The following is a 219,287-nucleotide window of genomic DNA, read 5'->3' as shown; positions in this document are numbered from 1 at the left end:
ACAGCTCTTCAAGTTTTAATAAAGTATTTGATCATAATCCTTCCGGATCTTCCCGAACACGGATTTTGTCTTCATTCTTTCGGTATTCCATCTTCGATATCCAGAATACTTTTATCTACACTATTTGATTGATTGATTGATTGATTGTTGGGATTTAACGCCCGATCAGTAATATTTCAGCTATGTTCAGGCGATGAACATGAAAGGGATGATAAAATGAACTTGAAATGATGATGATGCAATGAAAAAAGGGATGGGACACAAGGATAAAAGGGTTGACAAATTTTGAATGGCACAAGGTAAAGGAGGGATGGGTAAGGTCGGGCAATTTATCCTCCTGTGGCGGAGCGCAAAGGTTCTTACTCCATTCGAATACCACCGTAGGGTTCTGTAACAAGCGAGGAACGTGACATCTTTCCCAACACGGTGCACCACTATGGTTTGCGGTCAGGTTTTCCGTATTATTGCCTGACAACCCAAGCATGTAACATGCCAGGGGTACCCCATTCCACCACCTGGGGCACACATCCCAGTTGCTCTGTGGGCAGAGCGCCTAGCCCCCGGCTAGGTTACTGAACACTATTAGTCGCCTTTTACGACAAGCTTAGCGCTGCTGTAGGCCTATTCTTTTAACACCCGGACCTGCACGGGGCACATATTTGAGGAAATGCTACCAAAAGATTCGATTTGAAAACTGAAAGATATCATACATTGACAATCTGAATACAAAAAAAGTGGGAATAAAATAGAAGATAGAATTAAATAATCAACAACACTAGAATCTCTGCATGTCTTATTACCGATGCCCCTGTCCGAGCCGACTCTAGAATTAGCAATATATAAATTATTCTTTTTACAAATTTCCAAGAGTCTATTTCCGTAATTATTTGGAGCATTTTGACACCCTTTCTCAGTCATAGAAGTATTCTAGTATATCTTCATCATTCAGATTAAAAATATTAACAGCAGTTTCAACAGGTATTACTACTCCAGCAATGCTAGAGGTTGCCTGGCAAGCTGTTTTCTGACTGGGTGCCATCCTAACATCTAGCATCTGACTAATTCGCTAAAGATGTGTTTTAAAATACTTTATGTCTTTTATTTACATAAATAAAGTTTAACCTACCGTAAATAGAACGAAAAAAAATCCTAAATATTTGTTAAATACCTAGAAAACATTTGTAATGAAGACAGTTGTCAAAATAACCAGCAATTTTGAATTAGGTCACCAATTTTACGGAATACAATATATTTTTGACAAAACGGACTTAAAGTTGGTAAAGGCAATTCGTTGGTTGATTTGATATGTTCGTTTTGCAAATTTTAAAATCCGTAATTTTATCAACCGGAATTACACACTCAAAAAGCTAAAAACCAAATATGGAGTTCATTTTAACTGCTTTTACAAAGGATTTCCAGGATTGCTGGATTTTCTCATCAGGGAGGTCATTGTTTTTCTTTAGTCACCTTCTCCGTGTAATAGTAAAGAAACTGTATAAAACGTTTTAAATGTAAAATAGTTTAATATAATTCTGCCGATTTCAAGGAACGGCGGAACGAGCGTTATGCAATATGGCGCTCGAAAGTAAGAGGTTGGGGTATGGAGGAACGGAATTCCAACCTCTTACGTTGTAGGAGTACAGGTATTACAAAATCTGATAATGATTCAGTTTTCGCATTGAAATCAACCACTAATGTTATATAAGAATTTTTGTAAAATTTTAGATTGAAGAATGTTTTGAAAATTACGATTATTCATCCCGATGCTCTTTTGAATTTCTTTCGGTTTTTGGTGACATTCTCGTAAACCTCTGGTACGTTTAAAATATCTAGGTCTGTTAATTTTGTTTCTACAAAAATGCAAATATCATGTTTACAAACTAAATCATTAAAATCTGGTGATAACAATCTTTTTATGCCACAAACATTTAAAAACAAGCATTTCAGGTCATCAATACCATAATTATTTACAATTTTATTTTTATGGAACATTTTTATCTGGTTGTCCCTTTGCACCGACTCCCTAGGTATGTCCAGCTCTTCCCTCTGAATGCTGAGGAGAAGGTCCATGCCTTTGTCGTTTGCTTGGTGGTGTATCAGTAACGGACGGAGCCTTTGGAGAGGTCTGATGATTTGCATGGCTATTGTTTAGTCTATCAGCAGTTGGATCGTTAACTGCTTCATCTGGGACATATAATACATTGTCTATAAAGAGCTTGTCACGAACCATGGTAACTTGCCTATTGCCTCTTTTTGCCTGTTTCATTACCGGATACAGATCTTTTCGTCTCTGTTCAATTTCTTGCGGGAACTGTTCTTTTATACCATATGGTTTACCTCTAAGTATGTCGGCGCAACTTAGAACATATTCCAGATCTGTCCAATAGAGGAATCTAGCCACAATGGGAGGTCTTCTTCTATCACCATGTGGAGCTTTGAATTGATGCACGTTCCCAATTTCAAGGTGGTGTTTAATACCAAGCTCGTTATACAGAAAACTACACATTGAAGACTCGGTGTCCTCATCTTTTTTGCGGTACAGACCTGTAAATATCAAGTTGTACTTCATTGATCGACATTTCAGATCAAGAACATCAGCTTTCAGTTTCTTAATTTCTTTAGACTCAGCGGCATATTGTATAACTGGCTGTAAGACAGGTTACCTCTCTATCTCTTTAATTCTAGTATCTTGATGGATCAAGGTACGAGTGTTCGTTTTAATCTGTAATTCAGCATTCTTTATATTTTTTCTCAGTTTTATAGAAAACAGATTGCTAACCCCCTGACAGCTTGACTCGCAATCAGAAATGTTCACACGAAAGTCCGCAATAGCACTTTCTAGTGTCCGTACTCTTGCTGATACAGCTAAAATTTCTTGTCTTATGTATTCAAACTTTTGATCAATGCCGATGTCCATCTTTTTCATACTCGACTCCATACTTGTCATTATATTGAGTATCATACTCAAAGCTGCATTGGCCTGGGGCTTGATTGTGCCTATATGAAAACTGCTGAATACAGAATGAATGAAATTGGACTTCGGACTTTATAGTATTTTATAGTATTCATTCATAAAGCGCTGACCTTTAAGTAGCTTTAACCGTATATTTGAAGGGAAAAAATGTTTTATATCTCTCGCGAAAAAAAATTATTGGTAGAAAGAGAAAAGAAAAGCTGGGCTTGTAACCTTTACAATGCCCCCCCCCCTTTTCCTACGAAAATTAAATCATTTTTTACAGCCGCTTTGGGAAATCTATGATACAAGACTGGCCTCACGTTTAATTTCTCTCGACGTTTCAATGATTTTGCTTACCATCTGGAATTCACACAAGTGTACACAAACATTTGTCGGGCATATGAAATAATGTTTGTTTAAATTCCAAATGGTTAGCAAGATAATTGCAAACTACATTTGTTGTTTTACTAAAAGAACGAAGTCGGGCCATGCAAAAACTTAGTTGGAAACTACTAACATGTGTCAGACAGATCTTTTTTACAAAATGTTATACCGGGTAGATTGACTTATTGATGTTAAAATGTCGAAATTTCTTTACAGGAAATGTAACACACAACTATTTCTTAAGTATCTTTTAACTGATATGATAAATAAATACAAAAATTTTTCTACCAATTAATTTTTTCCGCGACAGATATAAAACATTTCCCCCTTCAAATATACGGTTAAAGATATTTAGAGTAGAGAGTAAAACACAGTTTTTATTTTATATTGCTGGTGAAAATTTTTTCTCATTCTTGGAAACCCCAACATATTTTCCCCCAAAACACCAAAGCAATTCAAATATCATTTTTCTTTTTTGAATTTCCGTTTAATTTTTTTCTCATTCTTTTTTTTCTGAGGATATTCGATTGTTTGGTTAGCTTGAGAGCAAATGCTTTACTAAGGCACAACAAACATTTTCTTATGAAAAAGAGTACTTCCATTAAAAGAGTAATTCCTTTATAAAACAAAAGTGAATGTGAAAGTAGAAACATTATAGGTTCTGGTCACGTGGTTCTGGTGCATTACATTACGTGCTATTCATGAACACAAATATTTGCTACATTTTCAAAAGCGACATTTATTGACACAAGTTGTATTGACTAATCTACTTTACATTCTTAAACATTAAACTGCAGGTTTAGATGTCAACTTGAATATTAATACATGTCGAAAACGAGTTTCATCACTTAAATGTATTACCTCCCTTTTGACATATTTAATAAATTGTAATTAATGAACTTCTCATCGAAATTACAGTATTATTATTTAGTGCTTGAATATTCATATATACCCAAAATATTAATGTACTCTTGAATTTCAACTGATAAGAAACATTAATTGTTACTAGAATGTTCGAAGTCGGACAATGAATATAATACACAATAGGAAAGCACCTCTTCTAAAAATAATATGAAAACTTTCAGAAAATTCACACACACATATATATATACGGAGCCTAAAACGATACAGTATTGCATAACGGGAAAAGCCACCAGCATGGATAACCTAATGCTAAATCGTTATTATGAGAGCCAAGTAAAAATGACACAAGATGAGACGAGAAAAAATGTTGACTTTGTTATGCCAGTTGTTCAGGATATTCTATCTTATGTTCATCAAAGGGATCCACGTTTTAAGACACAACCACTGAATGTTGGGAGTTACTATTCACATCTTAAAGTAAAACGAGCGGACGAGTTCGATTACAGTGTAGTGTTGGATGTGGGTCGGCTGCATTGGATATCATCAACAAAACCAGCGTATTTCGGATATAATGAACAGAAACGTGATGTAGAAAAAAGATCTTATGCTTTGCCACCAGGGCCAGTAGGTAAACACTTAACGTACCTCGGAGAAATGGAAAACTGGAATAAACAGAGACTGAATGAAGGACCAGGATGTTTAACTATCGATGGTTTTATTATACCGATTAAAGTTAAACGCAGATTCAAATCTTTATTGGGGGAAGCAGTAAACAGACCATCGGCAAAAATGCAATATATTGATGCTAAGCGACTGTCAGAATCCCCAGCTGCCACATTGACTCTGCGTCATCCAGGAATTGCAGGGAAAGAAATCAGTATTGATTTGGCACCCCTTATAGAAGGACATCTACCCTTCAAAAATGAGTTTGGGTGGCCAAGATCTAGTGCTAGATGGCCTACCCAGCTTAAAATAGACGAAATAAAACGCGAGGGGATACACGAGGTAGCTAAAGATCCTATCTATTGGTCACTTTCATTTGTAACATGTGAGAAAATTCTGTTGGATCGTATTGATATAAATGGGACATGCCGAAAGAAAAGTCAACGGATAATGAAAAAATTACGGGAACTGTTTTGCCCGAACGGAATGAAACAAGAACTCACATCGTACCACCTAAAGAACATTCTTTTTTGGGAATGTGAAAATCATCCGTACGACCACGAATGGGAACAAGACCAACTCGCAAACAGAATTGAATCTATGTGCCAACTACTGATTCGTTTCATTCAAAGGGGAAACTTGCCACTTTATTTTCATACAGGAGTAAATTTATTTGAAACGAAGGATAGAGAGGTGATGAATATAATTTGCCAAAATATCTTTAATTTCTTGAACAACCCGTCACGATATTTGGAATAATGGAGCGACAGTTTGTCTGGATTATTACGAGCACGTAATATCATTGGAGTTCGCGCGGAACATGTGTAATACTTATTCACTTAAGTTACGGTTTTCATTATTGACATGGTATTGATCTTCTGTGTGCATATTGAAATTAAATTAATGCATAAGCGCATCATACTTTGTTGATTTACATTTATAGATAATCTATATGTTGTGAAAGATGAAATGAACAAAATATTTTAGATAACCAATGTTTTAATAAAAACCAAAATGAATAGAAAGTAAAAGTACAATATCACTTACAGAAATTCTTTTTACGTTGAATGCTTTAATCGAGTTTCGCATTTGATAAATTTAAGCTTAAGTATAGTTCCATATTTGTCTTTGCAAATTGTTTTTTAGCTAATATTTGTCAACTTGGGTAAACTAATTGTAGCTTTATTAGCTTCTTAACCTCATCGTTATCCCATTATACAATGTATCGAAGTTTTTGTCTAAAGAAATAAATAAAAACAATAACACTCTATAAAATTTTGTTTCATGACTTGATACTAAACGTTTGAAGTACGTTTCTATATTACTAAAATGACAAGTGCTTTGAGTAAGTAATTTGAGGGTTATACAGATTTCAATCAGTCTGTCAGTTCGTCTGTTCATCTGTCCGTCGGCCTGTCTGTCTTAACTATTTTCTAAGGTCTCACTAACCACTTCCGGGTCAAATGGCCACTCCCTATGTAGTACCAACACACACTGAACCTAGACACATGCATTGTAAGTGCATTATTTGTGTGCATTATGATTAAAAGCTGAGAATGTGTACTTTAAAATCATATATGTAATTAACTACAAAAGTGTATGAATATTGTTTACATGTGTGAGTAATTTGCCTCCATGCTGTCAGTTAGCAGAACAGGTAAAAATGTGGATTTCTTTATTATTTATTGAAGTAAATTTTGTGAAGAATTTCTACTATCATCGTACCATTAGCATAATGATTTTGGAAGCCTTATTTTCCAAGCTTCGCAATGGTATGCAGCTTTAAGATGTCATTTGTCCTGGGAATTCACAGTGAGACTGAAAATTACTTTTTTAACAAGTAAAGTAATTGAAACGTTAGAAGTGGTTAGTGAGACCTAAGCAGCTTGTGGAATTGTTATGAAACTATGTGGGATGTAATATAACCACATGTAGATGTGTACACTGTCAGTAATTTATGTTTGGACATAAAATATAGAAATGATGGCTGCTGAACTAAGTCATTATTTTTTTGCAAAACTTCGACTTAACGATTTGCAAGATTGTTATGAAACTCAGTGGAGTGTCAAATTACCATATGGAAATGTTCATACTGTCAGGAATTTATGTTTGAACAAAAATTGTAGAAATAATGACGGTTGGAACTTTGGAATTTTTCAGCACAACTTGATCTGATGCCACTGATGTGTTGCCCACAACTCCTCCGAAACCACTGGCAAGATTTTTATGAAACTCAATGGGTGTTAGATTACCACATGAAGATGTGAATATTGTCAGGAATTTTATTGTCACGGTACTTGGGACCTTTAGAAAGGATATTACGCAGAGATTCGTTTTCGACGATGGTTAAATCTCCCGTAATGACGTGACCAGAAGGACCATATTTGAATGGAGAGTTTTTGCAAGAACAGTCAGGTGGTTTAGCCTCGAATCCTCAATCTCGAGGTTCTGCAAGAGCCTTTTATAATTGAAAATTTTGGATGCAATGGGTGAAGTATATGAATATGAAATAATTGGTATGGATTTGTATTTGAAATACGGGGGAATTTTGGTGGTGACGTTTTTGTGATGGAGGATGTTAGCCAAATTAACTGCATCTATACCTTTGTTGACAAATGGTAGTGGAAGAAATGATCGTTTTTCTTCATCTTGACTTTTCACACAAACTGGTGTAAAGAGTCTGTGGAAACCAATATCCAAAATGATGGCAACAAGTATGTAAAATGATGAGGTGGGGTCAGAAACAGGTGTGTCAAGACTTATTTTGTAAAGGGAGTGTAGTAGAGTGAGAGGTATAGAATATAGTTTGGTTCTAATGTGATGAAGTCCAAGAGGTTTTTGTATGAAAGGAAGGAGACCATCTATGGAGATATCATGTTACTTAGATGACGTATAGTGGCGATGGCCATGTCTCTTTCCCGTCTTGGATTTTTGTCAATTAAATTTATCAAATTAGGAATCAGTTTCTGTTTCGATGTTGAAATAAGACATGAAGGACGTATGGTTGTTTAGGATTTCATTTTTTGCCAGTTATACTTTTGTACGTGGCATTACCTGGGAGGTTGCTATCAATGCCCAATTTCTTAATAAGGCAATTGAGGCTTTACAAACAAATACTATGTTGTCTGAAGCTTTGTCCGCAGGGACGATAACATATTTCTCTTGTAGCGATAAAATGCATTCAAGAGCTCACGATCGTAAAATACGGTCTTTTATTGACACATTTCTTGTCGATGCGATTCCGTACCAACGATCGGATGGTACGTATCCAATCTGACAAGAACTCGTAGCCATTGATCCTTTTCTCTCTTTATCCATGACCTGGCATAATCTTCAACAACATCAATTAGGGTTTTTTAAATTAATTTTCTAATTTAGGCGTTGTGGTTCTCTGAATTTTGGACTATGAGAAAATACCTTCCGTAGGAGTTCATTCTTAATGATATTCATATAACCAGTGATGACATTACCAGATGGACTGTTATTAAACAGAGAAGAAGCACAGTTACATGTCAGATGGGACTTGAAGTATTCCTCAATGCATAGATTCTGCAATACTTTTTTATGGTTGAAAATTTTACTACTTTTTGTAAACGGAACCGATTGATTTTTTTTAAACATGGTGGGATTTTGGACACTACATCTTTACCTTGAAGAATATTACTGATGTTGATATCATCTATTCTCTTGTTGGAAAATGGAATATGGATACATTTTCGATTCGTATTGTGAAGAGCTCCGATTTTACAGGTTTAAAAAGATGGAATTTGGCCACGTCAGATGTAATGAAGGACAATATGTATTGATCGGAAAAGGGTCAATACCTCCTCCGTCGAATTTCAGAAGGGTGACAGGTAGTGAACAAAGATTTGGTCTAATGTTATGTCCACTTAAAGGCTGTTGTAAGCTAGACAAAAGGTTATTATATCTGACTGAAATTGAATTTGCTGTAACAGGATCGGGTGCATCTTTTTCCATAATCTTCTGTCGTCTTTGGTCATTGCTACGTTCATTTATGGGAAAGAACCCTTTTTATCGACCCAATGAAAATGAAAGTTAAATTAGAAACATTAATTTATTTAAAGGTCTCTTGCCTTTTAACTCAAAAATGCACAGGCTACGGTTAAATACATTTAGTCAATGAGCTGGGAGGGTCAAACTTGTACCCCTCCCACTCGCCAATGCAACCTTATACTGATTTTCAATTACACTAATACCTCCCATTTACGAATCATTTTGTCGCCAAAGAATATTACAAACATTATCATTAAACAAAGGATGAATACAGCATATCAAATACGATAATAATTCTAAATAACAATGATTTAGTACCAAGCTCGCTTAAGCTTTTTTCATAACCATATTATTAGAATATTCTCGGATAAGTTCACAAAATAATACTACATTTTGAACACAATTAGAAAAGAAAAAGAACACACTAACTTTTGATTTTTGCTTCAATGAGGTATAAAAAGTGGCCAACAAAATACACAAATATTTTTAGGCGACAAATTTATTCGTAAATGGGAGGTACACGGGTACCTGAAAATCTTATTTGAGACGATGAGTTGGAGGGGTGCAGGGGAGGGTTATCTCAGCACTAATTGTGCAGGTCGAGCTACATTATATTGACAAAAGATTTGATTTTATGCCACTACTTGTCTATCAGTAATCAAAGGAACTAAGGGTATAGAGGTAATAAAAAAATGTAATCCAGGGACAAAGACCAGACATGGAAAACAGACATACACAACAAAGAACATAAAGTGACTAAAATCATACACACAAAGTAACAAAAGCAAATGAGCAACTCGGACTCCACTAAAAAGTGGGAGCATGGACCAGGTGTACCGGTAGGGTAAGCGTCCTCTGTCTCTGTTATTAACATTTGAAAACGATTTTGGTTTACTTGAAATAATGAACTTCTAATAGTAATACTAGATACCAAGCCAAAGTATAATCATTATTCAAAATGAATGTATTTACCTATCAGATATACAAAGTAATTTGATGTACAATGTGTCATTTTAATGCTCGGTGGATTAATTTGAATAATGCATACGGCATAATATTTATGTACCCTTGCTTGAATTTCAAATGGTAAGGAAGATACTTGCAAATTATTGCTAAAAAGCACGAAGTCGGGTCATGCAAGTAATTATAATTTGAAAGGACAAAAATATGTCAGATCTTTGCACAAATTCCAATACCGGATAGGTTGACTCATTGATGTCAAAATGACGAAAATTTCTTCTCAGGAATTATAACACACAACCATTTCTTAAGTATATTTTGACTGGTATGATAATACAATAATTACTAAAACGTCGAGAGAAATAAACGTAAGGTCAATCTTGTATCATAAATATCCAAAAGCGGCAGTACAGAACGATTTGACTTACGGGGAGGGGGGATTTTATTTTTTTCTGTCTAGGAAAATCAATTAACTTTGTTTTTGCGACTTGTTTTCTTTTCCCTTCAAATATGGTTAACGCTATTTAAAGCTGAGAGTGAAACACAGTTTTATTTGATATTGCTGGCGAAAATTATTGTTTTTTCTCATTTTTTAAAACAAATATTTTTCCCAAAATAAATCAAAGCAATTCAAATATCCTTTAGCTTTATTTTTCATTTTATTTTTTTCATTTTTTGCTCATTTGCCTTTGTTACTTTGTATGTATTATTATAGTTACTTTATGTTCTTTGTTGTGTATATCTTTTTTCCGCGCCTGTTCTTTGTCCCTGGAGTACATTCGGTTGATTACCGCTAGAACCTTGGTTCCATTGATTACTCTTTCATTCTTTTTTTGTGAGAGAATATTCGAAAATTGGATTAGCTTGAGAGGAAATGCTTTACTAAGACACAACAGACACTTTCTTATCAAAAAAGAGTACTTTCATTAAAAGAGTAACCTTTTTAAAACATAAAATGAAAGTGACAGTGAAAGTAGAAACATTATATCTCTATTTGGACTGTTCTGGTCACGGGGTTCTTGTGCACCACAATACCTGTCTATTCAAGAACAAAATTATTTGTAACATTTTCAAAAGCGACATTTATTGACAACAATGTATTGACAAATCTAGCTTGCATTCTTAAATATTAAACCACAGGTTTACATTAGATGTCAACTAATGTATTATTACATGTCGAAAATGAGTTTCCGAAAACTGAGATCACAGTTAATCACTTAAATATTGTCCTTTTTATAATGTTCGCGCTCTAGATTTACTTACGAGGAAGTATCACTCGGTTAACGAAAACCATATTTTTGTATAGCCTAGTTGGTCGAGTGGTCTTGAGCGTCGGAGTGCAGGCCTTGTTGGCATAGATGTCAGAGAAGAGAAGGGGTTCGAATTCCGCTGAGGAAACGCCCAATTTTTATCGATTCTAGAGTTGGGGTGTAGTTTAAACGTCTCAGAGTGTGTAGCTCCATAGGATCAAATTGATACAGGGAAGATAATGTAATCGGAATGTATCGCAAATTTGACAGTTCTAACATCGTTTGGGAATTTTTTCAGATCCTTCTATATATATATATTCTTGAATTTTAACTGATATGCCAGTTTCATTGTTACTGGAACATTCGAAGTAGGGCAATGTTTACACAATAGGAAAGTACCTCTTCTTAAAATAAACATGAACCTTTTGGAAATTCACATATATAAGAAACCTAAAACGATACATTATTGCATAACGGAAAAAGTCACCAGTATGGATAACCAAATGTTGAATCGTTATTATTAGAGGCAAATAAAAATGACACAAGATGAGACGAGGAAAAATGTTGAATTTGTTAAACCAATTGTTCATGATATTCTAACTTTTGTTCATCAAAGGGATCCACAATTCAAGACACAACCACTGAATGTTGGGAGTTACTATTCACATCTAAAAGAAAAACGAGCGGACGAGTTCGATTACAGTGTAGTTTTGGACGCGGGTCGGCTGCAATGGACATCATCAACACCACCATCATATTTTAGATATAATGAGCAAAAACAAGACGTAGAAATAACTTGCTACGAATTGCCACCAGCCCCCGTGGGGAAAAACTCTATATATCTAGGAAATACAATGAGAAAAGGGAATGAACGGTGACTAAATGAAGGACCTTGTTGTTTGACTATCGATGATTATATTTTACCAATCAATGTGAAGCGATGGTTCAAAACTTTAGTTGGAGAGGCGGTAAATCGATCCTCGGAAAATATGAAGTTTATTGATACTAAAACATTATCATCATCACCAGCTGCTACATTAACCTTGAGTCATCCCGAAATAGCAGGAAAGGAGATCAGCATGGACACGGCACCCCTTATAGAGAGTCATGTCCCCTTCAAAAAGAAGTTCAGATGGCCAAGACCAAGTGCTGAATGGCCATCAGATAAATAAATCGAAGAAATAAAACAGGAGGGCATACATTATGTAGCAAAGGACCCTATCTATTGGTCACTTTCATTTGTAACATGTGAGAAAAAATTCTATTGGACCAAATTGATATAAATGGGACTTGCCGAAAGAAAAGCCAACGAATAATTAAAAAAATGCAGTTATTGTTTTACCCTGACGGAATGAAACAAGAACTCACATCCTACCATCTAAAGCACATTCTATTTTGAGAATGTGAAAATCAGCCGTACGACCACGAATGGGAATAAGACTAACTTGCTGTAAGAGATGAATATATGTGCAAGCTACTAATCCTTTACATTCAAAGGGGAAACTTGCCACTTTATTTTCATACAGAAGTAAACTTATTTGAAACGAAGGATATGAAGGTGATGAATATAATTTGTAAAAAAATCTCTTCGTTCTTGAACAACCCGTCACGAAACACATCACATTTTGTTGAGGTACTTTTATAGATAATCAATATGTTATGAAAGATGAAATGAACACAATTAATTTCGATGACCAGTGTTTTGATAAAAACCAAAATGAACTGAAAGTAAAAGTATAATATTACTTACAAAAATATTTTTACGTAGATTGCTTTTATTGCACGGGCGTGTTAAGGAGAAATGTTATAAATTGTCATATTTTCATCTACGAAAACTAGCTACTTTTAAACTCATCTTAATACGTGGAATTTCGTCGATGTTCATATTTTTAGCATACAAGTTCATAAAATAAAACCTCCAAAACACAAAACGATCAACAAAATGTCAAAATGTGCAATAAAAATTAGTCACGTGATCGGTTAATCAAGCCTTGGTCGAACCACATAAATGTCAAAAGTGCAGTGGGAAGATGATTGTACATCCAAATTTTAATAGTAGGTCAATGAATATGTATATTTTTCAAAAGGTGCTGCGGGAAGTGTGAAAAATCTACATGAATATTAAAAAATGGCTCGTAACTTGCTTGTGATGAGTTTGCGTTTTCTTGTATTTCAACGAATATTAAAACAAAACGCTACTGATAGATAACTTCCCGCAGCAGTTTTCAGGTAAAATAAAATATGCTTTTTAAAATGAAATAATAAATCAAGTAAATCAACATAGCGCATGCCACTGCATTTTGCATTTTCTAAACCATATAATTTTTCACATAGCGGCGACATTGAAACAAGAGCAACGGGGACCTCAGACACGTTGACATGTGACGGATACCAGTGAAGAACCGATTTAGTTGCGATAGCAGACTACATTTTGAGTTTCTTATATTTTTACAAATAAAAACATTTTTCATTGAATATTGTAGTTATTCATAATAAAATTTTCAGAAAAATCGATAACCTGTGTTTAAGATGTCTCCCTTTTCTACTGAACAAAACATGGTTACCCCCAACCCTTTTGTATGTTATCTTAGAAAATATTCCATATCCAACAATTTCTTGGCAATATTTCCTTTCATTCAAAATTTGTTATGACTTTAAATTTTTGACATAGCACCCCCCCCCCCCACACACACACACAGACATAAATACACTTCACCATAGTACCAAATGAAGTATCATCATTCAATGAATACATGTTTATAACAGTTATTTAAAGGGGGTACATTACTAGCTTTTTTTAGCTTTATATATGTCTGCACACCACTACACAAATATTTGTTTTAAAAAGATGCTAGGGCTAAGTGTTTATACATGTACATGTATATTCATACAATAGTTCAATGATTTTCTCTTATATAATATGGCTATGAACATACTTCAAGGTCTGTTGTAATGTTCATAGTTAACACATGTATGACCTATGAACTTTTGTTCAGATTAAGATTGCAAAAGGAAAAGTATGATCTGATTTTATGACTGAACACATTTTGAACATGTACTGTAAACATATTTCCCTGGAAAATATTTATGATGTGAATTATGTTCTTTTTCAGTCGGAACGCCGCGTTCGGTGGAGGTAGAAAAGTAGTCCACCGGAAAGATCAGTTCGTCACCGATTCTTTCGTGGTGGCGCTAGTATCGTCTTGGCAGTTGATCTTTGTTTACATCGTGCGACTCTGATAATTGTGTTGTTTTGTCATAAATTATGAGAATTTAGGTCCAGATAAACCGAATTGTATAAGAAAACATATTTTTCGAGGTGACTGACATACTGTCAACATTTTTCTATGCCCACTTTCTTCAAAATTTACCTGGATAGTCGGGCGCTTAGTCGGCGAGAGTTAAGGAAAAAATATGGCGGGTAAATACCACTGTCCGAAATAACTGACACAATTGCATCCCGGGATTGTTTTTACAAAGTACGACCATAAGTGGGACGGCAAGATGGTATATAGTCTCTCGATTCCAGAAACAACCACTCTATTTAACTCCAAATTTTTTCTTTGATGTAAATCAGACAACTGAATGTTGACAGTAGTATCTTTGGTATTTAACTGGTTTCCGTCTTCCTTTGTACACAAAAGATGGATATTTGAGGTTCTGTTGGCTGACGTGTGTTCTCTATTCTAACAAATAGAATACCATTTAATACCATAGAAATCCAGAACAAAACATTCAGCTTGTATTTATTTTATTTTGCTAATATATTTCTGGCGTTATTGCCACTCTACTAAAATGTTTTATGTACATGAACATGCATTAACATACTGTTTCAAATAAAATCTGACAGATGGGATTATTGCAATTACATTTTTTTTTCAGAAAAAGTAGCTATGTGTTGGCTGTTTTTCCTCAATGGTGAGAACTCAAAATTACTCACTCAAACCAGCGTTTGACATACTATAAAAAAGCTCCAGTTACACTGTTCGTGAACTGGCATGAAAAAAAATATGGTTATAGAAATGTTCACCCATTTACAATATATATCATAGAGTAATCAAGGTAATCAAGGTTACAGCGGTTATAGAAAAGGATAAGTAAATACAAGTATATTTTTACATTTGTATACCATCACAATCTTAATATATTATCAGTTATTTTCATTAAACAACCAGTTTAAATAGAACATAAAATTAACAGAAGTAAGCTAGGAGAAAAAAATACCTGTCAAAAAGTTGTAGATTTTTTTTTTATTTCAAGATATTTTGGACAACACTTCAACACTTATAAATATGCATGTGTAATCATTTGCTAAAACAATGAAATTACAAATGTATTGAAGTCTCGTGTATAAAAATTCAATACTTGCCATGATGTATTTCCTCGTTTGTAACATAAATATTTAAGAACAAGATAAAACAAAAGTTAATTTAAGGAAATTATTCGCATCTCCAATTTTAAATTAAAAAGAATCAGTCGTAATTCGCTCATGTTCCACATGCTAAAATTTAATACAGATTCTTAGTTGTATTTTCGGCTTTAGAGCAGAAATCTGTGTCAGTTTGTTTTTGTTAATCACACAAGTCCATATTTTAAGTTTCTGTCATTGAGACACATCTTATCATGTATGAATGCTGAATGCTGTTTTTCAAACACAAATGTACATGTATGCACAAGTCAACCTTAATTATTTATGTGTTTTTTTTACATCTATTTGGTCTTTGTCAATCTGAGGTTACTGGTACTGATGATACATGCCAACATATCAAAATAATTGTTGAAGAGTAGCTATTCCTCTCACAAAGATAATTCACTTTCCTGCAAGAATAAACATCCTCTGTCTAAATATTTCACCAATTTGACAGTTTTACATTACATTTTATATAGAACTAATATATTTTGATATCTTGTATTTATTACAAATATGGACCTACATTGGAAGGAACAAATATCCAAGAAAGTCCTTTACAGAAAATTATTTCCCTTTCTTATGTACTACCTTCAGAAAATTTATGTCTAACTGTGTAATACATGTATCTTTAAATCCCAAAACAACCAGCATTTTTATGGGATTCACAGAGATTACCGCAAAAGACCCCCCACCAAATTTATAAAAAAAGAAATTAATGTTCACGTCAATATGTCCTTCAAGAGTAAATAAATATGATTCAATCGAGAATGAATTACGAGAAAAAAAGCTGATTATGATAGCGAAAAAAAATCATGAAACACATGATGAGCTGTTGGGCGTCGGGTTTGGTATCATTTGTACGTCACACTCACAGCATGTATCTTTCTTCATAGCTTCAAATCGTTTGTTACATTGTCTAGACGACCCAAAATTAGCCTGCTTCATATTGAAGGCGTGGAATATACCATTACTTCATCATTGCTTTACAATCGCTTCAAAACAGCCGCAAACTGTCGATTTTTTTCCCTCAACTTTCATATTTTTAACCACTTTATTTACTATGCTTCGCATTGAATGATGGATAGTATTTGGTATTTTTAGAAAGCTCTGCGTCATTTCTATCATAAAATCATATTATAGACCAATCCGAAGACAGGGGATGCAATTGCGTCAGTTAAATATAGCCCAGGGTATCCCTAACTTGAAAAAAGAATCACGTCCCCCTTTTTGAAATGATCGTCTCGACAAATCGTTGCACCTTTGGGTTCAGTTTTTGCTCTAAAACATATCTTAAGTCTTTGAAAAACATTTATTTTTAAATATTTTAGCGATTAACTATGTGAAAAGTGTGTATTTTATGCTTTTTTAGCAAGCATGTTCACTTCCGGTTTCTTTACAACAAAACCCAAAACGAAAATTACATTATCTCCCCTTTTCCGCGTGACCAATAAGTGGAACTCTCCTGTCAGCGCGGCATTCCCATTGTTTTAACATTTTAGTTTCAAAATAATTGTGTATACACAACAATATGAAGTGTTACATGTAGCTATACAAAGTTATGTTAATCACATTGATCACTGTACCTGTCCTATAATTCCATTAACACCTCCATCCAGGCATTGGAATGCAGGTAAAACACAATTTGACAAAAAACTTTTTTTTCAAATGCACTTTCCATTGAACACATATAACTACTTGTATTTCACAAATACATCCAATTTCAATGTACATGTATAATGTACACATGAATTATGGCAAGTAAATGCTTCCTTCTGTTAACTTTACATACAGTTCTAAAAATCAAAGTTGAATCCTGCATCTAAGTTCCAGGGAATATTTATTCACAAATAAAAAGTCAAATTTCTTGTCAATCTCAGCTGAAAACTGATGAAGTTTGGTAATATTCTAACGAGAGTCCATACTGTCACCCAAATGATATATTATATAAGGTTGTCCTGCTGTCTAGTATGGGTTTGAAGCTTGGAGTTGGGAAATATCTCTGTAAAGACAGTAAAATTCAAATTAGCATATCTGTCATGCAATTAAATTACTGGTCAGTCAACCCAGGGCCAAAAGTGAATTAAATAATCAATTAATTTCACATGTCATTGAAAAATATTGAAATGGCAACAATATTTGTATCAGTGGTTTTAAAACTAAAAGAAGTACATTACAAGTTGATTAAAACTATTTAAAGAAGATTATATAAACAGACATTTACTAGTATCAATTTACAAATTTGCGGTTGGGTTGTAATATATTTATTATTTCATACACATTTTGGCAAATGAAGATTTTTGAAACTCATGACAGTTGCTCGATGTTGTTAGTAGGTCAGTGATGAATGAACCCCGGCCAAGCCGGTCCCGTACATAGTTACAACCGTCTTTTACCATAACAAAGATACTTTAAAGTACAACTTACCCAAACTTGGAGAATTGTTTTCCTGGTAACATGTATGACTGCAGAATTCATCGATAATTGAAGTGTAATGTCTCGGTAAATGCAAGCATGACGTCTCATTTATTTACTACAGGTGCTCTGACGTTTCAAGCTTCTCTGTGACGTCGAAATCGATACAAAAAATGCTGCCAGTTTTGTTATGTTGTGTTTCTTTATTAAGATGAGGGTTTCTTTAACCGTTAATTTCATATATTAACAGAACTGAGGACTTCATTTAACACTAAAAGTATTCTTATGTGTTAGTTACAAAGATTTTGGTTACTTCCGAAAAAATTTCTCCCAATTTAAAATGTCACGTATTGTGTGCGTGATCAGACGTCAACCAGAGGTACAAGAAAACTCCTTAACACACCCGCGTGAAATTCACTTTTGATAAATTAAAGTATAGTTCCATATTTGTCTTTGCAAATTGTTTATATCACTGATATTGCTCAACTTATTTCAGTTTTTACTAGTTTTAACCTCATCGTTATCCCATTATACAATGTATCTAAGTTTTGTCTAAAGAAAAAAAATGAAAACAATGATACTCTATAAAATCTTGTTTCATGGCTTGATATTATACATTATTTTATATGACTAAAATGACAAATGCTTTAAGTAATTTTAGGGGTATACAGATTTCAATCAGTCTGCCTGTTCGTCTGAACGTCTGTCCGTCGGCCAATCGGTTAGCTGGCCTGTCTGTTTTAACTGTTTTCTAAGCAGCTTGTGGAATGGTATGAAACTTAATGTAATATAATCACATGTGGATGTGTACACCTTCATTAATTTATTTTTGGACATGAATTATGGACATGAATTATTAAAAAGGTGGCTGCTGAACTAAGCCATCATTTTTTTTAGCAAAACGTCGACTTAACGAATTGCAATATTGTCATGAAAGTGGAGTGTCAAATGACCAGATAGAAATCCTCATATTGTCAGGAATTTATATTTGAACAACAATTGTAGAAGTTATGACGGTTGGAATTAACAAGATTGTTATGAAACTCAAAGAAGTGTTCAATTACCACATGGAGATGTGAATGTTGTCAGGAATTTAAGTTAGACAACTTGCATGATTGATTTGAAAAAAATACCATATTGGGATGTGCATATTGTCAGAAATTTATGTTTGGACAAAAATTGTAGAAAATAGAATCTACAAACATTATTCAGCAAAATTTGGTCTGATGCTGCAGATGTATTGTCTACATCTCCTCTCTAATAACCTACAGGATTGTTATGAAGCTGAATGTAGATTCAATGGAAATTACCATATGGAGATGTGCATGTTATCAGAAGCAAATCATTTTCTGTTATTGTGTTGTCAACAATAAAACAATTTCACTGATTGCTGTTCTGAGTTGGATGTTTTAGAAATGGCAACACTTTTTGAGTGTCATAAGTGCTAAGTCTATCCACCATAATAGTGTTCAATATGCGTAATACATGCACATTGTTCTCCAAATGTACAAGGTTCAACCGACTGCAGGGTTATAGTCCCCTTATGAGCAGTTATAGTAAACATTAACATGAAAATGCCCATGAAGATAAGAATACAAATCATAACCAAGCCATAACAGTGAAGACAAGATTACAAATCATAACCAAAGCTATATCTTGAATAAAACAATGAACAAGGAAACAAATGCAAAATAAAGTAATGCATTTATACAATCCCAAAACGAAAGAGAAAGGTAAATTTATATTCAACAAGAAACATAACAAAATCCAAAATAATGTTATATACACACCCAAAAACAAAAAAGAAACTGAAACTCAAAAAGAAATGTGCAAAATTATAAAAAAGGATACATAATCAAAGCTAACTGAAAACAAAACAAAAACACGAAAAGTCAAAAGTATAATTATAAAATATGCTTCAAGAGGGGGATAAATGACGAAAACGGGTAATATGAACCGATGTACTATGGGCTGAAATGTTCTGCAAGATGGCTGATACTCCTGTAATATCATTACGTAACAATGGGACATAAGAAAATTCGGACAAAGATTAGATAAGGCCAGGTCGTATAAAGTTTTGTTCTGCGGGAACATTTCAGGTCACATCACTTTTATGTTAATATATTTCAAGGAACAAGGGCACATCAAAGGAATAACGAGTTAGAAACAACAAAACAAATGAAAAACACACAAAACAATAAAAGTAAATGATTTATTTGGACCCCACCAAAATAGGATAATGGACGAGTCATTGATTCAAATATTGGGCAAGTACCTGCCTTTACTCATCGGGTTTATATATGGTACGGAATAAGAAAACTGCAAAAACTTAAGTTGATTTTTTTGTAACGTACCAGACTTCTTATAGTTTGGCTAATCTTATCTGTATCTAGGGGTACATTTTTTTTCTAGAGTAACAACGATTTTAATGTATATAGTTATGATTTAAGTGGGTGTGAGGAATAGTAGTATGAAAAAATGAAAAATCATGTCTTGAAGCTATTGTATTCTGATAATAATCTGGCATGGAGAATTTCCAGAAGATCTTCCGAGTTTTGCAGGAACCACTTTGAATTGATACCACTATGGGAGTAACAAGTGCCGTTGCAAGACTAAAAACCATCTAGTGTAAATATTCGAAAGAGGTTTTGTAATACGTTTTGCAGATCCAGCTATGAAGCGTTGGAATCCAGTACATGGACAGTAGATCACAATTATATTCTTTAGTAGAGAGACCAAACGAGTATAACACAGTTTTTCATTATCTCTTCTTTGGAGAATGTGATATCAGTATAGGTCTAATAAATGCTAAATGTTTTACGTCTACATCCGATGTAAGCATTGGATGTTATGTGTCATGCAGAAAAAAACAATGCTTTTTTCGGGGTTATTGTCTGCTTGCACAACATATTTATCATGTGTAGTACACAATGTCTTGGCTACATTAGGATCTTTGAAAACTGACACATTAGCCTACTTAAAATATTTATACTTTCAAGATTAATGACTCACAGGTTTTACCAATAAGATAGATTTACCTCGAGAAAAAAAATATTTTGAGCCTGTATCGATGGATTCATGCATTTATTCTTTTTGAAGTAGACAAGTGCCACAAATGGCCAACTTAAAGAGTCGTTGAAAATCAAGTCCGACGACAATTGAGACCATCTGTGTCAAATTGGAGCGGGTCGTTATATTGGAAACAAACACTTCATATCGATCAATTAAGTTATGGTTACGGTCGTAGAGGTTGTGGATAACGACTTTTATATTAGAACAATTGAACTTTGCTAGCTTTTGTGACAACTGGGACAAATGGCAAATCACACCTGCATTGTCATGCAAAATCGGCATTACATTTTAGATTTTGCATTTTCTGTTTAGTGTGAATAGCTACTTATATTTTCATTGAGATAACATTTTGTTTATTTCCGAGTATTTAAATGAAATATTAATAGTTTGTATTCGTAAATTACATTTAACATTATAGATCTAAAGGTTTACTTAAACACTTGATCTTAAAGCCGAACTAATAAGTTATATTTTTCTATTTATAACTTTTAGTTCGCCATTAACTATTCATATCATCATTAAGATATAAATAACGTTTTCATAACAATTGTGTTCCAGTATCTCATTTTCAATTAAGGTGATTATAATAAAGATATTGCCTTTGAATACAAAGCCTCGTAAAAGTCACATCCAGCACAATCTTTTTTTATTTACCGATCTACAGTATATATTCTCGGAACAATAACAGGTTTTGACACTTTTGATAGTAAATAAATGTATTTCTGTTTTTCTGTCCATTTAAATCGTATACAGAATCTAAGAAAATTTTATCAAACGAAGAAACTAACATTACTATTTCTTACGAAGATTATTTTAGTCAATATTGATTTTTCATAATGCACATCATTTAAAGTAACATATGACGAAAGCACGCATGACAAGTTTCTGTCGAAAGTGAAATTCCAACTGCATACAGCTTTTACCAATGTATGGATATTTGCTACCGAGGTCTTTAAGGTCAAAGAGTTAAAAGCAAAAATATACCGACAGCGTCTGAAAAATAATCGCAATTCATTGAAAATATAACGATCTCTGGATTAGTACTTTTTCTGCGTTAGACGTTCAAGTTCCATTACATTTGAAAAATTTTTGGGGTCTGAAGCTCTATCATTTAAGAATAACTCAATTGTTTTCTTGAAAGTGCATATCTCTGTTGTATAAATTGATTGATAAGTAACTACAGTAAAAACCTGAAACACGAACTTTAAAGAAACAAATAGCTATCTACACCTGATGCTTCTCTAATCCCTTTATGTCAGTTTGAATGTATGTTGAATGTGGAGAAATCGAACACAGGTGTTTCAACCGTAAAAATTCTACAGTATAAATGTGGTTCGGTTGAAAAAAGGTTACACTGTAGTTTGTAAATCATAAATACTTGTTACGATATTGAGCATTTCAGGTTTTCTGTTGCTTCTTATATATAATGAAAGGGCAATCAAGGGAACCACGATTCTAGCGGAAATCAAAATAATGTAGTCCAAGGACAAAGACCACACATGAAAAACAGATAAACTCAAGAAAGAATATAAAATAACCAAAATAGTAAATACAAAGTAACAAAAGTAAATATGCAACTCGAACTCCACTAAAACTGGGCGCATGGACCAGGTGCACGGGTAGGGTAAGCGTCCTCTGCTTTTCTAGTATCATGAACTATTTATTAAGTATTGGTGGCTGAACTAGTGACATTGATGTTCACTCCTTTGCTCAAAACAACCGGCAATTGATTTTGTTTCAATAATGTATTTTAGTTTTTACCCTACCGGTGCACCTGGTCCGTTCTCCCAGTTTTTAATGGAGTCCGAGTTGCTCATTTGCTTTTGTTACTTTGTATGCATGATTTTAGTTACTTTATGTTCTTTGTTGTGTATGTCTGTTTTCCATGTCAGGTCTTTGCCCCTGGATTACATTCTTTTGATTACCGCTATAACCTTGGTTCCCTTGATTACTCTTAAATAATGTAACAACCTACAAACCAATTGTGGCAGAAGCTATTTTGGAAAGTTGTGTTCTCCATTCACCACTAACACCATAACACCATAACAGCAATTAGAAACATCAGAAAATAAATAACAATATTTGAATTTAAACTTTAAGAAGACAAATATGATTAATGTAAGCAATCGAGTAATTTTACTCGGTCACGAGATAATATACTTTGTATCAGTAGTGAACATTTTTGGCCTTACCTCAAAGTGTAACCTTATACAGTGAAATAACAATGTACAGAGAGAACTAACCGTTAGATTGTTATAACTTTCATATATTCTATTTAACAATAATCTTATTCAAACTCGTCCGTTATAACTTTTTAATGGAAAACTTATTTTCGTTTTTACAAGTCTTTTCAATTACAAAAATGTCCTCAATGTTGTAGCTTTGGTAAGTAAATGTATATTTTTATTTCCAGGTCCTCATGAAGCAAGAATGTATTGGTCATTCCTGCAAACCTGATGACTTATGTGTTGGACAGAATAACTGTTCACAATGGGGTAAGTCCAATAAGTCTTAAGAAACAAAAAAAATATCATCCGCATAACCAGTAATATGATTCTGATAACTCTTAAATTATTTATAAATAGCAGAATTCCATTCATCAAAGGTCTTTTTAAAGTTATATACAAGTAGGACAATTCTTAAAATGTAAAAGACAATAAAAACCAAAAAATACAATGTGTTTATTTCTGTAACAATGTATCAAACATACATAAGTCTCTGAATGGCGTATTCATTTTTCATTAAGTGGAAGTAAACAATTAATTAGTTACCGGCTTTCTATGCAATTGCCTTTTTCTGGCATAATGAGAACTACCGGTACACCTAGTCGATGTCCCGTATTTTTTACAGAATCCCTGTTGCTCATGTATTTTCTTTTAGTTATCTTTTGGTACCATATGTAGTGTGTTTTATTTGCAAGTTTATCTCATGGTTAAATTTTAGACTCGCCCTTTCTAACGGACCGTGGCTGTCTTTGCTCTTACATACACTAAAGTATGATTAATTATGGTAAATTAAATTGGCTTGCAGACAAACTAATTTGTCTAAAAGAAAAGCAAAATTAAAAACAAAAAACAAAAAATCAAGTTTCAAAATGAATATCATAAAGGGAAAAATTATATACAGAACACGTTCGAGAAAACATAAACTGAAAAGCAACAACACAAAAAAAAACAGACTAAAACACACGAAGATGAACAGCACAGACCACACAAACAACTTGTCTTGCATTAGAATTAACTTTACACCCGCTTTAAAACAATTCACATCTGGGCTCATTGACGATTTTGATGGGGTTTTGATAGTGGATATTATATATACTTCATTGTTGTTGTTCGATCGCAAACTCCGTCTGTTATCGTTTTAATGTTTCCGACCTTGTTTCTTCTTAAATATGCGTTCGTTAAATTAATTTTTGTAGTTTTATTTTTAAATTTGTTTTTACAGTATATAACGACTGTGGAATGGTTGAGGAGGATATATATGCCGTTACGGAGTATCCAGTTGATGGTGATTTCAATATACGCTATACGCACGTGCAAGAGGGCACCTCCAGGGCTCTCTGACACCACGATTCTCACGTGTAACAAGAAAACAGGAAAACGGACAAAACCAGTAAGATCTTGTCCAAGTAGGTTTATTAAGTCTATTGAAATAGAGCGGTAAGATGTTTTGTTCTGGAGCGTGATGTTGATATGCAGAAAAAAATATTATCTCACCACGACGAGTTATCTTGAGTTATGTTGAGTGGTTGTCTGAATGCAACGGTACACGAGTAAAAATTTTTCACGTACTATTATATAGCTTGCTTGTCAAAATATCTCTATAATTTCTAAAAAAATATTTGACGAAATCAAAACGTACTTTTGCAAAAAAGATATTTAAATCAAAATATTCCCCGAACGCAAATTACAACTTAAATAAGTTCTGAGTTCGAGATAGCCAGCAAGGTGTTTAGTTATTGTAATGACATGCACTAAACTTAAGAATCAAACATGATCAATGTTTTGTATATATATATAGTCTAAAGGAATCTGCCAACCAGCAAACTTAATGGGTATCGGATCGTCCAGTCATGACGATGCAGCACAAACAAAAATAATTATATAAGTCTAAAGGATTGTACAACGATACCGATAAAGATGTTAACGCACTATAATAAAGTATATAATGGGCAAAATTTTCAGTCAACAAATGGCCTTTTTCAGTGCCTTAAATAAACTGAGTGTGTATGAAAGTAAATGGTCTGTGAACACAACTCACTACCTAATCATGTGAATACCTGTGACGTACAAAATTGTTTTTACCGACAGTAACAAAGATCTTGAAATTGTGCTATAGACACACGTTGTGTGTTGATCTTGAATACTGAACTATAAAAATAAAAAATATTTACAAATACTGTTATAAGAAACTATACAAAATAGGAAGAACTTAATGTTTTTTGTTAATTCCGTGTGGGTGTAAAACACGGAGTTCTTTTATCCAAAATCCCTCCCGCTTCACTCTCTGTAGATCGCTCCAGATCGTGTTTTGTTCCACGATGAAGATTTTCATTTTGTTGAAATCATCGAGGCAGTGGTTAGGTAATCTAAAGTGTTGACTGACTGGGAGTAATGGCAACGTCTCAGAATGTGACGACTCTATTCGCTACACTGCTCCATCGGATCAAATTGATAAAGGGAAGATAACGTAAACTTATAGAAAGGTCTGAACTCGTACCGCTGTGACATCTATGGCAACACCGCGTGCACAAAGTCCAGCGCCCATAGATATCACAGCGGTACGAGTTCGAGTCCCGCGGAGGGAACGACCAAAAATTTGCATCGCAAATTTGATAGTTCTAACATCGTTGGGAATTTTTCAGACCTTTATATATATATATATATATATATATATATTTGTTGTTACTTTAATTATTTATTCCTGTACAGCTTATTTATAACAAATACATAATGCACTTTCATTACAGCTTTTTGTCTAGACCCACCAAAAGTTCGTGCTGGACAAATAGTTGAATACGTGTATTCTGGAAATAACGTGAAAGGATACTATTCCTGTAGCTCCTACCTGATTCAGAAGGTACATCAGGTTGCTTGAGACAAGATTGTTCTTCGAGAGAAAACTGGGGATTCAACAGGCCATTACATTAAATCAATTCAAAAAGTTTGATCTAAAAAAAGTGAAAATACAAAAGGAGCACATTTGTTCTTTATATACATGTATGTAGCAGTTTGTGATTAACCAAAACATAATGATAATAATCTATTTCAAAGAAAAGCACGGAAATATGTACCATAAGATTAGCACTATTTTCTTTTATATAGACGAAGCGAACATGACGTGAAATACAAATTTATTTTTTAAATGTCTTTACATATAAGAATTATGCGTATAGATCGTATAGATCGTATTATCACATTTCAATCATCGTAAAATGTTTAAGACATTTAATTTCACTGTGATTCCGTTTGTTTAATTTGAGCAGCTGATGACTGTTGGAGACCACGAACATATTACAGAGGTGGTGTAGCTTGCACGGTAAGTGGTCGACAATGCGATCGATGGGATACCAACTTTCCTCATTGGCCCCTTGTCATACCACCGATGCAACAGAGCAACAGAATTACTGCCGCCAGGATCAATATGATAAGTCACGGTGCTATACAATGGACACTGCAGTCAGATGAAAGTCAATATGATAAGCCATGGTGCTATACAATGAACACCGCAGTCATATGGGAGTCAATATGATAAGCCATGGTGCTACACAATGGACACCGCAGTTCAGATGGGAGTCAATATGATAAGCCATGGTGCTATACAATGGACACCGCAGTTCAGATGGGAGTCAATATGATAAGCCATGGTGCTATACAATGGACACCGCAGTCAGATGGGAGTCAATATGATAAGCCATGGTGCTATACAATGGACACTGCAGTCAAATGGAAGTACTGCGATGTACAACGATGTTAGACACACTAATCAGTGTATTTTATGTAATTTATGATACTCGTGCAAAATCGGTTTTAGTCTTTTGTTTTTGTGTTAGTTTTTTTTTCAAATTTTTTGTTTGTAGTGTACATTTTTAGTAAAACCACGAATACATATAGCAAAGGTAATATTGACATTTTCTATATACTTTCTAAGCCTTAATATAATTAACGAAATAGGTAACAAAATTATAATAAATCACAGAAATAGACACGCGTGAATATGAGTAAGAGTAAAGCAAAGGTTGGAGCATAAACCATTTAAATCTCTATATAGACGAAATAGATAAAGATATACTTTACATGTGATGTATGTATCAACAATAGTTTCCACATCCCAAAATACAACGGCTATGTATCTGATGCTTAAAAAGAATATTGGTTTGCTGACAATATATGAGGACATAGAGAAAATTTTAAATAAATGTGATAGTACTACTTTGTCGTACTGATCTAAATATTTTCTTAAGTTTGGATGAACACCGCGCGTAGAACTTTTGACCTAAGTTAATTTCATCGCATGATTAATTGCTTTGTAGTATCAAGTTCAATATAAAATTTTAAAATTTCAATATCAATTAAAAATGGCGTATGTTTTATGGTGATTTGTAAATTTCGGATATTTGTATACAGTTTGCAACTTATCTACTACACTCACAACATGATTTTTAGTTAAAATAAATTATTACGCCCTTATGTCAATAGTGTTTGACACGTGTTGTTAGATCATTACCGGATTATACTCGCTGTGCAGGACATGCTAACTCTGTAGAGCACCTGTTATCAGTATCGGGTTTGTAGGAGTTCATACTGCTTGTGCTTTACTTTTTTGTGAATCTTGTTTCCCGTATCTTCAGTTTTTATGTGTAATCTTTTATATTCGGGTCGTTACATTGTGTATCTAGATCGTCTCTGTTCACGTTTAGTCCATGTTTTGACGTATTTGAATCACTGCTGACGCTTCGGTATTTTCTTCTGCTGATATTTGTCATTACTGATTAATACAACTACCCAGGCTATTAATAATCACACGTGATTCTCGTTTCTATCCAACAGATTCAGATCTCTCCATAAAATGCCTTACATCTATAATATAGTAATCAACTGTTCACATATTTTGTTGATTTTATCAACTGATGTTCATTCGTCATTTTCTTACTTCTGTCAAGACGAAAGGACTACAAAAATATTTCAGGTAGATCATACACATTGCAAGGAGCATTCCGTCCTGTCATCTTTCAAAAACGTATATATATTTATAAAAGTGTTTAAAATGATATAAACATGTTATGATTGAATTATTTTAAAAGAATTTTGACATAAGCATTTGTATGGTGAAATTACAAACATTAAAACTGTAAAAGGTGAGATATCTTTAAAAGGAAAATAGTTGGCAGGAAAATGTTACCCTACCGGTGCACCTGGTCCATGCTCCCAGTTTTTAGTGGAGTCCGAGTTGCTCATTTACTTTTGTTACTTTTTATGTATGATTTTAGTTGCTTTGTGTTCTTTGTTGTGTGTGTCTGTTTTCCATGTCAGGTCTTTGTCCCTGGATTACGTTCTTTGGATTACCGCTATAACCTTGGTTCCCTTGATTACTCTTTAAACACCTCGTTTTACTTATATATTTTATGATGTAATACGTGTTTTTTATTGATATCTTTGTTTGTGTGAACAAGATGTCCTTGTCAGTTGCTTTTGGATTTTGAAAAAGCGAGTAGATACAGCTTGTTGTCTATTATTCTAATTGATAATTAATTTGTATTCTATTTCGATCTCAAGAGTTAAATCCAAATTCAACAGATTTTTATAATTCATTAATTTCGTATTTTCCCAAAACTTTCCTATGTTAACGGGGAGGGTTGAGCGCTCATAAATATGTTTAACCCCGCCACATACTTTATGTGCCTGTTCTAAGCCAGGAACATGTAGTCCAGAGGTTGTCGTGTTTTTTTGTTCAATGTTATTTGTTTTCTGTTTTTTTTTTTTCAAAAAGATAAGCTCGATTTTCGTGTTTTATGAATAATTTCATTTATTTAAGGGCCTTTTACAGCTTGCTTTATGGTATGGACATCGTTGTAGACTGTGTATCCACCTGTAGAAGTTTAATTGTTCGTTGCTTGGCTTTTGGTGGATGACTATATGTGGCCAAGTATAATCCGACACACAGATTAACTTACAAAATTTATTCACTATGCCACATGTAAATGTTTATACATTCATTTGACACTTTTCACATTAATATCCTTTTATGACTTAGAGATTTATCTAAGTCTTCAGTTTATAAACGGATGAGACACACTCATTTACGAATTTGTAGTCCATTTAATTATAAATTTTGGTAGAGTATATTTCAAATTATTATACTTCATGTCAATTTGCTGAATTTTGATTGGTGCAATACCGGGGTTATATTCTGCTCTATCACATGACTCAGAGGGTAATAGTTTTTTTACCATTACCCTCTCATGAAAAGCTAAACTGGTTCCGGTAAAAATTAAGTACCAGTTCAATTTTATTCAGTTTTGGCTTTGATGAAGAATCAATATGCGCATGCACATCGTCCATATCAATAACTGATATAACATCGATTATTAGATATATATATCCTATGATGCCAAATTTACAACGAATCTGTACCTAGTAAACATTTCTAATTGTATTGTCAAGTTAAAAGTGACTTAGATTGGAACTGGAAAAGAAAGATTTCAAATGAGAAATTATGTCATTGTTGTTAATACACTGTATTATTGACTTATTTAGTTAGTTTGTTTGTTTGTTTGTTATTTGTTTTTTGTTTTGTTTTGTTTTGTTTTGTTTTGTTTTTTTTTTTTTTTTTGTTGCTGTTGTTAAATCTGTAAAGACGTAGGTGAACAGTTGAATTTAATAACAATTTACAAGAAAACTTAAAACAGAAAAAAAAGCAAAATCAAAAACATAAAAAAAATTCTTCGGAAAAGGTCCGCCATCGATTCATAAAATAAAGGTCACAAAAAGCAGTATCAACTAGAGTTTACACTTACATTTACAGTTTTGAATGAGTGCCAATTTGAAAAAAAATAAAACAATTATGATGAAAACAATAAATACAAAAGACAAACATACAAAATTAATTGTAAGGATTTACTTTGAAAACAAATGACAATGGAACATTCAGTATAATAAAATAAATAACATACAGCTTTGAGGGGAGTGACAGAGATTTTGTAATCCCTTGAAAATACATTAAACGAAATAAAAAGAGTTTCATTAAAGTGTGCTTTATATGAAACTGGGGTAATATACCAAGTGCATCTGTAGGATTTTTTAAAGAAATACTATTTATTAGAATTTAATGTTCAACATATATCGTCCAGGTGTATTGCATAAATATTGTACAGGTTAAACAATGAACATATCATCACGAGCTTTGCGTCATTAAAAGATACAAAAATAAAGATGTTTGGGCAACCTCCAGTAGAAATACAAAAAAAAAAATAAAAAAATAAAAAAATAAGACGGATGTTCTACATTTGTAAAAACATTAAGAGAAATAGACTTAAACCAGATTTTGTTGAAAAAAATCTGCCTTAATTACTTTGATTTTAGAATTTAATGTTTCATTTTTTTTAATGTTTCATTGATTATGTATCTATAAGCGTTGACCTAAGCACATTTTCCAAGAAACTCGCTGGCTCTTAATGTCCGTAATGTGCAACCGGTCAACGCTTATAAAATGACTATAAACAGTAAATTATAAACACATTAAATATCGTGCAACCACAATGGCATAAAACAATTACTATAAAAATTAATGGCTAAACTCTGATAATTATTTTATTGATATTTGCATGCACATTTCAGAAAATAAAATACTTGCCATTTAAAGAGATCGATAATATCCAAAATATAACACCTAGAAAGGTTACATATATTTCAGTGAACAAAACAGGCATCAAACAACAAGACCATCAGTATGGGATGTAATGAAAGTACAGAGCAACCAAGGTACGATTTATCATTTGAATCACATACAAGTTCTTGAAGTATAAACAAAATTAAAATAGAAACTTTAGATCTGAATTTCGTAAAAACATCGGTTTGCTATAAGGGCTACTTTTATACAAGTTTGATAATATCTAGTAAGCTTTATATTTCAGTTCGTGTCTATCTATGTTGAATGATGTTCGCTGTCAGATGTTTTTTCAATCAGTGCAGACGTTGCCTCAAATACTTTGTTCCACTATTAACCAAATTATACCACAAACGTGATGAAAAGCAGAGGACGCTTACCCTACCGGTGCACCGGTCCATGTTCCCAGTTTTTAGTGGAGTCCGGAGGTGCTCATTTGCTTTTGTTACTTTGTATGTATGATTTAAGTTACTTTATGTTCTTTGTTGAGTATGTGTGTTTTCATGTCTGGTATTTGTCCATGGATTGCATTCTTTTGCTTACCGCTATAACCTTGGATCCCTTGATTACTCTTCCAATACACTTGCTTATTATTGTCTACTTTTCGTTTTCAGTACCCTCCTTTTCCATTCATGATTCGTCTCTTTCCTGTGGTTTCGATGTTTTGTACTGATTATGTTGTTTAACTTTCAATGGGTTTCAAAATGAATAAAATTATGGATAAAACATGTATTATTTCTCGAGCAAGGAACTGCCTTTCTTAATTATCATTAAATAATTTCGTTAAAGAATTTTCCTAATGCCACCACCTCCCTTTTGTTTATATCGATGAGATGTTGTGAGGTCGTCGTTACAATTTTAGATAACTAATTTATATAGGATTGACAATTAAACCTTTCTAAAATTCGTGCCAATATTTCTAAAACTCCTTGTCCTTGTTATATTTATTGCTGTGTGGAAATTGCAGATGGGTCTGGCAATATTTGCGAAAAAAAAATATTGAATTCAAGTAGAATTTAGTTTATTCTTATATTAAAGGGTAACCATGGGAACAAAAATTCGAGAGGAAATCATAAGAATATATTCCAAGGATCAAAACATACACACATATAAAGAATATGAAATAACCAATATAAACCGTACAAAGAAACAATTGTAAATGAGCAGCTCGGACTCCACTAAAAACTAGGAGCATGGACCTTCTTACATAAACCGTTTTCTACCAGAATTCTTTGGTGATTTATTAAGGAAATCGTTTTAGTTTTGTTTTATTTCATTGCAACAATCTACTCAATCATTAGAAATGTATTTACTTTGCTAGGTATATGTCAACAGGAGAAAGGACGGATTTATTGCACAAAATAAAATGATTATTTTGTTAGGACTAACGAGACTGAGTATGTTTTACTTAAAAGAACATGATTAGTGTGTTAAAATGAAACTAAGTGTAAGGACTACCGTGAATAAATATGTCCTACTTGAAATTACATCTACTTACAGTTCAAACGCTTGTGAAGACTCATATTCAGCTGATATGAACACAGGTGGGTCAAATACCCAAACAGAGATGGCCCCCCAAAGACGGAGCAGTAGTATAGACCAAATGGAGCTTGAGCTTAATAGAGGAGGGAGTTTCAGGGACGGTCGACACAGCTGGCCAATTTTGTCGTTTGACAAACAAGATCATGTGAGTACATTTGTTAAAAGGATTGTCAAATGATTAGATTGCCGGAGGTAGATCTTATAAGCAGGTACATGTTAGATGTATAACTAGAACACCATCTTGATTTCTTTAACCATTCAATAGGTACTCATTATTCGAGAAAAGTAAGAAATTAATGAAAATGGCAATAAAAGGGAACATAACAAAAGCATCAAAATGAATGGTTTTCTATTTGAATTGTTATTACACACAATTGGAATGAGACTGGAACAAGACATACCTATCCTTTCGGGTCACTTGATTTTACTCCCGAATTTAATGGCATTTCGTATTGAAAATGTTTAAGCCGATATATTGTCTAGTTACTTATTTTCACATTTTGGCCTCGTCATTCTATTCTGATGTTTCTGAATTTTGGACCTTCGGTATTTTTGCTGCCATATACGCACATACAAAAACTTTTGAAACAATTATCATTATTATTTATCGAGTAGAGATATCATTATAAGTGGTAACGAATGCAGACAATAAGTATGAAACCGCTTGCACCAACCGTAAAATACCCTACACTTTTCTTAATTATGTCCAAATCTCTATAATTGTCTTTAAACGAAATTCAATTATAAATCAATCACTGTTACATTTCAACATTTTCAACATTAATTAGTCGTACATGAATATTCAGTCGCATGTGTTTTTGTCGTGAACTTCCGTTCTTGGAAAAATGTAAGGAGTGTCTGCATATGACTGCTTCCTTAGGTTTTGAAGCGTTTTTTTTTTTTGTTTTTTTGTTTTTTGTTTTTTTTTGTAATCGCGTTCTGTAATCTTTACTTAGTGTTGGTAACATATGGTAATACTTAGAAGACTTAAATTGCACCTTTAATAATTTTATTGATTTGATTGAATAATGTAGTCTGGTATGTTCTCCAATAGCAACATTAAAGCATATATTTCATAGTTTTTGAAAACTATGAGAACAACTGTTGAAGACCGACATAGACATATATATATTCTTGTGCGTATAGAAACAGAAGCTCTGAATAGCGATCGACGTTCCGAACTCATCCTAGACGCTGCAGCCAGTTCTCCCAAAACAATTCAAGAATCTTGCAAATTTTGGTAAAAGTAGATGATTTTACGCGACAATATCCGATTGTCAAACGACGTTTAAAAAATGTCTGAGAAATTCGAAAAATTTGTCTGCAACGATTAGTTAGAGTGGAAACCAACGTAAGTCGTTGTGTGGAGCATGATGGAAACACTTGAAAATAAATGTTTTTGGTATATTCATGTGATATGAAAAGTTTTATTAAAAAAACATATTCCATATTTTTTTGCAAGTTTTTGTTAATGAAACAGTTTATTTGTATGTTGGTCCAAAATATGTTAAATGTATGACCAAAATATATTTCCCAGGTGATTTGAAAGATATGTTAAAATTTCTAAATTGAACGCTATTCTCATCACAAAGAATAATAGCGATGGCTTTGTTTTTAGATAAATGAAAGCATATTTTATTAATTACAAATCAAAAGAACTCCTTCCAAGGGAGCAAATATAAATTAGAATTAGCAAATTAAACAGATATTGATCATGAATCTAGATGTAATGAATGAGGATGTGTAGCAGGAGAATCATAATGCATTAACACGCGTTCATTCAAACCAAACACCAATTTTATTTCCATGAGCATATAATTTTTACAAAATATATTTATCATTGTCTTTCATAATGAATAGACTGCATTAAAATATCAATATTTTTTATGATGATATTACTGTTGTAATGAGTTTTTACCAAATGGCATTTTGTATTAAATACCACTTGTCATATAAATCTAACTAGTTTCAAGTTCTCTAGTAAAGATGTTTTTACTGTTGACAGTGGTTCATTTTTTACTTTTTTTAATCGCATGTTTAATAGGAATGTTTGCGGTTTTACATGTTTGATATGATCATGATTTTATAAACCATAACATGCCCCTGTCCACTACGGATAAAGTCTGATACAGGTTTACTATAGAAATCTTTAATTATTATTATATGCGATATATTCTATTCAGGTTAAATTCAAGAACGGACAGACAGTCCTAGCTTACTACATAACATGCCCTTGTCCACTACGGATAAAGTCTGATACAGGTTTACTATAGAAATCTTTAATTATTATTATATGCGATATATTCTATTCAGGTTAAATTCAAGAACGGACAGACAGTCCTAGCTTACTACATAACATGCCCTTGTCCACTACGGATAAAGTCTGATACAGGTTTACTATAGAAATCTTTAATTATTATTATATGCGATATATTCTATTCAGGTTAAATTCAAGAACGGACAGACAGTCCTAGCTTACTACATAACATGCCCTTGTCCACTACGGATAAAGTCTGATACAGGTTTACTATAGAAATCTTTAATTATTATTATATGCGATATATTCTATTCAGGTTAAATTCAAGAACGGACAGACAGTCCTAGCTTACTACATAACATGCCCTTGTCCACTACGGATAAAGTCTGATACAGGTTTACTATAGAAATCTTTAATTATTATTATATGCGATATATTCTATTCAGGTTAAATTTAAGAACGGACAGACAGTCCTAGCTTACTACAAAGACGACAATGCGTGGTATCCTGCAGTAATACTTTCCAGAAAATCTGCAGGTATTTAATATGATAAACAAGATGAACCAAGGGTTGGTTAAAAACAATAATCAAAGACTGTAATGAAAACATAACCGTAAACGAATGACCATTTATAGGTGCATCTTACTTTAAAAAAATTGTAACATGCAGAAATTGCCAGTTTTGTATCTTTTTTTTCTTTTCTGTCAAAAAGATATAGTTTTTTTGTAATATCAGAATGGCATCTTTACTAAAATCATAAATCAATTTTAAAGGAGTCATAATTCGCAAGCCATGTGATGTTATGGACCGAACAGAACCAAAAACATACAATGATTTGGTTGTTTTACTGCCCAAGAAATGAGTTTATGTTTCATTTTTTATGTAGGATTCTTGGTGCAGTACAAAAATAAACGGTTCATTGACACTGTTTCGACAAAGCACTTCCGTAAAATGTAAGTTGAACGTATGGAAATGACTACACTACTGGATAATATGATAATTAGTTTTACCTATTATGGGCGGGGCTGGATGGACTCAAATATCATATCACTTTGTTGAAAAGCACCGCTATGTCATAATGTTGATGTATCAACCACAGAGCATATTCTTGACTTCCTAAAATACACACTGTACATCTACGTTTAAAGTTCAAACAATCACTGCATACTTTTGATTTACTATAACAAAGGATAACAAGAAAACGGAAACAATCAAATTATTAGAGTGATAAAGATTGGCATGATAGATAACTTGATTATTATATTTACGTTTTGTTAAAGAGTATCATTTAAAAAAAAATTACAGAGTTACGTTCCTAATTATATTGCATATATGTCGTCGGATTGTATACAAAACCTACCGTCTGGCGTGTTATACATCTAATAGCTGTTACATATTTACTTCTGTTTTCCTGGAAACAAAATGTCATTTGAGATTTTGTTAATTAATGACGAGCCTTTTCACATGCAAATTATTATTATATATCATTGTCATATAGGTATTTTGTTTGTGGTAATTGATATAGATTGAAAACCATGTAATCAATATAGACATTGAAAACAAACGGTAAACATTCATCGCCGTGGGATTTTTCTCATATACAAGTTGATGATCATTCGCTCAAATATGTTTACAACTCTTTTCAACTTTTTCAAAGCTATGAGATACACAATAGTTGGATCATTAAAACGATTATTTATTTTCTATCAAATTTCTGTAAATTTCTGTGTGCTTCCAATTTAACTCATGGCCTTAATAAGTTAATAAATTTTTGAGACAGGCAACAAGACTCAAAATCCAGATCAGTGAACGATCTGTGTGATATCAGTTCGTGTCATGAAGTTACTGGTCACTCTCTCTGGAAATGTTGGAGTCAATCGTCTACACAAAGTGCAAACAATTCAGCAGATAGCATGACGGGAGACATTAGTGTAAGAAACTCTTATAATTGTTCAATAAAACGACGTCAAAAAAAGAAAAATCCTACTATTTTTATTGCGAGATCCTTTTGAAATGCAGATAAAAAATCTTCAAAATCGCTCCTGTTGAATGTTACTGATTGTTTGTTTTAGAAATCTCATCGAATACCGTTCAAACAGTAGGTCGACCCACATTGGCTTTTTTTTTAACTTTGTCCCCTGAATGTGCATTGAACTCTTTAACTATTTTGTTGGTGATCAAAAATATATTTAATGTGACATCTAAGTAGACAATTTGATATCTTATGAATTGATTAAGAAAAGAGACATGGGTAAAACCACTAAATATATCAATTTCGATTAAGATATCGATATAAACCTATGAAGATAGCTCCTATTCAGTATACTAGGCAAATGTACTTCCCATTTTTCTGTGTACGGTTTCTTTGAAAGCAACATAAAAAAATTGAAATGCTCGTTTTTGTTGTATGTGTATAGGTTTTTTTTTTAAATTTAGTTAAGATAAAGTATCAAAATTAAGCTTTCATGATCGTTACCAATTATACAGTATGGACGCAGTGACCGAGAGTGAAACAAAACAGAATCAAGCAGACGGTTGGGAAAAATAAAAACAAATTTATGTTGATAACATCTTTTGATATTTTAGGAAAATTTTACTCCTGGGAAAGATATTTTGTCTTATTGTAAAGATGATGCGGAATGGCACCCAGCACGAATTATTGCCAGACGGACTCTGGGTAAACCTTTATTTGATTAGTAGTTAAATGGAATCCGAAATTATAAAAAAAGTTCACTAATTCAAAAGCAGCTTTTTTATATAAATAATGGGTAATAAAATTGCCAAACTAGTATACAAAAACTCAAGGCATCAGTCTAAAAAAGGAGCGTGTATATAAAACAATTGCAATTTCAAGGCTAAAGGTTGAAAAGATCCGCGATGGTTCTGATTTGGTCATGGCATTTCTGCAAAAAATTGGGGCATCAAATAAAGTTTCATAGCGAGTTCAAGTGCTCCTGGTTCTGTAAGTTAATGTTTTCTGGTATATTGCAATGCAAGCAACAATGCAAGACCATTTGTTAGATTAATAAAGTCAAAGAATTTATTTACTCTGTGGCACTTTTTACCATTATGAAATATCAAATTAACTTCAACCTATTGTATTTTTTTGCTCAATTTATAAGATATCTGTTTAAATATTCCACAAGCCTGAATGTAAATGTACTTTATGTATAAAAACATCGTAGTTTAGTCATATCAAATCGTTTTAAATGGTGACTGATAACTATCTTACAAAACCTATTTTTATCATTTAAGGATACCTTGTCAGATTTGACGACGATGGTCGCACAGAAACCTTACCGAGGAAATATATAAAATTGAGGTGATACATTCAGCTCTTGAATTGTATAGATTTACATCATACACTTTTCCACATTCTCCCATTATTCCGTGCTTTTTTTTTTTGCCTTTTATAATACTATCAACTATGATTGTATATTTTGGATTACATTCTTTTGATTTCCGCTTGAACCTTGGTTTCCTTGATTACAGGAAATTAAATTTAATTAAATTAAATATAAGTTTAATACTTATAACATTATTTTCAACTAATTTCTTCTTTCTCGCCATTCAAAATCCTCAATCACCCGATACGAAATACCCTTTCTCCATCCCTATATACCAAAAAGGCAGTATAAACCATAACTGTAACTATATCTACCTGAAACAAATAATAAATGCAGTCAACAAAATAAAACACGAAAAAAATAAACTTCCAAATGATACTTGCTATGAACAAATTCACATTTTGGGCATTTACCGTTTATATTTGCACGAAAAGCGTTAAATGTTTTTTTCTTAAAAAGTCTTTAATTTTGTAATGCAATTAATTATAGTATATGGGAAAGTGAAGATGTATTAGTTCTAACTCCTCGAAAGAATGTTTGATGGCACATTACTCACAACGTTGTATTGATTTTCATGATCTAGTTAAATATGTTGAAGATATTGAATTTATTTACTTATTTTTTTCTCTTTATAATACATAGGGCTGTCTACGAAAGCCCTAAATAACATATAACTATTATTGATAAATAGTGGTCATTGTTCACTGATTTTAACAACCGGGAGAAGGAATTTTTCGACTAACAAATAAAATAGCACATGATTTCAGAAGGAAAGTCTTTTATGCATTTGTTTTAGATTTATTATCAAATTTTGATATTTATATTCTATATAGACCAACTGTGTCAAAGAATATAGGCTGTGCTTATTCACCTTTGAACAAGTCGCCATTGAGTAACCGTGATAAGATGGTATTCCATTTCTCAGAACAATCCGTATGTATATATAACATGTCCTAAATGTTTTACTGGCATTCAAACAAAAAGCGCAAAAAAATATTATCAAAGATGCGTAATATATTTATTTTTGTTTTTTTATAATTAAATTATATACAAAGAGTAGTCAAGGGAACCAAGGTTAGAGCGGTAGTCAAAAGACAAAAGAATGTAATCCAGGGACAAAGTCCAGACATGGAAAACAGACATACACAACAAAGAACATAAAGTAACCAAAATCATATATACAAAGTAACAAAAGCAAATGGGTAACTCGAACTCCACTAAAAATGGGAACATGGACTAGGTGCACCGGTAGGGTAAGCGTCCTCTGCTTTTCTAGAAACACCCGCCGAGTTGCTCATAAAAAGTCAAGTCCGGGGTAGACGAAAAAACATATAATATAAAACAATACTGTAAAGATGCAAGAACTGTTCAATATAAATTTAAAGAATTATTTGTTTATTTAACCGGAAGTTAGAGAATCCTGGGATTCAGAGATACATCTAGTGTTTTACACGTCGATAGTGATCGGTAATTGTCTGTGGTAGCCGTCAAGCTTTGATTTACACAGTACTAGTTACATCTACTATGCATCAGACAGTGGAAACTCAGCTGAAATTAGAAAAAAGGGAAACCCAAACAGCAATATCTGCAATATTAAATAAGGGCGGTTGGGTGGGTTTTTAATAATCTGTAGCAGAAAGAGAAATTTCGTCGATTTGACGTCACTAAGGATGCATACAATTACCGATTGTAACGTCAATTTAGCATATCATCGCATGATAACGTACCACAAATACCAGCCCTTGTATAAATCAATTTTTGTTTCATAGTACAAAAATTGTATCATGTAAATTATTTATAAAACTAAGTAAAAGAAAACAAGTTCAGTATCATTAATTATTGACCCTACGTTTCAAATAAGGGATATATAGTGATCATTCTGCCTGTCTGCAGTTCTTATCTGCAACTCAATTGAATCCGCTTAATTGAATTTGATGAAACTTTAACACATTCTTATCATATGCTGCTGTTGTGCAGCTCCTATTTTACGCTCCATCTGAATGACATTTTTGGTTTACAGAACGTTTTCTAGAGAGTGAATCAACGTTTTGCTCACAGCTTTGCTATTTTCATCTTATACGATATTACTCCTTTGCATCGCTTTGATTTTATACTTGAATTTTTTTTTATTCTACAGAGTATTCAAAACAAAACAACTATTATTACTTTCTGATTATAATGCTAATGATACTAATAATACATTGTACTTATTTAACAATGAAAGTTTATCAAACAGCCGTAAAGACACCTTTTTAACAGAACACAATGGTGCATCCAGGGGGTTCTGTGGTCCGTTTTTGGTAAGAAAATTTTGTTACTTTCGTGCAAAATTTGGTGAAAGTGTACAAATAAAAGTCTGGACCCCTCTGTTTCTGGAATCCAACTAGAAATCTTCCCTTCGAAAACAATTTGATCTGTTCATCAATTCAATTTAGATTATGGAAACATGGTTTTCAAAATACTAATTTAACAGCGGTAATCTGTTCGGAAATACTATGTAACCTTCACTTATATACTCTGTATAAAATGACATCCATTTATTTTTGACAGATGTTACATTCGACCATTTGACGACACTTTCAAAAACAGCCTTATCCTAATCATGAATGCAAAAAAGATATTTTCACGTAAAAAAATAAAAACAAATGTACTTTTCTTGACATGGATTTTTCAGAAAGACGAATCTAGTCTAAAGAGGAGTTGTTCTGAAAAAAGGGTAACTAGATTTTTTGTCATCAATTCTTAAATTATTTACATATTTTGTATTTGATAAATCTTTCTTCAGTAATTTTAGTCGTCTGATACTCTTATGAATGCGCCAACATATGTAAATATGATTTGTAGTGCATTTTAGATTTTTAATTACGAATATTCAGAATTAGCTTACATGTATTTGCACTTTTTTTGTCAAATTGTAGTCGCTGATTCCAATTGGAGCCGATGTTTTGGTCTTCAATAGAAATTTTTGCATCTGGTATCCTGCAAAACTGGCTGCAATCAAAGCAACAGGTAAATTGCTCATTACGAAATTTTATTATAATTGTTTAATCATGCAACGAAACCTGATAGAACATCTCTTTTACATCTGTGGTTAAGAAAATAAAGTATGTCAGTTAACAAATTTTACGTTTTTACCCTGATTTTGCAAATTGAGTTATTTGAAATTAAATATTTTTTTTTGAGAAATGTTCTACTTCGGACATGAATTTTAATGAACAACTCAGTGGGTGTTTCTAGAAAAAGTAGAGGACGCATACCCTACCGGTGCACCTGGTCCATGCTCCCAGTTTTAGTGGAGTCCGAGTTGCTCATTTGCTTTTGTAGCTTTGTATGTATGATATTTAGTTACTTTGTGTTTTTTTGTGTATGTCTGTTTTCCATGTCTGGTCTTTGTCCCTGGATTACATTATTTTGATTACCGCTATAACCTTGGTTTCCTTGATTACGCCTTCAAATGACTGCAGAAGATATTATTCTTCTGAAATAAGATAGAAATGAGCAAAGATATATTGTTATCTTCATTTGACCAATAATAATAACCAAAACAGACACGTTAACGTTAGGTCACATGACACAGGCATGGTTTGTTTATTTGCTTCATACTGGACATATCTCAACATTTCTGTCGACGTCACAAGTAATATTCCATTGACATTGTACTTGGGTTAGATGATGAGTATGTCATTGTTCTTGTTAACTTTTATATATGCAAGAGTAATCAAGGGAACCAAGCTTATAGCGGTAATCAAAAGAATGTATTCCAGGGACAAAGACCAGACATGGAAATCAGACATATACTACAAAGAACATAAAGTAACTAAATCATAAATACAAAGTAACAAAGGCAAATGAGCAACTCGGACTCCACTAAAAACATGCTAATACATGTTGGAACTGGTACATGTATTATACAATAGGTTATGGTTGTTTATTTCGGTCTGTTCCTGTCAAATTATAAGTAAGCGCTTTACTACGTGTATAGAGAGCACAAAAATGAGACAAACACAATCAGGTGCATTCAAAAATTAAAGGAAAACATGGGACAGAGAGTAGAAAGGGGAAATATAATCGACCCCCACATGGATTATGTGCGAAGCGGAAATAAACATATCACCGCCATGGTGTGTTATTATGAATGCGTTTCTTTTATCAAATATCGGATCAGTATTATTGGCTATTCATTGTATTTGGAAGATTCCATCTAAACGTTTGTGAGGTATCTAAAATTTGTTGTTCGGTTATAGGCTATCTTATCCAATATAATGATGACAAGTTTTTGGAGATAGTTCCCGAAGACTGTATAAAGTTTATGTAAGTTTTTCCTTTTGCATTGTGAAAACATACCAAGCAGAGAGCTTGATAAAATACTCGCATCGGTGTTGATAAATTGCTTTTAAAAGTGCACCAGTGTTTATTTCAAGTTAGTATAACATTATCGCATGATTCATATTTTAAATTTGATAGTCACGTAGTTTTATAATACCTACATTCAATCAATATCAAGAATATGTGAAGTCAGTCTCATATCTTGACCTAAACTTAGAAATTAATGGAAAACTATTGACCAAACTTAACAACAAACGTGATGACTTTCCATTCAAAATTGTCAACTTTCCTTTCATCTGTGGCAACATCCCTTCAGCACTTGCGTATGGAGTGTTCATATCACAAATCGTACGTTATGCCAGAGCTTGCCCCGAAATTAGGATTGTTTAAAGATAATACGTCATCTATATAGCGGAAACTGAGATTGAAGGATCTAGCCAAACGATATTCTTTCTTTCTGACCAGATCAGCTATAAACTCAGCCTCATAAGAGTAAAGGAATAGGTCAGCAAGTAAAGGAGCACAACTTGTTCCCATTGGAATACCGACCGTTTGTTGAAAAACACGTCCACCACACTTGACAAATATGTTGTCGATTAAAAATTCCAGCATTTTATAAATATTTTGTAAATTTTGGAAGAATCTTACAATTTCTGTAAAATTTAATACACCCCTAAAATTAACACATTTTTATTTTTATTATTAATTTGCTTTATTTGTCTATATGATGAAAAGTATAATTATTCATTCCAATCTGTCTGCTTTTAGGAATTAATTCATATTGAAATAGATTCCAATAATTTCTATTGTATTTTAGTGCCATTTACAATACTATCTCCCTTCATTTTAAATTCTACAGTGCATTCTCTATGATTTTTATCTCTTATGAACGAGGGTTTGTAGAAAAGTCACATGCAATTTTCTGTTTACAAAAGCATTTTTAACGAAATATCAAAAATATTTAGGTTTTCCAACCATGTATCACATTTCGCACGATTCTTACTTGGAGTGCTACTTAAATACATAAAATAAGTACAACATCACAGTGTAAATTTTAACTCTTAATTGAAAGATATTATAAATGGTTATACATGTTAACAACGATGTTTAAAGAAACAGAAATAACTGATTAGTTTAAGTAAAACATGTTTAAAGATCTACATGATATACTTGATCTAAAATTAGATCTGTTGGTTCTATATTTATAAAATAAACTAATAATGGATTATACTACCTCGTCCCGATAGGCCAGTCTTACCAGGAAATACCCCTGATGAAAATGGTTCAAGTTATCAAATTTACTCCAAATATCGGAAGGTTGTCTTAACACCACGAGATGCAACAGTCGAACATGAACAGGCAGGAATATTCACTATGAATGGAACAATTCCACTTGGCGAAGACAAACTCACTCACAAGAAACACAAAAAGCGATGTCCTAAAAAACTTCCAACCATGGTAAACTTTGTATTGACAAGTTTTCTTGGTATTTCTACCATTTTTGTCTAATTAAAACAATCTGCCTGATGTTAAAAAAAGGAAACTACTACATATTAAAGAGAATAAAGTTTAATATAATGTGTATATTTAGTACCACCAATAATTATCGTTTACTAAACTCTATCAGTTTTAATTTGAGATAGAAAGCATCAAAGCGAACATGATACAGCGTGATCTTGAAGCGTTTAAAATGGATTATGCTTTATTTTTCGTCATGACACTAGACAATATCGGTGTCATAGAAAATAGATAATCTTTTTATGTGTCACAATATCAATCTTAATGGTAATGCATCAGGCTCTACGGAAAATTGATCCATTTTCATGCATGTAAACGTTTCCAAACAAATTGTTAGGATTATCGTAGGGGGTTTTGTAAATATTTCCCTGTTAAATGATTAGATCAAATCAGTGTTTCTATGCTAGTATCAAATGATTAAAAAAATATAAACATACAATTAATCAAACCAAAGCGCATGTAAACAGAAACCTGTCTAAACCGTACCGGTTTAGTACTTTAAAATTTATTTGGTTTAGACAGGTGTTTGGAATGCAATTATTTTATAAACTTTCTGGATTAGTCAGGTTTTGGGATTTTTCAGGGTTATATTTCTGTATTCGTTTGAAAAAACAGAACAAATCTCATATATCCATATTTATCCATACCATGAGCGCATATGTTGTTATACTTTCGATCGTAGTTGTTTCTCTTTGATGTAAATATTTTTCTGTTATCGCTTTTGTTTTCCTTTTTGTAACCCTAATCCTTGTTTTTAACTTTCAATATAGAAATCACTCAAAGCTGGTACTGCGGCCTTGGTATATTTTCAACCTGACAAGAAATGGTATCCAGCAAAAATAATATCAAAAAAGCCTTGCCTTGGTAAGATATACTATATATTTGGTTTTTAAGCATTCAGTGCATCTAGCATGAATGTTGTGTCACAAAACTAATTATGATTTAGATTTACATCTCCGTAAAACAAAATCGTTTAACATAAACTTCATTGTTCAAATGCTGGTTCCATTCGTCGCTAATACCAATTCTGTATATTGTTAAAGCTGCATTTGCTGTTATTTTCGTAATTTTTGTTTCTGTTGAAAAATACATTAACTTTGAATTATTTCTACTAAATTGTACTTTTCCTATGTAATTTCATTTGATATCCACAAATAAAATGCATTAAATACATGAAATAGATGTTTACATATTTATTGTCTTGCAGGACAAAAATCGATCTAGATAAATTCGTATGCATGTGACTTCTGGTGACCTTAATCCGTGCATGTGCTGTAAGGGTAGCTTTTTTAAAAACAAATTTGATTGCACAGTGAAAGTGGTTGATCAATGACAAGGAAGACCGTCGGGCTCAAGCCGTAAAGGAAAAAAGTTCGAATATAATGCAAGGATCCTTTTAAAATTTACGTATTGTGATATAATACGACTCAAATATGGTCATTTTGTATTTGAAAACTAATCAAGAAGTAGATGAAATGAAATGAAAACAAGACACGTGCTCATCTGTGTATCCGTTATTGATATTTTTTTTACCAAGGTTAAAGTATTTTTAACCCAGGTGCATGTCCTGTCGGCAATCTTCGGAAGTAATGGCGAATTTATTTTATTGAATCAGCAAAATTCAGTAGAATCAAAACTGAACAAATTTGGCAGCTAATGCAGCTTTAACAGAAGGAGTTCACTCAAAAATTGTGATAATATAACAAAAGAAAGGAAACTCGAAATTATCGTTCTAAAGGGCAATCAAGTCTAGATATAGAATACTATTACTACCAATATTTAACAATATAATAATTGAAATATAATCGATATTTAATAAAATTGCATATATTATGTCATCTGGAATATGGCAGTTATTGTAGCCGACTCTGGTCTATCAACTTAGTTCTAATTAACCACCAAAACAAAAAATTATAACTGTTCATTACTTCATATTAAATATCTTGTAGATACCTATATCGTAAACCATCAAGCCGTTTTGCAATACAATGGTGTCATTATAAAAAGGTGTAAATTTGATGACGAAAGTTGATGAGTATTTTATGGCAATTAGGAGATAACTATATTGTGTTTGCCAATTTGGAGGCGTTAATTGTAGATTTGTGCGTGTCAAATTGAGTTTCTTAAGCCAGCCAGTAAACCGAAGTTATCCACCGTCAAAATCTCGATTGACGGGAAATCTTCGAACATAGTAAGGTTTTCTCCATTCTAGCACACTTTATTGAAAATGTGCTATGGTCAACGCTTTTACACGCCGATGAAACATCAAAATTTATATCAGAAATATTTAATTTTGGTAACATTTTTTTCCAACTTTGTAAATTTACTTTCATAAATAAGGGGACGAAAGTATTGACAAAAGATAACTATCTGTAATAGATTATTACTTTATATTTTTATGTTTATACTGTACCAAACAAAAACATAACATAAGATAATCCAATCTATAACTTTTTAGAAAAAAATAAAAAGTTAAGTGCACAATTTCTAGATAATTGATTAATGGATAAGAAGCAACCAACATTGAACTGATTTTCAAAGAAACTATGCATGTCCATGTATAAACCAGACCGATCCTTTGATATGGGCGGTACAGGGTAAATTTGATCCCAATTTGATTTCGTTCCCATTGTATTCTTAAACTTATTATAACGTCAGATAACGTCAGGAAAAACAGGGATGTGTCTGTATTAAAAGTTGATGACTCAGAATATATGTTCAAAATCCTTTAAAAGTCAACAACTAAATTGTGAATAGATCATAGAGTTGTTTCCCTTTATTTCAAATTGGAAGTGTTTTTATGTAATTTAAATCAGTCTTACAATTTCAGTACTTTACAAAACAACATATTTTCTTCTTAGAAAATACGAGTTTGTAATCTCTAGTGGATGAAAATTATATGAAAATAAAATTTAGCGTGTCCATGGACAGCCTTTTAATCATATAGAGCTTTTCATTTATCAACCCCTGTATCAATTTTTTTCAGGATACTTGGTTCGTTACGATGGTGATGGTTTCGTGGAAGTTGTTCCTGGTTCTTATGTAGATAGAAACATACAAGAGTACTTGGATTTAATTCAAAATTAAGTCATCAAAAGATGTTGATGAATTAATTGTTTGTTTTGCTATGAGGAACCTAAGAATATATAATAGTACAATTTCACGATAGTTTATGTTGTGTACTTTGTTGTAGAGTTCTTTGCATCTTTTTTTCTATTTTAGTATTTATTACGTTTCACCATTAACTAATAGGCCACATTCGAATTTCAACATTTCCCCCCGGATTTCAGAATGTTTTAACTGATCCTTTTCCGGATATGGCTTTGTTATTTGTTTCCTGCAAAGAGAGGCTATATTAATTGTCGTTTAATTTCTGAAGTAACACGCTCTCTGATTGGATAAAAAATTCATCCATCATCTCACTGACCAAATTATGTTGTGTGTCTGTGGCAACCTTTCTTGATGATTTACTCATTCAATTCTGATTTTAAAATTAAATTATTAGGAATAACTGTTTTATTTTTTCGGTCGTTTTGACATAATCTCAATGCCCGTTGTGCAGAGTTATGAATATAAAAAATAAGTCATTCAACAAGTAAAACTGCTATAAAGTAAAATATAAAAATAATTTTGAGAAGGGTCCGTAAAACAATAACAGATAATGAATAACACAAAAAATAATATGCAGGGTAAATTTGTATTTAATCTTAATAGTAAAGATATCTTACTTCTTTGATTTATAATTACAGTGAAATGAGAAAACAATTTTTGAATTGTTTGAATTGACCTGTTTAGAATGTAATCGAATACATCATAATTTCATTTTTTAATTGTTTGAATTGAACAGTTTCGAATGCAATCGAATACATCATAATTACCTTTTGTATCAAATTTATTCGATTACATAATGGTACTCATCCTCTTAATGGTAATAACTTACATATGGTTACATTTATAATTATCTAAGAAATCATGATAAGAGGAGAACAAATTTTACTTATAAATTCAGCTTTGTTTAACACAGTTTTGAAATAAAAAACTGAATTTAATCTACAGTAAAGGTAACAAACCTTTTTATTATATTTTGTATATTTTATCATTGTATCATATCATCATAACATTGGTATTTGTTTGTTTTCTCTGTTAAAAAACTTGAATATCTAATGGTTGTATCATCGTTGATTATAAATATTTTTTAGGAAATGCCAATTACAAATTTGAATTATTTCTACATAACGTACTGAGATTAAAGGTTGATACAGCTGTAAGACGTATAAGAAACTATGAAGGAGCTTGAAAAAAATTGAATTCAAACAACAGCGGATTTTTTTTATACAATCACGGACTAATTATGACCATTAACAGTCTTTCCGCAATCGTATATTACATCAAATAAAAATGAATGGACGAGAGACTCATTGATTCAGAGTTCAGTAAGCCATTAATGATGTACAACTATTTAATACAGCTGCAAATACTGATATGAATGCACTTTTATTCGTGGATACAAATTTTTGTGGTTGAGATTTAATAGTTCGTGCAGGGATTTGAAATTAAACTATATTATTCAAAGTAGTAGAACATTTTCTTTTCGTTGGTAATCAAATTTCGTGGGTTACCACACGCTTGAAAACTGGTAAAAAATTGGTAACCCTCGGATAATAATACATCCACAGTATTCACAAATTTTCGTGGACAATTCAGCAGTTCTGGTATAGATAATTAAGTCGATAGTACTAAAGGTTCACGTCGAAGATAATGTTTGATGGAAAAACTCTTAATGGGACATTTTTGTGCACATATTTTTACTATTGTAAAGAAAACGATGCGTTTCTTTCGTGTATTCAAGTTTTCATTCAAGATATCATCCCCCTTGTCGTTAAATTCAACTGCGACACTTAGTAAAGACCGGAAGGATGGCTCTCTTTATTTTTCACACTAGAATACCTAATTAGTTCAGGATAAGATATATAAGTATTTTATCATAAAACATACACACCCTCCTCTCCCTCAAGGAAAAGAATCACGAAAACTTCAAAACTGATGACGGTTAGTTTTTGAACGTTTTAAAAAGCTCGATTAGTCCGTTATTATTCCACAATGTAAACAACAGCACATAATTATCTTTATGTTTTAAATTATCCACAGTAAATTTCCCTATTGGTTATCATGATTTTCCAAACATCTTATTTTATTAGTTACATTTAGGCAACAAATTGTTAGTGTTGACACTAAAATGAAAATACTTCAAAATGGGGATATATATTTTAGTAGGACGAACTTTGCTTGATTGAGATGCAAAAGGATCAAACTGCGTTTCAAGTCTCAAGGCCTTTGGTGATTAATTAAAATATTTACCATTTTTGGATTCGGTTTATAAGTTGGTTTAAATCTTGTGTTTAACCATAACCATTCTTAATGCTAATAAAATGAGATGAGAATTCATGAAATTGAACTTAGTAATCCAAAGCTTTATTAAACCACTTAAGTCCATATCAAATTTCATCCCGTGTTTAGAATCAATTAATGATTAATACAATGTAAACAAAATGTATTTAAAAAATATAATGATAACTTCTCTTTTTGACCAAGTATTCGATTACTTTTTATTATTACTAATCATTAAATTTTGTGATATCTGATTACATGCTTTTTTCGAAACAAATGTAATCGATAACTACTAATTCCTATTACTGATTATAACTATTGCATCCATGGATTACAAGAATCCTTCTCAGGAGAACTTTATACTCCACACAAACTGTTAAGAAGGTTTCTATGGTAGTTTGTTGACTTTTTTTATACCTGTTTCAATGAAGTTTTTTGCATGTACTTACTGGCATGCCTTTTAATTATGTACATAGGCATATTTACTTTGTGCTGTGTTTCTTTATGATAAAAGAGGAAAAAAATACATAAATTACTATGAATAATAGCCTAAAGTATGTGTTGGATTTAGTTCTCCAGGACTAAAGGTCCATGTGAGCAATTGTCATCACTTTGCATCCCTCTTTGTCTGTTGTCTTTCGTGGTTGTGGTCGAAGTCGTAGTTGCATCTCGTTAATTTCGTTTCATCTGAACCGCTCTGTGATTTATTACACGATTTGGTCACCAGCATCTTTGGGTTATTTACTTTAAAAAATATATCGGTAATGTAGATGAAGTGTTAGAAATCGCCATCATTGCTATTTTTAGACCACAAATGTCAAGTTATCAATTTCCAAATATTCTAATTGTGTTAACAAAAAAAAAGAAAACTGGAAAATAAATGCAGTCCATCGTCTACAGCTTGAAGAGCTGTCTTCAAAGTTCCCTGTCTAGGTGAAAGAGTAATCAAGGGAACCAAGATTCTAGTGGAAATCAAAAGAATGTAATCCTGGGGCAAAGACCAGACATGAAAAACAGACACACACAACAAAGAACATAAAATACATACATAGTAACAAAGTAAATGAGCAACTCGGACTTCACTAAAAACTGGGAACATGCACTATGTGCACCGGTAGGATTAAGCGTCCTCTGCTTTTTTAGAAACACCCGCCGAGTAGCTCATAAAAAAGTCAAGTCCGGGGTCAAAGAAAGATGAACGGAAAACTATAATACGTTGACAAAATCAAGGTTCAGATGGATACACCGTAACGATCCATGAGTTCATGATGACGACCATAAAACTTCAAGAATGACAAGAGATTATTTTCATATCTCAATTTGAATATTTTATCTAAAGGAACTTTGGTTTGCAGTAGAAGGCATCGTTTCAAACGTTTTCCAACCTTATAAAAATATATTCTTCAATGCATTGATATTAAATTATAACAAAACATGAAAGAGTAATCAAGGGAACCAATATTATAACAGGTGATGAAAATCAACAAGTTATCTTGACCATTTCACAAATATGCCAGTACATAAAAAAAAACTATTGTTAAAAACTTTTTTTCCAGAAATAATCTTTCATATTCTGTTAATAGGGAAATCGTTTATGCAGGTTTTTGTTTGTTTGTTTTTTTCAATCTATTGGTCGACTGACCTACGTAGAAATTTCTCGGCGCTGTTGTTTTTGCGTTACAGGTCTTACCTCGAAAGGAGCGAAAATAAAAATTCAAACTTCAAAGAACTAAATGTTCCATTATACATCACATCTATCGTAAAATAAATGATATTTGTTATATGTAAAATTTCATCATGTTCTGCAGTTGTTGTCATTATAATTATACATAAATAGTATTTATAAAAACTTTATGAATGATTACTTCATCATAAGAGCTAAACAAAATTATGTATCAGACAAAAATTAAGGAACTTGCTGAAGGAGCAGTCAAGGGAACCTGTATTCCAACAGAACTATTAAATACTTGTAGCTTTGCTTTTGTAATAATTGGTAAAAGAGTAATCACAGGAACCAAGATTCAATATAATGTAATCCAGGCAAAAAGACCAGACATGTAAAACAGACAAACACAACAGAAACATACAGAAACTAAAACTTACACACAAAGTAACAAATTCGGACTCCACCAAAAGACTGGGAGCATGGACCAGGTGCACCGGTAGGGTAAGCGTCTTCTGCTTTTCAAGAAACACCCTCTGAGTTGTTCATAAAAAAGTCAAATCAGGGTAGACGAAAGAGGAAAGGAAAACTATGACACGTTGAACAAATCAGTTTTCATGGTGCAGATGGATACACCGTAACGGTGCACGAGCTCATGATGACGACCATAAAACTTCTGTAGAGATGACTGATTTTGTAGCAACATAACCCTGTTCAAGAAGTCTAGTTGTATGAAATTTAGCGCGATACGTAGTAACGGCAAGATCTGGCATAACGTATGATTTGTGATATGAAAACGCCATACGCAGGTGCTGAATGGATGTTGCCACAGATGAAAGGAAAGTTGTAATGTATCTGTTTTCACTGTTTAGACAATAAAGACATGTACATTTGAACTAATGTGTTATCAATGCTTTTGATATGCAACTATATTTTGTAATCATGTAATGTATGTGTTATGTAAGCTGACGTGTATAAATTCGACAGATATACAATTCGTTTCTTTGCCTATTTAACCCCTACTTGGGAGGAGAAGGTGAAACTAGTTCAAGAACCCATTACCATGTAAGGAAACTATAAATTATAATGTAATAAGTAACATCAAAATATAAATAACAATAACAATAAATACAAATAATAACATCAAACTCGGTATTTCAAATGCATTTATACATTTAAGAAGGTAGATCTAGGGTAAGGGACACAACTCTTACAAATTGGAATATTTGTATTCATCATTTGACATCAATTTCATGTAAGCATCAAAGTAACTCAGACTGATTTCGTTCTGTTTCAAAGGAAAGCTTGAAAGGCTTTGGTGAAATTGAATATGATACAAACATATCATTGATCTCAAGAGTTATTTCCCTTAACCTAGGTCCACCTCCTTAAATGTTCACATTTACTCCTTAAATGTTGCCGTGTTCACATGACTTGGAATAGTCAGGAATGTTTTATTTGCCATGTTCGCATGACTTGGAACAGTTAGGAATGTTTTATTTTATCAAAATCTACCTGGAATAATCAAAATTGTATAAATTTTAATAATGAAACATATCTGTTGATCAAGTATTTTTAAGTGTATATCATCTTTTTGAAAAGGTAAGACTAGACACAACGCTTATTACAGAGAGTGTTTTAGCCACTTTATTATGCTTTGAAACACGAGGGACAAACTACAGACTAGTTTTGCTTTTGCCACATATCCAAGTTTAAGGATTTACTCTTTTTTCAAATATTCATCGATCAGGTTGATAAAAGATTTCATATCTTAATTAAGCGTAGGTAAAATACATGTGGTTCAGAATAAATATTCAATAATGTTAGTTGAAAACACATATGCATAGCGGAAAATGAGATGAAAGGATTTGGCTTGAACCTTCCTTTAGATCAGATCAGCTATAAAGTAAGGCTCATTTAAGTTGTTTTTAGATAATATTTTGTTAGAATAGACATAATCAGTTCACCGAATTCGGATATTTCTTTACATTTTGATATTAACATTAACAACGTTCTTTACACAAATCAATATAAACACTTGCCTTTCATGCATAATCCCGTTCGCGTCATCTGTTTCCATTTTTCCACTTCCCTTCGTTGTACCTCTTTCAATGTGTTTACATATGTTATTCTGGCGAATTTAATGTTAAAAACTTTTTCTTCTTGGAATTATACAAATGGGTATTTAAATAATATAGGTATGATTATTTAAGCTTTTGCACATATTAAATATTTTTATCAAATGATACCATCAATATGTTGTTTTTTCTTTTTGTTCTTTTTTATATCATTGATGGATATCGAAATTTGTGTCTTCAAAAATCTTTCCATGGGTGGATCCAGGGTTTGAGTTTAGGGGGGGCGTTAATTGAATTAAATGCCGTGCAAAGCAAGGCAAAAAATATTATGGGGTGAAACTAGTGGTGATGTTTTTTTCTTACCGATTTAGGGGGGCGTACGCCCGATACGACAATCCTTGGATCCGCGCCTGCTTTCGCAACTAACTGAAAGGCTGGAAGGAAGGCGTATTCTAATCAAAACAAATAAAATTCCTTGTATATTTTCTTGCTTGTTAAAGCCTAAAAAACAATATCAATGCTTAACAAAAGACAGTTTAAGTTGACAAAAGCTTAGAATTTCACTATTTAAAAGTATATAGAGTTATTGTCAAGATTTTCAAATTATTAAGTATTTAACTTACTGACCTCTGCATTTGGTGCAAAAAATATTGACTATACCAGTTTACGTCCTCTCCGAATGAACTATGTTTAAATATAAAAGCTTCAAATTCACTGCATTTAAAATGTAAAAAATTATATTAATAAAGATCACCACGGCACATTGTCAAGCAAGGGAAATGAACGTGAACATAATCGATAATATAAGTCAATACTACAGCTTGATTGTAAATGGAGCACGTAAAGGATCGTGAACCACCAATTAGAAGCATTTCAGTTCATTTTTGTTACTTTTTTCAACAATTACAGCAAAACTGGTACTTTTACAAACAGAACAAAAGTGTCTCTTAAAATGATCACTATTTACAAATGATATGAAATCATGTTTCATTGATTTTGACAAACAGTTTGTCAGAAAATGCTAATGGCAACACTTCGACACATGCATTTCGGCATTGAAGTGAACAAATTTCATCAATTTTCATCAAGATTTCTACAATATTCCTCAATTTTCAGGCATTTAAACAATATATATTTTTTATAGAGAAATCACATTTAAACTGTTGTATCTCAAGTATTTTTGATAGGGAAGTCTATTGATAGACTGAACTTGACTCGACCAAATTATCACATATAACTACCAAAATAATATTCCGTAGGTTATTCTTCTTGCAAAAAAAATTGTAAGTTGCACATGTAAAATCCTTTTTCTGAGGCTTCCTAGCTGGGACCTCTCCTGATCCGCCCTAGTAATATGGGTTAGAAAGTGTTCTATTGTTTGTAAATGACAGGTATTATGGCAAACAATTTTGATAAAACTGTATTTTAGATTCTAAGTGTTTTCAAGTTGTTCTTATACTTTATACAAATTGTACTTTTACATACATGTATATCCTTTACAGTTCATGTGTGTTTAATTTGATACCAGGAATTTAACTTCTGTACATAACATTCAAGCAATGTGAACATGTATGTTAATAACTTCGTGAACATGTGCATAAATAAAATAACGTAGTAAACATACCTACATTAAGCAAACAATGAAGTATTCAAAATAGAAAATAAGAGTTATTAAATTAGTATGATTTCAAAGCAGAACATTATACAATATCTCTGTTTTAAAAGTAAGGATTAAGGGAGGCCATGTGGCATATTCATTATATTCAGTAGGTGATCTTCAACTATAATAAAGCTTGGGTATCCTGGGAAAAGTATTTATATGAAGCCAACCAAATATGTGAGCCTAGAAGGTCCTTATGACATTCCTTCTGAAAATATTTCATGAATACCATGTTATAGATGGTTTGTTTACATATTGATTGTATAAGAAATTGCCCCATTCTCAAATTTCTAATCATTTTCGTTGTGGCTGACCATTAATTTGAATAACAGTTTGGTTAGTGCAAGCACTTTTTATAACTTTATATTATGCAGTATATTTTTGTCAGTCCATGAATTTATTGATTACATTTTCCTCACAATGTCTGTAAGACACAGGAGCTGTGACATTTCCAATACATAATTGGCACTTTTACATTGTAACATATTGCATATATAAAAACAAAGTTATGATTTTTTTCCTCGATTTCATTTCAGTGGTTATCACTCAGAAGTTTCACTAGATGACGTGAAAAGAAAGCTGAAGCAAAACGGAGCATTTTTGTGCTGGGATACTATGTAAGCATGAAACAAAGTTCATGGTTCTCGAGTGCTGGTACATGCATGTGTATCATGAAGCAGCAGTAAATGTGTATGTCAGCATTTCTAAATAAAAACTATACAATATAGAACCTGCTTTTCTAGCACTTATTTATTTGCAAAACATAAGACTTAAAAGTACTGTTATCTTATACATGTTTGTAAAACAATCATGCAGAAAAAATGACAGAAATACATTATTGAAGGCAGGCAGCTTAAGTGCAGTAGTTATTCATCATAAAAAGAGTATACATGGGGTATGGGTTCACCAGTTATCTTCTTGTTTTAGAGAGAAAAAAAGATGTATTCATACTCAAAATGCATCTGTGATAAAGCCATCATATTTCCTGTATTCAACACATCTTTATATTCTTTACTTTTCAATTTAATTGGAATTTTAAATTGCTTAAGTCTATGAAGTTGTTTTTAGTTTAAAGATTTTTTGACTGCATAATAGTTTTTACAAGAGGAGTTTGTATCCTTATTTTAATTGAAAAGAAAATCCCAGAAAAAAATAGTCATCTATGTTAAAAACGTGCTCAGTTAAACATAGGTTCCTATATAAACAACAATTAGTAAATTCTGTTTGAACATTAACAATATTGACATATTTGTTCATTTAATTTATTACAAAAAAAATCCATGTCAAAATGAGCACAGATAATGTGAAGTCTTTTGCTCATTCTTCTCTTGACATTAAACCCTTGTTCGATATCCTCTATTCTATTCTATTTCATGCATCTCCAACCCGAAATTTCAAATTGTGGATGCATTCTTACTTCGAAAATTCATCTAACATTAATAGTCAGTGATTCCCAGTGGAATTCATAGGTTTGAAGATATGCTGATTTAAGTGTAAAGTGTCAAGAAATTTGACGACATAAACGTACACATTCAGGAATACCGATAGATATAGAACAAAGGGTAATCAAGGGAACAAGGTTATAGCGGTAGTCAAACTAATGTAATCCAGGGACAAAGACCAGACATGGAAAACAGACATACACAACAAAGAACATAAAGTAACTAAAATCATACATACAAAGTAACAAAAGAAAATGACCAACTCGGACTCCACTAAAAACTGGGAGCATGGACCAGGTGTACCGGTAGGGTAAGCGTCCTCCTGCTTTTCTAGAAACACCCGCCGAGTTGCTCTTAAAAAAGTCAAGTCCGCGGTAGACAAACGAGGAAAGGAAAACCATGACCCGTAGAATATATCAATTTTCATGGTGCAGTATTAAAAAGGCAGTATAATGTGCATTACATTAACAGAAATGGTTATTCTTGAAACGGACTACAATTCGATCGTTTTTTTTTTAGCTTACAATTTGGTAACAAGAATATTTTTATTAATCTGAGGTCTTCCTTGACTCAGTGCCTCAGCATTTTGATTGTGTTTGTTTTATTATTGACAAACTGTATAAAAATGACAAAATTATACCTAAAATGATCGTAAAGGAGGCTAATAAGAATCTTTTTAATCGTGAACCATTTACTTATTTTAGTTTGCAACTACAAAAGATGTTTCAGCCTCTCTTTAATTCAGTTTAAATATATTTTATTTTAATAGAAGTCTCAGGTTTTAATCAAGGTTTTTTGAGCTTTTAATAAATGGTGGAAACAAATTGTGCTTCTCTACTTGCTGACCTATTCCTCCATTCATGTGAGGCTGACTTTATAGCTATTCTGATCCAAAAAAGGAACATCTTTTAAAGAAACTTTCAAAGTGTAAAGGAAACGCACAATTTTAAAAAAGGGAGCAGAAGAGCAAACCATTTTAATACCTTATTACACCCATGTTCCCTATGTCAATATTAGTATCCCTTACATATTATATATGACACTCCATTCAGCCGTCCATCCATCTGTTTACATTGACCACATTTATTTAGGCAAATCACAATTTAGCCCTGACGTCTACTATGTTAGATGCCAGAGAAATGCAATAAGAAACTAAGAAACAAAATGGAGTTAAACATAATTTTTTTCTTTTCTATTTTCGGTTTGAACAAGGACGGCATGTAGTCTCTCTTATATACTCATAGCTTTCTATGTTGTTTGGGTTCGTTTCTGTAAGTTATTCTCTAGAACATAATTCCTAAGAAAGACTTCCATCGCCTGTCTTCCTCTCTACAAAATAAACCATCAAACTGTATATAATTTTGGATTATTTTAGGTCTGTTTCATCATCTTAACTATCTAATACATTTTTGTATATGTTAATGTTAATTGATATACAAATCGTAAATGCCTATGTCTTTACAATGTCTCTTTTAACAGTTGACATTTTACATAAAAAAAGGAAGACTACAGATACACTAGGTCATTTTTTAATATAGATAGCCCATTTATGGAATTAATTAGTTATAATTTTTACACAGTTTTAGTGGATTATTGTTTTTATCATCTTTGGTATTCTTTCCTTGGGCCAAGAATTTTAACGGTATTCGATTTAACCTTACAACCCGCAACACTCTGGCGAAAATTTAATACCTTGACTAGGAACTGGTAATCTTGTTCTTCAAGGGTAGAGTCATATGTTTCTATATATCCTGTGTTAATTCCAACAGTTCTTGCTAAATCTTTACCCTAAAAAGTAATCTCCTTAAATCAATATAAAAAAGAAAATAGAAAAAAACACAATAAAAATACAACACATTAGCGTTTCGATGATGACTGTGGGTATAAGAGAAAAAAGAAAAAATTAAAATTATTTCATGTACATAAACAGAAACAAAATATTGATCAATTTTGAGTAAACAAAAAAAGTTTGATAATTAAGATAGATAAAACGCATGATACAAATGTAGATCTGATAAAGTAAAGTAAAATCAGTGTTGCACGTCCATAATTTGCATCACAGGTCTAAATGTTTTGTTTTTATATTTGGTCTTTCTTTGTCTGATAGATTGTTTGTTTATTTTATTTCTTTTAGTTTTGTTCTTCGTTTGGTTTGGCTTGTTACTGTTTTATTTTTGTCTTTTGTTTTAAAATAACAAAAGAGGGGCAGAGGTTGTACAAAACAACAAAATATATGCTTAGCATACTGAAGCAGCTTATTATAATTATTTACATACAATGGTTTAAGGAGGTAGACCTTAGGTAGGGGACACAACTCTTAAAGATCATTCAAACGTTTGTATTCAGCATTTTATATCAATCTCATGTAGGCATCAAAGTAACCTGGACTGATTTCATTCTCTTTCAATTGAAAGCTTGATAGACTTTGGTGAAATTGAATATGATGCAAACATATCACTGATTTCAAGAGTTATGCCCCTTACCCTATGTCTACCTCCTTAAGCTCTGTAGAATATATCTCATGTGCTAGTATCTAATAAATGATACTTTAAATAGGTAATATGCCTTGGTCCCGACAGTTTTTCAAAACTAAAGGGAAAATATCAATTGCCTGTCCAATAAATCAATGCCTGTATATTTTAACCTGTAACTTTATGATAAGGAACGAAACAAGATGAAATAGACAGTTTTATATGGGTAAAGACAATGACATGTCAAATGCAATAAAGCTTTATAATACCCTCTATGTAAGGTTGCTCTGTTAGACATTGTTTTGTTTTATACTGTATTAGACAACTGACTTATGTTTACAAATGTATTTGGTTAAGGTATGTTTAGGTTTCATCGCAATTTAAACATTATCAATCTTCTGTTACCCCGAAAAATTGTCTTATTGCGTTCTCTCTGAGTATTAATTGGAAGCTACTGAAAAATGACATAATGCCATTAATCTTTTTCCTGTTGTAACCGACTAGTCTCTCTTTCAATGATACACCAATGCTTTCAATAAAATTAATTAAATCTTGGTGGTCAATCTGGAAAATAAAGAAATGCATTTTAGAATATACAATATATCAAAAGACTTCATCCTTGACTTAAATAGAAGATTGCCGTTTCTCTTTGGCTTTTAACCAACAGTTTTGTCAAAAATATCTTAGTTTCTAAATACTATTGAACATAAAAGTAAGAGTCTTTAGTGTACTGAAATCATGTAGTAAAAGAGCTGCCTAAAGCATTGAGTCCAAATACAGAGGTACAGAGGAACTAATACATTTTTGTTTTGGTATTCTGCATTGATTTTATCAGAAATTATTTGTAGTAAAGCTACAACAAAAAGCAAAGTTTCTCTCGATATTCAAGCCCATTGTGTGATCAATTTTCGAACGTCAAATATGGTAATCATGTGTATTTTGGATTCTTCAGGACGTTGACAACTAGGGTATCGTTCAATATGAAAATTGTTTGTTGTTTATTTCAGAACGATCATTACTGTATAAATATAATCACTGGTAAGCCATTTTAAGCGGTGTACTAATTTTAAAAGAGGTATTAATTATTTTACTTGGTGTACAATGGTTTGATTTAAAAGTAAAGGATGTTTTGTGTACCTCCATAAAACAACATTAAACCACTTATTCTCATAACCCTTCACATACACAAATATTTCTTTTGAATCCTTTCGAATCTCCAAAGGTTAAAGGATTCGTAAATCTAACACAAATCATTGCGAATAAAGACACTTGTATGTGTGCCTTGCGAGAGTTTTACAATTGGTTACATGTGTGAAGAATCACTTTACGATTTACTACGAATGAGTGCAATTCGTTTGGGATAGCATTTCACAAATCATTGTAGTTAAATACGAATACATACAATATCATTACGAACAATTGCGAGTACAATTCAAAATGGTCCGATTTGGTTGAATCTTTTTACGGATAATTAACGAATATGTTACGAATATTTGCGATATACCTACGGGTAACAATTTTTCAATGGGTTGCATTTACTCCTTTAAAATGAAGCCATACATCATCGTGGTGCATTTTTCAATTGAACATCCATGGAGATTTTACATGTTTTACGAGAGAAACACTCAACACTCAAGTTAACACTCAAATCTTCTTTCCACTTTTTCTGGCATTGGGAAAGCTACCTAGTCTTCTTCGTTCTAGGTCAAGTATACGTATATATTCGCAAAGAACTTTAGTAAATCTGTGTTTATTCGTTTAGCCATCGAAAAACATTTGTAAACTACTCGCTATCATTTGTAAATGAATCGTAAAGCAATCGTATAAAATAGCAAACAAAATAATTCGACGACAGCTTAACGAGGTCTTGCGATCGGTTAACGATGTCTTACGAATTGTTAAGAATGTTTTGCGATCTCATAACGAATGAACATTCAAAAAAGATTCATGGACATTCAAAAAAGATTCATGGACATTCGTGTAAAAATATATGACATGTTAAACAAATTCTCAACTTCTTTTTTGAATCGATACGAAAGTCTACGAGTTGTTGAGAGTAATTCATTGATGCTGGCGAACGAAGTACGAATGCTTGCCAATGACTACAAACCGCAAACTGGTTATTCGTAAAGATTCCTACGAACGATTCATGTATGTGAAGGGAACATTAGGCAATTATTTTTCAGTAACAAATAAAGATATAAATCTTTATTACTTACTAATTCGTTCTTATATTCACCTATTGCCTCAAACACAGTTTCTATAGATGTGTCCTCTCCAAACAGTATTTTAAAACTTTGTGATTTAAAGGCATTCTACAAAATTTCATTAGGCAATAGCAATAATGTTAATATAATGTATAATACACTATGGTGTATAACCTCAATGAAAGATATAAGGGGAGAAGACAGACTGCAGAAGGAATACATTACAATAAGATTAAAACAGAAAGAGATGAATGGGAACAAATATGTTGTTTTCGAAAGCAGTAAATCTGGACTGTCGTACATGTTTACATGACCAAATGATGAACGATAGTATTTTTCAAAGGAAAAAATACTTTGATGCCATCAGGTGGCTTTCATTAATTTGTACAATGAACTACGAACAAAATACTAATCAAACAAATGTAAGACCCAAAGACAAACACAAAAGAGCTTGAAATTGAGGATATCACAGGCACACTCTAATCTGCTTCTCATCAAACACAACGACTTTTATTTTGTCCATTTCCTCTAATTTGTTTCCTGATTGTCTAACATTACAAATTTCAAGGCATTGTCTCTTAACTCATAGGCATTTATAGCACTTGTGAACAATATACCAATATTCAAGATAGGATTCAGCGCCTATAAAAGCTACTTGGAAAGGATCCGATTTGATATTTATCTCCCATCGAACTTGAACCTGTATTAGTAGCACAGCAGTCGCTGTCCTGTAAGACGAGAGAACTGATCCTCCGGAAACACATAGGTGTACATATTTTACTGGGGTTCTCATCGTTTGTATTGAAATGAGCAGTTTTAGTTATTTTTTCTTAAACGATTAGGATCTTTGCCTTTTGCGTTTTCTGGCATTGTTTTGTCCCTGTCATTTGGTATTGATACATATTCTCATTGTAAGAATTAGAAAAAGACACATCGATATTAAAAATTCGAAAAGCACAAAAAGAACATCAAGGGGTATTTTCATGGTCCTAGGGTTAACAAGCCTTAAAATTTCTTGTTGAATAAATATATATGTTAGCAATTTGAATGTTGGCATTTATCTTACAGCTATGATAATATACTTTCAGATGTTTTATTTTTGGACTATCTTTTAAAAATGACATGTGTATTGAAATGACTGACAATGAAAGGTGTAATACAATCTCGAGTAATATTTTTACCACTTGTGGTGAATACTTTTACTTACTTTTTGTAATGCTCTTTGTAGTTCTGATTTACTTATTTTGCAACTTCCATTTAGAGTTCTTTTAGTAATAACCTAGACGAAGTGAATCATCATAAAAGTAAAAGGAACATTACCTTATCAAACTATATTTTAGTGAAATGGCTGACTGAATACCCAATTTCCTTATCATTCATAATTTCAAATTCAAATTTTAAAAAAGCTTTAACTTTAAGAATATAAACATTTCTGTGTTTAACTTTCCATAAATGAATACAGGTATATACTCTGCGGTAATTTAATATCCAAGAACCTTGAAATAGTCTTAAATCGCGGTCATGGCTTTAACAAACAAATTAATATTCAAGACTTTACGTAACTTTAAGTTTATTTTTTTTATTTCAATGCATTACATACAACTATGAAACCTTGGATACCGCTTCAAAGACGTTATATATATATATATCTTCAGATACTATGATTGATTTGATCATAAATACATTTGGCTTGATATCCCATTTTATTGTACTGTTAATCACCTTATTTTCGCCAGCAAAAATATAAATTATATAAATGTTATACAAAAGTGTACACGTTAAAGTTTTATATACCGAGAAAAAGTCATCTAAGGCTTCTTGTACAAGTAGGTTTTCCTTCGCATTGCGTTCTTTTGCAGTCACACTTTCTTTCTTTTTCCTACAACAAAAAGCTGTAGCATTTAAACTAAATTATGTTTGGCTATGGTAGTGTGACGTCTTTAATCTCAATTCTACTGCCGCAATCAAGAATCCTATACCAAAGTATTGTAACATTACAAAAGACGTAAAACTAAAGCCATTCCAAACTTTAAACGTTGATCTTTACGTCTCGTTTTTTAACCTGTCTCGTTTCATTTTAATTTATCAAAACCATTCATTAGGTACCTAGCCAATTCGGTGTCTGGATATCCAACTTTTTCCATTTTGTGTATCTCCAGTTTGTGCCTCAGAATATCATTATCGAATTCGGTATACTAAAAGAGAAGCAATGGATATATATACGACATTTTACCTAAAGGGATAAAACAAACATCTGACAAATAAGTGCAAGATTTGAAAACCTTTGGTAACTTATTGGTATTCACCATCTCAACGAACTTATTATAATGTGAATGTCACATATACAATGCCTGAATTCAAACCGTTACAGGTTAATTCTTACTTTTTCATAAATGACCGATTTGTACACCTTCTAAAATATCAGAATGGTACGGGCATATTCTGCGTGCATAACTTAGTTTATGCATATTGTTTTACATTTTTGTGTTTTGTTTTTAACTTACTGATAGCAATTTTTATGCTGAACAAACAGAATTATCGATTTTCTATTTAAAACTTACAAAAAATTGTTTGTGACTAGTGTCATTTGTTGTCATTGTTCGATCACTTTCAAAAGAAATTTAAAGTTTCCTTTGCTTATTAAGATGTTCTCCTTACATAAAAGAATCACGCAAACTCCTCAACCCACTCACACACAAACCACGAACATTGATATCGGTTCTTTTGATCCCCATTATTACAACTATTATTACCAACATAATTCCCAATGTTCTCTTGTTGTTCGGGTCGGAGAATAACCTGTGCCGTCTATTCATCAGTTGTGACACATTTTCTGAAGGTTGTAACCGTTTGAGGAAAGCGTCAAATGGCTTCATAGACAAGTACCAACCTACAGCAATATATGTATACATATATTAAATTACTTGAACATATTGTTTTTATATTGAATTGATTGTTTGATAAGGCGTCATATATATATTGTCATTTATTAATGACATTTTATGTTTTATATGAAGAGATAGAATAGAAAAATAGAAACATGTAATACTATCATGTACATTAAATGCAGATATATGTTGCTTAAGGAAAAAAATAATACTTTTACTTTATACTTGTTGTACTTTATAATGGAAAGTATACATTTTATCATTATAATATTGCTGCCAAAACGTGGTGTATTTTGAGAAGACGGCACACTTTGCTATGTTCTTTCTGAATTGATGTTGTATACGACTTTACCTGCTGATTAGATTGTATAAGCATCCTTTGATGTTTATGATGTTTATAAGGTATGATAATGAAATATGTTTTTTATGCTTTGAGTTGTAATCAAACGTCAGCTCAAGCTAATATAAAATTCAGAGACTGCAAATAGTTAAGGTATTCATGGTGCAGAACCCAACCAATAAACAATGCTTTTTCGGTGTACTTATGCTATATTTCTACGCAACAATAGCCTGCATTCAGATCTGTATTTTTTAGAAAGTAATACATTCGTCTCCTACTATTATCTACCAAATCTAATCAAATCAAGAACGGTCTTGCAAAGTTCCGATTTCATACACAATCTACATACTTCTAATCTCAAAAGCACAACAACTAAATGAAAAGCTAAGATATGATCAGTGACTGTTTCATAACAAGAAATAAAATTGAGTTAAAGTTGAGTTTGGTACTTGTTTATTTGTTTGTTTGTTTGTTTGTTTTTCTTTGGTTTGTTTTGTTTTGTTTTGTTTTTTTCGTTTCGTTTCGTTTGTTTTTTTTTCTTTACATGCATGATCGAATTGCATCCTGTCTGGTTTTATTAAGTCTTCCACTTAATTATTGTAAACTGTCCAACATTTCTTATTTGGCGTGTTTTCATTTTGATAATCAGTGGCGGTTCTGTACAAGGTGTGGGATCCCGGGCCTGTAATACCCTTTTCGTTGGGAACTTTTGTTTATTTCAAGCCAAATTTGGGCAATTGGTAAACTGGAACTTCGGCCCTGTCATTTACTGTCATTTTTAAGCCCCTGGTAGCCTTTCATGCTTGTCATAATTGTGTCGTCTGTCAAATTCTGATTTAAACCGATTACAAACATTTGGAAACCTCAAACGTATTCTAAAATATTTTCACAGTAAAATATATTTTCAGTCGCAAACTAACGAACAAAATACAATATCCCATGCGCTTATAGGTCCAGACCTTGTCCTTAGTAATATTGCGTCTAATTCGATATCAATATGATAAGTATTTCTTATTGCATGGAAACATTCTTACCATCAAAACAATGAATTGGAAAGTTACAGACAAGTCCTCCGTCCACATACGTGCCTGTTAACCCATAACGTGTTTGCTCTACAGGTTGAAGCAGGCCTTAAACAAAAACATTTTACAATTTCTCTTATTATCAGAAAACATAAAAGCAAAAATCATATGATTAATGTTATATTTTTAAGATGCAAGATGTGGTTGGTAAGCCTTCATATTTGTTTATTCTTTATATTTGTTTAAAATGTTATATTTAACAGAAATTAATAAATGGGTTTTCATACAACCCTTGTTCTTAGGAGATACAAGTTATATAGAACGTATTTTAGAATTCAAACTTCAGTGAGACAGTGAGACAACTCTGTAAATGATACTGATATACAATAGAAACTACTGATTTTTTTTTATGTAAGTTATCTCTAAAAATAAACAGGTTGGAATGACTGATTATATATTTCATCATATAGATCCATAAAACACATCAATAACAAAAATTAAATGTTCAGCGTCTTTTTGAATGTATCACATACTAAAGAATATGCATGATACTTTCAAAGACTGCTACTTAATTGTTTATTTACCTAGGTATAGAGACAACATAAAATATAATCATCAATTGTTCTTTTTATATGTTAGTTGAGTATTTGTCCTACGACAAAAGTTGATCATTCAGTGTAAAGTCTGTGTAAGACTCGGGCAGCGGGTGAAACATGTTATGAAAAAAAAAACATTTTGGAAGTTTAATTTGACTATTTACACCATTAAAATCAAGGCAAAAACAACATTTTCAATATCACTTTGATAAATTGGGTTAAAATTTCATTAAAATGAAGTGGAAATTAACATTGCAAGGACAGATAACTCTGTCAAAAACCCGATTTTTCTAACATTCTATTGAATTTTGTGTTGGCAAACAGGGTGATGACGAGAGTCAAATAATTACTTTTTAAAATAGAGAAAGCACCCTTGAGTAAAATTATAATGTCAGATCGGTGGGGTTTTAACTTGTTTCTGTTTTTCCCTATTTGCCTGTTTCTTACAAAAACTAGTATTGTCAATAATTATATGCCATACTATCTCTAGGCTTTACGTTACAATGAAACGATCAAAGTTTTTTTTCGGACACTAGGAATCGAATCTTATCGAAATAACTCTTAAGTATTTTGTTTAACTATTATCGAATTTCTATGTTAAATCGATAGTACAAAAATATGTGAATACAATAGACCACTTCAAACAAATGAAATAACTTTTCACAAAACTTATGAATCAAGCGAATGTTACATATTACCTGGTACACAAACTGCCATGCGCACAGCAAGTCTGATTGGCATATGAGGAGTTGTTTTAACGTGAAAATATTCTTCTTCCATTTGGTTAAGGTTGGTTGCAACGATACATATTTCCTTTCCAGTTAGTTTATAAAACTGAGATTTAAACAAACAATAGCTGGTAGAAGAATACTTTTTAAGTTCCGTATTAAACTTTTTGTGTGTTGTTTCTTTGAGTCTTAGTTCTGTAGTTAGTTTTGTTTATGATTTATTTGTAACTTTTTTATATAATACGAGTTTTGTTTGATTTTCATTTCGTTTTGGTTTGGTCTTAGTTTTGTTTATTTTATTTGTTTTTATCAGTATTATATGGACGTCTTACCTAGTGTGATAGCGAACTAACTTAAACAATAAAAGTTACATAATATATAAACAAAATATTTTTCATTTAATTATCCCATTGTTGATAATTATTGTAACCATTTCTATATCTTGCTTATTAAAATATATATAATTATCTCGGTGGATAAGATCAGTTGTAAAATTATAATGACGTTTATATATCGATACAATTATTTGTATCTCTGTCATTGTCATACAAATACCTCGAGAAAAGTCAGATCAGGGTTTCCATTTGTTTTCTTTGCTATCATTTCTCCACTTAATTTGTAAAGTTGCAGGCCTGGAAACAAACCATAACCTCTGATCGCATCTGGTATTAAGCTAAGATAACCCCATCTGCTATCTAAAAATATTTTAATAGCACTTTTGCACAGAAAGCAAGGGTTGTTATAATTGTAATACAGCTAGAATTATCAATTACACGGAAAACAAGAATGTTACAAAGGAGCAGAGCAGATTTAACAATAACATGTTTATATCTTTATCATTACTGTAATTCATTTTTAAAAATGTTTGTTTTTTTTTTTTTGTTTTTTTTGTTTTTTTTTTTGTTTGTTTGTTTGTTTTTGTGTTTTGTTTTTGTTCTTGTTTTTATAGGTTTTTTTGTTTTGTTTTGTTTTTGTTTTTTTTACTTTTTTTGTCAAATTACTAGAACTGCTAAAGAATATCTGCAAATTTCCCAAATTAAAATACGTATTACGTTCTATTTCACATTAATCATTTTACTTATTTTGTAATAAGCTTTCTGACTGGTTGGTTATCATAGTGCAAACCAAGTTATTGTTTAAACTTTCCTTTGCATGGTACTGTTACGTGATTAATGTGGATCAGTCCTCACTCCGCGATTCAAATATTTCCAAAACAATATAACGTTTTGATATCGATCAAAGTGATCATTTTTAGATTTGATTTTATCAATAAGAAATTGGGTTATAAGGAAAATGTTATAATTACTCAGCAGGTTATACGAAGTAATATAGTTTGGACCACTTTACATAATGATGCAGTAGTAGCAGTACAATTGAACTGATCAGAAATTACTTTGCAGGACTATGACTCGTTTAAACGGAAAACGGTACTTTAAATCTTACCTAATATAATTCCTATTATACCAGAGCCAAAAGCCTCTATGTAGTCTTCGAGAGTAACGCCCATTGCCATAAACACTGCGAACGTTGCACCAGCGCTTGCACCAGCGAATCTTTTAATATTCTTCATAATATCATATTCCTTTAAAACCTAAATTTACAAATTTTGTACACATGTAGGAATGTATATTCTTTTTAGAATGTATTTTCGTCAGATCATCACTAGTGAAATCATTATATACCCTGACTTGACACGTGGTCGCGGCGATGTATTTGCGTTTTAAACTAGTCTTTATGCAACTGTGACCTCGCGGATACTGTTTGGTTAGTACATGGAAATTGGTCCGAGCAAGGTTTCATATTGCACTCGCATGCTCATGAGTGTAATTTGATACTCTACGATGGGCAATATTCACTAATTCATGTAATAACCCTCTTATTGTATAGTAATATATTTTCTAGTGTTCCTTATTTATTTTTATCTCAGGTGTGATTTTTTACAGTATTCTTATATTGCACTAGGTCAAATATTATAATATTAACACTAGTACAATATGACTATGTAGTTTTCCTTTGACAGTGTTTATTTTCAATAAATGTATACATGTAAATTGTTTTATCATTACATTGTATTTTTTACCTGAAACATGATCAATATACTTTGATTTTTATTCAGTCCTGTAAACTATAAGATGAGTCACTGTCTCTGTCTGTTATAATCACTATACGGCTGTGATATTGAAAGAACAGAAATTTAAGTGTTTTATTGTCATAGTGATTAAAATATAGATTATAAGAAATGTATTCGTCATACAAAAATGTACTTACATCGACAGCACCATAGAATGAAATGCATTTAAACCCACCACCTCTGAAGACCAAATTTTCAAAGGGAAAGTCATATTGTTGTATGTCTACCGTCCTTAGTCTTGTTTTATACTCTTTATGTTTATTGGGTCCTAAAATAATATGAATAAGATGGTCAATCAATTTCATGTAAAAAGTAGAAGCCTTCTGATATATTTAAGAATTGGCTATGATAAAAATTTTGTCTATTGAAAAATAACATAAATTTTCCATGTGGATGTTGTTTATTGCGCGAAGTGACACATGGAAAATTTATGTTATTTTTCTATAGATAAATTTTTTATCATAGTCAATTCTTACAAATTAATTTGAAAACATATTTTTATCTTTAAACATGAGAAAAGTAGCTCTGAATTTAACTGAATAAGGAGGTGTCAGTATTTTTTATCCATTGAGATATAACAAAATTGTTTTAAGCAATCAGATGACAATATTTATCTCAAATTGATTTATTCGGTATTGTTTAACAATTTCTTTCTGTCATCTAAAAGAGGACGAAGTAAACTAGACGAATTTTACCTTTGACCTTAAAACACCGAGAGCCTGATTTTCGTCTGACAGGAAGTTAACCAGAGGAGATATATTGATATTTAAATGAAAAGCATAAGTCTATGAAGTAAAATCCTAGTCAGCAAATAGAAAAGCATGATTTATCTTTAAAAAATGCCAATATTCAACTTCGCCCTCTTACTGGTTACATCCGCATCATATTACAAATAATACCAATCAATTATATAGTAGTTATATCCAAGAAGAACGCAAAACCAAAACTATCGAAAAAGGAAGCCAAAGCTTCTCTGTTTGGGTTATTATTAAATAATAAAGATAAATGGAATATGATAAAATAGTGCTCAGAACCCTAGCCGGGGGCTAGGGCGCTCTGCCCACAGAGCAACTAGGATGTGTGCCCCAGGTGGTGGAATGGGGTACCCCTGGCGTGTTACATGCTGGGGTTGTCAGGCTATAATACGGAAAACCTGACCGCAAACCATAATGGTGCACCGTGTTGGGAAAGATGCCATGTTCCTCGCACGTTAAAGAACCCTACTGTGATATTCTCTCGGAGTAGGAACCATAGGGCTCCGCCACAGGAGGCTAAATTGCCCGACCCTACCCACCTCTCCCTATTTCCAGTGGCAATCAAAATTTGTCGACCCCCCATTGTCCTTGTGTCCCATTCCTTTTTCATTTCATCATCATTTCATGTTCATCGTCTGAATATAGCTGAAGTATTGCTGCTCGGACGTTAAACCCCAACAAACAAACAAACAAACCTAAGCAGAAGACGGTATTCACTAGAATGTTTTACCTCACTTGAATATCCCAAAAATTAAAAACGTATACAACACTAAGACTTTATTTACTACATTACACGTGGTAGATATTCTCGGTGTTTGGCTTTTGGAATCTTAGAAGTATACTTTTATTTAAACCGTGATCTTCCTTTATATTGATTATAATCTGCCGAAAAGAACATACCATATATACTGTTTATTTTAGATATATATGTGTGTGTGTGTGTGTGTGTGTGTGTGTGTGTGTGAACACCGTGTTTTACAAACCTGAAGCACTTTGATATTCGTTAAATATCTTATTCAGGTATCTTTTTCGAGATTCGCCGATCAGACGTAATGCTTCACTTTTCTTACTCTCCTGGCTGTCTTCAACATTTCCTCCTAGAAAATGTGTTAAGAGATTTCCCATTTAACGATCCAGTAAGTCTACATCATACGATCCTGTAAAGAGATATCTCTGTCTCTTCAATGAACGTAGTTGTAAGTTGTTGAATCTCAACTCTATGTACAAGTCTCATTGAAAATGCATATCATCATAAAACGTGTTGACATCAGATAAGTATTGTACAAATTTATAATAGACGGTAATCAATACTGACTTGACAGGAAGTTAACAGGTAAAACAAGGATCTTTACTAGTTTTGGAAATATAACAAAATCAAAATGTTTAGTAAAGCTTATTTATTTCTTGACCTAAAACTGTAAAGGCGTGTATATTTTTTATAAATATCAATATATTCAACTTCGTTCTCGTACAGGTTACAACTGCCACATATCAAATATCTATAACGTGTAATGATCTTTAGAAGAATTATAAAGTTACCATGTGTAAGAGTATCATATATTCTTATATTCGCGGGTTCTGTCAAGTGAACAATCATATTCGCGGGTATCAACTTTAGCGATTTCAAAAATTATAAGCGCTACATGGTGTTTAAAAGTCAATTTCGCTGCTATTATTTTTGCGCTTTTCCGTCTGTCGCGAGAATGGCAAAAGTTAGTACAACGCGAAAAGATACATTTACAGTATCTCTTGTGATCTTTATTTACTGTTAGATGTTTGCTATTTCATTAAGTAACAAAAAATGTATGTATGCCAACATGAACACTGTGACGAGCTAGATTACTTGCCTTTACCTACCTTTTCAAGCATAACACTGAAATGAATACAAGTATATGTGTAGGCAGACATAGATGATTAAACAGACCACTGCATATAGTGTTATATTACAAGAATGCGGACACAGATTATATGAGTATTAGTTTAATACTGATAAAACCCTGAACTGGACACGTCCTAATGCGCATTATGTATATCAGTACTTATGGCTACCATTAGACGGCAATTATTTCATTTTTTTCCGGCAGTATTTAATGACTTTATATATATATATTACACAAAATCATCATTGCCTATACACAAAACATAATATCAAAAAAATGAATTCACCGAAGCATCAAAATAGAAAAAAATTAACTAATGTAACCAGATTAGATTGAAAGGGTTAAAACAGTCAAATTAAAATTAGACCAATCAATTCTTCCATTCAATCACTGCGTGTGCCGAAATGCAGTGACTGAATGCAACAATAAATAGGTCTAATTAGATTGGGCTTAAAAATGTATTTTTCTATCTTCCATCTGCAAAGTCTTGAATTCACACTTGTTTTTTTTTCTATTTTTGTCGGAATAACAAGGTATGGTATTAGAGCACTAATGTGTATTTTATTGATATTGTTTTTTTTTTTTTTTTTTTTTTTTGTTCTATATGTGACACTGGTAAAGAAGTAATTATCCACGGCAAGTAATACTTACCACCATATTTTTCGTCATCTTCTATGCATGTTCTAGCTCAAATTTCAAAATCAAATGACCTACAGATTGCAGACATTATGTTCTAGGAGATAAGCGAGATGTACTCACTATCCAGTAATTGAAAGATTCATTGCTCAGCGAACTTAATCATGATCGTGCACAATGACTTTTAAACCAAAGTTAAGTAGAAAATTTAGCTTGTTCAACCCTTCAACACATATGACTTAAATTGTGTAAAAAAAGTAAACAAGGGGACCGACAATCTAGCTGAAATCAATAGAATGTAATCCAAGGACAAAGACCACACATGGAAAACAGACATACACAAGAAAGAACATAAATTAAACAAAATAAAACATAAAAAGTAATAAAAGTAAATGAGCAACTCGGACTCCACTAAAAACTGGGAGCATTGACTAGGTGCACCGGTAGGGTAAGCGTCCTCTGCTTTTCTAGAGACACCCACCGAGTTGCTCATAAAAAGCCAAGTCCAGGGTGACAAATGAGAAAAGGAAAACGGACACGTTGAACAAATCAATTTTCAAGGTGCAGATAGGTACGCCGTAACGATCCACGATTCTTGATGACGACCATAAAACTTCTCTAGTGAAGACTTCAATATTTTAGTAATACAGAGAACATAAATGAACGAACGAACAATTCTGTGGTATTAGTTTTGACGTTAGAGGTGAATATATATCGAAACCTGTCTAAACCGAATCATTTTATGCAGTAAAGACAGGTATTACGTTTACACAGGTTCAAAATATATTTAAACAATAGTAAAGGGGCATCAAAAAGTTTCCACATGGTTTAGAAGGATTTTTGAAAGTGTCTGGATTTAGACAGATTTTAGGTTTATTCAGGGTTTGGTTTAGACAGATTTTCAGTTTATTCAGGGTTTGATTTATACAGGTTTTGGGATTATTCAGGGTTTGGTTAAGACTTCTTTTCAAATTATTCAGAGTTTGGTTTAGACAGATTTTCGGTTTATTCAGGGTTTGGTTTAAACAGGTTTTTTGGGTTATGTAAGGTTTTGTTAAGACAAGTTTTCCGTTTATTCAGGGTTTGGTTAAGACATGTTTTGGGATTATTCAGGGTTTGGTTCAGACAGGTTTCCAGTTTATTCAGAGTTTGGTTTAGACAGATTTTCAGTTTATTCAGGTTTTTGGATTATTCAGGGTTTGGTTCAGACAGGTTTCCAGTTTATTGAGGGTTTGTCTTAGACAGATTTTCAGTTTATTCAGGTTTTGGGATTAGTCAAGGTTTGGTTTAGACAGAATTTCAGTTTATTCAGGTTTTGGGATTAGTCAAGGTTTGGTTTAGACAGAATTTCAGTTTATTCAGGTTTTGGGATAAGTAAAGGTTTGGTTCAGACAGGTTTCCAGTTTATTCAGGGTTTGGTTTAGAGAGGTTTCACTTTAATGACAGGGTGTACTTCTCTTCATTACGCAGATGTTGGGGTTATTGCTCGTTACTCCTCCTACACCAATTAATGGAATTTGATTAAACTTTCACAAATTCGTTATTACATGTTCCCCTTGTGCATCTTTTACTTCAGATTTTGATCCAAATCAATTTGGAGGTTTCAAGCGGCAAAACAAGGTCATTTTTTTTAAATATGGCAACATAGGGGCAGTCATCTCTTATCCATTACTCATCCTACACCAAAGAATGAGATTACTGAATCTTTCACATAATCTATGGCAACATAGGGGCAGTCATCTCTTATTCATTACTCCTCCTACACCAAAGAATGAGATTACTGAATGTTTCACATAATCTTTATTAAATATAACCATTGTGCACCTTTTATTTTAGATATTGATCAAAATCAATTTGGAGGGAAAAAGGTGCATGTTATTAAATTGGGAAGTAGGGGGTATCAATTCAGTGAGCATTGTAAAGGCAACAGTGATGTCTCCTCGGATCGTGCAGGTAAAGATGGTGAATTGATTGCATGAAATAAGCCTTAAGATATTTAGTTTCGTGATAGAGATATTTAATGACAGTAAGATTATAGATGGACTGATAATTTGATGATCTATTTTGCGTGTACAACTAATTTTAAACTTGTTGTGCTGTATGACAAAATACAACGCGCGTAAACTACGTGGTTTTAGGTGGAAAGGGGTGTTGAGATGAGAAGTTCTTCGGCAAAACTGAGCCCAAGTTTAAGGATACTTTCAAACAATTCAATTAGTCGTTCGAAGGACTTTTGCTTAAATTAAATGTGTCTTTAATTGTAGTCTATAAAATTATAGTAGTATAAAATTAAGAGTTGGATATTTTACCTGCAATTGTTCCCACCTTTTGGCGAGAAAATAAAACAAAGAAGAAAGCACTGTGATTTTACTGCATTTCACAATTACAAAGACATAGTAATGCCGAACATAAGTAATACATATAAACATTAATAAAGAATTTGATCAACTATATCTTCTGTAATGCCTTTATGACTTAACTAACCAATCGATCGATCATTCATGACTACTACAGCGAGTGTTATAATGAACTTCGGGGAATAGATTTGATCTACTTTCCAATGAATTACCATTACCTGATGAACACACTAGATAGTTACGTGGATAATTGACAAGGAGATTTAAACTTTCTCACTAAGAGACAAGAAAATTCATATTTTCAGCTGTGCTAGAATTCCTGTTGAGACAAAAAAGAAATGCACAACAGCCAGTAACATAGTTAACGCCACGGATTAGAGTGGGGCATCATTACCTGACGAAATATCTGAATAGGTAGATAACTGAACAATTGAAACGGAGATTAAAACTTTCTCTCAGAAACAGATTTAAGAAGGTAGAACTAAGGTAAGGGATACAACTCTTACAAATCATTGGAACGTTTGTATTTAGCATTTACATCAATCTTTTGTAAACATCAAAGTAACTTGAACTGATTTAATTCTGTTTAAAATGAAAGCTTGATAGGCTTTAATGAAATTGAATATCATACAAACATATCACTGATTTCAAGATTATGTTCCTTGTCTACCTCCTTCAATACCTATAGAATAATAAAGCTTAAAAGAAATGAAGAACCTTACATCTGTTCAAGTGGAGGATAGGGAAATCTCAAAGCATTCTTTCATACAGAGTTATCCATCAATGGCACTGCTAGGATTGATAACTGTATGAGGGATTGGAATCAAAGCAGTAGTAGTTCTGTCGGTATCAGTATTACATTAACTTTCCCATAGACATCCATAGGAATAAATTCGGTAAAAAAAAAACCCATTGCTTCTAATGCAAACCCATTTTTTAAATGATGCCCCTTGTAAATAAACCTTTAGAAATCAAGCAGTTTTATGTATCACTCTATAAGGTTCATAAGCCAAGTTACCTTTTGCAACTTTCAAAACATGCATTAGGGTTTTTAGGCATTTGTTTGCCATTTCCATGGCTTGTTTACTTACAATGTGAAAATGTGCTCATTTTTTACTCTAACTCCCACCACTGTTTAAAGTGCTGCGAAAAAAATGAACAGAAAAATAAAGAATTGGCATATTCTGAAGTGCAAAAATGAAATATTGAAAAAAACATTATTCAACCCCATGGCCACTGGCCTTCTCTTCATGACGGATTGTTCTCCCAAAAAAGGGGCGGTCCTTGTGACGTCATGATTTTACTTTATAGTGAACTGCATATTTTATTTAGGATCTTTTAAAAACTATGTACATTGATTCAATAAAACTTTCATTCATGTAGCATATCTAAGGACATGTGAAAAATTAATTTCCCACAAAAAAGTAGGGTAAGTCCCGGAAGTAGACTAACTAAAGTCTGAAATATAGATAGCCATTTTCAAAGAAACAAAAAGAAAACGCACTATATTTTATACCCTCCATGTTTTGACGTACATCCAGTCAGGGATATGTAATACAAGACTAGTACCTATCCATGAGGTGGCCCTAAAAAAGTTTGTTAGATATCTCTAGAAATAAAGAACAATAACTTCTTCAAGAATTTTTGGCGCGAAGCAAGAAGCTAAAAAACAATGTAATGGTTAAAATTTCAACCAGTTGAGTTATAATTTTAGAATCGGATCGGTCAAATTCAGGACGGATTCTTCCGGCTAGTGCCTCCGAGGTTTTTCTTTTGTGTAACGAGAAAGACTAAGGAGTTCCAATTACAAAAAAAATAATGCAAAAAAAATGAAACACACATCCCACAAAGTACATGATGAGGATATATTGCTGTGTAAATCTCTGTTACATTGTTTTCTAAGAGATTCCTGGTCCCATGAAATTTTTACAGCACTTCAATTTACACGTCTCTGCGCTGTAAATACATCCGCTTAGTCAAAGATGACATTGTGGTTGGAATTTTTAAGCCAGGATACTTCATTTTGAATTTTCTGTTGATCTTTATCAATAAACTTTGGATTTCGGGAGCATCATTCCTTTTTTTCCAGTTCATCTGTTGTTCTTCTAATGTCTCAAGTATACACTTAAGGAATCCATTATCATTTAAAGGGACTGAAAAAATAAGAATGATTATGATATAGATAGCAGTGTCTATCGAATGTTCCGAGTGTAATAAACTTCGATAATTCACACTGAAATAAATTCGGTAATTTCACTATCGAATTATCAAATGTTCCCAGTGTAATAAACTTCGATAATTCACACTGAAATAAATTCGGTAATTTCACTATCGGACTTTTTCCCGCCAAAACGTCACAACTTTGATATCAATCCGCCGTTCTCAAATTTTGAAATTTATGTTGAAATTAGCAATGAGTAATGGAGGAAATCTATATAATAAATAGGATAATCAATTGGTTATCGTGAATAACCAAAATATGATCACTCGCGTCAAGAACGCAGTAAGATTGAAGTCGTTATTCGCTCCTTCCAATTAATTATCCTATTATTCTTTATACCAGAAATGTGCAGGGTGTCCAATACTTAAAAAAAACATTATGAGCTAGTGAAAAATTAATTCAAGAAGTAATAATTTACCCTCACCCTCATTGATATCTAAATTTTGAGACACTGAAATAAAAAGGTATAAAAATTTCAACACAGTACTGAAACTCTATAATTCAAATCAAGAGACAAAGCAGTAGACAGAAAATGGGGTGGGAACAACGAACAAGAAGGAAGAAGGAAAAATGAAGAAAGCATGAAGAAAATTAACGGTTAGGTAAAAAGGCAAACTGGGTTTCACCGAGACTAGGTGTATCGGTTGTGTGCATGTTTCCTGCTTGAGAAACATTCACGAAGTTGCTCATAAAATTATTAACTTTATCATTTGGTACTGAACATAAAATAAAATCAATGTTTAGAGGTAACCCAAGTTCAAAACGGTATTAAATGACAAGATATGTATATGAGCAATTCCCAACATGCAAAATTTACCACTTACATCTTGCGTCTGATGTATATGTCAAGAAATCACTTTCCCTTGGTATTCGAACAATTGCTATTTTCTTGCTTTCAAAATCGGCCACGGCTCCTTTTTCGTCTGCTTGGTTTGGGTCACGTGGTGGTAATGGCGTCATCGTCTTTTCCGAAAAGTAGAGAGATAAAAGATAAGAGAATACAACACAGTATACCAATGGGTACCTTTGTTTACCACATGTATCTATCATGGGTACATATGGTATGCAAATGAGTGCAGATTACACCAAATGAAGCATCAATAAACATGTACAAAGCTAATTACACCAATATTGGGGCTTGAAAATAACAAATTTGTTAATATGCAAAGAAGGTTTTATATATTGTATATGTTACTGTCTAGAAAACGGAACATATATTATACAGATGCAAAAAAAATATATCCATCTCCGACGTACATGTAGTCTCAAGCTTTTTAAGGGTTAACATGAAGTCTATGAGAATTAGGAACCTGAAGTGATATGTTTAAGGTACAGCTAATGACGATTGCTAAAAAATTTAATGCATAAATAAATCGTTTACAATCTACAATTGTTGTGGTATGTTTTGTGCCTTTTCGACATTTTCGAATGCCTAATATAAAAAAATTAAAGATTATCGTATATTTTTTAACAAAAACAGTTGGAATATTAACTAACCAAAACGAGATTCTTGTGGCCTTGTGCCTATTTTGCGCATTCACATTTTTACGATACTTGTCTACACAGGAAAAATTTGTTTGAACAAAATAATATAAAAAACTTAAGAAAACACATATTTTGGACACATAAATACATTCGAAGCATGAGGCATGTAAAAGGTATGAGTTTAAAAAAGATGTTCTTTTATGTGTATTTATATGCACAAATACAACATCCATATTGGACCTAAATATATAATTCATTACGTTTAAAAACACCACGAATTAAAAAAAATTTTTCTCCTATTACATGTACATGTAGTATGATATTCTTTTCTGGATACACCATGCAACGTAAATGATATTAGCCAAACCAATATACCTTTGGTTCGCGCGGATTTTATCTACAATACATGTTTACCTGTACAATAAACAGCTTCGGCTTTAATGCCAGAGATGCACAATTTTGAGGTTGAAACTTCTCCATAATGGTAGTAAGTTCAATGCTTTCCTTTAATCCACTCTGTACAAGTCCCTGTCTACCTGGTCCAAGAATCACAACCAGCAAACAATAGTGGTCACTAAAGTTTTCTTTGGACACTGCAAAACAAAAACAAAACATAGAGATAAACAACAGTGAACAAACTTAATATCAAAATGACTTGTCAATAGCTTTACTTATCAACCGCTGGAAATGCAAAACTTAAGTCTTGTTTGGGGTCTGTTACGGTCTCTTAACTAAACTGAACCATCAATTTAAAAGCAAATAATGTTTAAAAGCAGAAAACTTTGTTTTCGATTCGACAATTTATCACTTGCAAATAAATGGAAAGGTAACAATATAGATATCCGTAACTATGATTAAGACGCGATTTGAAATCTGTTCGGTATTATATTTACAATGTTCGGCATTCTGAATGATTAGGTGGCTGTTATAAGCAACTCTGTCAAAAGCTTTACATGGAAAAATTGTACTGGACTGACTTCAGACCAATGTTGGGTAAATTAGTATCTTTTTTTTAGTATTTTACTTTTATTCAAAGTAATGCTAAACAGGAAGCAGCTTGATACCTACGCAGAGGTCGAACCCTAAACAGCTGAGATATATATTAAAAATAATTTCAACTTGCTGCAAATCTGAATGTTGATTGTGATTAAATGTTTGGCACAGCATATAGTCCTGGCCACAATGAATGTGGCCAGAGAAATTTGAAATTTTCAATTAGACATAAGAAATAAGCAATTATTCAATGCACAAAGTTGAACCTACTAGTACAGTTCGACGGACATTCATGATTGAAAAAAAACTTTCACCCTTGAAAGTAATTGTCCAGACACCAAGCAAATATTTCCGGCCACTTTTTGGCCTCCTATTCCTTCATGGTTAGGGTTACAACCCCAAAATATCAACCCTAGCCTGAATTTAAAAGCAAGGTTACTTGTGGTACAAATGCTGGTCTATAATCCCTGATTCCTATAAAGTTACCCTCAGAATCAGACCCGTCTTTTCTTTCATGGTATAGACACTCTTTATTAATTGTTAAGATCCATACACTGCTTACGACAGTCCTATACCATTAGACAACCCTATTTTGCCGCCTTTAAAGTCTGCAATTTAAAAGCGGTTAGATAATTAAACAAATTGTCAAACTCAACTGGCTAACAAGAGTTATGAGTATTTACATCATCGTAACGTCTTTATCACTCAAAAATTTCTAAAATTAACTACAAACGCTTGTCGTAAAAGGCGACTGAATAGTGCTCAGAACCCTAGCCGAGGGCTAGGGCGCTCTGCCCACAAAGCAACTGGGATGTGTGCCCCAGATGGTGGAATGGGGTACCCCTGGCGTGTTACATGCTGGGGTTGTCAGGCTATAATACGGAAAACCTGACCGCAAACCACAGTGGTGCCCCGTGTGGGAAAGATGCCACGTTCCTCGCACGTTAAAAAACCCTACTGTGGTATTCTCCCGGAGTAGGAACCATAGGGCTCCGCCACAGGAGGCTAAATTACCCGACCCTACCAACCTCTCCCTATTTCCAATGGCAATCAAAATTTGTCGACCCCATTGTCCTTGTGTCCCATCCCTTTTTCATTTCATCATCATTCCATGTTCATTTTATCATCAATTTCATGTTCATCGTCTGAATATAGCTGAAATATTGCTGCTCGGACGTTAAACCCCAACAAACAAACAAACAAACTACAAAATATTGATCAATAGTTTCTAGTTTACTTTGTTTGTCCAGTAGCTTTGCTATGGCTTTTTAAAACGACTTTCGTATTGGTTCGTTTTTGTATTTTTCGAGATCTTTCATTTTGCATTTAAGAATTGAATGTTTTATTTTTTATATTTCATCGGTGTGTAAAGGAGTTGACCGGTCGCATATTTTCAATGAAGCGCGCAAACATTTAATTATAATTGAATAATAATTTAATTTATGGGATATTCTGGGTTAGATATTTTATCATTCACTGAAACTTGGTCGAATACTTCTGTTGGCGATGATAAGTTATTTCTTTTAAATCATCACTCAGTCTGGCATTACAGGATGATAAATATGGGGGCGGGGTTATTGTATAAATATTCATGCTATTAGACGATTGGAGTTTGCGCCGATAGATGTTTAGGTTTTTTGGCTCGAGGTCAGTATTCATACCAAAAAAATATCTGTATTGGACTTTTTACATTCTGCCTGACAGTCCTGTTGACATTTTGGAGAAAGGTCGAAGACTCTGTGGAGTCCGCAAGAAATGTAATACTTTGTAATAATATAATTATTACTAGCGATTTAAATGGCACCTTAATGATATCTTAGCAAACCATAAAATGAAAAGGGTAAGCACCAGGTTTAGTCTGCAGCAATTTGTTAAAAAGCCTACAAATGTTACGGAACAATCTTCTTCACTGATTGATTTGATACTTATAAAGTGATCAGTATTTTGAACGATATGTTACTGTTGGTCCCCCACTTTTCGACCACATTCGTTACCACTGCCCTATCTTTGGCTTAATAAATTCCTCCAAAGCAGTTAAAAAGACGTTTGAACGTTAAGTTTGGCTTTATAACCAGAGCAGTTTCAATATGTTTAGGCAGGTGTTGGCTAATACAGACTGGAACGTTAGAAAATAAGAAATAATGTGACGTCACAAGCTAGACTCGCCCATGAGAAATGTCGTTCAAATTTACTTAGTTTTTGTCAGCCGAGAGATGCTCGTCCAAATCTTGGTAGACATCTGCAATAAGATATCAGGTATCAAACCGTTACATTCAGACGTACCACCATTACTACAATGTAATTCGTGATAGATTAATATTCGACGACGTCGATAGAACAAACAGTTTTAATGACTACTTTTTTGGATACGGGGTGCCGAATAGGACTCGTGTGGTTTTGTCCTCGAAATTCAATTTTGTACAGACAAAAGTGAATTTTGTACAAAAAATGAGTTCAGATTAACAAAATTTATAACATACAACAAATTTATTTTTGTCATGACAAAGTTCATTTTTGTACCACAGACTTTACTTTTGTTGTCTAATTTGGACATTGGGTAACAAAAGTCAATTTTGTATGCAATTTAGTTTACTTTGGATTCTTTGAACTAATTTACATACAAAACTGGGAAATATTATGTCAAAATTAAATTTTGTCACAAAATTCATCTTTGTGTTTTCAAAATCGAATTTTGTCATAACCACTTTCGCATGCAATTTAACACAAAAGTTAATTTTGTGTCACAAAATTCGATTTTGTGTCACAAAAGTCAATTTTATATGCAAATTAATTTACAGAATCCTTTGGATATGCAAGTGAATTCTCTCATCGCGATTCTTAGTTCTTAGTGGTGGAAGTTTTGACTGGACATCCGTTGAAGCTGGTGTTCCCCAGGGCCCCATATTCGGACCCTTTCTGTTTTTTTGTTATTTATTAATGATACTGTAGAAGATACTAATGCATATCTTAAACAGTTTGCAGATGACATGGATATTCATGTAACAGTAGACAATCCCGCAATCGCTGCTGACATTCTCAATAGAGATCTGGAAAAGATTCATAACTGGTCAAATCAGTGGTTCAATAAACACGCAAAAGACGTAAACGATAACCATATCCCATAAAACCGTTAAGCTAGTACATCCGCTTATTTTTGTGGATGGCCAAAACATTCAAGAGCTTGTTTCTCATAAACACTTGGGCATTTATTTTTCAAGTGACAGTTCTTAACATTACGACATCGAATATATTGTCAAGAAAGCTTTTACTAGAGTAGATGTTTTGCTTAAGGTTCATTTTGTCCTTGACAGATATGTCTTGGATAAATGTACTTTTCTTATATTAGACCTATCCTTGAAAATGGTGGTGTCATTTGACAAATCCACACCCAATATCTAGTCAACAAGTTAGAGTATGTTCAGGTAGAAGCTATGCTTCATGGGTGGAACAAAATTGACGTCATTAGAAAAAGATTGGGAGATACTTTCGGCCAGAAGGGACAAACATCGACTTAGTTTGTTATATAAGATTATAAAAAAGGAATCCCCAAGTCATTAATGTGACCTTGTTCCTAGTTCAGTTGGCGATCGACATGGTCACGTTATTGGTCAAGTTCATAACACTGTTAATTTTTGTACACGCACAAACTTGTACTCTGAATACTTTCTGCCTTCGACTATCCGCCTGTGGAATAGTTTGCCATTGGATACATGAGTGACTGGTTCATTAAGCATGTTTAAAAGTAATCTACAAGCGCACAAAAATGCATGCCCATAACATTAACTTACTGGGACAAGGCAAGGACAGATTCTTCATGCAAGCTTCGCATGAACAGCAGCTCTCTTAACGAGCATCTGTTCCTGCAAATGTATTTTAACTTGTTCAAAAATACAATGATTATTCAGAGCAAACGCTTCTGTTGAACTGCATTTCAATACTACATTCATTCTTTCCAACTTGATTATATATTTTTTATGTTAAATTTCTTTTCAATTTCAGTATCAATATTGTATTTACATAGTAGTACATGTACATGATGTTTCTCATTTCTTAACCATGCATGTTGTACGTTTAAATGTATAAATTGTCAGTATTGATAAGGAGACAGATTAATAATATCTAAGTGCTTATGTCCGAATCCTGGTTGTCAAACTTTGATCTATTTTGTACATATTTTTGAGATGTATAAATAAAATATGTTTACATAAACATTTAATTCATATAATTACATTTCATATATTTTTGTTATTCACTTTAATTCTATACTTAGACATACATAGAAAGTAGTCCATTAAATTGTTGGGATGGGCTACATAAATAGCTCGAAGCGCAAGAAATAAATTACGTATAAAGCCGATAATCCAATGCAATGAGATCAATGTACTTTAATGACAAGTCCAGTATATATGTGCAAGTAAAATGAATCCTTGTTTTTCTCTGTTTTATTACACAGCAAAATTTGCAACATATGTTTTCATATTTGCCTTAAAACACATGGGACCATACATGTATGTTAAGGAGGTAGACCTTGGGTAAGGGATATAACTCATGAAATCGGTGATATGTTTGCATCATATTCAATTCCACCAAAGCCTCCCAAGCTATCGTTTGAAGCAGAATAAAATGAATCCAAGTTAATTAGATGCTTACAAAAGATTGATGTAAAATGCTGAATACAAACGTTCCAATGATTTTAAGAGTTGTGTCCCTTACCCTAGGTACCGACATGGACATTTTTTTTTGCACGTATGAAGCTAATATGGAAACACTTTTTTTCAAACGTATATGATGACCACATTTGTTTACACGTTATGTCCTTTCAAAGACAAATAATTGCAATACCATTTGTATTAACTTGTTCTTTTTCTTTCTTTTCTCATGAATTAATCTATAAACCTTAAACATATGTCTTTCATATATTATTTTAGCAGGCCTAAACATATGAAAAAAAAGAACAGATGAAAAATAGATTTTTTCAGGTGTTTACAAAACAAATGAAAATATTTTCCCGTGTACCAATACATATTTACCTATATTTAAAAACTTACCGTCTTCACAAAGCTTTTCAAGTTCATCTTTGGTCAGATTTTTATAAACCCTTTCTCCGTATATTTCGAACTTCTTGTTTTCTATATTTTCTAAACATTCTTTTAACTTTTCACATTCGTCATCTAATGTCTGGCTACGCTCACTAAAGTTTTGTATAATTAGTGCCAGTCCGCGGCACAAACAGTGTTCATCAACATACTCAGTGGCATTGATGACGTCCGACGAGATCCGAGGGGTAGGATACCGCTGTGTTTCGGAACCACTAACGTCACTAAAATAAATTTCGACTGGAGTTAGGTTTTGCAGTTGTTAGACATAGTAGCAGTGGCGAATCCAGAGGGGGTGCAGGGGGTTGGCATTCCCTCTTTTTACAGAAAAAAATTGTCATTTTCAATTTGTAAAATTGACAAAATATAAAAAATGGCTAAGAATGTCCTTGCACCCACCTTTTTTTCTGGGGAACCTCGACCGGCCCTGATAGTAGCGCTAGTAAACAGGATAGCAAAATATTTCCAAAGTTAACTAAGGTAATTCGATTGATGTTTTTACTTTAGATTTGTTTTTGTTTGTTCGTTTGTTTCGTTTTTTATAGCACGTTTTACATAGTGTAACTTTAATTGTAATCATAATAATAAAATATGTTTCCTGGAAACGGAACTTGTGTATGAGTCTTGTCAAAAAGTTATTATAAGGAATCATGGCACAATACAATTTATGAATGTTAAAATGTACCATGTGCTCCCCTCAATAAAAACGGTTTCCATTTTTTACCATATCGTGCCGAAAATACACGTCCCCGGCCACTTTGCTGTAACCCTTAACTTATACTTACCTCTGGTGTTTTATTCCTTTTGGCAACTCTAATTCCATCTCACCGTATGTTTTTTCCCTGCTATTCACTTTTTGTGGTATAATATCTAAACAAATATAAAGGTCCAAGTAATTTATAATATGTACATACCAATGGTCACCTTCGTAAATCTATTAATTGCATAAATTTTGAAGTTTATATTTAAGACATCCTTAATTTTAGGCTTAGGAGATTTTAAAGTCCCATAAAATCGGAAACTAGTGTTATATGGTAGACTCGGGAGAGGTCACCTGATAGGGATGAGCCACACTGGAATACGTCACTTTGTCATGCTACGCTAGGAACATCAAACTGTAAGTTTTAATATATGATAAGGCTGAAGTGTTGTATGTATATTTTTTTTTATTATTATTATTTGATCAAATAATCAACATAAGAGATAAATTTCATCTGTATGATTAAAGGTGGGCTCTTAGTAATACAATATTTATGATAAGGTATACATTTTGATGATCCTCAATACAGGGTAGGGTTCTAGATTTGATAGCTACTCATCTTGCCTGAAACTATATAATGTGATCCCCGATATGGTAAATATCAAACCCGGTGGGTTAACTAACATTTATATGCAAAGGTCCGCAATGTGATATGTGACAAAAGCATCAAAATGTTCCCCAAGAATATTGAAAGTATTTATTATCTTTTCAACTATATTGATATTTAAGTAACATTACAGGTGCGGTACAGGTAAACTTATCAATGAAAATAGAAAGTAGATATATTTAAAATCAATGAATATTTAATTGGTCTGTCAAACATACAAGTCTTTCATTCAAAACCGACCCGATTACATTAGGGAGTGGGGCATAGGCTGACGTCTGTAGCTGTAGTCCGACGAACGATTAAATAGTCCGACAATTTGATAGTTTTTAAGTGTAAGTATTTGTAAGAATCAGGCAAAATGGGAAAAATCAGAAACATGCTTGTCAAAACCTCACCGATCTGCCAATATAATTTCACTAAAGGATGTTTCGCTATTTGAAAAGACCATTATTTGAAATTCTCATTTTCAGTGCATTTCAACGAAATTGTAACTCAATGGTCCAGCATGATATTGAAAATCTTGCCTGTTTTCCATGATTCTGAAGGTGCAACTAGTCAAATAAAACTTTTAATATCTAGGGTGAGTTTTTTTCCCGTTGTATTTATCTATTCAGGTTTATGTCTTTTTTTCAACGTTTTAAATTTTTGTGTCGTCCTTTCTATCGTTTACTCTTAATTTATTTATATTTATTTTTTAGGGGGCAAGATCTTGTTTTTTTTACAATATTATTGCATCGCGTTATACATGCACTGCTTGACACTGTTTCAGACTTACTATTCATTTTGGATATTCAAAGTTCTGTATAATGTATTGATGTAAACAAGATGTTGTTGAAGTACTCCTCAATATTGTGATTAACTTTACTTTTTGATACTTTATTACTTTCAAAACATGGCACAACTCTTCCACTTCATTTTATACGTAACGGTTACAATTCCCTGTTTAAAATGCTATTGCAGTCTTTCATATCTATATTACTAGAACTTTCCGTCATAGCGGGGCTATACCCTCCTAAGATAAGAGAAATTCAAGGCAGTTTCTAATTTCAAAGGGATTTACTCAACAGAACAGGATTTCCATATAATATGCACATTTGTTTATCATGATCTTGCAATGAACATAAATTCGCTAAGGTAGAATGTAGAATTTCGAAATATCTCCAAAAATGCACGAATAGTTGAGTGGAAAATGAACAAATAATTGAGTGGAGATGTCTTAGTCAAAAAAGCATAACTCTTGAAAATTAAAAATTGGCTATGCTGACAAATTATCATGTCATGACATTTTGTATAGATTTAGAGAAGGAACAGACTGACAGACACACATAAATGACGGACTTTACCAACCATCAAACGGACTCGTTTACATAAAATATCTCTGCAGTGGTAAATCACGTATATTAAACTAGTCAGTTGCTACATATCTAAGATATATATTTTTTGTTTGTTTCAGTAGGCACAAAAAATTATTCTCAAAGTTTAAGAAATATACTACTATATTTGTTGTAGATATACATGTTATATCAATAGTACTGGTAATCTTAAATGGTCCAATTTTTTTTTCCTACGAGTTTGACACTGAATAATAGTTTCGACCCCTTTATTTTTTTTATTACAGTTTGTTATATCTTTATTAGAAGAATACAATGTCTGGTGTCCTACATTAAGCAGAATATTATGTTGATTGGATTATTAACATCTAATATTGGTGACGCGTTTATTATTTAAGAGAAAAAAAACTACATGAACGAGCATAATATATACATGTGGTGGAATGACCAATAAATCCTCGACTGAAAATATAGTGTGGCACTGTGTATAACCTAAGCTTCTTCGTTTTCCATGTACAATATCGGCTTAACGTCGAACCGTCGGACTATCGAACTAAAGAGGCGTCAGAGCGGACCCCGTCTGACACATTAGATTGTCATACATATATACAATACATGTACGCATCAAGATTTAACATTACCCAAATGGTATGACATATGCATATATGTTACAGGGCAAATTACAAGCATAACAAAAATAAACGAAAATAAAAAAGATATTGAACCGTTAAAATTTAGATAAATTGAGTGTAGTTTTGTAGAAAGACAAATAGGTAGAGCTAATGTTAAGAAAGCATATATCCACAAAATTGCTAAAACTTGCTAAATCAGCCATTGCTCAACCTACCACAAATTTGATAAATAAAAGTTTAACAACTTCTAAATTTCCAGAAAAACTTAAAGAGGCTCAAGTTGTGCCATGCTATACGAAAAATAATGCCCTAGATAAGTAAAATTATAGATCTGAAAGCATTCTTCCCTATATTTACAATTTTTTTATAAGGCCATAGATGTACAATTGACTTAATTTTTTAATCATATTTTCCATCCCTATCTTTCAGCTTTTATTGAAAAAAGTGGAAGACTGGAAAAAAAAGCATTGGATGACAATAAATTTATAGCTGCTATTTTGATGGATTTAAGCAAAGCATTTGATTGCCTTCCACATAATCTTCTGCTAGATAAAATAAAATCATATGGTGTTTCAGATAAGGCTCTTAATCTTCTCTGAGATTATCTGTCAAACAGAAAGCAGTGTGTCAAACTAGGATCCTCATTTACTAAGTGGGAGAAAATTTATAAAGGGGTGCCACAATGGTCAATTCTGGGACCGATATTATTTAACATTTTTCTAAATGATATATTTTATTTCATTCAGGATTCTTCTCTCTATAACTACCTGATGACAATACTTTATCTTATGCTGGATACAATCATGATAAAGTCAAAACAAAATTGGAGGCAGATAGCTTAAAATTGATAGATTCGTTTGCAGTTGTGATAGGACAGTGGTTAGACATTATTGATTTTTTATGATATGTTCTTTTGATTCCCTTCTTGGCTGTTTTATACCCTTAAGTACATATAATTCAATTTATAAATAACATGAGCAATACTAGTTCTTAAAGTCATTAACACATTTCTCCCTTTCTCAAAACTAACAATTTTAATCAATAATGTCTAACCATTGTAGTATCACACAGTGAATCAGATGAAAGCCAACCCTGATAAATTTCAGGCACTTGCCATTAGCCGAAAAACTTATGATCACAACATTTCTTTCGATCTCGGTGATAATATTATAAAATGTGAGGATGAAGTAAAACCTTTAGGAGTAATAATAGATTACCAGTTCAAATTTGATACTCATACAGCCAACATTTGCAAAAAGGCATCAAAACAGTTAAATGTTTTAAAAAGGATAGGGAAACACTTAAATAAACCTGGAAGGTGAACAATTTACCACTCTTTTATTCTGTCCAATCTTAATTATTGTCCTGTCACTTGGCACTTCTGTAGTGATGCTAATACTAATAAAATGAAAAAAAACAAGAAAGGGCCCTTAAATTAATCTATAATGACTATACAAGCACATATGAGGAGTTTTTGTTAAAATTAAAAATGCCATCCCTGAAAGTACGAAGAATTTGAGATATTGCAGTAGAAACTTTCAAGATAATAATTGGACAGAGCACAGCAAAACTACCCAGCGTCAGACATCAAGGTATGGGTTAAACTCCTTTAAATATTTTGCTGCAAAAACCTGGAATGACCTGCCAGACCACTTTCGTAGAGAATCATCTTTTACTCGATTTAAGAATCTTCTAAACTCATGGAACGGCAGGTCATGTCATTGTTCTGCTTGCTATTCATAACAGCTCTGCTTTATGCTTTACATTGTTGACTATTTATAGCGCTGCTCTTTCATTTTAATCCTATTTTACATTTGCCTTGTATGTTGACTGATGAGTTATGTATTGTTGCATGAATAGGACTAGATAGTTGCATGTATTGAACTTGTGATGTAAATGTTATTTATTGTAGTGTATGTATGTCGATTTTAAATTTATGAATTCCTTTAATATTTTTGTAAATAATTTATGCATTTTTTTAAATAAAAGTTAAAAATATATTGAAATTTTAATATATTCTTATAACGTTTTAATAATTCAATTTTATTATATTCTTACATATTTTTAAAAATCTGTTGTTTTCCATATAAAAAAGTATAAAATGTTATCAACTTCACTAATTAATCTCAACAGTTAAATACTTGTAAAACATTTTAATTGTTCTAAAAACACCTAGTGTTATAATATAAACATCTATTGAAATATTTTTTTGTTGGCATTAAAGGAATAGGTAACATATAAAATGTTAACATTCGAGGAAGAAACCCCAGGAGCTGATGTTGTATTGTTTTAAAATATCGACGTTAAATAAAGCTTTTGTATATGTATAATTGGAATCCAGTAGGATCCAGAATCCTCCTAGGGCAAATTAGAATTCTAATTTCTCCTAGGACAAATAGGAATTACAATATAACCACTATAAATTGAAATTCTGCACTAGGGGGATTCTGGCTTTAAGTTTGAAAATATCAAAGATAAAGATAAAAAGTAGTTTATGTGCTTCAGACAATGTCCTTGTCAATTAAAATACTTTTAAAATGTTTAAAACCAATTATCTGTGACAGGTGTAATTGGATTAAACTTTGGACTCAATCCTTATGTTATGTTGCTACAAGATTGAAGTCATCACTACAGAAGTTTTATGGTCGTTATCATGAACTCGTGGATCGTTATGGTGTATCCATCAGCACCATGAGAACTGATTTATTCAACCGGTCATAGTTTTCCTTCCCTCGTTTGTCTACCCCGGACTTGACTTTTTATGAGCAACTCGGCGGGTGTTTCTAGAAAAGCAGAGGACGCTTACCCTACCGGTGCACCTGGTCCATGCTCCCAGTTTTTGGTATAGTCCGAGTTGCTCATTTACTTTTGTTACTTTGTATGTATGATTTTAGTTACTTTATATTCTTTGTTGTGTATGTCTGTTTTCCATGTCTGGTCTTTGTCCCTGGATTACATTCTTTTGATTACCGCTATAACCTTGGTTCCCTTGATTACTCTTTGAATATAAATCAAGTCATTAATGACGAACATTCAAGCATGTCAGAAAAATCGGTCCGTAAACCATGATTGATCGCAGATGTAACGGAAAATGTCTAGCCTTAAAATGGTCAGTCCGAAGGTCCAAAAATACTTGCTCCACAAAATGTCACAAACAAAACATCTAAAAATGTTGTAATAAATAAGATATCGATGTTTTGATGTTTTATTGTTTCAGTTTTGTAGTTTGATATGGCAAGCCAAAGTGGACACAAATAATTGTTTCTAACATTATAAAATGATTTTTTAATATTACAAAGTCATTTTTAAATATTAAGAATTTTATTTCTAATACTACAAAACCCTTTTTTAATATTAAAAAAAACATTTTTGATATTAAAAATTCAATTGAATTTCTAATACTAAAAATTATATTTTAGTATTAGAAATCGATTTTCTTATATTTGTAATTAAAAAAAAGTGACTGAATTTGCAATATTGAACAGTGATTATTTTAAATATTAGAAATTCATTTCAGCCGATCCCAATTTCAATCGTTTTGCGAACATTCATAAAACTGTGTCAATTGCGAGTTTCTGGAAAAATGCAGTTATTTAAAGACATTAGAAATGCATTCATTATTACCAAACTTATAACTGAAATTCTTTATTCTGTAGTCTGGGATGTTTGTAACCTCAATTATACCGATGTCCACGTTTACACGTGCTGTGCTTGCTCCTGCACAGAGGTATACCGTGAGATATGGAGGGGGGTAATAATAGAGAACTGCCACTGTGTTTCGAACTATTTTCATACGACGACGAAACATTATTTCATACTCTTCTCGGTCGCGAGCCTATATTTAGTTTCGATTATAATACTTTGACGTCTTTGTTCAACTATGCCACTCGCATGTTGCACAATGTGTCGCCAAGTTCGGTCGATCGACAAAACTGATTCTTTAGTAATGAACGACGTGTCATCAGCAAGTCATTTATTTGAGTAAATTTTATAACTTTTTTATGAGATCGCAATGTGTTTAGTATGTGATATATATATATATATGTTTACTTCTCATTAATTGTGTTTTATTCTTCCCTCCTTTAATTTAGTGTTGCTTTATATAATGTTTCATTGTATAATTTTATGTATGAGGAAATATATGGAAAGCCAAAGTGGCCAAAAATCGATATTTTGTAATATTAGAAAATCATTTTTTAATATTACAAAATCATTTTTTTAATAATAGAAAATATTTTTTAATATTAGAAATTCATTCTGTAATATCTAAAATTCATTTTCTTATATTAGAAATTCCTGATTTAGTAATATTATAAAATATCACACATTTAGTAATATTAAAAAATGATTTGTAATATTATAAAATGAACTTGTAATATTAGAAAATGAATTTGTAAAATTAAAAAATCACTTTGCAATATTGCAAAATAAGTCACATTTTTTTATATTACAAAATGATTTTCTAATCTTAAAAATCGTAACTGAATACAACAAATCCATTTTGTAATATTAGAAAATCAATTTCTAATATTAAAAAGTCATTTTTTAATATTAGAAATTCAATTGAATTTTTATATTAAAAATCATTTTTTTAATATTAGAAAACACTTATTTTGTAATATTAGAAACCATCCTTTTTATTTTAGAACATCAATTTCTAATATTAAAATTCATTGTTTAATATACGAAATTCATTTAGTAATATTAAAAATTCATTTTCTAATATCAAAAATTCATTTTTTAATTGAGTTTTTAATATTAAAAAATGATTTCTTAATATTAAAAAAGCGTTTTGTAACATTAGAAATCAAATTCGTTATATTAAAAATAAAATTTGTAATATTAAAAATGAATTTGTAATATTAAAAAATCCCTTTTTAATGTTACAAAAAACTTATTTTTGTCCACTTTGGCTTGCCATAGAAATAAATATATGAATGAATTTTCTAACATTATAAACTCAATTTGTAATATTACTAAATGAAGTTTCACCAAGTTCACTGAATGAAATATATTTTAAATGTAATATTTCCAACAACATTCAACATTTTAATAATTAAATCATAACATATTTTACTTTCAAAATGTCCAGTAATATCCGGAATCCACCATTAAATCAAGTGTGATTCCAGTTCCTACTAAAATTTAATAGGAACCTTTCATTCATTCCTCCCAGTGCAAATCGAGATATCCCATTTTTGTCTTAGAACAGTTCAGAATTCCAGTATACACTCGTCTGGTTAAAATCCAGAGCCAATTGGAATTCCGATTTGTCCAAAAAGAAAATAGCAATTTGCTCTGCGAAGATTCCGGATCCTACTGGATTCCAATTTGCCCCGTAGCATTTATAAATCAGTATCGTAGAATTTTTCATAATGAAAGCTAAACTTACCTATTATACTGGTTTCCAAAATGTCAATTTACATCTAAAATCATGAATGTATGTACATTACGGTGTATGTGTATCACTATTTATACACGTTTTCTAATTTTAGAATCTTATGAAGGCGGTTAATCGATTTGTGTAAAAATCTATTTATACATGTATCGCTCAACAATGACGCAAGTTGTACTTTCATTTTCAGTTGAAGTCATTGAAATACCCCTCGAAATACACTATTAAGAAAACGTGTACTTTGCCTTTCTTTACGCACTCTAAATAAAATGGCAATTTTGGATATTTTTAAAGCAATTTATTTTTGGTAAAAAAAATCCCTTAAAATTGGACGCAGACCGTGAACTGATTTAATCGCTTTATGTAGAAATGTCTCATAAAAAAATAAGATACGACTTTTAAAAGTAATAGGTTTTGAAATGACATTAGTTATTGATAATGATGGCTATTCAAAAATGTCAGACTCAGATATTTGTGTGCATTAACGAATTTAGGAGGTATAGGAACCCCTGTCGATCTGTCTCCCCGTTTATGTTGTAAGGACACCTCCTCCAAAACACTCTTATCCGATGAAATTTGTAGAAGATGTGCACGCAGGGAAAATATTACTATCTGCTGACATCAAAAGGAGATAATCAAGCTTACATGTTTTATATGTTGAATCTGAATAAGTGCTTGCAGGGATTTATGTCGAAGGGGATATTGTGTCAAAAAACCCTCATTTTTCGAACATTCTATTGAAATATTTCTGAGCAAATCCAGTGATTCAGAGATCAAATTATGGTCTTTTCAAATGGACCAATAGTTAAATTACATTGTCAGTTCGGTGGGTTTTTGACATGCATGTTCTGATTTTTCCCATTTTGCCCGATTCTAACAAAAACTTACACTTAATGAATCATTATTATCTTTATCATCATATCTTCATTATCAATTAATTTATAAGATAGAAATTAACCTACTTGCTTCGGTTCGGCCATTCAAAGTCAATTTCTTGGTGACCAGGTCGTCAATTTACAAAAAAAATAAAAGGAGGAGGCATTCACAATCATACAAAATTTACTTACTTTTACTTAATTTATAAACAGTTCTGTCTCCTCTAGGAATCGATTTTCCATATTTGGATTTTAATATGTACCATTTAAATTAAAGTATAATGTATCACAGTAGTTTTTCCTTTAAGAATTCTAACTATACAAAATTTATTGTCAGCGATATTACAATTCGTTTCTGTTTGAAGTACCGCAATGAGATTGTTATTGGTAGTTTGTAATGGATTAATGTCGATTATAAAAGGACATATGTATGTATTTCCGCTAGCCAAGGGTTAAGGTCCTTTCCCCTTACATTAACCATTGGCTAGCGAAGATGAAATGTATGAAGATGAAGATTTGGTGACATACAATTTTAAAATGGCTGCTATAAAGTAATTTACAGTCATATGGTTACATTGCAGTGGCGAATCCAGGAGAGGGCTCGGGGTGGGGTGGGTTTGGAACTCCCCTATTTGGCAAATTTGTTAATTTTGTGCAATTTTGGGAAAAATTCGCGTCCATTAGTCTGGAACCTCCTTATTACTTTGTTGATCGGTACCTCCCCCTTTTATAAACTAATCAAATTCTGGATCCGCCCCTGTATTTATACAAGGTATCAACATCAGAACAATTTGTCCACAAAAAGATTTTTAAGATGGAGAAGATAAAAACAATGCAAGACATTGGCAACATAACTGGTTATACACAACATTAAACGTTTATTTTACAGGTTCTTGTTGATCTTCCTGTCTCTTGAAGTCTTCGTCTGTCAAAGCGCGACCTTCTTTATGAACCTTGACCATGACCTTTGTTATCCATTTTGTATCGATACTTTTCATAGATTTATCGATAGCAGACAGGAGGAACGTGAACATATTGCTTTGGCCTTGAGTACCTGGCAATTCAAGCCAGTGTTGAAGAACTTTGTGGATAAATCCAGTCGTGTGACCTTTGAACTCCTCTTCTAATCCAATAATAACTGCCGTGGGAACTCGGAGCTCACGACTAAGTTGCCCGATCTCGTGAAGTTCGATGGGGAGCTGTCTTGCCAAAACAATCAAACTGCTATCTGCGAAAAACTCGGAATCTCCTTCTATAAGAAATAATATTTATTCAAAACATAGAATTGTACATAACTTAACCTACATCAAAAGCTATTGAACAAATATTAATAGAACGAAGGAAATGACGTAGCAATCAACGTAACATTTCACGTTATAAAAGTATTTGCATTGACCTATTCTTCAACTTCAGAGGCCATAGGTGCATGTGTTCACCTAATTTTAAATCAGTCATAGGGAACTGAAGTTATGTCGATAGAAACTATGCAATAATAAATGTAAATGTAAGAAAGTACTTAAACTCCTCTGCTGTCTCATGTCTTTCGCAAAATCACAAGGTTTTTTTATGTTGCATGTATTCAAGCATACTTACCTTCAACAGGTTTATTTGGAATCTTGAGCTTTGACAACTTCAATAGTGGAAGATTGGTCTTGTGAATGCGGGTTTTGGTATATTTATCAGATGCTAATTCAAACTGCATATTCTCAAACGCTCCTATTTTCCCACCCTTTGGTAGATCAATCGCTAGTAATGCAAAGTTAGTGTCGAATGAACCTTTGAACATGAAGGTATATTGCGGCTGCATATCTCCTTTCACGACGTAGTTCAGTCGAATTCGCTCATCTTCGTGAATACGAACGGCTCCCGAACGACAATCGAGAATTTCCGTGAAATGATGTTCCCGAGCTCTTTTTTGTTTCGTTGTTGCGAATCTATATTCTGGAACAATCTCTACACGAATCGCATACTTAAAATTTGATTCCTTCCGTGCAAAAATTAGGACGTTGCACATAAACTCTATATCCATCAGTAGTTTAGCCTCAGATCTTATCTCTTGATGTTTAGTTCCTGGTTTCATCCATGCAATCTGAAATCTGAAAAGAAGATATCAATTACGATTCGATTCATTACCTCTTGTCGTTCAGTGCTCGTTTTGCTTAAATACTCACTTATTTACCGCGTATGCATGATGGTTCTCTGGCGTCTATGTAGATATGTTGATGCAGAGGTGTTTTTCTTGATACTCCAGTCTCTTTTAATATGATTTAATTACAATATTAACTACATTTAATATTTTTTGAAAACAATTACGACCAGAGTTGTTGTGACTTGAAAATCGATATTTTTATCAGAATTACCTTTAGATTTTAGAAATCTTATATCCGACCCTTATAAGATCTATGACGGAACCATAGGGGGTTCCTGGATTGAAACCCTACTCCCCTTTAGGTGAAAAAAATATTTTTTTAAGTTTTGACAAAATAATCAAATGGTAACTGAAAACCTTAGAGATTTAAGCGAACACATACCCTTCTTTGGCAAATTTTGTTCCTGTAGCTTTAGTCTCTGTCCTTTTCCTAAAATAAAATAGAATAAAAGTTTCGAAATGAAAAAAATAGAAACCTATTTCTTTTGCATTTATACGTTTTATTTATTCAGTCAACCAGCGGTTGTCTCTTGAATGGTGACTTCTGTTGAGTAGACTATTTGTAACGCAAGAAGTTACACAACCAAATGTGTCATCTACAAATGAAAGTTTTAAGTAGGTCAATGAGTGCCAAGGCTACATCAGTTTTCAAAGACCCCGATGTAGCAAAAACACTGTCTACTATACATGACAAGTATGTTGTCGTACCGGCAGACAAAGCCCAAAACAACATTGTTTTTGTCTGCAAATGTTTTATATCCAATGTTTATTATCAGAGGTAGACGTAGAAAATAATAGCAGTGATAAGACATACACTGCTACCACTCTTTCCAAAGAAGAGATTGTGGAAAACCATAAATCTGTACTATCCTCTTTTGGTCTCTCTACCAAGGACGATGATTGTGATTTACCGTCTATGTACTGGATTCCTAAACTTCACAAGAATCCATACAAACAACGTTTCATAGCTGGATCTGCAAAATGTACCACCAAACCTCTTTCAAAACGTTTAACTTCTATACTCACAACTGTCAAAGAGGGTCTACAGTTCTACCACAACATTTGTTACTCCCGTAGTGGTATTAATTCAATGTGGATCCTGAAAAATTCGAAAGATCGTTTGGAGACAATCAGTTAAAGACTATTATCTGAATATAATAGCATTAAAACCTATGATTTTTCAACACTGTATACTTCTATTCCACATACTCAGTTAAAATCCCGACTTAAAAACATTATACATAGTTGTTTTTCCAAAAAAGATGGTACACCTAGATACAAATATATAGTTCTTGGTAGAGATTCCTCATACTTTGTAAGAAGTAATTCCAAATCATCTTCCAAATATACCGAGGAAGATGTTTACAAAATGCAAGAATTTTTAATCGACAACATATTTGTCCAGTGTGGTGGACGTGTTTTTCAACAAACGGTCGGCATTCCTATGGGAACAAATTGTGCCCCTTTACTAGCTGACCTATTCCTTCACTCTTATGAGGCTGACTTTATACCTGATCTGATCAGAAAGAAAGAATATTGTTTAGCTAGATCCTCCAATCTCAGTTTCCGCTATATAGATGACGTGTTATCTTTAAACAATCCTAATTTCGGGGATTTGATACATCGCATCTACCCAAAAGAACTTGAGATAAAGGATACTACAGACACTGTGAAGTCGGCCTCATATCTTGACCTACACTTAGAAATCGATGGTAAAGGAAAACTATTGACCAAACTTTACGACAAGCGTGATGACTTTTCATTCAGAATTGTCAACTTTCCTTTCATCTGTGGCAACATCCTTTCGGCTCCTGCGTATAGAGTGTTCATACGTTATGCCAGAGCTTGCCGAAACTACGCAGACTTTTTGTATCGCGCTAGAACTCTAACAAATAGGCTTCTGGAACAGGGTTATGTTGCTACAGGATTGAAGTCATCACTACAGAAGTTTTATGGTCGTCATCATGAATTCGTGGATCGTTATGGTATATCCATCAGCACCATGAAAACTGATTTATTCAACCGGTCATAGTTTTCCTTTCCTCGTTTGTCTACCCCGGACTTGACTTTTTATGAGCAACTCGGCGGGTGTTTCTAGAAAAGCAGAGGACGCTTACCCTACCGGTGCACCTGGTCCGTGCTCCCAGTTTTTAGTGGAGTCCGAGTTGCTCATTTACTTTTGTTACTTTGTATGTATGATTTTAGTTACTTTATGTTCTTTGTTGTGTATGTCTGTTTTCCATGTCTGGTCTTTTTCCCTGGATTACATTCTTTTGATTACCGCTATAACCTTGGTTCCCTTGATTACTCTTTCCTACAAATGTATGATAGCCACGTTTTTCTTGATTCATATTAATATCATATAATAATCATATGATATATCACATGATATAATATGATTCTCATACCGGTATGTAAATATTGGCTGTCATGTGATTATCACATATTTTGAAAAATGTGATAATCATAAAATAGTCAAATGTAAATTGAAACATGTCAATCATGATATCATGCTCAATGTATGATTAATGATTATCATATGCTGCATTTCATAATATTGTTATACGTGGCACTTTTGGCTCTGCAGAGTGCTGTATCAATTCTCTTAAGAGGAAACCGAGAGATGAATGTTATTTGGTTTTCATATTCAATATTTTTACGGTGTATGATGTTCTCCGAAATAGCAGGTGTGAAACCAGAGGATATCATTAAACTCCTCCTCATAAGCTCATAAGCTCATAAGAGCAAGGAAAATAACACGAAAGTTAAATTGGGTGGACGAATGCTTGACATATTGTCTACCCATTCCTACGATATGGTTGTACATATATACAAGTTACAGGCGATTAAAAGGGTCAGTATGGCGCGGTAAAAAGTATTCATAATATAGACTAAAAACATCTTAATACATGTTTTCAGAGTTATGTGGATCTAATTTTGGTATAGACCATTTCGTGTTAAGTTGATCAGCATTCTCACTATACACTTCGGCAACGCAAGGCTTGGGTAGAGCAAAAGAAATTTCCTCGCGGGTGAGTATATTGAGCATGCTCCACGCATGCTTATCGACCATCACACAGCACAAAAGGGTCTATTGTGTTGGTAAAAATATTATTTACCTTTCTTTGTAATCTTTTGAGGTTGCTTTCGTCTCACCTGTTCTCCTAAAAAAGCAAATACTAAGCTAATAATGATAATATATTAAAAACTGTTCATATATTTTCACATTTTAATTTAGTCAATGTACTAATCTGCCGGTTAGGTATATTAAAGTCAATTAAAGAATGCAACGTAAAGCATAGTTTTGTAACATTTGTAAGTATGCCCCACGTGCAGTAGGGTTACTATTCCGTATTAATAACAGACCAGTTGTGTTGTAGTCGATCCTAACAAGTTTGTAGTAATAATCGGATCCCATACAAAACGACAAAACAGCTTTTTTACTATTTTGTAGAAATCGCACTGATTCAAAGGTAACTCTTCAGGCTACAAAATAATTCTACACAGCAATATCTTCTACTCAGCATATGTACTCGTTGGAACTTTCATTCACCAAGAATACCAAATAACACTGCATAATACATGTAACTTAAATGATAACAATAAAAGTTTTAGAAATAGAATATTAAGCCACTTTTTAAGTCCATAAGATGCATTAATTTTAGCTGCACTGAAAATTGACAAGGTAAGAATTGTAAAAAAACAGTAAGTGCGTTTATTAATACCTGAATGATTATTACTTACTTTTTACTGGTGTCTGACTTGGTAGCTTCCGTTCCTTTCCTGGGACTGGAAAAGGTAGCACCGACTTGGAAATCCAACCTGATTGTATAATGTTAAAGCATCATTGCCTATTATAGAAAGGCTGTGTTTATTTACATTAAAAAATAACTCTTTTTTAATATTTGAAAACAGTCAAAATATTAACATTCTTTCCTTTTTGCCTTACCCTCTACAATATAACAGTCAACATAATCCACGATAAATATCTAAGGGCAGACATATACAAGAGGGAAAAAAACGCCAGAAACAAATGTAAGAAAATACAAAATGTACATATGAAGGAAATAACATACCCAGCTTGTTCTGTTTTGACAGTTGATGGTTTCCTAAAAAAAGAAAAAAATATCATCCATTCAAGGAGGTAGACCATGGATAAGGTACACAACTCCTACAAATCACTGGAACGTTTGTATTCAGCACTTTACATCAATCTCATGTAAGCATCAAAGTAACTTGGACGGATTTCGTTCTTTTTCAAATGAAAGCTTGATAGGCTTTGTTGAAACTAAATATAATACAATTGACATATCACTGATTTTTTAAAGTTATTTTCTTACCATAGGTTACCTCTTTAAGTAGCAGTCAGGAGGTGATTCATTCATGTAAAAAAACGCCGAACATGCTTATATTTCTTTTTCAGAAAGAGTTTCTGATCACATAACCAGTCAAAATGTTTTATTTAAATGTTGCGATTATATATATCGTGCAGGAAAATGACAATTTGCAAGAGTTATTTTTCTTGATTTGGTTCATATTAGTGGGAGATGAATGTACATTTGAATGATTTTCTCAAAAATACAGATCTGCACACAGAAAGGGTTATCGTTAAGTAAAACTACAGCATATGAATGCATCGTTTGTTCGGCGGGTTTTTCTACACCATGACCTTTACCATCGACATTGTCTGAAGTTCATATGTTACTTAAATTAAAAGACTCCACAGTACTTATTCATTTTAAATTCAGTGCAAGGGGATGTTATTGCCATAGACAACAAACGACGTATAGTGTTATAATATTCCAAAGTAATCTTTACATTGTATAAAATCATATAATAATATCTATATATTGACCGTAGAGTTCACTTAAGTAAAACAGGTTTGCCAGATGGTTATGACGATGTAGATCTAGAACCATTTGTTACTGTTTGTTCCTTCCATATATATTGTCTTTTGATAAAAAAAAATCGTTCAAACCATTTTAATATCAAATACTTACATTTTGAACTTATTAATAGTGATCATGACGTTATCTTCGTATTCTTCAACAACAACGTCCCCCTTTTCTGGGTCCAGTACTTGAAGATCGTCATCAAGCCACCAGATCACAACCATTTTGTCCCATTTTCTGACTGCCGTAGGTGGTTTTGGCAGCCTCACTTTGAACGGCTTCATGATGTTGTTCGGATTAAATCTGTCAACTGCCAAAGATGGTGTCATATTGCTTACCGGATACAGTTTAGGATTTTGTGTCATTTTATAAGTGAGATATTCGATGTTTGGATCCCTCGTCTGAAAATGGAAGTTATAAATGTATTACTTAGAAGATGCATGATATACACAGGGAAAACGATATTTTTACATCCATGATTTCTAAGAGAGTTTTACATGAATTTCAGAGTTCACATGAAATTTATGCGAATTGAGCCTTCGTATGAATTTCAAATAAAAAATCCCCTGAAAATCACACGAAGAAAAATTCATCTAATCATGCTAAACTCAAGTGAAATTCACGTGAAATTCCAATCATGCGAAATGTTTTGCCAAAACGTTTTCATCGAAGAACACTGTAATAAAAGTTAGCAAGGGTAGGTACTGACCAGGCGACCACTTTGTTTAAATCAGCGAAACAAAAAAAAGTTAAGAAGGCGTAAAATCCAACTTAAGCAAGATTTGGTCGTATAAGTGTGAAAGGTTTACCGACGACGGACGCATCGAGATGAATATTCACAGAAGTACAATTTCACCAGGTGAAAGTATACGATATCCATACACGTTTTGGTTATTTAAAAAAAATCTAAAAGTAAGAATACCTCAACCATCATAAACTCTTCAATCGCTAGTGCCATTTCTGGTACAAACAGTTGAATTCTGTAGTCATTATTTGCTGTGTAGATGCCGCCTTGTGGCCCACATGTAAACTCTGACTTCTGAGGGTACGATAGGATACAGCATGTATCTATTGCTATAGCGCTAAAACACACATAACCAAGCTAAAAAAAACAAGAAATACGTTAATTTAGTCAGAATACGTGTACATAAAAAAACTCAACTATGAGCCGATTTACAAAAATATGCTGTAACATATAAACCTCATAGTTTTCAGTTGTCATCATGGTAAAACTGTGTGCACCTATATGATATCAAATTTTATCACAATCTATTGAACGGTTCTAGAATGCCGTGCGTCCATGTGACATATTTGCTTGGAATGTGCAAATTTTTGAAGAGTAAGAGACAAATTAAAGGAATCAAATTGTATTCGTCCACGAAAAATAACGACTTGTTGTTCTAATATTTTGTTGAACAGTATTATTTGAACCAACCTTCAGCCATGCTTTTTTATAGGTTGGTTGTTTGTCAGCTATTACTACTGCTTTGTATACTCTGTTCTCTTCTGCCTTGCCTTCATCTAGTTTAACCTTTACCCAAATCTTATCAACCGCGTCATCTGGAAATCTGAATGCCTGGTTGCTTATATCGTATATGGAACTGACCAAATAGTCGTTCTCGGCGGGATGAAAGGTTCTACCTTCTCGGACTATTTTTCTGGCATCCCATTTGAATACGCGAAAATTGTGTATGTCTTCCGTCAATAGTCGTTTTGGCAGTTCTAACTCAAGACCTTCGCCTAAGTCGACTTGTCTAACAGATCTGAAAGGAAAACACTCGTGTTTCGATACTATGTGAGTTACAAGTTGTTAGTCTTACTGAATCTGACTTAGCTTGACAGTAGAAGGAAAAGTTCTAAATGTATAAACATACATTTCTCTGGTGATGGTTGTTGACTAGCTGGCAATACATATACATGAACCTGTATAGTTCGAACACAATTTCACTAATAAAAATAATCTATAGTTTACATGAAACTAAATAATCAAAAGAAGAGAAAATCTATAATTTATATTCACTTACTCGTTTGCCATCTTAAAAATCTGTTTCACTTTTAATGACGTTTATTTTATTGTTTACAAAACAAATATGCTTGATTGATAGTGGTATGGATATCAACTAATAGTTTAATTGTTTAAGACTAACGCATGCAAGAAAAGACACAAGAAAATCAGTGAGTCGGAGACCCTTTACAGACCCGTCACTGACGACGTATTTATATGTCTAAAATTTTCTTGTATATATCCTTTACAATTAAATTCTAAAGGTTGTCTGTGTATTGACAGCTTTCGTTTTAAACATTACGTGTGAATAGGTTGGTGTACAATTAGGTATGGTGATTCTATACTATGCTTAAAAATTAGTTGTGTGGTTTAATAAGGCACGGGGTTTCCGGCTTAAAAAAGTTGCTACCGGGATATTCATTATTCATTTTTGCCGACACAAAATAAACATAATTAGGGGGGAATTTTAACTCCGAAACTCTCTTAGAATCCCAGCCAAAGAAGTCTCTATATCAAAATGAGTTTTGGATGAATTTGGATGAAATTAAAAAATGGGAACGAAAATATTTCCATGTCAAATTGGGGGTTATACATAAAAGAGTATATTCACAATTTACATGAAAATGTGGAGAAAAGACAGTACACATGAGGTGTTCATAAATTTGCCATCAATTCATAAGTCATTTTAAAACAAATCGGCGTTAGCCCAAACATTCTCGTCAGTTTGGATGGCCATTATACTAAATATTTCAATCCATAAACTGCTATATCTCCCGAAACATTCACATAACATGATTTCTGTCCCTAACAAAATGCACATTTTAACCAGTGTGGAAATTATTTTGACACATTTGTAAGATCATGTTTCAGTTAACATGTAGTGTATTTAAGATACAGTATTTTTTATAATGTGTCAGGTGCCACAGTACTTCCTGTGTTTTCTACTAGATCCAGCAAGCATTCTCAAATGTCTCTTACATATCCTTTTTTTCATGACGTAACAATCAACAGTTTAAATGACCCACTTTCTGTTATCAGTACGTTAATATCGTCCACGACAAAAATCTGGCATAAAAAATTGTTTTGTCCCTGATTTATTGTAATAATATTGTTTTGGGTTGGTTTTTTATTACTCTCACAAAGGATTTGAATTTTATAGTCTACTATAAAATCCTTGCTCTCACCAAGCGAGTCACTCGCGAATTAACAAGAAAATTTAACAATATGTTCAATCGACCCTGCAAAACATGTAAAGGACAGTGTTCAATCTTCAAAATTTCATTTCAAATACATGTATAATACCTTTTGTTTGGATTTACCAATCACCAAATTATTCATGGCGTAATTAAAAGGACTATGGCAGTTACACCCCTTCGCATACACGTGTACACTATTTTTTCTCACGAATCTCTTCACATACGAATCTTTACAAGTCATTCGCAAGCAATCGTATTTAAAGTCGTCAGCATTCGTAGAAACGAATTCAAGCGAGCACTTTGCGAGTTTATACGAATGATTTGTTAGGCTGTATGGCTTGAATTTATATGACTAAATGCAATCCATTTGAAAAATCATTACTGTTTGTAAAACACTCGTAACTAAACAGTAAGTATTCATTATATTGTCGTAATCCACTGATTTCGTTCATTATCCGTAAACGTAACAAGTCACATTGCACTCGCAATTTTTCTTAACAATATCATATGCATTCGTAAATTGATCGTATAAAATCACAATGAATCGTGAACTGTTATCGTAAACGCATTGCATTCATTCTTAGTAAATCGTAAAGTGATCGTTCATAATCGTAACCAATCGTTTTACTCGCAAAAGTGGCTTCATTCGCAAGGATATTCTTGTTAGTATTACGAATCTTGTAAATTGTTTGGAGATTCGAAAGGTTTCTTTAGAAAGATGCGTGTATGTGAAGGGGTATTAATTACGAATATCCAAGATAAACTAATATGAGACCTTGCGACTGTTTAACGATTGATTTGCGTGTGTTATACGGTTGGTTTAGATTATACGAATATAAACAATCACTTTATAATTTATTTAGAATGAATGGGATCTGCATTTACGATAACAGTTCATGATTCATTACGAATAAATACAAGCATTTCACGAATTTATAATATACGAGTTATTTACAAAAGGGCACATCTATCTCTCAACGCTGCCAGACTCTTATGTGCAATTATATTTAATACTGTCAGTGTTTTTAAACGCCCACGTATTAAATGCAGAAAATTAGAAATCCCCAATACACATTGGCGAGGAGTGCCATTCATTTTTTTTCTTCTAAATTTAGTCGCTGTGATTTCGGCTTTCACCACAACAGTGTCATGCACTTGTTTTCCTGTTAGCCTGCAATGAGAATGAATATGCTGAAAGGTAAGAAATTTTTTACCTCGGACAATATAATTATTTTTCTGTGAAGTTTGCTTCAATGCACAATATTATACTATCAAAATAAGCATTTACATTGTTTTTGCAATTTTTGTAAGCGCAGCGACAAGTATTTAATTTTGACATTCATTATAGTATGAGTTAATTTTGCTGAACATATTTGTGTATGACGGAATCTAGTGCGTCACAAGTGAAATTCATTAAGAACCGTTAAAAGACATATACATATATATTTAAAACATCATAAGCTTTTCAAAGGTATAACTGATTAAAGTGTAATTAACATTATTATTTAAAGCATTACTTACTTGAACATGTGGATGTTTCTACCATTTTCATATACTAGATATTTGTGTATCAGAAAATCATTGAACACTTGTATGAATACACATTTTCTTGCTTCGTGGCGACAGAGACCTGTAATTACAGGTCTATGCTGGCGAGAAACGTGTGGTCCTTTTATTTGGAGGCTATGAATTCATTCGATTTATTAAAGGGAGTAGGGTTTGGTGTAAGATGAAATTAGAAATGGAATGAGTAATCAAGGGAACCAAGGTTATAGGGTAATCAAAAGAATGTAACCCAGGGACAAAGACCAGACATTGAAAACAGACATACACAACAAAGAACATAAAGTAACTAAAATCATACATACAAAGTAACAAAAGTAAATGAGCAACTCGGACTCCACTAAAAACTGGGAACATGGACCAGGTGCACCGGTAGGATTACCGTCCTCTGCTTTTATAGAAACACCCGCCGTATGAGTTGTTATATGAACACTCCATATGCAGGTGCCGAAGGCATGTTTCCACAGATGAAAGGAAAGTTGACAATTCTGAATGAAAAGTCATCACGTTTGTCGTAAAGTTTGGTCAATAGTTTTCCTTTACCATCGATTTCTAAGTGTAGGTCAAGATATGAGGCTGACTTCACAGTGTCTGTAGTATTCTTTATCTTAAGTTCTTTTGGGTAGATGCGATGTATCAAATCCCCGAAATTAGGATTGTTTAAAGATAATACGTCATCTATATAGCGGAAACTGAGATTGGAGGATCTAGCCAAACCATATTCTTTCTTTCTGATCAGATCAGCTATAAAGTCAGCCTCATAAGAGTGAAGGAATAGGTCAGCAAGTAAAGGGGCACAATTTGTTCCCATTGGAATGCCGACCGTTTGTTGAAAAACACGTCCACCACACTGGACAAATATGTTGTCGATTAAAAATTCCAGCATTTTGCAAACATCATCCTCTGTATATTTGGAAGATGATTGGGAATTCTTTCTTACAAAGTATGAGGAATCTCTACCAATAACTATATATTTGTATCTAGGTGTACCATCTGTTTTGGATAAACAACGATGTATAATGTTTTTAAGTCGGGATTTTAACTGAGTATGGGGAATAGAAGTATACAGTGTTGAAAAATCATAGGTTTTAATGCTATTATATTCAGATAACTAGTTGTTTCCAAACGATCTTTCGAATTTTTCAGGATCCACATTGAATTAATACCACTACGGGAGTAACAAGTGTTGTGATAGGACTGGAAACCCTCTTTGACAGTTGTGAGTATAGAAGTTAAAAGGTTTGAAAGAGGTTTGGTGGTACATTTTGCAAATCCAGCTATGAAACGTTGTTTGTATGGATTCTTGTGAAGTTTAAGAATCCAGTACATAGACGGTAAATCACAATCATCGTCCTTGGTAGAGATACCAAAAGAGGATAGCAGAGATTTATGGTTTTCCACAATATCTTTTTTGGAGAGAGTTGTAGCAGTATAGGTCTTATCACTGCTATTATTTTCTACGTCTACCTCTGATAATAAACATTGGATGTAAAACGTTTTGCAGACAAAAACAATATTGCTGTGGGCTTTGTCTGCTGGTACGACAACATATTTGTCATGTATAGTAGACAATGTTTTTGCTACATCGGTGAAAACTGATGTAGCCTTGGCACTCATTGACCTACTTGAAACATTCATTTGTTTCAAAATTAAAGACCTCACGGCCTTTAACCACTCTGACTGAGAATCATTGTCTTCTTGTTCTCGTTTTATCCATTTTTTTGCATAGTCCTCGACGGCATCCATAAGAACTTTAAAGTTATAATTCCAATTTATGGAGCGTGGTTCACGGTACTTGGGACCTTTAGAAAGGATATTACGCAGAGATTTGTTTTTGATAATGTTTAAATATCCCGTAACGACGTGACCAGAAGGACCATATTTGAATGGAAAGGTTTTGCAAGAACAGTCAGGTGGTTTAGCCTTGAAGTCCTCAATCTCGAGGTGCTGCAATAGCCTTTTATAATTGAAAATTTTGGATGCAATAGGTGAAGTATAGGAATATGAAATAATTGGTATGGATTTGTCTTTGAAATATTGGGGAATTTTGTTGGTAACGTTTTTGTGATGGAGGATGTTAGCCAAATTAATTGCATCTATACCTTTGTTGACAAACGGTAGTGGAAGAAATGATCGTTTTTCTTCATCTTGACTTTTCACACAAACTGGTTTAAAGAATCTGTGGAAACCAATATCCAAATTGATGGCAACAAGTCTGTATAATGATGAGGTATGGTCAGAAACAGGAGTGTCAAGACTTGTTTTGTAAAGGGAGTGTAGTAGAGTGAGAGGTATAGAATAAAGTTTGGTTCTAATGTGATGAAGTCCAAGAGGTTTTTGTATGAAAGGACGGAGACCATCTATGGAGACATCATGTAACTTAGGTGACGTATAGTGGCGATGGCCATGACTCCTTTCCCGTCTTGGATTTTTGTCAAATAAATTCATCACATTTATGCTTTTGTTATATTGGCTTGAAAGGTTTCCTATACTTTTGATGTTGTCATTGCATCCGTAAGGTATTGCAGTACCTAGTCTGCGTATCCAGTAATCCTCTCTTTCCCTACGATAGTTTTAACTTAGAACGGGCCTGTTCGTAGGATGGTAATTTATTTTTTAAATACGAACTTTCTTGGAGAGGATTGAATGATCTTGTTAATTAAAGTATTGATAAACTGTCGGGAATTTGGTGGTGTTCATTCCCGAACGATGATCACACATTCTTTTATTTAATCGTTCTTGCGTCTCTCCGACATATATTAAACCACATAAGTTGCATTCTAATCCATATATTAAGTTTGTTGATTTAATGTATGAAATAACATAGTTCTCTACAGTATCATCAGTATCAACATAGATAGAATTTGAAGCTTGAAGGATTCTTGGGATGGTCACTGAGTCCTTGTACGCTAATCTAACAGTAATGTGTTCGTTTCGTGTGTTTCTGGACATATCTAATGGTAGAACAGGTACAAAGTGATTAGGCACCCAATTATTGTTGTTTATATCTATACGGGTTGTTGTCCAGAAGATGTTTGCCACTAAAGCTGATTCCGGGTCTCTAGAATAAACTATCCTGTTCATATGTCCTCTTACAATGGATTTCCAAGCTCAGGTTGAATGGAGCAAATAGGCATTTTCAAGACGCTGGCTAAACTATGAATCTGCCAAATATCCATATATGTCTTTTCTTTAGTGATTTTCATTATTTGTCTCCTATATATTTCTTGAATTGCATCATTCGAAAGTCTTCTATCATGCATATACTTATCGGAGTACATTGCATAGCTTTTCACGAGATTCTTGGACTGTCTATCGTGTTCGTATCCTTGTAACATTTTTTGTTCGTCTAGGTAGACATCCTCATTTAAGACCTGTTCGACAATAATTATTTTTCTAATTTCAGAGGGATGCTTGACATTGCCGTAAATGAAAACATTACCAGCAGTCACCATCAGCACGAACTTTTACTGCCACATCTCCATCCTCTTTCAGATCTCTTGGGAGGAATTCGGTAGATATTGTATCGACCGAATATTCTTGACTACTTTTAATAGTTAAACTAATATTGTTGAGTTGCTCTTGGACATTAGCACACTTTTCTTTGAGCTCATCAAAATTCTTGCATTGGTGGAATGTCTTGACATATCTTCGATATCTGCCTTCTTTTCGTCGGATTCCGTTCGGATCTTCATGTATGAATTCCTTTGACGTTACATTGGACTTCTCACTTGGTTTTTCTATTGTATTTTGTTCAGTCTCCATTTCTGAATTATCGACGGTATCATCTTCAATGCTGTCTCCAGAAGTATTTATCTTGTTAACAGAACACTTGAACTCGGTCAATTTATGACCAGTGTAACAGTTTGTTTTTTCACATAAACAGCTTGTCTCACTGTGTTTTACCACTCCTGGATTCTCTATAAACAATTGATGCATTTTAATTGTCCCTGGAATTGTCTTTACTGTTTTATCTTTTATCTTTATTCTATTCTTCTGACCATGTGTTCATCGATTTCGTACAACTGTACTTTTTCACTTGACTTCGTTACTTGTTCAATTCAAGAAGACGCGTTTGTTACATCGTGACCATGTCTTACTCGCATGTCTGCATAACGCGTCATTACAGCTCCGATTCCATCGGAAATACCTTTTCCATGACCGGCAGCCCGCTGTAGAAATGCAGGATGTCTGCCTCAGAGAAAAGCTCCCTGATGTTCTGTAATATTGGACGACGGAATGCCCATACTGTGATTGGGTCATGCTGCAGAATGTCTGATATGCCACAACACGAATGTATTGTTTCCATGGAGCCTGTTACAAAGTATCCAGTTTGGAGTGTTATCTGCGACTTCGAAGCCCCACAATGTTTGCTTTGTACTTCATTGTTCGGCAAAGTCAATATGGATAAAGCATTCAGTTGATTTAAGAGTTTGTCTGACTACTTTGTAATGGCGAAATTGGTTTTTCATATTGTAGGAATGTCTCATCGTGGACACGATCCAGTAGGTACCCTAAAGCTATTTCTACTTCTTTCTTTGTCGTAACTGAAACATCTTTTACTTCTCCACTCCTCTGAAGTTCCCTGGTCTCTTCCTCTGTAACCCACTCACTGTAAGTTAATATTTTGTTTTAATCAAAGGGTTTTCTTTATAATTTGTTTCTCCTTACATACGCCACATTTCCCATACAGGCAATTAATGTTTTGTGTCGAACATACAACTTGCTCGACTATGGCATCCATGCATGTAGTGGTAATGGCGTCATTTCTGTACAGGTCTTTAATCATGAATCCAAGATTTTCACACGTTTTGCACCAACAGTTTGAGTCTGTAGAATGTAGCGAAGCTGATGACATGGTTACTCTCGGATTGATAATTAACAAAAACTCGTTTCGTAGTTAACCGTTTTGTAGGGTACATATTTACGGGAAAACGCGTGAAATTTAGCCACTAACATTACTTCAACAATTTTCTGATATGTTTGATAAAAGCTTCAATATGTGTATGTATGTTAAAATCGATGTTACCAAGTGGACAAGTAAAAAAATACGGGTGCTCTCTGCTTACCAAGTATTTTCTTTACTTGTTCATTTTGACTTCCAGCAGGCTGCCATGTTATTACTAGGATATAGTATTAGTAGTAAGACACTTCCATGGTAACAAGGGATGCAATTATATTAGCAACAAAAGTAAAATCGTTTCTTAGTGGACCAGGTTTCGGGGACAACTACAAAATGTAATTTTACATCGATTATGGAAGATAAATTGATCAAATCTTTTGTGGATATTAATTTTGAGTATCTTGTTATGATCAGAAATAATGTATCATTTACATTTGAATCCGAAAATAGGTCAATTTCGAAGTGTATTTCATCTGTTCATGTTTTGGGGACATGTAAAATATGTCAATTCCAACTTATTTTTTCATTGATAACATTGAGGATGTTTTTTCTCCCTACTGAGTTTTGTATATTAACTCACAATATACTCAACCGACTAAAATTTACTCGCATATTAGACAGAAACTCACAAAGTCTTTTTAGGACAAGAAGTCTCGCTTTTTTTGAAAAAGCCCACAAAACTGTTAGTTATTGGAACATCTCAGACATCAATAATTGGTTAACCTGCATTTATGGCGTTTTCATATTATCAGTTTAAAGTTCTTATGGATGCTGTCGAGGACTATGCAAGAAAATGGATAAAACGAGAACAAGAAGACATTGATTCTCTGTCAGAGTGGTTAAAGGCCGTGAGATCTTTAATTTTGAAACGAATGAAAGTTTTAAGTAGGTCAATGAGTGCCAAGGCTACATCAGTTTTCAAAGACCCCGATGTAGCAAAAACATTGTCTGCTATACATGACAAGTATGTTGTCGTACCAGCAGACAAAGCCCAAAACAACATTGTGTTTGTCTGCAAAACGTTTTATATCCAATGTTTATTATCAGAGGTAGACGTAGAAAATAATAGCAGTGATAAGACCTACACTGCTACCACTCTTTCCAAAGAAGAGATTGTGGAAAACCATAAATCTGTACTATCCTCTTTTGGTCTCTCTACCAAGGACGATGATTGTGATTTACCGTCTATGTACTGGATTCCTAAACTTCACAAGAATCCATACAAACAACGTTTCATAGCTGGATCTGCAAAATGTACCACCAAACCTCTTTCAAAACTTTTAACTACTATACTCACAACTGTCAAAGAGGGTCTGCAGTCCTACCACAACACTTGTTACTCCCGTAGTGGTATTAATTCAATGTGGATCCTGAAAAATTCGAAAGATCGTTTGGAGACAATCAGTTCAAGACTATTTTCTGAATATAATAGCATTAAAACCTATGATTTTTCAACACTGTATACTTCTATTCCCCATACTCAGTTAAAATCCCGACTTAAAAACATTATACATAGTTGTTTTTTCCAAAAAAGATGGTACACCTAGATACAAATATATAGTTATTGGTAGAGATTCCTCATACTTTGCAAGAAATAATTCCCAATCATCTTCCAAATATACAGAGGAAGATGCAAGAATTTTTAATCGACAACATATTTGTCCAGTGTGGTGGACGTGTTTTTCAACAAACGGTCGGCATTCCAATTGGAACAAATTGTGCTCCTTTACTAGCTGACCTATTCCTTCACTCTTATGAGGCTGACTTTATAGCTGATCTGATCAGAAAGAAAAAATATTGTTTAGCTAGATCCTCCAATCTTAGTTTCCGCTATATAGATGACGTGTTATCTTTAAACAATCCTAATTTGATACATCGCATCTACCCAAAAGAACTTGAGATAAAGGATACTACAGACACTGTGAAGTCGGCCTTATATCTTGACCTACACTTAGAAATCGATGGTAAAGGAAAACTATTGACCAAACTTTACGACAAGCGTGATGACTTTTCATTCAGAATTGTCAACTTTCCTTTCATCTGTGGCAACATCCCTTCGGCTCCTGCGTATGGAGTGTTCACATCACAACTCATACGTTATGCCAGAGCTCGCCGAAACTACGCACACTTTTTGTATCGCGCTAGAACTCTAACAAATAGGCTTCTGGAATAGGGTTATGTTGCTACAAGATTGAAGTCATCACTACAGAAGTTTTATGGTCGTCATCATGAACTCGTGGATCGTTATGGTGTATCCATCAACACCATGAAAACTGATTTATTCAACGGGTCATAGTTTTCCTTTCCTTGTTTGTCTACCCCGGACTTGACTTTTTATGAGCAACTCGGTGGGTGTTCCTAGAAAAGCAGAGGACGCTTACCCTACCGGTGCACCTGGTCCATGCTCCCAGTTTTTAGTGGAGTCCGAGTTGCTCATTTACTTTTGTTACTTTGTATGTATGATTTTAGTTACTTTATGTTCTTTGTTGTGTATGTCGGTTTTCCATGTCTGGTCTTTGTCCCTGAATTGCATTCTTTTGATTACCGCTATAACCTTGGTTCTCTTGATTACTCTATCAGTCTATATAACTGACCACTTAGTGTCAATCAACAAGTCTTGTCAATAAAAGTATTGCATGTTTTTCGGACAGTTTAAAAACAAATAGAAAGCTAATTTTGAAAAGTGTTACGATGACCTATTTCATATCTAGAGCATACCTTCCTCTAACAAACTATTTGGAACTGTAATTGAAATTGTTCAAAGACTTGACCTCAATTATTCATATATCCGGTCTTTGTTTATATTAGCAAAGTATTTCGTGAATATGTCAGCATTTTCTCGCAAGGGCGTACCTGCAGTTTTTCCATGCAATATTTGTACTGTAATATAGTCAGTTATAATTTAGGTCTCGTTGGATTAACATCAATACAATGTATTCTCACAATATCTCTGGATTATTTAGGTTCCTCATGGAACCACAGTTGTTCCTCAGTATATTTTACAAAAGTGCCACGTAACATCCAATGTTACGATGATCTATTCCATATAAGATTAATAATATGCGTCAAGTCACATAATAAAGACTTTTTAAGTTAGGCTTGTTACTTTTTTGAGTAAAACTTTAGATTAATCATTAAAACACGCTGTTAAATTCTGAAACAAAATATATACATGTTTATTTGTTTATTTGTTGTAGTATTTAACCTCTTGTGACGTGGACATGCGCACACAGTCTGTGTAATGTAGCCGTATTGACAATGGAGGCGAACGGAACTGGGAATTACAACACCACAGGCAATAGGATTGAAAGGTAACAAAAAATAGAAATCAAACAAGATTTATGAGTATTGGCAAATGTAAAAACAAGGCACTGCACAAATCGATTTTAGTATCACTTCAAAAAAAAACATGTATCAACATCCTGTTATCATTGTTGAACTCTTGGATAGTTACGATGTATCCATCTGCGCCCTTAAAACTGATTTGTTTAATGTGTCGTAGTTTTCCTTTCCTCTTTCGTCTACCCCGGACTTGACATTTTATGAGCAACTCGGCGGGTGTTTCTAGAAAAGCAGAGGACGCTTACCCTACCGGTGCACCTGGTTCATGCTCCCAGTTTTTAGTGGAGTCCGAGTTGCTCATTTGCTTTTGTTACTCTGTATGTATGATTTTAGTTACTTTATGTTCTTTGTTGTGTATGTCTGTTTTCCATGTCTGGTCTTTTTCCCTGGATTATATTCCTTTGATTACCGCTATAACCTTGGTTCCCTTGATTACTCCTTCCATCAGTTGGGTCATTAATTCTGCTTCCTAGGACATGTGGAAACTTTACACAAATAATTCATTACTCATCAAAATCTAGAACTCCATACACTGTATTGAGTTACATAAAGGGGTGGGATTAAGGGTTTGATATAGAGGGAATACCTCTTCAATAGTCCTAGTGTTGCCGTATTTATAAGGATTATTTCATAATAAACCAATTATAGATGTATATACATAATTATTATAATATATTTATGATAATGACAAAAGAAACTGTTTTTGATCCAAACCAAAACCTAGGAATACCTTTAATATCCCCCATGGCCCAATATAATAGTTGTTCAAGAAATATTATCGAATACAAATATACCAAACAATTTTGATTCATAACATTTTTTCAGTGAGGATTCCACAACCATATTCTACACTTTGATGATAGCAGGATGGATTTTGTTTGGAGTTGTCATAATTGGAGTCGGGTTATTCTGTGCTTGGAAAAGTAAGTATTACAAGCAATGCATTGATCAGTGCATGGATTTACAGAATATGTTAAAATAAGATAACTTATACAATTTATTTTAAAGATTATTTAGAATTGTATTTAACATCAAGTTGGATGCATAAAAGTTTGTTTAATTGAAATGGACAGAATTTGTCTAATAAGTAATAACCTTCTATTAATTTTGATAAAAACTGGCCAATAAATTCATGTTTGATTTAAACAGAGTGCAAGAGGAAACAGAACAAACCAAAACGTATCCCCACTCCCCGTGCGAGCCCCCTGTTGTTCCGAAAATCTACACGTCAAGATAAACCAAGCTATAGCGCTGCTGAGTCGGTGGACTACAGCTATGCCGATGTGCCTATTGTCGGTCAGTATTAAGATCAGTAAACTATTTGGCAGTACTGGATCCATGAGGGATTTTGGGTCATTTTTGTGGAAAATTTTGAGGCAAAATTGACAAATGGTAGCCTGGACCATTTTTTCTTTAAATTACTGGATCCACTCCTGCATCTCAGAATCGACATAAGATAACAGTTTTTCAACCAAACTCTATGACAAACATGATGATCTATATCAGGTAACATACTGATTAAAACTTTTTCGATGGACTGCATTTTGCTTATACAATACATCTTATTGAGGAAAACTGTTGTGTAGCCGGATTAATTTCTTTAATACATAAAAATCAAGTTTAATAAATTAAAATGTAACCAATCAATTGTTCCATTCAGTGACTACATGCAAAAAAACAATCTTGTCTTTTAGTCAGCGAATTGATCAATTGATGCATAAAGGTCTAATTTTAATTAGATTTATAATGATTTAGAACTTGAATTAAGATAATTATTTACCACATGTTTCACATTTTTTTTATTGTTTTCAGATTTGACAACAAATGACTCGAGTAAGTTATCAGTTGACTAATATTTTAAGGAAAAGTCTTATTTAATTAAATGGCCTCGATAAATCTGGCTCTCAAATCATTCCTTGTAATTACTACTTCCAGTGCTGTTTTTCAGTGATTTTGGATGGGGTAAATGCACTAACTAGACATATGTAGATACGATCAATGCATTGAATTTTTTAATTCACAATATTTATAGTCGTTTTCTATACTCTATACAGACAGGTTGTTTATATTCCAATGGAGACTGATTGTGATCCTCTCATAACTGATTTGTTCCTCTGCTGTTACGAATTTTATTTAATGGCTAACTTCTTTAAAGATCTTTCAAAAATGATCTGTTGCGTAAATTAAAAAAATATTTTTAGATGTCTTGATGCAATTGTGGACGCAAATAATCTTAACTCAAGACATCTACTAAAAAGAGTCTAACATAAACCGTACTATTACACCTTTTCTTAATTTCGATATAACACTAGAAAAAAATATTATAACAAAGGAGTCGATTTTTATTTCTCTATTGTTAATTTTCCATTCCTAGGTAGTGATTTCCCGAAACACCCTCCTACAGTATTTACATTTGCCAACTGGTTTTGTTCGTATATGTATCTGTAATAAAGTGTCGGATTTTAATGAAAGGAACAGATTCCTCACAGAAACTTAAACAATGAAAATATTGTTCGCTGAATAACATAAGAAAAATATCATATAAGAAAGTTTAACAGACCGAATCATATAAAACGAAACCAAAGATGTTAAATTAATAAAAAAAAAAATAAAATAAAAGATTAAAAAAAGACTTGGCTAGATTGCTATGTTTATTTGATGAACGAACGAGTAGAATATTTAAGGTTTCGGTTATTGGAATATTGGAAAGGCTAATCAAGGGAATCAAGGTTTTAGTGGTACCATTACTACCGATTTCACAAACTTATACAAATATTTACTAAGTGTTTTCACCATTACAAAAATTTGATACAAGACATAATAGAACTCCCAGGTTCTGATTAAAAATAGTGTTGCTGACCCAGTTTTTTTTATTGAAATATAGTCTATAAAGCTCATTCTCTCAAACAAAATCCGATGGATTTATCCCTTGTCCTTAATAGATTTATTAGTAAAGGATACGATTTTCAAATCATTGTCTGTTTTTTAACCTTGTTTTCACAAATACTGATATTTGCAATCCTACTTAAAAACTAAGTAATTTTTAAGCCGCCAATGTTGTTCGCGACTTCAGTACTTTACATTCGCATATGATTTGCGTAATCATTATTACTACTCCACATTAAGCTGCTGATTGGTGCCATGTTTACCGTTATAATACCATAGTTCTAGCTTCATGCCAGATCAAATTGTACCTCTTGAATATCATACACATGTGTTCTAATGTGCTTCTTTGCGTGTTTGAGAACGGGAAGTTTACATTAAAAGATGAAATGGTCGGTTAGCATTGAACATTACCCATTTTCCGTTTCAAATACAGGGGCTCGTTACAATTGACTATATAGGCCATATATTATTATCAGGGCCCCGATATATACGTATAGAAAGATCTGAAAAATTCCCAACGATGTGAGAACTGTCAAATTTGCGATGCAAATTTTTGGTCGTTCCCTTCGTGGGACTCGAACTCGTACTGCTGTGACATCTATGGCAACACCGCCTGCACAAAGTCCAGCGCCCTAGACCACTCAGTCATCTAGGCTATATTGAGATATAGCTGTCGCTGGCCGGGTCATTCCTCCTGGTAGGATTAATCTAGGGTTGTAGCTTAGTACACGATGTATGGTAGTATGGGACAGCTTATCTAGATGTTATTATGTAGGATAGAGGATCAAATTAACGATATATGCCACAACAAATCAATATTATACAAACGTCTCAGAATATGACGGCTGTATTCGCTACACTGCTTCATCGGATCAAATTGATACAGGGAAGATAATATAAGCATAGAAGAGTCTGAATAATTCCCAACGATTTTAGAAATGTCAAATTTGCGTAGCAAATTTTTGCTTGTTCCTATTGTGGGACATGAACTCGTACCGTTGTGACATCTATGGCAACACGTCTGCACAAAGTTCATATATAGCCATTACCAATTGTTTGTTCTGGTTCTTATCTGGTTCCCTGGGGAATATCACAAGCGACCCAAATATTGTTATACATTTAGAGAAACTTCTGCAACGAAAACAATACCCGCACTTCCTGGTAACCGGTAGTTTTCATTGAAAAACAGTCGAGTCATTACGGTTACGAAAGGGTTACGAAAGAGTATAATTATACCAAGGGAACCAAGATTCTGGCGGAAGTCACCCGATTTTAGAGCAAATCGCATTCGTGGCATTTCGGATGTTGAAAGCAAGCCGAAATCAGAGGCATAGAATATTTGATGATTAGCGACTTTGAAGACTTCAGTCTTTGATTTAGTATGGTAGTACATCGAATCCTGCCTATTTATTACTGGACGTTACTAAACCCAGTCTTCAGGAATTGTTATGACTCATTAATTATAATGCTGGTAACTTTGATAATATTGCCTTTCTTTAATATGTTTTGAGCTGGCGTTCAGTAACTAGTTTAACCCCCGTGTAGAGATACGCCTATTCACAGACCACCTTTGGTGATCTCTGTAAGTTTATTTTTATTTTTATAAAGGTTATACAATGGTGCAAGGGTTGCGTTTCACAATATCCGTAGCTTTTTCTATTGTAAAAATGCACAATCCTTTGTACTAATCTCGAATAAAATTAGTTTGTGTTTTCAAAGGTTCTGTGTCATTGAATATTACGTGTATACTTCACGTTCAATATTGTTTTAGGTTTAGACCTTATTAATATGCAATGCAATTATTAATGAATAAGTATATATAATTGTATACATGCTTCACATAAGTATTATCATAAACTTAATTTGTCAATAGTGTTTTGAAAAGGATTTTACACAAAATCAAATGTTTTCTGTTGTTTACATGCAACATCCCCATTATGAACATAATTGTTTGGGGTCCATAAAGAGATACATTCATATCTAGTCAAGTTCTCAATAAATATCTGCTACTGTAAATCATTGCTTTATACAGAAACAATTTGTCCCTATATTACCTTTCAACGTCTTAGAAATCTCCTTTCGTAGAAACTTGATGATTAAACTTTTTCATTTATACTGCATACATCAGTTAGACTGCGTTTACATATTCAATAAACGCCTTACTTTCACATTGTTGCTGCTTTAAAAACAATATCCCTTACCACAGTAACAAGACAGGACACAGGAATGCACAGAATCAAGAAGATTAACGAACTTATTCAGACAGCAGTACCACTACCACCAAGAGAACATCGTAGCAGGAGCAGTCCAGATGTTACAGTCAATAGTAAGCTTTCATTTTTTATTCGCCTTTGTCTGTCTTATTTTCTGAAACATAGTTGTTGAAACATACCACAGTAGACAAGAGGGGAGAATTATATTGTATATTGAAAAAAAAACTGTAAATGGTCAGCCTCTGTTAGAATCAGGTAGTGGGTTAAACATGGTATGAAAAACCAATCATTATGAAAATTTAATTTGACTATTTGCACCATCAGAATCAAGGAAAAATAGCAAGATTTTCCATATCTTCATGGTAAACTGAGTTTTTATATCATTGCAAAACGACAAAAATGCACTGAATATAAATATTTCGAGGGAAGGATATTCTGTCAAAAACTCATTTTTCTAACATTCTATTGAAAAATTTCTGAGCAGTGATGCACAGATCAAATAATGGTATAAAGCATCCTTGAGTGATATTACATTGTCAGAACGGTGGGTTTTTGACATGCATGTTTCAGATTTTTCCCATTTTATCCGATTCTTACAAAATCTTACACAATATATATTGTCTTTTTCACAATCTGTCAACAAGTCGTCGGAAAAACGTTTAAAAATCTACCAAATTGATTAATTGTGTATTCTTTAGTCATATATCTAATCAAGTATACCTTTCCTCGTTTGTCTACCCCGGACTTGACTTTTTATGAGCAACTCGGCTGGTGTTTGTAGAAAAGCAGAGGACGCTTACCCTACCGGTGCACCTGGTCCTTCCTCCCAGTATTTAGTGGAGTCCGAGTTGCTCATTTACTTTTGTTACTTTGTATGTATGATTTTGGTTGCTTTGTGTTTTTTGTTGTGTGTGTCTGTTTTCCATGTCTGGTCTTTGTCCCTGGATTTTATTCTTTTGGTTACCGGTATAACCTGGTTCCCTTTGATTACTCATTCAACTAAATCATCCGAGCATAGAAAAAGTGGAATATTTTCAGATTAATGTTGATTTTCTTTTTCGATCACTGTAAATTCTTGAAATAAGTATGTTAGCTTGCTGTAAATCCGCTCTTTATATTAAGGAGAAAAATTCCAGTAATCACTCTGTATTACAGATGTTAGCCAAGCGATTCAACAACCACCGGTTCCTGGAGTTGCCCGGAGCCGTCCTGGTAGTAATCCGCTTATCGCTGCTCTTGCGGTCAACCAAAGTTTGGCCTCATGGCCTTCGAGACAGTCCAGCTCAGCCTCTGACGCTCATCTGCGTTTCTCTAGAAATCGACAGCATGACAATGTCGAATTCCAGCGTCATGTGGTTGATCAATATACTCAAACAGGTTCGTAAGATTTATGAGAATTGGAAATGTGTTTCTTATTAAATATTAGAACAAATGTTCAAAAATAACACTGTTACACAATTGTAAGTAGTAACATCAGTGATTCAATTACAATTAGAGTACTTTTGTGTTTTTCAAAATGTTACTTTCTGAAAAAAAGGAACCCAATTAATGAGTGAAATTGAAAGCATTAAGAATAGAAATTTATAATTGGTACAGATATCAAAATCTAAATGAAAAGAAAGAATGTTACAATGTGGCTGTGTGGGGGTGGATATGGTCAGCGTCTCGACTCTGCATTACTAGAACACCAACCAATAGCTCATGTTGTGTGTTGAAGGGTCGTATCACTTTGCCTGTGAAAGACACGCTTAACTAGGCATAATTTATACGTGAACCGTTGTATAAATTTTATTTGTTTCTATAATTTATAGGTAGTACAAACTCATCGGATTCAAACAGATGGTCAACCAGTATAGACATAATTACATCGTCAGCATCATATCAGTTCACCCAACATCATGTTTTTGACGATTCAATCAAGGAAACTACGCCTTTTCTCGATTCAGACATGCTCCAAAGTGATGATTATAATGAACGACCAGATGATGAAAATGACAAAAGCTGTGACGAAACGGAACTTCTGAAACCCGTTTTGAATGACGAATATTCCATTCAAAGCATACAAAACGTATGGATATTTTTCTTTTCTGAACATTTAAACCTTCAATGCTTGTTTTTTTTTTTAAATATCCTCCAACTTTAAAAGCAATGTAGATTTGTAACAACAGTTTAAGTAATTAGCAATATATGGATATTTACTTAAGTTTGATTATATGTCATCTTGATAAGGAGTGACATCAATCTCAATTAAATTTTAATGATTTGAATATTCTGTCAAATACAATAGCATAGTACCCTTCTTCAATTCTTTTCTATGAAACACTTAAACAATCTCTTGGCTAAACCACTATTTGGTCATGATTTTGTTCATTCTTACAAAATGTAAAGGCTTTTTTATCATATAAACCAAACTTGTGAAGTATTTATGATCACAGGCATGTTTGTAGTAAAGATGTAGGAAAGTTTTATTTTGCTATATTCTTCCCCGTAAAGTATTTAAAAACAGGTGTGAAATTGCATTGATTTAGATGTTTTTTTTTTTTTTTTCAAATAGTCATATATATCCTACTATTATGTTAAACTTCTCATGTCTGTAATTAAACATTAAATTGTAAACTTTGTGAAATTTGAAGGCTACAAGAAGACGACGTTCTACGCTGAGTGATCTACATCACATGGTTCTCATTCATTCAGAAAACGAAGCTACTGAGGAGATAAACCATTCAAATAACGAAATTGAAGACATTGTCCAATCAAACTCAGCGACTGGAGATTTAAAACAATCTATCCATAGTATTGTCAACGTAGATGATAATGTAGGTATAATGGCCACACTAAATGCTTCCGATGTCAGGGTCATTTAGTCCACTTCTAAATGTCAATGGGACACAACGTTGTCCCACGAAGTGCTTCTTCATGAATGGACCCCTAAAGAGTTATTTATTTTTGTCTTTACAAGTATGGTATGAATGCCTAAGATATTGATACAAGAATTTGTTGAGTCAATGAAAATATTAGGGACCCTTAGCCCATGAAAATATTAGGGAGATTTAGAGCTTGAATATTTTCATATATCCGCAAGGCATACACCAAATCATCAATACAAAAAGGCAATTCTTGGACATCAAAATCCAAGTATGTGTCAAAAACTTGAAAACGTGAAACAGAGATGATGTGAATACACAATGTAGATAACAGTTAACAATTAAATACAGTTATGTATAAAATCTTAAGAGAAGGAAAACGAGACTTCACACAACAAATTAATTAAAAAAAGTAATTGTAATAAATCACGAAAAAAGTAAAAATAAAACAAAACAACTAAAAAAAAAAGAAAACGGGAGTGACAACAAGTGCTTCGGAGGAGTAAACATATTCTGTTCCGTCAGTAGCATCTGTCACGTTGTGAGTGAAATACGGGAAGGATTATCAATCGGTAAAACATGAATATAAAGATACCCTATCTCAATTATGAGATAAAAACTTCAAATCGGTCAATAAAGTTGGGATAAAGATCATCAAACTTTGGGAGAGGATATTTATAGGCCTTTGGCCTGCTGAATAAAATATGTTTAAATCAAATCAAAACTTCCAGAAAGGCAAAACATATCCTTGACTTAGGAGCTTATTTGATGGCATCCCTGCTCTTCATAAAAAGTCCAAGTGTACAAGTCACAGGCATGACAGTTAAATATCAACTGCGAAATGAATACTCAACAGGCTAGAGATGCTCGTATATTGCCAAGAAAGGGGAAATTTACAATTGGAAAGTCAAAATCATCACGTTCAACGTTCTGTATCGTCTTTGGGCAGATCTAGGTGTGAAGCAGAAGAATGTGTATCAGTTGTCGTTTTTAGTTTGAAGTTGATTTGAATAGATCAAATATGAGTAATGATCCTTGAAAACTGGAAAAGTTAGGCATAGTAAATCATCTATAGAACGAAACTGCAATTAAAAGGCTACGCTACTCGCTTCTCCTTTTTGTAGTAATCCTACTATAAACCTAGCTCCATGTGAATTTACATGTAGAAACGGGACTACCAAGAGTGGTATACAAGTATTCCCTTAGGTACACCATTTGTCTCAAAATCCTCCAAAACGACATTAATAATGTAGATTAAAAAGTAATTTTCTTTATCTTGTACTAGATAGCAATTATCAAGTCAAGTCCATTGTTATTTATAGAAATTGGGGAATGAGCTTGAGCTTGACATGTTGAAGTGTACAAGACAAAAATATCAAAATTGTAAAATAAAATGAAATTAATTAGATAAATAGAAAATGTATTAATTATAGTGGTCAAAAAATGTATCGGGCACAGAATAATCGAAATTACCGAATAACCACTGTTCCACATGTCATATAAAGCAGATTTTGTTATTCATGTGCATGCATATGTGTAATGGGTAAAATACTGAAGTATCGAATTTGCATCCCTTTTACAATAAGCTCAACAAAAGATACAAAAATATAAATATTCCGATATGCTGTACATTTGTTTCAAGGAGTAAACTCTCATCATCAGCATTAGAATCAAATATAAAGAAAGATCATAATCCCCCAAGAATGAAATAGTAAACGCAAAATAAAAACTATTGAAAGAGGAAGACAAATCCATCAGAATTTATCATGTGCATTAAGGAATGAAGCCTCGGTATTTTATGTATTTTGAAATTTGTAGTACTGCCAATTGTTATAAATACGATAAGAAAATCTGATATCTCAATTCGGGGTTAGATAAGTCTGACCACTACATGGGTTGATGAGCAGCAGAGGCATCCACTTAGTGGTTATTTAATACATATATATTCCTAACAGAGTAAGATTTTCTTTGTCCTTCAGGTTCTAACAGAAAGTACAGAAGAACCATTGGCAACTTTACAAGAGCTGCAAACGGTATGATATTTATTTAAGTAGACTCAAAATTTCGCAAAATTTCTTCAAATTAAACGCCTATCCTATTCGTCAAGTTGTCACAGTTTGCTGTTTTAATGGGTACGTGTTTTAATGAATTCATGTAATCATGAAATTAATATAGAATATATTAATTGAAAGTTGTCTATTTATATTGTTTTGAGTAAACAATATAATCACTTCTTCATCATTAGTTTTAAATGCTTTTGTGTAACCACGAATCCCTCTGTCTCCAGTCATGATTAAATACCAGTTATAAAATTTCATTTAAATATACAGCTTATCTCTCAAAAAGATCAAAGGCTGCAGAGAAAGGAAGAAGAGAATGCCAATCTCAAACAGAAAGTTCTTGAACTCACTCAGGTAATTTAAATGAGAGTAAAGCGAAACCGAGCACGCGGGCTATATATATGTCATTAATGCTAAACGTTTTACATCCAATGTTTATTATCAGAGGTAGACGTAAATAATAGCAGTGATAAGGCCTATACTGCTACCACTCTCTCCAAAGAAGAGATTGTGGAAAACCATAAATCTGTGCTATCCTCTTTTGGTCTCTCAACCAATGACGATGATAGTGATTTACCGTCTATGCACTGGATTCCTAAACTCCACAAGAATCCATACAACAACGTTTCACAGATGGATCTGCAAAATGTACCACCAAACCTCTTTCAAAACTTTTAACCTCTATACTCACAACTGTCAAAGATGGCCTGCAATCCTACCACAACACTTGTTACTCCCGTAGTGGTATCAATTCAATGTGGATCCTGAAAAATACGAAAGATCTTCTGGAGACAATCAGTTCAAGACTACTATCGGAATATAATAGCATTAAAACCTATGATTTCTCAACACTGTATACTTCTATTCCCCATACTAAGCTAAAATCCCGACTTAAAAACATTATACATCATTGTTTTTCCAAAAAAGATGGTACACCTAGATACAAATATATAGTTATTGGTAGAGATTCCTCATACTTTGTAAGAAATAATTCCCAATCATCTTCCAAATATACAGTGGGAGATGTTTACAAAATACTGGAATTTTTAATCGAAAGTATATTTGTCCAGTGTGGTGGACGTGTTTTTCAACAAACGGTCGGCATTCCAATGGGAACAAATTGTGCTCTTTTACTTGCTGACCTATTCCTTCACTCTTATTAGGCTGACTTTATTGCTGATCTGATCAGAAAGAAAAAAAATATCGTTTGGCTGGATCCTTCAATCTCAGTTTCCGCTATATAGTTGACGTATTTTCTTTAAACAATCCTAATTTCGAGGATTTGATACATCGCATCTACCCAAAAGAACTTGAGATAAAGGATACTACAGACACTGTTAAGTCAGCCTCATATCTTGACCTACTCTTAGAAATCGATGGTAAAGGAAAACTATTGACCAAACTGTACGACAAACGTGATGACTTTTCATTCAGAATTGTCAACTTTCCTTTCATCTGTGGCAACATCCCTTCGGCACATGCGTATAGAGTGTTCATATCACAACTCATACATTATGCCAGAGCTTGCCGAAACTACGCACACTTTTTGTATCGCGCTAGAACTCTAACAAATAGGCTTCTGGAACAGGGTTATGTTGCTACAAGATTGAAGTCATCACTACATAAGTTTTATGCTCGTCATCATGAACTCGTGGATCGTTATGGTGTTACCATCTGCACCATGAAAACTGATATATTCAACGGGTCATATTTTTCCTTTCCTCGTTTGTCTACCCCGGACTTGACTTTTTATGAGCAACTCTGTGGGTGTTTCTAGAAAAGCAGAGGACGCTTACCCTACCAGTGCACCTGGTCCATGCTCCGAGTTGCTCATTTGCTTTTGTTACTTTGTATGTATGATTTTAGTTACTTTATGTTCTTTGTTGTGTATGTCGGTTTTCCATGTCTGGTCTTTGTCCCTGGATTACATTCTTTTGATTACCGCTATAACATTGGTTCCCTTGATTACTCTTTACGTAGTTTTGAAACTGAAAAAAAAATGCATTATAACGACACCTTCCCCGTCGTCGTGCAGCCAATCAAAGTTGTTTTGTAAAAACTACAAAACATCTGTTTATATCCGAAGAGAGACTTCATTTTGAATAAAGTACAACGTCTTGTACACTACTAAACGTAACCTCATAAGGAGCAACCAAGGGAACCAAGACTTAATGCATACAAATCCTAGACCTGATTCGAAGGTATTTTGTTTGAATTTAATTTCGAAAAATACTGTAAGATCAATCAGCTTATTAAAGTGAATATAAAAATGTCCCTTTTGTTTTATTTTTTTATTCAGAAAATCGAAGAAAAGGACAGACGAATGAGAGACATTAATAGTGTAAGTTTTCTCTGATCTTTGTTTCAGTTTTTGTTGCTGCTTTTCTATTCCAGCCTTAAGGAGGTAGACCTAGGGCAAGGGACATTACCCTGGAAATCAATGATATGTTTGTATTATATTCAATTTCACCAAGGCCTTTCAAGCTTTCTTTGAAACAGAATGAAATTAATCCAAGTTACTTTGATGCTTACATGAGATTGATGTAAAATGGTAAATACAAACATTCCAATGATTTGTAAGAGTTGTGTCCCTTTCTCTAGGTCTACTCTGTTAATTTGCCTTTTGATATTTTATCATTCAACTTGGATGCTTGCAACTAATGTTCATATAACTGCTAATCATTAGAAAGAACGTGTAGTTTTTCCTCCTTTTTTAAAAAGAAAATGGATAGATATGTCAAGCATTTTTAGATACGTACCTCAAGGCTAACATCACATGCTGGGGACAATTCCTGTAGCGACCTGACAGAAGAGACAGTATCAATAACTTGCCATTTGCAGATTGTTACTTTTTTATGTAGCATCAAAAACGTAGGTGATGCATCTCAACTCTAGAAAGAACTAGCTTCTTTAAAACAATAGGGAATAAAAAACTTCGCGAGGCGTAGCTTAATAAAAACCACAGAAGTCGAAATCTGAACAGTTGGGACAATTATTTATAAACCATTCAAGCTTGATGCAAATTTGAACTTTGGTGATTGCAATCTTCTTCTTCTTCTTGTCGTTCGCCATTACACTTGAATGCCAGTCTCCTCAACACATCTGGCCGTCTTCTGTAGGTCTTCCACAGGTCTACAGTTTCTCTGTAATGGGGGTTGGTTTATCCCATATCTTAGCTCTCTGTGCCTGGAGTAACTTGCACGTCTGCAGAAAGTGTTCTGTATCCTTCCCTGCTTCTCCACAGGGACACATAGGTGATGGTATGACCTTCAAAACTTTGTACAGATGTTGGTTGAGTCTGTTGTGGCCTATCCTGAGCCTGAAGATGGTAGTTTTCTCAAATCGTTTTAGTTGATGGTAGCTATCTTGCTTCTGATGGGTATTGTGCGGAGACTTGATGATGGTATTCATCTCTGTGTAGCAGACAGGATTTTCATCTTGCTGTTGTTGAGTGCCTTCCTTTGCTAGCTTATCTGCTTTTTCATTTCCGTTGATTCCACAATGTGATGGTATCCACTGTAAGGCAATTTTAAGGCTCTTGATGGAATAAATAGCTCTTTCAAGTTCTGGTAGTTTGTTGTTGGTCAGTGCTTGTATTACGGAGAAGGCATCTGTTAGGAATACTACTTGCATATTTTCTGCGGTTTCCTTGATGTAATTTACCGCATGGATGAGTGTTTATTCTTCAGCCTTGTAGTTGGAGCAATGTAATCCTGTTCGTATTGCCATTTATTTTTGTTCTCCATTTGGGTATTCTATGTAGATATCGGCCCCTCCTTTTGTTTTCGCATTTGTGGCTGAACCGTCTGGGTAAACTCTTGCCCACAATTCTGATGGATACTCTTCTTCCAACATTCTCATTGTTACGGTCTTTCTGACGATGTTTGATTGTTCATCTTTGGTACTGTGTAACGGATCTTCTGAGTCTGCCTGAGGATAGTTGTTTAAGTCTCTCATTCATTGGGTGGTTTGGTAAGCATTGATATTTGGTGGCCTGTATCATAGCTTTACATTCTCTTGATTGCAATTAAACATATGACATAGGATAAGCATTTGTCCAGAACCAAAGTGGCGCCTTTTTGGTCCTAAATGGGAAGTATGGACGCACCATTCAAACTCGACACAACTTTTGAATTTCACTTATCGTGATTAGACATTTGACAAATGATAAAAATTTGATCAGAACCGAAAGTGGTCACTGCTTTATTCCTTAATTGTTCCACTCAAGGCCTGCAAATTCAATCCCAAACGTCCTGTGGGGTTATGGAACCTTGTGGTAGAGAAAGTAATCAAGGGAACCAAGGTTATAGCGGTAATCAAAAGAATGTAATCCAGGGACAAAGACCGGACATGGAAAACAGACATACACAACAAAGAACATAAAGTAACTAAAATCATACATGCAAAGTAACAAAAGTAAATGAGCAACTCGAATTTTAAAAGAGATCCATTCCTTTTCACCCAAGTTATTGTCCAGAAATCAGAAGAAAATACTTGTATCTGACCTATTTGGCTCATTTAACAACCCTAATCTTTCTTTTGTCGTATGGCACCTTGTAGTAAAATTTATATAATATCCATTCACTTTTAATCAAGTTATTATACGGACATAAGGAAAATGCTTGTTTCGGAATCCTTTTTTTTTTTGTTTGGCCCCTAATTCCTACAATGTTCAATTCTTAAACCCCAAATCAATCCCAGTCTTTCTTTAGTGGAATACCGACTTGTAATGCAATTTCAAAGAGATCTCTATACTATAGTCACGTTATGCTCTGAACATAAGAAAAAGGTATGTTTATGGCCCCTTATTTCAGAAAAATTCAAGTCTTTACCCCCAAAATCAATCCAAGTCTGACCATTGTAGTTTAGAATATTGTTGAACATTTCCACCTTAATTCCTACAAGGTTAATGCTTAAAGTCTTAAATCCCAAAATCAATACCAACCGTACTTTTGTGAATTGGAAAATTTTATAAAGATCAACCAATACTGAAATTGTTGCATGAAAACCAAGTGTCTACGGACGACGGCGCCATATTAATAAACGACCGCAATTCTTTTTTCACAGTCTCAGCCTTCCTTTTAAATCTTGGCACCATATAGTAGTGTAAGTGGTTATACCACTGTGTGGTGAAAGATCAAATGCAACGCACAATACATAAGACTTGGTTATAAGGCTGAGCTTGAAAGGGACCTCAGGCCCCAGAGATGCAATGTGTAGACCCATCGGCATTTGGATATACCCAAGCGCTCATCATCCTTGACCCAGCTATGGATAAATAGTCGGCCAAGTCGCAAGCTTTGACTAGCAACTCATCTAAGAGAAATAACTCAGGAGTGAAAACTGGGTAGAGTTAACTCAATAGTCTTGTCTGGTAATGAATCTAGAGGAAATAACATTGACTACCAATCTCTGGTCCTCCTGGTAGATGGTTTAGCAAAGGGTTAATCATCCTATCTCAAAAGTAACAAGGATTACAAAAACACAGCCAAAAAGATGGGAAGGTACAATCTGAAGATACTTGGTCTATGTGAAAAAAGTTGGATATTAGCGGGTACAATCAAAATACCAAACCATCATGTACTCAGGCCACGAAAAAGACATTGCACCTCACACAATGCTATCTAAAGAGGCAGAGATGGGACTGGTTGGATTGGAACCAGTAAATTCTAGAATAATAAAGGCAAAATTCAGAACATCGAACAATAGAATGAACCTAAATGTTATAATGCGTTATGCTCTGGCCAATGAAGCAGATGATGACAATGAAGAGGAATTTTACACTATACTACAAACAGTTATGTTGGATAAACGTGAGAGGGAAATGGTAATCTTAATGGGAGATATAAATGTCAAGGTCGTTTAAAAATATAGGTTATGAAAGAAATATAGGAACTCATGGAAAGGGTGAGACAAATGAAAATGGTCAGCTTTTCATTGATGCTTGTGCAGAAAACAACATTGTCATTGAGGGTTCAATTTTTCAACATAGGAATAATTATAAAGCCACATGGGTTTTCCAAGGCCGTTGCACAGAAAACCAAATGAACAACATATGCATCAGTACAAAGTTTCAGACCACTTCCTTGTAATCAGAGGACCACATAAAACTTGTATTCAAAATTGCAGTAGACTAAGGTATGGTGTGGAAAATCTGAAAGATTCCCAGCTATTGTTTCAGAACAAGTAGCATGTATTAAAAGATCAAGACATAGAAGATGATTCTGTGGAAAGTAAATGGGCAGTTATAAAAGAAATGATTACATCAGATCGCGAAGAGGGCATTGGTAGAAAAAAAGAAGAATAAACTGTAGATTACACAGAAAACGTTTTGACAAGATTGACGAAAGGCAGAAAATCCATGAACAGTCAAGTGCAAGGACCAGGTATAGAAAAGCTAAGTTTGAGACAGATTACAAAACAAAGCATAAAGAAGTTTAGAAAGTGTTAATATGAAAAAGAAAACATAAAGAACTTGACACAAGAGCAGAAGAAGCACCAGAACGAAGAAATATAAAAAAAAACTGGAAAAAAATACCTGTAAAATGCAAATGTCATTACCTTAAATACGATAGAAGAACAAAGGCAGAGATTTGCAGAACATTTTAAAGTACTATTATATCGTCCCGCACCAGAAGCAATGGCTGTCATACAACCAGCAGCACACCAACTAGATATAGACTGCTCCACACCATCAACAGAAGAAATAATTAATGCTATTGAAAAAAATAGAAAAATGCCAAATCTTCAGGTCAAGACATGGCACCAGCAGAGGCATTAAAAGCAGAGACTAAAACAACATCTAGAATTAAACATCCTCTCTACACTCTTTGTATGCTTAGAAAAGTATGGATTACACCTAGGAGAAAAGCTAAGGATATTTGATAGCGAGGTGAAATCTGTATTAGTTTATGGAGTACATGGAGTTAAACTGTCACAAATATGAAGAAACTCCAAATCGTCATAAACAGATGTCCAAAAAACATTCTTCAGATGGTGGCCAGAAAAAATACCAATGAACACCTTTGGGAAAGAGCAAATCAGGCACCAATCATGCAAGACATAAAGAAAAGGAAATAGAAATGCGAAAGTAGCATTAGTTATCATGCCCTACAATGAACACCTCAAGGAAAAAGAAAAAGGTGACGACCTAGATTAAACTGGAGGATATCTCTTGATAAAGAAATGAACGAAAGTAGGTACAGCTGGAACACCATACACCAACTGGCAAATAATAGAGTGAGATGGAGAGAAATTGTCAGTGGCCTATGGTCTACATGAGAGTAAATAAGGCTTAAGTAAAGAAAGTCAACAATATGGTACAATGTCAAAGAGATTCATTCCCTTTACTCAAGTAATCGTTCAGACATAAATGAAATGTTTGTTTCGGACCCCTTTATCCCAAACGATTATACATCAGATGTTTTTTGTTCATTAAGAGAAATTCACCTTCATCAGATAGAATTGAATTTCAGGAAAACGCCAACAAATAAGCACATACCACAATTCCCATAGCCACCAGATAGAAGTAGTAGACAGTGCTTAACATCTAGGTGTGACCTCCAGAAAAGATCTATTGGCTAAAAGGGCACATAAACCAGACTACTTGTAAAACTTCGCGAACGCTTGCATTTTTACGAAAGAACCGAAGCAGATGTGCAAACAACACCAATGCTACTGCTCATACCACATGAGCAAAACCAACACTAGATAATGCATTTTTACTGTCAAAGGACCATGGAGTTTCGCAATTAACGGAAATCGAACATGGGCAAAGATAACGCATCTGGTTGTGAAATAAGACTCGTTGACCAGTTACGATGGGAATCTTTCCTGCAAAGATGCTGGAAGCAGAAAATCACGTACGGCTATAACATGATCCAAAACCAGCTAGTAATTGTTGCTCCCAAAAAAATATTAAACAGCTTGAGACCGTATGACAGGGGTATGTAATAAGAGTTCTGCAGTCAAGATACTTCGTTCTTTTGTATAAATATTCGACTAAAAATCAATATTACTTAAACCCCTTTGAAACTCAGACAATCCTTTTGGGGATTTCAGGGCCGACCTTGGCGTTGTTTTTTTTTTCAGTCAAACCAATAACCAATCAATTCCACGCCATGAACAAATGATATGTAAATATCATACCAAATTAACTGGCTTTGGAAACCGCCTGTCCATCTTAAATGTACCAAGTCAATTATACTCATATTGCGGATGATGATTAAAACCTCCTTACTGTAAATACTATTATTTTTGGCTACCTCGATAATGCAAAAAGAAAAAATAGAATTTATGATATATAACCAACATATTATTCTGACTTCTAGCTAATTGGTCTCAGCCTTTCTCCTGAATGCAGCAGGTATGTGGGATACAATCTACTGAATAATAATTCATAACGTTTTTGTGTGATACATGTAGTAATAGAGTAGCTGCACTTTGAACTGAAATCTCACATTCTATAAAACCTAACAATATCATTAACATCCATTGTATTTTTAAACTCCATACAGTTCTTGGCAAAAATGGTACAGAATTTCCCTCATGACAGAAACTCTCTCGATCTACAACTATCAATGGAACTGACAGGGGTAAGTTTCCATTCCAAAAAAATATTCAGTAATATTTTCTTATTTTATTGTTGCAACACATTTAACATGATAATATTTAATTGATCTTTTTGGTTATTTTCATTTTAAGTTGTCAAACTTGTATCAATATTGAACCAATGATCGTTTAATTATTTATGTTGTATAGTTTAATGGATTTGTGAATATAATTTGATTGTTGCAAGGAATTTAGTTAGCGGAGGTTAACATTACTCTAGGTCTAATAGATTAATACAAATTGTTATTGTTAGCCTGAAATTCTGATTCTGCCCCTTTGATATGTTCTAAAATGTATAGAAATATATGTTAAGTGCCAATTTTAAAGTTTATGTTTCGTGCATATAAAACACATAAAAACATGTTCTCCAAAGTCATACACAACAATACTCTTTTTATGAATGAAATCACATAGAATTTACATAGTCACTGTTTTTATTTACATTATTTTACATGAATTAACTCAATAGTCTTCAACAAATGAAAAATATATGAAAATATTTCAGGTGTTTTTTTTTTAAAATATGTGAAGCCTATGCTGCAAATTTTTCTAATCCAAACAACAGTATCAACATGTGTATGTTTTTTTTTTCAGAGAGTGCTATCAACAAATGATCAGACTGATGCTGGACCAAACACAGAGGAAATGCCATTAGACATTTACTACACCCGGAGAAGTGAAAACGATTCTGTGTAAAACAAATTCCGTCCTTTACCAGAGTTGTGTTCTGTAAACAATAGTTATTGTTGACAAATAATGACCTAAAAAGTTATTGGTTAAAAATGGCAACGATCTCATTTATTTTGTACATTTTTTTACCTTTATAATTAAAAACGATTAACAACTTGTGTATGAAGGTTTCTTAAAGCCCTAACAGGAAAGAAAAAGTTAAACAAAATACTTTTAACAACTGGACATATATTATATGACTGAGGACGAATCAAAAGATCTCCTTGAAATTTATCATACAACAAACGAAGACTGGTCATGATCTAGGGAGTTGTGACCTGAACCATCTGAGAGTTAGGAGTCAGAGAGAATCATTTTACTACTGACTGGACAATAACTGGAGTTTAAGTGTACAGATATTTATGAAATTGCACCATAAGCTGCCATACCACAAAAGGAAGACTGGGATTTATTTTTTGGGAGTTGTACCTTGATCCATATAGGAGTCTGAAACAAGCATTTTCCTGATATTTGGACAATAACTTGAGTAAAAAATGTATAAGTACCTTTTTACTTAATTGTACACAAGGTTTGATTAAGCCCCAAATTCAACCTCACACGTCTTTTCATTGTATTGGTACTATTTCATACAGCTGTTTATAACCATACAGGTAAAATGTTTGGTTTTTATGAAGATGCACATTAAATTACTAAAGTCAGCAGTCTACACTTTATTCACGAAATTTAAGGGCAAAAATACAGCACCAAAATAAGTATATCACAGATTTGACATCAATTGTACACCAATAAATCAAGATAGAAATATTACAGCATTTTTTTTTCTTAACTTATACTTAACACATATAAAATATGATATATATTGAAGACCTAGATTTGACAATTCATCCCCTTATATGTTGCCTTTAAATTGAATTTGTCATTGGTAAATCCATTATTGATGCCTCAAAATCTTTTTTAAAATACAAAACAAAAATCTCCTTGACTTGGTGTGTTAGCAAACAAGAATGCATTCAGTTAAAATGCATATAACTAATAGAGAAAATGTCTATCATGACTTTCATTAAAATAATTTTTTTTCTAAAGAACCACTTATGATATCCATACATCTTTTTGATAGCGACACTTTTCTTCAAGGTTTTTAAGGAATAACTCTGATTCTTCCTGATCCATACCACCTTCCATCTTAGCAATATACAGTAAAGTCTTGTGTACATCATGTGCCATGTTCTTAGCATTTCCACACACATATATATGGGCATCTTCCTACAAAAACATGTTTTTATTATTCAAATGAAAAAAGTTTTACAAAATGTAAAATGTAGCCCAGGCTACTAAAACCAGAATAAATCTTCAAAGGACACTCAACTTGAAAGACTGCCAACAGTAATAATTACACATATACCAGTGTTCTAGGATTCCTATTTCCTGTTACCCGGGGCAAGTAAAATTTGGGTCAGGGAAAGTTAGGTACTTAATTACACTTTCCTGTGGCAAGTTGAAAACTTCATATGCTGTAAGGATTTGTTTTGTTAGGAAAGCAGTCATTGACTTTGGGAAAGTTGATTTTATATCGATTTTTCCTGAGGAAACCTCAATTTCTGAAAAATCCTAGAACACTGTATACACTGCCAAATGTGCCTCATATGTTTATCTTATGTTACTGATTTCATATGTATTCCATGATAATTTACATATGATAATCATGCAATTTACATATGATGCTCAAAATATAATATTAGCTTACTCACATAAAATAATCTACTTTTGGTAATAAATGTATGTTATCAACACTAAAACCATATGTAAACTAAAACATATGATAATCATAACATGCTGTATTTACACATATTTGGTGAATTTTACCAGTTGATCTAATTCTCATTTAAGATTTTTTTGGCTGTGAAACATCATAACTTTCTGATACTTTTCCTACTTCATAAATTAAAAATTGATGCTGTTATTTTTTTGTTGTTTTTTTTTGTTGTTCTCATAACATTTTTTTTGAGACCTTGACGTTTTACTTTTAAACTTGAAAAAAAAATCAGGTTCTATATTTGCATGCACTATATACTTTTTTTTTTAGAACAAAACAAGTTATTGTAAATAAACATAAGTTATTGGACCCAACAACAACCACGACAGCAGGAAATATTTATACATCCGCGAAATTTTTTGTAGTAAAAAAAAAAATGCATTAGATTCAAATTAAGGTGGTAGTCATGCTCTTTCCTACTTGTGATTAAGCCAATCATAAGTATGCTTCATTTGTAATCATGAAATGATTAATGAAAAATAGAAATTTGAATATTAATTTAATTGAACTTCTAATATGATGTCTTCATATCGTCAAACAGTATATGTCGGTACAACCCCACCTTTAGCATCTGCGCACTGTCTCTGTTCTTTCGTTGTCGTTTTGAGACAAAACACTCATATAAAAAGGTTTATGCAATGATTTAACGGCTGAGAGGTTATCTAATACTATAATGATACTGATACTGATACTTATTAAAGAGATGGTTTACTTGGATATGTAGTTTATTTCTGAAATTAATCCAACTTCCATACGGGGGAGGTTAAACAGAACAGCTGTTATTTTGGCTAAGCCTAGGAAAATTTTTGTCACAAAAATGACCGTATTTTTCATATTAGAAAAGAAATAATTCCTTCCGCAGATAGATTTGTACTCATTTTAACATGGGTTTGGCACTTATATTCTCATTTAACACTTCGCTGTCGCTTGCTTTTTAAATAATCAAATTTTAATGCTGTACCCATCTTAAAATGAGTACATATCTACCCCTTCCACGAATTATTTCCTAAATAATATATATATAAGACTAAAACTGGCGTAAACTATACTATAGTGTTGTTTTGGGGCCAGCTGCAGCCTGCCCTGTAGTGTGAGGGTTTCCTCGTTCATTAAAGGCCCATGGGTGGCCTTGAGCTGACATTTATCATCCTGGATGGGTTTTCCCTTTGACATATTCACCATATTCATTCTTGTTATATAGCCGTCATTTAATACAAACCTGTGTCAAAAGCTTCCAAATCTTCACAGAACCCTGTTTTAATAAATCCTGAACATAAACTTTGTGATCCTGATCTCTAGAAAAAGCTACACTCAAATGGATTGTTCCACTCTTCGTATACTGTTCTGAAGATTTACAAACAAAAGTGACAGTCATTCCAAGTATTACATGATTGATTAGAGACTAACACAAGAAAAATATTTCCACAAGAATTAATCAAGTAAGTTTTATGACTGACTTAGTACATTTTGTACAATTCATTATGAATACATGGGATTAAAACCATTAGACAGATTTCACATGAAGATAAGGTTAAGTAAATTTTATGTTAAAATCAGATGAATTACATGATAGAGTCAGGTGAAGTTCAAGAAAATTGCATTTATAACAAAACATAACACAATATATCTTTATTTCCAAATCAGAGGCCATTAGGGAGCAATGAATGTGACATAATAAAGAGAAGAACATGATTAAATTTATACATATCAGTGGTTTTGTCAAATTAAAACAACTTCAATCATGTCAATTGAGATCGAATAATTAGGACCTAGGTATAAAAGTAGAGAAAATAATGTATACATGGATTCTCCTTCAGAGAGTAGTGGTTAAAATATTCATCCACTGATCAAATGGAAACCTGCAAGCTTAAAATACAATGTTAAAATCTAAATTTTAGTAAAATGTATTGAAATTGGAACATTATTTCAAATCAAGAAATTGACTGGATGAGAATCAGTTTGTAGAAAACTGCAAAATGTGAATTATTGGCAAATCACTAAATAATGGCTAAGTGTTCACTTGTAATCCCTTACAAATAATGGGACAAATTATTATTCGATTCCAAAATGTTGCAGTGTGAACATGCAATACAATCAGAGGATATCACTACAAATCCCATGCATTCAAAACATTATATACCTAACTCATCTTTGTACAGGTAGTCTTTGTCCTTGTGCCTACATCCAAAATATAAATAGATGCTGTTTTTCACTCCTTGTAACTCTACAAACAGAAGAAAAGATCAATCACATTCATGACTCATTCACACATACATATAATGTGCATTCAATGGGGATGTGAATAAGATACAAAATCAAATCCACAAGCCATTCACATTGAAATAAAGAATCTCATGCAAACCAATTAAAATTAAATTTATGCACATTATCCAAAGTGCTATATAATCTGAATCCAGTGCATAGTCCTTGTGAATTCAAGTATATTTCATTCTGAATCTAAATGTGTATTCTATACACAACTTGTGAACTACACATACATCATGTAAAAAATTGGATAATGATAAAATACTAATTACATAGGAACTAGACATTATTTTTTGTTCAAATTCATTATTTTTCAAACTAAAGCCACACGTATAGATTGATAATAAGGCGTATTAATCATATCCCAAATGTAAGTGTTGAATACATGTCCATGTGACATTGGGTAGGCCAAAGAAGCAAAGCTTAACATTAACAAATTGGAATTTTTATTGATTAAAAACATTGAGAGCACTTTATTTGTACCACTGCTTTATAGAAAATTACTTTTTATAGAAGAACTAAGCCTTCTTTTTTACATTTTTTCTAAGATGTTTCAAAATCTACATTAACCTGATGATTCAATATATACCACAATATTTGGGTAATAATCCAATGGGCATCATGGTTCTAACAGGTAAGCTACCTCTGACTTGACAACATTTCTTTCCAGCCGAGCAATAAATGGAATAGGATAGAAATTTTAGGAATAGTGTCAATGTTTATATTGTAATTAAGATGCTGTGCCAGTGGAATGTTCCATATCTAAGCACTCTGTAACATGCAATATTATAGTATGTAACCTTCAAAATTAATTTTGGGGAGTGAGATCAAGAACAATAATGACAAATTACTTCTCTCCTGAACAAAAGCTCTGAATGGTGCTATTCCAGTTCCTGGACCAATGAGAATTACAGGAATATCTGGGTTGCTAGGCAACCTGAAATCTGGGTTCCTGCTGATGAATACAGGTACCAGATTAGAAACTGACAGTCGATCCTGTAAGTATGTTGTAGTCACTCCTTCTCTTGGAGAACCACTCAAGATGTATCTTACCACAGCTGCAGTTACACATACTGTTTTACTGTCCTGTAAAAATGTAGTACAAAGAACAATCTTCATAAGTTGTTACATTCATATGCAGAAAACCTGCCAACTCCTTTATGTTCTAACCACAGTATACCATGTGACTTTGCAATTCCTAAATATTTATTGGTTGGAGTTCATACTGCAAGTGCCTTACTTTTTCATGTGGCATCTTGGTTCCCTTATCTTCAGTTTAGGATTTTGATGTATCTAAATAATCCCACTGCTGACACTTTGGTATATTTTTTGCCAGTGTTAAAAACATGTAAAAATGTTTGTTTTAGACAGGTTTCATTGAAATATCAAATTTAGTAACAGAAGAGCATTATGAACTCCACAAAATTTACATTTTATCAAAGTATTACCAGTACTTTTCTTCTTAACTTACAATTCCATTTCTGCTTTGGTACCTATCTACTGTAATTTTAATAAATTATGTTTTTTTATGTGATGTTAAAACAGAAACAAATCAGGATATATCTTGTTTGTCCATAAAATAGTATTGATTTTTGTTAAAAAGGATCAATACTCATTATGTAGAAAGATTTGCTCATTGATATTTTATGAAGAACTCCAGAAATGTTTTTGAATGAACCAGTAATGGTACACTTGCCACTAAAGGTGATGATGATATGGAGTAGTATCTTGGTTGAAGACCCTTTAACAAACTGATGAACTTCTCTGGAGGTAGAGAGACTGGTACTAAATCTTTTATAACATCTATCAATTCATGAGTTGACAGGTAATCATGCAGCTCTATATTAGATCGTCCTATCTAGAAAATTATATGTGAACAGGCATTTTAGAAAAAAACCTTCTTTCTAGTCATCATATTACACCAATTAACTGAGAACAAAGGATATCTTTACCATATTTTATTTCAATAAGTACTCAATTGTGTATATAAAGTTTAGGTCTGGTTACTCAGCTGGTTTGAATAATTTGAATGATTGGGGTTTTTGAAAACATTATATTTTAATTTTGGCAGATTTTGCTTGCTTGTACTAAAACTTAAGTTATAAAGCATTCTAAAAATGAATTCATTTACCAAGAAGTTTCATGGTTTACGAGTAATATGTTTACTAATACACATTAAATAATATAGTTTCTCCCATTCTAAGCTTGTAATTAAAAATGCGCATGACTTTTAACCACCCAGTACTTATTAAATTTCTGAACATTTTTCCTGCCATATTACATTTCAGAGTTTTCTACAGATTCCAAGGGAGAAACAAATTCTCCTCCAATGCGCTTGGGGATTACAAGATTTCTCAACACTCAATAGTTAAATTTAAGATTTAGTCCACTCACTGAATCCAATGGGTTGAAATCTAATGACCATGAAAATTGAAAAATAAAACTAAAGAAGCAGATCCCACAATGGTCATAGCTAAAATTGGAATGGTCAATATAAGTTATACAGGATTACTTAAGTGTGAGAGTACCCCTAATATTTAAGGTACATATACATGTACATATCTCAAGGTCAAAATTGCATTTAGCCACACCAGCCTAATCTAGAATGCTGACTAACTTGGTACCCCCATTCCCCCATTGATAAGCATGCATTTTTTAGCCACACCAGCCTAATCTAGAATGTTGACTAACTTGGTACCCCCATTCCCCCATTGATAAGCATGCATCATTTAGCCACACCAGCCTAATCTAGAATGCTGACTAACTTGGTACCCCCATTCCCCCATTGATAAGCATACATCTTTTTGACATCCAAATTGATTTGGATCAAATTAACAAGTAGGAAATGAATAATGGGAACATGTAATAAAGATTCTGAGAAAACTTCATTAAACTACATTCTGTGGTGTATGAGGAGTAACAATAAGAAATGAGTACCAGCTGTGTAACAGGAGGAACCAAGGAAGAAAGTACGGATGGAAGGAAGGAGTCTCCCAACACTATATACCCCAGTTTTGCAAGTGGGGAGTATAACAAGTGATATGGTCAAAACTGTACCTACCATTCTGGGTGGTACACTAAAGCCTTTACAGTATAAAACCTAATCCTTATCAGGCTTTGAGACCACAACTGTGGTCAATTTTCGATTGTCTTATGAGCAACATGGGACTTATTGGTGTGGCTTGTGTGTGTGTAAATTAATCTCCACTTTAATCATATAAATAAACACACATAACATTCCAATGTCTAAGTTTCCTACCCCCTTATCCAGTATTCTTCTGAATTTCTCTGCTATTACTGAATCCCTGGATATCTCTGTAAGCTTCTGTATTAACTCAGGCTTAACATGTTTCAGGTCACAGTATTTCAAAAGGACTAACTGGAGACTGACAGTGGCTGTAAAACAGAAAACATGTTTGCATAGGCCTGAAACCTCTTAACAGAAACATGTTTGCATAGGCCTCAAACTTTTAAACAGAAAATATGTTTCCATAGTCCCTAAACCTCTAAACAGAAAACATTTTTTCCATAGGTCTGAAATCTCCAAACAGAAAATGTGTTTCCATAGGCCTGAAATCTCTATACAGAAATTATTTTTCCATAGTCCTGAAACCTCTAAACAGAAAGCATTTTTCCATAGCCCTGAAACTTCTTAACAGAAAATGTGTTTCCATAGGCCTGAAACCTCCACACAGGAAAAATGTTTCCAAAGACCTAAAACATCTAAAGAACACTACAATTTGCAAGGAGTTTTTTAAAAATAACAGTTATATGATTAATTAAAAAAAACATTTTTTTTTCATATATATTTTAAGCAGTAGATATTTTAAAATGATGTCTATTTAAAACACCAGTCAAACAAGATTGTAAGGTCAGAACAATATGTGAATCATACTCCTGTTATAGTTATGGTTTGAACAGACTGCTAGTATTGGTTTAAAACTGGCTTATTTTAATATGTTTCTAATATTTTTGGTACATGTATATCAAGATAGTTCTTCTAAAAGAAAAGTTAATTAAATGGGTCAAAACTTTATTGCTGTGTGAATAATAGTGATATTTAACACAAAACCATGCCAAATAATGCTGGGAAAAATCTAAAGACAGAAATTAAAGATAAATCAATATGCTAGTTTTAGTTGGAAATTAAGAAATTATAACTTTAGCTTACTATCACAAGGTCTGTAGGCCAAGCTAGGTGTATTCACTGTTTCATTTCCACTGAAATTCAAACATCCAAGGATTTCATCCACATGCCTTGAATTGTTTTGGGGATAAATCCCTAATGCGTCACCTAAATAGAGAATATATTCAACATTTTAGTTTTCAGTAGAATAAGGGGTTATAAATAGGTTGTCCATCAGTAATGAGTGGTTTAAAGTATCCTCCATTTGAATTCAAATGGTAAAATTAAGATTTTCAACATAGTCAAGCTTTTTTATGAATCTTTGTTTTTTACCAAAAAGAGTGGAGAAATAATTTATATCAAGCAGAAGGAGAAACTGTTTCTCCCATGAAATCTGTAGAAAATATTGAAAATGTAATATGGCAGGGAAACTCCCACAGAAATATAATCACAGCTTGATGTTAAAAAATTATGTGATTTTTTTTTATCTATGGCACAGAATGGGAGAAACATAGAATCTACAACAACAGTGAGTTAATTTTGAAATTTCTCACATTTAGAGAAATGAATATTCATATCAAAAATATCAAATTAATTTCTTAACAAGACAGAAATTTAATAATCAACAAGCTATATTTGTAGTTTCTGTTCTCTCAATTTTTCAAAATGGAAACAGTTCAATTACTCTTGATAAAAATGACAAAAATACCCAAAAATAAATAGTGTGTGTCAGATTAGGACACTAACCTGTTGATGTCACAGGTGCACTACCTTTCTGAATAACATTAATTAGTCAATTTTATACTATTTGTTCATTTCAATTCTTCATTTTTATACTCAAAAAGCATACTCAAGATAAGAAATTCAAAAATATATCTTGTCAGAATGATATAAAACACCTAAGACCTTCATGGTAATTCAAGATGGAGTCCAGGACAATCAAGTATCTAGAACAGAAAACTCTCTACAGACAGAATTTTATTAATCAACTGGCCAGGAGTGAAAATTGGCAAGAAACAAGAGAACTAAATTTAAACCCATACAAAAGTTTGATACACTTATGATTACTGTTTTGTCTCTATACATGTAGGACAATGAGTTCCATCCATTAATATAAAACTAAATACCGACTATGAAGGACGGAAAGACATAATACATAATTATCGGTGCCATTCCTGCCGTAATTATAGTTTAAACCAAAACCGAAATATTTATTCAAATTAAAGGGCCAATGTAAGGAAATATGAAAATCTACAAGTTCACAATCATTTAAAATAAATTGCATGGAAAGAGTACATGAAAGAGTATAGCTCTATTTTCAATAAGATACAAAAAATGTATCAGTTTACATGTGATAAGATTTCTGGGACACATTTTTCAGTTACCTGATAACCAAGTCAAGTCGCTGCCCTCAATGTCAAATTCACAGTGTATGGTTTCCTTGTCATCACAACTGTTGCCATCAGTTAAAAGTCTTTTTATCTAAAGAGAAACATTGAATTCTCACCACCAATCCTATAAACTCACTAATTTACTGTAATCTGTTATCACTTTAAACTTAATATAAAAAATAGGAGACATGGTCTGACTGTCAACATAACAGTCATCCACCAAATACCAAAGCAACAAACAATTAAACTTCAACAGGTCACCCTACAGTCTTCAATGATGGGCAAAACCCATACCATAAAGCAAGCTGTATAAAACCCCAAACAGGTCACCCTACGGTCTTCAATGATGGGCAAAACCCATACCATAAAGCAAGCTGTATAAAACCCCAAACAGGTCACCCTACAGTCTTCAATGATGGGCAAAACCCATACCATAAAGCAAGCTGTATAAAACCCCAAACAGGTCACCCTACGGTCTTCAATGATGGGCAAAACCCATACCATAAAGCAAGTGTATAAAACCCCAAACAGGTCACCCTACGGTCTTCTATGATGGGCAAAACCCATACCATAAAGAAAGCTGTAAAAGGTCCCCAAAAAAAACCTTTAAACACTACGCTGATCTGGGGGTTATACAATTTTCAAATTGGAAAAATGCCCAAAACTCCTAAACACTAAATGAGATATGCAGCCTAATACAACATGAATTTTATTTTATGATCTACGGAACTGTGTTTATAATTGAATAAAAAGTTGGTTGTCTGAATGGTTTTTGAATTAAAGTTTGGTGAGGTGTGATGGTTGAACATGGACAAGTGAAGGGATGGACATCAAATTTTGTTGATAAGTATTCATTATTATTGCAATAGTACCTTCAGTTTTGCCATAAAAGGATTACTTCTATCATAACCAGATCCATCATCAATACTCTCGAGATCTAGGTAATCCTGTCTAACCTCCAGGTCAAGGTTCTGTAAACAATCTATCATCTGATGCAGCCAGGTATTGATCACTGACCAGTCCTCCATGTCTACTTTATGACAAGGAACCATACACTTAGCTGATAAGTCCTGAAATCTTTAAAGAAGACATACTTTACGTTATCAATTTCATTTTGTTTCTTTATCAATGGAAAGGCTTAAAAGACCCTGTGTTTTATAGTTGAATTTTGAAGACAAGACAGAAAAATAGTAAAACATCTACCCAATCAAACTCCTCAGTTGTTTTTGTCAAAAATAAATTGTTGATTCTAACATCCATTGCAACTATAAAGCTTAAGCAGATTTATTTTCAACAACAGATGTACTTCTCAAAACTACTTGTGTTTAGAATTTACAATTCAGTGGTACTTTTTGTACATGAAGGAGGCAGTAGTGAACTATGCCTATTGGCAGTCCAATTATTTGCACCCTTTAAAAGCTAATTTTGTCAGTATGGTTTCATAAGGCACAAATATTGGTTTAAAACTTTTACTCTTTTCTTTAAATGTTGTGCACTGGGTTTCATTCCATGCATGATTGAATCTAGGAATACAGTCATCGGGCTAATAAAAATATACCCCCACTTTTACCTGAAATATGAACACAAAAGAAATTCTTAGTTTGATATTTTATTCTACAGGCATCTACCAATAGTTATCTCCCTTTATGCACATCTACATATAAAAGTCGGTCCTCATAAAAGTTTTATCCAGACTCATTCAGCAGTTAAGGGGAGTTACAGATAAATGAACGGGAGTACATTGTATTTCCTACATGTATATATCCCTAAGCATTGCTTGAAGGTTATTTAAAAATCACCATTGTTACTACATTCTGAAAGTAGTCCTGTTGATTTCCTGCCAAGGATGCAAGGATTTTATTGCCAATTAAAGCCTGAATGGCATAAAAAAAGAGACATCCATTGTTAAATGATAACGTGTAGTGCATTATAATGCGCCAGTAAGAGCCTACCTCTGGAACAGATTCTTGCCAATTTTACAGAACTGCGGGTAGTTAGAATCTCCCATTGCCAGTACTGAGTATCTCAACTGCCTATACTGTTCCGAGTGGGACATGATATAATTGTAAAACTCCTCTGCATCTGATGGGGGTACACCTAATTAAACAACAAACCAGTATAAAAAAAAAAGAGTTCTTGTTTTTATTGGTTAATGATTTTTTTTATTTTCACACAAACATTAAGAATTGCATCTTCTATGTATATAAACTTGTACATACATACTAAAAAGCAATATATGTGTGTGTGTGTGTGTGTAAGGAAGCCACTCTAATCTGCAATATGCTGAATTTTCAAACAATATATTTATCTCATGACGTTTCTAATGATTCCATTTACCTTACCGATACTTTTATTTGAAATCTTATTTATATATAAAGAGAATAGGTATGGTGTATATGTCAAAGAGACAAAAACCTCACTTCAATGAAAATATACCCATGTAAGATTTTAACCATACCATCCCCACTGGTTGAAATAATTGTCAAGCAGACTTGTTCTTGAGCCCAGTCAATAACTCTGTAGTGTTTAGCATTGACAAGACGAGGCTGTAAATGGGTCTTATCACTTGCATGGTTGGTCATATATATTCTAAAAATAGTTAAACATTTTACTTCATAGACATTAAACAACAAAACAAGTTAATACAAATATTACTCAACACATAATTAACCAATCTTCTGTGCAAAATTATAAACTTAATGCTAAACCCCATCTCTTCAAGCAAATTAGTATAGTGAACCATACACACTTTGCCAGATTTAATGAAATGAATAGTGTTCATGCCTTTTGTACATCCTGTATAGCAGAGCCTATAAGCTAGGGGTGATTCCTATTAAAATAGGATGTGGTTATTGATCTATGAAGGATATTTATAATCAACAATACATTCAAAGTAAACACAGTTTGCCATGAAGCTGCAATATCAACAAAAATGATATTCCCTGGTACAATTACACTTAGGGTATGTTCTGTAAATGTACAACTTTCTTTCTGATAGCTATTGCTCGAGATTAAATTCCAATACAAATGATTGAAACGGATTTCATTGATCATGTGCATGTGTGACAGCCATGAAGTACATGTAGCAGTACATGTGCATATCAAATGGATAATTTTGTTATTATAAAAATATGACTATAATAATTGATAGCAATTTTATATCAACTCTATTATTATTTATGCACTTGTTCAACTCATAAACACACCTATCAAAAACATATTTAGCCACTTCTTCACTAAAACCATACTCTGTGCCATAAACAATCAATACTTGTTTTCCTGGTTCTGTGTAGTTCTTTTTGTATTTGTCCTTTCTATTCTCTGTTCTGTTTCTGGTTTTATCTTCCCCTGTGGCTGAAATAAAAGATCAATAACAACAGTGCCGCATAGGAGGATTTAATGAAAGGTATCATACATGTACATAGATCTACATACATAACAAAGAACTAAAACTAAAATGAAATTGCATGCCTTGTTGTGCATGCTAGGTGAACCCCCATTAGTACATAAGTTGATATCAGAAAGCAACCAAAACCATTTTCAATACACTAAAAATTAAATTAATCCATCCATTGGAAGCCAAGATAATAGCTATTCTGACAGATAGATAGACAGAATGATGGATGGAGAAGAGATGATTCCAATAATACACCCACTAGTTGAGTGGGGCCTAATACTGAAGAGAAATACCATTTACATCATCAATGCTTTAGTGTATCTTTTGTCTTTCAATAAGAGGCATTATAAAAAAGCTTAAACATTTAATCATTTCATTAATTTCAACAAACATGTACATGATGTAGTGTCTAATGTATGATAATTTCAAACCTGGTCTAATAAAAGCATCGATAGAGTTACTCTCAAATGAGCTGCCTGATGACGATGAGAGAATGTAGTAAATATAAGTCACTACGGTAACCACTATTGCAACAATCCAAATCCACATGATCAGATGTCATAGTTTTTGTCACTATTGGCTGCTAAAATTTAAAAAAATATATTCATGGATATTTTACATTAATATTGCTGCAAATTTCAAAAGATAAGATTTAAGCACAGAAGGTACAGTTCTGTGGTGTATATGCTATTTTGATATTTATCGATAAATACCTGAAAATAATATGAACGGCACCACATACCTTCTTATACTCCAGTAAAAGAGTAATTTCTGTTATAATGGCTTAAAATTTTAGGCAATGGCTTGGATGTGCTGAGGAAGAAAGGTGCCTAATTTGATCAATGTACCCATTGAGAATTTCCATGATTTTCAGTTTTAAATTCTATACAGGCAGAATGCAGCTACATGTATATTTTCACATTTCGACTTTATTTGCAGGTTATCCTGGCATATTATCAGGTGAAACCAAGTATTGACTTTTATGGCAAATGAACACATACACATTGAGTAAAAATCTTCATTCTAAAGGGTTAGAAACTTTTTTCAAAGACAGTGCCTGTGGGCAGTGTGGCTGTTCACGACATGTTAACAGGTTAAGACCTTTATTCAGGTTAAAATACAACATTATATCATTCAATAATTATTAAATAAGAAGGCCCAATTGAGTGATACTTAACCTGTAGTTAATGCTTTTACTGTATATTGATTATTGTCCAGCACAATTACATGTATGAGGTAGGGTAAGGCCACTAAAGGTTAAAGTCCATTCCTGAATTAATTTGAAATGTCGCAAGTAGGACTGGTTCATTTCTTTAACTAACACATTATTTTTCCCAATACCCTTCATTCTTAAAGGATGTCACCAACAAAAAATGTATACACGAAGGGAAAACATAGCCGGCAACAGTGCACCGGAAGTAAACAAACTTATAAATTCACTCTTCAATGTTGAAGGGAGAAAACTCGGAGCCGCCAAATTTCGATTTATTTATACATTTCACAGACATACACACGTATCACCTGGCTCTGTACATGTGTTGATGCATTTAAAATTCCCCAGTATCACAAAAAAGACACATAGAATTTTCAGGTGAAAACATATTTACCCCTGTACAATGTATTAGTCTTTATAGTGCTTGGTCGACTGAAGTCTAAAGCGAACGTCATGATTATCTGGACTAACAATGTACAGTTTTCGGTGACCGGGTCACTTGTAGTTTTCCTTTATTTGTATGCAAAATCACATTATTTAGAAAAAAAATGTGAATCTCCTGTACATGGCGATCGCATTACTGGTATAAAAAAAATATTCCAGTATTGTAATTTGTAATTGTATACCAGTATTGTGATTTTTCAAAAAAAAATATTTTAATTGATATATAATACTGGTGTAGATGAAATAAATAATTGCAGAATACCAGACTAGACAAAAATGAAACAATATGATAAAAATACTAATACTTGTTATCTTCCATTCGAAATTTTAAGATACAAAAATATTTCTAGAGAACATATATGCCAAATGTGCAACAAAATTAATGAAGAAAAACCATTTTTTTTTAAATTGTAATGAAAAAATTTTTATGCGTATGTCTGCAGAATAAAGTTATTATTTTGTTATTGTTAAAATTTCTATTGCAATGATTAAATTATCATTACAATAAACAGTCATTTATTTTACTTTCTGTTATAATCATTTATAATTTACTATTTTAATTCATTTAATTTCAAAGTTCTTTGATGCTCTAAATAATCCTATATCATCTAGATAATTAAGTTATCAATATCTAATTAAACCTTTTTGATGTTTTTCATCTTCATTATTTTTTCTTTAAAGTTCTTCATGATGTTATCCATACTTTATGATGTTATATTTATCACAATAATAAGCAGAAAATATTAATTTTCTTTTACATGTAGGTGTCTATTCTATGCAGAAATTTTCAGTATACAAGTTTCATACAAATCCACACCCCAAATGCAGCATTACATGCAAATAAGCAAATTTATGCAGTTGGTCAAAATACACAACTTACTAAAAAAATATACAAAAAGCATTGTCAAATTCACAGCTTGTGTTTACATAACAAAGACACAATGACAATACCAATAAGCACACTACTGGTATACCAGTATTGTACAAGATTTTGAAAAAAATCACAAAACTTAAATATTTTTTTATACCAGTATTGTGAACGATACTGGTATACCAGTATTACGATCGCCAAGTACAGGAGATCCAAGAATGATACAGTCAAACCTGTATTAAGCAGTCACCTTTGGGGAATACTCAAAGTGACCTTTATAGAGAGATGACCTTTGAAATGAAATTACAAATTGTGATGTAGAAAGACTTTGATGTGAGCATATAATCCCATATTCCTTTAAATTGCAATACCTCTGATTGTCATAATATTACATGTTTTTATCTTTTATTTTCAGAAGTAGATTCATGTTTTTAAAAAATATTTTCATTCAAAATATCATTCAGATAAAAATATATGACAATGAAAACAGTATTTCCTCATTTTCCGTTTTATGTTGTTTCACCATCTGTTATTTTCAATGTCCTCTATAATTTCTGCTTTTCATTTAGCAATTTTAGTAATTTGTGTTTTGCTGACATCCATTTCCTTTACAATTGTCAGTGAGTAAATCTCTCACCTTTACTTTCAAATCTTTAATTTTGTTTTCATTGCAATACTGATTTAATGCCTTCGGCAACCTAATTATCAATATTTACATGTTCTAAATATAATAAAATCATGTGACACGGTACTGTTATTGGGTCATGTGATTAACCAAATATTTACAAAATGGTCAGTATAAGAAGTCAGAAAGACAATTTCAGCCGACAAATTGGTGACCGTTGGCCACCTTTTGGAGGTGACCGTCAGGCGGGTTTTGAAATGACTGTTAAGTGAAAGTGACCGGTGATTTGAGGTAACTGGCAGAGCAGGTTTGACTGTGTTTCTAAATTAATTTCATGAATTTTTACAAATATCTAAAATTTTACATTTATTTTTGAAAGATTTTCTGATTTGAAATGAAGGAATATTGACACTTTAATCAATAAGACTATTGATAACATAACAGGTTTGCACTATGACTATTTTCAAAGACCTGTTACAGTGTATTTAAGAGATTGCAACTTACTGAAATCTCACATCAACACATGGCGGGAAATATTACTTAATCGACTATGACAACTTGAATTAAATGATCAGAACTAAAAAAAGTATTGCAAACATTGAAATAAAACCTTCAGTTTCCCATTTACTGATATCTTAGCTTCATGTTCATACCCCATTTCTCTTTCTACCAACACAAACAAAAAAGGAGTATTAAAATCAAGTTTTATCAATAGACTGGCTAATTAACAAGTTTCTTATCTCTTTAATTATAGGTCTTTGCTTTTTTCAAGTGAATTTACAACACTGAATTTTTGTTTTGAACGAAACACTCTGAGACTTCTAGAAATGAGTTTGTTTACCCCAATTCAGTGGTCAAAATATTAAGCCTCCAGCAAAAATTGAAAACAACAATTGATGGACAGGTTTTGTTTCTATACATGTAACCTGGATATTATTCTATTCAATTTCAAAAGAAATATTATGATTGTAAATGCTAACCTACTTAAGGAATGGATGAATGCCAAGGGTCATTGGCCGCCATTATTGTTTATGTTTAACCTACAATGTACATGTTGTTCCGGTTCAGAGGTTAAAATCTTTATTAAATTACATTTAATTATCATCTGACTTAAGTGAGGAATGCATCCTACATATGATAGCAAACCATTAGTTCTGTTTATTTCATTGCAGTTTTAAGATCAATGTTAAAATTTGAATTCAGTATTGAATGCATACAACGATTTTAAGGGTGCACAGTAAATAACAAAGGCAAATTTATAAAAGGAATATCATACCATATATGGAATGTTGAGCTGATTTGAATATGTTAGTAAGTTTACACCCCTGACCAGACCTTGATGACAGGCCCTTGTATTTTGGTACAAAAAAATGTGAATTTTTAATTGCACCAGACATGGTTAAACCACTGTGGAACCTCATCAAACTACAAGAGTTTGATTTTGATGTTTTTCTTTTCAATGGTAAAATTTCCTGGAAATCAGTTGAAAAGTACTTAATTGACAGTTTGGTTTTTTTTTTAAGTATAAGTTAACATAGAAAGTAATGGGATATGTAGGACTGACCAAATACTTTCGGCATGTCGCAGTTATATAAAAAAAACAATGAAAAAATGAGCCAATTCAAGTGATGTGTCAGGGGTTCACATTGGCTTTTGAGGGAGGAAGGTCCAGGACCTTTCAAGAGTCAACCTGATGAAAACCAAAGATCCTTATAGAGTTTTAATGTACTGTATTTAAGGTCCAGGACCTACAATTGTATGTTAATAAAATTTGATAAGTCCTAGGTCAGTAATGGAGGGTTCACTAAACTCAGACCTATATGTGCACTAATTTGATTCCCTGTGTGTAAGCCTTCGAGGGGAATTTTAGCATCCTCTGACCCTGCAACCCTCCCCATTTTTTATTTGGATATTGTTTATGATACAGTATGTTGTGGACAGAAAGATGTGCGATACATAGTGGGTACGTACCCAAATGTGTATTGGGTCCGTTCCCCCTATGAAATTATCTATATGCTTGTATAGGGTGAATGGACTCAAAAAGATATAGGGCAAACAGGATAAAGGGCGTTTTGACCTGGATTTAACCTGATACTCCAAACTTTTTAACGACTCTCCTGTTGGCAACTTTCTGTAAGTGAAGGTTACGAAATTGATTTAAGTTTCATTCTCTTCCTTCATGCTCCTGAAAATTGAATTGAAGCCAACATTTATTTGATACTATTGTACATAAGGACTTTTACCGAAAAACATGCACTTTCATCCTCATTTATTGAGAATTATTTACATTTGTGTACAAAGACTTATCTTGTCTAGACAGATATATGGGTGGTCTATTTTTTAGAAATGGTTTATCATCAACAATATAACCTTTATAATTAATGTGAATGTATATAGTGTTGTTGATAGTAAAATAATGTATATAAGAAAAATCTTTCTATTGAATAAATCTTTTCATCATTATTTGTGTAAAAAAAACATGAAATGAATTTTTATCTTTCAAAAGACGACACTCTTATAAAGTATAAGTGAATAGTATGATTAAATCATTAGAACTTGAAAGAAACAATGAGGAAGCATGAGGCTGTCCTCTATGAAAATCCTTGATATACAACTGTACATGTGATATTGCACATGTTGAGTTGGATAGAGCTTTTTACTTTTGAACTGTCGTTCTGTTCCAAATTAACAGCTCTGCCCAACTGTTCATGTACAACTCAATATTCTTATGCACTTGGAAAATGCCTTTTCTTCAAAACTCAAGCAACCTCATTGCAGACATTTTGAGTCACTGAGGGAAATGGCACACTGAGATTTAGTTATTGCGTTTAATACAGAAGGCAGTTTCTTATTTGCATTCACAAACATGGTTTTGTCAATATTTTAAATAATTAAAGATATCCCTAAATATTTCAAAACATTTTTAATTTGTCATAAGGAAGTACAATACAGTTAGGTCATTTCTGAAAATTTGGTCTCATAAAGCTGTTTTGAGGCAGTCGGCACAGAAATTTCTAGTGTTTTGTCATGAAAAAATGTGTATTTTTGAAATCTTTGGTGTGTGGAGGTTCAAGTCATTTATAAGTTATTTAGTGGTTATTGTTATAAAATCTAGTAGCCATGGTAACATACAGAAAAAATTATTACTGAGTTTTAGTACAAATCAGGAGTGCCTTTCCAAAACTAACAGCCAAATAGTATGTTTTATAAAATATCAGGCACTTAGACACTACCACATGATGAAAGCATGCAGGTAGTAAGTGGAAAAAGGGTAAAAGTAATGCGACCCTTTTCGATTCATTCACTCACAATTTTAGTTCTAAAAGTTTCTGAAAATCAACCATCTGATGCTGAGGAGAGAACCTAATGCAGCAGGGGACTGAAACATTCCGGATAACATTGTTCATTTAAATTACACCTGTTTACCATTACATATATTACATCTGTTTATGGACCCGTGCTGGTCCGGGTGTCAAAAGAATAGGCCTGCAGCGGCGCTAAGCTTGTCGTAAAAGGCGACTAAATAGTGGTCAGAACCTTAGCCGGGGGGCTAGGGCGCTTTGCCCACAGAGCAAAAGTTGTGTGCCCCAGGTGTTGGAATGGGGTACCTTTGGTGTGTTACATGCTGGGGTTGTCGGGCTATAATACGGAAAACCTGACCGCAAACCATAGTGGTGCACCATGTTGGGAAAGATGCCATGTTCCTCGCACATTAAAGAACCCTACTGTGGTATTCTCCCAGAGTAGGAACCATAGGGCTCCGCCACAGGAGGCTAAATTGCCCGACCCTACCTACCTCTCCCTATTTCCAGTGGCAATCAAAATATGTTGACCCCATTATCCTTGTGTCCCATTCCATTTTTCATTTCATCATCATTTCATTTTCATTTTATCATCCACTTCATGTTCATCGCCTGAATATAGCTGAAATATTGCTGCTCGGGCATTAATCCCCAACAAACCAAAACCATCTGTTTATGTATAAATGCTTAACTACATTTAAACAATATATCCACCAAATTTCAACTTTTAATTTTAAATTTTACAAATTTTGACAGGGATAACTTGGTGTGTGAAACAGTGTGCCTTAAAGTAACTGTAGAGTGCACCCTAATGATTCTTGCTCCAGTCTTAATGTCTCTTGGAATCAATCATGACTGCTCAAAGATTGACACAAGGGACTGTTGACTGCATACATGGAAAAGAAAAAGCCAGCAGAGTTCAGAAGGTCAAAACCCAAATAAAAAAATGCATACATGGTGTGTTAGTGTTGAAAAAGATGAGTATACATGTAGTGAGAAATACATTTTCTTGTTAGGAAATAGGATGTTAGATCAAAACCAGTCAGAAGAGTTTGGTCTGAAATGTGTATAGTATGTAGCAGAGTCCCTCCTAATATTGTATACAAGGTCAGTAGTGGTTTATATGTATTCTATGGTACATTTTTTTACTGTAGGTAACTTAGATGTATTTAAGCTGGTAACAGGGCCATGATTTCCAGATTTCAGACCTTTAGACTTATATGCTGACTTCTTTCCATTACACCTTAACAGAATATGATCATCATTAGATAGTATGCCTAGTGGAAGCAAAGGAAAGAATGGAACTGCTTGTACAAAGAAAAAGACTTCACAAGAGGTACATTTGTACATGTGTACTTATGCATTTTGTTTAAGTAAAAAAAATAAGCTTTTTATCAGTTTGTTGTTAAAACTGCTATTCTACTATACATTCATATATATATTCATTAGGACAACTTCAACGATAACCACCTTTAGTTCTTAAATGAATTTTGACGGGAGGTATTATGGTATACTACGGTCGGCCCATTATCAACTCTTCCTACAATACCTCTAAAACTTCAAGCCATTTGAATAAAACTTCATATTGATGAAAGAAAACTCCCTTTCATATTACTTTAATTTTGGAATGTTCAGATTTTGAGTAATAGGATTTTTGCATGACTTATTCTGTTTTTGTGCTCTTACTAAAAATCTCAAATGCAGAAAATTTCAGGATATTCTTTGTATCCGTGATCATAGGCTTCCTTTCGTTGTTTGTAAAATTTCGATTTTCCCGTTTTCAATTTTTGGCACTTTTTCATTAGAAAGTGGGTTGGTTATTCATTTTCCTGCTTTAACTATAAAATGCTTTCAGGCAAACAAAAAAACTTCGAAATTTACTTTGTATCCATGGTCACAGGATCCCTTTCTTTTTTATAGATTTTGAGTTTTCAATTTTGGGCACTTTTTCTTAAAAATGGGGGGGTGGTTTTTCTGTTTTCATGCTCTTACTGAAAAATGCTTTCAGCCGATGGGCAGATCATGCGCTCATGACACAACTTTTTATTTTTACCTAATATTTCCATTATTAGTTCACTGCAAAGTTGTACATTATATTCATTTTATATCTTCAAATAATACACAAGTACAATGTACAAAACACCTTCATGGCTGTGTTATGTATGTCATAAATAAAAAGAACGATGTCAGTATTGTACACCTTGACAGAAAGTATCACTGGTACATGTTGTATCAAATATTGGGCAATCAGAAAGTATATACATGTATACACTGGCATCACATCTTGCCCAGTCATACTTAATATTACATGTAACAGCACCTGCTTTTAACCTTCAAAACTGAGAATAATCTATATACCCTGGTACAATAATATATACTATTTTTTGCATCAAAAATATTTGCTTCACTTTCATTTATAAATAAAATTTGAATTTTTACATAACTGTTTTAAATCTGATTAAGCACACATATTTATTTTCCAGAACCAATCTCAGAGGTCAATATCAAGCTTCTTCCAGGTATAGTCAGGAATAATTACATCAAAATACTATATATTAAGAGAATGGATATGGTGAGTATGTAAAAAAGACAACCTTACCAGGATGAAAAAATGTCAGCTCAAGGCCACCCATTGGTCTTCAATGAATGACGAAGAAACCCTCATACTACTGGGCAGATCGCAGCTGCCCCAAAATAGTATTTTACAGATGCAGTGAAATAATTGCTCCTAAAAAAAAATAAAAGTAAACTGATAGTGCAAACGAAACAAGACATACAGTGGCCAGAAAAAATTCCTGACTTGGGACAGGCACAAAAAATGTGGCAGATTAAAATTCTTTGGTGTGATCACAACCCTCCCCCTTTAAAAACTGGCCACTGCAGAAAAAATATTACACAACATACCTAAAAATCAGTTCTAAATGGTCTTAGTCTTTGTTGAAACAGAAATAAAGAAATTGATTATACTTTACACACATGTACAACCAAAGGACTACTAGCAGTTAATTGACATGCCAGCTCCAGCCCAGTTTAAACCTAAAAAAGAGTTATGTCCTCTTAGTCTAAGTGTAACTGCATCAAAACACCAGTCTTAAAAAATTCTGTAACTGCATACATTGACAACAATTTATTGTAACTAATCAAATTTTAAAAAGAAATTTATTGTTTTCTAATAAGATTGCTTCTCCTTAGAAGGAAATATGAAATTTTTAAAGACTTCAGATACACATAAATGTAAATCTTGATATTTCCAATTACTGTAAATGGGAATTTACAGTAAAATTCAAAATCAGCGGAAATTAAACAACACATTATTCATTGCCCTTTCTATGTCAACAATAGTGATCACAGTAATTTGTAGTCCTACCATAGGTTAATTTGTTCTCAAAGTGTGAGTGAAATCAGAATTATTGGATAATTAGTTTGATAGGGTGAATAACCAAAATATGATTACAAGGGCAGAAGAATGACAAGATTTAAAAAGTTAGACTGTTCATTGCACGAGTTAATTCACTCAGTGTTCTTGGCCAATTAGTAATGCATGTATTATGTTTATTAACCTAATTTATTATCCTATTTACTTATCTAAACTTGTTACATAACACACATTTTATAGATATTTATCATATATACAGGCAGGTATTGATGACAAATCAAAAACTGTCAAAAGTGGGCTGTTTTCAGAAGTTGGACAGACTGCAGGTAGTAAGTTGGCATTAAAGAAATCATGCATCAAGGTGAAAAACAATGAAAGTGATTTAACGTCCACTGTAAACTCAGAGGACATTATTGTGATAAATGACTCAAGTACTAAACCATCTGACCATACTCTGCAGCATAACAAGCAGGCAGATCTATCAAATGGAAGTTCTAAATTAAATTTTGAAGGGTCTGAAAATTCGGGGTCAAAAACTACTTCAGGATTCACTCTGGTTAAAACTGGTAATAAACAAAAAGTTGATAATGCTAATGACAATGGTAGTTCAAGCAAAGAAAATCATCAAGGTAGGCCTGACAAATTCCAGCAGAAGAATGTTATTGTTATACCAGAAACACAGGTTTCTATGACAACCAAAACCCCAAAAAGCAAAGGTCAAGATGATGATGGAATAATTCCTGATACACCTCAGAGTGAGAAAAAAGATGAGGCCCCTAAGAAGAGAATATTTGGTAGAAGTTTTCTTACTGCGGGGAGCAATGTTGCTAAAAATCCATATGTCTTGAAGCAAGAGAAAGTAGACAAAAGAAAGCTGTCTAAAGCCAAGAAAGGTCTCATTTCTGTGTCTGTAAAGTTTACTCCAGAGGCTAATAAAAATAGCCATGTATCAAATACAAGATTAGATTGTTCTCCTGAAAAGGATACTGAAAAATCTGATGATATTTCAAATCAAAAGGCAGGTGATTTATTGGACAAAATACCTAGCCCTGAACAGAGATGTGGAAATGTAAACAACGAAAAAATAAAGAATTCAGATGCTGGCACACCCACTAAAATCTACCCTGGAGAAAGGATGTCCATCAAACGAATGTCTAAATGTGGGGATTCCCCAGAGTCTAAAAGAATGACTGGTAAGTTTGACTATGATGTAAATGGTCAGGGTAAATGCAGGTTATCAGAGAATATTAGTGAACTAATGGAATGTGATCAGGAATCAGTAAATCTCTTATCCATTGAACATAAATTACAAATAACTCAAACAGAAAATAGTGACAAGATGAAATTATGTTGTGAACCATTATTAAACAGCAATGGACCTCATTCAGACTGTGAAGCAAAAGAAAATTTAACTGTTGATTCAAAGAGGCAGAGTAAAAGGTCAAACATTTTCAAAATAAACACAGACTCATCTGTTTCATATCAACTCTCATTGTCAAGGAAAAAGAAAGATACAACACCCGTTAGTGTTGAAGATGACAATTGTTTAGATTCAATTTTGACAGAACTGGATCATAAACAGTCTGTTCAGAGTTCAAAGGTCATATCAGAAGAAAAGTCTTTCAAACCATCTGTGATATCATTAAAGAAAAAGAGACGTTCAATTTCAAAAGTATCGTCTGCTGAGCAGAATTCCAAATCAGGTAGAAGTTTTAATGATTCATTGACTGAGGATGATTTAAAGTATTTGGATGACTTAGATGGTAAAGTTCATATGAATGTAGGTAAAAGTATAACTGGAAATGATGTTAATACAGTCAAAGAAAAAGTGGAAAATGTGTTCCAAAAACCAAGTTTTATATCTAAAAAAAAATCATGTGCTAAAAGATTGCATGAAAGTAAGAAAGCTATATCAGACACCCCACAAGAAGATGACATAGTACCAACACAAACAATTGTTGAGATTTTGAGTCAGCTTGGAAAAGAAGATAATGTGGAAGAGATGGAGATTGATGAATTTCCCAGTCAGCCCAATACACAAAAGTTACAGCACAGACCAGTATTTAAATCACCAATAAAAACAGAAATGCTGGAAAGGTATGTCAAGAAATGGTCTCCAAATGGAAACTGTATAATTGTTATAAAAAAAACATTTTATTTTTTTTTCTGAATAACAATCTGAAAGAAAAAAAATTTTAAAAATCAGATTGAAAACAGCATTTAACATGACTTTGCTACATGTGGGTTCTATATATATATATGTATGTACATGTATATATCCAACAATTTACCATACCTAAACAGATGTGATTGTTTGAAGTAGTACTGTGAGAATTGTAACACAATATACCATACAAGTAGATCACAAGGAAAGTTAAAAAGTTTTATCACAAATACATTGTACCTATATCATTAGGTCATTATTTTTGAATTTCAGAGTATCAGTAAAATTTTGTTGCTGATGTACTTACACTGTCAATCATGTATTTCATTATGAAAAGAAAAAAACTTCATTTTCATTTTATTTTGGTTGTGAAAATTTATTGGTTAAAAGTATTCTTTATATTTTCAAACCAGTGACAAGCAACAACCAGCGTGTGTTATGTTTGGGAGACACATGGTTACCAAAGTTAACAGAAATGTGTAAGTTTTAACAAATGAAAATATTCAGTTTTCCCTCTTTCATTTGTTAATTCTAATCTTATTTTCATAATTAGCTTTATGACAATTTAAATAGTTCAATAATTAGGACAATAAAATTAAAATGAAATTCAGTCTGACTTATTCAGTATTAATATTATTATAATGTAGTCATCAATAATAACTAAACCTGCCACGAATGCTTTCTGACTATTCTAGAAATGCTGCAATTTTCATAAGAAAAAGGTGCTTTAACTATAAACTAGCAAATCTTGACAGGTTTTTGCACTTTACAATTTTTATGAATAAGTTACTTTAATGTTTCAGGAATGGTCATGATATTTGTTTACACCTTGTAGATGCCGTAACTGGAGAGGAAAAAGAATGTATCTTGTCTGGATTCTGGTAGGAACTTTGTATTTTATTTTCCTTTGTCAAAATAAGACAGTGGAGCTCCCTAAAGGTTTTATCTACCACAGTTACTAATCTGTACATAATGTTGTAGTCAATTTCATAAACATTTGAAAGTGTAAAATTTGTCATAAGTAGTAGTTAGTAGGATCCTGGGATATCACTCACAATTAATTTAATACCAATGACTTTTTTGTGAAATCAACCACTAGCACTACTCCCGTGAGACTTCTGACCAGATTATGCTGGAATTTCCCATGGTGGTTTGACACCATACATGCATATACTTGTATATCTCCCATTGCCAAATTAATTTGACAAATTTACAGGAATTATGGGATTTAGACAGCTTTAAATTACACCAGCATTTGGGTAGTCTTTTATTATTTGTCTGCATAGCGATGCAACAGTTGGAAGTTATGAAACAAGGAACTTTTATAAAAAAATAAACATTTGAGACTATTAAGGAGTGTTTTATGAAAGAACTGATAATCAACATTTCATGGATTAATTTTGTCACAATCTTTCACTGAAAGATATTATTCAGTTGAAGAAAAGATGGCTATAATTGGAAGAACATAGCTTTTTTGTATAAAAAGAAACCATTGAAATCATATGAATGAGAAGAGATAAGAGTTCAATTGATAGCCCTATTAAACTTGTCTTTACATGAAAAATATTTCACTAATTTTGATTTATATTTTTCTGTTATCTCTTTATTTTCTATACCTACAGGGCAGATACACATGTTTTCGAGAAAGACATAGTCCACATTACTGGAAAGTTTGAAGGAGGAACCTGTCGTATCTCTGATTCTGACGGATTGGTTATTGTGAACCCAGATATTTTGTTATCTGGGACGACAGTTGTCTCCAGTGTCTTCTGTATGAGGAAGTAAGTAGATGTTACATTTCATAGTTTATTATACCCCGAACTTTGAGAGGGTGTATATACTGATAGGGGTTACCAAGTCTTTCCTTCTGTTTATACTTCTTTCCTTCACACAGAATGGGACCCATCTTTTATCCGTTTCTCCTTCTACACCACTGAATTGAATTTAATGAAACTCCCACCGAATCTTTAATAACATATTCCAATGTTAGAACAATCAGAAGAATGTAATCCTGGGACAATGACTAGACATGGAAAACGGACATACACAACAAAGGACATAAAATAATCAAAATGATACGTACAAAGCAACAAAATTTAATGAGCAACTCGGAGTCCACTAAAATCTGGGAGCATAAAAAAAGACAATAACTGTGCACTGTCTTAACTGAAACTTTGATGTACTAATTTAGCTGGACCTGTGATAAAGCTCAACACTGCCGTACAATTTCCAGCTGTTTTAAACCTCATCACAGTCATTGGCATGTGAGTTTTATGTCAACTACAACAAGATGCCAAACTTTCACCTGGCGACTTCAGATCTATAATTTGTCTACAGAGGTATCTGTATCTAGAGTGAAGGATTACACAGAATATTCAAGATGAAAATCTTTGTATTGTAGTACATATACACTAATGTTTTTCAAGCTGGTTTATATTAGTTTTAATAATTTGTATTTTTAAGTCAATTTTATAGGCTATGTATTACCATTTTCGATTATTATTTTAACTTATTTATTACTTTTTAGAGGAGTCCTAAATGAAAAGTTCAAAGTAAGTTTTATTGAGTTATTTAATTATACATGTACATTAGTTCTACAGGATATAGTTTATTTTTTAATAATTACATTTACTGTGTACATCATTGAAATATGCTAATCTCATTTAAAAATGGTCTTTATCAATGATGCTTCATGAGTCAATGAAACACATTTCTGGCTATTGATACAGTTCACACCCACAATTACCGCAACACTTCTATTGACCACTGTGTAATGCAGATTTTCTTAGTAATTAAAATACTGAAGCTGTGTTCACCACCACAGACACCTTGATACAGATGAAAGAAACATATCAAATGTAAATATAAGAATTGAGTGATTCATTTTTTTATGCTTCATCTGTGTGTAGAAGCATTGACTGGTTACACAATTTTTACATGCAGGGCTTATGAAACATCAAAGACGAAACATTCAATTTTTAATTAAATGAAACTGTATTATGTCATTATTGTAGTACTGCATATTGTTATTTTTGCTGAGGACATGATAGTGCAGAAATTAGAACCATCTAATATATATTTCTTGTACTGTGATACAACTCATTTCCACTTATTCATTTTGTTTTTTCAATTCATATCAAATCAATTTTTATTGAATCTAGGTTTGGGTATTGCATTGAAGTCTTTGATTAGGAGATGGATTCATGTCATCATTAAACTCGAAACAAATAAACATTCTTTCAAGAAGTTTGTCTTTAATTTTTGTTAATAGCAACACTGTAATTGAAGCATCAACACCTGACCTGGATTGCAAAACATGACAGGTTAAATTTTTATTATAAGATAAATGTACCATGCTATAAATGTTTTTGTATGGGTAATTTTTACATTACATTATGAAAATGATGATTTTGATTCAGGAGTGTGATGGTGGCAATGTACAGATGTTATATGGCAGTATTATACACTGTGTCTTCCAACAGGTATATGTACATATTTTATCTGAAATTAAATTTTGATTTTTTCAAAATCTAGAAAATACAGAAATTTTCTCTTTGATACAACTGAGGTGATATGAATGTTGTATCATCTATAAAGATGTAGGTTTAAATATTGTAACTACTTTTCATTAATAATTAAAGTTTTCTACTGTGACTTTAAAGACTTATTTTAATCAAATAAAATTTACCTGTTTTCATAAAAATTATTTGTTATTTTCCATGGGTTTACATTTTTGTTTATTTTTAATAAACTTGTTACATACATGTACATTAAGATGAAGGAACATACATGTGAGTTAATATTTCACCATTCTTTGCCAACTAATATTTATTTATTTGCTTGGTAGGTTTTGGCAAAAAAGCTCACAACAGAAGAAGAAATTTTAAAAGATGCAGAGAGTATTGTTAAAGAGACAAAATTTCTACATGATATGTAAGTATGTGTATAATTAGGAGATAATTTCTCTAAATCATGTGTTTTGACTGACCGGTTGCTTCCAAGAATTTTGTTAATTCTTATTGATAAAAAATATGTTTTGTACATGGATAGGGCTTCACAATGATAATCTTTTCTTTTCTGGAATCCATACAATGATTGCATTATCTGACTGGTAGAAAAATTATAAAAGAAAAAAAATAGATAGATCCAGTTTTACTATATCTTTAAATACAATGTGGAATGATTAATCAGTTCAGTGACTATCCATGATCATTTACAGATTTTTCAGGTGGGAGAGTATGGTGTCATGTTAAAATCCAACTAATTCATTTTATCCCAAAACTTATTATATATTCTACAGAATGTAAAAAAGGTGCATCTTCCGAAAGATGGTCCTCACTTTACACGTTCTTAGTATCACAGTTGAATCAGTTAACAAGAAAGAGCCAATCTTGAATGCATGGAAGAAAACAACTTTTTTTCTTTAAAACATTAAAATCATGTGCAAAAAGGTGCCGAACTGAGAGATAATAAATGAAAATTCATCTTCTTATAAAATTTGCTGAAAAAAAGTCACGTTAAAGCAAATGAAATAGAATTTTGTTGACCTCCGAAGACACTGATTTTCAGTGGTCTCCATTCAATCATTTATAGAAGATTGGTGGATTGTCCAAGGGATGTTATTGAATATTATTTGCAGATCCTATGTATATATTTGGCAGGTACAAAGGTCATGTGACAGAAGCTGAAGTCCTTGATGAAATAAAGAAATACATTCCTCAGATCAGAAAATGGCTGGAGCAGTATACTGACATGATGAAACCATCAGGGAATCAAAAGTATGTCAGTCATTCTAAACTTGTACTTATTTTCTTGTATTGATCAGTAAGTATTGTTAAACGGATCTTTATATAAACTGGTAACTTGTCTAAATCCTAACCCTGTATAAACTGGGCACCAGTCTCAACCAAACCCTGAATAAACTGGAAATGTACATTGCCTATACATTATCTGAAGCTCTTTCATGTTAATTCCAACATCTTGAAATAATTGAAAAATGAAATAATTATAAAGCACTTCTCTCTGAAACTGCAAGAAGCTTTAACTCGCTCTTAAATAAAAATAAGACCATGTAATACAAACATTTGAACCTTACTTTTTACAGATTTTCTAATCTATTTTAGGAAAGAGGATATTAGAATTATTAAAGTTACAGACGTCGAGGAAAACATCTGGAGTCCAAGGTATAACATCATTAAAGCAGGGGCTAAACATCGCATTGATTTCACCTGCATTTACCAAACATATTTTACAAGAAATTCATGTGAACTGAGTGTTTACTTTTTTTTCAGGTGATTTGTTCACTTTCAGGTCTTGGGAATTAAATTTTATGTGCAATGCACATGAATTTTAAGCTCAATTCACATTGAAAAGACATATTCACACTTAAGGAAAATAATATATTTTACTGTTGTTTTTATTCTGAACTCTCCTCTAATTGAAAGATGAATGACATCACAATGTAAAGTTACATTGTTTCTCTGACAGGAAAAGATCATTTGAAGCAAAATGGAAAGTGTGAATTATGTATTATTCACTTGACACTAATTTTGCCTGCTTATTATCAATCCCAATCTTTACAATATAAATCTGTTTTTCATACAGTTAAACTTTATTTATTCATGGACTGCTTTTATCAATCTTTTCTAGGAAATGAACTCTGTAGAAAAAGGGTCAACTTCTCTATATACTTTTAACATTACATACTGACATTGCTCTAAATGAACATCTCCATCTCTTATCATAAAATATACTGTTCATGAACATTTTGAGAATATTTTGTTGGTAATCATACATATATATAGAGATTTTGTCTTACTATTCCCCCCCCCCCCACTCTGTAGGAGAGGAGGGTTACTGTTTTACCTGGGTCTGTCATTCTGCATCACATTTTTTGGTAACAAATTCTCAGCGTCTGTAAATTACTGGCTGTTGATATTTTATGCTAAGCTTCATATGAGTATACTGAATCATGGAATGTGTTTTATCACTTGCATGACATATGTACTTCCTGTTTGCAATAAAAGTGGAGTATCACTAGTGATTCACTGCTTACAGATTCCTTTTTTGACAAAAAAGAAATCCAAAATAGTACAGACAAAATATAAAGGACTGTAAGGACTGTTCCAGTAATACATATGAGGGAGGGAGAAGACACTTCAGGTCTCTTGACAAAATATAAAGTTTAATAGAAACATCAATAGAACTTATATGGGTGGCTTTCCTGGTGAAAAACTGTCTTCCCTGGGTACCTCATACCTTTTAATGGAACATCCCTAACATTTACATCATACCAGAATTATTCCTGAGTGATTAGTGTTACCAAGAGTTAAAGATTGGTAGTTGGGTCCTATGATTGTTACTAGCTAGTAATCTTTAACCTTTTAATTTCAGATTTGGTGTGAAAGGGAAGATAGATCTAACAGTTGAAGTTCAGGTGATTACTATCTTTTTGTCTGTGTTAAGTTGATATGCTTGTATTGTTAGGAATTTACTTTTACTGAAAGTGTTGAAATAAGTTTTAATTGACTGTCATGTCAAAGATGATAGTAATATGGACAACTTGATCTTTCAGGTTAGACAGTTCATAAGTCAAAATGTTACATTACAGCTACATGTACGAAAAGGGGTACAGATTTTGTTGATTTTGGGGCATTTTGAAAGCACCAAGAAAAAACAGGAAAAAACTGTGATAGTAATAGCATGAGGTGATGTCTATTCTACCATGTAGTACATTTGTTTAAGTATTATGAAGAATTATGGTTATTTTATGGACAATTTATGTATACCATATATACTTGCGTATAAGTAGGATTTTTTGGAGTAAATTTTGAGTTGCTATGAGGGGTTCCAACTTATAAGCGAGATCTTGGCCGTGAGTTAAAAATTCTAATCGGAGCAAGTGGGAGAATCAAGGTATTGACACGAAAATGACACCTACCTTTACAGTCAGATCGGCGCCGTACTTGTGTATTGTAAAAGCCGACCTTTATGTCATATTTGTTATTATTGTGTATGCTTATAAAGTGATGAAATAAATGAATATTTGCAGTTTTATTTTTATTATGCCTTACAACTAAACTATCTTTCATAAAATTTGTATTTCCTGTATAGCTTCTTGTGTTTGTTATTTTCACTTGCATGTCACATGATTGTTGAATTTATCCGAATACCAAAAAGATGGCATGAAACATGACTAAGCAATGTACTGTAGTTTACAAGAAATATTAGCAATGCTAAGAAATAATTAAAATTTAATTTTAAATTGTAATAAAAAGATGTTGACATAATTATTATTGGTAATTTCATAACAATATAACGATAATGGTCAAAGAGAACCATCTTGATGGACTTGATTGAAATGAAAATAATGAAAGATGGTTACCGGGTAAAAAGGTGTTAATTAACATTAATGAGCAATCAGTCCTTTGACCACCTTAATGGGTAATTAATTCATTAAAATCCTTTGATCTCAATAAGTCCAAGTTTCCATTAAAAAAAATGTTCTTCACAGTTCTTAGTTTTTACCTATTCTAATCTGGTCATTAGTTGTATAAACAAATTAGCATAAAATGGCGATCTCACTTGGGTCACCGGTAAACATTGAATGATGACAACTCAAATGGCATGTTATATTTGTTATAAGTGGGTCAAGGCTAGATTCCAGAATTTTTGGGCTGAGAAGAGGGTTCCGACTTATATGCGGATTGACTTATGCGGTAAATAAAACCATAGTATTGACATATTCTTCTATGTAATTGTTGAACATGTTCTATTTAGATAAAGAACAAAAGCAGACAACAGAAGTCTGTTGTACCACTAGAACTGAAAACAGGGAGGACTTCATTCTCCATGGAACATAAAGGACAGGTAACATTAGGGTAGAAAAGTACTGCTGTGATAAAGGCCACAAGCTCCAAAATGAAGCTAATTGTTAGAGAAGTTTAAAAATGATAAAATGAATATTAAGAGTCCTGATAATCTATGGGCCCCATAAATTCTGCCAGATGACAGAATGGGGGTTTCTTGCACAAGAATTTTCTCAAGCTTTGCTAATTAGCCAGCATTGCAGAAGTGAAAACTGACAATAATTTTGTTGCCTACAATCATGTGAAGAGTCTCACTTAGCTGCTCTTTGGGAGAATTTTTTTTTGGGAGTGTTTCACCTGTTTCATATTAGCTTTGAAGGAATGACCATTGTTTCAAAAATGATCATTATTCAAGTTAGTTATATAAGACCATACTGATTATATCTCTTTAGTAAATCAGTTCATGGATATATTTTAATTAAGTTGATGGATTACTTTCGACATTATGGACTCCTAATTCTATTATTAAACTTAATGTGTTGCATCATTTGCAATACAGAACCTTTGCATATAGTTCTAAAGGAGAACCATTCCAAGGTAAGCATTACTGTATCACTGTTTACTGTTGTAGGTAACACTATATAGCATGATGAGTTCAGACAGGAGACCAGATCCTGGACAGGGGTTATTACTTTATCTTAAGGAACCTGACATGAAATTGATACCTGCCAATCATCTTAATATCAGAGGTACTAGTTAGAATAGATTATATATACTGTCAAATCTTAGTAGCTTGAATTCCAAGGGGGGGAATTCAAATTGTATGGAGTTATCTGAAATTAGAAAAACTGAAGTTCCAAGATACTTAGTATTTGCATATTTTTTGCTTTTGGTTGGAGTTCAACTTGATCATTAGAAATGGCTTGCTTGATTTTGGATACATTTTATTCATTTTTAGAAGGTGGACATGTTTTGATTTGTAGAAATTAATGTATCATTTTATGCTTAATTTTATGACACATTTCAATATTTGTTATCAATTTTGCCTTAGTGTTAAATAGTTCTTAGTCAATCAATTTGTTGTAGGTTTAATACAGTTAAGAAATGAAATGGCTTACTTTATCAGTCGTCAGGTGACTAAATCTGAAACTGAAGATGGAAACATTTCATATCACTTGGGAAGACTGCCAGACCCAATTAATAACCAGAGAGCCTGCCTTAAATGTGCTCAGCTCACTAACTGTGCCATTTATCAAAGGTTAATTAATATGAATAAGTATAGTGCTGTGTGTGTGTGTGTGTATATTTTTTATTTGTTTTTTTTAGTAGTCAGGATTTTACACAATATCTTACATCACCACCTGGCTATGGTGTACAGGGAGTTCTTAATGAAGAAATTATCACTGACATACAAACATTTTATAGATACGTATAATATATTTACAAAATACAATGAAAAAAAAGAGTAAATATATTCTATTTCCATACTCACATCATTCACCTACCACTCATTCATTGTAATATATAAGTTTGGACTGCAATGTATCTAAAGAACAGAAGTTCAATTGGAATAAAAATTAAGAAAGAAAGAAAAGAGAAATTGATAAATAAAAAAAACCATTTTTCCTGTGTAGTAAAATTATGATGGAAAAATAGCTAATAAAGGAGCCCAATATTTTTCAAATTTGTCTAATGTGCAATTTTTATTTGCGACATAACTTTCAAGAGATTGGTACTGTCTAATACGGTTGAGAAGGCCAACCATATTTGGTATAATTTCCTTTAATTTACATCTACATAGATAGTGTTTTGCAATTATAAACAATGAATTAGAAAATAAATCTTCTGATGGAAACCCTATTAGTACTTGCTGCTTTGTAAGTACAAAATCTCTGTTGTACAAATGTATTTGATGCAAAAATGATGACCAGAAATGTTTTGTGATATGACAATCATAAAATAAATGTTTGATGGTATCTTTATCTAGTTTACAAAAAGATTGCTTGGCTTTAGCTTGATCCTGTTTAAGAAGGAATTTGTAGGAATAATACGATGTAGTAGTTTGTATTGAAAACTTCTCAGATAACTGTCTGAACGACATGTTTTTGTTAAAATGAAGTATTTTTGCCGGTCTACAGTTTCTGATTCTAAAAGTTCTTTCCATTTCAAAAAATTTTCTATTGGCTGACAAATTATGTTACTAATAAGATGACTGTATAAAAACTTGGGATTTTTAACTTGAAGAAGCTGTTCAAGGAATGTGTCAGTTACAGAAAAATTAACAAAAATTTTCTCATTGCAGTGCTCTTTAACAAAATTGTAATACTCATAGCAATCTGTGATAGGATACCATAGTAGCTCAAAAAGTTATTGGTGAAAATTTTGTTTTTGAACTCTTGAAATGCGAAAAATCTATTATTTTCAAAAAATTTTATATCCTTTAAAATTGAACACAGTGGTGCTTCCAACTGTCATATAACATATAATCTAGCATGATCGTGTATATATGTTAGTTGTTGAGTACCACTTTTCCCTTTAACAGAGGCTTTAGAATTATGCTTTCTATCTAAAATGTATATCTACAACTCAGTGTCAGTCATTCAATACATGAGGCCAAATAAAATATAAGTGGTTCCAGTCCCTCGACCAACCCTAGACTCTTTTTTTGCCAAAATGAAAAAAAAAAAGAATAAAAAAATAAAAAACTAACCCTACCCACTCACAGAAGTCCTGATTTTTTTGTTATTTCGGACCAGATTCGGTATTTATAATAGTAAACAACGATGGCTGCACCTTTTTTATTCAAAGAGGTGACCCGAACCATATATATTTTTTATTTGCCATCACAAGACCAACATCAAACAAATCAAGTTTAGAGTGTGCTTCAGTTTTTGATTGTATGACTCTGTTAACAGAGACAGTATTTTGTTGCTTTGATTGTATGACTCCGTTAACAGAGACAGTATTTTGTTGCTTTGATTGTATGACTCCGTTAACAGAGACAGTATTTTGTTGCTACTAAACATTAAGTGCTCCATCAGTCTCTTTATAAGAGAGATTATTGAAAAGCGTAAGAATTCATCATCAGATTTTAAAGATACTTACACTAGAACAAATTTATCTTGTCTACTGTACATAAATTTCTAGTATGATCAAAAAGTACAGTGATAGACTAATTGTTTGATAGTTCTTCATCAAGTCAGTATTGACAGTTGATGCTAAGAAAGAGATACAGTCAACTGGTTTTAGGGGACCATCGATACTCAGCAATGACCATTTATAAGACCAAGTTCAAAATATCATATAGTAGTGTATTTAAAATTGACCTGTCTTTTGAGACCATTATTTTGGTGTTCCTTGAAAGGTCACTGACACTAGTTGTTATCAATTCCCTTAATAATGATGATATCAGGTATTTCTTACTTCATACTATATGAATCACACTCTATTTTCAGGTCCATTGAACAGAGAAATCTAAACTCTGCTATGTCTAACCTTGTTCCCAATACCTTGGCCCATTTACAACCAGACCACCTGGATTTCTATGTACACTGGTGCTTGTTACTGGACCTAGAGTCTAAGGCTAGCACAGATAGAGGGGGAGTTAGTGATCTCTGGTGTAAAACTGGTCAAGAAAGGTAAACATTTAAACATCCTTGTTTTGACAAGAGTCATACCTGTTAACCTTTGGAACAGTTCATTTGGGAGATTTTTCCCCTTTGACACTGTCTCATGTGGGAGATTTTTGGGTAAATGCAAATTTTTTTTATGTAAAAATTCAATTAATTCATGTTTTTCACAGAAAAATACTGGAATTTTAACCAAAAACTTCCCACGAACCTTACATTTTTATATGGGACACACTAAATTTTTGATAGATTTTTTGGGAGTTCCCCCTTTTGTGGGAGGGTTAACAGGTATGCAAGAATGTTATATGGTAGTCCATTGTTTATCCACCCACATATTACCGGGATATACCATTACTATATAATGTTTAAGTAAGAAAGTTAAATAATTTATGAGAAGAATATTTGTCTTTATAGGCTGGGTATACTATTTTACCCTTGTCCGTGTTTTCATGTGTCTCTAGCAATTTGTTTCTAAAAATTTGACACAATTCCTTTCTACTGGGGACTTTGTTTATTTTCCTTTTATTGTGATTGAAAGCAGGGGTATCACTAATGAACCATCACTCACAGATTTCTTGTTGAAGTAAAGTCAGTAATTACAGTTACAATATTGTGTTGGAAGTTTGAAAAATTTTGGTCAGAATGTCCAACAATGAATTATGATCATTTGTTTCACCCTCTCGTTGTCTGTAAAGTTTGGTTTTTGGTTAATAGTTGAAAGCACTGCTCAATTAATTATAAATCAGTTTGTATTTGAATAAAATGTGGTGTAGCATAAATCAAGGTCCAATTGGATTGTGATGTGTATTGCATTTACCATTCAAGTGTTATTGCCCTTGTTACATTTTTGTAATACAATGTATAAGCATATCTTTGGTCACCAGATCTTTACTTTTTTACAGAGAACAGGATGGTTGTTGTATTAGTGGACTGAGTTTATCAGATCATCAGACAGAACAAAATGAAGGATATGGTGTGATGACATTTACTCGCCATATAGAAAGAGAAAGGTAACCGTGTGAACATTGCAATGCTTAACAGGTATCGCTACCCCTTAAAAGCATTTTGAGTAAAATCTCTGTCATAGAAATTCTTTCTGTTTTTCATATCTAAGCAAAGCAACTCTTTTATAAACTTAATTGGCCAAATTTCACATAGCGAAAATTAGTTTATAGTATGGTGAATCTTGGTTGGGGGGGGGGGGGGAAATTGCTTTTCACATTAACTGCTGATTGTAGCTACTTGATATACATCCTTCACTAATGGTCCTATATTGCGCTTACTGATTTCAGTCCTGTCAGACAACTACTTCCTATTTACTGACTTAGTTTAATTTCGGACATATTTGATCAAAGGTAAAATTTTTCATAATACTTTTCTCTGGAACTACTGATCACAGCCACTTGATATTTGGTATGCAGCATCACCAATTTTGGTCCTGTCTTACTACTATTTTCTGTTTACCAACTTTGGGCAAATACATTTTTGGCGGAAAACGGGTATACTCAGTGAGTAGTAGCTCACAGATCCCTTCTTGTATACTTTAGATTATAAGAGTGTAAAGATATGAAAAAGGATGATGATAGTTGGAAAAATGGACTAAAATATATTATATTGTATAGCCATATATCTGTATTTGGTGAGGCTACATTTATCCTCTTATAATATATTTCAAAAAGAAAACATAAGTTGTCTATCTTTTTCATGAATTGTTTATTTGAAAAGCTGGAGTTACCTGCTTATGTATAGGACGAATATGGAATTAGATATTTTTGAGAATATGAAAACACATGAAAGTGTATATCTTCCAAAATTAAGCAAGGAAAATACTAATTTCATATAAATAGTCCAATGAAAAAAAACAAAAAAAACATATCATTATTATATGATTATCACATACATATTTCCATGAATCAATATTACTCCTAATCATATGTTTTTCATATTGCTCTAAATTAAAAAAATGTATGACAAAGAGATTTTTCTAGTGTTTTTCCATAATGTAAAGCTGTGATATTCACTGTTTACCTTTGATATTTTGACATTTTTTTATTTCTAATTTTTGATGTAGTACATTATTATACACTTTCAGATTTTACACTACACAGATTAACATGATTGGTATAGCAGTGCATGATTACATGATTATATCTACGGAGAAGACTAACCATCTCGCTCTCTGCAATGGAACAGTTGTTGGGATAGACGAAGATTCTGTTGAAGTTGCAGTAGAGAGGTATGAAATCACAATGGTGTACAGGTCCCAGTGCCACAAAAATTGAAAATTTACTTAAGTCTTGGGTATTTTCTCAACAGTTTGTGACATAATAAAATTCCAAGAAGTTGATTATAGTTATCATTTAAGTCAAGAATATTCTTACACCTACATATTTTGCAAAAGTTGTGGCACCATGGCCTGAAGATTTAGGTCAAGCCCTAATAACGAATCAGCTTCAACTGTGCTTCAATTAAAGAATCAATTTCAAATTTCAAATTAAATAGACAGTGGTATAGCATCAACTTGTTTACATCTTTGTAGGTAGTGTGTATTACTGGAGTAGCTTTAAGAAATATAGGGGATTTATAAAAAATGTAATTGTTCTGTATATTAAAAGGCTAGTTAAAAAAAAATGCCATCCATTCAGTCATTTTGAGGATAAAAATTTTATTTCCACATTTGTCATGATAAAAATTAAAAATTGAAAGAAATTTGAGAGTTTTTTTTACTTGAATTCTTCTCTTCTTTTTGCATGATTCTGTTATTTGTGTGATTTATACCTGTTAATTACACAAGAGGAATTGCAGTTCTACTTGTAAATGGAAATTCCATGTGCTCTTTGTAAACTTATATACAATATGGGGAAACACAAAGTTCAATATTTTGACAGGCAGATGAAATGCAGTAATTGTCAAAATAATTGAATATTGGAGATTTGGGTAGACAGTTTTTGGTTTGAAAATTAAGACAATCACAATCCTGAATTATCCTGGCCATATTAGGTGTTAGATACATTTCAGAGTATAATTACCTTATAATATAACTTAATACAAAGGTGGAATTGTTTGTCATTGACAGAAGTGTTAAAGTATACAGTTATATAATGTATTGTCTGTCTGTCTGTCTACATCTTTTATTGAAACTCAACACTTCAAGAGATTTTAATCATTTTTAGATGGCAGGATACTCTCATTCATTTTTCATTGTTTTTCTTTTGTTCAATGTGGATTTTTTATAAGTTTATACATGTATTCCAAAAAATTGTGATTGGTATTTCATGTGCTCTATGCAGTTGTTCATTTATTGATATTATACGTATTTATAAACACCTTGTAATTTTTCAGTGAGAGTGTAGGACGGCTGCTTAGTTACAAGAATGAGATATTCAGATTAGATAGATATAGTGGGTTTAGTACAGCCAATATTCTCTATACTAATATCTCTAAACTGATGTTAGACGAACCTAGGAGGTAACTAGAAAGACAATGTAAAAAATAGATGAAGAAACAAAAAGAAGTTGTAATAGTTTTTTAGCGGCAGGTCTATCTACTTGCACCACAAAAACAAACTTAAAGTTGTCAGTTAACCCTAAAATTAGATTTTCAGTTAAATTTGTGTTTTAAGCAAGATACTATGAATATATTAAAGAAAATAAAACCTAATTACTGCTCTTATTTCAGATACATATATTTTATCTGAATAATATGCTGAAGTTGTCACTTAAAATTGTAGTCGTGTGCATTATTTTTTCTCTTTCTATATTTTCAGTGAGAAACTAAGACAACTTATAATTGAAAGGAAATCATCAGAGTTTGTTGGCAAACTTTCTAAATCTGAAATAGAAAAAGGTGAGTGTCATTTGATATGTCCTGTATTTTTTTATACTTATCCCATAGTATGTAGGTTTGACCTGACAGGTGATATTTTGTCTCATATATTCTGGTCTGCTGGGCACTTACATCCTGTCTGATCAACTTCACAAGGTTTGAGATAGACTTGGGATACCATTAGTTTTACTTTATGTGCAGTCTCTTGTTGGTGTTACAACTGTCTGACATGATTGTTTTTATCAGATATCTGTTGGACGTGATGTACAAAGAGGGGACATAACTCATTGATATAACTATATTTAATATATGTATGTTGAAATTTAATGCCTCTAGGTTCAGCCCTAACTTTTTTTTTTCAGTAAAGCTCATTTTCAAGCCATTGAATAAACCACAGAAGACAGCAGTATTAAAGGTTTGTCTGGCTATATAATGGTAGGGTGTACTGTTGCAAATATACTTCAACATTCAAGTATTTAGATATACTCCTATTCAATAACTGGACATATTGGAATAAACTTGTGTGTCCATCTGTTCTTTTGTCCCTCATTCTATCCATCAAAACTTTCATCGTGTAAATCTCTGCTCCTCTAATCTGATTCATTTCAAATTTGAGATAGGGCTTACTATAGATAGGACATATGATTGTGTGCGATTTTGATTGCTGTCTAATTTTATCTTCCTGTTGTGTGGGACTTTTTTCACCATTTTGAATGATAGAGAAAAAATTCATTATGAAAATCTTAGCTTCCACAGTACAGATTCATGGTGTGTATTTATATAGATGGGCCATACATTGTAAGCCATTTTGGCTGCTGTCCAATATCAATTTCCTGTACGACTGGGGGAATTCTTTGCATCACAACACATGCAAATTTATAGTCTTTCCATGAAAAAAAAATGTAAACAAATATTTAAATTTCATGTTAAACATTTAAATATTTCAAAGATTTATTTATGTACATAAACTTCAAATAATTTATTGTTTAAAAATGATGTTATAGTAACAAAAAGTATTATACATGTATACTTGTTTTACAAAAGGATATTGTGATAAATTCCACAGCACTTTTCTGTTTGTTTGTTTTACAAAAACAAAATCAGTCAAAAATGTAAAGAACTCAATATGTCTTTTTGGATTGGAGTAACTGTAGAATATTTTCAGGTACACGTATTTTTTAAAGTTTGATGCATCCAGTCCCGATTGATCCTATCTTGAGTTGAGGAAGATTTTACAATTTTGAGAAAATTTCATGATGCCATACCCTGTTTCTATCAGACATTGTACATTTTATCCTGTTTAGTGTATTTATTTTAGGTTCTAATGAGCAAAGACTATGTCCTGATAAAAGGTTACCCTGGGACAGGTAAGGGAGATAATTGAATAGGGGGTTGATTACTATTAAAAGTTAAAACCACAAAAAATTCACACAGTAGACCTTTTATTTTAGTGTATGAGTCAGAAGGGGAAAAAATGAGAAAGAAAACTTTTTTGATATTTAGAAGGGATTAGAAAATTAAGACTTGTGATTTCCATCTCTGAAATGATGACATAATATCAGATTTAATGGTGAGAAAACAGGGGCAGTATCCATTACTAGATTGAAAACTGAATTTCTATCTATGCTTATGGGAATGATGTGATTCTCGTTAAGATAAAATAAGATTGAAAACTCTGCGTTAAACATATACTTGTAAATTCAAAAGAAATATATGTTCTCTTCTTTAACAGGTAAAACGGCGACCATTGTAGCTATCGTACGAGTCCTTAATTTACTGGGTCTCTCTGTACTGTTAACCAGTTATACTCACTCTGCTGTGGATAATATACTGTTAAAACTGATCAAGGTAAATATATCTCCCTTTATTGTTTTACCCATAATGCATAAGTAACATTTATTCTTTTATATTTTTAATACCCCCCACTTCCAAAGTGGGGGTAAATAGTGATAGGAGTGTCCGTCCATTCTTACTTCCTTCCATTAATTACACAGGTGAGACCTTTTACTTATCCTATACCACTGAATGGAAGTGAATGAAACTTTCACTTATTCCCATTGTGCACCTCCTTTTTTAGATTTTATCCAAGTTAGTATTGAGGTCAAAAGGTGCATGTTATTCAGTGGTGGAGTGGGAGAGCATTGCTCACAGTTTTTCTTGTTTTAATCTAGGTTGCAGTAACATATTGATTTAGCCTATTTACATTTTTGGTATCATTAGTTGCCACTTATCAAAGTTATTGTGCGTAATTATTCCATGCCTTAAACTTGATATTTTACTTGTCTGTGCATTACAGGCAGAGAAACCCAGGCTCCATTTATATGGTTGTAGTTCATTTTATTGTTTCAGTCTGCCAAAACATAAAATCATTATTATGTTAAGGTAATTTGGGATCGCTAAAATTTTGTTAGGATATTTCGTGAATGATTATTAACCTCTGACAGTAAATACAAACCTCGGCTGCTACTGCTGCATTATTATTTTTATGATGCTCAAAGAGTAATCAAGGGAACCAAGGTTATAGCGGTAATCAAAAGAATGTAATCCAGGGACAAAGACCAGACATGGAAAACATATACTGTTTCCCAATGAAAGTAACTTGACTATAAACACACAGATGACATTGATATACGCTTTATTTTATAATATCAAAAATCCAGTAGTGGATAAAATTACTTACATAACGAGTAGCAGCCCAGCAGCCAAACATAATTTTATTCTTTTTTAAAATAGACAATGTACCAAAATAACCAAAGAAAGGAAATATATTATACATGTATTTAATGTTTTTGGAATTTCCTGAATGGGCCGCTTTAATTATCTTTCTAACAAGTAAGCTAACTTGGTATTTTGTTTGTGAGTGACAAGGTCTTGAATTATGGTTATCACAGAAAAAAAATAATTAAACCTTTTAATGGTAATTCATGGATTGGAAAACCAGATGGGGTATTGCAGGTATAATTAAACTGTTATACATATATTAGAACTGAATCAATATGGTTTAATCTTGATGTTTAAAGATGCTGATATATTTTCAGTATGATGTGAAGTTTGTTAGACTTGGTAAAACCAGTAAGATACATCCACAAATACAGAAATATTCAGCTGATGTACTGACCAAAAAATTCCAGTCAGTTGGTGATATCAGGCATTTCTATAGTCAACAGGTGAGTTGATACTTTCCAGTCAGTTGGTGACCTCAGGCTTTTCTATAGTCAACAGGTGAACTGATACTTTCCTGTCAGTTGGTGATCTCAGGCATTTCTATAGTCAACAGGTGAGTTGATACTTTCCAGTCAGTTAGTGGTCTCAGGCATTTCTATAGTCAACAGGTAAGTTAAAATATAGTATCAGTTGGTGATCTCAGGCATTTCTATAGTCAACAGGTGAGTTGATACTATCCTTTCAGTTGATGATCTCAGGCATTTCTTTTGATGTAGTCAACAGGTGAGTTGATACTTTCCAGTCAGTTAGTGGTCTCAGGCATTTCTATAGTCAGCAGGTGAACTGATACTTTCCAGTCAGTTGGTGGTCTCAGGCATTTCTATAGTCAACAGGTAAGTTAAAATATAGTATCAGTTGGTGATCTCAGGCATTTCTATAGTCAACAGGTGAGTTGATACTTTCCAGTCAGTTAGTGGTCTCATGCATTTCTATAGTCAACAGGTAAGTTAAAATATAGTATCAGTTGGTGATCTCAGGCATTTCTATAGTCAACAGGTGAGTTGATACTTTCCAGTCAGTTGGTGACCTCAGGCTTTTCTATAGTCAACAGGTGAGCTGATACTTTCCAGTCAGTTGGTGATAACCGGCATTGATGTAGTCAGCAGGTCAGTTGATACTTTCCAGTCAGTTAGTGGTCTCAGGCATTTCTATAGCCAACAGGTGAGTTGATACTATCCTGTCAGTTGGTGATCTCAGGCATTTCTTTTGATGTAGTCAACAGGTGAGTTAATACTATCCTGTCAGTTGGTGATCTCCGGCATTTCGTTAGTCAACAGGATTTTTTTACTATCCAGCAAATTGGTGATCTCAGGCATTTCTATAGTCAACAGGTGAGTTTATACTTTCCTCTCAGTTGGTGACCTCAGGCTTTTCTATAGTCAGCAGGTGAGTTGATACTTTCCAGTCAGTTAGTGGTTTCAGGCATTTCTATAGCCAACAGGTAAGTAAATACTATCCTGTCAGTTGGTGATCTCGGGCATTTCTATAGTCATCAGGTGAGTTAATACTATCCTGTCGGTTGGTGATCTCCGGCATTTCTATTGTCAACAGGTGAGTTTATACTATTCAATCAGTGGATGATCTCAAGCATTTTATTGTCAACAGTAGAATTTAAATTGATGCTCCACAGACATATTGCCAGTAAATTCACATTTTATCAGTGTGAGGAATCTTCTAATATAATATATTTATTCAGTAATTATTTAATATATAAATTGAGTCATTTATAACCCAAATCATTTTTCATGTCACATGATCAAGTTTTGCTACATTTAGGTGGTGGTAACCCACTCATTGCCCCCTTTTAAACCTTTGTTTTTTCAGTTACAAATACTAAATTATCAGTTTTGTTATATTCAGAAAATAGTAGCTACCAGCTGTCTTGGTGTTAACCACCCTGTGTTCACCCAGAAAAGATTTGATGTGTGTATAGTAGACGAGGCCTCTCAGGTCTTGCTCCCAGCTTGTCTTGGACCTCTGTTCTGTGCTGATAGATTTGTACTAGTGGGAGATCCTAAACAGCTACCTCCAGTTGTTCAGAGCAGGGAGGCTAGGTATGGGTTGTTGTGTTAAATTTTTTTTTTTAATTGCATATTTAATATTGATATGAAATAGTATTGATATGAGCAAGTATGCTAAAGTTCTGACTTATAGAGTATTAAATTGGTACATAGTTGGTTGTAAGTCATGATGTCATAACTTAGTACTAATTTTACTCTAATGATTTGTGAAAAGGGCTGCAGGAACTTACTCTTGTTTTGAAGGTAAAGTCCAGTAAAATTTGTTTTAACCTGTAAATGACACCACTTTACAGGTGTGAATGTCTATTATTATATAGATAGCAGTGTTTTATCGAATGTTCCCAGTGTAATAAATTTTGATTATTGACACTGTGAAATGAATTCGGTAATTTCACTCTCGCACTTTCTCCCGCCAAAACGTCACAACTTTGATATCTATCCGCTAATTACAGAATTCAAAATTCATGTTGAAAATATTGATATATTATGACGAAAATCTACAAAATAAATAGGATGATCATAGGTTATTGTGAATAACCAAAATATGATCACTCGTTTCTGGAACGCTTGAGGATTTAACTTGTGTGCGTAACAAGTACCACACACTCATTAAATCTAGGCGTTCTTCGGCACTTGTGATAATATTTTGGTTATTCACTCTTTTCAATTAATGATCCTAGTGGTATTTTCTTTCAAAGACTGAAAAGAACACTAGGATATAGATAGTAATGATTTATCAAATATTCCATGTGTGTAAACTTTTATATTACACATGCAAAATGGCTTTTTTTTTCTTACTTTTAGACTTATACCTGCATAATCATTAATATACTATGCTTTAGTGCTTTGTTATTTAATTCCACTGTTATTCATACACTCCATTTGAATAAATCAGATAACGGTGTACTGGTTCTAGCTCCAGTTATGGTTGAATCTATATAATAAAAAGTATAATTTTAGTTAACAGTAGTTGTAAAAACTGTTTACAAGAATACTTTTTTCTAATTTCACAAGCACAGGAACAAAACACAATAATGAATCGCCTTGAATAAGTCGTTATGGAATTAGACAGAGTGAGAAAATCAATTAGCATAGAAATTTAATTGACCCTAAATGTTACTGAAGTTTGTTTAGGCCAACATTTTTTTATAATCAGTTTTTTACGGGACTGCCAACCCCATTTTAGCCAAAAATAAAATAAAAATAAAAGTACATGAATGTCGTTTTATTTTTGTAAATTTCGCCGACTCCTTGAATATTTGCAAGAAAATCCCATGCTAAAAATAAAAGAAAATAGATTGCAAGTTATCATTGGACGAGAAAAAAAGAAGCGACCAATCAGCAATCGTTTTATTTTAGTAAGCTATCGGAAACTCTCGGCATTTATCACTAGTTAAAGAAAATCACTGAAGGTCAGTGGCCGACCACAACAACAATGCGTTCAAGGGTTGGCCTACGATTATTTCAAACTCGTTATTATTGGGGAATACAGAAAGGTGAATCTTTCTCTATCTGTCAACAAAATAATTGATGAGATTTTCGATGAGAAAGCTGTGGTTGTCATAACAAAGGTGTCCTGCCATGGTCCCATGACATGCAAACAGCTTTATAAGGATTAATATATTTAACTCCATGATTATGAAATAAATGCTTATTAACCAAACAACATTCTCATACACTGCCTAACACACCAGTGGGCAATATTAGCTTAAAAGTTCTGTCTAAATCTCAACATATCTTGTAACACAGTTAAAACGTTCTACACATAAATTATTTACATTTTTCAAAGCAAGAGTTGTTCAACATCCCACCTCTGCAATTGATACTGATGTAACCAACTATTTCAATACCAATTGCAAATTCAAAATAATTATCTAGAAAACACTCCTATCTAACCACCAAGAGATAAGATTATCTCCTATGGATAAATTAAAGGAATCAAATTTATATACTGTACTGGGTAAACATCTCGCCTATAAATTACCATTTTATCTGGCTTGAACAGCTGATGATTACTGGTCATTATAATAAATGTACATGTCATTATTGTAAACAACACAGACCTTTTTAAATTTAACTGTCAAATTACATAAACCAAAGATAGATGGACAACACAGCACATCTCAGCTGTAGCTTTTTATCAAGATCATTTCACCTACCAATAAAACCATAATCAAAACACATTATATCAATAAGATGCCGACATCCAGTCATACCTAGGATATTTTATTTTTATTTTTTCCATCGACTCGCCAAGATTTTGACTTTTATTTTTATTTTTATTTGCTCCCCTTGACCCAATTTTTTTGAAAAAATCCTGTAAAACAGATTATAAAAAAAAGTTGGCCTTACAGTAACAGAAATATGATCGTCCATGCTGTGAATCTTAGAAATGGGTTGCGTGCACCGAACTATTTCTTCAGCACTTACGCTCCTAATTCAGTTATTCAATGTTTTGTTTTGTTGTACATTACATTCTAAGTTAGTTGATAGTGTTGGCCTTTTTCAAAACTGCCTCATCCTTTTATGCTTGGGAAAATTTGACTCATTTTTTTTTCAACTGGGGAATTTGGGATAACCATACAAAACTTGTAAAGTGTTATTAAAACCATTAATTTTATATAGGTCTCACTTACCACTTCTGTGTTAAATGGCCATTTCTCAATGTAGTACCAAAAATACATTGAACCTAGATCTATGCATTGTAAGTGCATAATACATGCATATACTGATCAAAAGTAGCTGAGAGCGTGTACTTTAAAAATCATCTTTGTAATTAACTACAAAAGTGTAAGAATATTGTTTACATGTGTGAGTAATTTGCCTCCATGCTGTCAGTTAGCAGAACAGGTAAAAATGTGGATATATAGTATATTAAAGCTGCATTAACTGCCAAAATTGTTTTGTCCTGATTCTACTGAATTTTGCTGATTCAATGAAATATGTTTTTAGTAATGCAGTTAAAACAATAAATGTCGATAATACCTACAGAATATTGTGAAAACAATGTTTTTTTTAATCAGAGAAGATCGATAGCTCTTATCTAATTATTTTTCGCCATTACTTCCAAAGATTGCTGACAAGACAATCCCCTGGGTTAAAAATACTTTCATCTTGGTAAAAAAATAACAATTACGGATACACAGGTAAGCATGTGTCTTGTTTACTTTTCATTTTATCTATTTCTTGGTTAGATTTCAAATAAATAATGACTATTACTGACCATATTTGTGCCACATCATATCACAATATGTAAATTGCAAAAGGATCCTTTCGTTATATTCAGACTTTTTCTTTTACGGCTTGAGTCGGTCAGTCTTCCTTGCCATTGATTTACCACATTCGCTTTGCAATCAGATTTTTTTTTAATGAATCAACCCTTACAGTACATGCGTAGCTTAAGGTCACCAGAAGTTATATGCATACAAATTTGTCTACCGGTAGGTCAACTTTTTGTCTTGCAAGACAATAAATGTATCGACACCTATTTCATGTATTTAATGTATTAGTGAAACTTTGAAATCACACTTTTTTAACATGTAAAGTAATGGAAGCATTAGAAGTGGTTGTGTCTACCGAGAATTATAAGAAAAAGAAAAGTCTTAAACTTTCAACCAGAGTAATTTTGAATAGAATGCTTGGACTATCAGTTGGGAAATACTTTATCTTATTTAAGATTTATTTTTTAGACCAATTATGAAACTGTCGTTTAGTGGAACAGCCTTATTTAGGTGGAAATTTAATGCAAACAATATCACTGTTAAGGATCAATCAGAATTTTTTGTATTTTTGCAGAAGTTTGGGTATGGACCAGAGTCTGTTTGCATTGTTGGATGGAGAAGGAGGAGAAACATATGAGCTCTTCTTACAGTATAGAATGAATAGGTTTGTCTATACTTGGTTCTTGAGTAAGACATTATTAATTATACCACCACTGAATGAGTGGAAGCTATATTGAAATCACCTTGTCATTCTGTCCCAATTATCTTGACTTCCAGTTGATGGATTTATTTCAAATTTAAAATGTGACTTTATATAGATGGGACGTACATTGTTAGTGACTTCGGTTGTTGTTTAGTGTTTCAAGAGCGACAACATTTTTTTTTTAAAATATGCAGTATTAGTTTAGGTATATCTAGCCCAACATATGCAACTTCATGTTCTGTGAGGTACATGTACATAAGGCCAGTTTTTGTTCTGTCTTTTACAAAGGAGAAGAATAATGGCTGGTCTGCTATTTATATTTCAATTATATTTATCAGTAAACAATGTACAACAATTAAATCAGTTCATCAGATTTACACAAATTTATATAATTTTCACAATCAGAAGCAATGAAAATCTACCTATTAAAAACAAAAACTTCCATATAACTTTGGGCTGTTCCATTTAAAATTACTTGGGGAGGGGTGATGCAACTTGTAAAAGACCCCCCCCCCCTTATAAAAAAATGTTCCCAACCCCAACCCCTAACATATTATAGATTCTTTAGATACCATCAGAAAAAAAATGAAGTATAAAAAAATATATCAATCTGTTGAAAAACACCTGTGTAGTACTAAATTTTGGGAAAGCAGGGCATCAAAATCTCCCAAACTCCAGGTGTATTGAATTTTAGAGATGGAATTTCACTCTTACCAACATAAACATACCCCTACCAACATATAAAATAATTTTTACCCCCTACCACCACCAAGAGAAAAATAATAGATCGACATTACCCCTTCCCATGTAGATTTAAATGGAACAGCCCTTATAACATACCTTTACAATGGAAATCTACATTCTCTTACTCAAATTTTAAAAAGTTTCCAAATTATGGTTGCTACGTATTTTAAGGGTTTAGTTGGAATTGGAATCTTAAGATGACTCAAATGGTCTAGTATGGTCTCACTCATGCCAGACAATTTCCATTTCATTTCATTACAATGTATGTGAACATCTTAATACCATACTTAGATTGTAATTTATATGTTTTAACTTTAGACAGATCATGGCTTTGAGTAACCTGCTTGTTTATAATGGTGTACTACAGTGTGGCTCTGACTCAGTTGCTAATAGTCAGTTACAGATAGACACCAGCCAAATTACAGAACCATGGATGCTGGACTTATTACAGAATGACAGAGCTGTTGTATTTCTGGATACTTCAAAGGTAAATAGTGTCTAAGTTGGCCATAATATTTGTTAATGTTATTTTCAGTGTCTAGTTCATTGATATTGAACATAAATTGAAAATTAAATTCAACTCCATTGCTATCCTAAACTTATTTAAGAAAAGCTGGGCATCTGTCCGACATTCTGTTATACCTTGTTTGTGCATCTTTTCTATGAATGTATGAATTTAAATCAAAGTTTATTGTCATAAATCTGTCAGACAAGATACAATTGCAGCAATAATATTTAGCTTTTTATATTGTAGTAACTTTGGTCAATCTTTGTTTTGCTAGTGCTCTCATGCCAATATTTCCCAATGTATTTAGATTAAATTTATACTTAATGTTACAATAATGAGTGTGTGGGCAGGTTCAGGTTGGACACAAGGAACACTGAACTTTTATTTATTTTTTTCTAAGATATAGACTAGATATGCTGTTCCTTGTGACAATTATGTCAATTGAGCTTGCTTTATTATGTAAATTTTGGAGTCTGCAAAAATGCTTTCTATGACTTATCTTTCTTTTAATCATTTATGACAATCATCATAAATATATCTTTATTTTACCACGGTTTACCCTATAAGTTTGTAACACTTCAATATAAAATATTTAAATTTTTTCATCAGTAATCCTACGTATTAACACCTTACCATGTTATTTTTAGGCTGCATTAACAGAATCAAAGAATAATTCTGGGATGGTAGTTAATATTGGTGAAAGTAAGATAGTTCAACATATTGCCACAACATTGCTTAAGGTAAGTTGGGTCTATGGCCAATTTCTTTAGATACAGCATACTTTTTTCAGATGTGGTATATACAAAAAGAAAGAATAAAAGAACTAGACTTAATCCTTTGTCATTGATATATATTGAATTTCATGTTATTGGCCTGATAATAGAGGGTTAATATACATATGGATTCATAGTCTCAGGTTTCTTGTGCCTGCCTCAAGTTCAGGGGTTCAGGAGTTCCAATTCCTAACCAGGTCACACAAGGGATGTCACTGCATCTCCACCAAGCACATGGTATTTATCTACAATGCATTTGGCAGATAATACTTGTAATTTTTGTCAAGTATTCTTGTCCAGTATCTTCTACCCTTTTTTAGTTTTTAATGTGCTTGTTTAAGCAACATCCTACAAAGAAGACAAGTCCCTTTTTTTAAGCAAATTGTCCTAATGCAAACAATCAGTTATCATTTTATTTTCTATATCCAAAAAATTGTTAATGAAAAAACCCATTCTCAATACACACAAGAGAGCGCACTGCCACTAGGTTACAGAAACAGTTTTGAAATTCATTAAAAGAGCTCAATACCAAAGAAGTTTATAGCATAGATATTAGGTATTTGTCCAAAATATTCAGCGTGTATATGAGGCATAAGAACAGGGCAAAATGCAAGGCTTTACTGAGCGTTTTTCATGTCCCATGCTCAGACATGATTTTTTTACGCTTTTTACTGGAATTTCGCTATTTCCAATCTGTATTTTACCGTTATGATTCTTTTTTTATTGTATATAATATTTACTTCTGATTTTGCTCATTTCTGCTTTGTTTATAGACCACGTAAAATCATGTCTGCATGCTGAGAACACAGGCAGGCTGTATGTTTCAACAATACCAGAATATTGTTTTATCCTGCAATTAAAAAGGGATAATATGGTTCTTTGATATAAATACATATTTTGTTAAATCTTAAAGTATCCCAGTTGTGCCTAATTGAGTTTATTTCATATTTAATGTGATGTGTTATACTGAATGCAAGGGTATCCTTGTCTTCATAGTTACCGTGGATAATTTTGGGTGTAGCTTAAAAAAAACAAGCAAAAATGTGTCGACACCTTGTATATGTGTATTTGATGACAATAGTGTTTTAATTCACTTAAACAGTTAAATTTACCTTATGTTCATAATTCTTCAGGGCTCAGCTACTTTTATATGTTTTTGGAAAAATAAAAATAGTTTTTATAAACTGTCTGGTTTTTAAGGGAGGCATTAATCCAGAAGATGTAGGAGTTATAGCCCCTTACCGACACCAAGTCAGACTTATCCATGACGGTATGACAGACCATTCTATTGAAGTCAACACTGTAGATCAGTACCAGGGTAGAGATAAAGATGTTATCATTATTTCCTTCACCAGGAGCTTTAGAAACATCAATGATCAGGACAAAAAGGTAATTTACTGTATACATTATACTCAGCGACTTGTGTTTCTCTAACTCTCAAGTCAGAGCTTTAAATCTGTGTTAGTCGATGAAACACGGTGCCAGTCAGATTTTTTTACGGTGAAATGTGAGTGTTACACCCACCCAGCTTGGACATTGTATATTCCTGTTGTTAATTGTGTGTGGTGAAGCACCGACCTTGGTGAAAAATCACCCAGCACGGTGAAGTTAATCTCATTGATCTTTACCGACAATATGGATGTTAGTACCCGAGATCCCAGAAAATTCATTTGGGACCCCAGAAAATCACAACAAGGGAGTCTGAAGGATATGTGAAAATTCTTAATCCAATCACCGAAATCGAAACAAGTTGATTTGTTCAGCTTTAATCCATGGTGTCAGCAGTTGAGATGATTAGCATGTGGTATTAAAGATAGACAAATATAACGTGAAAATCGTAAAAAAAAAAAAAAGGCTATTATCGTTGATACATACTTCATGACTGTCCTGTATTGAGTAATTATAATTAATTGCAGTCCATGTGATGACCAGACACACATTGAAAACATTGTAAACAATGTGTTCATTTAAATTTCTAAAAATAGATACCGGTAACTATATATGTGCAAGGTCCATCAAGGGATTATTTTTATACAGGAGTAAACAGTCGGACGGCATCAATGAAAATTCGAAACCATTCAACAAAACTTATAATTGAAATAAGTTATATGTAGGTTATATTTGGAATGTACTTTAAATAAGAAATTTCTCAGAGTTAACTTGAAGCATTTTAGCGGTCGAAAACAACTGGCTGAGGACACTGTCTCGTCCTCGTTTCGACAACATCTTTTAACTTATATAATTATTACTGACAATGTTCCCAGTCCTGATTAAGGGCTTCTACTTTACAATTCTCATGTACATATTATCTTAGGACCTGTAATTAGTTTCTTTTATTTCCAAAAAAGACGTTCAGTTATTAAAACTATCAGAAACTAAAAGCGTCACCAGACTGTTTTTACAAGTCCGTCACTAAAATCAAATTTCAAAAATCAATACTTTCAAAGTGTTTTATTTATATTTATAAATAGTAATCATCAATTAACAAATGCAAAATTAAAATTTCAAAAGATTTCATTATAATTTGATCATAACACAAAGTAATACATGTATTTCTACATGATGTCTCCCACTCATTGGACGTAGCTGTACATGTATTTCTACATGATGTCTCCCACTCATTGGACGTAGCTGTGAAAGAAAAAAAAACACATCAATAAATGCTAAACATGTACAAAAAATTTTTTTAAAAAGATGATGCCGAATTTTTTATGACATGACTAATTTTTTTTATCTTAACTGCTCTGAATTACCTGAGAAACAGAAACATAATATATATTGTATCTTACAATGAATTCCCCGTTATGCCTCATTGAATTTTACGACTGTTGTAATATGCAAACGGTTGGTGTTGGCTAGCTGGAATCTTGGTGGTAAACACTCAAAATGTCGGTGTAACACAGAGTTTCACTCAGGTCGGACTTGAGTGTTAGAGAAACAAATGTTGTTGAATGTAGTGTACATTGATGGTAGTTTGGTCTATCAATGTGTATTATAACAAGAACTATATGAAATAATAAAGTTGATTTTTCTGTTAAAAAATAATTAAGAATTCATTGTTTATTACCTTAAAATGTGTTTTTCTAGGCATGATTCATGTGAATGAAGGACTTATAGATATACATCTTACTTGTAAATTTTTTTTTACAGTTTTTATCCATAATCTTTTTTGTAGTCAGGTGAGCTTTTAAAAGATGTAAGGAGATTGAATGTAGCAGTCTCTAGAGCTAAGAAGAAGTTGATCATGATTGGAGACACGGGGACATTAAAGATGTATCAGCCAGTCAATACTATTCTCACCATGATGGCTGACGATGATCTCATATCCTTTTTGATTGTGAAAAAGCATTTTTAAGCACTGGTTCAACTTAATTTTGTTAGCTTTTAATGTGTAAATGGTTGCATATACATGTAGCTTGTCTTTCTACTGCTTTCCATTCATCAGTATGTGCACAAGTTATAAGATTACTCACAGATTGAGTGGTCTAAGTACCTTTTATAACCCTGCTAACAAAATAAAGATTTGTCCAGGAGTCACTTAGCCTTTTTGTCTGTCTGTGTGTCCCTTCAGCCAATGTATCATGTGAACATACATCCTCCTAAACAGTTCAATGGACTTTAATGAAAATTTTACTGTATTCATTTTTTTTGTTTATTGTAGATTTACTTCTAATTTTCGTCTATTTCACTTTGTTTGTTGACCATCTTAAATCAAGTCTATGTTAGGAATCTTATATCATTTTATGGTTTACTTCTTGGATTTCAAAATGCTGGATTACAATGCAAAATCTTCTCTTTATTGCTTTTCTTATCATTTTTATCATGTATAAATATATGTTCATCACTTTTCAATGTATATTTACACGGGGAGATGTTTTACTTTAATTCTGAACCCAACACTCTGTAAATGAAATGTTTCTATGCATTTTAATGGTAGATAAGGACCCATTCTCATGATTCCATTGAATCACATGACGAAACTTACAGAACGTATGGTCATGGTGTTTGATGCATTTACTGGAGATCAAGTTATAAACATTGTTTTCAATTTAAGGAAAGTCTGCCAACTCTGAATCCTCCACTGTTCAGTCATTGTGTATTTTGTTTTTAAACAAAGAACACAGAGTACATTTTAAACCATATTTAAATAAATTTATCAATGTCACTCATTTGAGAGATTCATTGCCCACATATAGTATTCCTGACAATATCTGTATTCAAAAACTGAATTTAAAAACAATATAAAAGAATTAAGGGTCTTTGGTGATACAGTAAATAGTATCATCTTTATAAAGATGGGAGTACCCTAGCTTGCCCTTATACTCCCAATCAACAGAAAAATAGTATATTGGAATTACCTTGTCCATCCTTCATATTTTGTCACAATTGTCTGCCAATGGATGTATTGATTTCCATTTATATAGATGGGACATACATTGTAAGCGATTTTGTGTGCTGTTTGATATCAACTTCTGTATAACTATGGATTTATCTAGCACAGCAACGTGATGTGCCACATGTTTTATCAGTCTGCCTGTCTGTAGAAATATATAAGTAAATGGAATGTCTTCAAAATGGTTAAGTGGATATTGATTAAGCACTACATGACTTAAGTACTTTAATATAGTATACATATTGCTTTGATTTTGTGAAATTATTGTAATTTTCTTGTCTTCCTTAACAAATATTCACATTGTAACACTAACATCCTGACACAGATGACACTTGGACATTGTAACACTACCTCCTGACACAGATGACACTTGGACATTGTTACACTACCTCCTGACACAGATGACACTTGGACGACAATTTAAGAAGTTGATGTATGGAAGAAATAACTACTATTGAGTCATAATTTTTAGAATACAGACTGCTGTAATGATGTGAACACTGAATATAAGATTAGAGTATACAGATTTTTGCAAGTTCAGAATGAAATTTACTTAGAATGTATCATTGTATATTAATGTATGCAGATATCGGACTTATGCAATGTTTTCAACTGATATTTCTAACGAATGTATTCAGTAGTGAATAGACATGTTAATTAAAATCTGCGTGTATACCTCTTTTTGTTCCCATGCACTGATTTTAAAGACTGTGTATGGTATAAATTAAATAACTGTGTTCAGATGTGTTCGTTATTGTACCCTTAGCCAAGTGAGGGATAAGAAGTGATCATGTTGTCCGTCAACCATTTTGTCCATCCCCACTTCTAATCTACAACTTCTGTGAAACAACGAAATGGAATTTGATGAAATTTTCATAAAATTCTTTATTATAATATATGGTTCCATTGTGCACATCCTATTGGGTTTTTTTTCCATCTGAATAGTTTTTAGGGTTTCCTGATTCACTATCTGTATGTTTCACGGATTGTCATCAGTTGGTATCCCCAACTGTGTGTTGCTCACAGTTTTTCCAGTTTTAATTCATTTTTGTTTACATAAAAGGGACTCCTTTTTATTGGTTCTTTAAAGCGAGTTTTAGAAAATCCTCATAATAGTCTACTTACTTTGCAGATGTAACAAGTAATAACATAAAAATCAGTAGTTTACCAACATTAATGCAATATTAGTGGGGTTACAAAGAAGATTCAATTTTGTGGCATACTTGACATTATAATGTGTATATTCTAAGACCAATTTGTAAAGTCACTTGTGAAGTTTGAATACAAAGATTCCCAAATCACAATCCTGGTCTTTTGTTGAAACATTAAATGAAGATAAGACCGATTATGATTTTTTATAATTCTGCCCTTCCATCAAATTGTAGCTAAACACGTGAAACTACTTCAATGTAATGATTTTTGCTGATTATATATCTACAGGGTCAACAAATATTTGTCAGAAATAATTGAAAGTGTGTTTCTGCCTTGTTAGGATCTTTTAATGTAATGCTACCAGTCATCACTACAGACGTTTTATGGTGGTCATCATTAACTATATGGAATATAAATGATCTGCCATTACAAATAAAACAATCTACTATAGCCTTGTATGGTGACGACTCTTGTTTTCATTGACATGCCAAGGGTATTATGTAAGTAATAAAATTATGTAAGTGTTGTTGAGTCATGGTGTGTAAACAATAGTATGTAGATAACTACTAAAAAACTAAGTATTTAAAGTTATGTTCCAGAAAGAAATGTAGCAACCTATCATCAAATGTAGAAATTAAAACAATAATAATGTTGTTGAAAATGTCCATTCCAAAAATTTACTTGGTGTAGAAAACGATGAAAACTTAAACTACGATGAGCAACTAAACAAAATTTGTAGATTACTTCCTAAAAAATCACTTTTGAGCAAATTAAAGGTGTATTTAACAACTCATGTGATATTATTTTACAACTCTAATGTTCAACCTGTAATAGATTATAATACAGTTTGAATATGTGTTTCAAATTTTTTATTGGAGTTCGAGTTGCTTATTTACTTTTGTTTCTTTGTACATATAATTTAGCTATTTCATGTTCTTCTTGTTTGTATCTGTTTTTCTGGTCTAGTGATAGTCTTTGGGTTATATTCTTTTAATTTCTGCTCAGATCTTGATTCCATTGATTATTCTTTTTATTAAAAAATTGCAAAAGTTCTTTTACAGAAAAGGGACAATTACATCGTTTGCTGAACATTTGGTGAAAGACGTGATAATTGTTTGAACAGTTGTCATTTAAGATATAACTATGAGACGTGGATTTGAAGCTCTCGTGAATTTAGGTGTATTTTTTTTTCTGTAGTAAGTAATGAGACAATAAACAATACGTTATTTGATACAGTTACATGTGTTGTCAATTTAAGCAGTATTTGTTGATTTCTTCATTTATAATTTTTATATTTGCGCGTACATATTTGTTAGTTTGAACTTCATTTGTATTTGATGTGAAATGCATGATACAAACGTCCAGGGGCGTAGCTAGGCCTGTTTTAGTTGTACGCAAAATTACGGCGAGGGGTCGGGGGGGGGGGTCGCGGAAAAGTACAAAATTTCCGGAATTGATGGTTTTGATATCGCGAATTACTTTATGGTGTATATTGGAGTATCATTATATGAAAAAGGTTTGTCATTGCATAAAACCTTTATTTCGTCTTTAAAATGTGTGTTTTTATTTTTGTTACTTTTTCAAAAGTTAAATTCTTGTTTAATTTATTGCCTTTGAAAAGGCAAATTTCAACCAGGTGACCGATTCGGGCTCATGGGAGCCTCTTGTTTTTTTGCTTTTGTTTTTTTTTTTTTTTTGGTTTTTTTTTTTTTTTTTTTGTTAGGGGATATTTTTTACTGTAAAGTAGGTATCTTGTCTCTGTAACGCATTCTCCGCTCCTAATTCCTTTCTATTCAGTTTTTATTTTCAGGTTTTTAACTTATACATCTGAATTAGCATTCAGATTAATATACAACTACATGTAGTTGTGTGTGTTTTATTTGCTAACAAGTCTACATATTATTATACATGCGTGTTTGCTTATTATAATAAGTTACATATATATCTGTTTTTGATTTTGGTATAAATGACTTTCTTTTTCCGTCTGGGTTTTCAATCTATTTTCACAATGGTAAGACAGGACCTCTCCGGGTGTACATGGAAGGAGCCTTGATAAATTCCAATATGAAACACGTCATTTCTTTTGAATAGGGCGGAAACGACGCCCGTTCCTGTGAACCAATTATTATCATCAACGTTTTAGATAAATGTTTGTCCAAGCCAACGAGGATCATTATTTTTTCCAAAATAAAATTCAGCATTAGGATCGTATGACAAAATGAAGCAAGATATAAGATATAAGCCATCTTCTTTCAAAATTAATTTTCCAGTTTGCCTAAAATTTTCCAATGTGGCATTGTCGATTCCCGTACTTGTTTTAATGTCCATAAATTTAATTATAGTGTGTACGAGACCTGTTCCATCATCAGAAGCACATGCTGTCATACCAACTGAAATAATAACAAATATCTGTTACCAATTAAAAGATGTTATTTGAGTGTAATTGATTAAATGATTGTGGTTTAACGACCCATTGCAGATACTCCATGCGTTTCCGGATGACGAGAACCATTAACCAATCGAAGAAACCCTGTTTTGTATTAGTCCGACAAGCTTTTGTGCTAGCTCACAGAAGCAATAGCTCGCATGTAGAGGTACCAGTATCGTATTGCATATCCCTGAGTGGGTGTACGTCAAAACATGGATGCTATAAAAATATAGTGCATTTTCTTTTTGCTTCTCTACAAACTAATGTTTTGTCAAGACATGAACAATGACTTAAAAAAAGAGCAAACATCACACTGTAAGATGAAGAACTTTTTTAAAAGAAAGTCTTACATAATATCATAAAAATGTTCCACTGAATAAGTTGGTTTGGTGAGTGCAAAACGAAAGTGAAAGTAGGGAAAATGGCTATTTATAGTTCAAGACTACTTTTCTGTCCAATCTTCGTGGACTCACCCCATTTTCTTTGCGGGAAATTATTTTTTCACATGTCCTTAGAAATGCTACATAAGTGAAAGTTTTATTGAATCAATTTACATATTTTTTAAAAAATCCTAAAAATATGCACTTCACTATAGAAGTCTATGGGAAAATTAATACGATACTGAGACCTAGACATGTCACCCTACTTGGACACGTTATCCTGACTCCGAGCCAACCAGTCGTCACTGTACCCTCTTAAATACCGTGTGCTAGGCGGAGAAACATTCACTACCAATTTCAATCTTTGGTGTGACTCGGCCGGGAATCGAACTCATTACCTCCCGACCCCGAGGCGAGCACGCTATCTGCGAGGCGGTTATATTTGAGTATGGAAACAGCTGCCTAGCAATAAATAGCTAAATGGCTGCGTCAAATCGTAAACGAGGATCAGAAAACAGAAGTGAACACTGTTTCACTTGTGTTCTTTTGCAGTATGGTGGGAAACATAATTTTTATTATACAAAAATATAAGTTAAGGTTTCCTTAATAGAACACAGCCCGTTTTGATTTTTTACTATAGCTGTTCTTATTATTCAAAGAATGATCAGTCCGTATTTAATTATTTTCTTACCACTTTTTTTATCATTAGAAACATGCGGTCCAAGAGTAGTGATTGTAGATTGTAATCCATCCGTCTTCATTTTCAATTGTGATACTTGGTTACGCAATGTTTCTGTTTGGTTATGGTCAGTTACTAATTTCACTTGGAGATTGTCCAATTCCATTCGTAGTTTTCTGTAATTTCCAAGTAAATGTGTATACTTTTGTTTAAGATCTTCGAGCTCCGTGTGATCCCCAGTACCGACCTGACTGGAGCCAGAATACCCTGGTGTTTGTTTCAATTGTGCTGTTAACATTTCAAATTTATGATCTATTTCATGTCTCAAGTCAACAATGTTGTCCTGAATTAGTTTTTTGGTATCGTAAAATTCAGATTGTGTCAGAAACTGGTTTGGCCCATTGGACTCTGTAAACTCTTCGTTGGGAATATTCAAAAGAAATCCTCGAATTAAATGAATCAATAATAAGAATCCTGTAATCCTTAACATAATTGGTGATCAGTGGAAACAAAGTTAAGCAATGCAAATTTTAAACTGCTAAATGTTTTAAACATAGATAACGTAAATCACAAAATATATTGACCATAATAATATCATTAAGTTATGAATAATTGTGTTGCTGCTACTTAAAACAAGAAGTTAGATAAGGTGTTAGAGATGTGGTTGGTTAAAGGAAATCTGTACCTTCAGTTCATTTTTTACCTTAAGTTAAGGCCTTGTTTAACTCAACCGTAGATTTCACCCGCCCATCCACAGTCAGGAGATATGTCACTAATGTGTATTTGTTTTGTAATAACTCTTTTATTTATTTTGAAGAAGTGTCATCGTTCTGATACTTTTTTTTACTTTTGTTTTATATTCATGTCAACAAATAAAGAATAAATAAACATTATTTGATATATATTGGTAAAATCAAACGGAAAGCATCAATACAAAAGGACAACTCAAACTATAAAAATCCAAGTAAATGGTCAGAAGGTGAAAACAGAGTCGGTCTGCATACACAACGTTAAGGAATAATCAAGGAATATCGTAAGAGAGCGAGAATCAAGGAAAATCGTAAGAGAACGAGAATCAAGGAACATCGTAAGAGAGCGAGAATCAAGGAATATCGTAAGAGAGCGAGAATCAAGGTACACCGTGAGAGAGCGAACACCAAGGAATATTATAAGAGAGCGAGAATCAAGGTACACCGTGAGAGAGCGAACACCAAGGAATATCGTAAGAGAGCGAGAATCAAGGAAAATCGTAAGAGAACGAGAATCAAGGAACATCGTAAGAGAGCGAGAATCAAGGTACATCGTGAGAGAGCGAGCATCAAGGAATATCGTAAGAGAGCGAGAATCAAGGTACACCGTGAGAGAGCGAACACCAAGGAATATCGTAAGAGAGCGAGAATAAAGGTACACCGTGAGAGAGCGAACACCAAGGAATATCGTAAGAGAGCGAGAATCAAGGTACACCGTGAGAGAGCGAGAATCAAGGTACACCGTGAGAGAGCGAACACCAAGGAATATCGTAAGAGAGCGAGAATCAAGGTACACCGTGAGAGAGCGAGCACCAAGGAATATCGTAAGAGAGCGAGAATAATAGATCAAAAGACAATAACATACAAAAACTGAAGATAAAAAAATCAAAGACTGAAGTACTCAAAGTCGCTAATCGTCAAATATTCTATGCCACTGATTTTGGCTTGATTTCAACATCCAAAATTACCCGAACTCAAGCGAAGTTGCGATATACTTTAAATTCGGGCGACTTCCGCTAGAATCTTGGTTCCCTTAATTACTCTTTCGTAACCGTGGTGACCCGAATGTTTCTCAATCAAAACAACTGGTAAGTGCGGGTAATGTTTTCGTTCCATAACTTTCTCTCAATTTTTTAGCGATCTTCGGGTTGCTTATGCTATTGACCAGGGAACCAGATTAAACAAATCAGAGACTAGGCACTTCTCAGTAGTATTACAGAAAGTTCAATACTAACCGATCCTTTCATCTTTTAAAGTAAACTTCCCGTTCTCTTACCAGCAAAAACACACATGGAACACATGTACAGTCATTTTGATTTCGTATGAAGCTAGAAATGACGGTTCTATGATACTTATCAACAGCATAATGTGGTGTAGTAATATAGAATTATGTAAACCAATGTAAAGTACTGAAATTACGATTGCAAGAAGTCGCTAACTCTATTAGGGACTTAAAAACAAGACCGCCCACGCGCAAGTAGGACACTTTTAATATGACCCCCTACTCCAAAATCAAAAGCAAAACAGAACAACCAAAAACAATTAAAAACAAACAAACAAACAAATAATAAACAAACGGAAATTACATAAGGTACCCCAGATGGGTAGGTAAGCCCTATTACGGCAGTGGCACCCATTATGTTGAATGCAAGTAAATATAAACCGATAAATGTTAATTTCGGTGGGTTGTTTATCCGGTAAGACGCGATATCTTGTCTCATCTGTGAGAAAGAAATATCGTACTGGTCAATAAGTAGGGAGCAACAAAGGTTGGACATACCCATGACTCAGAAGTTCATTTGAAGTCTGTGCAGTCTAATTAAAATTAGCCCCTCCGATTTTTATTTGTTTTGCGAACAAAAAAAATTAAAAAAAAACGCAAGGTTTAATTTTATTAGACTGGAAGTATGTGTAAAAATACACCCACAGTAGTAACAGATCAGTTTTGAAATATTTAGTCCATACCTAACCTCGAAGATTTTGGTTTACTGCCACTAAACATTCTACCTTCGTCACATAGAGGCAACTATTTCGCAGAACCTGTGTAAAATGTTGTTTTTTTTTCCGGGGGGGGGGGAACTGCAGTCTGCCTAGTGGTGTGAGGGTTTCCTCGTCGTTCATTGAAGAGCGGTGAGTGGCCTTGAGCTGATATTGTTTATTGTCTCTGACATATCCATTATCCTTATACAGTAAGGAAGACAAAATCATCACGTTTGTCATAAAGTTCCGACTAAAACGTCCTGTATCATCTATGCAGAGGTTATGGTGTGGGTATAAAGCAGAAGACGTATATAAGTTGTCCCTTTAATTTCAAGTTTATTGGGAAAATGTTTACTAATGTTTTGAAATTAGTAATTCTGATATAGTACTCATCTAACAAAAAACGAAGATCTCGCTTCTATTTTATAGTAGCCCTTGTTAAAATGTAGCCTCATATGAATGTAGAAATAGATCGACCTCGATTGGAGCGCAATATGGCCCATCGGTATTCCAATGGTTGCTGGAACACCTGTCCTCCAAATACGACAAACATATTGTTAACCACAAATTCCAATCCCTCCCACCTGAAGCCATATTGGAAAAATATATGCTAAAATTCGTCTGTCATTTCTGAAATCTAATCCATGATATGACATATCTATATATAGTTTCTGTCAAAATATTTTAAGTTGCTGTTATAAAAATCTCATGCACCCCACCCCTTTTCCACAAATAACAAAGTTCATGTTTTAAACTTGGAAGGATGTAAATCCACTTACAAGTACTCCTAGTTTAATTATAAACGTTTTGTCGAATGTCACAAGCAATAGAATTATGGAGTGATTCAGTATGTTTTTGTTTTGTGCGTCATGTTTTTATTTGATAAATTACAAGGGCAAATCATCAGAAAACTGAACGGGAAATGTCCTTTTAGCTGGGAACCAAATTTCGTGGTTTGCCTAACCTAAGAAAACCACGAAAATTAGAATCCAACGAAGAGTATTTTTTTCACGATGGTTTACGATACTGTTTACACTGTTTTAATACCGTTTTCATTCATGATAATTTAAACTTTCCAAAGTTTCGATTTCATTTTCTGAAAAGTTACATGTACTTGAAACACGGACGTAAGATATAGTTTAAAAAGGGTTAAGTAGTTCGTGAACATGTGACATAATAATGATTTCACTGAAAACGATGAAAACGGGACTTGAATATTCTTAAAAAGGTGACTAAGGTTCACAACTTGGTAAATCATTGACATATCCAAAAGTTGGACCCCATTTTTGAAAAGCAAAATTTGTGCAAAAAGTAATAATATATCAGCCTAAAACTTCCCTTATCAAAATGTCTGGATCTGCCCCTTGTAAACTAGCGATGGAGATATCGAAGTGGTTAGGAATGTAGGGGAATGTAGAGGAACTAACGATCTCTGCATGGGCCAAATATATATTTTTGCACACTTCTGTATAAAATATAGAATGTCGGGACACTAGTCAGTGAAAACAAATAGCTCATGTGCTGGAAGGGTCCATTTTGCAACCACCCCCAACACACACACTTAGCAACTTCATGAATATGTGCAGGAACATTGGTACCTCCCATTACCGAATCAATTTGTCGCCAAAGAATATTCACTGATTCTTTTACACCATAAGCCTGTATTTTCCCTACTGACACTGTTCGAGCGTCTAAGTCTTCTGAGGACATCACAAGTAAAGAAACTAAATATATATAGGTGTCATCATGTAGTATAGAACCAAGAAAGTTATGGTAACACTTACAGTTTTGGGATAAAATGAAATATTGTATCCTTACCTGGCGCGGATCCAATGACGGGCGTACGCCCACCCCCCTAAATCGGTAAGAAAAAAAAAGCTATGCACGAGATCTTAATTTTTCACCACAAGTTTCACCCCATAATATATTTTGTCTTGCTTTGCACGGCATTTAATTCAATTACCAACCCCCAAACTCAAATCTGCCCCTGCTTACCCCACCGACAAATCGCTTAAATTGACATATTTTTTACTGTCAAAAACTCTTCAGTAAAAATGGCTAGCCTTATTTGGTATTTTCTTTTTTGTACTCTCACAATTAATAAAAATCATGAAAATCATGATTTTATAATATTTCTAACCCAAAAAGGAAAATCTAGGCGCCTAAATCGATCGATGAGATATGCTGCATACATCATTATCTTCATAATGAATGCCTAAAATATGAGTTTCACACCGTCGATATGCTGTGAATGAGAATTTTGTTTGATACCGAGACTTATTTTTGTGGTTGGAGTAATTTTTTAATCTTTTTATAAAATTCTTTCTTGAAAATTAGTTTTTCGTGGTTTTATTATATAGAAAATTGAATTCTCTGTCGAATGATACCAATTAGACGTTTTAATTGAGCGATAACTAGTAGAGTCAAATTTATGCGACAATCGAAAATCCCATTTTTTTTTTTTTGGCAATTTTTTATAAATATCGCCACAAGTCATCAAAAGAACCCAAGAAGTATTAATTGTGATATTAATACACATAAAATACCAAGTGTCATTTTTACTGAACATAAATACTCTAGGGGTTCTGGCATTGAAAATTGTGTGAATTTAAGCGATTTTTCAGTGGGGTAGCGGTACATTTTTTTATTTCACTTCAAATCCCTCGGTGTCACCGCATTTTTCTTGATAACTGGAAAGCAGAAATATTTGGCTGCCCGATGTTCTTTACACGTCAATTGACTTCGTTTCGGAGTATAACATACGCTCAAAAATTGGATGTTTACCTCAACGAGATATAAAAAGTGACCCAAAAGGTACAAAAATGCTTCAGTTTATTTTTTGGTGAAAAAATGAATCATAAACGGAAGGAATAAGGGTACCTGAAAGTGGTTGTGTTGATTGGGGGTGCACCAGGGGTATCTAAGTCCACATACTAATAGGACAATCGTGCTGAATCATATGCAATGCCCGTCTCATTTTCCCCAGTGTTTATTACCCCATCCCTACAGCGTACTGCTAGAAAAAATGTTTAAGCTCTTCCATAATTCGATACAAACATACAGTATACTTTAAATCATTAAAGTCCTTCCGGGTATTTTAGTACGACATATACACGGACAGGCGCATAAAAGAAGGACGTATAAAAAGAGTTTATAAAAAGCAAACTTTGGGTTGAGCAAATTAAGTAGCTGTATTTGTAAGAATCATGCAAAATCTGAAAAATGTGATACACTCCAAAAAGGCTACATATTTTTATTTTTTGTAATTAAGTTGTTTTATGGGTCTATACTATGAAATGTGTAATTATTCATTCAAATCCGCCTGCTCTTAGGAGATAATCAATATTGAAAATCCAGTACATTCTATTGTATTTGAGCGTCATTTACAGAATTATCTCCCTTAATTTTGAAATCTACAGTGCATTCTATACAATTTTTATCTCCTAAGAGCACGGGTATATGAAAAACCACGTTAATTTCTGTTTACTATGGCATTCTTCGGAGATAATCAACATTGAAAATCCAGTACATTCTATTGTATTTGAGCGTCATTTACAGAGTTATCTCCCTTAATTTTGAAATCTACAATGCATTCTATTTAATTTTTATCTCATAAGAACACGGGTTATATGAAAGGCTGAATGTAACTTTCTGTTTACTATGGCAATTTAAGCATAATATCAAAAATAAAAATATGTAGGCTTTTTACCCATGAATCACATTTTGCATGATTTTTAGCTGGAGTACTTCTTAAATCATAAACAACGAAATCAATGTTGTGTGGTGTAATTAGATTTCAACATCTTCAAAAAATACTACACGTCTTTAAAACCTAAAATGGGTTGAACCAGTACCTTTATACATGGATCAGTTACTTTATTTAAAAATCTAGATTATGCTTATGGCGTTAATCTTTTAAACTGAATTTAGATAGGTCAATTTTTTGTGTTGTGTACTTTTGTCATATTGAAACAATGAGCATGGTCGGTGGTTCAGTAACTTTAGAATGCTTTAAAAAATTACAGTGTTTATTGAGTCTAAAGTGTTACAATTTAAGTAGTTCATTTAGTCGGATTCCGAATCACTACTTTCATCGGTCGAATTTACGATACATTTTTGTGGGCACTGTGAACTATCGTGGCCTACGTCGCTACACGAGAAACATATCCAGTCCTCTGTGCAAAGTTCTTGTATATGGCCTGGTCTAAAACACTTGAGACACTTCACATTTTCTTCGACATTGACCTGCCCTTTATAAATAACTTGGGCTTTATATTTCCCTATACTTACATGTCGCGGAATTGTGAGCTTAGACGAACGGTTTTCACATGTAAATACACGATCTCCAGTTTGACAATCAGTTTTTACACCGTCAATTACTAACCTATCTCTGTAATATTTCCTTATTTTCACGCGGTTAGAATTGAGAAATGTAAATATTTTATCATCGCTTTCCGAAAGAGGAAAACTTTTCACTCGTATTGAAAGAGACTTCGGTTTTGGACGATGTAGCTGTATAACTCTGTTTCTGAAACTGATACCTCTATCGAGCAACAAATCTCTACTTTCTTTTGTTCGAAGATAAACGATCCATTTATGTTTGTCTTTCTGTAAACCTTTTAGGTCATTACCATTTACCACCTGAGAGAGAGATTTATATAGTTCTGCGTGTAGTATCAATTTGACTGACTTTGTATCGGAAATTATTTTTCCTGATTTAGGGTAAGAAATGTTGAGTAAAGCAGATTCTAAAATGACTAACTTCATTGCTTTCGAAAGTTTCGGTTCCGTTTTAAATTCTTTGTCACATTCCATAAGTGACACATTTTGTTTGCTTGCAAACTTATAAGGCTCGAGATTTTCTAAATACTCTATTGTTTTCCTTGCTTTTAAGAGTTCCATCATTTCTTCTGTTCCTTTTATTTCTTTTGTAAAATTTCCTAATCGTGCATGATAAAGAGCTCTGTTTGTTTTATTGATGCCTTCCTCGAAATTACATTTTAACCAGAGTATTTTCGCTTCCGCAAAACGTAGTCCCCATTTCCAGCGATGTGAAAGTCCAACTTTGTCATTTTCAGTCAGTAAACTTAGTTGAAAGTTGGCATTTTCAATATCTTCTTCTGTTATTTTAAGACCTCTCATGTTATTTCCCAGGATACCAATACCAAGATGAAGATGAGAAAGTTTAATTTTAAAGATATTTTTAAAGTCTGCAGAAACTTTTTCGTATTCCCTACAGAAATGGTCGACGGCCTTACCCGCCACTTTCAGCATTAGTTCTTTATTTTCTGGATCAGGGTGTTCTTCATATTTTAGACCCATAAAATTATACTTAATATAATGAACTAAACCTGTTTCACGACATGCAGGAACAAGTTCGGTGTGCTGTTCTGCAATTTCTAAATAATCGGTATAAGCACTGTAGTGTGCGGAAGGATCTGGCATTATCATGGCTGAAGCTTTCCGAGCGAGGTACATCATTGTAGTCAAAGTTGGGTTGGTTGTGTGAGGAGCTATATCCCTTATCTCATCTAAGACGTTAGTTTTTGATACTTTCTTAGTGTCATATTGCAGTCTCATGTTTTCACACTGAGCATCGCGTACAAAAAAATATCGATCCGCCAGTTTTTGTCGGTTTCTCACACTTAACCCTCGTCTGTATGACGTATTGTTCCACAAACTCACAACTTTATCTACTTCTTCTTGAAACTCAATATGTCTGCCTGTCAGAGAATATGTTTTAAGGATATGTCGAAATTCCACTAACTCTTTCCTATGTTCGGTGAAAAGTTTTATTTTTATTATAGTATATACCTCATTCTCCTGAATGTTTCGTTTAAGTTTCCGTTCAATTTTATCCACGAGAAATGTATACGTGTCCTGATACTGAAGAATTTCAAAGAACTCATCTAACGACATGTTATTCAGCACCTCGTCCATGAACTTGTCGAGTCTGTCTTGTCTTGGGTCAATCCTCTTCAGTTCATTACAGAATTCCCAAGATACAACACGTCGAATAGCTGGCATGATATACACTGGATCAATATCTAATGATAAGTCACCGTAAAGCTCTCGTATCGTATTTTTGGCAATTGGCTCCATATCACATATATTCACATTTATAATGTGATATCATATTTACTATATGATCGGCTGAATTAAAAATACACATAGAAATAAAATTAAATAGAACATGTGTGTAATTCGCTTCCGGTAACTGCGCATTCATGTGTTACTTGATCAATACGGTTTTTTTCTTGCATTTGTGCAATTATCAATACATAGTTTAGTAAGATTTATTGCGCTGAAAAATAAATAGATATACTGAGTAGAGAAATAAAAAGAAAACAAACGTTCTTGTGTGGCTGAGGGTTCACAACAGACCTGTAGGTCAAGCCGAAAAGTTTAAACTACGAGAATAAAAGGTATATGGAACGCCTTTCACTCTGTCGTATTGTGGTCTATCACATTGGCGGATCCAAGTGTGCAGGGGGTTGGATGTTTTGTCATTTTCATGTATGAAATTGACATAAAATGGTAAATAACGTCGTAGAACACCCCTTTTTTTCTGAGGCACCCCGGATGGCACTCCCCCTTTTTTTAGAGTGTTCGGATCCGCCTCTGAATCATACTATTTTGTATCACGGTGATGTTTTGATTATGGAATGACATTCGGTAATATGTGAAAAACTTGACATCATATAAGGTATAAATGTCTTTATGACGAGCGCATTGGCACATGCGACACAGATGGTCAAGACCTCCCCTTTTTACTCGACAACCATTTGTTAATCTGATCAAAATCGTATTTTTGCTAGTTTCTTAGCCCTTTTATTAAATATATTGCAAAGATATTACATTATTTGGTTGAGCCATCTCCCATATGCTTGTGGTTTCATCCTATATTGTAACAGTATGTATAGTGCCATTTCTCCCATTGTAAACTACTCTAGTATGCCTGTCGGCAGCTTGTCATTCTACTACCACAGATACCAAATACCATGTTATACTTGTTAATTTCTTTCTCTAGTTCATTGCTTCACACATGGTGAGGACATTCTTCCCACTTCTAGAATAGATTTTGGGCTCAGAAGCCCAGCCCTTCATTTATATATCTCTGGTTTATCATACAATCACTTGGTTGCTTCGAATGACCCCTTGAGTTAATTTCGTAACTAAATATTTGTGACTATTAATATGAAAAGCTTTTTGAAAATATAATAGGAACTGTATCTGCCAATATTTAACACAAAAAGGGTCATTAGATGAACTTGAATATTTGAATGTCGCCAAACAGGATATTCTTCAGCATTCCTGTAATTATATTTTACAAAATGAGGTGTAAATCAGTTAAACGTAGTGGTTGTTTTTGTTTTAATTTGTTTTGTTTTGTTTTGTTTTGTTTTTTTTTTTGTTTTGCTTTTTGTCAAGGATGGCTAGTTATAGCCTGAACTTGACTTAGAGATCGTCTGCAACGAATTACGAGAATTACGCAACCCGGTAGACATTTACAAATATAACTACAAAAATAACATTCTGTAGGTTATTCTCCTTGCAAAGTTTACGTAAAGATATCGCTCCGCCGCCTATCATACTCCATGTCAAATATGTGGTGTTTTACTTTACGTAAGACATGGGTGTATAATGATATTAAAGCCATTTGATATGTGTTGAACTGTAATATTTCAATGATTATGTGATATTAACTATCTAAATTTTGACGCAGAGAGCTGGGCTATTTTTGTCTAACTGACCAGAACCTATTTGCAAGCACGTGAGAAAAGTAGAGGAAAACTCAATCGAGAAGCTTTTGCCAATCTGACCCTGTTATTGAGGATGTCGGGAGGTTTTAATGACGAATTATCGGAGCTGCAATGTAATTTTTTGTGTGTCAAAAATATGATTACAGAGGTGGATCTAGGGCGTGGGTGTAGGAGGTTGGCACAACTCCTGTTGTTGGAAAATTTTCATGTGTAAAATTGATTAAATAATAATGTTCTAGCACCTCCTTTTTCCGAGGAACCCAAGCTGGCACCCATCATTTTAAAAGTGTCTGGATCCGCTCCTGTGAAATGGATTCTGAAGATTTGAGAGTGCTCTAGTGTTTGTAAATTACAGGTATTTTTGCAAACAATTCGATAAAAAAATATGTTTACATAGGCTTAGATTTTTCAAGTTGTTCTTATATTTTATATACATTGTATTTTTAAATACATGTATATCCTATACAGTTCATGTGTTTGATTTGATCCAAGGAATTAAACTTCTGTACATAAAATGCAAGCAATGTATATAAGTATGTTAATAACTATATGTACATGTACATAGATAAAATAGTAAACATGAATACATGTACCAAACAATGAAGTATTTAAAATAGAAAATAAACTTTCGAATCGTTAAATTAGTATGGTTTCAAAGCAGAGACATAAACAATATCTGTTTCAAAGGTACAGATGAAGGGAGGCCATGTGGCATATTCATCACATTCAGTAGGCAATCTTGAACCATCAAAAAGGGGGTATCCAGTGAAATATGTACTTTTTTGTCATTCCATGCATTCATTGATAACATCATCTACGCAATGTCCGTGGGACACAAGTGGATACATGAGTCATGACATTACACGTACATAATGGGCACTTGTACATGTTCCTAAACCGCAAACTATACTGTACATTTTGTACGTTCTCAGCGAAATTGGTTTAAAGATTACCAAACTGAGACTCATATTTTGAACTTTATTTTTATTTTGGCAACTAAAAAACAATATTTTAAATGGACCGAAGCAAAAACAACTATCAGGTTTATGCAATGTATCAATATATACAATGTATCAATTCAAAAAACTGTTTTGTACATGCATTGTAAGGAATTGTTTAAATTCTATATCATTTATCCTAGACCTATATCGCATACTTGTCCATATATCACACCCTTAGACCTACATCACATACCATATAGCACACCCCTATACCTATATCGCATACCCAATAACATGCCCCAAGACTTGAATTTTCATTAGAATCAGATTTGTATAATTCTTAAGTAGAGTAAGCAAAATAATCCATCATAAACTGTAATACAAACTCTGAACCCAACTACAGTAGGACCTAGCTGAACAACTACAGTAGGATCTAGCTGAACAACTACAGTGGGACCTAGCTAAACAACTACAGTGGGACCTAGCTAAACCGAAACTTCAATTCAATTACTGTAGGTGCATACAAAGACCTCTGGTACTGTATACCACAACCTTCACAGAACACACTTGAAGTATAACTAAAATATATGATATACATGTAATGAACATGACATACAAAAATTTGCATCATTTGTGATATCAACCCTCGACCAATATCATTCTACGCGCTGGTGGCCCTTAGTGAGTTGATATAGGAGTCTCGTGTTGATACCGCATGTAATACAGATTTTGGCATGTAATATTCAGTATGGAATGTAAAGTAAAAGTAAGACAATGTGCATGTGTATTATGACCATGTAAGTCATAACTGATTATCATATCAATATGGTTCTTTTTTCAGTACATTGTCAAGATATACGGAATCCGAGAGGGGACACAAAAAACAATGGAAATTATCGAGATCACGATAAAACAGTACCGTTATCTCGAGATCTCGATAAAAAAATAAATCGTTATCTCGATAAAACAAATCTGTTATATCGAGATCTCGGATTCTTATTTCGAGATCTCGATTTATTATATCGTTATCTCGGTTTATTATATCGAGGCCTCGATTTTTGATATGGTTATCTCGATTTATTTATTCGTTACTCGATAAAACAGTATCGTTATCTCGAGATCTCGATAACAGATAAATCGTTATCTCGATAAAACGAATATGTTATACCGAGATCACGGATTATTATTTCGAGATCTCGATTTATTATACCGAGATCTCGAGATAACGGTACTGTTTTATCGTGATCTCGAATTAAAAAAAAATTCCATTGTTTTTGTGTACCGTCTCGGCTTCCGTAATACGATATACCAGATAAATGTATTCAGAATACAGAAAATAAAATGAGATACATGATTTTCATGACACAAGAAAGACACGGCCAGTTAGGTTAGAAATTCTGTGTCCATGAAAGTGCATTTTTCGTATGTTCACAGAGATTTAATTTTAAAGAAACTGGTGATAGGTCAACTGTAAACATTGCTAGTGTAGAACAGTAGTCATATTTCTAAGCAAAATTTTGAGTTTTCTATTTTTATGTCTGTGAACATGAAACTTACAGTGAAAACTACAAACATACATGTACATGTACTCCATGGTTACTGACATATGCAGTACAGTATTAAATAAATATTTCGTACTTGAAATTATGATATTTGTAGTATAGTTATACATGTCTTTAATTTGTTTCTACTTTACAATGTGACATTAATTGCTCATTAATAAATTAACATACAGGGATAAACTCTTACTCATATTACATGCTATTAACAATTATTGAAACAAAGATTTACTCATAAAGTACACAGTACATTTTTGTACAGTTTATTACGTTTTATTTAAGATAAATTTGAACTATTTTAGAGAAGGATTTTTTTCTTAATTAATAAAGCTGATAGAGGTATTTTAAGAATAAAACTTAAGAACTCTAAAATATAGTAGATATTTATTATTTTAACATTCTTTAATGTAGGACAAAAATTATGAAAAAAGACAGAAATATTTTCTGCAAAATTTCAGTCCACCAGTATTGAGCGGGTGGCTTAAAAACAGTAAACACTGGGACGATTATAACCGCCAAACTTTTATTTTTGCCTGAATTATATGTACATGTAACAATATTTCCCAACAAGAGGAGGTTTCTGTACTTCAATATCATGTGGTTAAATACATGTATATTTTCATGAATTTACATTGTAACATATCGCATTTATCAAAGACATGACTATGATTTTTTTCTTGATTAGAGCTTTAAACAGCATAGTAGTTATTACAAGAGTTTATATCCTTTGAAAAATTTCTGGAGAGAGATAATCATTTATTGTAAAAACGTGCACAGTTTCAACAAGTTCAACCCAGTGCCTGATCTAGACAACAATGACAAGGATTCTGTTTGAAAATTAACACTGTTGACATATTTGTTCATTTAATCTATTACAATAAAAATTCACTGTCAAAGTGAGCACAAAGAAGAAAATGTTTTTGCTCATTTCACCCATTAGATTAGGCCCTTGTTCAACCTCCTTCAGTCCACAGGATTCATTTCTATTTCATGCATTTCCAACCCGCAATTTCAAGATGTGGATCCATTCTTACTGGGAAAACTCATCTAATATCGATAGTCAGTGATTCCCAGTGTTAATTTAGACAGTTTTTGACTAGAATATATAAATAAAATAAATTGCTTTATTGAAATTTAAAAATCAAGAAGTTTAACTTTTTTTCTGGCAAAGTATTCATCATCAAATCTTTCGTATTATCTGTTATTGGATTTAAGATTGAAATGAGAGGTACTCCAAAAAAAATATGAAAACCAAATAAATAGTATCATGTGGGATTTTATATGGGATGGGAAACAAAGAAAAAAAGGGGGATAGCTAAGGTCAACCTCGGGAATTTCGTAAAGTCTAAGCAAGTAAAGTGTATGCATAGAATTATCGAAAGTCGATATATGGAATGCCATAGGCAAATTCTGGCTTACCTCTCTAGATTAAAAATTTAACACATGTTTATTTGCACATGTTCAGACATAGTTTGTCTGAAACAAGTTAGAATGTCTAAATATAATAAAAATCTCTTTACAACCTGAAACTACACAATTCTAACAAAACCGTTTGAACAAATCTTCTAGAGGAGAGTATTATTGGTAACTCAAAATTCAAGTTCAGAGGAAAAGTTTGCTTATTTTTGACATTTTTTGTGAAAGGGGGATAAATTTGGTCAAGGATGTATGGAATTCACAAAATAACACTTTTAGCCGTCAATCGCGATTTTTAATCAACTTAAAGATAAACGGAATTGGATAGCATAATACAACAAAATAAAAGTAGTTTTACAGCCGATAATATCAATATACAGAGACATATAGTCAAAAAAGAGGCTACTGTTTAAGGTGAATAAAATGCATTTCGTACTAAAGGGACAGATTATGGAAACCCAAAATATCAAGCTGGAATTGATACAGTCATTCTATGACTTCCCTCTCACCCAAATTGTGAGCTTAAATGGTAGAGCCACTGGCAAACAAATATTGAGTGGGAAAAATATGGGAAAGTTTACGTTATAATTGTGCTGACAGTAAGGCCAAGCAACTTCAATAGATATTATATATAGCATGAAATTATGTACACTGAAGAAATGGTTAAACAAATTTATAGGTCAAACCGGGAGGGTCACTTTTTAAAAAAACAAAAAAACAAAAACAAAAAAAACAAACGAACGCTCACTTATTTGTGTACTGAAAATTTGTCAAAGAAAATTTGGGAGGAAATACTTGGGATGATAAACTTATTAGGTTGAATTGTAGGATTTGGCCAGACACAAAATTCAGAAAAGATAATAGGGTCTGTAAGTCTCGTTCTACTTTCATTTTTCTTACCGGGATTTCTGATGTAGAACGTACTGAAATCCGAAGACCGGTCTGCATTTTATTGTTAACCTCCGAGATCTCGAAACGCTGTATTAAAATGCAAAATCTTCTATTTTACACTTTTCTTAACATTATTATCATGTGGAAATAGATATTTGTCATTTTTATTGGTATAATCCACGAACATATGTTTGGCTTTTATATACTGAATCCAACGCTCTGAAAATGACAAATCTCTATGCATTTGAAAGGTAGACTAGGACCCATTCTCGTGAAACCAGGGAGTCACATGACGAGACTTACAAACCCTGTTCTAGGTACTCAAACCGTTGATAAGAGCATGCTACCAATTGACTCAATTCTGGTAACAGTCAAGTGGGTAATTTGGAAACACAATACTATAGCTAAATATCAAAAGAAGGTTGTGACCAAATTATCAGAGTATGATAATAAATGAAATTATTTTGTTCTAAGATATCGTACAAGCTAGGCGATGACATATTTCACGAAATTTGTAGTTTTTACAGACGTTTAAAGAACGGGTAGCATTTATTGTAGCTTACCCGAGGTTATCAATACTCCCTACATGTATATGTTGTCTTCAAGTTAGGAATGCTGTTTTAACTATTGTGCATTTTTAGACGTCTTCGTATATGTCATCATCATTTTAAATTTATTTGCATATATTGAAATAATATATCCATACACTTTTCAAAGTACCAACCACGTGCTCTTACCTAGCCTTTCAAATTCAGTGATGCAGGACATTTAAAATCCGTGTGCCTCAGATAACGGTCAGATAACGGTCAATTATTGATACTTTCCAGGAGCGGATCCAGAGGGGGCGCGCAGCACCCCCATTTTTCTGAGGAATCTCGGCTGGCACACCTCTATTTCAAAGTTGCTAGATCCCATATATTCCCTGGATATGACAGGTGTAAAAACAGGAAACCCCTTATTCAACTACCTTAAGCTATATGGGAATTTCGGTGTATTGCAGGAATTGGTAGTAACTTTATGTATTTAAAAAGTTTTTGATCGGTTTATTTAGCTTACAATTTAGTTACATGCATTTATCCTGCAATGAGGTTATTTGTTAAACGAATAAACGTATACGGTTATGTTTTTGCTGTATCCGTACATTAGCAGGTTATCGACTTTCTGGCTCCTCCCACTCACGTGATCGGCGGAACTACTTTTTTCTGGTATGCGTAAATTAATCATGGCCGCCACCATAGATACGATATAAACAAATTGCGATTGCGTATCCGGTTAATCTTTTTTGCTGTTTTGTTTCGTTTTCACCTGAATGAAATAAAAGATTTTATGTAAACCAAATAATGATTTTGCTTGTATTTTTTCACCGTCATATATATGGGAAATTCCAAATCCCGTTCAGATTTGATTCATTATCAGTTTGCAGACGACTTCCCCTGTCATTTCAGTCAGGTCGGACTCGGAGCCAGAATGTCCGTCACAATTTAAAATAAACTGGTCCCCACTTTTGAAATTGAAGCATTACAATATGATAAAACTCTTGAAGAGACAAATGACCAGGAAACTGTTATGGTCTTGGATTTATTACTGCCTTAACCCCACGATAATGAATCAGAGGAACACTACATTATAGATCTGCCCATACAACTGCCTTCTCTTCTTCAAAAATCTCAAACAAATATTTGAAATCCCAAAGAAACTAGTGCATAAATTTCACCCCTGAACTCTACTGCCATATACCAAACAGAAACAAGTCAGCTTCCACCTTCCTCGCGAAATTCAAAACTTTAATGTTCTTAAAATCGACTTTACAACATTCAAAATATTTGTATGTATTGTTCATTTTACTTATTTGTCTCTTGGAATTAAATAAATTTGGATACATTGCTTATTTTCTTCAAACAGCTTTGACGGATTATATGGTGCGGATTGAATTTCAATGTTTACTGAGTCATGCGCCATGCGTATTAATTTTTATCTTCGGGTTTAACGATCGGGGCTCCTCAGGGGATATGGATTTTAAAATTTTATTTTAAAAATGTACACACGCACAAAACTATTAATATAACAGGATAAAAACAATATAGGTACATTGTCGAAAATTATTGAAGATATGTGTATTCGGCTTGGAACGGGGGAAATAGCTCGGCGGAACCTCGCATTTCCTACCCGTTCCGTCGCCTCATCACATATATTCAATAATTTTCGACAATGTACCTATATTGTATATATATGTGAGGTATTCCTTGACTCAGTGTCTTAGCACTTTGATTTCCCATTCTTGTCTTTTTTTTTAAATGAGAAACAGCGGTCGAAAGCAGAAGGGGTCAGTTGCATTTAGCTTTGTATTGATTTGAACAACGCCATCTTATTACGATTACCTTTGCAAGCACGCTTTGTTGGTTGTATTCACCCAAATTCGATAACACGTCCATCGTTGACAAGATTATTTTACTTTACAAGACAATGTTTTGATTATATCTTCAGATTTACCAAGCTGTAAATATGTTTCTGTGTTCAATAATTATGATATTTATTGATTTGTCTTTTTGATCTCATTCACAGCCTTCAGAGAAGTCTATTAAATTCCGTAAGGTGTTATTTAGACAACGTACATTTAGGTTAAACATACAGTTTCTTACTATTAGCTAATTTGACCACGAATAACATTATAATATACGTACTATTTATTTTAAAAAATGGTACTGGTCTTATTGTATAATATACCATTTTATACGACGTCATAGTCCAGCATTATGTAATAATCCGGGATGTAGATGGTAATTCCGGCGTACCGAGCAAGTACTCGAGTAATCGCTCGATAGCCCTACCTAGTAGCCATTGATCCCTATGCTAATTACATACCAAGGTGACTAGATAGTTATGATAGATAGGTTACCTACGTGTAATACAACAACATGACTGATTATAGTGGAGATCAGATGTATTAAGGAAAATATGGAGGTAAGTAGATTTAAATTGTAGTAGCTGCACGGACACAGGGGCGGATCGGAACAATTTTAAAAGGAGGGGTACCAGCCGAGATTCCTAAGAAAAAAGGACATCATTTACCCTTTTTGCCAATATTACACATGAACATGACAAATCTTCCAGTAAAAAGGAGGGGTGTCATCCCCCTTGCAACCCCTGGGACATTTCATTCTATTTCTTAAAATAATTTCTTCCACAAAGGTATAGAGGCAATTAATTTGACTAACATTATCCCCATGTATTTCAAAGGCAAATCAATACCGATTATTTCATATTCCTACACTTCACATATTGTATCCAAAGTTTTCAGTTATAAAAGGCTGTTGCAGAACAACGAGATGTAGGACTTCAAGGCTAAACCATCTTACTGTTCTTACAAAAACTCTCCATTCAAATATGGTCCTTTCTCCTATGTCATTATTGGAGATTTAAACATAATAGAAAACGATTCTCTCCGTAAGGTCTTTTCTCAAGGTCCAAAGTACTGCGAACCACGCTCCAAAAATTGGAATTATAACTTTTAAAATCTTGTGGGTGCCAAGAAAATGGATAAAACGAGAACAAGAAGACATTGATTCACTGTCTGAGTGGATAAAGACTGTCTTTAGTTTTAACACGTAAGAAAGTTTTAAGTGGGTCAATAAGTGTCAATACCACTGAAACCATTATGGGATCCACAAAATAAACATGGATAATTTTGGGTCCTTTTATTGATAAGGCAGATTGGAATCTGTTACAAATAAATTAATGACCCCGTAATACAATAAAATATTATAAGTACAGGTAAAAGAAAGATAACTCTATTTTTAAATAAAGAACATATTTTGTCAACCTGTACAATATTGTTAGAATGAAATATAAATTATGTTTGTCTTTAAGACTCAATATATTAGCGTCTACATGTATGAATTATAACTATTCATGTTTGACATAAATCTCATACCAATATAACTTTGTAAATTCTGACATAATGATATTCTGTACGGATCTCTTATAGTCTATAAATTGTATGCAACATGTAAGATTTTAAGTAACAGCAAAACATAAGTTTGCCATACATTGCTATGTTAACACAAAAATCATAATAAAAATATTACAAAACACAACTTTATGCTTACCTCGCAAATAGATGAAAAAGTCAGGTTAACTGTCTGGTACAATACAGTACTTCATAAAGTATAATACATCATATAAAACCTGAAGCAAAAATATGCATCATAACTGATGTGTCAATGGAACAAAAGTAACATTCATTACAAACACCAAACACTATGAGTACATCATAAGATAAAAATATCAATGAACATATTAAAAGTTAACCATTTAATCAATAGACCCTTTTGTAGTAAGTTGGTGAGCATGCTCAATATACAATTCCGCGAGGTATAGCTTGGGTAGAACAAACGAATTTTCCTTACGGAAGTGTATATTGAGCATGCTCTACGCATGCTCATCGACTACCCTAACGTTAGCACAAAAGGTATATTATTTATTTCCTATTTATCTATAAAAAAAACACATTCATTCAAGAGTTTGAACTTTTGGTTTAATAGCACAATAATTAAATGTTTTAAATATTTATAACCTTTCATATCCTTTAGTCTCTTTTAATTGGTTTTAAATAATTTTACTCATTTACTTAGTTCATTTTATACTGCAAATTCAATTTCAAATTCAAACTAAACATTCAACCTCATACTAGCTGCTCAGTTACGACAAAGTTACTTTAGTGGGATAAAGTGCTAGAAATATTAAAAAAACAAACCTAAAATACAAGTTCCAGAAACTCAGCAATACAACTAAACTTCCAAAGTAGATTTATGTTGAAATACTAGGCAGAAATTACAGACAAAGTTATAAAAAGCTCAGAGAAATCAATATGTCTGCCATCCAGCTCAGCAAACTCAAAGAGAATAGTACTCGCATTCCAAAGGAAACCCCAAAGAGAATTTTAAAGTACATGTGACCTGAATAAATAATAGCAGTAATTAGACCTATATTGAAACCACAACATCCAAAGAAGAGATCGTGGAAATCGGTCTCTTTAACAAAGACGAAGATTGTGATCTACCGTCTACATACTGGATTCGTAAATTCCACAAGAATCCATACAAGCAACGCTACATGGCTGAATCTTCAAAATGTACCACCAAACCTCTTTCAAAGCTTTTAACTCCTATACTCAAAGCTGTAGAAGATGATCTATCTACAGTCTTACCATGACACCTTTACTCTCGTAGTGGTTTTAATTCAGTGTGGAGCCTGAAAATTCAAAAGATCTTCTGGATAAAATAGCATTAAAACCTATGATTTTTCAACTCTTTATACTTCTATTCCCCACACGCAGTTAAAATCCTGACTAACAAACATTATATATTGTTGTTACTCCCAAAAGACGGTACATCTAGATACAGATATGTAGTAATTAGTAGAGATTCTTTATACTTTGTGAAAAAAAAAACGATTCAGAATCAATTCATCTTCCAAATATACCGAAGAAAAAATGTTTTCAAAATGCTGGAATTTTTATGTTCTTTGTTTTGTGTGTCTGTATTCCATGTCTTGTCTTCGTTTCTGAATAACATTTTTTAATTTCGCTAGAAATCTTGGTTCTCTTGATTACGCTTTAAAACGTCTACGAACGAGACATAATGATGGAATTAGCTTGCATTATTTTATGCCTTCCAAATTTGTAAAATGAAACGTAATGTTACATTTTAGCCTAATATATAATTTCATTTTGGTTTATTTGTAGATTTTTATCAGAGGGATCAAACTTCTGCGAGGAGCTTTAAGAATAGGGATATTTTCCATTAAAGTATACATTTTATCACCAATATTTCCATCTGTAAAACAAAGCATGATTGATTACTTTATGGCATCTCTGCAAGGCACGAAACTAACCGGAAGTGACTGTGAAGGAAGTTTATATTCCCTGGCAATAATACAACAAATGTGGCGGTCAATGTATCTTGACACATTTAAAACTGCAACTCTTAACAAAAAAGCTCCAAGCGTCACAGTAGTGACGTTGCGTGATTATGTAGAGAAGGATATTCTTGATTTTCAGAAGAAAAACCGCCCGCTTGTATTGAATTTCGGTAGTTGCACATGACCCCCATTTATGCTAGAGCTTGAACGATTTAACACATTAATTGCTCGCTTTTCACACGCAGCAGATTTTCTTATAATTTATATAGAGGAGGCACATCCAACAGACGGATGGTCTTTTACAAATAACATTGACATCAAACGTCATCTAAATATCGATGACAGACTCAAAGCGGCAAAAAGACTTCAAAGCAATAAACCAACTTGCCCAATCGTTGTAGACCAAATGAATAATGATGCAAATATGAAGTATGGCGGTCTATTCGAAAGGTTATACATCATTCGTGATGACGTCGTTCAATATGAAGGTAAAAGAGGTCCTTCTGGATACCGATTAGAAGAGGTTGAACAATGGTTGGAACAAAATTGTGGTTAGAGGAAGATTGAAAGACACTACTTAAGACGAGAAATTAGATATTTTTTTTCCTTTGTATTATATTTTTTTTCAGAAAATATTTTGCGTATAGCATTGTGAACCAGCAAATGAATACAGATTTGGAAACAAGAGCAGATTTGTATGATGAAAATAGGTTTGTAATGTTTTATTCAGCAATAATAAACATGATGTGTATAGATGGTGTTTTGGTCAGTGTAACTTATTTGTACAGTTTGTATGTTATTCCATTCGTGAATGAGCATTTTTCATACTGAGAACTGCTTCGCAGGGGTAGTAATTCTATTTTTCTTTGAAAATTCTTAATGGGAAATTATTTTTCTTTATTTTTTATTCTAACAGCAAACGTGTTTGTTCAAGACCAGTATCATTAACAGACTACACAGTGTCTAAAATTAGATTTTTAGAAACACCAATGTTTATAGGATAAGGAATCTAATATAAAGATAAATTCCTAACCGACATTTCTCTATGTTCAAAAGGAACAGTGTTTATTATGTTATGAATCATTTTTGTATAACAAATGTACTTTAATTACTTGGATAGAAAGAATAATCAAGGCCCCCAGGATCCTGAACTGCATAAAATGTATTATTGTTCCGGAATACAGATATGTTGTTTTAGAAACATAAATATCTATATAATTTAGAAAGCTCGATTGAAAGATAAATACTTAACTAAAAACTTTTCTTCTTGGATGGAATTATAAGCTTTCCAGTATAAAAAAAAATGCTGCTTGTCATTTGCTGATAGTCAGAAACATAAAGCAAGCAACATTCATCGTTTAACAGTAATAATGCCTTGGAAATACATAATGACTATTATATTGTCAATATTATTTATATTGCACCAATTCCCAAGTTATTCCTTTAGAGAAAAAGAGGAGAACAACTGTGCAAGCTACTCCACTAAGTTTTTTGGTAAGGACATAAATAAAACAAAATATTCCATAAATGTCATTTATTAAATAACGATAATCAAACAGTAAAAATAAGTAACATATGTACATTAAATTGGAGTGTCACTGTCTGAGATGAGGTAAATATTATAAAATTGATAATACAGTTGACACTCCCTAAAAAGTATACAAAATTCCTTACAACAACAAAAAAACGGCATAACAACAAAAAAGGTTTGGCCTAAAATAAACCGGCCATAGCCAATATTGAAAAAAGATATCGGAGGTAGTAAGGGGTGGAAGTGGGTAATCAACTAAACAAAAATTACAACAAGCTTTCTTGATCAAGTTTAAAGAGTGAACATGTGATCAATCGCGCTAATTTGATTGGATGATCAGCATTGGTATGCATAAATTAAATGCAGCTACATTAGATAACAGAGTGAGGGTCAAAAAGGGAGGAATTTGGCCACATAAATCATTTCATTTTCAATAAAATGTTATTATTGCTGAATGCATATCCGAATAACCGTATTGGTTTCTCTCTACCACTTTTTGATAGAATGGGTGCATTACTGATGGCCAGAATTAATACGAGTGAAATGAATGCCGTGATTAAGGACTATATAGACAAAGTTGTAAAGCAACGAGTGTTGGCATCCTTAAATGATACAAAAGTGGAAATAGAGAATGATCGTCAAACGACGCTCGAAAGTAAGATAAACTATAAATTAAATAACAATAAATCATTTCAATAAGTTAGCATACATCCAATAAATCAAGATTGGTTTGTAGATGTGCTCCCAGTGGGATTGAGCGAGTACAGTGATACAAAGAATGGGAATAATGAATTAGTGAACAATAGCCATGTTAAAAAGGTAAAAAAGAACTAAATACTAATAAAGCGTTAAAACATGAGAATATGAACCAAACTTTTCGGCCTTTTTATTTGTATTTAGTTCCTTTTACATTTTAAACGTGTCCATTGTTCACTTATTCATCACCCGTATTTACGTTTAATTTGAGCCACTTCGCAACATATATTATTTTTATAAAACAAAAAATGATTCCGTTTATCGAATGGCGTTATGGCGTCTATGGTAAGGTATGCACTTAAGTTTCTTTATGTGCTAGGTAGAAAGCGGCATCCAGACATACTGGGGATTTTTAAAATACCATTATTACAAACGTATGGATGTAGTTAAGGAGTAATCAAGGAACCAAGATTCTAGCGGAAATCAAAAGAATGTAATCCATGGACAAAGTAACAAAAGTAAATATGCCTTTGAGACTGTCTATTTAAGAATCGGTCCATATAAGACTCAGACACTTCTTAATATAGAGATGATTCAAGGTGTAGAGAAACACACTCAACAAAACAAACAATGCTTCATGCTTTCTCGGTTTGCATATGCTTTATTTTGAAGTAATGATAATCTTTATAGATATTCAGATCTATATTTTCAGATTTTCTATTTTTTCTCAATGATGACCCTGAACGAACATATTGTAAAATTTTATTATAAAAAACATAGGTAACAGATCTTAATTTCGAGATAATTGCACGTAAGTACAGGCGATTTCTTTTTGACTCGTTTCTTTCTATTGTTTGGAAATGTCGTGTCATCGTGTTAGTACGTTCACCGACATGTGTATTAAGTTCCTTTGGAGTCTTCAGGTAAAAATTGTTTTGCCCTACGTTGGTTTTAATGATTTGTGATATCAAGTTCAAGATCAAAATAAAAACAATTCAAAACACCATGTTTTATGTTGATTTTTTTTTTTTGTGTCAATCTCATTTTGTCAATTCCGGATAATTGTCCACCACTATTTCCGAGTTGTCTGCTGTGCTTCAGCATGACAATTGGTTAGAAAGGAATTATTTCGACCTAATGTCAAATGTATTTGGCACTCTTGATCATCGATGTGTCTTCTTGCCGTTTAACGTTGTAGTTAATTTTAAAGAAATGCATTATTCTGTTACGGTTGATTTTATTACTTTTGTTGTTGGGGCCTTTGAGAGCTTTCGTGAAGGCGTGTTTACACTTAATGAAAAACTTTAAATGATCTCTGTAAGTATTCACTATTTTGATGAAGTTTATACGATCAGTATGTTTGTTGCGTTTCACCATATCTATTCCTTTTTTATCTATAGATTTATGACAAAAAATCTGTTTCAATAATCTAACGACATTTTTGCATCTTTTCAAGTGCTTCTTTTTTTTGCTCATTGAAAACACATACTTCCGTATGGTTTTGCAAGAAGACAGAAAAGAATGCTCGTGTGGTAGGTTTGATCTACCTCTAAAAGTAGTAATATTGTGCCATAAAACATTTTAATAAAAATGCCAGTGCGTTGAACAATTAACTAACATTACAACGAAGAATTTATGCTTGCTATCTTTAAAATTGTAGTGGACGGGTTGAAACAGTTTCTATATCAGTCTAAAAAGGTTTGAACATTTTCAAAAAATAAAATGCGAAAAGGTAGTTGACAAATAATACAGTCAAATAAGTTTGAAACTTTGTTAACCAGACACTATATGTATTTATTATTGCACGTGTAATTAATATGCCGATGACACGTATTTTAATGGTCGTATATTGTTTGTGCCCATAAGGCCTCTATAAATAACCTTACATTTTCATGATTATTTTAATAAAAATGGAAATAGCGTTTCAATTGATTTTTAACAGTTTGTTTCCATTAATTAAATGTCAAATATCATTTTAGATGCATTTAAAAAAAAAATTACAATTTTACGACAAAATGTCCTTGTTCCCCTGATATCCTGTGAATTTCTGCTCCAATTTTCATAAAGGTACCCTGTAAGTCAAATATCTCATTTTTGCCCAAAACAAATGATAAAAGAATAAAGTAGTCATCGATCTAAACATGAAAGGTAGTTTGTGTTGAGCCGAAGATATTCTGTTAATACCAAATAGTCCCAACATATTAACTTTTTTGTTCAGACTCTCCCCTTTTAGCCTGAACACAAGGGAGCCTCTTGATAATCTAAACTATACTAAAAGATATAGCCAATTGCACAAAATTGAAGTTTAAGGTAAAATGGTGTGAAAATGTTGCATAATTACCATAATTATTGAAAATAGTATCTTGGTTGACAAAATGCTTCGACCATAAAACTTCTGTAGTGATGACTTCAATCTTGTAGTAATATTACCATGTTCTAGAAGCATAGTTGTAAGAAGCGTAGCAGGAAAGTCTGCGTAGTTATGGCAAGCTCTGGCATAACGTATTAGTTGTGATTGATGGGAAAATTCCATACGCAGATGCTGAAGGGATGGTGCCGCAGATGGAAGGAAAGTTGACAATACGGAATGAAAAGTCATCACGTTTGTCATATAATTTGGTCAATAGTTTTCCTTTGCCACCAATCTCTAATTGTAGGTCAAGATATGAGGCTGACTTCACAGTGTCTGTAGTATTCTTTATCTCAAGTTCTTTTCGGTAGATGCGATGTATAAAATCCACGAAACTAGGATTGTATAACGATAATATGTCATCTATATAGCGGAAACTTAGATTACAGGATCTGGCTAAACAATGTTTCTTCTTTTGGATTATATCAGCTATAAAGGCAGCAAAATAGCAAAAAGGGCAATAACTCCGTGATGCATATAGCAGAAGAGATTTACACAAAAATTGACCACAAATAAATTTTATTATAGTGAAAATTTTAAGCCCATGTCAGAATTTGGCTAAACGTAACAGGTTTGGAGATAT

General features: G+C 33.0%; 11 protein-coding genes, 1 long non-coding RNA gene and 1 pseudogene across 21 annotated transcripts; 7 read left to right on the top strand and 6 right to left on the bottom strand.

Annotated features, from left to right (window-relative positions):
• The first annotated feature begins 4,498 nt into the window (after nucleotides 1–4,498).
• Nucleotides 4,499–6,142, top strand: LOC148607987 (cyclic GMP-AMP synthase-like receptor 1). Its single transcript, XM_088545097.1, has one exon. It carries the CDS (start codon nucleotides 4,499–4,501, stop codon nucleotides 5,624–5,626), a length of 1,128 nt encoding a protein of 375 aa, XP_088401223.1. The 3' UTR covers nucleotides 5,627–6,142.
• A 1,677-nt stretch (nucleotides 6,143–7,819) lies between these two features.
• Nucleotides 7,820–13,632, top strand: LOC148607986 (cyclic GMP-AMP synthase-like receptor 1; annotated as a pseudogene). Its single transcript, XR_015915136.1, has one exon. The product of XR_015915136.1 is annotated as a cyclic GMP-AMP synthase-like receptor 1 (transcript).
• A 17,242-nt stretch (nucleotides 13,633–30,874) lies between these two features.
• Nucleotides 30,875–49,806, top strand: LOC148607985 (uncharacterized). The gene is made up of 14 exons (XM_088546611.1): nucleotides 30,875–30,969; nucleotides 32,375–32,561; nucleotides 35,120–35,210; nucleotides 35,560–35,626; nucleotides 36,454–36,604; nucleotides 37,260–37,350; nucleotides 37,929–37,995; nucleotides 38,854–38,953; nucleotides 40,695–40,736; nucleotides 40,939–41,029; nucleotides 42,265–42,331; nucleotides 43,594–43,804; nucleotides 44,635–44,728; nucleotides 46,851–49,806. Exons 1-14 carry the CDS (start codon nucleotides 30,938–30,940, stop codon nucleotides 46,949–46,951), a joined length of 1,392 nt encoding a protein of 463 aa, XP_088402737.1. The 5' UTR covers nucleotides 30,875–30,937; the 3' UTR covers nucleotides 46,952–49,806.
• Nucleotides 49,807–53,008: 3,202 nt separating this feature from the next.
• On the top strand, nucleotides 53,009–55,383 carry LOC148607984 (uncharacterized). The gene is made up of 2 exons (XR_015914935.1): nucleotides 53,009–53,113; nucleotides 55,190–55,383. It is a non-coding gene; the product is annotated as an uncharacterized LOC148607984 (long non-coding RNA).
• A 334-nt stretch (nucleotides 55,384–55,717) lies between these two features.
• Nucleotides 55,718–70,985, bottom strand: LOC148607983 (uncharacterized). Its single transcript, XM_088543870.1, has 14 exons — nucleotides 70,217–70,985; nucleotides 68,616–68,746; nucleotides 67,791–67,938; nucleotides 66,903–67,042; nucleotides 66,318–66,453; nucleotides 65,036–65,131; nucleotides 63,527–63,663; nucleotides 62,880–62,968; nucleotides 62,568–62,652; nucleotides 61,981–62,052; nucleotides 60,786–60,881; nucleotides 58,972–59,130; nucleotides 57,788–57,883; nucleotides 55,718–57,424 (listed from the first exon to the last, which is right to left on the bottom strand). The coding sequence occupies exons 1-14, from the start codon at nucleotides 70,356–70,358 to the stop codon at nucleotides 57,344–57,346; spliced, it is 1,608 nt and encodes a 535-aa protein (XP_088399996.1). The 5' UTR covers nucleotides 70,359–70,985; the 3' UTR covers nucleotides 55,718–57,343.
• Nucleotides 70,986–74,102: 3,117 nt separating this feature from the next.
• Nucleotides 74,103–94,346, bottom strand: LOC148607982 (caspase-3-like). 3 transcript variants are annotated; one of them, XM_088543874.1, is made up of 6 exons: nucleotides 92,309–94,346; nucleotides 84,687–84,771; nucleotides 83,854–84,125; nucleotides 78,227–78,405; nucleotides 77,152–77,290; nucleotides 74,103–76,259 (listed from the first exon to the last, which is right to left on the bottom strand). In XM_088543874.1, exons 2-6 carry the CDS (start codon nucleotides 84,722–84,724, stop codon nucleotides 76,048–76,050), a joined length of 840 nt encoding a protein of 279 aa, XP_088400000.1. In that variant the 5' UTR covers nucleotides 84,725–84,771; nucleotides 92,309–94,346; the 3' UTR covers nucleotides 74,103–76,047. The 3 variants fall into 3 exon arrangements, with proteins under 3 accessions (XP_088400000.1, XP_088399997.1, XP_088399999.1); XM_088543871.1 differs by having other exon boundaries at nucleotides 92,388–94,346; XM_088543873.1 differs by having other exon boundaries at nucleotides 92,624–94,346.
• Nucleotides 93,210–102,668, bottom strand: LOC148607981 (uncharacterized). Its single transcript, XM_088543869.1, has 10 exons — nucleotides 102,567–102,668; nucleotides 101,978–102,305; nucleotides 101,465–101,644; nucleotides 100,651–100,943; nucleotides 99,727–99,759; nucleotides 99,395–99,472; nucleotides 98,770–98,814; nucleotides 96,033–96,080; nucleotides 95,095–95,597; nucleotides 93,210–94,753 (listed from the first exon to the last, which is right to left on the bottom strand). Exons 1-10 carry the CDS (start codon nucleotides 102,575–102,577, stop codon nucleotides 94,380–94,382), a joined length of 1,893 nt encoding a protein of 630 aa, XP_088399995.1. The 5' UTR covers nucleotides 102,578–102,668; the 3' UTR covers nucleotides 93,210–94,379.
• Nucleotides 102,669–104,782: 2,114 nt separating this feature from the next.
• On the top strand, nucleotides 104,783–133,032 carry LOC148607980 (uncharacterized). Of its 5 annotated transcripts, XM_088546535.1 has the most exons (14): nucleotides 104,783–104,941; nucleotides 113,407–113,520; nucleotides 114,377–114,474; nucleotides 114,701–114,847; nucleotides 115,364–115,384; nucleotides 118,644–118,763; nucleotides 119,806–120,027; nucleotides 120,462–120,718; nucleotides 121,284–121,466; nucleotides 123,494–123,547; nucleotides 123,845–123,928; nucleotides 125,874–125,915; nucleotides 132,091–132,168; nucleotides 132,779–133,032. In XM_088546535.1, the coding sequence occupies exons 2-14, from the start codon at nucleotides 113,468–113,470 to the stop codon at nucleotides 132,878–132,880; spliced, it is 1,461 nt and encodes a 486-aa protein (XP_088402661.1). In that variant the 5' UTR covers nucleotides 104,783–104,941; nucleotides 113,407–113,467; the 3' UTR covers nucleotides 132,881–133,032. The 5 variants fall into 5 exon arrangements, with proteins under 5 accessions (XP_088402661.1, XP_088402665.1, XP_088402662.1 ...); XM_088546539.1 differs by lacking the exon at nucleotides 121,284–121,466; XM_088546536.1 differs by lacking the exon at nucleotides 125,874–125,915.
• Nucleotides 133,033–133,571: 539 nt separating this feature from the next.
• On the bottom strand, nucleotides 133,572–147,285 carry LOC148607979 (NADPH oxidoreductase A-like). Of its 2 annotated transcripts, none has more exons than XM_088546532.1 (14): nucleotides 147,045–147,285; nucleotides 146,298–146,449; nucleotides 145,676–145,823; nucleotides 144,928–145,058; nucleotides 144,422–144,566; nucleotides 143,342–143,546; nucleotides 142,464–142,560; nucleotides 141,124–141,246; nucleotides 140,212–140,348; nucleotides 138,649–138,810; nucleotides 137,804–138,038; nucleotides 136,828–136,911; nucleotides 135,907–136,031; nucleotides 133,572–134,137 (listed from the first exon to the last, which is right to left on the bottom strand). In XM_088546532.1, exons 2-14 carry the CDS (start codon nucleotides 146,413–146,415, stop codon nucleotides 133,964–133,966), a joined length of 1,884 nt encoding a protein of 627 aa, XP_088402658.1. In that variant the 5' UTR covers nucleotides 146,416–146,449; nucleotides 147,045–147,285; the 3' UTR covers nucleotides 133,572–133,963. The 2 variants fall into 2 exon arrangements, with proteins under 2 accessions (XP_088402658.1, XP_088402660.1); XM_088546534.1 differs by having other exon boundaries at nucleotides 146,298–146,446.
• Nucleotides 147,286–147,311: 26 nt separating this feature from the next.
• Nucleotides 147,312–188,953, top strand: LOC148607978 (DNA replication ATP-dependent helicase/nuclease DNA2-like). Its single transcript, XM_088546531.1, has 32 exons — nucleotides 147,312–147,457; nucleotides 153,476–153,657; nucleotides 154,805–154,840; nucleotides 155,957–157,794; nucleotides 158,275–158,340; nucleotides 158,665–158,742; nucleotides 159,484–159,642; nucleotides 160,389–160,413; nucleotides 161,281–161,343; nucleotides 161,709–161,794; nucleotides 162,523–162,639; nucleotides 162,985–163,044; nucleotides 164,255–164,297; nucleotides 165,641–165,730; nucleotides 166,301–166,418; nucleotides 166,756–166,927; nucleotides 169,125–169,307; nucleotides 170,201–170,308; nucleotides 171,391–171,534; nucleotides 172,641–172,766; nucleotides 173,065–173,144; nucleotides 173,486–173,538; nucleotides 174,442–174,490; nucleotides 174,856–174,971; nucleotides 176,162–176,290; nucleotides 177,708–177,901; nucleotides 181,664–181,753; nucleotides 182,855–183,023; nucleotides 183,692–183,784; nucleotides 185,018–185,206; nucleotides 186,993–187,141; nucleotides 188,512–188,953. Exons 2-32 carry the CDS (start codon nucleotides 153,595–153,597, stop codon nucleotides 188,528–188,530), a joined length of 4,905 nt encoding a protein of 1,634 aa, XP_088402657.1. The 5' UTR covers nucleotides 147,312–147,457; nucleotides 153,476–153,594; the 3' UTR covers nucleotides 188,531–188,953.
• A 2,269-nt stretch (nucleotides 188,954–191,222) lies between these two features.
• LOC148607977 (uncharacterized) lies at nucleotides 191,223–193,457 on the bottom strand. The gene is made up of 2 exons (XM_088546540.1): nucleotides 192,862–193,457; nucleotides 191,223–191,752 (listed from the first exon to the last, which is right to left on the bottom strand). The coding sequence occupies exons 1-2, from the start codon at nucleotides 193,337–193,339 to the stop codon at nucleotides 191,502–191,504; spliced, it is 729 nt and encodes a 242-aa protein (XP_088402666.1). The 5' UTR covers nucleotides 193,340–193,457; the 3' UTR covers nucleotides 191,223–191,501.
• Nucleotides 193,458–199,588: 6,131 nt separating this feature from the next.
• On the bottom strand, nucleotides 199,589–201,812 carry LOC148607976 (uncharacterized). Its single transcript, XM_088546053.1, has one exon. It carries the CDS (start codon nucleotides 201,678–201,680, stop codon nucleotides 199,644–199,646), a length of 2,037 nt encoding a protein of 678 aa, XP_088402179.1. The 5' UTR covers nucleotides 201,681–201,812; the 3' UTR covers nucleotides 199,589–199,643.
• Nucleotides 201,813–203,111: 1,299 nt separating this feature from the next.
• LOC148607975 (thyroxine 5-deiodinase-like) lies at nucleotides 203,112–214,818 on the top strand. 2 transcript variants are annotated; one of them, XM_088545070.1, is made up of 2 exons: nucleotides 203,112–203,696; nucleotides 213,892–214,818. In XM_088545070.1, the coding sequence occupies exon 2, from the start codon at nucleotides 213,997–213,999 to the stop codon at nucleotides 214,621–214,623; it is 627 nt and encodes a 208-aa protein (XP_088401196.1). In that variant the 5' UTR covers nucleotides 203,112–203,696; nucleotides 213,892–213,996; the 3' UTR covers nucleotides 214,624–214,818. The 2 variants fall into 2 exon arrangements, with proteins under 2 accessions (XP_088401196.1, XP_088401195.1); XM_088545069.1 differs by lacking the exon at nucleotides 203,112–203,696 and adding an exon at nucleotides 210,470–211,109.
• The last annotated feature ends 4,469 nt before the right edge of the window (nucleotides 214,819–219,287 follow it).

This window comes from Perna viridis, chromosome 9 (assembly GCF_037379345.1).
Source record: "Perna viridis isolate PV_CMFRI_1.1 ecotype Kerala chromosome 9, ASM3737934v1, whole genome shotgun sequence".
Taxonomy (NCBI): Eukaryota; Metazoa; Mollusca; class Bivalvia; order Mytilida; family Mytilidae; genus Perna; species Perna viridis.
The sequence above is the reverse complement of the archived record's forward strand: the minus strand, read 5'-3'. Positions and strand labels throughout refer to the sequence as shown.

Coding starts and splice junctions, on each gene's coding strand:
- LOC148607982 (XM_088543871.1), bottom strand. Junction 84,126..84,686: donor AAAGGAATAAAACACCAGAG/GTAAGTATAAGT, acceptor AATTTATTTTAG/TGACGTTAGTGGTTCCGAAA. Junction 78,406..83,853: donor TGAAAAGCTTTGTGAAGACG/GTAAGTTTTTAA, acceptor TTTGTTTTGCAG/TGTCCAAAGAAAACTTTAGT.
- LOC148607980 (XM_088546535.1), top strand. CDS start 113,468: ATGGAGGCGAACGGAACTGGGAATTACAACACCACAGGCAATAGGATT. Junction 123,929..125,873: donor AAGTTCTTGAACTCACTCAG/GTAATTTAAATG, acceptor TTTTTTATTCAG/AAAATCGAAGAAAAGGACAG. Junction 132,169..132,778: donor TATCAATGGAACTGACAGGG/GTAAGTTTCCAT, acceptor TTTTTTTTTCAG/AGAGTGCTATCAACAAATGA.
- LOC148607978 (XM_088546531.1), top strand. CDS start 153,595: ATGCCTAGTGGAAGCAAAGGAAAGAATGGAACTGCTTGTACAAAGAAA. Junction 161,795..162,522: donor ACAAAATTTCTACATGATAT/GTAAGTATGTGT, acceptor TATATTTGGCAG/GTACAAAGGTCATGTGACAG. Junction 163,045..164,254: donor GAAAACATCTGGAGTCCAAG/GTATAACATCAT, acceptor TTTTAATTTCAG/ATTTGGTGTGAAAGGGAAGA.
- LOC148607977 (XM_088546540.1), bottom strand. CDS start 193,339: ATGTTAAGGATTACAGGATTCTTATTATTGATTCATTTAATTCGAGGA. Junction 191,753..192,861: donor TTCTAATGATAAAAAAAGTG/GTAAGAAAATAA, acceptor TTATTATTTCAG/TTGGTATGACAGCATGTGCT.
- LOC148607981 (XM_088543869.1), bottom strand. Junction 100,944..101,464: donor AAGAGTTTATGATGGTTGAG/GTATTCTTACTT, acceptor TTCCATTTTCAG/ACGAGGGATCCAAACATCGA. Junction 99,760..100,650: donor ACTATTAATAAGTTCAAAAT/GTAAGTATTTGA, acceptor TTCTTTTTTTAG/GAAACCATCAACTGTCAAAA.
- LOC148607985 (XM_088546611.1), top strand. CDS start 30,938: ATGGGATGTAATGAAAGTACAGAGCAACCAAG. Junction 37,351..37,928: donor TATTGCCAGACGGACTCTGG/GTAAACCTTTAT, acceptor TTATCATTTAAG/GATACCTTGTCAGATTTGAC. Junction 37,996..38,853: donor AGGAAATATATAAAATTGAG/GTGATACATTCA, acceptor TATTCTATATAG/ACCAACTGTGTCAAAGAATA.
- LOC148607979 (XM_088546532.1), bottom strand. CDS start 146,415: ATGTGGATTTGGATTGTTGCAATAGTGGTTACCGTAGTGACTTATATT. Junction 138,039..138,648: donor TATCATCATCACCTTTAGTG/GCAAGTGTACCA, acceptor ACATTTTTACAG/GACAGTAAAACAGTATGTGT. Junction 136,912..137,803: donor AGCTTTTGTTCAGGAGAGAA/GTAATTTGTCAT, acceptor TTCTGTTTGTAG/AGTTACAAGGAGTGAAAAAC.
- LOC148607976 (XM_088546053.1), bottom strand. CDS start 201,680: ATGGAGCCAATTGCCAAAAATACGATACGAGAGCTTTACGGTGACTTA.
- LOC148607987 (XM_088545097.1), top strand. CDS start 4,499: ATGGATAACCTAATGCTAAATCGTTATTATGAGAGCCAAGTAAAAATG.
- LOC148607983 (XM_088543870.1), bottom strand. CDS start 70,358: ATGGGAAATCTCTTAACACATTTTCTAGGAGGAAATGTTGAAGACAGC. Junction 59,131..60,785: donor GTGAATATAAGAACGAATTA/GTAAGTAATAAA, acceptor TTTATTTTCCAG/ATTGACCACCAAGATTTAAT. Junction 57,425..57,787: donor ATTACCAGTTCCTAGTCAAG/GTATTAAATTTT, acceptor TTTATTTTGTAG/AGAGGAAGACAGGCGATGGA.